The following is a 230548-nucleotide window of genomic DNA, read 5'->3' as shown; positions in this document are numbered from 1 at the left end:
GCTTTGTACTAACCACTAGCTCCTAAACAAACAAACATTAGGGCTTCTGCTTTGCCCCTCTTTCTCCCACTCACTGAGCTCCTCTGCACACCTTGCCGTAAAACAGTTACTGGGGACACAACGGCACCACCCACCCTGTGGCCCTCTCAAGACCACAGCACTCAGGAGTCCCTGTTCTCCTAGCAACGCGAACTGCCCCAGCTGCACGTACTTGGGGCTTGAATTACACCAGCCAGCAGCTGTGGGTGGGCATGTTGCTAGGAGAACCCGAACTTGAGTTTAAATCTGCAACCTCTCTTAACCATCACAGTTTTTTCTCAGCTACAAATAGACACACACACTCAAGAGCAGGATCTCTAGCCCTGGGCCCTCCCCGGGAAATCCCAGCTCAGATAAGATTGTCATGGCTCTTCCCCGCCATCCCCCCCCACCTTTTTTTATCTCCTGATTTTCAAGCTAAGCCAACAACCAATAAAGCCAACAACAAATAAGCAAGAACTATCCACTGGACTATACAGATTGGGCCCCTCCGACTGCCAGGCACAGTTCTAGGCTCTGGGACACAGCTGTGAAGGAAACAGGCAAGACCCTGCCTCTGGGGGAGGAGATGGTATCTGTCTCTAGACAAATAGAACTCGTAGGAAATATATGAGTGAGTCTGTGTCTATGTATGTGTATGCATAGATGTAAATATGAAAGATTTATTTCAAGGATTTGGTTCATTTGATTGTGGAGGCTGGCACATCTCAAGTCTGCAAGGCAGGCCAGCAGGCTAGAAACGCAGTCAGGAGTCAAGGTTGCTGTCTGGAGGCAGAATATCTTCTCCCACAGGGAGACGTCAGTTTTGCAGAAAAGGCTTTTCCACTGATGAGGTGCTATAGAGGGTAAGCTCCTTTTCTAAAAGTCAACTAATTGTAGATGTTTACCACATCCTCAGAACACCTTCACAGCAGCACAAGGCTGGTGGTAATTGAATAACTGGGTACTGTAGCCTAGCCCAGAGGACACAGAAATTAACCATGCAGCCATATATACCTGTATGGGTCATGAGAAACAAGCGCAGTGGGAAAGAAAAAAGCCGAGGGAGGGAATCAGGGAGCCCCAGGCGGGGAACAACAGGAGAACTACCTGTGTGAAATACAACGTGTCATTCAATACAGCCTGAATGAAAAATAAATAAATGAAGTACCTAGGCAGTGCGCTCAAAAAGCACAACAAAAAAACCCTCACCTAGTTACAAATCTGTTTAATCATGACCGTGTTGCATGGTAACCGAGACCACAGGGATGCCATTTGTCTAACTCTCATTAGTATTACTTGACACAGTCAGAGCCAGCCTGGCCAGCCTCTCCACTTGTTCATTCTGCAGCCACAAATCCCGGTGGCCACAGCTTCCTTCCCCTTCCGGCCCTCTTGGCTCAGCTCCATCCTGCTGGCCTCCTGTGGGTTTCCCACCCTCCAGCCCATTCCTGCCTCAGGGTTTTGGTCCTTTCTGCTCCCTCTTCCTGAAAGGGTCCCCTCCCAGCCATCCTGCTCAAACAGGCCAACAGTGACTACCCTGGACAACAGCACCTCCCTGTCAGTCTCTGTCCCCTGGCCTGTCTTGTCTTCACAGCTCTTATGTTAAATACATGTTTCTCTGTTAATTGTCTGTCTCCTCTCACTTGAATGCAGAAAGGCAGGGACTCTGGGTTTTGTGTGTCTGTGTGGTACGATAACATAAAATTTACCATTTTAAAATGCACAAATTAGTGTCATTTAGTCCATTCACACTGGTGTGCACCCATCACCATGACCTAGCCCCAGAACATTTTCATCACCCCAAAAGGAAACCCCCATACCCATCACGCAGTTCTTCCCTTTCCTCCCTCCTCCTTCCCCCGGCAGTCACTAATGTGCTTCAGTCTGCACGGATCTGCCTAATTCCAGACATTTCATGTAAGTACAGTCATACACTATGTGGCCTTTTGTCTGACATTTTTCACTTAGCGTGATGTCTGTGCAGTTCATCCTGTCACAATAGGATTTCATTTCTTTTCTGGCTGAACAACATGCCATTGTATGGATATACCAGGTTTTGTTTGTCTCTTGGTCAGTCAGTGGAAGTTTGGATTCTTTGTATTGCTACCTTTTGTTGTCATGAATAAAGCTGCAGTGAACATGTGCGTACCGATGATTGTTTGAGGAGGACTCCATTTTGATCATCCTGTCTCTGTGGCCCATGAACAGACCAGGAAAGGCTCAGCAATTCACAGCTATGGATAGTTTAATCCATATTTCAAGATGGCAGGGTAGAAGGACGTACACTCCTCCTCTCCTGTGAGAACCCCAAAATTACAACTCGCTGCTGAACAACCATTGACAGGAAAATGTTGGATCCCACCAAAAAAAGACACCCCGTGTCCAAGGGCAGAGGAAAAGCCCCAGCAGGAAGGTAGGAGGGGCGAAATCACAGTTAGAATCAAACCCCACATCCGCCAGAGACGCTCAGAGGGCTCAAACAAACCTTGTGTGCACCACGACCCAGAGACCCCATAGAGACTGAGGCAGAACAGTGTTTGGGTGTTTCCTGAGGAGGTACAGGCCAGCAGTGGACTGCTTTGGGGCAGGGGCTCTGGGTACAGTAGACCTGGGTATGGCATAGGCCCTCTTGGAGGAAGTCGCCACTAACCCCACCATCGAGCTGCCAGAACTTACACAGGACTCTTGGAGGTCACAAACCAAACCTTGTGTGCACCAGAACCCAGGAGAAAGGAGCAGTGACCTCACAAGAGACTGACCGAGACGTGCTTGTGTGTGTCCAGGAGTCGCCAGCAGAGGCGTGGGTCAGTGGTGGCCTGCGGCAGGGTTGGGGGCAATGAGTGCAGCAGTGCCTGTGTGGGACTTTTGAAGCAACACAGCCCCGCCCATCAACAGAAAATTGGATTAAAGATTTACTGATGGGCCCCACCCATCAGAACAAGACTCAGTTTCCTCCTCAGTCAGTCTCTCCCATCAGGAAACTTCCATAAGCCTCTTATCCTTCTCCATCAGAGGGCAGACAGAATGAAAACCACAATCACAGAGAACTAACCAATCAGATCACATGGACAACAGCCTTGTCTAACTCAATGAAAATATGAGCCATGCCGTATAGGGCCACCCAAGACAGGTGGGTAATGGTGGAGAGTTCTGAGAAAACATGGTCCACTGGAGAAGGGAATGGCAAACCACTTCAGTATTCTTGCCTCGAGAACCCCATGAACAGTATGAAAAGGCAAAAAGATAGGACACTGAAAGATGAACTCCCCAGGTCAGTAGGTGCCCAATATGCTACTGGAGATCAGTGGAGAAATAACTCCGGAAAGAATGAAGAAATGGAGTCAAAGCAAAAAGCGACATCCAACTGTGGATGTGATTGGTGATAAAAGTAAAGTCCGATGCTGTAAAAAGCAATATTGCATAGGAAATTGGAATGTTAGGTCCATGAATCAAGGCAAATTGAAAGTGGTCAAATGAGATGGCAAGAGTGAACATCAACGTTTTAGGAATCAGCAAACTAAAATGGGTTGGAATGGGTGAATTTAACTCAGATGACCATTATATCTACTACTATGGGCAAGAATCCCTTAGAATAAATGGAGTACCCATCATAGTCAAAAAAAGAGTTTGAAATGGAGTACTTGGATCCAATCTCAAAAACAACAGAATGATCTTTGTTTGTTTCCAAGGCAAACCATTCAATATCATGGTAATCCAAGTCTATGCCCCAACCAGTAATGCTGAAGAAGCTGAAGTGGAATGGTTCTATGAAGACCTACAAGACCTTAGGAACTATCACCCAAAAAAGATGTCCTTTTCATTATAGGGAACTGGAATGCAAAAGTAGGAAGTCAAGAAATACCTGGAGTAACAGGCAAATTTGGCTTTGGAGTACAGAATGAAGCAGGGCAAAGGGTAACAGAGTTTTGCCAAGAGAACGCACTGGTCATAGCAAACACCCTCTTCCAACAACACAAGAGCAGACGCTATACATGGGCATCACCAGATGGTCAATACCGAAATCTATGCAGTCAAATATGGAGAATCTCTATACAGTCCGCAAAAACAAGACTGGGAGTTGACTGTGGCTCAAATCATGAACTCCTTAATGCCAAATTCAAACTTAAATTGAAGAAAGTAGGAAAAACCACTAGACCATTCAGGTATGACCTAAATCAAATATCTTATGATTATACAGTGGAAGTGAGAAATAGATTCAAGGGATTAGATCTGATAGACACAGTGCCTGAAGAATATGGACAGAAGTTCATGACATTGTACAGGAGGCAGTGATCAAGACCATCCCCAAGAAAAAGAAATGCAAAAAGGCAAAATTTGTCCGAGGAGGCCTTATAAATAGCTGAGAAAAGAAGAGAAGCGAAAGGCAAAGGAGAAAAGTAAAGATACACCCATTTGAGTGCAGAGTTCCAAAGAATAGCAAGGAGAGATAAGAAAGCCTTCCTCGGTGATCAATGCAAAGAAATAGAGGAAAACAGTAGAATGGGAAAGACTAGAGATCTCTTCAAGAAAATTAGAGATACTAAGGGAATATTTCATGCAAAGATGGGCACAATAAAGGGCAGAAGTGGTATGGACCTAACAGAAACAGAAGATACTAAGAAAAGGTGGCAAGAATACACAGAAGAACTATACACAAAAGATCTTCATGACCCAGATAACCACAATGGTATGATCACTCACCTAGAGCCAGACATCCTGGAATGCAAAGTCAAGTGGGCCTTAGGAAGTATCACTACAAACAAACCTGGTGGAGGTGATGGAATTCCAGTTGACCTATTTCAAATCCTAAAAGATGATGCTGTGAAAGTGCTGCACTCAATATGCCAGCAAATTTGGATAACTTAGCAGTGACCACAGGTCTGGAAAAGGTCAGTTTTCATTCCAGTCCCAAAGAAAGACAATCCCAAGGAATGTTCAAACTATTGCACAATTGCACTCATCTCACACGCTAGCAAAGTAATGCTCGAAATTCTCCAAGCCAGGCTTCAGCAGTATGTGAACCATGAAATTCCAGAGGTTCAAACTGGATTTAGAAAAGGCAGAGGAACCTGAGATCAAATTGCCAAAATCTGTTGGATCATCAAAAAAGCAAGGGAGTTCCAGAAAAACATCTATTTCTGCTTTATTGACTATGCTAAAGCCTTTGACTGTGTGGATCACAACAAACTGGAAAAATCTTCAAGAGGTGGGAATACCAGACAACTTAACCTGTTTCCTAAGGAATCTGTATGCAGGTCAAGAAGAAAGTTAAAACTGGACATGGAACAACAAACTGGTTCCAAATCGGGAAAGGAATACATCAAGGCTGTATATTGTCACCCTGCTTATTTAACTTATATGCAGAGTACATCATGAGAAACGCTGGGCTGGATGAAGCACAAGTTGAAACCAAGATGGCCAGGAGAAATATCAATAACCTCAGATATGCAGGTACCACCCTTATGGCAAAAAGTGAAGAAGAACTAAAGAGCCTCTTGATGAAAGTGAAAGAAGAGGGTGAAAAAGCTGGCTTAAAATTCAACATGTAAAAAGGAAAATCAAGACATCAGCTCCCATCACTTCATGGCAATTAGATGGGGAAACAATGGAAACTGACTGACTTTATTTTCTTGGGTTCCAAAATCACTGCAGATGGTGACTACAACCATGAAATTCAAAGATGCTTGCTCCTTGGAAGAAAAGCTACGACCATCCTAGATGGCATATTAAAAAGCAGAGACATAACTTAGCCAATAAAGGTCCATCTAGTCAAAGCTATGGTTTTTCCAGTAGTCATGTATGGATGTGATAGTTGGACCTGTAAAGAAAGCTGAACACTGAATAATTGGTGTTTTTGAACTGTGGTGTTGGAGAAGACTCTTGAGAGTCCCTTGGACTGCAAGGAGATCAAGCCAGTCAATCCTACAGGAAATCAGTCCTGAATATTCATTGGAAAGACTGGTGCTGAAGCTGAAGCCCCAATAGTCTGGCCACCTGATGCGAAGAACTGACTCATTGGAAAAGACCCTGATGCTGGGAAAGATTGAAGGTGGAAGGAGAAGGGGTTGATAGAGGATGAGATGGCTGGATGGCATCACTGACTCAATGGGCATGAGTTTGAGTAAGCTCCAGGAGTTGGTGATGGACAGAGAACCCTGGTGTGCTGCAGTTCATGAGGTCGCAAAGAGTTGGACACAACTGAGCGACTGAACTGATAGTTTAATCATCAGACAAATAAATAGTAGCCAAGGTTTGAGCACCTAATGTCCTTGGGGTCCAGGCCCCCTTCATCTAGCCTCTGCCACAACCCATACCTGAGCCCCCCCTCATCTTCCTCTTCCCATGCCACACTGTCAGTTTCCAGGAGATACTCAGGTTCCACCCAGTTGGACCCCTGCCCTACTCCCCAATGATAAGGTGAAAAGAAATGGGCCCTTGTGAATTCTCATGCCACTCCAGGATCCCTCCCCCAAAACAAAGCATTATAGTCTCCAGGGAACATCAGATTACTAGGCTAATAGAATGTGGAAAATTTCTTTGGCTAGGATAAAATCTTAAATTCACAATTAGGAATAAGATCCTGAAAAAGATAACACCTCTGTATCAGTTTCCTAGGGCTGCCTCAACAAAGTACAATAACTGGGTGGCTTAAAGCAAAGGAAACTTATTCTCTTACAATTCTTGAGTCTCGAAGGCTGAAACCAAAGTGTTGGGGAGGTCACTTGCCCTCTGAAGATCCCAGGGGAGGATCCTTCCTTGCCTCTTCCTGGCTTTGGGTGGCTTCCAGCAATCTTCAGCATTCCCCAGCCCACAGCTGCATCCCTCCAGTCTCCACCTCTGTCTTCACCTGGCGTTCTTCCTTGTAGTTTCACATCAATTTCTTAGCACACCAGTCATATTGGACTAAGGGGCCCTCCCTGCTTCAGGATAACCACATCTTCGGTAATCACACGTGTGTGTGTGTGTGTGTGTGTGTGTGTGTGTGTGAGTCGCTCAGTCATGTCCGACTCTTTGCGACCGCTACAATCACATCTACAATGACCTTATTTCCAAATAAGGTCACATGCTGAGACACTGAAGATTAGAACTTGAGCACATCTTTCGGTGGGGACAGGAGGGGTACAATTCCATGGCTGGATGGCATCACTGATACAATGGATGTGAATTTGGGCAAAAACTTAGAAAGATAGTGAGGGACAGAGAGGCCTGGTGTGCTGCAGTCCATGGGGTCGCAGAGTCGGACATGACTGGGCGACTGAACAACAATAAAACATACAGTTCAATCCATGGACACTCAATGTCCTCATCTATAAAATGGGGATAGGGACGTCTCTGGTGGTCCCTATCCACCAGATTGGGAGCAGCTAAGACTCCAAGCTCCCAATGCAGGGGACCTAAGTTCCATCCCTGGTCAGGGAACTAGAGCCCATATGCCTCAACTAAGACCCAGTGCAGCCAAAGTAATAAAATGGGGATCATAGTCCTTTTGAGACGACCCGTCCATTCACAGTCCCCCCAAATCCTGACATAAATTTCCAAAATATCCCTGATGTGGAAGAAATGTTGTAACTATTGAAATGGACATTACATCTGCAAGAACCTCAGGAGATTCGCTGGGCGCCTGGTGTCTGAGGTTGGGGGGATCCATGACATCCAGATGGAGCCTGGACCAGAACCAGCTCCGACCATCATGATAGCACCTGGCCTAGTCCCAGGTTCCTCCCCATCCTCCCCTCCTTGGACCCCCACCGCAGCCCAGAGTGGCAACTGAAGGGGTCTCTAGAGCAATCCTGTCTCGTTTCCACACACACTGGTAAATTCATCATCCTTCAAGGAAATAGCTTCCCCAGACACTGTGGTCAGTACCAGCTGGTTCTAATCAGGGCTGTGAAAAGTGGTAGGTATCTGACCACCTCCAGGTGGTTCTGTCTTGAGAAGCCAAGTAGAGAGACTGGGGAGATGAGGTAAGAAGAGAACACCCTTTCTATATTCAAAGCTATCTTAGTATAATGGTTCAGCGACTAATCCTCAGGTTGGTTCTGGGTTGGAGGGTCTTGAGATAATGTTAGCAAAGCACACATAAGGAACCCTTGTTAATACTAGTTCACTCCCCACTCACTGCCTTTTGGGAGTGGGACCTTGTGTATGTCCCCCTGAGGTCTCTGAACCTCAGTCTGGGGTTCAATGAGCTGCCTGCTGGCTTAACTACTTCAGGAGACCCAAATGCAATACTGTGTGAGGGTCACCTTGAAATGACTGTTTTGTTGTGCTCAGTCATATCCCACTCTCTGCAACCCCATGGGCTATAGCCCAGTTTACCACACACAAATATGTTACACAAAAGAACAGTGAGGAATAAAGGAAACAAAACAATTGGTTAGGGCATGTATTCCTTTCCTAGGCTGCCATAACACAGTCTCAAACTGAGGGACTTAAAACAACAGAAGCAGACGGTAGCCATGGAAGTCAGAATCGCAAAGGAGTAGGTAACAACTCACCTGCTGAATCAATCAGCCCTGAAAATGGATGGCGCAGGAGTGCTGAGCCCATACCCGCCCTGAGTGGTGGTCAGAGAGGTGTGAGAGGGCTGGGATCAGGCTTGGGGCACTTGGTGCTCCCCCGCTTGCCAGGGCGGTGACGCCAACTGAACCCCTCCTCCCCCACGCTTCCCCGCGAGGATGGGAGGGCCAGCCAGGTGTGAGCTTGAAGCCTAGGGCGTGGAGCAACCACAGGTGCAGATCTTTGTGTTAGCAGCTAGTACCCAAAGAAGAACTCTGGAGGCTAAAGTTGCCTGTGAATAGCCATTGAATGTGGGTCAGTCCATCCTGAGAGATGGACAAAGGATGGTGATAGTTCCGAAGGATGCGGAATCTAGAATAATGATACAGGTGAACTTATTTGTAAAGCAGAGATAGAGACACAGACATAGAGAACAAACATATGGATACAGAAGGAGGAATGGGGAGGTGGGATGGATTGGGAGATTGGGATCGACATATGTACCCTACTGTGTATAAAATAAATAACTAATGAGAACCAACTGCATAGGGAACTCAATACTCTGTAATGACCTATATGGGAAAAGAATCTAAAAAAGAGGGGGTATATGTGTACCATACAGCTGATGAACTTAACTATACAGCAGATACTAACACGACATTGTGAAGCAACTAGATTACAATAAAAGTAAAAAAATAAATCCAGGCAGAATTGGTCAAATATTGTTCTCAAGGCCTCAAGATTTGTCCAATTCATCTTAAAGAATGTACCATTACAAATCAAGAGCTTGACGTCATCATCATGATTCTTTTGCTGTTTTAAATAACTACCACGACCTCTTGCATAATCCTCTTTGGGCTCACATGCAGGACCACCACTAACCCACACAGCATGATGTACAAATTTAGAAGGTGTCACTTTTTTTCATGCTTATATCAATAAATTTTCATTTATACTGAAAAAACCCAGAAATTTACTGTCTCGCCTTCTGAAAGCCAGAAGTCCAAAATCGAGGTGTCAGCAGGGCCCCGCTCCCCTGAAGGTGCTCTGGAGGGAACTGTTCTGGCCTTTCTTCTACCTTCTGTAGCTTCAGGTGTCCTGTGGCTTGTAATTACATCACTCCCGTCTCCCATCGTCACATGATGCTCCCTCTTCATCTTCACACTATTTTCCCTCTCTGTCTGTCCCTGTGTTCTAAAATGCACCTGAGATTTCAGTTTTCTTCAGGTCTGAGAGACCAACAGCTCAGAAGACAATTGCCATTGAAAAGAGAGTTCGTTACTTGTAGTTCTCCAAAGGAGGGTGGACAGGAAACCCTGTCACACACGGAAGCCCCAGGATTGGTCAGGAGGCAGAAGGAGAGGATAAAGTGTCTTGTCAGGTAATCAAGTTGTTAAAATGAGCCTAGTAGGGTGAGTTCTAATCCAAGATAATTGTTGTCCTTATAGACCCTATTTCCAAATAAGGCCACATTCTGAGGTACCATGGGTCAGGACTTTAACATATCTTTTTCACAAGACATAATTCAATCCACACAGACAAAAAACAGTAAATGTTTTCCATTAAAGGCCAGACAGTGAATGTTTTAGACTGTGATTGTCACAGGAGAGCAGCCACAGATGATATGTAAATAAATGAACATGGCTATATTCCAATAAAACTTTATTTATGGGCCAGACATAGCTCACAGGCCATAGTCTGCCAACCTGTCAGTTAGGAGACAGATTTAAAAAAAAAAGGGTTCATGCTGCCTTTCAGAAATGGGGAATTCAGCCAGAGAAATAAAGTGAAAGTCGTTCAGTTGTGTCTGACTTTGTGACCCCATGAACTGTATGGTCCATGAAATTCTCCAGGCCAGAATACCGGAGTGGGTAGTCTTTCCCTTCTCCAGGGAATCTTCCCAACCCAAGGACTGAACCCAGGTCTCCGTCATTGTAGGCGGATTCTTTACCAGCTGAGCAACAAGGGAAGCCTCCAGGAGAATAAAAGCCATGATCAAATTTTGAGTCCCCAGAAGTGCTAGGGGTGGACTCAAGGCAGATCTAGCCCAGAATCTGAGCTCAGGGACTTGGATTCAAAATGAGGCAAGACAAGGGGCCCTGGAGGATCCCTCATAGGCCCTAGAGGCGTCGATCTTACACAAAAACCCAGTGATTTGCCAAAGGACTCAGAGCTACTAGAGGCAGGAGACAAACCCAGGTGAGGCTGAGTTTATAACCACTAACTCCACGCCTCCCAGACTTCCCAGGTGGTGCAGTGGTAAAGAATCACCTGCCAGAGCAGGAGACTAAGGCACTCAGTGCTCGACCCCTGGGTCAGGAAGATCCCCTCGGGTAGGAAATGACAACGCTCTCCAGTATTCTTGCCTGGAAAATTCACGGATGGAGGAGCCTGGCGGGATAGAGTCCACAGGGACAGAGAGTGGGACACCGCTGAGCAGGCAGGCACACGCCTCCCAGGGTGGGGGCTCTAGCTCCTCCGATGACAAGGCTGTGGAGGCCGGGTATCTAAAGGGCCAGAGAGCCTGGAAGGAGCCAGGGCCGGTGGAGAGCAAAAATGGGTGGGTCATCAGAGTCCATGGTCATCAGGTTTCACCCTTGAAATGTCTTTCGGAAGGGGCCTTAGTAATGCCCCTCCAACAAAAGCATCTGAGATGGGACACTTGTACTCAGAATTAACAAAGGCTCTGTGAATTTTATTAAACATAAGTTAATAACTAAACATACAGGGAATCAGTTCACTAGCGTTGTAAGGAAATAAAAGCAGAAACAAGGTCAGAATACTAACGTCAAGACACTAATTGTGCTTGTTTAGCTGCACCATAAAATTTCACCCTTATTGGCCTGTCATCTTCACACCTCATTGAAAATCCATTAAAACAATGGCTGGGCCATTAACCCTGACTTTCAGGCAGAAGCTTCCCTTGGGCACAGTTTTTGATTAGGGTCCCTTCATTAATACTAGCGTAATTACTTGGAGCTGGATAATTGTGATTACATACCACTATTTAAATATGGAGGAGGAGCACTGAAGCCTCAGTCTTTTCTTTGCATCTTTTAAATTTCTTAATTCGAGTGGACGTATCTCCCTCAGGCATGATATATTGAAACTTGAATTTTTAAAACAAGTAGAGGGCTGACGATTCAATTTACAGAAGAATTCACTCTAGGATTTCTCAAATAGTGAGCTCCCAGAGCAATCAAAATTATTGGATTTACAAATTTTCAATTTGCTAGCATCTTTCCCATATTTTAAGTCGAGGGTAGAGGCTATATTTGAAAGAGAAATACAAGTGCTAATGAGTACCCTAGTGGCAGCTGAACAAAGAAGACACTTGCATTTGTAACCGGGTGGCCGGAAAGCATATTTTAAGGACACCTTGAAGATGTCTCAAAGGCTGGGGTAAGGCTGTGACCTGCTAGGACAGCAGGGCAGAGAGATGAACCAAAGGAGGCACATCAGTCAGAAAAGAGGGGACCCAGAGACCAGGCTGCAGTTTGGAGCTACTGCAATTAAACACTCTTTATGTGGGCACAGAGGGTCAAGCCCCTGGTTCCCAGGAAAGGAGTTCTTAGGCCTCCCCTCAGCCACACGAAGTGAGATAAATTTACCCAGCATCACTTCAGATACTGTCTGTTATAAAGCCCAGGAGAATATTAAAGTCCTTTCCCATAAAACAGTGGTTTCTCTTCTAGTATTTCATCACTTTCCACCACTCTGCATTTAAAACCAGCCATGTGAAATTGCTTCCCTGGTAGCTCAGTCGGTAAAGAATCTGCTAGCAGTGCAGGAGACCCAGGTTCAATCCCCAGGTTGGGAAGATCCCCTGGAGAAGGACATGGCAACCCACCCCAGTTTTCTTGCCTGGCAACTCCTATGGACAGAGGAGCCTGGTGGGCTACAGTCCATGGGGTCACAAGAGTCAGACATGACTTAGCAACTAAATCAACCAACGTGAAATTGCAGTGCCATATGCCAGGTATGTGGCATCCAAGTCTGTAGACTCTGTTGAATAGTAATGATTACTAATTATTGCTAAGAACTGAATTTTGCTAATTATTTACTCTCTAAGTTGTGGTTCTTAGAGTATATTCAAGGCCACCCCTCTATTTGCATCATGCTCACTTGCTTGCATGTCTTTATGTTTTTGTGAGGCAGAGAAAAAGGTGTAAAGTTGACATACTGAGATTGGCCAGTAGCCTTGCCACACGGACATGTGCCCCATTTGTGACCATCAATAGTCCAAGCTTGGTTGTAGGGTGGGGGGAGATGCTTAGCATGTGGCTCCCAGAATTTAATACACCACACACCAGTAACACGTGCACACAAAGTCTGGGCCCCTGGAGAGTATGGAGAATGTTTTATTTACAAAATAGGGACACTTGGTCAATCATCTGCCATCTGCTATGACCAACATTCCATAAAAGAATGATTACATTAACAGCAACAGTCAGAAAGACATCCTCCAGGCATTCCCTCAAGCAAGATAGGTGATAATCTGACACTGACTTTATCTATTTAAAAGCACGATTCTTATTTTTCTCATTCTGCTACTCACTGGTGAAAACATTCCTCATGGACATATAAACATCAGTACAATAACAAGGACAGAGTTTGGAAATCACTGCCCCAGACCTTTGCCATCCAACTCAGTGGCCACTAGTAACACATGGCTCATGAGGATTTAGTGTGGCTGGTCTGAACTGAGATGTGCTGTCATTATAAAATTCACACCAAATTTCAGAAACTTAGTACAAGGAAAAAAAGGATATCTCATGGTAATTTTTATACTGGATATGTGTTAAAATTATAATATCCTGGCTATATTAATATATCATTAAAATGAATTTAACATATTTTTTACTTTAAAAAATGGTGCTACTAGGAAATTTTTAATTACTTTGTGGTTCATGTTATGTTTCTACTGGACAGTACTGCCTAGATGAGCAGCATCAACTGGAAAATGTTAGATGCCATCAAGGTAGTTATTATAGCTTCTGATTATATTCATACATATCTTACATACTTGACATCAATTCAGTCACTCAGTCGTGTCCGACTCTTTGCGACCCCATCGACTGCAGCACACCAGGCTTTCCTGTCCATCACCAACTCCCAGAGTCCACCCAAACTCATGTCCATCAAGTTGGTGATGCCATTTAACCATCTCATCCTCTGTCATCCTCTTCTCCTCCTGCCTTCAATCTTTCCCAGCATCAGGGTCTTTTCCAGTGAGTCAGTTCTTCACATCAGGTGGCCAAAGTTTCAGCTTCAGCATCAGTCCTTCCAATAATATTCAGGACTAATTTCCTTTAGGATGGGCTGGTTGGCTCTCCTTGCAGTCCAAAGGACTCTCAAGAGTCTTCTCCAACACTACAATTCAAAAGCATCAATTCTTCGGTGCTTAGCTTTCTTTATAGTCCAACTCTCGCATCCATACATGACTACTGGAAAAACCATAGCTTTGACATTGGAATACCAAATAAATAGGACTTGAATTTATGTTTCGATTCAGGAGAAGGAAAGTTATGACTATAAGAACCTTAATGATTTCAAGACAAACTGAGTAGTTTTGAACCATTCAGCAAGTTAAACTCGCTGTTCCAGACTATACGGTTGATGCATATTGTGACCACTAGAGGGCAGTAGCGTATATGAAAATGTGAGCTCCAACACAAAACCATTACAAGGGAGGCATTCAGTAATTATTAGAGCTGATCCTCTTTCCCTTGCTTTTAAGTGCCAGATGCCTCAAGATGAGGGAGAGACCACAGGAGGACTGGGTAGATCCTGAGTTGGCCCTTAAACTGGGAATGAGGTTCAGATTAGGCTGCAAAGCCAAAAAACCACTCGGTATGGGAGAAATCTTGTTCAAGGGCGGGTTTTCCAAACCCAGGCTGTAGAGTCAGGTTTACCTTCCTGGCTGTGCTGTTAACAACATGCAGAGTCCAAAGCAAGGCACTGGGGCTCGATCTCCTCCTCTGTGAAATGAGAAGGCAGAGTGAGGTGATTTCAAGGCATCTTCCAACCTCGATGTTCATTCCACACTTTCAAGTGTAAATAAACCCTGTGAGCCTGGTGTTGTCATAGGCCTGCTGGAGAGCCAAAACAGAGTAGTGGTTATAAGACTTACAGGCACAGCCGTGCTGTAAATTCACGCTTGAAAGTCCCCTCTGCTCCAAATGCTTAGCGATAACAGAAAAAATACAAAAAAATTAAAAGTCGAAGCCTTGCTCAAAAAGATCAGCATCTCCAAGGATTACATCAGAGACACAGTGCTGTAAGCTGGGGTGACGCTTGGTGTTGTGAGGTTCCAGGGTGAGGCGCAGCCTGAGGTGGTGAGATTTCTCCTGTGATAAGATAGGGAATACCACATGAGGGGGTTGTTTTTCAGTCACCCAGGCGGGTCCGACTCTTTGCAACCCCGCTGACTGCAGCATGCCAGGCCTCCCTGTCCCTCACCATCTCCCAGAGTTTGCCCAAGTTCATGTTCATTGCATCGGTGATGCCATCCAGCCATCTTATGCTCTGACACCCTCTTCTTCTGCCCTCAATCTTTCCCAGCATCAGGGGCTTTTCCAATGAGTCATCTGTTGGCATCAGATGACCAAAACACTGGAACTTCAGCTTCAACATCAGTCCTCCCAGTGAGTATTCAGTGTTGACCTCCCTTAAGATTGACTGGTTTGATCTCCTTGCTGTCCAAGGGGCTTTCAGGAGTCTTCTCCAGCACCACAGTTTGAAGGCATCAGTTCTTCGGTGTTTCGCCTCCTTTATGGTCCAGCTCTCACAACTGTTCCTGACCACTGAGAAGACCATAGCCTTGACTCTACAGACCTTTGTCGGCAGAGTAATGTCTCTGCTTTTCAACACACTGTCTAGGTTTGTTATCACTTTCCTGCCAAGAAGCAATCATCTTCTGATTCATGGCTGCAGTCACCGTCCGCCGTGATTTTGGAGCCCAAGAAAAGGAAATCTGTCACTATTTCCACCTTTTCCCCTTCTATTTGCCATGCAGTAATGGGGCTGGATGCCATGATCTTAGTTTTTTTAATATTTAATCTTAAGCCACCTTTTTTGCTCTCCTCCTTCACCCTCATCAAGAGGCTCTTTAGTTCCTCTTAGCTTCCTGCCATTAGAGTGGTATCATCCACATATCTGAGGTTGTTGATGTTTCTCCCCCCATCTTGATTCCAGCTCGTAACTCATCCAGCCCGGCATTTCATGTGTCCCCAAAACAGACTGTGCGGGGCTCCCACACAAACATCGGGGTTGGGGGGGTTATAAAGCCATAACAAAATGTTTCCAGGGCTGAAGTTGATATAAAGCTTCTTAACTCCACATGAGGGGGAACCTGGTCCCTGGCCCAAGGACAGGATCTGCAATATCCCCAAATCATGACAACAGTAAATCAGGTTCTGAACTGGGGGCTATGGAGGCCAAGAGGAATCAAAGAAAAGACCCACTGGCTGAGTCTATACAAGACAGGGAGCCAATGAAGCAAGGAAGGAGGTGAGGGTGGAGTTTTACTGACCTTTGGGAACAAGAATAGGGGCCTATGCCAGGTACAAATAGTTATTGGACAGTGAGGAGGTAGATGACAATCTACTCAGCAGAATTTCATGCTGGTGATTACCCTTTGCCCTACTCACCTTTCCCCGGGGCCCACTCTGAATCTGCCTCACTATTGAACACTGTGACAACAGGAACACCTACCCAGCTTTTAGCCAAATGGGGTTACAAGCTGTAAATGAAGAAGCGTTTACGGGAACCACAGACATGGATGGAGGTTCCCTTTGCACCCAGGAATCTCCCAGGGAGCTTTCAAGCATAGAGACGCCCTTCCCCCAGTCCTATTCAGCTGATCTCAGCTGCTACCTGGGCAACAGAACTTTTCAAAACTCCTAAGGAAATCCTGTTGTTCAATCACAGCTGAGCGTCACTGTTCCAGAACAGCGTAAGAAAAAGGAAAACGTCCTTTCTGCCCCAACAGGCTGAACCTGGGGGCAGGGCCTGGGAGCCCCTCTCAACAGCCAGGACCAGCACTTGGGCAGACTTCACAGACAGCCCTTCTGACAGTTTTGGGAACTAGTTCCCTTTTCCCTGAAGGAAAAGTGTAACTCTTCTCTGAAATCAGAAAAGAGGAAGCATAGCATACTTGTCAGCAAAAGTGACAATCCTCCCAGAGGGTAGGAGAGAAGATTCCTCTTCCCTTGACGTGGACAAAATCACAGGCCAGCCAAGGATCAAGCCAGGCTGCAAGAACAGAGGCTAATCCTACAGAATGGTGATGACAGGACTTCGGGTTTTCTGTCAAGAAATGGCCTCCCCTACCCTCCTTTAGGAAAGTGGTTTTTTGGAAGGTCAGAGCCTCCTTTCCAAGATGTGTTCGAGGAAGTGGGCCACTGGAATGAGAGGAAAGCCTGCCAGCTTGTCCCATCCCCAGAGACGGTCATCTCTGCTCCCAGCTCCACACCGAGCCTCACCAGGCATCCCCGGGAAGGGAAGCAAGAAAGATGCCCCCTCCTCTTACAGCCTAAGTCCCCTGGAAGTCCTCAACGACCACGCCTTCCCCCAGAGAGGGCGGAGGCCATGTCCCAAGCCTAGCCCACCTGATCTGAATGTCTGCCCCCCCACCTCAGGGCCCAGGAAGTTACCCAGCCTCCTGGACCTTCGCTGATCTGTGGTGGGAGCCTTTGGAGGTCTCAGGTTCAGGAGGTCAAAACATAGCAAGTATCTAATGCACAGCAGCTGGTGCTGTGGCTGCCGCAGCTGTGGCGTCTGAGCCTGTGTGTGGTGGTTGCTATCGTGTGGTTGCTGCGGTCACCACAGTCATGGCGGTTGTATGGTCATCTGGCTGTTGCAGTGCTGGCTGTTGTGGAGTTTGTGGTCATCATGGTGCATAGCTGTTATGCATCTGAGGTCACTGCCCTTGGGGTCATTGTGGTCGTGTGGTTGTTGCAGGTATTCTGGCTCCTCCGGCCCCACAGTCTGAGGAGGGGGCCGGCCCCTGGGGAGAGGTGTCCTCCTGACCCATCTCATCACAGACAGTGCTGAGAGCCTGGGGATGGTGGGGCCGCCATGAGGAGACCCACAGACCATAGCAGAGCCCCAAGCAGAGGGCCCAGCCTAACACCCACTTCCTTGATCCTGGATCCAGAGTGGCCAGGAGGCCCGGCGGGTAGGGTCAGGCCACGAGTGGGCAAGGCCTGGACGTCTCCCACCTCACCTCTACCCACCACTCTTACATGGACCCCCTGAGTGGATCAGAGCCAGGAGGAGGCCCTGGTTTCCCTGGCATGGTAGGCAGAGACTCTGGGTTCCTGGTATCCAGGATCGAATTTTATACCTGCCTCAGGGGACCTGAGTCCTGTGTCCTTTACCTGCTTCCAATCAGAAATATATGTTTAAATATATTGGCTTAAATATATTAATGGCTAATACTTCACATAGTCCAAAGGTACAAAGGGGAATATAGTGAAATACGCTCTCCCACACCTTTCTCTCAGCCGCCCAGACATAGCTCATAAATATGCAAGCAGATATGCACGTGAACCCAAACAGAAGAACACGGCCTGGTGGGAAGAGTACAGACTCTGAGCCAATCTATCTGAGCTCAAGACCCAGTACTGCTCCTTTCCAGCGGGTGACGTTGGGCACCTCTCTGTGCCCTGGATTCCCCCATCCACAGAACGTGATGTAATCATAGTACCTACCTTATACTAGGGACAAGGTTAGACAACACATATTCGATCTTACTGTAATAGATGTTGTTTTCTTTCCCGTTTTATAGAAATGATATCACACTGTTTCACATGTACTGTTCTGTACCTAATTTCTTTCAAGTGTCTTCGGGAGCTCATTCAGTCTATTTTAGAGCTGCATGGTTTTCCATTGCCTCAATGCACCATAATTTACTTAAGCCAGTCTTTTTTTAGTGGGCATTGTGGTCATTTCCGGTCTTTTTCGAGCAATGCCACAATGCATAACTTTGTACGTACTATTTAATTTTTTATACCTCTATCGTGCCACAGTATTATCTTTCTTTTTTGTGATAAGAATGACTAAGATCTAGTCTCTTAGCACCTTAGAAGTTTATAATGCAATATCATTGTCTATAATCACTATGTTTTGTATTAGCTCTCCAGGACTTATTTATCTACTGGTTGTAAGTTTTTACCCTTAAATACCATCTCCCCAAATAGATACACTATATTTTATCCAGAATGATTATGGTAAATCCTTCGAAGTAGAATGCTGGTCAACAGGTAATGTTCATTTGTTATTTTTTGCCATCCAGAGAGGTTGTACAGATATTCAACATTCCTTTGGCCACACAAGACTTTCTGCTCCCCATACCTTTACCAACAGTTTATAAACAAGTTTTTTATCTTTGTCGATTTGGTAAGTGAAAAGTGGCAAATGCTATCTCTCTGTAGTTTTATTTTACAATTTCTCTTATTATGAGTAATACAAAGCATCTTCATGTTTATAAATCATTTGTGCTTCCTATTCTGTGAACTCTCTGTTCATATCTTTTGCCAATTTTCTTATCATATAGTCATTTTTCTTATTGATTCATAAGAGGTCTCTCTGTGTTAGGATTATTACCATACATTCCCTGGTTTGATGATACTTTAGAAATTGCTTTTACTAGTTTTGCCATACATAATTTTAATGCAACAGCAGTTATAATTTTTTCTTGATGTCTTCTGTATTTTGTGTCATTTTTGAAAGTTCTTCCCCTTACAAAATAGTCATTAGATTAGTTTTTAATCTCCCATAGTTTCTTCTAGCATTTTAAAAAATTTAAATCATTTATTTTTCCTGGTATGCATCTGATATAAAAAATGAGGTATGGATCCAACTTAATTTTTTTCCAGATGGCTACCCAGTTGTCTCAACACCATTTATTGAATAATTCATCTTTTTTCCCCCAATGATTTGAAATGCCATCATTATCATAAGCTAAATTCCCAATAAGTTTTTCTCTATTTCTGGACTTCCTATTTATTCCAACCACATGATGTCCTACACTATTTTAATTATTCAAGTTTTATAATATGCATTATATCTTACAGGACTAGTTTACTATTCATTTTTCAGCTTCTTTTTCCATATGAGCTGTTAGTTTTGTTGGGATTTCTTTTAATTTATAGGTTAACTAAGGCAAGCTGACCTTGAATATGCTGTTCAATATGATGTTGGGTCAGTTTTTGGAGAATTACATTTCTCAGGCAAAAATGACAAATGTTTTGTTATTTTAGAAGTAACCATTCCATCTAGAAAGTGACTTGTGGCTTACTAAAGGAATGTTTTGCCACTAAATTTTGACCAGGTGTAAGTACAATGAATTGTCTTTTCAAATAAGGTTGATCTGATTCTCGAGGCTAATACAAAGGTGAACCAAGGCCTCCTCAGGGCCCAAAAGTTGCTTTGAATAGATTCTCTCAAACTTGAAAAATCATTATATATCAATGGAACATGCATCTCTTGCCTAGATGAATTTCTTAACAACAAACATGGAGAGTTCCTCTGTTAAATCTCAAATCTAAAGGAGAAAGAAAAAAAGCTACCATCTCTCTCCCATCTAACTGATCATAAATGTTATTAATAAAAATTATAGTAACTACCATAACGTATGTTTCCATATATGCCGTCTTTGCTTCCCAGATGGCACAGTGTAAAGAGCCCGTCTACCAGTGCAGAAGACCAAGGAATGCTGTGTTTGATCCCTGGGTTGGGAAGATCCCCTGGAGGAGGAAATAGCAGTATTCTTGCCTGGGAAATCCCATGGACACAGGAACCTGGTGGGCCACAGTCCAGTGTCACAGAGATTTGGACATGACTGAGTGACTGAGCGCACACGCGCGCACACACACACACACACACACACACACACACACACACACACACACCGTCATCTTTATATTCACATATGTCAAACGCCCTCTTCCAAGAACAAAAAAGACGACTCTACACATGGACATCACCAGACAGTCAATACCAAAATCAGATTGATTATATTCTTTGCAGCCAAAAATGGAGAAGCTCTATACAATCAGCAAAAACAAGACTGGGAGCTGACTGTGGCTCAGATCATGAATTCCTTAATGCCAAATTCAGACTTAAATTGAAGAAAGTAGGGAAAACCACTAGGCAATTCAGGTGTGACCTAAAGCAAATCCCTTATGATTATACAGAGGAAGTGACAAATAGATTCAAGGGTTTAGATCTGATAGAGTACCTGAAGAACTATGGACAGAGGTTCATGACATTGTGTAGGAGGCAGTTATCAAGACCATCCTCAAGAAAAAGAAAAGCAAAATGGTTGTCCAAGGAGGCCTTACAAATAGCTGAGAAAAGAAAAGACACGAAAGGCAAAGGAGAAAAGAAAAGATATATATACCCATCTGAAAGCAGAGTTCCAAAGAATAGCGGGAAGAGATAAGAAAGCCTTCCTCAGTGATCAGTACAAAGAAAGAGAGGAAAATAATAGAATGGGAAAGACTAGAGATCTCTTCAAGAAAATTAGAAATACCAAGGGAATATTTCATGCAAAGATGGGCACAATAAAAGACAGAAATGGTATGTATGGACCTAACAGAAGCAGAAGATATTAAGAAGAGGTGGCAAGAATACACAGAAGAGCTATACAAAAAAGATCTTCATGACCCAGATAACCACAATGATCACTCACCTAGAGCCAGACATCCTGGAATGAGAAGTCAAGTGGGCCTTAGGAAGTATCACTACAAACAAAGCTGGTGGAGGTGAAGGAATTCCAGTTGACCTATTTCAAATCCTAAAAGATGATGCTGTGAAAGTGCTGCACTCAATATGCCAGCAAATTTGGGAAACTCAGCAGTGGCCACAGGACTGGAAAAGGTCAGTTTTCATTCCAATCCCAAAGAAAGGCAATGCCAAAGAATGTTCAAACTACTGCACAATTGCTCTCATCTCACACGCTAGCGAAGTAATGCTCAAAATTCTCCAAGCCAGGCTTCAACAGTACATGAACCATGAACTTCCAGATGTTCAAGCTGGATTTAGAAAAGGCAGAAGAATCAGACATCAAATTGCCAACATCAGTTGGATCACAGAAAAAGCAAGAGAGTTCCAGAAAAACATCTACTTCTGCCTTATTGACTGTGCCAAAGCCTTTGATTGTATGGATCACAACAAACTGGGAAACTCCTAAAGAGTTGGGAATACCAGACCACCTTACCTGCCTCCTGAGAAATCTGTTTGCAGGTCAAGAAGGAACAGTTAGAACTGGACATGGAACAACAGACTGGTTCCAAATTGGGAAAGGACTATGTCAAGGCTGTATATTGTCACCCTGCTTATTTAATTTATATGCAGAGTACATCCTGCAAAATGCCAGGCTAGATGAAACACAAGCTGGAATCAAGATTGCAAGGAGAAATATCAATAACCTCAGATATGCAGATGACACCACCGTTATGGTAGAAAGTGAAGAACTAAAGAGCCTCTTGATGAAAGTGAAAGAGGAGAATAAAAAAGTTGGCTTAAAACTCAACATGCAAAAAACAAAGATCATGGCATCTAGTCCCATCACTTCATGGCAAATAGATGGGGAAACAATGGAAACAGTGACAGACTTTATTTTCTTGGGCTCCAAAATCAAGGCAGATGGTGACTGCAGCCATGAAATTAAAAGACACTTGCTCCTTGGAAGAAAAGCTATGACCATCCTAGACAGCATATTAAAAAGCAGAGACATTACTTTGCCACCAAAGGTCCATCTAGTCAAAGCTATGGTTTTTCCAGTAGTCATGTATGGATGTGAGAGTTGGACTCTAAAGAAAGCTGAGCACTGAAGCATTGATGCTTTTGAACTGTGGTATTGGAGAAGACTCTTGAGAGACCCTTGGACTGCAAAGAGATCCAACAGTCCATCCTAAAGGAAATCAACCCTGAATATTCATTGTAAGGACTGACGCTGAAGCTGAAACTCCAATACTTTGGCCACCTGATGGGAAAAACTGACTCATTGGAAAAGACTCTGATGCTGGAAAAGATTGAAGGCAGGAGGAAAAGGGGATGACAGAGGATGAGATGGTTGGATGGCACCACCAGTTCAATGGACATGAGCTTGAGCAAGCTCTGGGAGTTGGTGACGGACAGGGAACCTCCATGAGGTTGCAAAGGGTCGGACACCACTGAGCAACTGAAGTGAACTGATGTCAGCTTTATATATGTCATCTTTTGCAATTTTTACATGAGTTCTAAAATAGAGATGGCATTCTGTACATCCTAAAGATGAGAACACTAAGCCTCATAGGGGTTACATAACTTGCTAAAATCACACCTCTTTTTGAGTGGAGGAGCTAGGATCTCACAGTGGCTCTGCCTGATTTAAGCCTTTGCATGTTTTTAGGAAGTCTCTCTTATCTCTCTGCCCCAACTTGCAGCAATAAGGTCAGTCTGCCTCCTTTGGCAAAACTCCTTTTCTAGGCAGAGAGACTACATCTGCTACAGTCCACTGTCAATTAGGGAGGAGTCCAGCCCAGAATTCTGGAACTGAGACACAGCAGGCCACCAGCCATGGAAGGCCTTTGCCTGCCGACGCCATATGGATGGAGACTCTGAGCCAAGCACTAAGGAAGAGAAAGGGGAGGGAAGTCGAGGTGGGGAGGGAATTGAGATGGGGACTGCGGGAGTAGGGGGCAGGCATGGCAGATTCAGGAGGAGGACTTGGACCATGGAGCCTGCACAAGCTAGACACACCCATCGCCTGTGCCAGGCCCATCAGGTTCACCTCAGCTGTCTGACAGCTACCCTCTAACGATGCAAACAAAAGACTTCCCACAGGGAAGGTTTCAGTGTCATTAGCCAAGTCTCAGTGGAAATCAGAGAAGACGACCCCGAGCAGGCTAGAGGCCCTGCTAGCAGCAGCCAGAGCCCACTGGCACATCTCTGAGCGCCTGCCAACTGGGCTCATTGTGAGAACCCTGCTGCCAAGAGATAAGGAATGCCTGATCCAGCCCCTAGAAAGGCAGGGCTTGTTATAGCAGCCTGAGTAGGCTGCGAGGGAATGTCCTGGCTAAAGGCCCTTCTCTAGCCCAGAGGAGAGTGGGTGGGTGGGAAGCAGGGAGTTTATAATCCCATGTGTACTGATCTGCTCAGCAGCCTTGTCTTAGCAAGGCCTGGGATCTCAGAAGGAGGGTCATTTATAGGTAATTTTAAGTTTTTTTAATCCTTCTGTTTTCCAAGTTTTCTACAGTGAACTTGAACTCCTTTCATAGTCAGTAAACATGAATACAATTTTAAGAAAGTGAAAAAGAGAGGCGCAAAAGGGGGACTTCCCTGGCAGTTCACTGGTTAAGATTCCATGCTCCCAAGGCAAGGGGCACGGGTTCGACCCTTAATCTGGGAACTAGGTCCCCGATGCCACACGGTGTGGCCAAAAAAGTAAAGTAAAATGAATAAAAAATTTTAAAGTAAAATATGATCAATTTAAAAAAAGAGAGAGGCAGAAAAGGAAACCTTTCAGTTAGGAATCATCCCCTCTGCTCAGGGATGCCCCAGTCGTGGGCCAGTCCCCTCCTCGTTCTCTGTCCCTCTCAGAGGGGCCTTCCTGTGTGCTGGCATCCACCTACATTGTAGAGAAGGACCAGCTTTCTCAGCTCCCATGTTCCTCAAGCTCTCCCTGCCCCCGTTAGTTCCAGTGTCACAGTTCTGATGTTTGATGTCATCAGATAAGGTATCCGTCCCCTCATCTCTGCTGGGGGAGAAGGAGGGTCACCCCCGTATGTGTGTCCTGAGTGCCTCCAAACACTATCTTGGTAATGGGGAGAAAGCAATGGAGTCCCTTATAGAGAGTGTGTTTGGCATTCTTTGGCCCTCAGGCTCCTTGTCTGTAAGGTGGGGATAATAATAGCACCTGCCTCCTAAAGATGATATTAAGATGAAAATAAAACAGTGAATGTAAAGTGCCTGACACATTGGAAATGCCAAATTAAATATTTACTGATCATCCTGCCTCTTGCTCTATACCCAGCTGCCCCTTGAATGACCACACCTACCAAATTTGGCCAAAATGACTCTCACTGTTTCCAAAAATAACTCCTCCCAGGAGGTGTGAGGATTCACCACCCAAAAACTCAAAGCAGGAATTCCACAAATGCTTTGAGAGGTGACAGGCTCCTTGCGATCCTTCAGAGAGCCTTATGAGGCACTGTTCTCGTTTGGATGTGTTTCAATGAAGGGCAGCTGGATAAACAGATAAATGAGTAAACATGTTCCTTTGTAGTAACGACCTTATGTAGGCTGAGTTCAGCTTATGATTCTGGGGCAAGTTTTAGGAAACGAAAGCAGGTAGAATATCAATTGATTTCTATTTTTTGAGCAAGTGCTAGGTCCAAAAAGGCACTGTGCTAAGATTCCAAAACGGAACATTAAAAAAAGATGAAAGTCTCTGCTCTGTGAGAGATTACGATCTAGTTGAGGAAGTAAACTGCAGATAAAGAAATAGAAAGCTTTATTGGCCAAGTAGGATAGACCGATGAAGGTGATGGGGTAGAGAGTTTAGAAGAGAGTTTCCTCTGGGTTCTGGAGGTCAGAGCAGGCCTTGTGGAGGAAATAAATATCACTGATAAGTGGGCACCAGGCCTGGTACTATCCGATACAATCAGGATAATCTGAGAAAGAGTCTCAGGTGTTCAGGTCAGCAAGGGAAGGCCTGGTGCTCTTACAGGTGGATGTACACCATCTTCTTTGATCCCGACAAAAGCATTGTGTGGTGTTGTCATTCCCATTTTACAGATAAGCTCAGAGAGGTTAAGTTATATGCCTAAAGTCACACAGCAGAGGCAGAAGCCAAACCAAGTTCTACCGGCTCCAGAGTCCACGTTATTCTATCACTTGGCACTGAGAGACCGCCCTTAAATCTAGCTCCAAGAACAGCCCTAGGCTGTCTGTGACCGGTAATGGGGCTCTCATTCCATGGCTGTGGCCCTCTGGTAGAGAAGATGCTGCCCCGTGTGGCTGACAAATTCTTTGGGGATACATAGGCCTTATATTGCCTGCGAGTATCCTGGAATAAGACGCAATGATTTCTAAAGCCTAGACTGAAGTAAAAAATTTGACGTCTTATAGTTTTAAATATTTAAGCCCCTCCTTCTACTCTATCATCATATTTTTCCCAGTTCAGCAATATGTGCTATCGGCATACGGCGGGCCTAAGCCAGCTATTTGTCCAGGCCAGTCACCTGTCATCATCTTTTACTTCCCTCATCCCTCAACCAGGCACGATTGAGGTGATCCAGTCAGCCACTAAGTCCTGACCTCCTATCCTGAATGCATCTGCAGTCCCTCTACTTTTCTTCATTCCCTCTGCTGTCCCTTGGTCTCGGCCACCATGTTCTCGTCTTGAAATTCTGCAGCAACCTCCTAAATGGTTTCCCTGCTTCCAGACTTGCTCTCATTCACTCTCACTGCCACACCACAGTGCAAAGTAAGAAATTTGGCCTCAGTGAGAGAGATCTGACCTTTGGCTGGGCTCCTGGAGTAACCTCCAAACTCTTGGAATTTCTGCATTGAGAGGAGTAGCTTTGTTATTCAAGGTGGGACCCGCACTTATGCTAATGAGATGATTCAGTGTTGGGGCTGGCCTTGCAGAAAGACCAACACGACATGAATGATTGTGGCTGGGGCTTTGGGCCACATGGTACCAGCCCCGCCACCAGGCAGGGGAGGGTAACTGGAGATGAGTTTAACCATGTGGGTAATTATTAAATTAATCACGCCTGGGTAATGAAGCCTCAGTAAAACTCTGGACACTGAAGTATAGAGGAACCTCCTTAGTTGCAAGACTCATGTTTATTGTCACATAGAGATGCTGGGGAGGAAATGTGTCCTAGGAATACAGACAATTACTGTTTGGAACCTTCTCAGGTTCCACCCTACTGTACTTTGATTTCAGTTTATATATTTTATGTATTTTTATCTGTTTGATTATAATAAAACACCATTCCTAAGAATAACACTTTCTTAAATTCTATGAGTTGTTCTAGCAAATTATCAAATCTGAGGGTAGTCATGGGCACCCCTGAATTTATAGCTAGCTGCTCTGAAGAGAGGGTGATTCTGGGGACCCCCAAGCTTGGGGCTGGTGTCTGAAGTGAGGGCAGGCTTGTGGGAAATGTGCCCTTAACCTTGAGTTGGGCTGACTCCTTGTACACAGCAAGAGGGGTTTTCTAAAATAGGACTGCGATCTTATCACACAACTGCCTAAAACACTCAAGCGATGTCTTACTCTCCCTAGGGTGAAGTCCAAATGCCTAAATTTGGCATCCAAGACCTGTGCTGATCCAGTGTTGCATAGGTCTCCAGTCTCACATCCTCCCAAACCCCTTCAAATTTGCCATTCCAGCCACACTGAGCCACAAGCCACTCCTGGAGTGTTCCAGATTCTCTCAATTCTCCAGGTCTTAGGGCATGTAGCCACTCATCCCACAATATTCTCTCATCTCTATCTTTCTCCCACGCCATTTCTCTTACCTGATTCCCACTATCCTGAGGTGTTGGCTTAGATGCCACCTCTTCTGGGAATCCTTTCCACGCACACTGCCTGAGGTCAGGACTGAGCCCTCCTCTCAAGGCACTTAGAACGTGTATTGAAACAACCTGTTACGTGGTCTGCACCTCCAACCAGACCATGAACTTTCTGCGTATGAGGACATTTTCTCCTCCATTATATCCCTTGAATGCTAACGTATAATTTTAAAGAGAGAAGTGATAACTTTGCTTAGAAGAAACCCGGTGGACACCAACACAATTAGTGCTGAATGAATGAATGACAGCCTAGGTAGATTTTGGAAGACTCACTGGTCTCCTTGATGGAAATTTGGAAAGCACCCTGGTTGTAGCTGGTAGCCAATTACAAGTCATCTTTCAAGATGGTTCCACCCCACAAGTAGTTGTTTATTCATTTAGGCTGATTTTTATTGGTTTCAACCTCAGAGAATGAATTCTTTGTAACTTTGCAAAATTCTGAGATGCGTCCCTGTTGTGAGGCATGTGCCCAACTGTGAATTGTCACTTAGACATTCCTTTGATCCTATCATTGCTATTTTATATTTTCCACTCTACCCCACCTACAAGGTTCTACAGCATTTGTGAAGAGGACAACAGTGCATTATACTTTAAACATACATAATCAGATAACTTATTAAAACAATATTAATTATCAATTCATACCTGCATGGGCATCTATCTATACTTTCTTATTAATCAATACTTGATAAAGCACTTACTGGGTTAGATGAAATAGCATCTCCTTTTCCGTCCTTTTTGCTTTTAATTAAAACAATATGCACAGCCTTCTTCTCTCTTTCCTCTCCCCTTTCCTTTCAATTCCCTTCCTGATATGGAAGATCCGGTCCCCACGGGATACTGACAGGAAGAGAGGGCTGACGTGTGGAGGTGCTTTGACGGTGTATCTGGTGCCCAGATACACCATGATGTGTACTGGTGTCCAAGTACACGGGGTGCTGGAAGGTGGGGGCAGGGGTAGAAGTAAAAGGCACAGCTGATGTGATTCGGAGAGTGGTTACATTAAGCAAATAAGAAAATTTATTGAACAATTAGGTGCATATATTGAGAATAATGAGAGCCAAGTTGGAGAACAAAGTTGCAAATATGGAGAGGGGATGATTTATAAAGAACCTTGAAGGTGGATTGGGATTTGGAGATATAAGTGTCAGCTTACGTTGTTTTAAAACATACAAACACAGGTAGATATAGAAATGGCTTCCCAGGCGGCACAGTGGTAAAGCATCTGTCTGCCAAGGCAGGAGACACGGGTTCAATCCCTGGTTTGGGGAGATGCTCTGGAGAAGGAAATGACAACCCACTCCAGAATTCTTGCCTGGGAAATCCCAGACACAACTTAGCAACTAAACAGCAAAAATGATTTAAGTGTATGTATATGCAGGTGTGTTCAAATGAATATATATATTTCCAAACTCTCTCCACTGAAAGGGCCTAGAAGCAATGACACCCCAGGAACAATAAACACACTAAATGCCCAGATCTTGATTTCTAAAAACCATCCTCCACCAAAAGAAAGCAGGGCTCCTTGAAGAAAGAGCTAATTCCAGCCTGCAGCAGAAAAAGTACAAGATGAACCTGGGACAAATTGTGCCAAAAAGTAAGAATGTGATGAGAATGAAGGAGACATGTCAGAAAGGCACAAGGACCACCCTGAAGGGACCGCTTAAATATACACACAAACAGAGAAAATGGAAAAGCTCTTATTAAAGTAGCCTGCCAACTAATGAAAGTGGAAGAAATGATGAAAATAGAAATTTGGCAACTGTCAGAGTGGTGTTTGCTTCCAGCAGGAGACATCAATGGAGCTAAGATTGATAGATGGAAGCTTATTAAAGAACAGGAATATCTCCCCTCAAAATGCCAATCAATATTAAAGGAAATGGTAACTTTACGTGGGAGAAAACTGACAGACACCAACATAACTAGTGATCAAGATAAACATCACCAAATGGGTAAAAATAGTCAAGGGGCACTTTAAAAAATAAATATATTTCACAAGTTGGGGAATTCTCTGGCAGTCCAGTAGTTAGGACCCAGTGCTTCCACTGTAGGAGGCATGGGTTCAATCCCTGATCAGGGAGCTAAGATCCTGCAAGCAGCAAATAAATAATAAAATAAAAATCACCAGTTGTACGATTGGCTAACATCATGTTTCCCCCAGCCCATGACTAGATAATTCACTAAGAAAACACATTTCTGTGGTATTCTTTTAAGAAAGCATGACTATGCTTTTCACATCTACTATATCCTTCTACTTTTCCGTATATTCATTCTATTAATTCTTGAAAGCTTTATATTGAAACTCCAAATAAAGAGGATGAGATGGGTGGATGGCATTACCGACCCAATGGACCTGAGAAGCTCTGGGAGATGGTGAAGGACAGGGAAGCCTGGTGTGCTGCAGTCCATGGGATCGCAAAGAGTGGGACACCACTTAGCAACTGAACAACAACAACAACCGTAATGTAACTTTTTCTGTATCTTTCAAGTCCCCTGTAAATGTGTTGTCATACTATCATAATTTAAAAAATAAAAAAGAAAGAGAAAAAAGAAAGAAAGCATGACCAGCTCTGATCATGAGACTACCCCAGAGAGACCCAGGGACATCCCACAGAATGAAAGGTCTGTACTCATTAATTAAAAAGAATCGGTGACATGAAACACAAAGGAACTCTTCCAGGTTGGAGAAGACTAAAGAGGGGTGAGAACGATGCAACACATATTCCTGGATATAATCTTGGGCCAGAGAGGAGAAAGAGTCATTGTTGGAATGGCCTGAAAATGTTGAGTGGGGGAAGGGGTCTACGAATTGGGCAGTCATGATGCGTCAGTGTTCATTCTCTGATTTGGAGGGTCGTATGGTGAGTCTGTAAACTCTGTTTGGAGGGAAAACACTGGAATATTTAGAAGTGATGGGACATCCCTTCAACAGCTTGCACTCAAATGGTTCAGACATATACATCCATGTACATATATGTCCATGTACACAGAGAAACAGAGAGAGAAGGTAATAGGGTAAATTTAGTGAAGTGTTAAGAGTTGGGAAATTTGGGTGTGGGATATGGGAATTCATTATACTGTTCTTGCAACTTTTCTGAAAGCTTGAAATTATTTCAAAATAAATTATTACAAGTTACATGTATATATATATATGTAAATTATAAATATAAATATGTATAGTGAACATGCGCAGCTCTCTCTTTCACATCTGGCCAGGGCATCCATTCAGACAGGTGGTTTTCCTCCAGCAGTGAGCCGTTCTGGTTCCTGGAGGTTCTCTTCCTAATATCTCCAACCAAAACCTGAGGCCTCCTCTTCTCACAATCAGCATTTCTATCTACATTTGACAGAATTACTGAGGAAGCATTCTGTATTGGCTTGCCAGGGCCTCCATAGCAAATTGCCACAGGCTGAGAGGCTTAAACAACAGAAATCTATTTTCCCCATAGTCCTGGAGGCTGGAAGCCCAAGATCAAGGTGTCAGCAGGGCTGGCCTCTCCTGCGGCCTCTCTCCTGGGCTGGCAGATGTCACCTTCTCACTGAGTCCTCACAGGATCTTTCCTCTGTACACGCAGATCCTTGATGTCTCTTGTGTGCCCAAATTTCCTCATCTCACAAGGACACCAGTTAGGTGGGGTGGGGGCCTACCCTAATGGCTAATTTTAACCCAAAGGCTTCTTTAAAGTCCTGTCTCTAATACAGTCCCATTGTGAGGTGCTGGAGGTTAGGGTTTTCACATGACTCTGGGAGACACAGCTCGGCTCCTAACATGCTCTGTGCTGGACACCACACTGGTGTCTGGGTGTAGAGATGGCTAGACAAGGGCGCTCTGCTCATGTGGGTCACCAGCTGAGGCTGACCTGAGAACAACCTGGATCCACAAACGATGCACTGAGCAGAAGGCAGAGGAGACTGTGAACCCTGTTTGAAGAGTGGAGAAAGGGTTCATTCACAGGGTGGTGCCATTTGAACTGGCCCTTGAAAGAAGAGGTTTTCACCAGACAGGGAAGGTCATTCTCTACAGATCAGAATTGTAAGATTTTAGTTCTAGTTCTGTATTAAACTATGAACCTGTTTGCCAAGGTTCAAGCGTTCACCAGCCATGAATATTCCCTGTGATACTCCATCACTTCACACAACAGGATTCTCTCCTTACACTCTTCCATGTAATGATACACAGTATTTAAGATATTTTCATCCTCCGCTTATTTTCTGATAATATCTGGAACTCCAACATCATGTTAGGGCTCCAGCATCCTCTTTCTCCTTTTGTCTTTCCATCTATCACTAAGAATTTTTCTTCTTCCTGACCTGCTTCTTCCTATTTTCCTTTCTTCAGGGGCTTTTTGTTCATCACAAGTGTAAGGCTTTAGTCTGCCTTGAAGCACTCTTCCTATTAGCTAGGGGATTTTTTTTTTTTTTTTTTTTTGACAAGAAAGGTGTGTCTCAGCCCATTTTCTGTAAAATCTGTCATTGCCTAAGTGATACCCTGCTGCTTGAGTCCTCATTCATCTCCATGGCAATGTTCTGAAATGATTCTGCTTGTGTGATTAAGTTCAAGGCCCACAAAATTATTTATCATAACAGAGTCGGCATATCCCACCAAGGTGCACACATACACATTCGGTGTGTAAATGAAGCCACGGTTAGGTTTGCATTCATTAAAAAAAATAACAGCACTTCCTGTGAAATGAATGGATAGCCCACTCATCAGCTGACTTCATTTACTCATCCTTCCGTCATTCATTTATGCATACAGGCTTAGTCAGGGAGACAGAGACTTAAATTTTTACCTCCTCCTTAGGAGATGGAGATGGAAATCAGGAATGGCTTCACTGAGGAGTGGTCAGTTGACCACCAAAGGGAAGGGCTTTTCTGACAAAACCAACACATGGGCAAAGGCATGGAGATGTGAAGGAACATTCGAAATAACAAAGGAAAACTATCTGCCAGTCAGGTTGGGAAATGGGCTGGAGACGGGTGATGGAGGGAGGTACAGAGAGACACAGAGCTGGGGCTAGAGAGAGGGGTAGCAACAAGGTCCCAAGGGACCTGTAATAAAAGATTAAGGAGTCCGTGCTCCTTGAGCAACGAGGAGGATCTTTTTTTATTTTCCATTTATTTGTATTCGTTGGAGGCTAATTACTTTACAATATTGTAGTGGTTTTTGCCATACATTGACATGAATCAGCCATGGATTTACATGTGTTCCCCATCCCTATCCTCCTTCCCGCCTCCCTCTCCATCCCATCCCTCTGGGTCTTCCCAGTGCACCAGCCCTGAGATCACCAGCCCACGTTGGACGCATGAGACGAGGAGGATCTTGAGAGGAAACGCAGCATTGTCAGGTTTACATTCTATCAATAGGAAGTCTTCTTCCGCCACTGCCCTGGGGTCTCATTGAACAGTGAAGGCACAGAGTTAGAAAGAAGTCAGGGACAGGCAGTCCAGTGCTTAAGACTCTGAGTTTCCACTGCAGGGGGTTTGAGCCCTGGTTGGGGAACTAGGATCCCATATACCATGTGGCCAAAAAAAAAAAAAAGCCAGGGACAAGTTGATGGGGGCCTGAGAGGACCGAGACTGGAGGTGTGCCTGGGAAAGATTTAAGCACCACTTTAGAGGCAAGCCAGGTGGGACTTCGGGACCAATTAGATGGAGGAGTGAAGGAGAATATGAAGATTGTTTGATGTCCAAGAAAGAATAGGGTCGGGGAGAAGATGAAGAATTTAATTTGGGATATCCTCAGTGTAGGGAATCTCTGGACATCCAGGAATACAATCAGACACCCCAGTCTGCCACTTTCCCCTCATCTTCAATTCTCCATCATGGGGATAAAACAATCTGACAGCTAGTCCCCACAGACGTAGACTTACAATGTAAGGGTTAACATGTGACTTCCCCTTAGGAACCATATTTCCAGTTAGCAAGAGGGTACCACCTAGCCAATGTTAACCAAGCAAATGGCTTTCCTATAGTGAGATTCCCAGCAATGGGAAGGGCAAGTGGGGGACGTATTTCCAGGTAAGAAGATCTTGCTAGCATCCCTAAAATTACATTGTGGAGGCTACAACTAAAGCTCTCTTAGTGAAGAGACTGCTGTGAAAAGTTCACCTTCATTCCACAGAACCCTGTTCATATGGTTCTCTGAGCCATAGAGAAAGGGATCTTCCTCTTGGACAGGATTCTGCTCTCTTGGGCTGGGTTGATGGACAGCCGATGCCACAAAGCTCTGGGGTCACTGAGTTCAGGTCCTGGCTCCAGCATTTACTGGATATATGACCTTGGGGACAGCGTTTTACCTTTCTAGGACTGATTCCGACATTCATTAAATAGGGCCTCAGAACACCTGCTGCTCCTCTGGGGTGGTTGTGAGCTTGGATTTCAAGGAGATGGCTGCAGTAAACACGACTGCATCCGTCATCCTTACCACCGCCACCATTTATCTCAGTATCTTTCAACACCCAATTCACTTGGAGAAGCCTAATTTTCTCCCTGTTCATGGACTATTAGCTGCTCTGACAACTTTAGGTGATGAAAAGCCACCACTCGGTAGAGCTCTGAGCTGAGGCTGAGAGCCTGCGAACCCGGAGGTGAAGGCTGTGCCCCTCAACAGCCTGCAGGGGACAGCATCGGGCAGCGTAAGATCTCCCCGGCTCGCTCGTAAAACGTCGGAGCAGGTCTGGGAAGGACCACGGAGGTGGCCTTAGAATTCAGACTCCAGCTGACAAAGGACCCGTGTTACTCCACGTGGGTCTGACATGCAGCCTCCTGGGGAATCGGGTCTTCGGTGAACAATGGAGCAGGGAAAGTGTCTTCTGCAAGCATCCCCAGCCCTCACAAATCCAACCGGGTTTTTCCACCCCCAGCTCACACCAGGACTGACTACCGTTAGCTGTCAATTTAGTGCTGATCTGACCTCGAAGAAGCAAGACTTGGCCTTACCTCCCCACAGGGGCCCTGATGCAGATGTCTCAACCCCCATGAGGTAAAGGGAGGGCGTGCCTGACAAGGCCAGGGTGGGCTGCCTGCCACCCCTACCCCGCCACCACCACCACCCCCCCCCCCCCCCCAGCCCCAAAGCACTTTTAGTTTCCCACACCCTCAGCCCTGCAGGGGGAGTCCGGAGAAGGCAAAAGAAATAAAGGGACACAGCTCCAACTCTCAGGAGCTAGTAATGTTGTTGAAAAGAGATGTAGACGGAAACGAGGAAGACACAAGTCTACCCAGGATCCCATGCTCTGGTTTTGATCCAGCCTGGTGGTGACTCCGCGTTCCTAAAGCCCAGGAGGCATGCTCAGGCTTAATGATTTCCTGTCATTTGTGAGTATGTTTACGTGGAAAAACAAAGAGGCAGAAGGCTTAGAATCAATCAAGACTGCCCCAAATATGGAGTGACTGTAGGGACGGACGATCCAAGCTGTGGGAATCTGGAGAAGGGAGCCACCAACAGAGGTGGCATGGAGTAGCCAGCCAGGGGCAAGGAACGTGGTCACTCCGAAGAGAGCCCCAGGCCTCGGTGCCAATGGGGCACCCTCGTCACTCACTCTCCTACTGACTTTTCTGGGGAGGGGAACTGCTATGTCACTGTGACATCACCTCCTTCCAGGAACCACTGAGTCAGCTTGGGGCCTGAGGCTGGACCACTCACTTCCTCCAACCCGGCAGCGGGGAGCACTCCCCCACCCCCGGCACAGCTGGGCCTGTTCCTTCACCACTGTGCTCCGGGACTCAAGAGTGGGTCAGCTTGGCAAAAAGACACACCGGGTGATGCCATCCCTGCCCACCTCCACTGGGATTCTCCTGCCGGGGAATAGGGGCCCCCGGTGCAGAGTCACAGCTGCTTTGGGGCTGAAGGGCAAGTGTCCCTGGGAGCGGGAGCATGTGTAGCTTTGTCAGTCACTTACAGCTCCTTGTGAGAGGGAAACGCTGTGACAGAGGAATCAGGAGGGATTGAGTAAGAGGGAGTTGAGGGCTGGCTGAAGTGGGATGGTTCACAGGAGCTCTGTGCCCAGTCACAGCTGAAGGCTGCCACAGATGGAGCCACACCAGGCATGGGCATCTTATCCAAGTGACTACTTCCTCAAAAGGCCGGGGCGGGCATGGGGCGCTTCCCCACACAGGCAGTCTCACCCTTAGCCAGGAGCGGGGCCAGGGGCTGTCTGTCTATAGCCCTGAGAAGGTGACTGTCTCTTGCCCCTCCCCCAGCACAGTCACAGGTGCCTCCCCGCCTCCCTGTGTCTAACCCTTCCCTTTCCCGTTAAGAGGATTCAAGCCAGAATCTGTCCGCACCACATCAGACTCAGTTTCATCTTGTCATTAAACCTGATGCTCTGTAAGCTGATCTTATGAAAAAGAAAATTAACCACAAGGCAGTAGTGCAGTTTTATAGCACTGCAAAGGTCCTAGCGTCTCCCTGTTCCCACTAACACACACACACACAGTCTACTTTGATCTTTTCTTTTCCCACCTTTTATGATATTGTTTCACTTAATGCCAACAAAATCCTGCCAGGGAAGTATGGCCATCTTACAGACGAGAAAAGGTGAGGGAAATCCTCCAGGGTCACAGAGCTAGTGACTGACACACAGTCAGTCTTGGCAATGATGTTTGTCTGACACTGAGGAGCTGGGATCCTTCCACTCAGACACTGTGACGCAACGTAAGAGCCTCTTCAGGGTCAGAAATTGTAAAATTAGAATTCTGTTTTGCAACCTGCAAAATCTTAAGGTTGGGAGATATTTTGAAGATTGTCCAGGCCTAAGTGGAAAGGGAAGCCAGGGTAGCCTGGTGTGCTGTAGTCCATGGGATCACAAAGTCAGATACGACTTAGTGACTGAACAACAACCAGGTCTGTGACCCAGACAGATGTCTGAATCTCCTGCATGATGTCCTAGCTACAGCTTAGATACAGCCGCTCCAGGAAAGACATTTTGTCCTGATTCAGACCATGGCAGCTGAAAATCACTAGACAGCTCTTTGGGGTTTCAGGCTGAAATCTCTCTCCCTATAGTGTCCATACATCAAAACTCCCCTTGAGACCATGGAGGAACCAAGCAGTGAGTCACTCCTGATCTCTCTTTGTCCTGACTGCACATTCTCGATTCCTTTTAACCTATTCTCACCTGGCAGTTTCTCACCACTCTCCTGATAATGGGATCTGCTTTCTCTGTTCAGTCTCAAGGTGGGACACCAGTGTGACCACAGTGCTCCAGAAGTGAGCCGACCAGCCCAGAGAAGAATGAGACTAGACCATCAGTTCAGTTCAGTTGCTCAGTCATGTCTGACTCTGCAACCCCATGAACCACAGCATGCCAGGCCTCCCTGTCCATCACCAACCCCTGGAGTCCACCCAAACTCATGTCCATTGAGTTGGTGATGCCATCCAACCATCTCATCCTCTGTCGTCCCCTTCTCCTCCTACCCTTAATCTTTCCCAACATCAGGGTCTTTGCCAATGAGTCAGCTCTTCGCATCAGGTGGCCAAAGTATTGGAGTTTCAGCTTCAACATCAGTCCTTCCAATGAATACCCAGGATTGATCTCCTTTAGGATGGACTGGTTGGATCTCCTTGCAGTCCAAGGGACTCTCAAGAGTCTTCTCCAGCACCACAGTTCAAAAGCATCAATTCTTCGGCGCTCAGCTTTCTTTATAGTCCAATTCTCACTTCCATACATGACTGTTGGAAATACTATAGCCTTGACTAGACTGACCTTTGTTGGCAAAGTTATGTCTCTGCTTTTTAATATGCTGTCTGGTTGGTCATAACTTTCCTTCCAAGGAATAAGACCAGACTATATAAACCTTTTATTTTTTTTCATGAGACTTACTATTTCACACTGGGAACTCACTTTGATCTTATCATGAATGAAAACCCTAAGTGCCTTTCTCATGTACTGTCCCAAAGCCACATCCTCTCCTGGCCCTTGTCCCACTGGGTTTGGGGGTGTTCATGTCCTGTTTCATTCTTGTAGGCTAGGCCTAACATCTACCACGGGCAACCTGGCCATCTCCCTGCTTCATGGACCCCCGCTCCATGCTTCCTGGCACCGCTGACTCACTTCGGCTCAGCCATGGGCTCCTCCGGTCCCAGCTCTGGCTGTCCGCACCGAGACTCTGCCCAGAGGTCCCACTGACCTAGTCATTGGGGTGTGACACTTAATTCCCAGCTTCCTGATGCATCCCTAGGGGTCATCTGGGAGGTCCTGGACACACCCTCATGCATGGCTCCTGGAAGCAAGGGCCACTGTCTCAGGCCCTCCCAGTGCTGAAACGCAACAGTATTTCTACTGTGCTGTGACTGCCCTACACATTCTCCTCCCAGCAATCCACATGTGAAGTGGGCATAAGCCCCTCTCCTCCCCAGATTCTACCACCCCGCCCACTCAACCCTGAATCTGTGGGTAGGGGGCAGGTCACACAGCATCTTACCCTACATCCTCATTCCCTGAGTCTCTCTCCGAGCTTCTCCCAGCACCAGATGGGCTGTCTTCTGTCTTGGGAGGCTAGTACTGCCTTTGTGTTGAACCCTCTGTTCTCTGCACCCCAGCTGGACATGTCACCCTATGCTCTAATCTCCATTCTGTACTCTAGACACAGAAAAGGGATCTTCATGGAAAGTAGAAAACCTCCCTCTCAGCAACCCGGCTTTTTTTTTTTAATGGCCATGCTCTGTGGTTGCAGGATCTTAGTTCCCCGACCAGAGATTGAACCTGGGCCCTCAGCAGTGAAAATGCAGAGTCCTAACCAGTGGGACCTCTAGGGGATTCCCAAGGCTTTCAGAATTATTGATTATTCACTTCCTATGAACTTGGACTTGTAATATTCTAATTAGAAATGCAAAGCTGGGCAAGACTTTTTTGACCTGTGATGGATGAGTCTCCCCAGAAGCCACAAGCCCACTAGTTCAGTGTGTAGGAGCGTCTGCATTACTGAGACTGAAAATCCATTATTCTAATATCTCAGAAATAATATCTCACTTTTTCTCATGACTCAAAACAAACATTTAAAAGAACTTACTTCTTTTCGATTCCCCTATGCGGACATTCAGTCTCCTTACCTCCAAATTCTTCACACGTCCCAAATTCTCTTCTCCCAGACCTGTACTTGACCCTTCATAAATACACCCTTAAGTTATCTGTTTCACTCATCAGCCATCCCACCCAGTGGCATAAAGGTCACACCCCTGAAGGTGTGCTCTCATCGGCTCACATCAAAGTATTTTCAACCCAGGTGTTAGCGTTTTTAAAACCAATTGAACTGTTATTATTTTCACTCCAGCCTTATTAACACTCAATCCACTTAATGAGGATGGGAGGTGGGGCTTGTTGTTTGTGTAACCCACAGAGCCCAATTCGTTATAAGAATAGATGCAACAAGTTCCTGAGAAAAGAGAAAGGAGATAAAAGGCAGGGAGGCCACGCAGGCCTGACAGAGTCATGGTAGGAGCTGGGTTTTACCATGTGCTGGGAGGTGACATGAACTGATGACAACTGTCAAACATCGCTCTGGTTGCTGTGTGGAAAAAAGCAGTGGGGATTGGGGCAGGGGAGGCAGTGGGAAGTAAAGTCAGAAGGCAACTATTGGGGAGTTTGGGGTTTTTGAGCATGAGTCACCCATTCCTCTTGCTGCTTGACCCCACGATAAACCTTTATTTGCTCCAAAAAAAAAAGAAGGCAGTCAGACTATCCCACTTGACTCCCTGAGAAGATGGAAGCGATGGAAGAATGGGGGTTCAATCTGAAGGGAGCTCTATGTTGGAGGTAGGACTGACCTGCCTCATATGGTTGTCATCAGACTTTAGGGAAGTGCATGAGGAAGCACCCCACACTGGAAGTCTCAGAGAGACAGACTGTGGTGAGGGGACATGGGGGGGCACTGACAGGTATCCTACTTCATGTGTGGAGGGGAGGGGTGGTGAGCACATGTGCACACATGCAAATAATTTGGGGGCGAGCTGAAAGCCCTCTAGAAAGATCCAGTAGGGATGGGGTAGGAAGAGGTGGAGGTGCACCAAATACTAACAACCTGAAAACTGAAAGAAGCTGTGCTTCTGGCCATGACATCATCGCTTCCCTCGTAAAGTAGCTGATGGGGTATTTCCCAGTCATAACAAAGGAATGGTAAAATTAACTACCCATCCCAGCCAAATTCCTTTCTCCTATTGTTTCATCATAAGTGGGGAGTTTTGAAGCGACTTAGCACAGCGCAGTTTCAAGCCATAGGTGGGCCTTTCTAGATAGATCTGTGAGAGAAGTGGTTCTGAGTTCCTAAAAGTGACCTATAAATAGAACCGTGGAACACAACTCACTAGGAAGTTACCCCCCGGTTAACACACACACATACACACACAGTGCCACAAATCAGCTTTTTCTCACCAATCAGTATCTCTGCTACTTACTCATGCTCATGTTTGTGGCCAAGAGTGTCACTCCAGGATTTATTTTCTTCTGTAATTTTGCCCAGAAGGGTTTAAGCTGTTAGTTTTTGTGCCAGTTCATAGTAGAATGGGCCAGAGGAATCACGGCAGGAAGCATTTTTAAGAGTCTTTTAAAGATAGCCATTCCTCCTTTATGAGCAAAGTCTAGAGAACGTGTTTTATTTTAGGGTCAAGGGTGAAAACAATTTTGCTTTTAAAGACCTATAAGTGTAACTAATGCAAGATTTCCCAGACCCTGCCAGTCTGAGACACGAGAACAAGAGGAATGCGTACTGGGCTGGTTCTGAGTCACACCTGTTCTATTCTCCCTGGTGCCACGCCCCACCCTCAACCCAGGATTTCTGGACATCTTCAGAACTCAGGGTTTCAGAGAGGGCAGTGGTCAAGAGTGCTGACAGATGGCAGTTCCACTGGTAGCTGGACATATGAGCCTTGGTTTCCTCTTCTGAAAACTGGGAAATGTAAAATCAGAAAGTGGGCATCTCACGTCAAGGTACTTTCTAAGGAGAAAATGATCTCACATCTATAAAGGACTGAAGTGCGGTACCCAGCACCTAGGAAGTGCTCAGTAATAATATCCATCTGTATCTACCACTATCATCATCAGTACCCATCCCTCTTCCCCCAGAGTGGACACCCCCCCCCCCTTCCCCTGCACCCTGACTAAGACATTTTTTCCAGGCCGGGTTTAACCACGCCTTGAGTCCAGCTGAGGTTCTCAAGAATCTCTGCAGTCTTCACACAGCCATGCCCCAGCAGACATGCCCAGGCATGTCCCCTCCCCACTCAGGCTCAGGCTGAGCTGTCCCCACATAAACCCAGAGATGGAGGAACGCACCAGCAGAAACACACCACTAGCAACCCTGCCCCTCCCTGTCCCTAGCTGCTCCCTCCTACAAGGAGTGCCACCCCAGGCCCCCAGGACAGGAGACCAAGGCTCTGAAGAAACTGGCTGCTGGCAGGGATGCCAATAAAGAGTGAGCTTTCTCGAAAGTCTCTGAAGTTGTCAGTGGGCCTCCAGAGCCATCGATGCTGAGAGCCAAAGATAAGTCATCTCTGATAAAATCAGGTAAATGGGAGGAAACAGCTGGGGGCACAAGGACATTATGAGTAGCTGAGGAAAGGCCAAGGATGACCGAGCAGCTTCCCCAGTTCCTCCCCCACGAAAGCCCAGCATTGTCAACACAAAGTCAGAAAAACACTGAGGCAGCATTCCCTAAACTGAGTTAAATGCCAACTCTGTCATTTGTGGAGTGACCTTTGACAAGTTTCACATCTTCTGGGGGAACCACAATTTCCTCATTTAAAACCAGGAGAGCCGCCTGCATTGCATGTCCATCTTCAATGAGGCCATTGCCATTACTTTCACCTGGGCTGTGTTCAGTGGGCTCACTCTTTGCCTCCTCTGAGCACGTGCTGTGTGCTTGGGGCCACTGGGCCTGGGGAATAAAGGGCAGCACAAAATACCCCCCAAAACATGCCACTTCAGCATAAGGACTGTGTTGAGCAGAAAGCAACTGAGGGAAAAAACAAGAAAAGCTCTCTGCCTTCTCATTTGCCCAAAGTGTTAGTCACTCAGCTGTGTCCGACTCTTTGCAACCCCATGGACTGCAGCCTGCCGGGCTCCTCTGTCCGTGGACTTCCCCAGGCAAGAACATGGAAGGGGGTTGCCTTTCCTTCTCCAGGGGATCTTCCCAATCCAGGAATTGAACCCAGGTCTCCTGCATTCCAGGCATATTCTTTAACGTCTGAGCCACGGGGAAGCCCAAAAGCAGAACATAAATTTATAAAGATGTTCCCCACCCACAACCAGGAAGGTCAGGAGTTAATCACCAGAGACAACTCTAGACCCTTATCAGCCCAGAGAAGCCACCAGAGGAATCTCCATCAAAAGCTCCACTAACCAGCTGTTATCTTCCTTTAGTTTCCCCATGTTCCCACAGTTTGCCACCTTTGGAAACCTACAACCCTTTCCCTTTGTCTTCTCGTTTTTCTACAAAGGCATTGTTCTTTTGTTAAAATGCTCCATAAGTCCAGGGTCCACCCACCCTTTGAGTTTCCCTTCCCTGAGTTCTCCCATTACAATGCATGAGGCCTCATAAACTTCCATTTATTTTTGTCTTGTTCATCTGTCTTCATAGGTCTAAACTGTGGGGCCCCAGTGAACGTAGCTAAGGCAGGTGGAAAAAAAGAAGTTTTTCCTCTTCTACAAGAGCAGAGACCTGTGGGCAGGAGGGGTCTCATTCCCACGCCAGTCTGCAAACAAACCAGTTGGTGGGTCAGTGGCCTTCAGCCCTGACTGCCATTTAGAATCACCTGGGGGAGGATTTAAGATGCCAATGCCCAAGCCAATCTCCGGACCCACAAAATTAGAAACTCTGGGGGTGTTCCTGCTGTTCCCATTTCAGAGAAGTTTCCCTTCTCCCTTCACTGGACAGTTTCCTGCTTACCTCCCACCTTAGATGAAATGTGCTTTCTCTGTGAGGACATCCTAATTTCCCTAAATCTGGGTTACGGGCCCCTCCTATGCTGTCCTTGCCCATGTCTGCATCTATACCCCCAACTCTAGCTCCTCAGGGGTGGGGCCTTTCACCTATCCATCCTTTATTTGATCCAGAGTAGACACTATGGCTTCCTGGTGGCTCAGATGGTAAATAATCTGCCTGCAATGCGAGAGACCCAGGTTCAATCCCTGGACCGGCAAGATCCCCTGGAGAAGAAAATGGCAACCCACTTCAGTATCCTTGCCTGGAGAATTCCATGGACAGAAGAGCCTGGTGGACTACAGTCCATGGGATTGCAAAGAGTCAGACATGAGTAACACTTTCACTTTTAGACACTAGATACCTACTTACTGGCTGAAAAGAATGAATGGATCTTATTTCCATTATAATTTGCTTTTCCCAGAGCTCTGCCTTCTCACTAAGAATTGGAATGAACCCAAATCCAAAATTTGATTTCATCTCGCCCGTGCAAGGTGGAAAGTATGAGAGGAGACCAAGAATTGGTGAAATGAGGGAACAGGAGTAGTCAACAGCTAGGGGTCTGCTCCTTCCCCGCTCCTGCAGAGATAAAGCCAGCAGAAGGAAGCCGTGTCTCTTCCCTCCTCACCAACGCAGGGTCACTGCCATGGCCCCTGAGCCAAAGTGCCACCCTGCCCCACTGCCAGCCTCTCCACTCCTGCGACAAGGTGGGTGAGGTCTCCCCTGGGAAAAGCAGAGTGACTGGGCCCTGCAGGAACACCCCTCTAGGGAGATTCTTCATCTGTAACTTCCCTGAAGGCTCAAGGGGCCACATCTGGGGCAGGGACTGCGTGGCTTTGACCCTGAGCGCCAGCTGGTGACTGGGCCCCATGGCTCCCAGGGCATCGAGGGTTTGGTGGCACTGGGAGAACACAAAATGTAAAGCCAGTCTGTGAGCGCAGCACCTCCGGGGAGAATTAGGAAGCTGAACGGTCAAGGTGAGGCTCTAGGGTTGATTATCTGGGAGCCCTTGTTGCTCACCATGGCTACCTGGACCTCCAGACAACTGACCTCACCAGGTTCAAAATCAACTCTCCTTTCTGTCCCCTCCCCCATCCCCCAAAGCGCCTTCTCTCTGTGACTTCCCCATTTCTATAAATAACCTCACCATCCTCCCAGCTGACATTTCAGTCATTTTTTTTTATTCCTCCCAGGCCCACAACTCTCTGGCCCACACATCTCCCCTCCGCTCTCCCAGCCTCCCCACCGCTCACACAAAAGTCTCCTACCTCAGCCCCTACGGCTCTCTCATCGCCCCACTAAGACCACTGCCAGGACAACCCTGACCCTTTGATTCCCCTAATCAAAACTTTCACGGGACCCCCTCCCCCGGACCTTCTCCTGAAGAAAACACAACCTCCACGGTGGCATTCAGACTCCACAATGGCCCCCACATGCGTCCCTGCCCGGATCTGCTTCCACACTGTGCCCACACCCCCAGAAGAAGCATCAGCCTTCCAAACATTTAAGTCCTGCTCATTCTTTGGGGCGATTTCAAAATCGTTTTCCACAGAGCCGCTCCTGCCCCTTGTTAGGGGCTGGGGCTCGGCCTATGCTGGCCCCTGGCTGCAGCTTGCACGGAGGATTTGCCCTGTACCAGCCGAGCGGGTGGGCGGGAGGCCTTGAGCCTCTCGGGGCCAGGCTTCCTCCCGGTCAGAGATGCTATGGGGACAGCACATCATGAGCACTCACTTAATAGCTGTGGACACAAAGCCCCTTCTCTTCTTTCTTCAGGGGGATCAGCTGTGCCAGCGGGAGCCCACCTGCAGACACACGTGAATGGGCACCTCCCGTGGAGCCCTGCTCATTTCAGCTGTCCGTCAGCCACGTCTGGTGATCTCCTGGATTGGGGCTTCCTCCAGGGGCACCAGCCTCTCTGGCATGAGTGCTCCCACCCTGCTCCTCACAGCCCCTCACTGAGCCTATGAGAGCCCAAGCAAGGTCAACTCTACAACACCCACCTCCTATCGGGGTACCCCCGCCACCCCCAGAGCTTCAGAGTGCTTCCAGAGCCACCAGTTGGTGATCTTCAACTGACTTGAATAGAGAGAAAAAAAAACACTGCATGTTGCTTGATGCTAAATGGGCCTCTTTGCACTAAATCAATCACTTAGCTGTGTGCCTTCCCAGCGCGTCAGGCATGCAGTAGCTCAGAGCAGATTTCCTACTTCAAGGAGGTAACGGTGACTGGTCCCACTTTCCAGATGGGACAGGAAGACAGATGCTGGTAAGGCTGTGGGCAGATGACAGGACGGCTTTCTGGTAATGCAAGAGTGGGGATGCAAACGCCGGGTCCGGAGAGGGAGGCAGCACGGCCTGGAAGAAGCCCAGGAAGGGGGATGCGAGCTGAATTCTGAGAGGGCTCCAGGAGCAGAGTCTGACAGGAGCAGTGCCAGGGGAGGAAGGGTTCCAACCCAGGGCCGATTTGTGTTGTCCGCAGGACAGAAAATAGACCATTTTCTGTGTCCTTCATGACTTCACCGAGGGAAGAATGCGAGTCTATAGGAACACCAGAGAAACACAAATCCACACACTCATTGGTATTTCTGTCTGCTGCATGTATGCCCTGCTGCCTGGGGGCCTGCATGGAGGAGGAGGGATATTCTGCCACCTGACAGAAGACAGTTCCCTCAAAGCCCACTGTAAATCCCCAAATGTGAGGTTCTTTAAATTCACTTTCCCTGAGGGGCCCAGGAACGCATACTTTTACTCTCCAAGTGCACACATCAAAGCACATGTTTGTCAACACTTTTCTCCCCAGCCCTAGAGACCAACCATCACACCCCTTTCCAGAAGTCTGCGGTCAGTGGCAGTTCTGACTGGGACCCCAACTTTCACAGCTGCCGGGCAGGGCGGGGCAGGACCCCAGGCTGCTGTGACCGGAAACCCAGCCTGCTCTCTCAGCCACCCCCCTCCCGTCACCTACAGCCCACAGCCTCTCACTTCCTCTTTCCTAGAACAGAAATATTCTGGCAAAACAGCTCCGCACGTTGCATGTGGAGACGCTTGGTATACCTTTGCCTACTCCTGGCCTCCATTCTTTCCTGCATAGTTACATCCCCGCTTCCAGCCCACTCAGGTCTTCCCTGAGTCTGTCTCCCGCTCTCTCTTTCCTTTTTAGCTTTCCTACCAAGACTCTGAGAGCACCCACTCCTTCTGTGTTTTCTTCCCTCTTCCCCTACCCCCTCTCAGGCTTCAGTCCCTCTGTCTTCATCCCCTTCTTCCACCTCCACTCCTTTCCTTTCTCCCTAGTTCTGAAGCAAGCAGGCCAGAGAATCTGTCTTTGCCTCTCCTCTCCCCGCTCCTCCCCCAGGCACACAAAAGGGGACAGAGGCACCAGATGGCCCTGGTGCTAGCAGCCGGGCTCAGGGGGCCTGCTGCCCCACAGAGGTCCCCGCTGGGCCTGCAAGCTAGTCCAAGCTGCTGCCCGGCCCAGCCGCCCAGCTGGCAGAGGAGCAGGGCGCGAGGCCAGCCTCCGCCACATGAGGCCAGCTCCCCCTGCCAGCTCCCCCTGCCCAGCCTGCCCCTGGGCCAGCCCTCAAGGCGGGGGAGGGGGAGCGGGCAGACTCACCAGCTGAAAAGCAGAAAGTGTCCCCAGGTGTCTGAGCCTCAGTACCAGAGTGCAGGGCCCAGTGGCCTATGGGGACACTGGGATTTCCCAGGAGGGATAGGAGTACCTGGCAATCTGCTCTTTCTATGGAACAGGCTGTGCCAAGGAAGGGCCTCAGCGATAGGTGAGAGGGCCACAGAGGAGTTCACTGTCCGCGCCCCCCCCAAAAAAACTTAGATGATGCAGCAAATAGTGTTAATAGCTACCATTTATCCAATAGTTAGTTGAGTGAGTGAGTGAGAGTTGCTCAATCATGTCCGACTCTTTGCAACTCCATGGACTGTAGCCCGCCAGGCTCCTCTGCCCATGGGGTTCTCCAGGCAAGAATACTGGAGTGGGTCAAGCTAAGTCATTACTGCAGTATCCCAAGTCCTTCAGTAATCTCGCAGGGTAAGTATTTGGAAGCCCACTTTACAGACAAAGAAACTGAAGCTCGGAGAAGTTCAATGACTCATCCCAGGCATAGTCAGAAAGCCAGTTAGCATTGTTTAAAGTTTCTTTGCTAAGCTAATGTTCCAAACGTGGGTGCCTACTCTCTCTTTTTGCTCCATTTGCCCACTAAGGCCTTCGGGAAAGCCACGTGGTGCACAGCAGAAGTTTCCAATCCCGGCCATGACGAATGCCTGAGGGACTTTTTAAAAACCAAGATCCCAAGACCTCTCCTCTGGAGATTCTGATGTGCACCCAGCCTCTCCAGGAGACACTTAATGCAAGAGCAGCCTGTGAAAGAGGCAGCCTGGGTTTCCTTTGAGAAAAGATGCTTTGATCCCTCCTGGCCTCAGTTTCCTAGTACAAAAACATGAAGATAATGTTTACTTCACCAACACGTCACGAGTATCGTACGGTGCCTGGCCTGGTGCCAGGAGTACTGTCAATGAGCAGTTGATGTCAGCTCTCTTTCACTTCCCTCTAGAAACTTGAGGTTCCAGAGTCCAGACTTTAGAAGACTCAAGAGAAAAGGGCGAGGTTCACAAATATTGCACATGATACCCTGACCTTTGAATTGTGCCTGAATAAAAGTCTGTGCACCCTGCCCCCAGGTCACCAGCTCCCCCAGGACTTCAGGCAATCTTGACAACAAGCCAGCATGGGCTAGGTGATTTCCAGGGGTGGGGCCTCTGCTCTCAGAACTTCCATGGAAAGGGCTCAAAAGTGATCTATTTCATCTATGAAAGGTCAAAGCCCAGCTTTGCTAAGAGTTTCTATCCATCTGTGAGTGTTCCCCGGCCTGCCTTCCCTCATCCACCGAAGCACACACATCCAGAGACACCTCACCGGCTGCCCGCTCTGGAGAGCAACAGGCTCAGCCCCAGGTCCAAGCCCTCCTGCCCTGTCCAGCCACCATCAGCGCCTCAGGACACTCTCTCCCGCCAGCCTGGGGCACCTCCTAGCCCCTGACCCGAAATCCACTTGCCCACTTTGAAAGGCGACGATCCCTGAATTTTCTTAAAGGTCATGCAAGGGGGGTTCTGCAGTGGCTCAACAGGAGCAAACATGAAAACTTCTAGAAAAGAGAGGAACTGGAAGAATGGGGAGAACTAAGTGCTGTGAACTAAGATGGAAGAGGTTCCCCAGAGCTTGTGCTCAGGTGTGGGGGCTCCCTCACGTGACTTTCAGGAAGGCCTCCTCCAGGAGAGAAGACAAAAGAAGAAGAGGAAGGAGCAGGAGGAGGTGAGGGGGAGGGGGAGAAAGAGAGGAGGGAGAGGGAGGGGAGGAGGGGGAGGAGGGGGAGGGAGGGGGAGGGAGGGGGGAGGGAGGGGGAGGAGAGGCAGGAACTGCAGTTGTAAACAAGGTAGCCCAGTGACCACAAAGTGGGAGTAGCCCATTTCCAGATGACCTTGGCAGTGAGGATCACGTGAGGAAGTCTGAGTGCACACCTTGACTTCAGAGAGTCACCAGCTAGACCGTGAGAGGCAGAGGGTGGGCAGCAGCGCAGGGCTGCTCTGAAATGCTCAAGTTCCTTCTCGTTCAGCTCCTCCAACAAGGCCAAGCTCTTCCTGCCCTGAGACTTGAGCGGGCTGTACCTCTCTCCACTACAGACTGTGTCCCTGCCCATGCTCCGTGCCTTGGGATAAATGTGGCACTTCTCTCTGGAGCATGGATTTTACTCAATTATTTGGTGGGAGGCAATGTTTTGATTAAACATTTAGGGGTTTTATTTTGCAATAGGTACAAGATGTATATGAATTTTCAAGATAAGATAGGAATCTTTCAGAAATGTCCCACCTGTAGCCATATTTATCAACAGCCCAACGGGTGTCTACTCTCTCCCGCTGTTCAGAGGTATCACCGGGAAGAGTAGAAGGGTGAGTGGTTCGATGCACAGGCTTGAGCACCAGACTGCCTGAGTTCACATCCAGGTACTGCCGGCATGACCTTGCACAAGTTGCTCAACCTCTCTGTGCCTCCGTTTCCCCACCTATGGAGTTGGGCTGACAGTAATGGTACCTACTTCCTAGGACATGTGTGTGAAGTGTGCAGGGTATGTCAACTGTTTCATTACCCAGGACACTTGATTCCATGCCACCTGGAACGACCTTCTCTTCCCAGCAAGAGCACTGGTAGCATTGGGAGGAAGGACAGGGAAACCTGGCATGCTGCAGTCCATGGGGTCACAAACTGGGACACAACTGAGCGACTGAACAACAACAACGTTGGGAGGGGGACAGTGATCGGTGCTCTTGGGCATGACCAAGCACCAGCTTGGGCTCCAGCTTGGGCTCCAGGCACCAGCAATTTCCCTCCCACACCCAGGCCCCCGGGTGGCTCTGGGGGCTCTCACATCAGGCTGCCGCCCCTTGCTGCCCGCTTCCTTTATCTGCAAGGTGCTTTACTCACCGTCACTATCTTCCCTTTCCTACTAACTCTGCCCATCCTCAGGGTCAGGGCTGGGAATGAAATGAGTCAAGGCTTAGAGCATAAAATTTAAGGAGACTTACTCTCAGCTTTGTGCGAGTGCTCCTAGCTCAGGTCAGGTGTCACCTCCTCCAAGAAGCCCTCTCTGAACCCCATCCAGCCAAGTCTTCTTGGATGTCCCTCACCTCTGATCAAAATCCATGGCAACTGCCCATTGACTAGCTGGCTCCCCCACCAACCTATGCTCCTGAACGTCGGGCGCATAGTACCTTCCTTTCTCCTCCAGCAGAGCCTCACACTTGCTGAGCCAGGGAAGGAAGGCAATGAATGTCTGGTGGATAAAGATAGAAGGAATCTTTCTAGAGGAGACCCTGAAGCCTGGCAAAAGTAAAGTAATATGCTAATTGCCCAGGTGGGGTAATGAGACTGGAGGGAGGAGGGAAGAAGGGGAGAGTAGAGGAAACGGGGATGGCTTACGGCAGAAATGGCCCCCATCTGAGGGGCAGACACCCAAGAAGGAGGGCGAATACTTCCTCGTTCCTGAAAGATATGGCACTCTGGAACTCACTCTGCTCCTTCATTCACACAACAGTCCTTAACCAAGGACCTGCTGGCACGAGAACTAGAGCAAAGAGCCAGAGGGGGGCAGGACCCACCCCCAGGGCTCCCAGGAGCCCCCGCCACCACCTCCACGGAGCCAGCTCTTTTTCTCCTTCTCTCCACGCTGATACACACCACTCAGGCCTGGGCCCTCTGTGCCTGATGCTGACCTGAGCCACAGGAACCTCAGTCTTCAGAGCCACCAGTGACAATCCTACTGTAGGAAGTGTGCTTCCAGGGAGACACCATGAGGTGTGCTGAACACACACGAGAAAAACCAGGAGGTTGAGTTGTGGGGCCTTGGGCATCCTCTCATCCCTGGTCCCCTATCCCTTAGCCCCTCCCTTGCCACAGTCCTGGTAAGCTCCTAAATGGCCAAAAGACAATCCCCACACTGGAAAACTGGCCTCCCAACAGGAGAGGCCCCAGGAGGCAGTGGGAGGAGCAGAGCGTTGCCTGGATTTGAACCCCAGGTTTGGCAGGCAACTGCTAAATGACTGTGGCTGTACCATTCAGGCTGTCTGTGGCCCAGCCCAGACCTACTGCTTAGATGACATATGTGAAGGCCCATCACTGTCCACTGGAGGCTTCAACAATTGCTAAACTGTTCCTTTGAATGATGAACTCCATGATTTATCTGGATAGCTTTATAAATTTTCTTTTTGTAATGTTGCAGTGTCCCCACCCCAACTTAAAAGCACTATATTCTTAGGTTGTTCCTCTGTCAGATAACCACTACAGTGGTCAAGCTCCAGATCATTCCACTTCTGGTGAGCAGAGAGCCAAGCTCCACTCTGGGGACAGATAGCACAAAGGCTGGGGCAACCATCTCCACTCTGGGCATCTGGAAACATTAACCAAAAGGGGGGAAGCTCAGGTTAGGTCAGAAGACACATATGGGAGTTGGGGTAGTGAGTGGTCATGACTGAGACAGAGGGCAGCCTGGGGAGAAAAGCCAGCTTGAGAAAACTCACAGGCATGTGTGGCTCACGTGGGAACCGCACACAGGTCCTGGGCCCAGGGCCCTGGAGAGGAGATATGGCATCATGGGTGATCAAGGTCCAGTCCAAAAGAGCCTTTTATTTTAAATAATGGGTTTGTATTTATCCTGAAAGCTACAGAGAGCCACTCTCCAGCAGAAGGTTGGATGAGCAAGGTGGGGGGGTGGGGGATGGCTCCAGGCAGAGGCCACTGTGATGAGCAGCCTCATTAATTGTTAGAGCCTGGATTAGGACAATGACCCAGGAACGGGAAAGAGGAAGTGGAATCAGGAGATATTCAGACGGTAAGAAAAACAAATACAGAAAGCAGAGATGAGAGAAGGGGTGGTATCTAGGATAACTTCCAGATTTCAAGCAGCTAGACCAATGGCCATTTACTTAGGCCGGGAACCCAGGAGGAGATGGTAATAGTGAACTTGGTTTTGGATAAAAGAAGTTTGAAATATTTGAATGACATCTAAGTGGTGTCCTATAGAACTAGCAAGCGACAATGAGTTCACTGAGTCTGATGAGTACTCTTAGGGCCCCCAGGTTCTGTGTTCTCATCTGTAAAATGGGGGTGATACGTACTTCCTAGAATGATTGAGAGACTGCTGGCTAAATAAGAACCATGGGAAAGCGCGAAGCCCCCCAGCTGGCACATGGTGGGAATTCCATGAATATTTGTTGAAACTGGAGGTGATGGTGACCATGGATGTTTCTTTGTTTGAATACCTTTACAGAACATGTTCATCATGGTCTCCTAGGGGCAGTTCTGGTTATATGGAGAGGATCATGGTCAGGTGGCCAGGAGACCAGCCACTGAGCTGGGAGCTCTTTGCATCCACCTCCTCAGCTCCCACACCAGGGATATACCTCACCTCTTCTCACCTCCCTGCCCTGACAACATTCCAGAGACTAGGAGGTGATCTTCCACCTGACTCAGGCAAACTGACATGCAGAGGCCCCAAGGCACATCTTGCCCTGGGAAGATAAACAGGTTTTTATTACCTCCACCTTAGGACAAAGCCCCAGCCTCTGGCTGCTGTAGGAGGCGCATTCCCAGGAAAAAAAAGTGACCTCCAGTAGAAGTGTGCATGTGACACCTAGACTGTGAGCTCATTAAGGGGAGGGAACCGAGTCCCTCAGGCCCCCTTTCCCCCTGGCACCCAGCACCATTCCCATCTGAGTACACCACGGTCAAGGAAGGTTTATTGAATTTTCATTCCTTTGTGATTTGTTTCTGTTTCTGAGCCAGGGGTTCCGTCCAGGTGAACAAAGTTAGACACACTCCGCAGAATTCAAGAGGAAAATGCCATGTGTACCCAGTCAAGGTTGACAGAGCTGGAAGCTAACAGGCTCCACGGCTGTGCCCTCCTCCTTCCCTGCTCTGCTCCTGCCCCAGCCTGTCATGCTGAGGGTCCTGGGAGTAGTCTCCTGAAGCAGGCCAAAGACAATGCTGTAGGTCCTTTAAAAGAGAAAATTCAGTTCACTGGCCCCCAGATTATACCACCCGGAAAGCTCCAAGGGCTTTCTCCTTCCCGATGATCTGAAACTCTGGTCTATGGAAGGACTTCCCCGGTGGTCCAGAGGTTAAGACTCTGAGCTTCCACTGCAGGGACCACAGGTTAGATTCCTGGTTGGCAAACTAAGATCCCACGTGCCTCGAGGCACGGCCAAAACAAGAAAAACCCCTAAAACCTCTCGTCTATGGAGCCCAGAACAGTGCAAAAGGCACTAGGGTCTGCCTAACATACCCAAAGGGACCTGCCACTAAAACAAGCCAACTGACACAAACCCACCTGCCTCCTCTCTTTATCTTCTCTTCCGCTGGGTCACCTCCTAGACCTCTCTGGCCAGTACCAGGCAGCCACCCAGAGCTGCTTCTCAATTGGCAACAGCAGTAACACACCTGAACTCAGCCCCACGCCCTAAAGAGCAACTGTGGCATTTCAGCAAGAGGGTGGCTCCCAGACCAGCTTCCCTTCCCCCATGCCCCCCTCCTCCGTGCTGACTGATTCTCTTACTCAGTGACCAGCCTCTGACACCCACCTCCTGACTTCCCCCCACCTCCACCAGGTGAGCAGTCAGTCATCCAAGGTCTACACGTGGAGAACAGCTGCTTCAGATTTCAGAGATTCTGGAGGCCTGGGGAGACTTTCCCAAATGAGATCCCCACTTCCTGCGCAGAGTCCCAGTTGCCTAGCAACTGCAGGACGCGCTCTGGGAAATCTGAAGCTTCGCCCCCAGCCCCCTGTGCAGTGATGAGCTGGTGTGGCCCACCTCCAAGGGCGTGCGCTGCAGGTGATAATTATCAGGTGGGGGGGTGGGTAACGATCATAATCCCGGACCTGCTATTACTGTGTTTACCGAGGAGCGATTGCCACAGGAGCTCACACCACTGGCCTTTCCCAGGCCCTCACCCTTCCCGCCCAGTGCTGACTAAGGCAGTAGAATTAGCCTCGGGCTGTTCCCAGGAGTAGAAGCCACAGTCTCAGAGAGCCCCGGGGCACTCCGACACTGGTTCTACCACTTATGCTGCTCCCCGAAGCTGAGAGTGGCCCCCAAAGAAGCAGGAGGAAGGCTGGGAGTGAGGCTCAGGCCACACACCCTTGGCCTGGGTGGGGGCAGGGAGGATCCCAGGCAAAGAGACCCAGAGGTGATGTATGGGGTGGGGGGGGAGGGAGGGAGGGAAGGTGGGGGCGCTGGTCTTGCTGGACTCTCAGAGAAGCCAGTGGCCTGCTCTCTGCCCTCTTTTCTGAGTCGCCCACTCAAGGCCAGGCTAAGGATGAGGAAGATTTGTGGAGTTGAGGATGTCCAGCATCCCACTCCCATCCCACCCCACCCCCACCCCCTGCCCCTTGTGGTCATGTCTGGAACTTTGTCATCTGTGTCAGGTCAGTTCAGTCCCTCAGTCATGTCCGACTCTTTGCGATCTCATGGACTGCAGCACGCCAGGCCTCCCTGTCCATCGCCAACTCCCAGAGTTTACTCAAACTCATGTCCATTGAGTCGGTGATGCCATCCAACCGTCTCATCCTCTGTCGTCCCCTTCTCCTCCTGTGTGTCAGCTGTGTGGGGAAGAATAAAAGAAAATTCCATGCCTTGTCAGGAAGCCAATGATGAAGGAGGACAGAAGTCTATAAAGCCAGCCCACTGCTTCTCTCCTGGGAACTCCCTTGTTTATGAGATCCCCACGTAGGCTTCGTGGGTGAAAAAAAAAAAACAGGCTTTCAGAAAACTGTCTGAGAATGACATGGCACTTTCTGGAATGCCTGGAAGAGAGATGTCAGTGACAAGGGCCCTCTCAGGATCCCTGGGTGCCTCTGGGGTTGTCATCAGTGTCATCACAGTGCACCTCTGTGTTCATGAGGAAGCCTGGCCTGTGACAGCAGTTAGCTGCTCCTGCCTGGACAAGGGTCGTCCCTCCTTTGGACAAGGCTTTCTCTGTTTAGGCTGTTGCCGACAATGTGATCAGGCAGTGGTTCTCAAACTTCAGAGGACATCAGAATCACTTGGTGAGACCCTGATAAGTTCAGACTCTAGAGCCCCATCCTGAGAGTTCTGTATTCAGTAGGTCTGGGGGGAGCCTGGAAATTTGCATGTTAAGTTCCCACGTGAAGCCAGGGATGTTGGTCCAGAAACTACACGTTGAGAATCCCCGTGATGAAGGCCACGACGGATACAATCTGTGGTCAGCTACACGGGTCCGGAGTATGGACAGGATCAGAGAGTACAGAAAGGAGGGTTGGGGCTGGGAAGGCGTTTGACTGCGGACCAGCCACCTACATTTGGAATCCAGCGTGTACAAGTGGTGTACACAGGTATGACAACTTAGATGCTTGTGCCGGGGTTAGGGAAGCAGTTTGGGAACGCGGAGACTAGAGGTTAAAGGCCCTGGCAGCTTCGTCGACAATTCTTGTTAGCGTCTCCCTCTCCCCACTACAATCAGTCGCTTCCCTCCAGAGGAAGTTCCCTGAGCTACGGCTCCCTGGTGACTCAGGTAAGGGGTGGGAAGGGAGGGCAGAGTGAGCTGAGCTGCGGGTCTCCAGGCACACCTGACCAATAGGAGCTCACACGGCAGGACTCTCTGGCTCGGTGGGAGTGGGGTCCAAACGTCAGGGACAGGGAGGAGGCGGGGACAGCACAGCCTGTCTTCTGCTGGCAACTAGCACTCTCCCCTCCTGGGCTCTTCCAGAGGGCACCCCAGCCAGATGTGCACTAGATGTCTGGACCAGTGGGAATCTAGTCCCTTGGGAGGTGGCAGGGGTGGCTCTGGGAGAAGGGGCCACCTCTGGGCGGGGAGGGGGAGTGACATCCAGAGATTCACCCTGGCCCCCAGGTCCTTCAGGGCAGGAAGCCTGGGAGGAGTTAAGACAATCCTTCTGGCCATCAAGCGTGGCTGCCCAGAGAAGACTCCCAGGGAGGATGGGAACCAGAGGCCTGGGCCTCCAAGAGGTGATGACTAAAGAGCAAGAAAGCCGACCCAACCCTCCTGAGTCACTTCCCAGAGCTTCCTGGGAGCCGATGGGCTTAATGGGGCTAGCACCTGCCTCACCTGTAGGCTAAGAGGGCATGTAGCATACAGTTTAAGGGGCAGCCAGAGAGATTTCGCGCCCCCCACCAAAACCGTCTCCCATCACCTACGGGAGGGCCAGAAATGAGTTTTCATTGCTTTGGGACTCAAGCTATTTTGGAGGGAAAACATGGGGTGAGGGACAGAAACAAAGGAACAGGATCCTTTGGAGCAGAAGGATGCCATCCAGGAAAGGGCGCAGGGTTGACAGGAAGGCATGTAGGGGATAGCAAGAGAACTTGCGGAGTCACTGCCCCTCACAGGGGGCCTCCGCTTGTGCCAGAGGAGTATCTCGGACATGCCGGCCACCTCTGGCCCCATGAGCAACAGGCTGGGCCCCTCCCGGCCTCCACACCCTGCTTTTTCCCGCCTCCCACCTGTCAGGCATGTTGCAAGACTCCATTGACCAATGTTGACAGCATGCTCCAGAGAAGAATGATCCTGTTGCCAAATGACTGAGTCATCCAGTCTCGTCACCCTTCGCTCCTGCCGGAGGAACAGGGATCACGCGCAGTAACATTTCTTCATAAGGCCTCACCCCTTAGGCGGCCAAACAGGCTTCCCAGGCCTGCCTTTTCACAAACACAGGAAAGGAACCTTTAGTGAGTGCCTGATGCATGCAAGGACTGAAGCAGACGCTCTCCCATATATTATATTACCCAGTATGACAAACCTTGGGTGACGTGATGACACCCATTTTTTCAGCTGAGGCAACAGAAGCAGAGCAGTTAAGTGGTTTGACCCAAAGTTAGTAGGTAGCAGAGCAAGGAGTGGACACTGGTTGTCTTCACCCAGGTTCCCCCAAAGCAGAGCCTGATTATATGTGAGCAGTACATTTGAGAATGTGGCTCAAGGAGGCAGCAACAGGGCAGGAGAGAGCACCAATACAGACCGTAGTTATACAATGAAGCTGTCCACAAGGGTCAACTGGTTGACCAGTCCCATGGGACCACCTGAGGACACTTTGAAATGTATCTCAAAATCATACAAAGTGTAGAGACCAGACTTATGGGGGACGGGGGGAAGTGAGGAGGGATGAGTTGGGAGATTGGGATTGACATATACACACTGCTATACACAACATAGATAACTAATAAGGGCCTACTGGATAGCACAGGGAACTCTACTCAATATTCTGTAATGACCTAGGTAGGAAAAGAATCTAACAAAGCCTGGAAATATATATAAATATATAACTGATTCACTTTGCTATACACCTGAAACTAACACAACACTGTAAATCAACTATACTCTAATAAAAATTATTTTTTAAAAAATCATCCACCAGAAGAAAGGGGGAAAACATTTATCCACTGGCTGTGGTTCCTCATTGGGCAAGAGTTGTCCCACAGGGTATTAACTCCTCTGCATTTCTGAGCTGTAAGTATACAAGTCTGGGAATTCTGCACAGAACTGGCCACAGCAGCAGAGGCAGGAATACGATCCCAGGCACTGAAGGCTTGAAGAGGTGCCTAAGGGCCGTGCTCTGGTCCACCACCTGTCCCACCACACCATCACAGATACGCTGAGTAACTTGCACATGATCACCAGAGCACTCAGTGAACCAGTGAAGTTGCTCAGTCGTGTCCGACTTTTTGCGATCCCTTGGACTATAGCCTACCAGGCTCCTCCATCCATGGAACTTTCCAGGAAGGGTACTGGAGTAGGTTGCCATTTCCTTCTCCAGAGCACTCAGGGGAAGAGCCAAAATGTGGATCACAAGCCCTGACTCCCATCCAATCATTCAACAAATATTTAGTGCAGGCCTACTATGTGCTAGACCCTGGGGCATAGCAGTGAACCAGGAAAGCAAGATCCTTGCACTTATGGAGGTTAAATTCTAGTGGGGGGAGGGAAGGGGCATGGGGGACACAGGCATTTAGCAACTGAACAAATACACAAGTGCTGATTGTTATCAGGCACTGTGCCAAGCACTGAGAAATCCCAGAAGAAACTGTTTTCTTCTCAGGGAGACCCAGGAGCAAAGCACCGCAATCTAATATGGTAACTACTGTAATTCGGGTAATGATTAGGGTTTGGGTTAGGCACAGCATCCCCTGGAGCACTTAGAAGGGGCAGCTTACTCTAGAGTGGGGAGGGGTGGTGGGCATTGAAAAAGATGAGATGCAAGCTCTTTGGAAGGCCAGGCATCTCTGGAGTTGGGAAAGGGGAAGGTGTTCTTAGGGGGAGGGAACAGCATAGGCCAAGTTAGAGAGGATTGAGAAGATGCTATGCTCTGGAAAGCTGCAAATAATTCAGTGTGACTATTTGGTGTCTATATGCAGGATAGTATCAAAAGATGAGGCAGAAATGGTAGGCAGGGGATGAACCACAAATATTTGAGTCCCTAATACTGCAGCATTTGGATTTAATTCTGAAAGTGAAGGCAAACCTCTTTTAGTCCTCTAAGCCCAATTAGCTCTTGAACATCTCAGCTAAGAAGGGAGATAAAACCAATCAGTCAGCACAGAAATAGACCCCAGTGACCTTGGAGCCCCGGAGGATGACTGACCTGTGTTGCTTAGCTTATAAGTCAACAACTCAGCCCTCGACACTTGAAAAAGCATGAGGGGCAGAGGGCTCTCTCTTGGCCACTCTGTCCAGTGTACCAACCTCAAGGTCAGTTCCTCTGGGGCTAAAGAGTCCACCCTCTGGTCCCCAACCTTTTTGGCACCAGGGGCCAGTTTCATGGAAGACAGTTTTTCCACAGACGGAGCAGTGGGGGTGGTTTCAGGATGATTCAAGGGCATTACATTTATTATGCACTTTTTTTCTAATCTAATGTTGCCACTGATCTCACAGGGGATACCAGTCTGTGGTTCAGAGGCTGGCGACCCCTGCTCTACCCCATCTTTCAGCTGCCAACTCAGCCCCTCGCCTTCTCAGCCTTGCCCACTGCAGGCAGAAATCCAAGGGCTGTGACATTGAGGACTTTGAGCGCAGGTGTGGTGCCTCTGGCCCTCTCTTGGTTTGCATGAAAAACTTTCCAGGGCTTTCCAGCTGAACCCCAGCACTAAAAGCTAAACCCAGAAAAGCAACCAGCATCTGGCTGCCTCCTTCGCAGAGGCCCATCACATCCATCATCTGGGCAGGAGAAGAGCTTCCTGCAGCCCACAACAGCATCCCGCAATTTCCCTGCAGAGTCCTTGTCAAACTGAGCTCCTGGCTTCCGTTCATCCTTCAAAGCAAAGAACATGGCGATGATCTGAATGCAGACAAGAGCAAAACTCCCAGCAGCAGCCTTCCTGTTCTCAGATTTAGAGCAGAATGAAATTCCATGACAGCATCCCCCTACCCCACAGAAATTCTGAGATGACTCAGGCCACAGTTGAGGGTGCACAAGCCCTAGAATTCAGAGATGGTTGAACACCTTGCGCCCACAGCCAGGACCTGGGTCAGTTTCAGAGTCCTTCTGCTCACAGGGATGGAGTGAAGGGAGCAAAAACAATTCCTAGCCCTAGCTCTGGTATTTGGGACTTTTTCCTTCCTTGTCTTGTGCCCATCCCCAGTAAAATTCCCTGGTCCTAGACCCCATTCCTTCAGGTTTCTCATTCATGCTGGGTGGCCCTCCTGTGCTTGCCAGTCTGCTCCTTCCAGCAGATGGTGATCCAGGGCAGCACCGTGCCCACAAAGGCAGCACTGGCATTTCAGTGAGAACTGAATATTGTGCTTCAAAGTAGGCCAATATCCCAAAAGAAGCTGTAGGCTAGTAGGGGTTGTGGTTAGGGACATAAAACTGCTCCCTTCCCCCCAGGAAGGCCCTTAAAATCATACTCCCAGGTCCTCCTGGAGCCACAAGACATGACCCCCTAAAGGGCATTCTCGGCAATGGTATTCTGAGAGTGTTCCAGGCAATGGAAAAGGGATGGTATTTGGGACATACACAAATATACACGGACAAAGCAGAGGTTTCCATCCCCTAGGATGCCAAGGTCTCTAATTAAACTGACTCCTGGTTGTTCCCTTGAATTGAGAAGCAAATCAGAATCTTTGTGAGGGACTCCTCCCTTTCCCCAGCCACTCACCATCCTACAGTGATCCCCTCCACCCACTCTCCCATTCCACCTTACCCCACCACTCTCCCTGGCCTACAGGTGCCTGGACTCTTCCTGGGGAGGCTGCCAATGGGAAGTGGGGCAGGGTGCTGAGCACCAGCCAGGGAAAGAGTTCTCAGGTCCTAGCAGGACTCCTCTTGCCAAAGATGGGAAAAGAAAAATGGGACCAGAACTGATTCCAGGCTGCCCAAGAGCTGGGATATCATCGTCTTTCTCAGCAACCATAGCAAGCCCCCACCTGCTCACTCCCCAGGCTCTTGGTAGGAGCCAACAAAACAGATCTGTCTTCATAAATCCAGGCCCTCTCACTGACACGTCTCATCTTTTAAAAAGACTGAGAGAGACGAAACTCCCCGGTCTCTTCTTGGATCTCAGTGACAGATTTTTTTGATTCACCTCATTACCTCCTCCTACAGGGGCCCATTCATTTCCACCTCATTTTCCTCCCAGTTCTCATTCCTGTCCCCATCCTAGCATATCCTGATTTGGGAGGGGAGGGGGTGTTGTCTAATCTCACCCAGCTTTCAGCCTTCCAGACACGGCCTCACTCCCTCAGCACTACTCTCTGGATTAATATAGGTTCTTTTTCCTGCCCTTCTCCTCGAGATCAAAAGCCCTGGAAATCTTTCAATCTAGCATCTCAGGAAGAAACAAATCACGAGGCAACGGTGTAAGAGGAGGCTGACCTCTGGGCTTTGATTGAGAAGTAATGGGAGACAAGACTTCTCGCTCTGGCCTGGAACTCTTTCTGCTTCAGTTTGCTCTGTCGGTGGCCTTTGCAAAGATTTTGGACCCCACCATTCACATCTCATGAGTCCTCCACAGCATCTAGCAGAGCAGCAGCACAGAACACACACTCAATAAATAATTGATGAATGCAATCCCTATAAAGTTTGAATTGTTCATTGAACACTACCTAGAATCATCAATATATTTCAAAATATCAGACTCTTGGAGTTAGAAAGAACTTATAGGGGTCATCAGGTCATCAAATTCACCTCCCACCCAGCACAGGAATATGTACTGCAGTGTTACTGACAGGTGGCTATCTAGTTTAGACGACCATCTCCATGACCACAAATACCTAAGGCAGCCCAGCCTCTGTCAGAGTTGAGATGTCCAGTTATGAGAAAATCTTTTCTATTGTTTACCATGAATCTCCCCTCCCCACTGCTTCATCCCACACCCCTTCACACAGGAACTGTTTGCAGAGTTTGTGTTTTCTGCAAGAGTGTAAATTCCCTGAGGCAGTGCCCAGGGCAGACTGGCTTGCAGATTGGTTTGCTAATTGAAGATGGTAGAAAATTCTCTCTAGAGCACTGTGTAAGTAAGACAGAAGGAAAGGAAGCCAAATCCCATGGTTCTGCCCGTACTTTTCCCAACTCTACACAGCCAGGCCCCCATCAAGAGATAACTACTTAAAACCAAAAGATACACAAAAGGATTCTAGGGTTGCTGGGCTCTGTTCCTGACCCTCAGCCCCATCCCAGGCCATGGAAAAATGTTATTGATGACACTTTCCCCTCAGGAGGGTATGCCTACAGAGAAAGCAGGGGTGAGCTTTCCCAGACTGAGAAAAACAAAACCCTACTTCTTCTGCCCACTGCTCAGTGTTCAGGATACTGATAACAAATCAACAAGATGGAAAGACCAATATTAGGATAAGTTTAGATTAGATTTCAGGAAAGCTCTTCCCAAACACAAATCGATTGTTTTCACTCTGAGGCTTTCAAAGAAAAAGATGCCGCCAGGCATTTGGATATTAAGTGAACAGAGATGCAAAGATACACTATGCAAATAATAGTCACATGACAAACCTCTTTAAATTTATAACTTAATACCTCTGGTACTGGGCCACAGGCCAAAAATGGACCAAAGCACTATCTTGTCTGTGTTCCTGGGGGCTGCAATTTGGGCCTTGGCCAGAAAGAGAGTGGAGGGAAAAAGAGTAGAGAGCAATATGGATGAATATTCCCTGAAAGGCTGAGTTTTAAAGTTAGTGGGTGAAAGGGACCAGGTAGGGATAATAATAAAGAGTGAGATTAGGTAGAATTAAGTGACAGACCTTTATAAACTATAAACTGCATTAAATGTGAAGTATTATAGACTATAAGAGTAGATTCACAAAGGTCCTCATAAAAATGTTAGATAAATTTTTCTTAGAGGAAGTATAGTTCTATCCTGGGGCTTTTTATAGGGGGGGGGAAAGTTTTTTGTTTTTTTTTAAAGCTGACTTTGTTGAACAGAAAAGAAACAAAAGGAAATGGATACACAAAAAATATAAGTTTTTAGAATCTGCAGCACACATTGAACTCTGCCCACCTCCCTTTAATATGTCCCTGAAAGCTTCTGACAATCCCCTTCAGGTTCAGGCAGGCAATCCCCCCTGGGGTTCTGGGATGACCTTGGGCTTGACTCTGGAGAGCTAAAAATGAAAGGATTTAAAACAATGCAAAGCCCTCCCACCGGATTCCACCTTCTTCTGTTGGCCACTTCCTTCCTTCCCTCCTTTTTCCTTCCCTTCCTGCACAAGCTACTCTGCCCCACCTTCCTTCCTGGGGAGGAGGACCTGCCCTTTCCTCTTCTATCCATGTGCCAAAGGATGAACAATGTGATGTTGGGGGGTGGGGGTGGTGGGCATGGACCTGGGTGAGGGAGTCTAGAGGTAGGAAGAGGCAGATGCTGCATGATCTGAAGCAAAGAGTGAGCAAGCAGAGACAGTTTACTCCTCCAGCTGCATTTCATAGGTCTTTGGCCAGTTCTCAGAAGCTAAGCTTACATTCAAAGAGACGGGTAATGGTGACGGCAGCAGAATTCCCAAAAGCCCACAAGAGTGTCACCTACACTACCCAAACAATGAGATTTCAGGGTCAGGGTCACAGAAAAAGGGTGGTGTCAGCAAAAGTTGGACAATAAAAAAGGCTGAGTGCGGAAGAACTGATGCCTTCCAACTGTGGTGCTGAAGAAGACTCTTGAGAGACCCTTGGACAGCAAGGAGATCAAACCAGTCAATCTAAAGGAAATCAATCCTTGAATATTCATTGGAAAGAGTGACGCTGAAGCTCAAGCTCCAATACTTTGGCCACCTGATGCCAAGAGTCGACTCATTGGAAAAGACCCAGATACGGGGAAAGATTGAAGGCAGGAGGAAAAGGGGACGGAGGACAGAGGACGAGAGGGTTGGATGGCATCAAATGGACATGAGTTTGAGCAAGCTCTGAGAGATGGTGAAGGACAGGGAAGCCTGGCGTGCTGGTCCATGGGGTCACAAAGAGTCAGACAGGACTGAGCGACTGAACAGCAGCGAGAAACAAAAGGGAGCTCAATCTAGGCAGCCATTTGCAGTCTCCCTTCTGCTGTCCACCGTCCTCTGAGAGAAAAAGGTGGAAAGGAAACTGGGAAAGAGGCAGAGATGTCAAGAGGGTTTCCGGGAGTCTTCAAAAGGCTGAGAACAGAAAGTAGCTTGTGTTAGGTAGGGGAGCCAGCGGCTAACAGAAAAGGTAAGACAGAGCAGTCGCCCTTGAAACAAAAGCGTTAAACCAGCAAAGGATGACAGCGTGGGGGAGGGGCAAGGTCAAATGGAGTCGTTTTTTTAAGGCAAAGCTCTGGGGTGAAGGCCAAACTTGAGCTGGCGAGCACAAAAGAGAAGGCACTCCAGGAGGCGGCTGTGAGAGGTGGAATGAATCAGAGATGAAGATGAGAGTGGAAAAAAATCAAACGGTCCGTCGAGTGAAGGGGGACACGAAGGAAACGCGCCCGGGAGGGCCTCGCTTTGTTAGGCGAGGGCGGCGGCGGGGGCTGCACGTGCAGCCGGGAGCGCCCGGGGCCGCGCGGCTCCACGCCGGAGAGCGCCCGGCAGGAGGCGCGACCCGCGGGAGGCGACCCTCCCGTTACACGGGCTTCTAGCCCGCGGGCCCCGCGCTACAAAAGGGGCGCATTGTCAAGTCCCAGGCCGCAGCAGATTGCGGCTGTCCTGCCATACCCTCGCACCCTGGCACCGCGCCACCGGCACCACCCGGGGGTTGGAAATAGCTGCGCCGTTCCCATGGCGACCAGGCAGCGACTCCCGCCCCCACCGCCCGCCCCAGGCCGGTCCCGCCCCGCCCGCTGCGCAGGTCCGCCGGTCCGCGCCACAGCAGCCTCCCTCCCACCTGGGCGCGCCCCGCCCCCGTAACCTTGGCAACTGTGGCCGCGGCCGGCGGTTGCGAAAAGCAGCTCCTCCAACACCGCCCGCCCGGGTCCCGCCCTCCCGCCAGCTGCGCAGCGGGCGAGGGCCAGACCAACTCTCGGGCGGGGCCCCCGAAAGGCCCGGCCGCAGGCGCCACGGGAGCCGGCGCAGGAAGCCTTCCCTCCCCGCCGCCGGCCTGCCCGGAAAGGCGGGAGCAGGGGAGGAAGCTCCGCGGCGGCCGAGGCTGCGGGAGCACTACGCGGGCCGCGTTGTCTCCTCGGAGCCTCCCCCGGCCCAGCATGACCTCCAGCCCCTCGAAGCCTCCCGAACCTCCCCGCCCTTCCTCCGGCGATGGGTGGAGGCTTTGGCCGAGGGTCCCCGGCCTGCGCAGCCAGGTGAAAGGGAGGGCCGGGGAAATAAAGCTCTCTCTCCTGCCCGACCGCCCGGAAAAACGGGGAAGTGTGGGCCGAGGGGTCTGGGCTGGAGCGGGAATCGCCGTCGGGCGCGGGGGTGGTCCGTTCCAGGGAGCCCTCCTCAAGTGCATTGCACCTCGTGAAAAGTCCCTCTAGCTGCTGGATGGGATCGACGCCCCCGCCCCGCCCCTCCCAGAGGAAGATGCGTCACCCTCCAGCTTTTGCTTGTTGATGTGGTGTGCTAAAGTATTGCGGATCCTCAAGTGTCTCAATTTCCAGGTGATTGGCTCAAAATTGAGACTGACCGACCAAACGGGGTAGGGTGAGGGGAGAAAGTGAAAGTCGCTCAGTAGTGTCCGACTCTGCGACCCCATGGACTGTATCCATGTAATTCTCCAGGCCAGAATACTGGAGTGGGTAACCTTTCCCTTCTCCAGGGGATCTTCCCATCCCAGGGGGTTGAAAGGGGCAGACCAAAGAGTGTTCCTTCCGCCATCCCTCTTCAGGGGCGCAGCCTACCCCTGACTTCTTGGATGGCGAACTCCTGCAGGGTAGAGACCATGGCACGTTAAAGATTCTGAACAAAATGAACGTTTAGTGAAGGGATATGATTAAAACCAGGTAGTGCTTACCTCGTTCAGTTGTCCTGGGTGGGCAGGGCATCCCACGGGCATATACTTAAAGTATTCAAGGTCCCTTGAAATTTGGTCCCATATCAAAGAAACCTAATACAATAATTAATACTCTGCATTTGTAAAGTCCTTTCCTCTTAAGAATGTTACCTCATTCCATATATATTTGCTGCTTCAAATTCCATAAAATTCCAGAGCAGAAGAAAGGATTCATATGGGGCAAATAAGTTTCCAGCTCTCCATGATCAGAGTGGAGGAGCATGTAGAGTTGAATCGACTAGTTCTAAGAGCCCTGTGTTTTCTTTGAAGTGGCCTACTGGGGTTACTTTAGTATGGTGGAAAGAGTTTGGGGATGTAAGTCAAAGGACCTAGGCCTGAGACTTGCTGGGCCATTTAGGTGTAAATTTCCTCATCTGAGAAATGATTGCTGTGAAGATGAGATAATGTATGAAGTATTCTTCATAAGCCATAGGATATGCCACACAAGTGCTTTGGTTACTGGGACACCTATAAACTGATATACAAGTTATAATTCATATACCGTAGCTGCAAAATGCTTTCCCAAGACTTTAATGGTTATTTCCCCAGATATACTAGTAAGACACAGATAACCTCTTTTCCAGGCACCTCTGAATGGGGGAAGAAATTCAGTCATTTTTCCAGGGCCACTCCTCCTGTACCCTTGGCTCAGATTGGCATCAAAACACCAGATGATTTCCTTTTTACTTCTTAGCCTACTAAGATGGCTTCAAGTACCACACAACCCCAGTGTAGACACCAAAACCCAAGCCCAGAAGAGCAGCCCCAATAAGAGACGGGAGTTATAAAAAGAATAAATGTTGACACAGGACCAGAAAGACAATCTGTTGTCCAGAGAACAAGAGGAAAGGGTCTGTGGACTCAGAGAGATGCCAGATCTGCAAGCTGGGGCGCCTAGGGGCAGGACTGAAGGGAGCTCTGTGTGCTCTTGAATCTCTTTTAATATTAACTATGAACTGAATTGTGTTCCCAGCTCTTCCTTGTGTATGTTGACGCCCTAACTTCCAATGTGACTGCATCTGGAGATAGGGTCTTTAGGAGGTAATTAAGTGAGTGCACAAGGATTGTGGCTTTATAAGAAAAGGGAGAAGAGATCAGCCCCATTACTATCACAGGTGTGTATACAATGAGAAGGCAACCATCTGCAAGCCAGGAAGAGAGCCCTCACTAGAACCCAACTATGCTGGCACACTAATTTCAGACTTCCATCCTCCAAAACTATGAGAAAATAAATTTCTGTTGTGTGAGCCACCCAGTCTGCGACATTTTGTTACGGCAGCCTGAGCAGACTAAGACAAATATGTCTTGCTTGGAGCCGAGCACCCTTCCTACCACCTCTACCACCTGGCGTTTTGTTCAGCACTTCCACAGTTGTCTCATTTTTAATTCCTCACTGTGTGAGTTGGAATTGGCAGGATTTATTTTTAAATGAAAGAGCTAAAACTCAGAATGATTAAGTGACTGTGCTGAAAGTCACACAGACTGTGAATGGGCCAAACCAACACTTAAGTCTCCCCAGACGATAGCTAGTCAACTAATGCTAAGTACTTCCCATGTGCTTGATTCTGATTTGGATGTTGGGACTAGAAAGATGACTATGATTTAGAGATGGGAAGGGCACAGTCTGGTCAGAAAGAGAAACACGTGAACAAACAAATTACAGCAAGGAGGACTGTCTACAAGAATAATTGGCCCAGCAGGTTTGTGGGGAAAGCATTCCAGGCAGAGGAATCCTGGGAAAACATGGCTTCTCAGGGAGCTACAGTCTGCTGAGAACTGAGTACAGTGGAGGGAAGAAAGAGGCAGAGATGCTCCACATGCCATTGGAGATACTGTTCCTCTTCCTTCTGCCCAAGGACTCTGATTGCCTCCTCAGAGCCCTTGCCCAAGGGGAGAACCAAACATAACAGAAATCAAGGCAGTCCTTAAGGGACCTAATATCCTTAAGGAGATGCAACAGTAAACTCTGCAGTTAGGGTCACATTGACATTCTATAGCAAATTAGGTTTGTTTGATTGTTTGAGCTGGGGGTCTCCTAAGGGTTAGTTTATTACAGCCCTAGCCATTTTGTAAATAATCAAAAATGTGCTTTAATTAGAAGACATGAATTTCGTACCTATGACTTTTACCAGCAAGTGTCAGTGTTCACATAGAATGGCTAGCTTCCAGAGGAACAAAGTCTTAAACTAATAGAGGATCATCCCTCACAATAGAAATGCAGAAAAGGCCCTTAGTTAATGAAGGGACTAACATCTATCTGTTCTGTTTTGGGAGCATTAGCCCAAGTTCTTAGCAGTTAGATATGAGGATTCACTTTCTACTGTTTTCTCTATGAATACAAGTTGCATGCTTGTGTTTATCACATCTTGAATCCACTCTGCCTTTCAGTGATTTATTAAATTGCAGCACTCAAATGCCCTCTCTGGGGGGCAAGACTGTAGGTTGGGGAAGAAGTGATCCCAGAAGGGCTACTTGCAGTCTCCCAGAAGTTGAGTACCAGAGGTTTGCCCACCTCCCCAGGGTGCTCAGTCCACACACAGGCCAACAGTCAATTTAGGGGCTGGTTCTGGGATTTCAACATCTCTCTGCCTGGGACCAAGTGAAGACTATCACCTCTGCCTCACTGGAGACCTCATTAGAACTTGAACTCTGGTCTTTGTTCTTTCCCAGAAGGTTCAGTATAGTGGAGAAGTTGAGGGTAGAAGGGGGATCGGTAAACCCACAGCTCCCAGAGCAGCAAGCGTCCAACAGAGCAGCAAGCGTCCAACAGCCTCTGCGAACTGGATGGGAGTAAACAAGCAATTACCTACAAGACAGACTGGTAACTGGAAAAGTGGCTGAAAGGGTTTGATTCTGTTCACCATCTGAAAGGATGACTGCCTTCCCTCCAGCCCCCTCACCTCTTCCTAGCTTCTCAAGGCTAATTTCACCACCTTCTTCCTACTTTCCAAGTGACACTCCATGGCCCCAGGGCTGAGAGGCAGAAGGTTCTATTCTGGCTACTATCTTGGCCTGGCCATTGCCAGCATCACTGTTCTTTGTCTATCCTGGGAAACGGGGAAAGAATCAGAAGGTGCTGCTACCCCCTCCCTACTCCCGTAACCCTACAGCCTTCAGAGCCTTTGGAGGAAGAGAATTTAGCAAGAAAGAGGTGACTCAGAATTTTCTTTGCAGAAACCAGAGTGGGAACCCAGCTGGGCTGCAGAAAGAATGGGGTCTGAGCAAAAGAAACCTCACATTCCTTTTTCTGTTTGGCTGTAAGCTCCCCCACTGACTACTGTTGCTAGGTCTCCATTCTTTTTTTCACTTTTTCTAGTTTGTGTGTGCATGCTCAGTCACTTTGGAGCCTTTGAGACCCCATGGACTGTATCCCATCAGGCTCCTCTGTCCATGGGAATCTCAGGCAAGAATACTGGAGTGAGTTGCCATGCCCTCCTTCAGGGGATCTTCCCGACCTAGGGACTGAACCTGTATCTCCTGTGTCTAATGCATTGAAGGCAGATATTTTCCCCCCTGAGCCACTGGGGAAGTCCCCATCGATTCAGATCCTGACACTGAAAGGCCTCTACACAGATAAGATTAAGGGCCCCGCACTTATCTTCAAAGAATTTACAATCTGATGGGGAAGGGAGGAGGAAAGAATTTCAGGAAGTTAAAATACAAAACAACATGTACCTAAATAACAATCAAGACAATGTCCCATAGGTGTCTAGGAGAAGTGGCGCTGCAGCTACTAGTCCAGTCATTTCTCACCTGAGTCATTGAACCTCTAACCAGCCCTGCCTCACCCTACCTCTTCTTTCACTCCCAGTCTTTGGGAACTCAGTACAGAAACAACCTCCTCTTCCCAAGAACCCTTCCCTGATGCTCCAGTTAAGTACCCCTCATCAATGTCCCCTTATCACCACAATATGAAGCCTGAATTCTAGGGAGTTTTTCATCCCCCTCCCCCCTAAATATCAAGTTCCTTGTTCATCTTTGTACCTAGAGCCCAGCACAGAGTAGACAATAAACATAAAAGGCTGCATGCCTGCAGAGGAGTTCACAGAGAGTATGGGAAGTCATTAAAGGCTTTTGACTCAGAGGCTGATAATATCATGAAAACTCTATGGTAAGCTGAGTAATCTATTAGTTATTCAGTGCTGGGGGGAGGGAGGTTGAGGGAAAGGAGAGAACAGAATGAAGTATTAAGGGCTGGAAGAATGACGAAGGCAACAGTGGGGACCATAAAGGGGATGGAAAACGAACTTCATGGGGAGGAAGTGCTAGAAGCTTGAGCTAGATGTTTGGATGTGTTGGCAAAAGGGGGAGGTGAGGCAAGGGAAGCCAAGGTTTGCACCCTTGGTGCCGGAGAAGGAACTAAAATAGAGGAAGCAGACTGCAGTCAAGGGAAGACACTGGAAGTGGCGGGAACCTGTGGGAGGAGGTGCTGTTTAGTCCCTAGGTCGTGTCTGACTCTTTGTGACCCCATGGACTGTAGCCCGCCGGGCTCCTCTGTCCATGGGATTCTCCAAGCAAGAATACTGGAGTGGGTTGCCATTTCCTTCTCTAGGGGCTCTTCTTGACCCAGGGATGGAACTTGCATCTCCGGCATTACAGATAGATTCTTTACCACTCCGCCACCAGGGCTTCCCTGAGAGGAGATGATCTGTTTGTTTTTAGAAATAGCTTCATCTAATGAGGACAGAAAGCAGACCCACTGGAGGAATTCTGAGCTCTGCGTTGATTTTGTCTCTCAATGATGTGAGGAAAGCCTAGCAAGCTAGGGTCTCACCTTGACTTGTCAAAACTTGTGATGAAGATCCAGGAATAAGGTTGCTCTAGTAAATCTCTCCTCCAGCTGGCAGAAAATGCACGCCCAGCCCCCCACAAGTAGAGCTATTCATTCTTTTCCATTTTCCCAGTGTTCCAGAGGACTTTGCAGGGGCATAATGCAGCTCTCCATCTGGACAGGGCTGTGTTTCATCAAATACACTGCAGCTCTCAGTTCATTACCTTTTCCTCCTTCTCACATTTTTCCTGTTTTCTGACTCTTATTTTCGTCTTGGGTCTCTTGAAATCATCACAGACATCTGTCACTCCTGCCTTCAATAGCTGCCCACCCCTCTCGCCTCTCCCATCTCCTTAAACCTCTCATCAGTTGCTTTAAGACACCTAAAACTGCTCAACTTCCCTCCCTCTTCTCAGCACCCGGAACCTCATTGTTGGACATGTCTCAACCTGTTCTTGGTCTCAGACTAATCCTCTATAACAGCAAGAATGACGGATGAGGCCAGACGTTCTTGGGAGGGACGGAAAAGTAAAGTTCTTACCCAGGAACCCATGCTCATTCATAACTAGCTTTCCAAATGAGAGCAGACTAGTGTGTGTGTTTTCTGCTGACAAAACATCCAGTCCTGCTTTCCTCAGAGCACATGCATGTGTTCTGATGTTTTAAACTCCTCATATATAAAGAGAACAAAACACCAGACATATATATCTTTCGATTAACAGCTGGCAGTGCTAGGGTTTCAGGGAGTGATCCTTTATCCTCCGGGATCCTGTTGCCCTTCGTTGCCTTGCCAACTGGTATGTTGGGGCTAGAGCTGCAAGAGTCTTCATGGGCTGAGAGTGAGGAAGAGAATGCGGGTGGCTGATATTAACAAGGTCCCTGGAGTGATTTATGAGCTTCTCCAGTCTCCTTTTATTTGACAGGAAAAGGGAAAGAAAGCATTTATTCCTTCTGATAAGAGACCCTTACTTAGTAGCTTACCTATTCAAAACCCATTCACCTCAATATAGCTGTTTCAGTGCCCACTGGCTAAGACACATGCACACCCTTTCAACTGACCCAGCATCCTCTCTAGCAATTATGCTGGTTCTCTTTTGCCTTTTATGTCAAATTTCTTGAGAAGGAAGCAACAGCTGGAGCCTCCACAGCCTCTCCACTCTCTTTATAATCAAATTTTCCATCCCATCTTCTGCCTGAATCTCTCTCAAAATTCACCAAGGACCATGTTTCGTTCAGTGATTCCAGTTTCCTTAACTTTTATGTTGCCCATCTCTCTGAACACAAGCCTGACTCCCACCTCTCCACCAACTGTGGTCCTGCCAACAGCACCCTCTTCCTACTCCAGCCCTACCTTCATGCTTCCCCTTCACTAGGTCCTTAGCTTCTGCCCTTCTCTCCTGCCTGCAGTTTCTTCGTGCTCCCAACTTTAAGGACCTTCTCTAAACCTGGCCTTGCTCCCCGTGGGGAGCAGCATATGAAAAGGCCCAGAAGCCTGCAGCTAGTCCCATGTGGAGGAAGGAGTGTGTGAAGGATGGAATGACTAGAGGGAACTAGACCTGAGTGACCTCAAGTTGAGAAGTTCACGCTAGACAGCCCCCCCAAGACCCTTCCCTCCAGATCACTGGAAATAACTTTTTTAACTGGAGTAGTGGTGATTAACAATGCTGTGATAGCTTCAGGCGGATCGCAGAGGGACTCAGTTATACATATACATGTATCCATGCTTCTCCAAACTCCCTTCCCACCCAGACTGCTGGAAAGAACTTTGTATTTAATGTGCATGCAGGTCACCGAGGAATCTTGTTAAAAGTAGATGTAGTAGGTCTAGGGTGGGACCTGAGATTCTAAATTTCTGATAGACCCCCAGATGACCCAAGTTGCTGGGTCAAAGACCATACTTTGAGGAGCAAGGGGCTAGATCACACTTATCTATTGTCAGATTTTCTGGGGAGGACAGGGTGGTTTCTGTGTTGTTTTTGCATCTCATCTGGAATGTAACCCACCCTACATGAGGGCCAGGATCCTGCTGTTTGCACTTTTGTATTTCCTATTGATGAGTTTCTCCTGGGTGTTCCCGTAAATACTTAATTGATGGGACCCAGGGCTGAGTGGTTTATATCTTTGGACTTTGCTTTACAAACTAATTTATCTTCAAATCACAGTTGTGAGGCCAGTAGATACTTTTTTTTTTTAGCTATAAATAGAAACTGAGAAAGATGAATGACTCTCCAAGTAGTGAGTCACATTTTCATCAGATTCTGACCTACAAGTCCCTGGCTCAGAGGGATCCCAGTCCAGGGGTGAATTCCAGCACGGCCTCTGCCCGGGTTCTCACCTAATCATTCAAGATGCCCTACTCACTCTCTGGACCTGTTTCCTTTTTCCTGACAAGTAGGAGACCCTTCCTCTCCGCCCTCCCCTCACAGAGGAGCTCAGGAGCTTTAAGGAGCGGCCAACTACATGTTAGGCTGAGGCCAGATGCCTCATGCTGAGGTGACTAAAAGGTTGGGAAGCAGACAGCTGGGCCAGCCCACACGCCGGAATCTCCCACACACCACATCTTTACAGCTGCCTTCCTTAGTGCAGACTAGGAGCGCCTGTTCAGAGACATGTGAAAACAGTGCATTCCAAGGAGAATGCACTGGAGAATGCAAGGAGAAAACCACAGAAATCACAGATAACGACCTCAGCATAGCATCCCATGTACCCTAAGTTTAGATTCTAAACAGAATCTTTGCTTTCAGGGATTTCTCCCACAGCCATAAACATAAAAGCAATTCTAGTCTCTAAAGTAGGTCATACACAGAGAGAAGGCTCATGTTGATAAATGCACATGTCAAGGTGCTTCCACCCTTTTTTTCCAAACCAAAAATAAAACTTGGAAATTGTCTGAAGAAAATGGAAGGTTGTGGTATAGTTTGAGAACAGCCAGGGAAGAGAAAGCCAGTGGGGTGCTGAAGTCCCTCGGCCCACAGCAGACCTCGACTGTGGGAGAACTTGACTCAACGGTGATTCCCGCCCACCACCACAACTGTCCTGGGCCACACAGCTTCACCTCACAGTCTCCAGCTCACTTGCTGCCCATCACTTTTGTTGTGTGATTTCAGTTGATTATGACTACTCCCCACCCCAACTTCTAGTAACTCACTGTAAAAAGTTTCTATTAATTGATCAAAGTCTAAGGAGAGACAAAGCAAAGAAGCACTTAAGAGATTTCTTGAGACTTCCCTGGCAGTCCAGTGGGTAAGACTGTGCTCCCAATGCAAGGGGCACATGTTTGACCCCTGGTGGGGGAGTAAGATTCCCCCACATGCCATGCGATGTGGCTAAAAAATTAAGGGGAAAAAAAAAGAGACTTCTCCATTAGAGGGGCCTGTGGATTCATTACCTGTTCAGAAAGTGGCAAAGGAAGAGGGAGCTATGTAGCCCAAGGGCTTCCCAGGATTTGCCTTTCCTTTCCCCCATCTGGTCACAAGCCAAGCTGCTTTTCAGTGACCGTTCCTGTTTCTAGGATAAATACTCCCATACCCAGTCCCTACTACTATGCTGGAATCTGGGACTGGATGACCAGTGATCACAGCTGTGACTTGATCTCTGGTAGGCAGAGTCTCTGGAGACTGCAAGCCTTGAAGTCAAGAAATCCAGCTCTGCTCCTTAGCTGGTGGTAGCATTCCCAATCATAGCTTTTCCCTGCTCCTCAGACCTTTCCACAGACAAACAATAAATGTGAGCACACTCAGAAAAGGATGGAGGGCAGGAATCTTAGACTCAGCATCGACAGAAAGGCAAAACAGCTACGGCACTGAGGCAAGTATCTATGGCTCAAAGGGCAAGATAATGCTAGAAAAAGTCATACACTTGTGGATCAACTCGGAGAAAAACTCTTTAACTGGTGGTGTCCTCGATTCAGGAAGTGCATCAAGTGTGGGGAGTAGCCTAAGGAAATCCTGCCCTCAGAGACAACTGCAGTTCTCTGAGAGGGAATAGAATGGTTTTCTTTGACCTTAGAGAAAGCAAGTTTCCAGCAGCCTCCCTGCCCCGAGACTTGAGAGGTCACATGAGTTGAAGAACAAGCAGGTGGGAACACATAGCTTTGTAACACCCCTGAGTTCTAGAAAAACTGAAAGGAGTCTTGCCTTGGCATCTCAGGGAATGGCTGGGCCGGGGCAGCCTGACAGAAGCCCAGTTCTGAAAGCCCAGGGAGAAGGCAGAGGGCTGGGATTAGGGCTGACCTGGTGCCTAAAAGGGGCAAAAAAGGAAAGCTGTGTCTCACCATCATCTTCCAAGTTAGGAATGTGGTTTATCACACAGAGACTTGTTGTGACCGGGTCCTAGAAAACCCGATTATATAAAATATCAACAGGCCTACTTAATGCCAGTCCCCAGAGAGACCTGCTGGGGAGGCTTGGTGGTGATGACAGGGGCCGGGCCAGCCCTTCTTCCTGCAGAGACCCAAAGCTGCCAGCCAATACTGTTTCTCAACGACCCAGAAGTAGGCAGCATCCAGAGGTGGAGGCTGCTGCTGGTCAGCACAGCATGCAGGGAGAGGCCCTTTCAGGAATCCAATCCCAGAAGGCTTCTCCCTCCCTCCTTGTAGGATTCCAAAGGTCTGAGATAAACCCCAGGATACAACCCAGCAATATCCCAGCTGGGCTATATTCTCCCAAGAGAGAGCAACTGCTAGAGAGAGATCTTATTTTTAAAACCCTCTTTCCCACTTGGGGTAGAAAAGCGGGGGCAGGCATTGGGGAAAATTGTGTTTGAATCAGGAAGGGGGAATTCTACTAGATGTATCCTTTTGGACTTTTTGTTCTTATTCTCTTCTCTAGGGCACCCTCCAGAATTGCTACCGAAAAACTCCCGGGTCCACAAGTTAGAATCACAATGATTCCTAACATCAACTCTGCTTCTACTGTCTTTTTCCTCCCAAGGCTTTCCACTGGGTGGAATTTTAAATGCGAACAATGGTTCAAAGGCTAAGAGACAAACTGCTCATTACTGCAAAGAGTGCCAGGAATCCTGGGAAGCAGACCTCACTCCCCACCCGAGTTCTGTACCTAATCGGAATGGCTTCTTTTATAGTCACGGGAGAGTTGGATCAGTGTTTCTTTTCATTCCTGTCTTCTTCAAGGAACTTGCTGGGATAAAAGCAAGCCTAGGAGAATAAAAAAATTCACAAACAGGAAAAGAATAAAATATTTAGGGCAAGAGATCAGAAGTTCTTTGGTTATTCAGTGAACTGAACTAACTCTACTTTAAAAAAAAAAGTATAAGGAAATAAACGTCCATCAAACTGCATGTCACAGTGGGTATTACCCTTTTGACCTCATCTCACAGGCTCTAAGCCGAGCAGTTATGCCTAGCAAGTTGAAGGGACTCAGATTAATCCAGTGATAAAAACGGAGTTTTGTCATCATGAATTCTGTTCCTGATATTATATCTTTATTCTGAGAAGCATTCTACCAAAATTGTTAGATGGGCCATCCGCTTCCACTCCTCATCCCCAAATCCAATCAGTGGTAAACAGTTGGAATACAAGGGTTATTATTACTACATTAGGTGCCTTAGAACAAAGGCAGTCACGGTGGAGGGGCAGGTTCAAGTTTTCCAGCATTAGTTCCTTTTCCCAAATATAATCAGTGGTTTCTGAGAGGGAATACAAGTTTAAAGAGTCACAGTTGAGATGTTACTGAAAATGACCACGTCTATTCACTACTCATGTTATCTTCCTGGAGTCCTTGTTAGAAAGCACTTTAAATATCTGGAAAAAATTTTTTCCAGGCCAGACATGAGGTTAATTGATCAAAAATTTCCCTGAGTGGTCAAGAAGTGGGTAGGTACTAAAACTATGGTTCATTTCTGGTCACACTGAATCTGATAACCCCATCCTGGCATTGGGAAGGCTCTTTTCCAGGACCTATCAATTAACAGGGCTTAAGAAACATTCTATGCCCAAGCAATTCAGGCTAAAAATAACTCTGTGGGCTATTTTTTTTTCCTCTCTGCTCATCCACAGAAAGCATTTCTATGTCAACAAGATCTCTGCTCCTTTAAAGTTTTCACTCCTGCTTACTCCTTGCTGAAAATAGAGCTGTTTGATACAATCAGCAAAGTCACAGGGTTGGTGAGAGACACACAGAACAGCAAAACTGTTCTAAGCTTTGTGGACTGCCCAGTGTCCAGAGAAAAACAAGAATAAAAGAACCCGGAATTCACAGATTGGATTAATTTCAAAACAGACTCTCCTTCCCCCTTTCTTACAAATATACACAATTCTTTTGACCACAGATCTGATTTATACACAGAACTTACTTCTACATTAACAACAATTTTATGCTTACTTATCCTATGTATGATGTGCTTTCCTAAAAACTTTAGAGGCATTAATTTCCACAACCCTACAAGGTAGGCACAATTATCTCAATTTCATAGCTGAGAAAAAATTAAGGCACAGAGAGATGAGGTAACTTGTCCAGGATCCCTCAGCTAGTAAGTGGCAGAGCCAAGATACAAACCCAGAAAGTCTGGTCCAGAGCCCAGCTCTAACCATGACATATACTTCTATGATAAAAAATAATCTTTACTGATTTCTCCAAAGCTGTATTTCCCTATCAAATATATCCATTTACCTTTTCTAAACTAAGCAGACTCATGGTCCCATGGTTCATCCTAATGTGAAAACAAGGATCAATGGCAATTTTAATCTCAAGCAAAACATATCAACTCAAACACACCAAATGTTCCCTTCTTTCAAATATAAAAATGCACTGAGATAGTTGTTCAAGCATAATAATTACTTTCTAGCAACAGGAAATGTTTGCAAAATTAAGGCCCTAGACACCTCCAGTTTAAGCAGTCGCACTCAATGGATCTCTTGTGGCTGTAACTGAACTCTTGTGGCTGCTAATCTCTGAAAGCAAAACAAGTCAATGTTAATGTTAACAAGACCCTGATTAGAGAATGTTTAATTCTATGAATATATTATTTATGGTGATGGAGCATAAAGTAGAAAATTCCTTTGACTTAACCAGTCACAGACAGATTTGCAAAAATACCAAAACATGGGCCCTACCAGCCTGAGGAAGTTCACACTGTCAGGACTTTAGGGAGAGCAAAGCACTCCCTTATGCTTCTGCTCAAAGGCAATAATCCCTTCTGAGAAGTTTGTCTCCTCTTTCCTCAATTTTCCCCACCTCATAAACACCCAGTTTATTCATAAGCTATTTTAGACCAGTTCCATCTTTTAAAGTACTAACAACCATACTTTAAGACACCAATCTCTAACTGATTTGCTTCTGAGAGATTACTGATTACCCTTCAAATACTGAACATTCTGCCTTAGACCCCCCCAGAAATGTATCAATAGATGGCTTGGCTGTCAAAGTATTTATTTACCATAACCCACAGCCAAAACACTGATGTCACCATTTGGGTGACAAAAACAAATCAGGCTTTGCTAATTCATCTAACCCTCCTTCGCCTCCAACCTTATCTAGTCTGAAAACAAGCTATTTTCTTTCACTGATGCATTTACTTTCTACAGACATAACTTTTTTTTTTTAACATTTCTTAAAGCACTGAAATTTCCATCCGACATCCACTGGAATCCAGAGGTAGACCTGACCAGCTGGCCATGTCAGTCTCAGCAGTTTCCCTCCGGTTTTATCATCAGGAAACTAAAAGTTTTAGTGAAAAACACTTTTGTGGATGGGAAGGGCCTCAGAAGTTTTCACTTAAGCTATTTAATATTAGACACTGTCAGATTGGGCTAAAAATCAAATTGCCTAAATTGACTTTAGAAAAGAGAGTTTTAGTGGCAGGTTTCAGGAAACTGGCAGACCACTGATATTAGTACCTAACAGCGGTCTTCTGATGTGAGAGAAAGCTTAAATGTGCCCCTCTCCACTTAATGAAGTCAGCAAACAGTGTTCCCAGTCTGCACAACTGATATTAAGAGCTACACCTTCAATTTTCCAGGCGGACCATAGCTGCCCTCCTCCCACTTCCCTCGCAACCCAGACAGGCGATTTACACACAAGGAGGCAGTGAAGTTGCTTCAAAATATTTAATACGTGTTAGACACGTAAAGTTACATTTTTATACAAAAATCAATACAACGAAGGAGAAAATACTGTACAAAAAACTTGTCAGTTCCCCCAACCTTTATACAACAAAGACTGGAGTCACTATCTACAAAACCATAGGGCCTTTCCACTGAGGGTTTCTGTCTGTAAACTTTGTTTCCTTAAACACTTTTTAAAAGCACTGTGTAGTAGTTCTGATCTAGAGCTTTTAAAAAATAAATCTTTCTCTATAAACTCCATATTTCCAAGCTTGAACTCTTCTGTGAAGTTCATCAAGTTTTCTTTTTCCCCCCGTGAGGAAGACAAGAGCCGCTAACACTCCCTCTCCCCGAGTAATCACAGGGTATAGACGTTTCTTCAGTGACAGAGAAAGGTGGGGAAGGAGAGAAATAATACAAGTCTCTACTCCAGCCTAAATCCCTCTAGTCCGAGGAAATCCTGGGAGGAAACGCCGCTCCTGGCCCCGGTGTGGTTCTAGCTTTCATGTAAGAGGTGCGTGTAAAGTCCCTTCCTCCCCCGAGAGTGAACGGGGAACTCCCCGGCCCCGGCCTTTTTCGCCGCTTCCTCCTCGGCGCTGCCGGCAGAGGAAAGTCCCTGTCTGCCCCAATCTCCTACACCGCGGGGAAAGGGTGACGCTCTCCAGAGGGACAAAATAGCCTTAATTCAACGAGACAAACTGACATACACAGACACAGACACGAAAGTCCACGATCGCCGTCCTCTTCCAATAAGTCTCCCCTTCCCAAGTCTCCAGAGGAGACCCGAGAGGCTCGGCCCAGGCGGCCGCCAAGCCCAAGGGCAGTCCGTGCCGCCCGGCGGCACCCCCTCACGCTCGGCGCCGACGGCCTCGGGGGCGTCCTCGCCACCGGGAGAGGCCCAGCCCTCACGTCGGGACGCCCGCTGCTCAACTTCCTCTCCGCACGGGGACCCCGGGGGCTCAGAAGGCCACGATGGCAGTGCTCCAAGGGTTAATGTCTCTCAGCACCGGCTTATCGCAGCAGATCTGCCCGGGCTCGGCGGCTTCCGGACCGCTCTCCTCTCCCTCCGCTTCCTCCCGGCCGCCCCCGGGGCTTTTCCGTAAGAGTCCCGAGAAACTGGAACCGAAGATGCTAATGAGGTTAGCCACGTTACCGGTCTCCATCTCCTCCTCCTCCTCCTCCGCGGCCGCCGCCGCCCCGCCCGGCTGTTCCTCTGAGTTCCGGCGGGGTTTCTTGAGCGGGGTCGAGCCGGGCGCCGGGCAGTCCGCCGGGCCGCCGCCCACCCCTGCCGCGCCGCGCTTTCTGGCGCAGACAGGGGGCGACGCGGGGGGCTCAGCCGCGGCGGGGCGCGGCGCGAGGCAGCGGTCCACGCGAGGGTCCGCGCTCAGCTTGTCCTCGTCCCGCGCGGGGCAGCCGCAGGGGCCGCGCGCTGCCTCGGGCCCCTCGGGGAAGACCCCAGAGACTCCGGCGGGACCCCTGGCTCCGACAGCCGTCTCTCGCGGTCCCTCCACGCGGCGCCAGGCAGCTTCCGGCGCCTCCGCCTCTCCACCCTGAAGCGTGTCCCCGGCGGCCGTCACCGTGGCCGCGGGCTCCGCGTCACCCGCCCTTGGCACTTCTGGGACGGCAGGGCGCTCCGGCTGAGGCTCGGGCTCCGGCCAGGCGGCACGGCCGGCCGGCGGAGGAGGCTCCCCCCAGCCCGCGGGTGGCCCGGCCGCCGACTCCTCGGGCTGCTGCGGCGGCGCCGGGGCCCCCGGGTGACCGGCCAGGTAGAGGCCGGGGCACGGGTCGCTCAGGTAGACCTGGCGGGCGCTGCGGAGCACCAGCGAGACCAGGAGGTTCTTGTGCAGTTTGATGCCGCCGCGCTGGACCCGCGAGTTGTAGATCTTGCCCAGGGAGATGCTGACGATGCGGTGAGCCTCCAGTTTGAACTCCATCCTGCCTCCTCCTTCCCAGGGCTGGCGCGGAGGTGAGGGGGTGAGCCCTGGCCCACGTTCCGAAGCTGAGACGGGAATAAGAAGTGTCAACAAGTCCGCCACGGGGTGTGGACCCTCGGTCTGTGAAGACTCCCGAAGAGAAACGGCTCTGACGACGCGCTCACTAGCCTCCACGCCCTCCCCACTACAGCAGCACAAGCAGTTTCGCGTCCGGTCGCTAACTGAAGGCAAGCTGGCCGCCCGGCGCCTTATAAAGGCCTCTCGACAGCCAATCGCGAGAGGCCGCCAACCGTTCCGGGACCTTCGGCGCGCCCTCGTGCGCCTCGAGCGACCAATCAGAGACCGAGGAGGGGCGCCTGGTCTATTCGAACGTTAGTCCCGCGGAGAAGGTTCTTAAAGGGGGAGACGCGCGCGACCGCCCGCAAGGCGGTTACCCCGAGACAGTGCTGCGAGCGTCGGTGATGCGTAGAACGGGACAGCCACGGTGTTGTTTGTCCTTAAAGGTGCTGGCCTGTGCGCTGCTTCCTGGAACCAGAGCGAACTAAACCATTCGAACTTTCATCCGAGTATGGTGGTGGACTTTGTTCGGCAATAAAGCCTCGATCCTTCCTGGATCAGCTCTCCTCCCATTCCCACCCCGCACCACCGTTTCCAAGGCGACAGACACCTGTAAGCTCCGCGCAACCTAACAGAAATGGAGACGAAGGCAAAACGCGGCACAGGATTCGCCTAGATAACATAATTTTGCTACAAGATATTTAGCAGATATTAATTTTGCATAAGTCCCTTGCCTCCTAAAGTCACATACACTCCAGTACCTGTCAATTTTAACACCGAAGAAAGAAAACGGGGGTTCTAAAAGTTCCAAACTTTTTGTCTCCTCAGGAAGGTTTTGTGTCTACCTACAAAGTTTTTGGTTCTCTATTTAAGCTAGTATTCATCACTTTGTTCTCTAGTTTCTAGAACGAATACAGTTGTAACATCAGTTACAGTGAAAGGTGGATCACGTTCTTCACAAGGATTTTTCTTCAACACAAGGACTGACCAATCCACCCTTGGGGGAAAAAACCTAACATGTTATAAAAGTACAAATAGAGAAGTCCTGTATTCCCATCATGATGTCATAATTTTATTTTGTGTCAAGGTAAAAATTTAGGGGAAGAGTGTTCCAGAATTTTCTGGTCAGTCGATGACTTAGTCTATTTACTGATCCTTACACCAGAGAGTTGTCCAGGGTCCTAGACTGGGTTCCTGGAGAGTCAGTTTGAGTTAGTCCCAGCTAAGCTCCACCATAGACCTACCTGATGCTGGGTAAATAACCTCAGGATGCTTCAATTTCTCCAAGCCTAAAAAGGAGAAATCACATACACATCTGCTCTATTATGCAGTATCTTCTGATGAATGACAACTCTCATCCACAATCTGAGTCACCAAACTAAGCACAGTTTTCTTGAAGTCCATGTGGAACACTAGCCTGATCTTGCATTAGGGTTTGGCCAAGTAATGTATTTAGTTGGAGAAAGTACTAGTGAAAGGCAGGTTTGATTAGGCTAATTCATAATCAGGATGTGATGGCTCAGTAATTATCTATCCTCACGACTTAATGATGATAACAGACACTAGTCCACAAGACCCAGAGTTCCTCTTCCCTAGGAATTTCCAGCTCACCTAAAGAAGGAGATAAAATGACAACACAAATAATTACAAAAGCAAGCCGTGTGTTTCGTGTAATAACGAGCAATTTTTTTCTTCTGTTTGCTCTTTCTTTGAGAGCTAGTCATCACTATAAAACACTAAGAACACAGGCTCTGAAGATAAGCTTCCTGAGTTGCAATCCCAGCTCTACTTTTTGCCTGCTGTGTGACCTTTGGAAAATTAATTCACTTCTCTGTGCCTTGGTTTTTTTTGTCTTAAAATAGAGATGATAGTAATAGTACCTACCTCTTACAGCTGTTGTGAAGAGAAAACAAGGTATCACATGCTAGCAATGAATGTTTAGAACATCACACCTTACATGACTTGGGGTGGAAAAAGACAGGGGAAGGAAGGAACCTAGATGGAACAAAGAATTTGTATTTGATGAGGGTGTTGAAAATCCCCAAGGTGGGGTCCACAAGTTCCAAGCAGCAGGGGCCACTGAGTCCATTGTAAGAAATACTTCATTTGGCAGGAGTGCCAGGCACCTACAGTAAGTGGAAAGACTGGAAATAGAGGCTGGGGTTACATAATAGAGTGTTGTGGATACCTATGAGCAGATGAAGAAGCTACCAAAGACTGTTTACTAAGGGAACCACAGAATGGATTCTAGAACAGTCAGCACCCTTAATTACCACTTAATTATAAAGGGGACCACTTAATCATGAAGATCTAGGGGGACTTTAGGCAAAGAGTTGTAAACGTCTGAACCAGGTGGAGACAGTAAGAATGAAAAAGGCGAGAGACAAAAGGAACTTTAGTGATGATCTGGATGCTCTCCCCGACCCACGCTGGTCCCTGATAGACCAAGCGTTCCTGACCCACCTGAGCGGGGAGTCCCCCCATCCACCATACACCTTCATCACTGTCCCTGTTACTTCTTCCCATCATGCCTAGGACTGCTCCCCAACTGCCCTCTGATCATAGGCAGGAGCCCATCTCATGTTTGTAGCCAGGAGATAGTGAAACTATTTTACAACTGTAGGACACAGGCACTGACCATCAGGTCCTGGAGGCCCTTCCAGTACAGGGGTTTGGGGCAGGCTCCTGCAGGAGGGGCTACATGGCCTGAAAGAGGGGCACTCAAGAGTTTCTGCCAACTGGTATGGCAGCATTTCAAGGTTATGACACCTGAGGTGGCCATACCAAGTCCATGGTGGTTTAGTCACTAAGTCGTGTCTGACTTGTATGACCCCATGGACTGTATGCAGCCCGCCAGGCTGCTTTATCCATGGGGTTCTCCAGGCAAGAATACTGGAGTGGGTTGCCATTTCCTTCAGGGGATCTTCCTGACCCAGGGATTGAACCCGGGTCTCCTGCACTGCAGGCAGTTTCTTTACCAACTGAGCTACCAGGGAAGCCCACCAAGTGCATACACACTTGGATTAATGAATTCCATTATGAACAAAGCTAGTGGAGGTGATGGAATTCCAGTTGAGCTATTCCAAATCCTAAAAGATGATGCTGTGAAAGTGCTGCACTCAATATGCCAGCAGATTTGGAAAATTCATCAGTGGCCACAGGACTGGAAAAGGTCAGTTTCCATTCCAATCCCAAAGAAAGGCATTGCCAAAGAATGCTCAAACTACCACACGATTGCACTCATCACACACGCTAGTAAAGTAATGCTTAAAATACTCCAAGCCAGGCTTCAGCAATATGTGAACTTCCAGATGTTCAAGCTGGTTTTCAGATGTTCAAGCTGGTTTTAGAAAAGGCAGAGGAACCAGAGATCAAAAGGCCAACACCCACTGGATCATCAAAAAAGCAAGAGAGTTCCAGAAAAACATCTATTTCTGCTTTATTGACTAAGCCAAAGCCTTTGACTGTCTGGATCACAATAAACTGTGGAAAATTCTGAAAGAGATGGGCATACCAGACCACCTGACCTGCCTCTTGAGAAACCTGTATGCAGGTCAGGAAGCAACAGTTAGAACTGGACATGGAACAATAGACTGGTTCCAAATAAGAAAAGAAGTACGTCAAGGCTATATATTGTCACTCTGCTTATTTAACTTATATGCAGAGTACATCATGAGAAACGCTGGGCTGGAAGAAGCACAGGCTGGAATCAAGATTGCTGGGAGAAATATCAATAACCTCAGATATGCAGATGACACCACCCTTATGGCAGAAAGTGAAGAAGAACTAAAGAGCCTCTTGATGAAGGTGAAAGAGGAGAGTGAAAAAGCTGGTTTAAAGCTCAACATTCAAAAAACTAAGATCATGGCATCCAGTCCCATCACTTCATGGCAATTAGATGGGGAAACAGCGGCTGACTTTATTTTTCTGGGCTCCAAAATCACTGCAGATGGTGATTGCAGCCATGAAATGAAAAGATGCTTACTCTTCTTGGAAGGAAAGTTATGACCAACCTAGATAGCATATTGAAAAGCAGAGACATTACTTTGGCAACAAACATCCGCCTAGTCAAGGCTATGGTTTTTCCAGTGGTCATGTATGGATGTGAGAGTTGGACTGTAAAGAAAGCTGAGCACCGAAGAATTGACGCTTTTGAACTGTGGTGTTGGAGAAGACTCTTGAGAGTCCCTTGGACTGCAAGGAGATCAAGCCAGTCCATCCTAAAAGAAATCAGTCCTGAATATTCATTGGAAGGGCTGATGCTGAAGTTGAAACTCAATACTTTGGCCATCTGATGTGAAGAGCTGACTCATTTGAAAAGACCCTGATGCTGGGAAAGATTGAGGGCAGGAGGAGAAGGGGATGACAGAGGATGAGATGGTTGGATGGCATCACTGCCTCAATGGACATGGGTCTGGGTGAACTCCGGGAGTTGGTGATGGACAGGGAGGCCTGGTATGCTGTGGTTCATGGGGTCACAAAGAGTTGGACGCAACTGAGCAACTAAACTGAACTAAACTGAATAATGATATTGTTGACCAGGCACTGAGCTCGCCACTGTAGAGGCATTATACATCATCCTTACAAAGTTCTGAAAGTAGATGTCTTTATCTCCATTTACAAGTGAGGTAACTAAGACTAAAAAGTTAAGTGATTTTCCCGAAGTCATACAGCTATAGATGGAAGAGAGTGTGCTTCAGCTCTGAATCTGTTTGATTCTAAAGCCTGGTGAGTTTGTGGCTCAGGGGCTAGATTACCCTTGTTTCACTTCTTGCTGTTACCTTTAGGAAAGTTATTTCACATCTAGGTGAAATAAGTAAATCATGTTTTGTAACAGGGGCAAGTTATTTCATCTTTCTGTGCCTCAGCCACCTGTTGTGTACAATGGGAATTATAAGCATACCTACAGTGTTTAGTACAGTTCTGAGTACCACACAAGTATTTATTTATCATAACTCTTATTATTAAACTAGTGCCTAGCTCAGTACTAAGCACGTAGTAGGTGTACTGTTAGCACTTGTTGAATTTTGAATGCTTTTTTTTTTTTTACTATACCAACTAGTAGGTGCTCAATAAATGTCTGCTGATTTGAAATTGAGCATGATCGTTGTTATTGTCAGGAGTTACTCAATCTTGAGACAGTAAAACAGAACCTTGAGAACTCATATCTGGAGGACCTGAGCTCTCAGGATCAGCAAGCTTCACCTTCACCTGCCAAAAAAGTGGGAAAGTATAGAACATATTCTTCTAAGCTTTAGAAAGCAGTTAGAATTTACTGTCATCTTTGGGATTTTCTCAGCTAAAAAGAGTAATTGGTAGCATGATGAGACTGGGGGTATCAGAAGGACAGAGCAAGAAGTGGCCAGAGGATGTCCATGAAGTCTGTCTTGCCCTTCCACCCCATCTTCTCCACTGGGCACAAGCAACTTAGTACACTGAGTGTGGTCACAGCTATCCCTACTCAAGCACTGTCTAAGCTCTGATCTGAGGATTCTTTTTAACGCAAGGCCTGTCCACCTACTTCTGCTGACTTTATTTCTCGTTTGCATGACTAGGCATTATTATCAGATGATGACAGAGCTAATATTGCCTTAAATGGGGTCTAGTCAATATAAGAACAATGCAAACCTGCTACGGATCATGGACACAACGTTGTTATGTAGTCACTAAGTCATGTCTGACTCTTGCAATCCCACAGACTGCAGCCTGCCAGGCTCCTCTGTCTATGGGATTTCCCAGGCAGGAATATTAGAGTGGGTTGCCGTTTCCTTTTCCAGGGGATCTTCCTGACCCAGGGATAGAACTAACATCTTCTGAATTGGCAGGTGAATTCTTTAGCACTGAGCCACCAGGGAAGCCCCACACATACAGTAGCTCTGTGATAAGTAACCATGGTTAAGAAGTGGGCGAGTGAAATAGCAAATTATCTGCACTGTACCTACCTTTCAATGTTTGAAATTTGGAATTTGGGAGGAGTCAAAGTTGCTTATGTAAATGAGTAATCATTTGTGTGGCATCCCATTCTTTAGGAGGAAAACTCTACAAAAGCATACTATAAGCACTTTTATGTAAATAATACGGCCCTTGCTCTTCTGAAACAGGCAATCCTCATTTCAACTTTCTCTCACTATCCTGGCATATTTTACATCTTTTTTTTTTTTTTTCCTTCTTGGCACCTTGACAGCTATAAAATTTCTTTATCTTCAAATAGCATTCGACTAGGGGTGGACATCAAAACCTGACAGTCTTCTTTTTCCTCCTCAAAATTTCCTTTCTGAAACTGTTACAGCCCCAGCCCCCATCATGTCCTCAATTTTGTATGTTAGTTCAGAGAAACTTAGGTTGTTTTTATGATCACCTTTGTCATCCCTTGTCTCCTTTAATACTCCAAAAGAAAAACAAATTCCCTCAATAAGTACAGCATTCAAACTCATTCAAATGACCATGGTACCCTCTCAAGTCACAGAATGTGAAAACGCCACTGTAGAAAAGCCTAGTCCTGCATGGTTCAATACTGTAGCCCCTAGGCCAACGTGGCTAGTGCCACTGAGGAACTGACTTTTGAATTTTATTTCCTTTGCATCTAAAAAATGAAATAGGATAAAGTCCTTTTCCTGAAACCCAACTTGATTTTGCCATTTTAAAAAATATTTATTTAAGCTGCACTGGGTCTTACTTGCTGCAACTCACAGGATGTTCACTATGGCATGCATGTGGGATCTAGTTCCCCAACCAGGGGTGGAACCCAGGCCCCCAGCATTGGGAGCAGAGAGTCTTAGCCACTGGACCACCAAGGAAGTCCCGATTGTGTCATATTTTCTTTTATTTGTTAGATTTTTTTGATGTGAACCATTTTTAAAGTCTTAATTGAATTTGTTACAATATTTTTCTTTTAATTAGTTATTATATTTGGCTGCCCAGGGTCTTAGTTGTGGCATGTGGGATCTTTGTTGCAGCATTCAAGATTTTTAGTTGAGGCAGGCAAACTCTTAGTTGTGGCACATGGGCTCTAGTTCCCTGACCAGGGATTGAACCCAGGTCCCCTGCAGTGGACGGCAAAGTCTTAACCACTGGATCACCAAGGAAGTCCCTGTGTCATATTTTTGAAATCTGAATATTTAGCATCCAAATCAATGCTGTAATTGTAAAACACATAGCCGGTTTCAAAGAGTTAGTATTGAAAAGAGAATGGTTACACGTTGAAATGATAAAATTTTAAATATATCGGGTTAGATAAAATTATTAAAATTAACTTAACCTGTTTCTTTTCACATCTGTGGCTTAAACTATATTTCTATTGGACAACACTGCCCTATGGATAATAAAGGGATTGGGAGGTGTGGACATATAAATATGCATGAGCATATTGTGAGCAATTAACAAATATCCTTGATTGGTGAAGGGGGAGAGCAGAGGAAAGATGAAATGAAAAGGAAATGAAACATGAAACACTTAGATGGTTGTAGAGGTGAGGAGAAAAATCAAAGAAAAATGTAAAAACCAGAGCTAACTGGTCAGAAGAAAGTTCCTTCTAGAACTGAGAAGTAGCCGCAAAGTTAGTGAAGCCCAATTCTCCTTATCTGAATATGATAATACAGAAATTATCACAATGTTATTTTAAAATTCAAAATGCAACCATGCACACTTAAATTTCAGAGAGAAAACGTACTCACTTGGACAGCCTCATTCTGGTGCGTTTGTAGGCTGTATTGATTCTTTTCAATTCTGACGTCCACCTGGAATGGCAGGACCATTTGTTTTTAATGTGCCACTTTCCTGCACAAAAACCTTCAGTGGTTCCCCATGACCTTTGTGGCAAAAATCCAACCCTCTGGCCTGGTCCCCAGAGTACTACACAATACACTGTTAAAGACAAACAGCCTGGAATGGACAGAGCCTGGCTTCTTACCAGCTGTGCATGAGCAGATTTGCAGGTGGCCCTTGTCTTGTAAAATTGGACAGTTTTGGACTAAAATCAGTGGTCCTCAAATGATGGCTGCATATTAGAATCACCTGGGGAGGCTTTAAATCTGGAGTCTTCCAGCCCTCACCCCAAATGACTCAAATCAGAATGTCTGGAGTGAGACCCAGGCAGTGGATTTTTTTAAAGCTCAATGAGCAGCCATGTTTGAGAACCGGTGGCCTAGCTGATTCTTTTAGGATCATTTCAGGTTTAGAATTCTACGATTCTATGAATCTAGGCAAATCTTTCCAACCCTTCTCTTACCCTGAGCGGTATAAATGTTCCACCTCTCCCTCATCTGGACAGGGCTAATCAAAGGTATATAGCTCATCTCCCACTTCCTCAACACAATGCACTCTCTCCTTCTGCGCAAATGCTGCACCATCACTTCCTCCAGGAAGTCTTCGATGCCCGCTGGTGTTTGCAGTGTGTTCACTTGGGCACACATACTCTCTCATAACCCAACATTCATTTGCTACTTAAAACCACAATAACCACTTGTTATCTTATGATATCTGTTTTTCTCCTTTTTTGTATTTTATTTTCTCACATGTCATTTATTTAACTTTGATGTGGATATATTTATTTCCTAATAACATTATAAAGTGCTGAGAAATGCTACATTATACTTTTTTGCATCCTGTCTCCACAACACCCAGAAAACTGAGTATTGCTATGTTCATATCAAGGGATCATTAACTATCTGATAAACTAATTAATGGGTTCTCCAAATTTGAGACTAACATATTCAAACACAGCCAACTAGATTAGAGGAAAGAGTACCTGACAAATTATTCTAGTGGCAACGTTAACCAAATTATCACTGTGAATACATTTTATCTTACCCTGGCTTACAATTATTCATGATCCTAAGCTCTACCATTTCCCTGTAAAAGCTATTTTCACATAAAATAAAGTGGGGTTTTTTTTTTGATAGTTTGTTTTTTCTGCCATGCTATTTACAAGTGTGTTATATTATTACTGAGAAAGTAGTTACTTGCCTGTGTCCGTGAAAAGCCGCTTCAGTCCTGTCCAGCTTTTTGTGACGCTATGGGCTGTGGCCCACTAGGCTTCTCTGTCCATAGGATTTCCCAGGTGTGAATACTAGAGTGGATCGCGATGCCCTTCTCCAGAGGATCTTCCGCAACCCAGGGATCAAACCCACATCTCTTGCATCTCCTGCATTGGCAGACAGGTTCTTGACCACTAGAGTCATCAAGGAAGCCCTAGTAGCTTTCCTGTTAGTCACTCAGTCATATCCAACTTTTTGCGACTCCATGGACTATAGCCCACCAGACTCCTCTCTCCATGGAATTCTCCAGGCAAGACTACTGGAGTGGGTAACCACTGCCTTTTCCAGAGGATCTTCCCAACGCAGGAATGGAACCTGGGTCTCCTGCATTGCAGGCATATTCTTTAGTGTCTGAGCCTGTTCTAATTAAACGTTACTGGTTACCAAAAAGCCTACTGGGTATCAGCACCTCGTTTAGGGGCAACATATATCTCTTTCAGGCAATAAGAAAGCCTTGCCTCGTCTCCCTACTCCCCTTCTAATTGCTGTAGCCAATGGAACAAATTCTAAATCACCAATCAAGTCCATTTTAGATCAACACAGCTGATATAAATTTCAACATGAATGTTCATTCAGTTCAAAAACCTCAAATCACTAGCCCATCTCACGCTCATTTTGACTAAGCAAATTCTGAGTAAATTTATACAGACACATCCTCCAGTGTAAAAGGAAGTTTCAGATCTGCTCTCTAACCAGGAGCTAGTGTGTGGATTAGCAGATTTATATTTATAAGGCAGCCTGAGTGCTTTTGAGGAAAAGTGAATGTAAAATAGGCAGCATTCTCATACCCACCCCTGCACCATTATCACTTCTAAAGTTCTTGGAGTTCAACTCCTTTCATACTAAAAGATAATTCCTTTTGACATTCCTTGAAAATATCAAAAAGATCACTCTGTGTGTGTTGGGGGCGGCGGGGGGGAAGTGTTCCTTAAAAGTCAGGTAGGTCTAGACATCCTTCCATGAGAACGGGTCAAGGAAGAAAAACCAGTTAGAAAATGTTTGGTGGCATTGCCCTTTTAAGAAGCATAAGATTTTGGTTCCCAGTCTTTTCTCCCTCCCCTTTCCTTGTAGGCTGACATAATGCTTATGAAGTTTCAGAGTCACGAGGGGGGCCCCTGAGGTCAGAGTCCTGAGGAGCCGGTTCTCAATGTGGGTCATTTTCTGTTTGATTTTGAATTTGTCCATGCTGTGATAGACTGAGTGTGTGTCACCATGGATGTTCCGATTAGTGTGCCTGGGTAGAATTGTTTTCCATTGTGTCAGTGGGTGTCGGCAGGGGCAGGGGGCAGGGGCGGGGGCAGTGGCGCGGGTGTGCCCGGGATCTGCTTAGTCAGTTTGGCCACAGCGGTTAGAATAAATGCTGTGGTCCCCCCCTGGATAACGGACACCCTGATATTTCTTCCGTTGTGACGGGATTTTTGTTTGTTTGGGATTTGTTGTTGTTGTTTGTTTTGAGGATTATAAACAATTTTAAAATTACTTTGATTGGTTCTTGGGCCAATATTATGTTTCCAGTTGGGCAGAAGAATTTCTTTTTTTAGACATTAGATTGTGTGCTTGTGCTTTTGAGGAGGAAAAGAAACCCCTTATTCCCAGCTTCTCCCTCCCCCACCTCCCCCCAACCCCACAGATGGGAGAGTAAAATAGAATGAAGGAAAGGGTATGGCTTTGCCCCCTCTTTTTTTTCTTCCATGAGATCTAACTAGACTGGAAGGGTTTGACAAACAATTAACAATCCTCCCCACTCAGCTGCTGTTTCCCAAAATAGCATCTCCTTGGCTGCCAGGGTAGATGGGGGCCTTCCGGGGAGAAAGGCACAAAGGTGCCCTCTTTATGAAGCCTGCATCTCTGTGAGATCTTGAAGGCAGAGGGAGAAGCCCAGGGGATTAAATTAGCAGGCAGCCCAGGCTCCACCTGGAAGGGAAACAGATAATAGGCTTTAAAGACAGGAAACAGCTTGTGCTCCAAAATAATAATTTTCGAAAGCAACACATGATGGATGCTGGGAACGTTTTCTCCCCACCTCACACCCCCAGTTCATAATTTCGAAGCAAAATCTCTGTTTAAGAGGCCATTCGCGGTGAGTGAGTCAAGTCCTCTGGTATTCCTGTAATTCTGCTCCACGTCGCCCCCATGTTGGGAAAGACCGTTCCAGCCAGCTTTTTTCTAAACCTGACTCCCAGTGACAAAAATTGCTCAACACCAGGTCTGGAGAGATCTGATTAGAACTGGGGTTGCTATTTTTTTCTTTTTTCTTCCTCCTTCCTTCTCAGCCTTGTCCTCTTTCTTCTCTTTCTGCTCTCTCAGCCTGCCATTTTTACCTCTTCCTCATGCTTTTCTGTCAAAGACGACCTCTCCCACTCCCACATGTCAATTTGTCCTGCCAGCCGGAGCTCTCTGGGGTCCTGAAATGTCTGCTGTCATGAGTAGGGACGTGGATGGGAAGGGAAAGCACAAAATGCCCTAAACAAAGGAAACAGACTAACAACCTGCCTTCGACAAGGTCGGGAGCCTGAAGGTAAAGGAGAGACGCGGAGAAACAGAAGGACCAAATATGCCCCCAAAGGATTAAATGTTTATACATATCAAATTGGATTCTAGGTTTTGCTGTTTCTAAATTTCCTTGGAAATATACCCAAAGGGAATTAAAACAGTTATCAAGAACTGTTCCATGAACTAACTCACAATCAGCCTCAGCTGCTAGAAGCCATGGGCTTGGTTCCTTTTGTGTTGAGTACATGCTTCTTCCACTCTAACAGTGATGTTCCGGCTCATGGTCTGATCATACAACCGTGTCCCTCTGGACTGGAACTTCCCTGAGGTTGTTAGCAGATGTGTGTGCATCCTCAGTGCCTAGTACAGCATTTGGTCCAAAGGAGGCAACAACATGTTGGAAGTGTTGGGGTGAGTGGATGGACAGATGGACGGCTGGATGGATGGATAGGAGAATACATAGTAGAGGAAAACACTTGGAACATTCAGAAATTATCCCTTTTTCTCCTGATACTTTAGAAAAGGGATTATACAATTGGCAAACTTTCTTCTAACAGATAAACAAAGCAGAAAAGTGATGTGATTAACTTTGACCTTCCAAAGAGTTGTTCCCCATGTATATTCTTCAGCACCTAGCACTGTACATGGCATGCACAGAGTTACACTCAACACACATTTGTTGAATTAATGACTTAGGAGAAAGACAGGTATCCTCCCGTGAGGAAAGTTTCCAGGGAAGAGGATGGAGGAGCGGTATATAGCTCCATAAATGTAAAGTGTTTTGTGACTTTATCTTTTTGAGCCTTGATTTTGTCAAACATCTTAAAGAAGAAAAATACCTTATGAAGAGAAGGGATATTCTGGAGACCAGAGGTGGGCTTTTAGAGTAAAGAGAGGAATATATGCTGTTATATTTCCAAAGGACCCTCCCACAAAGGCATCTGTGGCTGACTCAAATGTTGGATGTTAGGATCCAGAGATGCTTATGTTCTTTTTACCTTGGGAAGGACTCTGCCTGATGCAGGGATGTTAATTAGACAGCAAAGTTAGTGCCAGAATTAACAGTCAAAATAGAGTACGTGCAGCTCAGAGAGCACGTCTGTCCTGACCCAAATTGGGTGGAGGGGAAGGCTGTGTGAATCCATAAAGGACTGGGATGATGCTAAACAAATATGTGATGTTCTGATATGTAACCAGGGCTTCCTTGGTGCCTCAGATGGTAAAGAATCTGCCTGCAATGCAGGAGACCTGAGTTTGATCCCTGGGTTGGGAAGATCCCCTAGAGAAGGAAATGGCAACCCACTCCAGTATTCTTCACTGGAGAATCCCATGGACAGAGGAGCCTGGCAGGCTATAGTCCATGGGGTCGCAGAGAGTCAGACAGCACTGAAGCGACTTAGCACGCATGCAGTCAGTATTTGATATAACAAGATAGCTTAAATTGGGATTTGTCACTCAGCTAACTTTTCCTTTTCCAACTCCTCTCCCACTCCCCAAGCCCTGCCAAAAAAACAACAAAAACCATAGGAGAGCTGAGATATACAAAGGCTAGGAGATTTACTAAGCTCTGAACACAGAATATGCCTGGGAGGTTTTAGAAAGAGCAGTTAATTGGTTGGCTCCCGAATGTGTTAATCCTGAGCAAAGCTGTGTTACTACCTCATTAGCACATTAATTCTACTGACTGTCCTCTGCAGTCCTGTATCACTTAATATCCTGGGCATTTCTGGAGGTGGTTTTACAAAATCAAGTTGAACTGACTAGAACTGCAAATTAAGACTCTTGGCTCGAAAAACTTCCTTTAGGAACATTGTAGATTAAGAAAAGATAAGGACGTAAGTATGTGCCTGAAATATTGAGCCTGGTTTTTTCTTCTCTGTTCAGAAAACCTGTGGTTGGTCTAGACATTGTCATGGTTCCTGGCCTCTCCTGTAAGAAGACAGTGAGAGGTGAGCAGCGTTCCAACCCCACCAGCTATGCTGGAAATGGTCTCTGGGACCAGTGAAGGATTTGAAGCCCCCACCTCCACACACCCTCAACCACTCTCCCTATGGCGCAGAGTGGGCACACTTAAGATGTCACATTTGCTCCAAAGTCTTCTCCCATTCAAGTTGAAGTTCGTTGTCACATGGATTTCCATGCAACCTATTTTTTGCATGTATTTTCTAGAATTTTCTTCAAATGTGTCTTTCTTTCCATTCATTTATAAAATTGTTCAAGGTAGGGGCCTTTTTTCAACCTGTCTCTCCAGTAGAAACCACCAGCTTACTTCTTATATCTAATTGTTATTCAGCTGCTAAGTTGTATCCGACTCTTTTGAGACCCCATGGACTGTAGCCTGCTAGGCTCCTCTGTCCATGGGATTTTTCCAGGCAAGAATACTAGCCTGGGTTGCCATTTCCTTCTGCAGGGGATCTTCCCAACCCAGGGAGCAACCCCAAGTCTCCTGCATTGGCAGCTGGAGCGTTTACCACTCAACCACCGGGGAAGGCCTTGTATCTAACAGGTACCCCCCAGAAACATCTGTTGTTTTGAATATTTGAGAGAGAAAAACAGCACAGGATTGTGGAGAGATCACTGGGTGAGGAGTTAGATTCTCACAGGGTTCTGCCACTAGCTGGTCAGGTGACCCTGAGCAAGCCATGGGACTTCACAGTCTAGGATCCTAATCTATGAAACGACGAAGTTCATCTAAGGTCCCTTCCAGCTCCAACACACTAGAAAAAGAGGAACAAAAAAGACTTTGCATAGCCCAATTTTATTTGCTGAGTTAGTGGCAGTGGAGAAATATTTTAAGGAAAAAGGAGTTGAGATGTTTCCTGAGTGTTTCCAGCATTTATTAAAATCCCTGAAGTTCGGGTTCTAAACTAACAAAATATGAGAGAACAGCAAGAGCCAACACAATATTCTAGTTAACTCTTAAAAATAATTATTTGACGTCATTCACCCAATGAAGAGGCACAGTAGACTCAGGCTGGGCCACATACTGGGCCCTGGGAACACCTGGTGTGGTACCATTCAGCCCCATGCAATATATGACATGAATTAACATCACTGAATATACTTTCTTCCTTGAAATCGCCTTTCTTGGCTCCTGTGATGCCACTGTGTAACACTCTGAACTGATGGAAAAGTAGTTAGGGATAAGGTGATATAGAGGATGAGTTTTAATGTATTCTTTTTATTCGTTCATTCAACAACTATTTTTTTGAGCACTTCTACGTGCCAGCTACTGTCCTCGGTGCTAGAGGTACCTCAGTGAACAACACAGACACCTGTAGTTCCCTGTTTCGGGGGCAGTTGTTGCTTTGTTAAGGGTTAGATAGTGGCTGAAACTCCCCTACTCACTCCTATCTTATTGTATTTTATCTTCTTCTGCAACTACTAAAAGAAAAAGCAGCTCAAGCCTCTTTCTCTAACACCATGAGCCTTGGTCCCCAGTACTCCCCTTGCCCCCTTCTCAAAGAATTTGCCGTCTTCGATCCTTCCTATGTCCTATTGGAGGACCAATCACGATGAATTTCTATTGTGCCCTTACCTGTCTGTCTCCCCTACAAGGAGATGAACTGCATCACACCTAACCACATATGCAGATCAATTCCACAAGGATCTGCCCCTTAAGGAACTATGCGCTTAACTGAAGTTCATTCATTAGGTTGACCAGGACAGTCATAATGGAAAGCATTAGTCATAACTCTTAGGTCACTAAGAGCCACAGAAAATGGGTGATGTATTTGTAGACTCAAGGTATAGCTGTGAGCAACTAGAAAACAGTCACTGCAAGGGAACTAACTTAAGAACCCAACAGTCAGAATGGCTGAAGGATAATCAGTCTTAAGACTGTGCAAAAAGAGGCTTAACATTCAAATCATCTTGAGCTCCTCACCACCAAGTGTTGAGTATTGTTGGTCATATGAGTCAGTGATGCTTACCTTGCCTTGGGTGAGGGTGCCTTCAAATGGCAGCAAGATCCAGGCCCCAAATACCTTACACTTCTTCTTCTACGGGGTTTTTAAACAGTGGAAATGTTCCAAACACTCCCCAAACAAATTATTTTAATGTTGTAACATGAAATTAACAAATTCTAGTAAGACAGCTTTTTCAGATTATTCCATTGTTAATGGGTCTCCTTAAGTGTCTTAATTTTACAATCTTACTGATTGCAAACACAATGGAATTTTTCGAAAAAGGAGTCTGGGGGTAGCTATGATAACAGGCACAGATCACTTTAACAAGCTAGGAGTATCAGTCTATTATCTGGCCAATATCTATGTGGAACTTGTTTCAAAGAAGCCAAATAATTATGAGTATCATAATTACAAGTGGCTTTCATTTAAGAAATATTTTATTTTGAAATAATTATAGATTTACTGGGAAGCATAAAGATAGTACAGAGAAGTCCCATGTACCCTTCACCAAATTTCCTCCATGGTTAAAGCTTACATAATTATGGTCAATGTGGAAGCCAAGAAACCAGTACTTATACCATATGTGAGTATAGTTCTGTTATTTTATCACTTGTGTAGATTTCTGTGACCACCACTGCAGTCAAGACACAGGTCTACTATCTCTCACATGCTACCCCTTTTTAGTCACATTCAACCTCTTCTCCCCAACTACCCCTAACCTTGGCAACTACTAATCTGTTTTCCATCTCTCAAAATTTTGTCATTTTGAGAGTGTTGTAGAATGGAATTATGTAGTATGTGACCTTTTGAGATTGGCTTTCTTCATTTAGCATAATGCTTTTGAGGTTCATCCAAATTGTTGCATGTATAAATAGTTTATTCTCTTTTACTGCTGAGTAATATTCCATAGCATGGATGTACCATTGTTTTATGGAGGGACCTTTTGGTTGTTTCCCGTTTCTGGCTATTACAAATAAAGTTGCAATGAGTAATGTGTACAGATTTCTATGTGGACATAGGTTTTCATTTCTCTGGAGTAAATTACTAGGAGTTTCACTTCTGGATAAGTATATTTTTAGTTTTTAAAGAAATGGCTGGAGAAGGAAATGGCAACCCACTCCAGTATTCTTGCCTGGAAAAGTCCATGGACAGAGGAGCCTGGCGGGCTGCAGTCCATGGGGTTACATGACTGAGCATGTGTGCATGAGGGTGGAGGGAGATGGGTTGGTAGCAATAAAGTGGTAGAACTAAAAAAAAAAAATAAAGAAATGGCCAAACTATTTTGCTTTTACCATTCTGTGTTCTGTAAACAATGGGTAATTGATCTAGTTTCTCTTTCTCTGCATCCTTTCCAGCATTTGGTGTTGTCACTACTTTTTATTTTAGTTCTTCTTATAGTTGGGTACTGATAATCTGTGGTCTTAATTTGCATTTCCCTAATGACTAAGTGATGTTATGTTCTAAAGATATAAAGTTTGTAATTAGTTTTAGCATTTCTTTTGTCAAATCATTTTATTCTAAGCCTCAACTTTCTCATCTGTAAAATGAGAGAACTTAACTGTATAACCCCTAACCTGACATCCCAGTTTGAAAATCCTTTGTATCCCTAGATCTACCTTGGATGAGTTTGTTTGCAAGTTTTCAGTTTTCCCTTTGTGCATCAGCTCTTCCCATCTGCCAACAATTGCCAAGGAATGAATCTTATCCATGGCCTTCACTGACATTTCCATGAAACGCATGACAATCCCTATGTATTTCATTTGGCCCTATTCAGCATTTAAGTCACATCACCAAAGCCTGAGCAAAAAGATCCAGACTTTCACAAATTTATAAGGAACTTTATTAATTTTCTGATTCATGTAAAGTTGTTTTGATTCCTTTGTTCCCAAGGTTCACTATGGAACATAGACTTTTGCTTTTTTTTTTTAATTTTCATTTATCAATTTTTGGCTGCATTAGGTCTTGGTTGCAGCTCTCTCTAATTGTGGCGAGTGGGGGCTACTACCCAGTTGTGGTGCTCAGGCTTCTCACTGCAGTGGCATCTCTTGTTGTGGAGCACAGGATTTAGTAGTTGCAGCAGGCAGGCTCAGTACTTGCAGCCCATGAGCGCAGTAGTTGTGGCACATGGACTTAGTTGCCCGATGGCATGTAGAATCTTCCCAGACCAGGGATCAAATCTATGTCCTGCATTGGTGGCCAGATTCTTTTTTAAAAAAGCTTTTTATTTTATATTTGCGTATAGTTGATTAACACGTGTGTATATTTACATACATATACAGGTATCCATGCTGGTAAAGAATCCACCTGCAATGCAGAAGACCTGGCTTCAATCCCTGAGATGGAAAGATCCCCTGGAGGAGGGAAAGACTACCCACTCCAGTATTCTGGCCTAAAGAATTCCATGGACTGTATTAGCCCATGTAGTCACAGAGTTGGACATGACTTTCACTTTCACAGGTATCCATTCTCCCCCATAAATAGGTATGTATCCATTCTACCCCAAACTCCCCTCCCATCCAGGTTGCCACATAACATTGAGCAGAGATCCTTGTGCTATTTCATAGGACCTGTTGGTTTTTCATTTAAAATATAGCAGAGTGTACATGTCAGTCCCAAATTTTCTATCTCTTCCTCATATTCTTCCCCTAACCCTGGCAACTTTAAGTTTGTTTTCTAAGTCTGTGAGTCTGTTTCATAAATAAGTTCATTTGTATCATTTCTTTTTATATTTCACATATAAGAGATGTCATATATTTGTCCTCTGTCTGACTTACTTCACTCAGCATGACAATCTCTAGGTCCATCCATGTTGCTGAAAGTGGCATTATATAATTCTTTTTAATGGCTGAGTAATATTCCATTATGTATTTATTTACCACATCTTCTTTATCTATCCCTCTGTTGATGAACATCTAGATTGCTTCCATATCTTGGCTACTGTAAACAGTTCTGCAGTGAACATTGGTGTGCATCTATCTTTTTGGACTGTGTTTTTCTCTGGATATCTGCCCAGGAGTGGGATTGCAGGATCACATGGGAGCTCTCTTTTTAGTTTTTTAAGAAAACTCCATAGTGTTCTCCATAGTGGCTGTTCGAACTTACATTCCCACCAGCACTGTAGGAGGGTTCCCGTCTCTGCACATCCTCTCCAGCATTTATTGTTCGTGGATTTTTTGATGATAGCCATTTTGACTGGTGTGAGCTGTTACCTCATTGTAGTTTTGATTTTAATTTCTCTAATAATTAGATTCTTTACCACTGGACCACCAGGTAGATTCTTTACCACTGGACCACCAGGGAAGTCCTAGAACGTAGTTTAGAGTATAAAGTGAAAGTAAAGTGAAAGTGAAGTTGCTCAATCATGTCTGATTCTTTCTGACCCCATGGACTGTAGTTAACCAGGCTCCTCTGTCCATGGGATTTTCCAGGCAAGAGTACTGGAGTGAGTTGCTATTGCCTTCTCCAGGGGATCTTCCTGACCCAGGGATTGAACCGCGTCTCCCGCATTGTAGGCAGACGCTTTACCATCTGAGCCACCAGGGAAGCCCTTAGAGTAAATGATACCTTATAATTTTCATCAAGCGTCAGTTGAGTGCCTACTATGTGCAGATAGGGTGAGGTACTGAAAAGAGCACAGCTCTATATGGAGAAGGACCTGGGTTTGAATCATGCATCTGTCATTTATGAACTCTGACCTCATCAGGAAATGTAACTTATCTGAATTTCAGTGACATGGAGATAAGACCTGCTGCTGAAATTATGAGGAAAAGAGATCATACATGTAAAGTGCCTAGTTCATAGTAAGTATTCCATAAGTGGTAGCTATGATTATGTGGGGCACGAGGAGTAGTCCCTGGAGAAAACCTAGAGGAAGAGTGCCAAGTGCTTTCACACACACACACACACACACACACACACACACACACACATCTCCTATGACTCCCACACTAACACCAGGAAAGAGGTACTTAACTGTTTTTTTTAAACTGAGGCTGAGACGTTAAATAACTTAAAGTCCCCCTGATGCCAAGCAAAGGAGGTTGAATTCAGACTGTGTCCTTAAGCGGCGTCCAGTCTAGCCAGAGAGATCAGCTGTGCAGAAACATAAATTTCAGCACAGAGTAGCCAGTGTCCTTTGAGGGGCAGAGCCAAAGGGCACTGAGGGGTTGAGAAAGGGAGTAGATTCTGAGGACTCGCCAGCTGGGGAAGGCAAAAGGAAATTAGAGGATTAGAGCTTCCTCTGTCTCACTGGACATCTCTGAGTTCCTCGATGTCACCACCACAATTGCCGCTTGACTTTGGAAGCCCAGCTCAGCTGCTGCGGCAGGGGGAGGGGGGTTGAAGGGGGGAGGGCAGCCCTGGGCTCTTCCAGCTCTCCCCTCTCTCTCGCTCCTTCCCTTCACTAAAGCAGTACTTATATACAAGCCTTCCTATCTCCATTAGGCTCTGGAGTTCTATCCAACCTGTGTTTTTCTGCATTATCCCCAAAGGTCATTGTCAGAATTGTATTTCTTCTATTAACATGAAGCCCAGGGTCTATTTTACAGAAATACATTCCAGATTATCTTCCCTAGAATCATTCTCTATCATGTGAGCTTGACTTGCTTATAAGCACATGTCTGGGCCATTTCTGCACTTGATTTTCAAAACATCATTGGGTTCCATTTTCTATATAGTCTGGCTCATAGTAGGTATTACAGACAATCATTTAGTCAATATACACAGCTATTGAATGTCTACTGTGTGCCAGGTACTGGCGTCTTGGGCCTCATGGAACATACATTCTATGAATGGCTGATTAACTAATGAAGGACATATGAATTTAACTTGAGTATCAATATCCATGGCAGATTATTAGTGAGAAATTGGAATAAATAAACTCTATGGCTTTAACGAAAGTATGAAGTGCCACACAAAGAAACGACTAATTCATTGTGGCAGAGGCCAATCCTTGAAAATGGCATCACTGGGTCTAGAAACATGTCATCTTGTAGACGAATTTCTGTTGCAAAGACCTAAATTGGGTTAGAGCAGTTTACCTTTCATCCTCAACCCTCCTTGCTCCTCAGGGATCAATGACTAATTCAGTTTTTTAAAAGTCAGATGGCAGGCAGCCCAAGTTCTCAGCCTCTGGGGGTTACATCTGGTTTGGTGACTTCCTGTGGTGCGTCACGCAGGGGCCACATATCTGTAGCCATTATGTCAGTGACATGCAGAGTATAAGCGTTGGAATCTTTTCAAGTACGTCAAGGGGCTGTATTTCAGCAGCTGATGGGACTCCAAATGTTTTATTTTTTATTATTCCAGATTTTTCTGGAATTGTCTCACCTTTTGAGTTTGTGTCATCTCTGTGTGTTCCCAGAATTCTTTATTTAGGCTACTGTCATGTTGCTGTAAAAAAAAAAAAAAACAACATAGAGAGAGCTTTTACTCAGTTCAGTTAACAATGTCACCTTAGAATCTACACTGATTCTTCAAAAAGGGAGAAAAGCAGGCTGCTTTAGCTTGGGGGTGAATGTCTCATTTCTCCCTTCGTTTCACTTCCTTTTCCATTCTGGTGGCTTCCCGTTTCATTCTGGAGTCTCCTGTTCCCTGAATTTAGTTTCCATTTAAGAAGCTATTTTCTCAGAACCTGTTTTTCTCCTTAGTTGTTGCCACTTTCTGGCCCTGGTTTTGCATCTTCAGAGGTCTGGCTGCTGCCACAGCACTTGCCTTAGCCCCAGCCTCAGCTTGCCAGGGCTCCAGGCCAACTCAGCTCTTCTGCTGCTCACTGCAACTGTCCAGCTCCAATGGACTCAGAACCTCCTGGTCCCAAACATCCTCTCATACCCAACCCCCACTGTGGAACAAAGGCAGATGCTCCTCCTGGGTTCTGCTAACCCTGAATGGAAGGAAGCAGGAGAGGAAAATATACACATGACCAATTCTCTTTAGCACTGTTTCCTATACTTCACAGGTGATGGGTAGGAATTGATGGAATTTGTATTTCAAGAATCTTCATTGAGCTTCCCTGGTGGCTCAGTGGTAAAGAATCTGCCTGCCAATTCATGAGGCATGGGTTCAATCCCTGGTCTGGGAAGATCCCACTTGCCACAGATCCCACTTGTGTAAGGCTGTGTGCCACAACTACTGGGCTTGTGCTCTAGAATTTGGGAGCCACAACTACTGAGCTCAAGGTCCACAACTACTCAAGCCCTTGTGCTCTAAAGCCCGTGCTCCACAACAAGAGAAGCCACCTCAGTGAGAAGCCTGCACATTGAAATTGGAGAATAGCCCCTGCTCACCACATCTAAAGAAAAACCTGCACAGCAAAAAAGACCCCAGCACAGCCAAAGATAAAGATAAAATAAATTAATAAAAATTTTAAAAACTTGCATTATTAGCTAAATACTTCTGAGTGATGGTAGGAAATTTCAGAATCCTTAAGAATAAAAAGAAACATATTAAGTATCAGATATTTGGGTCCCCAAGATGGCTGAGTGATAGCCACAAATTTTTTTTGTTTAGTCACTAAGTCGTGTCTGACTCTCTGCGACTCTGTGGACTGTAGCCCGCCAGTCTCCTAGGCAAAAATGCTGCAGGAATACTAGGATTTCCTAGGCAAAAATACTGCAGTGGATCGCCATTTCCTTCTTCAGGGGATCTTCCTGACCCAGGGATTGAACCCATGGCTCCTGCATTGGCAGGCAGATTCTTTACCACTGAGTTACCAGGGAAGCCCCCAAGATGGCTGAGAACTCTTTTCTCAGCACCTCTTCTTGGAAGCTTCCAGAAAAAGGTGGCTGAAGGTAAGAACCTCTGAAATCTGTCCCTGTCCCTAATGTGTGTAGAGGGGAAGAGGAGTATGGTTAGAATGTTTGGGATACCTAATCTCACAGACAAGGCAATAACAGGATAACATATTCAACAAAGACTGCTAATGCTGATGAAACCTTTGAAGAATTCAGATGAATCCTTGGCGTGTTCATCCTGGGCCCCTTGAATGTCATACAATCCTGAGTGGGATATTTCCTCTCTATGACTTCATTTGTAAGATGACACTGTTCTTTTTCACCAGTACATGTGGACCAGCTAATTAAAATACTGTACTGGTTCATTCAAGAAGTATTTACTGAGTTCCTACTACATACAAGGCATCGTGCAAATGGACTGTCTAATATGACATAGAAATTTAAAAATAGATTGCCATAAATAAGCTCCATGATAGGGTTATGTAAAACCTTTCAGATAATTTTAGCTGTTTGTATACACAAATAGGACTTCTAATTCTACCATTTGAATGACTTAACCTGTATTTTTCCACCATCAACCCTCCCTTCCAAACGAGTTCATTCATCTTAGTCTGCAGCCAATTTCCATCCACTTTCTAATGGTAGGATTAGAGCTGTCATGTAAGATTGTGCCCTCTACAAGGACATCTCACCAAAGGGGGAAACAGGGTAGAAATACTCTACGTTCTACTGGCTAAGCCATAAGACCTGGCCTTGGTGCGTTCACCCAGAGGAAGGAAATAGTTCTCTAATTTGCACGAATGTCCCTTATATTTTAATTGTGGCCCTCCTCAGTTGGTTCATGGGCCAGAGATGGAGTAAATGGACAGAGTTTAGTATTATAATCAAATAAGATTTACAATAAAGATACATATAATGGCATAAATGGTGTCTATCTAGCTATGTGGTAAGTCACTCATATAGGTGGCTATATTTTGTGTTCTTTTTACTCAGCCAAGCCAACTATGGGGAAGCAAGAGAGAAGGAGAAGGAGGCCACAGTGAAAGCTTGGTGAGTTCCTCTGGAGCCCAAGTTTGGGCTTCTTCCTCAGCAGAGGGTCCCCATCAGCTAAGTGTTTCCAGAGATCTTGTGTCCAGGGATCTGAAGGCATAGTTAACCTACTGAAAGACACCAGCATCTTCCCTCTGAACCAAAGAGAGCAGGCATCAGAAGCCTCAATCTCTAAAGGAGAAGCTGTTGGGCAAGTAGATCAATGAGCAGCTGCTTTCACCATCAGGGATGAAAGCTGGAGGCCAAAAATACCTTTTCTTGTCATGCAAAGGTTGGGGGGAATGAGCCTTATAAATGAAAGAAAACCAAGTGGTATGATTTAAAGAAAGGACAGCAGTCCTCCAAAACTCCCCCAAAACCATATGCAAAATTCTGCCAGATTCATTTGACTTAACTCCTCTCATGGCAAGTTAAGGTCAGGTGGATTGTTTACAAGTCAGTCTCACTCTGGGGAGAGTTCATTTAATTATTTTGATTTCCTAAGTGCTAGCTGATTCACTGGAGCAAAAGGAACTTTTGCTGGATTGAGAGTAGCCTGCAGAGGTTTGGCAGAGGTGTGCTGTGGGCTAAACTGTGTATATCCCCAATTTAAGTCCTAGCCCCAGTACCTAAGAACGTGACCTTGTTTGGAAATGGAGTAGTTGCTAATGTAGTTAGTTAAGATGAGGTCCTATTGGAGTAGCATGGACCCCTAATCCAGTACAACTGCTATCCTCATAAAAAGGGAAAGTTGGACACAGAGACCCACACACAGGGAGAACACCAAGTGAGGACTGGAGTTATACAGCCACAAGCCAAGGCACTGCCAGCAGCTGGGAGAGAAGCCTGGCACAGACTTTTCCCTGGTGGCTTCAGAGGGAGCACAGCTCTGCCAACACCTTGATTTTGGATTTCTGGTCTCCAGAACAGTGAGATGGAAAATCTGTTGCTCCAGAAGCCACCCAGTTTGCAGTGGGTTGTTATGGCAGTCATAAGATACTAATGCATTGTGAATGGGGAGAGAGTGGTGAGACATAGTGCTTGTGATGGGCTCTGGCTTTCCAAAAACGACCACAACCATACCTCCACCCACATGTTCTTCCCACAACGTGACTTTGCCAATCTTCCCATTGAGTGTTGAGGTCTCTATACCCTCCCCTTGAACCCGAACAGGATTTTGTGACTTCTTTGACTAATTAGAGGTATAGTGAAGGTGACATGATGTGGCTTCCAAGGCTAGGCCACTTCTGCCCTTATCTCTTGGGACACTTGCTCTGAGGGAAGCTAGCTGCCGTGTAAGCGGTCTTGCTGCCCTGAGGCCACCATGCTGTGAGGAAGCCCAATCTAACCCACACAGAGAGACCACATGGAGAGCCCCGGAGTCTACACAGAGAGAAAGATGTCTGACCCTCCACCCTGAGTTGCTCCAGTCCTGCACTGTTTTAATTCCAGTCACTATCTGACTATAATCCCAAGCCAAAACTGCCTACCCAAATCCCCAACCCACAGAAACTCTGAAAGATATTAATGATAAAAACAATTGCTGTTGTTTTAAGCCACTAGGGCTTGGGATTTGTTACACAGCCTGCAGGGGTAACTGGAAGATGAAAGGACTTTGGAGAAAGGAAGCCCAAAGGGAAAGAGAGATGCAGAGATGTTACAGTGAGATCAAAGGCTAAAAGATGGCAAAAGTTCAAAGAAAGAGAGGTGGTGAAGGCATTTCAGGAAGGACAGTGGCGGCTTTTTCTCCAACAAGGGCAGTGCAGTCAAGTGGAAAACATCTGGGCTGGAAGACAAATGACCCCACACCCCTCCAGTGCTGCTGCCCACTGGCACTTTGAGCAAATGCCTTTCCCTCCCTGGAGAACGTTTTGTGAACTCATGGTGTGTGGAAGAACAGCTCACCCTGGAAATGTGGAGCTAAAGAGCAAGAATTGCACCCCCCCACACACCCGTGCATCAATTCTGGGGCCTCCAGGCACCCTCTGACTGTGATGGGTTGTTCTCATGTAGACTCTGCTGCTGGAAGATGCACTGACCAGCCGAGACAAGCATTTGACCACTTGGCAATCACAGTAAATGAATCCAATGACACTCCAGTTTATGCACCCACAGGGATGCTTGACCTACATCTGTTAGGGCAAAGACCCCAGACACAGGTGATGAAAACAAGGTGTGACCACTCGGAGGGACCCTGCCCAAAAATGATCAACTGGCCTCCCTAGAGGACGATTATTCCTCAGGGCCACAACTGCAAAAAAATCTCTTCTTAGGTTAAAAATAGAAGAGGAAAAACCAAGTATGTAGTTCCTTGGAAATAAGGAATGAGCCAGAAGAACTTGAAAATAGTGGGAGAAGCAGAGGAGGCCAGCTCTCTGGTGGGACAGCTCATGCCTATGACAGAGGAGCCTGGGCCAGGAAAGCCTTGCCTGACTTTCATTCTGTTCTTCAAACTGCTTTCCTCCCTTCCCTCATACACTGTCATTTAAGTATGCTATATCTTGGTCTGTATGTGCTTAATGAGAAAATATATAATAAATAGAGTTTAAAAAACAAGATGAATAAGAAGGGAACTGAACATATGTCTCATCCAGTATTCTTAACCCAAATAGTAATCTGCCAGGCTCCTCTGTCCATGGGGATTCTCCAGGCAAGAATACTGAAGTGGGTTGCCATGCCCTTATCCAGGGGATCTTCTCAACCCAGGGTTCAAACCCAGGTTTCCCACATTGCAGGCAGATTCTTTACTGTCTGTGCTACCAGGGAAGCCCAAGAATTCTGGAGTGGATAGTCTATTCCTTCCCCAGGGGAATTTCCTGACTCAGGAATTGAACCGGGGTGTCCTGCATTGCAGGTGGATTCTTTACCAGTTGAGTTACAAAGGATGCCCAAGTAAAGACAATCCAAAGTCAAAAGATGATTGTGGTGATAGCACAGTTGTTTTTAATGTTTAATTAGGTTATCAAATATTTCATAGATTCCAATAGCTGAGCATCTGTAATCAACAAACACGAGCTAACGAAGCAAGAAGTCCAAAATTATCAAGAAATAATGTAATCTTGAGCCACTTGTAAAACAAAGGTACAAAATCATCCCTTTATATTATATTTATATGATAACTCTCTTTATGTTATAAAATCCCCAAGGGAGAAACAGATGTTGCGAGTACGTTACTGGATGTCTCATCACCACATCCTTGCCCTTGCCTCTGCCTTCTCCTCTTCATCCATACAGACATTTTTATTACAAGTGAAGTGTAGGGCAAGGCCCTGGCAGCACAAAAAGGCTTTGACTATTAACGTCTTTGATGAGAGTACTGTGCAGTTGGAGAGACAAGACATTTATATAGATATAGCACCTGAATCACTGTAAGTGTCCATTCAAAAATATACTAAGTCCCTAACTATTCTAATTGTAAGAAGAAACCATGCTAGAAATAAAGCTGCTCTCTTCACAGTGCAACACTGCTTAAAAGATGGTATGGAAATCGCCCATAGCAACCCTAAAAGCAAAATAAACAAACACAAATGTACTCTTATGCAACTCAGCTGGTGCCAGGAAAGAGATGCGGGGTGGGAGCTTCATCCATGGAAGGAGGTGGGGACAGTAGAGCAAGAAATAGCCCTTGCACACTGAGAATGTCTATACCTGTGACTGTGATGATTAAAGCCGGAGGGCAAATGTCACGGTCAAGAAAGAGCAAAGGTCAAGTCTGACATACACATTTAAAGTCAGCTGTCGAAGGTGGGTCCGCAGAAGTATCAGGGCTGAGGTGTGTGGTCAGACAGGGTCAGTGAAGTGGGACAGGTGAATATAGAATTGACGGTCAATCAGAGGACCAGTGGCTACACAGGTGCAGGATGAGAGGAAAGTGATGGTGAGGATTTTAAGAGGCCGAAAAGAGTAAGGAGGATCAAGGGAATCTTAATTCTCACAGTGGGACTTCTGTTTATTTCCAGAGCAGATGTATGGAGAAAAAGCATATATATAAAGGTGAGTTGAGTCCATCTACAATAAACCTGTAGAGGAAGGGTAGAAATTAGAACTGAACCCTCTTCTGAGACATACTATCATTTTTACATTAAAAGATGGCAGTTGGGTTCATATTTTTGTATTTCCACTGATGGTGATAATGTCTGATTATTATTTTCTTACTTTCCCATATAAGGCAGAAGGACAGATCTGACAAGGTATATTTCCAAGATGCCCAGCTACCAGGCAGAGCTGCCATAAGAACAGGGCACTTTTGCTTCCTCTTAGGCCAGGAAAGGTGTAAAATGATCCCACCATTCACAGGCTGTTGTTGAAACTCGCTGACTGCCCTCATGGAAAGATCCCACCTGTCTGTAGGGTCACGGTCATGGCACCCACAGCTTTTGCATAGTAAACATTTTCCTGAAAGAAAAGAAAAGCCTTTTATGATATAGTGAGGTGCCCATCATTGGTGGAATTCAAGTGGAGGCTAGATGCTCAAGGCAAAGGCACTGGAGAAAACATTTTTGGCCTTGGATTGAAGGTTTCTCCCAGCCCTGAGGTTCTCTAATCTACCTGCAAACCACTGTTGACAAATGGGATGTAAGGAAATGTTGTGTCAGAAGAGCAGCCATATTTAGAGGAAGTGTGATAAAGGATACTAGTGGTAAAGAACCCACCTGCCAATGCAGGAGATGTAAGAGAGATGGGTTCAATCCCTGGGTGGGGAAGATCCCCTAGAGGAGGGCAGGGCAACCCACTCCAGTATTCTTGCCTGGAGAATCCCATGCAGAGAGGAGCCTGGCAGGCTACAGTCCGTAGGATGGCAAAGAGTCAGACATGACTGAAGCAACTTAGCATGCACATTCTGAAAGATTCCATCAAAAGAGCCTGATACCTGACAGTCTTTTTAGAGCCAAAGAACAAATAACATTTTGTAGCTCCTATTTTTCTGCCATGCACATAGATTACAAGCGCGTAATCCTGTAACATCTGTGTCTGCTGTGGCTGTGGTCAAGAGCTTTGAGTGGTAGACTTGAGTCCATATGGGACAGAGGAGGCCATGGTTCCCAGAGAAGAGACAGTTGGAAAACAGCCATCTCCCATCAGTGATCTGGTGTAGAAAGGTAGATGACTTTGTTTTTCCCTGAAAGAAAAAGAGTTTGTAGTCAGATATGTGTGCATTTTTCCTTATAGCTCAAGAATAAATTATACAGTGCTCAATAAACTCTGAGATTCAAAGGATTAGATCTGATAGAGTGCCTGAAGAACTATGGATGGAGTTTCGTGACATTGTACAGGAGGCAGTGATCAAGACCATCCCCAAGAAAAAGAAATGCAAAAAGGCAAAATGGTTGTCTGAGGAGGCCTTATAAATAGCTGTGAAAAGAAGAGAAGCAAAAGGCAAGGAGAAAAGGAAAGATATACCCATTTGAATGCAGAGTTCCAAAGAATAGCAAGGAGAGATAAGAAAACCTTCCTTAGTGATCAATGCAAAGAAATAGAGGAAAACAACAGAATGGGAAGGACTAGAGATTTCTTTAAGAAAACCAGAGACACCAAGGGAACATTTCATGCAAAGGTGGGCACAAGAAAGGACAGAAATGGTATGGAACTAACAGAAGCAGAAGATATTAAGAAGAGGTGGCAGGAATACACAGAAGAACTATGCAAAAAAGATCTTCACGACCCAGATAATCATGATGGTGTGATCACTCACCTAGAGCCAGACATCCTGGAATGTGAAGTCAAGTGGGCCTTAGGAAGCATCACTATGAACAAAGCTAGTGGATGTGATGGAATTCCAATTGAGCTATTCCAAATCCTAAAAGATGATGCTGTGAAAGTGCTGCACTCAATATGCCAGCAAATTTGGGAAACTCAGCAGTGGCCACAGGACTGGAAAAGGTCAGTTTTCATTCCAGTCCCAAAGAAAGGCAATGCCAAGGAATGCCTAAACTACCGCACAATTGTACTCATTTCACACGCTAGCAAAGTGATGTTCAAAATTCTCCAAGCCAAAAAAAAAAAAATTCTCCAAGCCAGGTTTCAGCAATATGTGAACCGTGAACTTCCAGGTGTTCAAGCTGGATTTAGAAAAGGCAGAGGAACCAGAGATCAAATTGCCAACATCCACTGGATCATCGAAAAAGCAAGAGAGTTCCAGAAAAATATTTACTTCTGCTTTATTGACTACACCAAAGCCTTTGACTGCGTGGATCACAACAAACTGTGGAAAATTCTTAAAGAGATAGGAATACCAGACCACCTGACTTGCCTCCAGAGAGGCAAGTCTTGCATACAGAGAAATCTGTATGCAGATCAAGAAGCAACAGTTAGAACTGGACATGGAACAACACACTGGTTCCAAATCGGGAAAGGAGTATGTCAAGGCTGTATATTGTCACCCTGCTTATTTAACTTATATGCAGAGTACATCATGAGAAACACTGGGCTGGAAGAAGCACAAGCTGGAATCAAGATTGCCGGGAGAAGTATCAATAACCTCAGATGTGCAGATGACACCACCCTTATGGCAGAAAGTGAAGATGAACTAAAAAGCCTCTTGATGAAAGTGAAAGAGGAGAGTGAAAAAGTTGGCTTAAAGTTTAATATTCAGAAAACTAAGATCATGACATCTGGTCCCATCACTTCATGGGAGATAGATGGGGAGACAGTGGAAACAGTGTCAGACTTTATTTTGGGGGGCTCCAAAATCACTGCAGATGGTGACTGCAGCCATGAAATTAAAAGACGCTTGCTCCTTGGAAGGAAAGTTATGACCAACCTAGATAGCATATTAAAAAGCAGAGACATTACTTTGCCAACAAAGGTCCATCTGGTCAAGGCTATGGTTTTTCCAGTGGTCATGTATGGATGTGAGAGTTGGACTATAAAGAAAGCTGAGCACCGAAAAATTGATGCTTTTGAACTATGGTGTTGGAGAAGACTCTTGAGAGTCCCTTGGACTGCAAGGAGATCCAACCAGTCCATCCTAAAGGAGATCAGTCCTGGGTGTTCATTGGAAGGACTGATGCTGAAGCTGAAACTCCAGTACTTTGGCCACCTCATGCGAAGAGTTAACTCATTGGAAAAGACCCCGATGCTGGGAGGGATTGGGGGCAGGAGGAGAAGGGGATGACAGAGGATGAGATGGTTGGATGGCATCACCAACTCGATGGACATGGGTTTGAGTAAACTCTGGGAGTTGGTGATGGACAGGGAGGCCTGGCATGCTGCGATTCATGGGGTCGCAAAGAGTCTGACACGACTGAGTGACTGAACTGAACTGAACTGAACTGAATGTTTGTCAAAATGGGAAAACCTATTGAAGTCTTGTAACAAAAGACAAAATCCTCTCAAAAGTGAGTCGTGTGGGATGATTTGAGAGATGAGCATTGAAACATGTATATTATCATATGTAAAATAGATGCATGAAGCAGAGCACTCAAAGCCGGTGCTCTGGGACAACCCAGAGGGATGGGGTGGAGAGGGAGGTGGGAGTGGGGTTCAGGATGGGGGGGACACATGTGCACCCACGGCTGATTCATGTTGATGTATGGCAAAAACTACCACAATATTGTAGTTAGCCTCCAATTCAAATAAATTAATTTTTTAAAGGTCTGTAGTAATTAACAATAATGAGATCATTTGGAAAAAGACAAATCAATGTCACCATATCTTCTCTGAACCAACTGCAAAAAGGACAGTCCACCTGGACAGGAACTGTATTACTTTGTAGACATCAGGCACCACTTAGAAAACAGACCACTCTCCTTTCAAGCATCATCCATGGTGTGTGTTCCCTATATGCTGAGAGGGGTGTTTCAGGTCCTATGGAACAAAATGAGGCCAAACCCAGTTCTAAATAGAGCTTGGAGAGGCAGGTGCAGAAAATAAAACTCTGGAGCTGTGGAGAGACAGTCTGTCATCCCCAGGATCCTTCCACGTGCCTCTTACCTCGGGGCCTCCTTCGCCAGACTAGGATGCCAACTCCAGCCAGGGCAATGGCGAGGACAATGAACCCAACAGCTTTCATCACCAGAGGCATAGTTTCCGATTCTGAAAGAAGCAAATACGGGAGGAAAAAATCCACGTGTCCTCCTGCTCTTCTATGTTATTTTGGGGGACTTTCTTCCTGTGATCATCAAGAAGCCCAATTCTACTTTTCTTACTGTGACTTCTTACTTTACCGCTCTGTGGAGAATAATCTGAAACAGGAACAGCTGTTCCCAAAGTATGGTCTGAATGCCTGAGGTGTCCTCAAGACCCAGTCAGAGTCAATGAGATCTAAGTCATGATTCCCCACCCCCCTTTTTTTAATCTCCATCTCTCACATGGGCACAGTGGAATTTTCTAGAGGCCACACGATATGAGATGACATCATCACTCTGACAGCAAATAGAATGCTATGTTTTCTAGTGTTTACTTTTCTTAAAAAAAAATTTAATTTGCAATACAATAAATAGAAATAGATATAACTTACATAAACAAAAGCTCTTTGGGGTCCTCAAGAATTTTTTGAGCATAAAGGAGCCCTGGGACCAAAAAGTTGAGAGAACCTCTGATTTAACAGACCCATTCTTAAGTACGCAGTGATCCATGGTTCCCGCTCACCCCCTTTCCTCAGTCTCAATCCCCAGTCACAACCCCAACCTTACCCTTGGAACCCTGAAGAACCATGTGGACTCCGCCATGTTCCACGTGACAGGAGTAAATGTCATTGTTCTGAGAATCCAGCTCAACAGACACCCAAGTCTGATAGGTCCCATCCCCACTGGGAAGAATGCCTCCATGCTCGGTGTCTTGGATTATTTCTTCCCCATTTTTCATCCATTTCATGGAAATTTCTGGGGGGTAAAAGCCATGAGCTCTGCAGTAAAGAGTTGTAATCCCTGGGAAAGTTTCTTTGCGACTGACTCTGACTTTTGGGGGCTCTAGAAAAAAGAAGTTCAAGTTAAAATAGAAGTATCTTATGTACTGAACGCACAGTATCAGAAAACAGCAACCGCATTTCCCAATTTTCTTCATTGCAGGAGACATCTAAAAATAAGAATGACCCAGAACCCAGGTTCACCAATAACAAATTCTTTGATCTAAAGCCAGTTTGAGCAGATTTCTATTACCTGAAACCATTAAAATGAAAATGAGTATTCAGCTAGTGAGTGGGAGAATTGAAACAAACTCCAGTCATCTGCCTCCAAAACTGATGTGCCTGAACAGAGAGTCCATATTCATACCTGTAGTCCAGGTGCCTCCCCAAGGGGCTGCCATAGCTCTGGAAAGCCCCACCATTAAACATCACTCCTGTGGGAAAAGGCACATTGTGTCTGGGAGTTCCCCACAGCATGATACAGTCGTAATTCATTTTGAATAATGAGATCATACATGAAAAGTTCTGTGTTAACTAAAAGTTGACCAATTGAAACATATCTTTGATGTATAAGAGGAGTTTTTTACTGAAAGAAATCTTATCCTAACCTCTTTAGGAAAGCAAAGACCCTCTGTCTTTTTTCTAATTTCAGATTTTCACTCATCCTGGTGTTGTATGATCTCTTGGTTACTACATAGCTTGAAGAATTGCATTACCTCCCTAAGTATTGCAATGGGGGGTGGGGGGGTGGGTGGCCAAAAAGTTCATTCAGGGAAACCCAGATGAATTTTTTGGCCAACCCAATATTACCCAACTTATCATTAACAGGAGATGGGAGGATTTATCTTACTGAATCCCCCAAAAGGAAGTGTCCCTGGACATACTCCACTCAAAACAAAGTAGAATTGTTGAGTGTTGTTAAAATGCTGATAAAAAGGTAATTAGGGAAAGTTTTCATGGGGAGTTACAGGTCACTGTAACCCAACTAACAAAACAGATTTCAAAAAAGGATGGCTAAAAGCTAAATTAGAGGAATGTTATGTATGAAACCACTAGTTCTGAGGATGTGGGGACAAGGAGTTCTCCCTCCTGTTTACCTGTCCTTTGTAAGGGGTCTTTCCCATACTCTAGGAATCTCTTTAACCAAGCAATACATTCTTCTTCTAGCCAATTTTTCTGATATTGTAACTCATGCCGATTGGCCTCCCATGCCCGCCTGATGATGTCGCCCACATTATCCATGGCTATCCAGGAGAGGGTATCTTTATTGAAGATAATGAAATCCTGTCCATCATATGCATATTGGAGAAATCCCGTGGTGCTTCCATCCTCCAGTAACTCACAGCCGATCATTCTCTGGTAAGTGTGAACCCCTGGAAGATACATGAATGGCAGGAAGGGAGGGGTTGACATGGGGATGTAGAAGTGGGTACCCAGGTGATCTGACTGGGGGCATGGCTGGAAGCATCTTCGACCCCAGAATACATCACTGCACAGGCTTGGCATGGCATCACTGAGTCTCTAGAAAGTTCCTGTGATATAAGCCCACCTATACACAGGTATTTACAGAGTACCTACTGCATGTCAAAGGAGTTTGATAATTCCTGCCTTGTGGAGTTATCCTATACTGGGAACAACTAACTGATAAGCTTTTTACTGCAGTGGAGGAGGGAGAGACATCCAGGAGCCAGAAATATCCCTGGGGAAAGTTAATGTAGTAAGTCATTGCCCATAAGCAAGCACCTCATTAAGCCTGGAAATAAGACACGCAATGGCTAGATTTAGGAGGAAGGAGAAGATGCAGGTCAGCAGCCTGAATGGGGATGGGACAAGGACATGGGGGCACAGAGGTCCTGGGGAAGAAACAGACAATGTGGAAGAGGCACAGGACGGATCGCAGGCACTGAACCCCATCAACAAGATTGCCCGAGCTCTGCCAAAAGAATGCAGCTCAGCTCACAGTCACTGTCCGCCCAGGGGCCTCTACCGGGTTGGAAGCTAGAGAGGAACGTGCTCATCCCTGCTGCCTTCACCACCTGAGTGATTGTAGTGACGCTGCAGCTGCTTCAGCTCCACCTTGAACGCCTGCTGCCAGCCCCGCAGCAGCTGTGTGTACCTCTCCCAGTGATCAGGCGCCAGGTTCTCCGCCATCCACGGGGCCCGCGGCTCCTTCAGCTGGGAGACACTGTTGTACATGGTGATGGGATGAGAATCCACGTACCCAGCTGAAATAAATTCAGGGATCCCATAGCCAGGCTGTGAAACGCCCAGACGAAAATATCTCAGAGAGTGAGTCCCTGCAAGAGAGGCAGAGAAGGCAGATATTTAGAGTCACTGCTGATCCAGATCTATAACCTGCTAGATTCCGTCTAAACCCCATGATAGTCCTCCGTGTTCACTTGCACCCATTCTTTCGGGGATGCAGCTGCTACTTCCTCTTATGGAATCACAGAACACCAGGAACTTCGACCTGGAAAGGACTTCAGAGCTTTAGCCAAGACTTGGAGCCTGTTTTGTTCAGGTTGGAAACCTCAGGTTGAACTTTTTTACAGGTAACTCAACTTGTAGGTGAAGTAAAGTGCTCTGGTCTTTTGGGGAGGGGCCCAGGACCACTCACTGGCCCCTCCAGGGAGATCTATCCCTGAGGGATTCTGAGGGTTTGAAAACCCTTATAACCAACCCCCAGGTTTCACCAGCAGAGGCTCTAGGGTGATAAATGAAGGCCCCTATCTCACTGCTGTGCATGCACATGTACACACACACACACACACACACCCCAGGTTGGTTAGTCTGCTTGACAGACCCACAGAACCCACATAAAGACTCAGGCCTTCCAAGGAAAATTTTTAATTTTTCCTTAAAAAATTTAATTTTCAAATTTTAAAAAGCAGAATGCTTTGTCTATTATATCAAACCAACTCTGAAAACCATTTTCCTATTATTTCTCTACTTTTTTCTTCTAGCCAAACCTCACTGTAAGAATTATCATAGTCCCTGATGGTCAAAAGCCAGATAAGATGAAGCAAAACTGCTTGACTTTCTCTGCTGCTTTTGCACTGAACTTCTCTCGTGTCAACCAGGAAGCTCTGCATCTGGTGGAGACAGACAGCGCAGTCTGGAAGGAATGGGATGGTGTCATAATGGGGTCAGTGCAGGGCGTGGGCCCTCAGGGAAGACTTTCTAGAGAAGATATGTCTTAGGGGAGATCCTGGGACAGGGAGGAGGTGAGCAGGCAATGAGGCTGAGCAGGGACATAGGAGAGAGGACAGTAGGAGCAGAACAGAAAACAATTTGTACAGACAGAGGCTAGGAGAGTGGGGCTCACTCTGGGAACCAATGGCCTAGGATGCTGGAGCTTAGCAAGCGTCACAGAGGAGAGGAGAAATGATGCCTAAGACGTAAGCAGAGCCGAGGCAGAAGAGACCAAGGGCCTCCATGTCCTGCCAAAGAGCTGGCGGGGAGAAGGCACGCAGCACAGTGGCTTTCTTCCCCTGCTCTGCTCACTGTTGTCTGGAAATGCCCATCTCTAGCCCTTTTATCTTGTTACCTCCTGCCATCCTGACCCATCAACATCCTCCCCAGTCAGTATCTCTAAAGACAGCCCCCAAGACCAGCCCTGACATTTGCAAGGCTGAGTCAAGTGATCAGAGGAGGCCCATGTGCCAGAGGCCCAAATATCTTACAGGGATAAATCAAGCTAACGAACTGTTCAGTAAGTTCTACCCTCCCTACCTTGCCAAATATCCCTTCATATGACCTCAAAGCCCAAGTTCAAATTCAAAAATCTGACTTGGTGGCGGTGCAGAGAAAGCTAGCTTCTATCTTCCAGCCCCTGGGCCTTAGCCTGGACCTACCTCCTTCTCTACCTACCCCAACTCCACCCAGCCCTGCTTAGGGCCTGGTGCCCACATGTAGACACCTTGTTCTCTCAGACTCCATCTATAAACACTGCCTCTTTGCCACCTCTTGGACTTAGCATTTGGTCCAAGGCTAAGAGGCCTTAGGAGGCCTTAGGTCCTTCCTGTGTAAATTCAAGCAGCCTTGAGTCATCTGGGCAGAGAGCTGCAGGTTCCAGATACCTGTGGTGGGGTGCAGACCCAGAGCAAGCACCTCTGCTTGGCCTCATGGACGCCTTGCTCTGTGGGGAAGGATGTGGATAAGGCAGTTGTTGGAGCAGGGACCTCTAAAAGGTGGGGCCACATCCACGGCTTCTCTTGTATGTGTCTAAGAGCTGTCCTAGACACTATTTCCCCCAGTTTTTTCCAGGTAGCTCATCCCGTTGTTGTGCCCTTTGTGAACGCTCAGATCGTCAGGCACGGCCTTGGTCACTGTGGAGAAGCTCAGACTGGGGTCAGGCTGAGCCCCAGGTTGAATGCCACTTAATGAAGTTTACTCCTTCCTCTTCATTTTAAATATATGTTTAAGAAAAAAGTAAAAAAAAATAAAAAAAAAAAAAACAGTTCACAAAATAGCTGGGTTCATTTTTGTGCATGCACGTCTGGCTATAACTTTTTCTAAAGCTGTTTATGAAAGAATCCATACTGTGCAGACTGTCTTTTAAAACAGGCCTCCCCAAGGCCAGGGAACCCTCACCTCAATTATGATAGGGAATAGGATTCCCTGAGGCCAAACCAGGCCTACCCAGCTCTGGCCCCTTCCAACTGACTGCACCAGTTCTGTAACCTGCAGGCGCCTCCAATTTTCTTTCTTTCTCAGTTTTCAGAAAGAAAACTGCTCCTCCAGCTGGGGTGCGGGCAGTTTTTGGCAGCACCCACTGTCCCATGGGCCCCCTCCCTGGAGGTCGTATCCTGCATGTCAGCTGTGGTGCTGAGCAAGATGGAGCCTGGTCTCCCCCAGGCCTGGGCAGAGCATAAAGGCCCCATGGTCCCTCTGAACTGCTTTGACCTTTTATTCCCCACCCCTTTCCCTTCCTGTGGCAGTGGGGGCTGGAATGGGGAGGCAACCCAGTGAAAACCTCTGAGACTGGACATAAGACCATCATAAAAGTGTGGTTCTTATGAAAACAAGACTGAGGGTAAAACAGAGGCACAAATTCTATCCCCAAAGCAATAATTCCATATTCTGCCTTCTATTCTCTTATCTTTGTTCACCTTCTACCCATTTCTCAGTCCTAAGATGCTTAAGAACTGGGATTTAGCTTCTTCCCTCTGTATTTCCTACAAGGCCTAGCACAGGGAGCCTAGCCCAAAGTCAGAACTTAAATATTTGTAGATATTTGTAAATTGTTTGTAAAACACTATTTTTCTGCTTTGAAAAAATTAATTATGCTGGAATGAATGTGAATCAATTTAACTTCGATCTTATGCTTTATTTAAAAAACATTTTTGGCCTCACCACACAGGTATCTTAGTTCCCTGACCAGGGATCCAACCCAGGATCCCAGGAGTGAGAGCTCCAAGTCCTAACTACTGGACTTAAACTTTAAAATAGAAATTTTAATAAAATTAAATTAAATTTTCATTTTATAAAATTAGATTATAATTCCCAGGGAATTCCCAGGAACTTATACTGTAAGAAATACTTTTCATAAGGGGCAAGCTGGTGAATGGGAAGCAGAGCTGAAATCTAATTTACATCCAGCCTGGAGTCTGTAAAAGGTGAAATATGGTGGAATCTGCAACCCATTTTGCAAACGGTTCTATTTCTCTACATCTGGAAAGGTTTTGTGGTTCCTCCACAGATTACGCAACTGCTCAAAGATGGAGGCAAAAGGAAGAGCAAGTCATGAACATTTTCTCACACTTTCTTAGTCTCCATCTGAGAACTCAACAAACATGTGAGTACCTTCTCTGTGCCAGGCACTGTTCTGGACTTTGAACACATCACAGACAAAACAGATAAAAAACGACTGCCCTTCTGGAGCCTACATCCTAATGGGAGGACACAAGGAAGGCAGACAATATAAAATAAATACATATAACTGGTCATTTAAAAAGTGCAATGAATAAAAATAAAGGTGCAAAGAGGACTAAGCAATGTAATTCTAAACAGCGGAAGTTAGGGAAAGCTGCTCTGAGAAGACTTTGAATAAGTGCCTGCAGGGAACAAGGGAGCCAGGCAGATGTCTAGGGACTGCGGTCCAGGCAGGGGGATTTTGTACAAAGGCCCCAAGGAAAGGTCAACCCTGGCACATTCCGGGAAAAGCAGTGAGGCCTCGGGCTGGAGCTGAGTGAATAAAGGGAAAAGAAATAGGTAGGAATTGCTTCCACACTTCTGATAGCAAAAAGCCTCATAGAAATCAAATCCCAGACAAAGAATGAGAGAGAGGGAGGAAGAAGGAATTTAAAAAGAGACTATGTCATTGACATATAGATCTTCCCTCGGAAACTGGGTTTACTTCTATGACATCTGGGGTCTGCATGCCTGGTAGACGTCAACAAACAAAAAAAAATAGTATTACCAACTTGGGGTATTACTGCTCAATGGGGTTATTTATTCTAAATGAGTATCACTGACATCATCTCCATACATAATATCTACAATCCATGTAATTTCACTTTCTTACAAAAACGTAACTTCATAAAGATTTGCATAATCCAGAGTTTAGAAGAGGTCAATAGAGAGACACATGGTCTGTTGCCAGCTGTCCAAGGACGGTGGAATGTCCTTTTCTCCAACCCCCATCTGAGTCTTGTTCCTGTTTTCAGAGCAGTTTTTCTCCACTAGCCAGCCCTGACTTCAAAGATTGCTCTGCCCCTAAAGGCTGGCCTCCATCTGCCAGTTGCCTGCCCATCCAGTCTCGTGCAGCCAAGGTGTGGCTCTGCTCCAGGACATCACAGCCCTGTCCCCTTCCTCTGCCATGCACTCAATTACCCATCTGGTGTATCCATAGGTATGAGCCACGCTTGCTCCTTACTTGGGCTTCCAAAATGTTACCTCAGCTGTGACGGGAAGTTAAGTCAGTAACTTGACAGATGTTAAGTCAGTAACTCAGAACAGAAAAAACAGGAGAAAATTCACGGTACCCTTTCTCTCATGATACGTTAGACCTTGTGATAAGTTATATTCCCATATATTTGCTGCCTGGATGATTAGATTCACATATAACTATGAAGGTTGAATCATTTGAAAAAACCTCTATTGGACTAGTTTTGATCTACCAAAATGGCAATTTCATATGATTCATTCTGACCTTCTGATCCTTTCTTCTTGCAATAATTACAAAATTGGGTTTTTCTCTCCCTTTCCATGAACAGATTATCGGCATCAATCCACTTAGTGGACTGAAATCTACAATTTTGAATTTGGTCTTCTGTCTAGGCCAGTCAAGCTGCTTCTCAAAGAGGCTGCTCTGTCCCAACAGCCTCTTATAGACATTGCTGAAAAGCCTAAACAACACAACTGAACAGCAATCAGACCAAATACAGTGGTGACTTTACATCCTAAATTATGTTCCTTTTAGCATATAGATGAACTAGCTGGACCATTTTGACAAAAGGCTGTGGAAGTGACAATAACTGCTAAAGTATTTTCAGATAGTCATCCATGAGGGCAATTGATATCTGAGTTTCTACCATGTAAGAGGAATTATGAGGCAATGTCAGGAAGGGAAAGACAGATCAGACACCAGTTCTTTTCCTCCCAGAATTTACAGTATTATTGGAGAGCCAAAGTGAAAACAAAAGTGAAAGTCTCTCAGTCGTGTCCAACTCTTTGCAACCCCACGGATTATACAGTCCATGGAATTCTCAAGGCCAGAATACTGGAGTGGGTAGCCCTTCCCTTCTCCAGGGGATCTTCCCAACCCAGGGATTGAACCCAGGTCTCCCGCATTGCAGGTGGATCCTTTACCAGCTCAGCCACCAGGGAAGCCCATTGGAGAGCCAAAGAACAGTACAAAAATAAATATAACACAGGGACATATGACAGCAAGCAGTAAGAGCCACAAAAGAAGCACCAATGGAATGTTCCAGCAGCCAGGAGAGACATCCTGCTCTCCCATGAAGGGATCCAGAAATGCCATAAGGAGGAGGTGGAAAACCTGCTAGGAAGGTAGGCTTTCCATGAGCCATGGAGCACAGCGAAATCTGAAGCATAACCCTCAGAACCACACTTATTTCTTGAGCACAAACCATGTAATAGCTACCATGCTAAGGCTTTGATAAACATGAATTATATTTACTTCTCAGTGCAACCTGTTGTGTGTGTGTGCGTGCTCACTCAGTCGTGCCCAACTCTTTGTGACCCCATGGACTGAAGCCCACCAGGCTCCTCTGTCCATGGAATTCTCCAGGCAAGAATACTGGAGTGGGTAGCCAGTCCATTCTCCAGGGGATCTTCTCAACCCATGGATCGAAACAGGTCTCCTGCATTGCAGGCGGATTCTTTACCCTCTGAGCCACCTGAGACGTCCTGCAGCCTTTTGAGGTAGATCTTAAAATTCCCAGGGCTTCCCTGGTGGCTCAGAGGGTAAGGCATCTGCCTGCAACGTGGGAGACCTGGGTTTGATCCCTGGGTTGGAAGATCCCCTGGAGAAGGGAATGGCTACCCACTCCAGTATTCTTGCCTGGAGAATCCCACGGACAGAGGAGCCTGGCGGGCTACAGTCCATGGGGTTGGACACAACTGACTGACTAACACTTTTCACTTTCTTAAAATTCCCATTTCACAGATAGGAAACAGGTTCAGAGAGATGATGAAAATTGTCCAAGATCATCCTTAGAATCCAAAGTAGAGGGCCCAAGAATTTCCCTCTGACCTCTCAAGCAGGAAGCCTCTCTGCCTTAGACTGCCCAGCTGTTCAGAAGCAGAGTCACTTCCCCATCCCAGGCTCTGTTTCAGGCTCCTCGCCAGGATCACCAGTGCTCTCTCCTGCCCCCTTGTGTCAAGGATGACTCACTAATCCCAGATTTTCCTGTCCCAGGGGAACCAGACTCCAGACCTTCCTACAACTGGCCGTGGGTCCTGATTTGATGACCAGTTCAACAAAGCCCCAATTATTTGCTGGGCCTCCCAAGTGGCCCTATGCCTTAACACAGTCAAAATGATTATGATTCCTGGGAACTACTCTCTGGAATTTCAGGCATCGTGGGAATGAGAGGGAGAAGTGGAGGGTGATATTTTTAGTTAAGAGGGCCTTTGGACACTTGTCCAACTATGCAGTGATGTGGGTGGCTCTATACACTTCAAGAACTGCCAGTCTCTCCTAACAACTCCTCTCACTACAGAAACTTGTCGAGGGCCAGGAAGTGTTGAATGTGACAGTTTGACTTTTTAGCTACTCTTTTGAAGCTACCCTTTGGAAATTACCAATGTCCCTTTTAAATTTCTGAACTTCCAGTAGGCACAGTCCTAACTGCTAGGAATATGGCAATGAACACATCAATGTCCCAGCTATCTGAATTCCTTTCTAGAAGGAAGACTGGCAGTAGGTAAGTATATAACACAAGATCAGCTGCTGATAAGGGTTTTGAAGAGAAATAAAGCAGGGAAAGGAAATATATATAAAAGTAAACAAAATTTTTTAAATGGAGAGAAAGAGAAGGAGAAAAGAAAATTTAAAAAGAGAAAAACTAATTTTAAAAAAGAAGAAAACAAGGAAAATAGAATGTGAAGAGGGATGATTTATAGGTAGAGGGACCAGGAAAGGCCATCTCAGCAGGTGGCACTTCAGCAGAGATGTGAATGGAGAAAGGAAGTCAGCCATAGGAGAACCTTCCAGACAGAACAACAAGCCCAAGTCCTCCAGAACGTTGCCCATTCCATGTGTTTGAAGAATAGCAAGGAGACCACTGTGGGCCATGTAGAGCTTCAGAGAATGAATGAATGATCGAGCCTTGATGATTTTTTCCCCCAGTACTCTATATACAATGATGACCACAGGTCTCCTATTTCCCAGAAGAATTACAATTTTATGAATTCTATTCTTATAAAATGATTCACTGAAGTGGTAACAAAATGTGATTTGGTACTCAGATTCTTGAAAGGTTTTCCATAATGAATATAAACTTGGCTGTCAGAAAGAATGTCCTTTATCATCTGTCTCAACTTGGGTTTCATAAAGCAAGTATTTAAAAAGTCATGTGTTTTATCTTTAACCTAGGCCCCTTCCTTTGAGACCTTGGCAATCCTCTAGGGTGAGAGGATGACCGAGGTCAATGGGTTTTAGTAAGAATAGACAAATATTCCCACTAGTCAGAAGAAAATCTACAAATTAGTTGAATTTCTCGGATTTAGATAGATTCAATGTCAACTAAGAAGAAGACAGCCTTAGGGGAGTAAAACAGTATCTTGGAGAAATTTCTAATGCATGTACCTTGGCAACAGCTCCATGGAAACAGACTGAAGTCTAATAAGGTCTATAGCAAGTGCCCATATTTTCTCATGTTAACTCTTGGAACTCAAGGTCATTTCTTAGCAGATAATTTGCAAGCCTGTCTCTTAACACTAGCCCAGTTGACAATTCAGGGGACTTATCTATCATCAGTCCTTGTCTGTGAAGGACTTCATGAAGCAGATTGATATAGAATATTGAAATATCCATAGAGTTATGAATAATATCAAGAGACTGACCTTGGTGTTTTTCAGGATCAACCATACAAACCACATATGGCTCTGCAAGAGAGATCCCATGCCTGCCCCCACCTGATTACACCCACCATGTCACCAGCTCACAGTTTCCCACAGGCTGGAACAGGAGGAGTTGTAAAGCATGAAACCTCTTTCTTTTTCATAAATATTCTGCAACCAGAAAAAACCACAGTCATGAATTTAGTCATTATTGGTGCCCAAGTTCTCTATGGCAGCAGTCCCCAACCTTTTTAACACCACAGATTGGTTTCCTGGAAGACGACTTTTCCACAGACTGGGTAATGACGAGGGGTGGGGGACGGTTTCGGGATGATTCTCATAAAAAGCGTGCAACCTAGATCCCTTCCATGCATAGTTTGTGGCAGGTTCTTGAGCATTCCTATGAGAATCTAATGCTGCCACTGATCTGACAGGAGGTGAGCTCAGGTGGTAATTCGAGCTATGGGGAGCAGCTATAAATATGGATGAAGCTTTGCTTGCTTGCTCACCTGCCTGCCGCTTACCTCCTCCTTTGTGGCCCATTTCCTAACAGGCCACAGACCAGTACTGGTCCATGGCCCCAGGGGTTGGGGACCCCTGCTCTATGGTATATGGTCAGATCACTTCAATTTGTTAGAAACATCACCTTGGAACATAAATTCCAGGAGATATTTATTAAGTGCCTATTGGTCACTAGAACGTACGAGGGAAACGAGAAAAATGAGATCTCTCTCCCTGCTTTAAGGACAGCCTTGACTGAAAGATTTTGGTAGATAGAAAATTATAAAACTGGGAGCAAGAGCTATGGGAGTACAAATGCAAGAGCAGTTTACTGAAGGCTATGGGGTCAATGAGAACAACAACCTGGAAGTGATGCTGGAGTGATCTTAACATTGCTCTGTGATCTCAAACACTCTGGTATCTCCTCCCTGCATTTCCATCTCTAGAAGCTCCCACTCAGGGCCAGCATTAGGTCCAAATATCAAGTAGACCAAGTCCTTTTTCATAACCCCATCTCCCTTCCCTGTTAGCACTCCTCAATGCTCAGCATGCTCAGTCAGGGTCCTGGCAGGCCTTCACTCTAGATGAGTCACATGAAGAAACTTCAGTGGAGGGACTCTACACAGAGCTGAGAGCAAGGTTACAGGAACAAATGAGGCATGTTAGGGAACCCAGAAGCTAGCAGTTATAGGAAGCTGTTACCAGCCATAGGGTTGTAGCGATGAGAGGAGCAAACAGTGTTCCTGAACCCCAATGGTAGCTAGAACCATGAAGAAGGGGCCATTCATGGAAAATTATATTGCAGAGGAACACAGCTATTATACTACCAGAGGCACTAGAGAAAGAGGGAAAAGAAGGTAATACCTCAACCTTGCTTTGCTCTCTGATTGCTCTCCCCCGGCGTCTCCTATTGGGCGAACCCAAACAGAAATCAGCCTGCGAGAGAGCCCGGGTGACGTTGTCTGTAGCAGTCAACCTTCCAGGACACACACAGGGCAGAGAAGGATGCAGCGGAAGGAGCCAAGAGAAGGAGAGCCAGCACTAGGTGACCTTCCCTGCCCTTCAGAGATGACTGGTTCTATTTCTCATCCCGCCAGTTATCAAAGCGCCGAGCATCCACATCCAGAGACGCTATGATTTTGTGGGAAACCCCGGGACTGTGGCTGGGAAGACCTGCTGGTACTTCAGACTCTGTTCATTATGTGAGCTGAGTCCACCTCTCTAGGCCTGGATCTCCTCATCTGGAAATGTGGATATCGTCTGAGCCACAAGGGTTAGTTAGACCAACACATGACAGATTATATTTAGGGGATATTGTGGCCATATTATTGGTGAGTTCCTTGAGAATCAAATACAGGTAATATACAGGCCTTTTACCTTCTAGAAATATCACTCCTGCCCTCTTTTTATCCTCTGTCTCTTACCTTCACCCTCAATCTTTCCCATTTCTGACTTGAATGGTAGGACTTTTCTGGATTAAGTTTCTAAGGAATTAGGACCTATGCCTATCCTGTCCATGATCATGTCCCCAAAAGTGCCAGCACATAGTAGGTCGTCAAAAAACACACAGATGTTTTGAAAGAGCTCCTTCCCATCATGCTCACGCATCGTTGCCTATGGTGGTAGCCCAGACATTGTCAGGCAACCCCCTGGCAATGCTGGACTCTAGCTGAGAAAGCAGTTGCTTAGAGCAGAGAAGCCTGTTGCTTCCAGCTCACCGGTCTTCTTGTGTATTTGGGGCAACCGATAGCAACTGCTTCCCTAGTAACACAGCTTCCCCATAAAGTGAAAAACTTTTTCTACTAAGTTCATAACTCTTACACTCAGTACAAGAGTTCAGAACCATGGTTTTATCTTTCTGGGATCTTATATTATAGGTAGGGGTTGTGGTGAGGAGGATAAACAAATAAATGTGATCTGCTCTACTATTCAGTGGCCCCGAAACCCTGACCACGCCCTCATAAGACTCACCAAGCTAGTAGGGAGGAAAAACAAAAGTAAAAGAAAAGACAGGAGCAGAAAAGAAAGGGAACAACATTCAGAAGGGAAGTAGGAAGTGAGGAAGTTACCCAGAGGGTCTTTCCAGAATGGCTTCCAAGCCCTCAGAGAAGGTGGGTAACATCAAGATCCTACACACACGAACTGGAAAACTGTACAGCTTTCCAGTTCATCGCTCCGACAAGTCCTGGGTTGAATAAACACACTTTTCTGCCCCTGGTTTCTTCATTTCACCAGGAGTTTTAGGAAGACAAGCTGTTTCCCAGAGGCTCCCTCAGCTGGGGAGTTTGAAGCAAAGAGAACTTGGGGTACTCACGAGCATCGCTGAGCTTCACCATTAATACAATGATGAGAGGCAATAGGAGCATCATCAGCCCCTCTAAAATCCTTCTCTTCTGATTCTTTTAACTAAAACACTGATAGGTCCCTGTTGATCTTTCAAGAACCTGTACTGTGTCGGCTCTCTCAGTTTTTGGTGATTCAGCAACTGAGACATTCAAGGGCTCTCTCCCAGTCAAAACAGTGGAAATGTTGGTGTCATCAGTTGCTAGGTAGAATAGAGAGCATGAAAGCCCTAAAGCACCGCCTTCCCCAGTGACCTTTAACCCTTTGTTGGTCTGAGACCCTGATTGCTCCTTCTGCTGTTCCTATCTTGGTCCTGTTACCAACTTCTAAATATTTATGGAGCACAGCTATAAGAAAGACACAGGGAGCACAAAGATGAGTCAGTTCTGGTCCCCCAGGGAGCTCAAAAGAAAAAGAAGCCTTTGTTTATTTCCTGGAGCTTAGATTTCAAGCAAGGTCCATGAGAAAGAGTCACACAAAGTTCCCAGGACTTGCTGTGGCTTCCTATAATGCTGCAGTCCACATGTCTGATATAATATGTATCCCCTAGACTATCCTGTCATTTTTAGCTTACATCTATCTTCCATGCTGCTCTAGCACCCCCAGCCCAAGAGCTCAAAAATGCTCACTGAATAAAGGAGACCTGGGCCTTAAGATTCTGAGGAGCAGCCGGCTTGGATTCCTCAATTAGCAAACCTCAGCACAAAGCCACAGCTACATGGTCATCAGGAGAGCACAATGATGCAGGAAACAGAGGCATAAGCGTGTTCAGGGAGCTGGAGGACAGGCCCAGACAGGAGAGAGGCTGCAGAGATGAGCAGGAGAGATGAGTGGAAGCAAGGCCACCAGGCAGGCTGGCTTGGGCTCCTGCTCAGGGACCTGGGATGTTTGCATCCTAGCTACTTGACCTTGGGCAGAATCCCAAATTGTGTTGAGGCTCAGTTTCCTCAATTTATCTATTTTGCTTTTAAAACTTTTTCTTTTGTATTGGGGTATAGTTGATTAACAAGCTATGTTGTGATAGTTTCAGGTAAACAATGAAGGGATTCAGCCATGCGTATTCATGTATCCATTCTCCCCCAAACTCCCCTCCCACCCCAGACTGCCACATAACATTTAGCAGTGTGCCCTGTGCTATACAGTACATCCTTGTTGGTCATCCATTTTAAATATAGCAGTGTATACATGTCCATCCCAAACTTCCTAACTATCCCTTCCCCCCATCCTTCCCTATCAGCATCAGTCTCCTCAACTTTAAGAGCAAATCCTGGCATATATTTCACAAGACTTGTTGAAGATTTAGATGAGGTTATGTTTACAGCGTACAAGGTAGATAGTAGAACATACCAGTTTCCTTCTGCAGTAGGCAGAATAACACCCCCTTCCTCACCCCAAAGATACCCATATTCTAATTTCTAGAATCTGTGAATATATTACCTAGCATGGCAAAAGGGACTTAGCAGATAAGATTAACTTTAAAATCTTGAGATGGGGAGATTATCCAGGATTATCTGGTGGGTCCAATCTCAAGGGTTTTATAAAATTGAGACGGTCTCTAGAACTGGAAAGAGAAAGAAGAGATTCTCTCCTAGAGCCTACAAAAGGAACAAAATCACTTTCATTTTAGCCCCTGAGAGCCACTTTTGGACACTCGACCTCCAGAACTGTAAGAGAATAAATCTGTGTTGTTTTAGGGCACTTAGTTTGTAGTAATTTGTTCTAGGAGCAATAGAAAACTACATGTCCTCCATCTCCCAAAAGAAAAAAAGAAGCCAAATAATGAAATGATGATGATCTTTAACAACTCTCAGCATCTCCTAGCACCTTCTCTTCTCGGACCTTTGTGTTTCTTCCTTTCCTTCCTCCTTCCCTTCTTTACCTTCCCTTAATTTTTCACTTAACAAATGTAGGGCACCCCTGTGCCACTCACTCTCAGAGCCCCCAACAGTCCCAGGGATCTCTCACTAGCACTGATGTCCCACAGCAGTGAATTTATTTCTTCCTTTGAATTTCTGTTCGTATCTTGTTACAAAACTACATACTGTACTGCAGTCTGCAGCATTTACATTAGAAAGTAAGTGTGGTGACCGTGCCTTTCATTTTTAAGTCATTTTATCCTAAGTGCTAACCTTTGTTATACTTTTGCATATGGGGTCTCTTGACTTTCTCACTTTTCTTTCTTCAGTTTTTGTTTCTATTTTTTACTTTTTATATTTCTGATTATCCAAGTATATACTCCATTGTAGAAAATGGTCAAACTTTAAGTACATTTTCTTTTTTCTATGTGTAAAAGTGTTTCTTTATATAAAAATGAGCAGAATTGAAATCATATTATAAATATAATATTGTCTTGCTGTTTTCAATATATGTCATTACACAATTTTAAACATTTTTGGTGACCACCAAATGGATGTTTCCTAAGTCGTTAATCACTTTCTTGTGTTAGATATATAAGGAAAGAAAACACAGCTTGCATGTGGAAACTCCCTATGGTTGGTGCTGGGAAATGTAGACATAGCCAGGTCAATGGATGCCACCAAGAGCCAGTGTCTTCTGGAGTGCTCCAGAACAAGCACATGCATCTCAGGGCTTTTAAAAGATTGGGATAAAGATGAAGAATATAATACCTAACGTCTACATAGCACTTTTTCCCCGTACTCAATCTTGTTTCCAAAAGATGAATGCAACAAGAAAAAGACAAACACAATTTTTAAATGAGCAAAGGACTTGAATAGACACGTCTCTAAAGAAGATATGTGCTGTGCCTAGTCGCTCAGCCATGTCTGACTCTTGCGACCCCACAGACTGTAGCCTGCCAGGCTCCTCTGTCCGTGGGATTCTCCAGGCAAGAATAGTGGAGTGGGTTGCCATTTCTTTCTCGAATCCAACTGTTTAGGACCCCAAAGACTGTAGCCCTCCAGGATGCTCTGTCCATGGAATTTTCTAGGCAAGACCTGGCTGTACACCTGAAACTAACACAGCATTGTAAATCAACTCTACTCCAATATAAAATAAAATTTTAGAAAATTTTTAAAAATAAAAATCAAGTTTGGGAATTTTATACAACGAAATGTTTACATGAAATGATGTTCAATAGCACTAATTATTAGGGAAATGCAAATCAAAACCACAATGAGATATACTTCAAATCCATTAAGATGGCTACTATAGAAACAAAATCACACATAAACAAAATAACAAGTGTGGCAAGGATGTGAATAAATTGAAACTCTTGTGCACTCTTAGTGGGAATGTAAAATGGTGCAGCCACTATGGGAAACAGTCTGGAAGTTCTTCAAAAGATTGTGATCCAGCAATTCCAATTCTGGGTATACACTCAAAACAATTTAAAACAGAATCTCAACTACATACTGGTACATCCACGTTCATAGCAGCATTATTCACAATTGTCAAAAGGTGGAAGCAACCCAAGTGTCCATCAATACATGAATGAATAAAAAAAAGTGATGTATACATACAATGGAATGTCTGCCTCAAAAAGGAAGGAAATTCTGCACATGCTGCAACATGAATGAACCTCGAATACCTTATGCTGAGTGAAAACAGTCAATCATGAAGAGACAAATACTGTATGAGATACACGTATTACAAATATTGTTTGAGTGCATGACAAACACTTATATGAGGTATTTAGAGAAGTTAAATTCATAGAGGTAGGAAGTAGAATGGTGGTTGTCAGGCATGGGGGAGGAGAGACTAAGGACATGTTTAACGGGTACAGAGTTTCAGTTTTGCAAATAAATGTTCTGGAGGTTGGTTGAAAATGTGACTGTAAACACTACTGAACAGTGGACTTAAAAATGGTTAAGATGGAAAATTTTGTTATGTGTATTTTACCACAATTAAAATTTTCAAAACTAATTTTTAAAAGGACCCAGGGGGACATAGAGTATTTTAAACACTTTGCAAAATGTAGTCACATTTAACATCCCAATTGATCCTTCAAATGACCTAGTGAGGTAGTAGTTTAGATACCATTCCCAGCTGAGAATGGAAGAGATCCCCTTGTAGGAATGATATGGGACTCTCATAGCTTTTAAGGGGTTGGAAGTGGCCTGGATTTATCCCAGCATTCTTAGCAACAGGGTGTGATTTGATCCTTTCTGATGCTCATCCTCATGAGCTTGTGACCTGGTGGCCTGTGCCCTCTTTCTGCATTGGCATTTCTTATTTCAGCACAAGATTCCTTTCAGGATCCCAGTAGTATCCTCCACCACTCACTCTCCTAACTTTGGAGACTTGCTGAGAGACCCAAGGTTTTCACGGCTGACCACTCAAAATCTCAGAGTTGGAATATCAGCCTTTTCCTGCAAAACGAACAGAGTCTAAGTACTACAGCTTGACAAGTCCCGACAAATTCACATACCTGTGTAACCTACAGTCCTGTCAAAATACAGAAAATCACTAGCCCCCAGAAAGTTTTCTTTCCTAATCATACTCCCCACCCAAAGGCAATTACTGTTTTGATTTTTTTGCTCTATGAGAATTTTTAACTCTTCTTTTTCGGGAGGTAGTGGGGGGAGTGGATAGAGGAGATGACTTTTTGCTGAGTATTCTTCCTGAGTTATTATGTTTTTATTTATGCCAGGACCTGAGCCCTGTTAAAAGAATAGAAGAGAAAAAGAAAACAAGAGAAAAAGAAGAGAAGAGGGAAAAGAAAGAGCTTCCTTTACTTTTCCTTCCATTTTAGCTATACTTCCCTTTCCCTGGGGCAGCAGAGGCCAAGGTCTGGGTTGGTTTGAGAGAGGGTGACATATTAAAGAAAGAGACACCCCTTTCATGGAATAGATAATAAGAGGCTATGCCAGGCATTGAGGTGGTAGTAACATTAGAAGTCTCCCTGCCTCCACGAGTTTACAGTTTAGTGGGGAAAACTGACATACGTGCTCTATCCCGCAGTTGTGTCTGAGTCTTTGCTGCCCCATGGACTGTAGCCCATCAGGTTCCTCTGTCCATGGAATTTTCCAGGCAACAATACTGGAGTGGGTTGCCATTTCTTACTCCAGGGGGTCTTCCCGATCCAGGGATCAAACCCATGTCTCTTGTGTCTCCTGCATTGGCAGGTGGATTCTTTACCAGTGTACCACCCAGGAAGCCCTGGAAAATCAACCCGCTAGCAGTTAATTTATTTCCACCTTAAATCTAGACCTCCTATGTTCTTTTTCTCAGTGATTGGAACTAACAACAACCCACTTCCAACTGCAAAAACACTAAACGCTGAACCATTCACTCACCAAGCCCCCGGATGTTGCCTCTAAAGTATTTCTCAAATATATCCCCCCTCTCCATCCTAGTTGTAGTGAGCCTATCTCAGGACACCCTCACCCCTTCTCTGGACCATGACTTCCCAGCTGACCTTTCAGGCACTGCTGCATCTATGTTAAATGCCAGAATTATCCTGTCAATGCTCTCAGCTGAGTGTTCACAGTTCTTAACATCACAATCAAGGGCCCCGAGAAACTGGCCCTGCCCATTTTCAGCCTTAGCTCCTGCTGCCACAATCCTATTCTTTCTGTTCCAGCAATGCCCCCTGCCACGGTTCCTCCAAAGGCTGCCCTGCTGTCTCCTGGCTGCCTCTAGCCATTGTTTAGAAGTCTTCCCCACCCTCCCCCACACACAAATAGACTGGTGGCTTGTCTCCACGTTTCTCTGGCAACATATGCCTTTCTTTCATTATGTAACTGGCTTTGCTCTCCTACTAGTCTGAGAATTCCTTGAAGTCAAGGACCAAGACCATTCATTTCTATATCCTCAGTGCCTAGCACATAGTAAGACTACAACACATGCTAGTACTATTCTAAGCACTTCTCAGACATTGATTCATTTAATCCTTATGACACTCTATGAGCAAGGTGCTATTATGGTATTCATTTCTTAGTTGAGGACAGTGAGAGACTAAGCAGCTTGCCCAAGACACAATAGTCAGGAAATAGCAGAATTAGGATTTTGAACTCGGGTAATCCGGCTGCCCAGTTGGCAACAGGGCTAGAGAATCTGTCTGCCAGTGCAGGAGACACAGGAAACATGGGTTCAATCCCTAGGTCAGGCAGATCCCCTGGAGTAGAAAACGGCATCCCACTCCAGATTTTACCTGGAAAATTCCATGGGCAGAGAAGCCTGGTGGACTACAGTCCATGGGGCTGCAAAGTATCAGACAAGAATGAGTGACTGAGCATAGCCTGGCTGCAACTATGGCTCTTAATCATTATCCTCATCTTCTCTTCAATTTCCATGTGTTTGTTGAATGAATCAAAAATGACTGATCTCTTTTCAGTTCCCCATCTCAATATGTTCAGAACCAAAACAGTTCTCTTCCAACAGCTTCTTTTTCCCTACATCTGACCTCCCTCAGCTGCTCCTCCAGGGTCTCAGAGAAGCCTGGAGTCTGACTTTCACCTCTCTCCCCCTTAACCCCATTCAGCCTCTCATCAGGTCTAGGTCTAGGTGTTCTGTTTTTCCTTGAAAACATGTATCAGATTGTCTCATTCCTCTCCATTTTAAGATTGCTGCTGTCCTATTCTGGTCCTCAGCCCTTCAGGCTGGACAAACACAGCAGCTTCCAGACTAGTTTCCCTGACTTCACTGCCTTACTTCCTTGGGGCCTTGGGGTTTCCATGCATTTTTATTTAACCCTCACAACAATCCACAAGCTAAATATTATTATACACACTTAACAGATGAGGGACTGATAACAGAACTCAGGTTCAAATAGGATTTGTCTGGTTCAAAGGACTCTTCCATCTCCAAAAAGACTGGTACTTTAAGCAAGTCACTTAACCTGCAAGAGTCTCAGATTTCTCATTTGTAAAATGGGGATAACAGCAGTAATTACCTCCTGAGAGCAACTAAGATAACACTTCGCTCAGTGCCTGACATGCAGGAAGTGCTCAAAGATAATCAGCAATTAATGTTCACAAACCCCATAGCATATCTAGCATATGAAGTTGATAACTGTTCTGACCAAAATGCTTTCTGGACATGCTTTTGAACCATTTAGCTCAGAAGAAGTTGCCATATTTGGCCCCTTCTTTGTCCCTCAAAAGTTCTTTCTCCTGGGAAGCATCACATGCTGTATGAAAAAATTATCTTACTGGTCACTTTGAGAAAGGCACACAGCAAAAGAAAATACACCCGTCTGGTGGAAAGCGCACAGATTCTCTGATTGCCCTGTCCAGATTGTATGAGCGCAGGAAATCTTGATGCTTCTCTGAACTTTTCTCATCTACTAAATGGTAATAATAATACCTTCCCGCAAAGAATACTGAGATAATGTACATACAGCCTTCAGCGCATTGTTAGATATAGTAAGACCTATATAAAGTTGTGCAATATAGTCAGATAATCTATATGAGCAGGCTTTATTGTAAGTGGAGGACGAGATGGATTTCTAAATCAACATGTTATCAAAATCAAGTATCAAAAGTAGAGGAAAGGTGAAAGGATTGTGCAAAGGAGATACTAATGCATACCTAGGACACCTGAATGCCTTTCCTGCGAAGGAATAAGCAGCTCCGGCCTTGAATCCTGAGCGGCAAGTGGAGAGAAGAGCCTCCCTCCTTCACCGCCCCCAGAGCCCCGCCTCCAGGGTCGTGTGACAAGGTGCCCAGGACCCGCCAGCGAGGGGAGGGGCCAGCTGTGGTCACGTGTGCACGGGTGCGGAAGTGGTGCGGCGGATGGCGTTCGTGATTGGCCGAGGCCGAGGAACCCGGGGGCGGAGCCAGGCGGCCGGACGCGCCGGGAGGAGTCGGGGGAGGGGACAGCCGCGGGGCCGGCTCCAGAGTCTGGATTTGGTCTGCAGTGCCCGTCGAGTGCTGGACCAGCGGCTGGCCGGTGCACCCCGCCCTGCGCGCGCAGAGGTTTCGGGACCCCCAGGCCGAGGCGCGGGCCGCTACGCGAGGCGGGTAGGGTGGGCAGAGGGAGATTTGGAGGGCGCGGGCGCCCTGTGCGCGGAGCAGACGTGAGGCGGCCGGGGGCCGGGACGCCATGTCCATGGAGGACCCCTTCTTTGTGGTGAAAGGGTGAGTGTTGCCGAGGGCTCCACTGGAGGAGGCGGTGGCCGTGCTGTCTGCCCGCACCTCCCCGCCTCTTCTCGCTGTAGGGGGGATGGGAGGCAAGTAGAGGCTGGCGTGGAGACAGTGGGGACGGCTTAGCCTGGAGGGCCGTGATCAAGTGTCCAGAGACATCCCTTTCCCGTCCCACCTGGACTTTGAAACCCATGCCCTCAATCAAGCCCCTGGGAAGAGGGTCCTCTTTGGCCTGTGCGCTGCTCTGCAACTTATTTGGACGGGAGGAGGGGTTCAGCAGTTCTGCAGGTGGGAAGGGAGGTTAGGCGTCCCAGACCAAACAGGGGCTCTAGTGGAGCACGGGGCCCTGCTTCGAAGGGGGAAAAACAGCATCTGGGCAGGAAAAGGGAAATGGCCCTCCTGAGCTTTGTAGTTGGCGTGGACGGGGGTGAGCTCCTATTGTCCATTGAGTTCGGAGCGCTGGCCCCGCAGACTGGTGAGACCACAACATGCCCGGAGGCGTCTGAGCACGTTAGCAGGGTTGGAGGCGGGGGCGCCTGGCTCCGGAAGACGACTCAATTCAGTGGGGGAGTTTTTACTGAGTAATGGGAGGGGAGGAAAGCAGCCCGTTCAAACTCAGTGATGGTGTTGGAAGGAAAACAAAATGAAATCAGCCAAACCAAACTTTCCTTAGCTTTATGTTAGCACCGGGTTTTTCCCACAGTGCTAAAGGAAATGAGCGCTTGCTTTTTAACTCCCTGATTTCATCCAGGCTGTTTGACAGGTTTCCCCCATTTCTTCCTCTGCCTTTCAGACTAGAACAGCCTTAAACTTATTTTTCCCTGTGAGCTGTCCTGACTCCATCTTTGATTGCTCAGTTGTTTGCAGATACCCAGAAACTTTAATGGCACTGTTACATAGGCTTTGTAGCCATTAAACAAATTCAGGGAAGATGGATCCTGTTGTTGTTACCGCTTGTCAGCTTTTGTTTTAAATGTCAAACAAACGTTAAAAATCTGAGAACTGCGAAGTTCCTGAGAGATCAGTGCTAATCACCCTAAAGTACCACTTTGCTTTCAACTAGTTCCTAGCTCCCTATTTCTGTTTCTGTAGGGGTAAAAGCTGACCAGTTGCTTGAGGGTGTATGTGGTTTTTTTTTTTTTTAAGATTCTTCTAAGAAAATTTAAGTGATACTCGAGGTGAAATACTTTATTATCCATGATACAGTAAGATACATTTATATATATTTTAACATTTCCCTAAAAAGTTTTGCCTTCACCTGACTTTAGATGGGAAAATCTGAGTTTAGATGATTAATAATACATGGATCTCTACCTGGAAAATGTGATTAGAAGAATTGATTTTTTTTTAGGGGTTAATTTTTAAATGTGAAAGCTGTTGTGTTTTTCCTTTAAACGTTCTTAATTCTTAGGTTTCAAAGGTCATGTCTGGCAGTGGAGGCTGTAGATAGTCAGAATTTTTTGTTTCATTTTTAAATGGAATTTGTGAAAATGCTAAATTGCTCTGCCATCTTGACTTTTTTTCCTGATAGTACTTTGCCAGGGCTTGCTCACTGATTAGATATCACTGCTTTATTGGAACATTGGCCAGGAGTCTTGTTTGACTTTTACATTGTTTTAGCTCATGTCCTTAAGATATCAAAACCTTTTGCTGTGGAAAAGTAAAATTAGCTACATGAGTGTCTCCAGATAATGTGGTGAAATATATGGGGAGCCATGTACCTCTGTTTATTAAAAGTTTTGAAAATATATTCACTGCATGATGTGGAAAAATGAAAGAAGCCTAAATTGTAACCCTTAGCGTAGGAGCTGATGGTCTTATCTGAGAAACAAGTCACCCAGTAATTAAGTATAAATGACTGGTGAAAATGATTAAGTGCTGAAGTGAATCCTAAGGATGATTAAGTCCCCTAGTAGTTCGGAGAAAGGCGTCCCATTAGGAAAGGTTACGATTGGAAAAGCTTTGAACATAGTAGCACGTCTTGAATTGCGTTTTGAAGATGGTTATCACTTAGATGATTCAGTCCTGTGTGTCTTTTCTGGACTCATCAAGTCTTCCTGCTTCCAGTCTCTTTCCTCTTGGTCTTCCTGCTTCCAGTCTCTTTGCTCTTGCATCTGCCTTGGTTTTGTTGGACGAGTGTTCTCCAGAATGCAGTATGAGCCACACATGCCATTTTACATTTCCTAGTAGGCACAGTGAAAGTGAAAAATATGTAAAGTTAATTTTAATGTCATCGATAACCTGGTATAGTCAAAATATTTCAACATGTGATAATTATAAAGATTATTAACGAAGACTCTCACCCTTTTTGTACTGTCTTCCAATCTGGTGTGCGTTTTACACTTAAGCACATCTCAATTTGGATGCTGAATTTTCATCAGAGACACTTGATCTGTTTTTAGAATTCATTAAACTTACAGTTGAAAGAGTAGATTCACATACCCAAATTGTTCCAAGTATATTTTTAAAATTTTTGGTAAGTGAATTGAGAATCAGTTTTTAAATTTAAATTAATTAAAATTTAAAACTTAGTCCCATGATCACACTAGCATAGTTCGGCAGTCACATGTGGCGTCCATGTTGGGCAGGACAGGTGTAGCTCTTCTAGAACCCAAGCAGGAGTTCCCTACTTAACATCATTTAGTGGCTGCCTGTTGCCTGGAGGAAAGTCTCAAGACTTCCTGGCCTTGTGATGCAGCCTTCCTCTACCCTTTGCTCACTGTACCTGCCGAGAGCTCCAGGATCCCCAGACTCAGTACAGTGACTGACTGTGGGACCGGGTGCTCTGACCCCATATGCATCCATTCTGCCGGAAGCACGCACTCAGCCTTTAGGATTCAGAGTCAGCACTTCCACTGCCTCCAGAAAGTGCTTCCTTGACACCTGTAACACATTATCGCACCTCTTCCTCTGGCTGTCTGTCATTATTACTGTGAGCTCTGAGGGTTGGAACTGTTTGTTTTTCCTGTATTTCCGGCCTGCCACCTTGAATATATAGCATAAGTGTTGAATAAGTTCTCTTTGGTGGTTGTGATTGTGGTTGGTAAGGAATGGTGGTTTGTGGATGAGAATGCTACCAGCAAAGGCCCTCAGATGGGCATGGTGTGTTTAGAAATCAAGGAGGACGTCCCAGGTGGAGTAGGAAGTTTATTTGGAGAAGTAATAATATTAATAGCTGACATTTAAAGGATGCAACACCTATGCCAGGTGTTGCAAGCTCAGTAAGCACTTTATAAGAATTACCACTTTGTAAGAAGAGTTCTGTGGTGTGGGTATTAGCCCCATTTAACAGATGAGAAACTGAGCTACCACAGAGGGGTTGAGTTACTTCCCCAGAGTCACAAAGCTAATAGGTGGTAGACCCAGGATTCAACATTCAGCTGTTAACTGATACTGTTCTCCTCATCCTGTTAACACTTGACAGAACAGGTAGAATAAAATCAAGAAGAGCTCATCTTGAGGCCATTGGAAGTTTTCAAAGCAGGGAGTTCAGTTCAGTCACTCATTTGTGTCCAACCCTTTGAGACCCCATGGACTGCAGCACGCCAGACATCCCTTTCCATCCCGGAGCTTGCTCAAACTCATGTCCATCAAGTCGGTAATGCCATCCAACCTTCTTAGCCTCTGTCATCCCCTTCTCCTGCCTTCAGTCTTTCCCAGCATCAGGATCTTTTCCAGTGAGTCAACTCTTCGCATGAGGTGGCCAAAGTACTGGAGTTTCAGCTTCAGCATCCGTCCTTCCAATGAATATTCAGGACTGATATCCTTTAGGATGGACTGATTTGATCTTGCTGTCCAAGGGACTCTCAAGAGTCTTCTCCAACACCACAGTTCAAAAGCACCAATTCTTTGGCACTCAGCTTTTGTGAAACTATGAGCCATGTGTGTAGGGCTACCCAAGACAGGCGGGTCATGGTGGCAAGTTCTGACAAAATGTGGTCCACTGGAGAAGGGAGTGGCAAACCACCTCAGTATTCTTGCCTTGAGAACCCCATAAACAGTGTGAAAAGCAGGGAAATGACATGAAATTAGGGTTCTGAGAATATTGATTTGGTAGTAGTGTTGGGTGCATCAGTGTGAAGAAAGATTAAAAAGGAGATCAGTTAGAAAGCTGTTTGAATTTAAATATTCAGTGATTGGTGTCTGAGTGTTTGAGGTTCACTTTGTGAGATTTTGATACTATCGATGTCTTGTTCAGAGCGGAACACCAGAACATGGGAGGAAACCACCACAGTCGGGCAGCTGGGCTCTTTGGGCAGGTGTAGCTCTACCCGGCCCATACATTGACAGCGGTATTTTTGCTATTTATCTTAGCTCTAGTGAATAAACTCAGACCAGCCCTTCACTTGTAGTTTGACTAGTTGACCCTCTTCATGTGTGTTCTCACTGAGTGAGCTTGATTATTCCCATTGCATCAGGTGGTTCTGCGTACATCCTGCACCCTAGTCACTCTGACCCAACTCTCTCCCAAGAGTTCTTCTGTGTATTTTACTAATTGTTTGACATCCCCCATGCTATGGGATGGGTATCTTACCCCCAATTCTTTTTCATTTCCTTCCCCCTACCTAAAAATGCCTCCCTCCTCTTAGCCCTATTCACTCCTGACTCCACACTCTGCATCAGTCCTATGTCCACTTGGTCACCAGGTCCTATTAGTGCATCCCCCGGGTATCTCTGGAATTCTCTTCCTCTCTGGTTTTGGTTCCTCCATCCTCATTCATGTCCTTGTCCTCTCCCACCTGGACTCTTATAAGTGGCTTCTTCAGCAAGCTTCATTTGCACTGCTGCCAGATGTGACCTTGGAGACTCGATCAGCTCACAGCTCTATCCAGAATCCTTCATTCTAAAACACACCGAGTGTCTGTTCTCTGTTTGCTTGCCAGGGGCGAAAGGTCCAGCAGTGAACAAATCACGTTCCTGTCCTTATGAAGCTTATATTCCAGGGACAGGTGGTAAACAAGTGAACACATATACGGCATATCAGGTGGTGGTAGATTCTGTAAGAAAGACAAAGCTAGGTGCAAAGGGAAAGGAAATGCATGCTCTGGGTGTTATTTTTCTTTTTATGTGACTTCCAGAGGCACTGAGATTTGGTGAAGGAACTGAACTTTGTAAATCAGACTGATCTAAAGTTGGAATCTCACCTCTATCCATTATTTGATGTAACTTTTGGCATGTTAATTATCCTTTCTGAACTTGTTTCTTTAGGTACAAAATTGGCTTAACAATGCCTGCTTTATCGGTTATGAGGATTAAATGAGTTAAGGCATGTATGTTGTCTTGGCACAGTTTGGGGCATCCATCAAGTGCTCAGTAAACATTCTCTTTTAAATGTCTGTTTATGTGTCTCCTTCCAAACAGTCTGCCCTTTCTAAGAGGAAGGACCATGTCTTACTGGTTTTTTGTTTTGTTTTTATTTTGGAGTAACATTTAAAGTAACATATGCTCATTTTAGAAAACTTAGGAAATAAAAGTATTTTTAAAAGGATTAAAAATTCATTGAAGGAACTCCCCTGGTGGTCCAGTGTCTAAGACTCCAAAGCTCCCAATGCAGGGGGCCTGGGTTCAATCCCTGGTCAGGGAGCTAGATCCCACATGCTGCAACTAAGAGTTTGAATGCTGGAACTAAAGAGCCCGCGTGCCACAACTAAGACCCAGTGCAGCCACATACATAAATTTTTTTTTTAATTAATTGAAATGCCATCATCCAGAAATAGTTAAAATTTTGGTGTCTTTTTTATCTGTTTCTATTAATAGTTTTATGTAATACTACCCATCAGGTTTTGGTCTCTTATCATATATCAGTCACTGTGCTGAGAAGCTGACAGGGGTTGTCTTTTTAATCCTTATGAACTCAGTACTAGTACTGTTATTACTATCATTTTACAAATGAACAAAATTAGTTAAAAAAAAACTTCCAAGTTCATTAGCTTGTAATTGGAAAGGCCAGGATTTATATAAATTGGTATTGTTGTTATTATTAATCATGAAGAAATTGGGATCATACTGTCTTACAATCTTTTCATCTGTATATCTTTATATCCTTAACATGCCTTTGGTGGGGAGGCTTTTTAATGACTGCCTTTGTATTTTGTTGTATAAATGTAATATAGTTTGTCACCTGGGATGACATTTATGATGTTTCTAAATTTTCTTTATTACAATTATTGTAATGATAAGCCCTGCTTGTCACAGGTCTTCATTGCTGTTCCTGATTATTTCCACAGCCTTTATTCCTCTGGCAGAATTGCTAATTCAGTGGGCAAGCACATTTTCAAGGCTTCTGATACATGTTACCAAATTTCCTTCCAAGATACACTCCTCTCCACTCAACTCCCCACTCCACCGCCCAAAGTTTGATGGACCCATTTTCCTTGATCGCTTGCCAGTACTGAGATTCTCATTTGAAGAAACCTTGACTAATTTGCTAGGTGAAACATACCATGTTTGAATCATGTTTTTTTCATCATTGTGTTCAGTAAGGTCTTACATGGTGTTTGCTGAATGAATGATCCCGTTTTCAGTTTTGGGATCTGTAGTTTTTAACCCCTTTTTTGTTTGCAGCTTCTAATCAAAAGAAGCCATTAAGTAATTGAGTGGTGGACTATGAGAATATTTTGTACCAAGTGAGCCTCTCCTATAGGAAAAAGGCATAAATATTGTGTTCCTTTAATATTTTGCTGGTTTGGAGGCTTTGTGTGCCTAAAGAAGGATAGTTTTATTTCCATGTTCTTGGCTATGGATCTTGTTGAAATAATGGTGTAAGTAAGCAGATGAGCAAAACAATCTGTGTTACATTGTATTATTCTCTGATTATCTTTTGTCTCTGTGTAGAATCTTTTATGAGCTCCTTGAAGGCAAGCATTGTGCACTGTATTCACAATGTTGAGAAAAGTTATCCTTATTTACAGAGTACTGTTATCCAGTAAAATTGAATAAAAGTCAAGTCTCATTTTCTACTTTTTGAAAATCCATCAGATGTTTCAGATGTTTCTTCTTCTTTTTTTTTTGGCCTTGCTGCATGGTTCGTGGGATTTTAGTTCCCCAACCAGGGCTGGAACCCACACCCCTTGGCAGTGAGTGTGTGGAGTCCTAGGCAACTCCCCAATCAGATGTTTCATTGTAAAAATCACTTTACAGACATTTGTTATACATTTGTTGAATTCCTAATACTCTACTTGGCTCCTGAATTATAATCTGGTTTGGAGAACACCATGCAGCTGTGTGAAACAATTTAGGTGATAGACGATACGGATTGCATGTAAGATTTTGGAATAGAGCTGAGATACTGTGGAGACTGAAAAGACTCCCCGGGGAATGTTGGTCAGAGACACTTTCGTGAAGCAAGTAGGGCCTTAATCTGAGCCATGGAGGAAGGAAGTGTCTGCTTTTCATTTGCAGAGGTGTAAGGACTCTTCCAGACGGGGAAGCGGTGAGCGAAAAGTCCAGAGCCAGAAATTAGGAAAGGGAGGATGAGAAGAAGAGCTGCCAACTGAAACAGATTTTGTTTCAGTGAGAAATCAGGTTGGAAATGAAAGTTGGCCCCTTTGTGGGGAGGAGGCGGCATGGAATACCCAGTTGAGGAGTTTAAATTTAATCTGTTTGCTTTTGTAAATTCTTAATGAGGAGGCAGTTTTAACAGTTGTTACCATGCCACTTGCCTGTGGTCAAACAACTTCTGAGGGCTCAAACCCAGGTCTTCTGATTCACTAAGAAAATAGATTTGTCAGGAGGCTTTGCAAAGATGGGGTTGAAAAGTCTTGTTACTAGAAGGTGCCTCGTGCTCTGGGTCAGGAGAACTTGAGGCCAGAAACCAAGAAGTCTGAGCCCCTATGCTCTTATTTGTTTAATGAATGCAGACTGGTTATTGTGAAAGTTCCTTCTAGATCTAAAATCCAGTGACGCAGCTTAAGTAGAGGTTGTGCAAGGTGAGAAGTAAGAGGAAGAGTCAAAGATGATGCTTGTCTAGACAAGTTTCAAATCTTGGAAAATAGTGTCACTAATAATGAGAATGAGGAAGTTAGAGAAGGAAGCAGGGTTTTGTGTTTTTTTTTTTCTGTTTTATTTTGTTGTTTGAATACGCGCTTTTTTGTAGGGAGAATATGATTAGTTTGGTTTTAGGCAAACAGAATGATCCAGGAGACAGCTAAAATATAGGAATTAGTCCTGGGTGGCTGGTTAGGGTTGGGACTGCAGTTGGGGAGTCATCAACTTCAAGGGATCGTGTGAACCTACTAGTGTTGATGAGTACCTAGAGGCTGTAAAAGTAGTGCTGAGAAATACTGGGACCAGGTGGAAGAGGAGGAAAGAGAAAATTAGTAGAAGCTAAAATAGCACAATATCACAAAAACAAGGAAGTGAGAGTTTCAAGAAAATAGAAAGGTTTCAGTACACTGAAAATGGGGACGAGTTCAAGTCACCCGTGACTTGGACCTGCAATGTCATTGGTGGCAGGAGTACTATCCCAGGGGAACTGTGGAAGCAGCAGCAGGTTGAGGTCAAAGTTGTCTAGAACTGTAGGTAACTAAAGGCTTTTTTTTTGTTTTTTTTTCCGCCTCTAGGAGAATTATTGCAAAAGATATTATCACAGTGAAGTTGGAAATGGCAGTAAGGTCAAGTGTGTGTGTTTCCTCTTACAAATGGTTTGAATGTGTAAGTCAGGCAGTAAAAAGAGCTCCTCCTCACCTAGCCTGAGGGGTTGGTGGTGGGACAGGCCATTGGGGTACAGGGTAGGAGAACGATAGGGTTGCAGAGGCTTGCACGTCAGAAGTTTTCCACGTTTCTTCAGTAGAGTGGAAACCATCTGCCTTCACTAGCCTCTCAGTGCATTGGTGAAACAGGGACTCCTTTTTCATACATACAGGATGACATACAGGATGGGTGCTGCTCCAGACATAGGTGTTGCAGCCTATGGTGTTTTTCCAAAGGTGGCCGCCCAATATCTCTCCTGTCCCATTTGCTTTTCTTAAATTGTGAAGCTGGTTTTCTTCTATCAAGCTGGGATCCTCATTGCTTTTCTTTGAACCCAGGCAGACCTTTGTAACTGCCTTGACTGATAGAATGAGGCAGAAATGACACTGCTTGACTCCTGAGGATTAAGTCACAAAAGACACCCAGTTCAGCTTCCAGTTACATCTTTGTGACTTGGGACACAAGTCCAGCTCTACTGCAGCCCCTCTGCTCGAGCACTCATGTGGAGAGACTACAAAGGCACAGAGATGCTACTGAGGAGTGCCTCCTCTCGTGGCCCCCCGCCCAGGGGGTCTTTCAGCTGAGGCTCCAGACAGTGTGGAATAGGGCAAGCCACCCCTTCTGTGTTCAGCACAAATTCCTGACCCACAGAATCCATGCACATGAGAAATGTTCGTTTGATGCCACTGATTTTGGGGGTCATTGTTATACAACCAGAGTGACTGGAACAGATGCCAATTCAGAGCCTATCAGCATGGTCAGAGAAGAAAGGAGAAATCAAAAGGCTGGTGGAGGCTGCACCTCTGATTATCGTGCCGTTTGTTGGCCCAACTGAATGACAGGTTCAGGGAAACTGAAGCTCCCTAATGGCTGAAACACTTCTTCCTCCCATCTTACCAACAAATTTGGTGAGATCCAGCTAAGAAATGATTTTCTGGTTATCTGGATGTATTGCCTGAAACCCAAACAAAGGGTTGGCTGGGATGGTGAACCTTTCTTCATGGTGGAACAGACTGGGATGTTGTATCATCACTCAGTCATTCAGTTATGTCTGACTCTTTGTGACCCCATGGATTGTAGCACACCAGGCTTCTCTGTCTTTCACCATCTCCCGGAGCTTGCTCAAACTCATGTCCACTGAGTCAGTGATGCCATCCAACCATCTCATCCTCTGTTGTCCCCTTCTCCTGCCTTCAGTCTTTTCCAGCATCAGGGTCTTTTCTAATGAATCAGGTTTTTGCAGGAAGTGGCCAAAGTATTGGAGCTTCAGCTTCATCATTAGTCCTTCAAATGAATATTCAGGATTGGTTTCTTTTATGATTGACTGGTTTGATCTCCTTGCAGTCCAAGGGACTCAAAGAGTTTCCTCCAACACCACAATTTAAAAGCATCAATTCTTTGGCAGAATGATGTATGGTAGGGGCTTAACCAGCAGTGACTAGGGGTTAGTGCTGGGTTAGCTTCAAACAAACAGGGGGACTTCCCTGGTGGTCCAATGGTTAAGACTGCTCACTTCCAATACAGGGAACAATGGTTCAATCCCTGGTCAGGGAGCTAAGATACCACATGCCTCATGCTGTGGCCAAAAAGAAAAAAAAAAAAAAAACCCACAGAAAAACTGGGTTGGTTTAGTCCTGCCAATGTCAACTCTTTTTAAGGAATGGAAGAATCCAGTTTTGAAAGCTTGGATTACTTTATTTTTACTTGAAAGATACATTCTTCAAAGATGTGGGCTGTGTTTTCATTTTTGACATTTGCTTACTGGAAAGAAGCTGTGTGTTACAAGTGGTCCCATGGGCCCTGGCATGACTCTCAGTGAAGAGCCTTCATTCTCGTGGTCATAGAAGTTGTTATCCATGAGGATATGACGGGGCTCATCATTTTGATGGGCCGTTTGGTAGACAGCAAGAGGAAAAGCCTCTTCCCTGGTATTTCCACACTGTGACTCTTGTTATCCATGAAATGTGTGAGATGAGACTGACTTTGAAGCATCTGCAGCAGATGTGGGAGTAACATCTGCTTGACCGCTGTGGGAGTTAGCCGTCTCTCTCCTTCAAGGGACTGAAAGATTTCTCCTAGTCAGGAGCTAAACCTGTAATGCCTAGGGAAGCGATTAGCAAGACTTTTGTTGAAATGGTGTCAGACATGATATCCAAAGCTGTCCGTGAGCAGATTACTACTTACCAAGAAGATTGCTAAGCTGAAGTGAAGTGAGTGAAGTCGCTCAGTCGCGTGCAGCCCCATAGACTGTAGCTTACCAGACTCCTCCGTCTATGGGATTTTCCAAGCAAGAGTACTGGAGTGGGTTGCCATTGCCTTTTCCAAGGGATCTTCCTGACCCACGGATCGAACCCGGGTCTCCTGCATTGTGGGCAGATGCTTTACCATCTGAGCCACCAGGGAAGCCTCTGTACCAAGAAGCTAAGCCGAAGAACTCCAGAAATTCAAGGTATACATGACCCCTCATAGAAAGTTCTCAGCATCAGACTTTAATCATTCCCATTATGCAGTTGGAAGAAAAACCTGAAAATAGCTAAAGCAGACTCTACAGGAAAAAGAGGCAATATCTTGTGATTCTGACCTTTCCAGAGACCGCAGATGAAAGTGGATCACCGTTGACTAAGGAGTCGGCAGCCGCAGAGCTCCTCACGGGGGGCAGCATGCTCACAGGGCTCAGTGTGTGGTGGGCGCTCACCACGAGCAGAGGATGGTGCACATACACGTGTGGGAATGCACACCAATTCATGTAGAAACAACCCCTGTACCTTTCCTGAAAAAGTAGGTGAAGAAAGCTCCACCAGCTCTTCTCTGTTGAAATCCTCCCAAATACCAAACAGCTGGCCTGATTATATACTCCTGTGTCCTGTTCATCAGTTTACTTGGAATGACAGGTGATTCTAAATATTTAGTCCCAGGTATTTACAAATAGTTCTGAGTTGAGTGGGTTGTGTCACTAGTTAGCATCTTGTACTTTTTGCATGTGTCTTGAAACTGTTCAGAAATCCCAAGTTCTTTTGGGTATTCTGGGTACCATTAATATTTGGCTTAAAAACAAGTATTGTCTGTGACACACATTTTCTCTCCATTCACTTTCTTTTTCAGGCTAATACTAAGCTGAAATGATGTTAAAAGAAGAAAAATTGGGAGGTGTTATAAACTTTGAGGGCCCCTGTGAGATGCTATTAAGATAGGATTCCTTGACATACTACAGGTTCTCTGGCTTTTCAGATCAGAACCACTGCTGACCGTTCCCACCTTTGTGATCCTTTAAAACACATCTTAGAAAAGTAAAATAAGACTACTTTAACTTTCTTATGTCTGTGCTACTACTTGAAAACTAAAAATGAAACCTCTTTTAAAAGTAAGAGATTGAGAGTTATACGAGCGAGGTCACTGGCCGGGCCTGTGGGGTTTTGAATGTTATCCTGGGATTGCTTTGTAGCATTTTTCTAATTCCTGCCATTTCTTTCATTTCTTTTTTAGGACATGCTCAAGTTCTTTCATGCTTTAGGACACTTTGATTTCACTCTGTGTTGCTAGAATTGAATCCACCCACCTGCTCCTCCTTCCCCTCAACTCTGAGTTGTCAGCGTCTTTAAGGTTGTGGTGATGAAAGTACGGCCCTTGGATCCCAGTGTGGGGGCCGCTTCAAGATCCTTTCATACAAGAGTCCCTCAGCTTCAAATGCTTTTCATGATGCTACTCAGATGTTACTTACTTTTTTTCATCATGTTACATTTAAACTGATGGTGCAAAAGCGGTGGCAGGTAAAACTGCTGGTGCCTTTGCCTAAATCAAGGCAGTGGCACCAAAACTATTCCTCCCTCATGGTGAAAAATATAAAAGAGAATCACATTCCCTTCCGATTGTTCTTCGTGAAACAGTAAAAGAAATAATAATTTTATCTTATCTTGATTCCCATTAACACTTTTCCTGTTTTAAAAAAAAAAGCATAGTTGGTCTCTCTCTCTTTTCTTTTTTTTTTTTGGCTGTACTGTGCACCCTGTGGGATCTTAGTTCCCTAACCAGGAATCAAACCTGGGCCCCTGATGGAAGTGCAGAGTCCTAACCACTGGACCGCCTAGGAAGTCCCAACTTTTCCTCACTTTTTAAAGGTTGTAATTTGCCAACAATAAAACTGACCCTTTTTAGTGTGTACTTCTGTGAAGTTTGACAAGTGCATGTAGTCAGTAACCACCACGTCCACAAGTAACTTGCAGGACAGATCCATCAGCCCTAGAAGTTTCTCTCTGTCCCCCTCCCCCCATGTCCAGCACCTGGCAACTACTGATCTGTTTTCTCTCCCTATAGTTCTGCCTCCTCCATAATGTTACAGAAATGGAATCATGTATTGTGTGGCCATCTAACTTCTTACACTTTACATAGTAGATTTGTTCTTATTGTTGCACGTAGGCATGGTTTGTTCCTTTTTATTGCTGAGTAGTATTCCATTGTGAAGGTGTACCAGAGTTGTCCATTCCTTGGTTGAAAGACATTTGGCTTGTTTTCAGTTTTTAGCTATTATGACCAAAACCACTGTAAGAATTTGCAGGTGGTTGTGTGAGTGTGTGTGTTTTTGTGTCATCTTGAAGTGGCGTTGTTGGGTCATATGGTAAATGCATGTTTTGTATGTTTAATTTTAAGAAACAACTATACTGTTTTCCAAATGGTTGTACAATTTTGTGTTCCCACCAGCAATCCTTGAGCATTCCAGTTACTCCACTGCCTGGTCAACACTTGGCATTGTCGGTTGGTTGTGTGAGGCCATTCCAAGTTTGTAGTGGTATCTCATTATGGATTTACTTTGCATTTTTCTGATGACTAATGGTATTGGGCATCATTTCATGTGCTTACTTGTCATTTGTATGTTATCTCTAGTGAAGTGACTCTGCAGATCTTTTGCCCTCCCCCGTTTTTTTTAAGAAATCAGCTCAGTTTTCTTTTTTAAAGATTTATTTGTTTATTTTGGAATGTGCTGGGTCTTCATTGTGCCCATTTTTTAAATTGGGTTTAAGTTTTGAGAGTTTAATATATGTATGTGTATATTGTAGATACAAGTTATTTAATCAGAAGTGTAACTCACAGTTTTCTCCCACCTCAGTACACATTTTAATATTCTTTGTGACAACATGAGAGAGTGCATGGGGCACTTTTGCCGTATTATAAGATGACTGACTCCAGGGAAGGCACTTCTGTGATGCAGTTGCAAGCTGAAATAGCTCGCTTTTTCCTCCACAGAATCTCATTTTTTTCTTCAAAGAATGACTTGCAGACTAGTTATGGAGACTTGGATATGCTCACAAGGATCAAAATTATCCATTAAAAACCTTGAGATGTTCTCAAAAATGAATGAGGTGAACGTGTTACTTCCTGGAAAACAACTGACAATACTTTCACAGATGATGGAATTAGAGCCTTTTTCAAAAAAAGAATTTTGGGAAGCTTGATTCAACTTGTATCATGTTACAGATTCCAAGTAGTTAAGTTTTTCTGGTGGGATTGGTGGTGATATTACTGTATGATTTTGGATGTTGTGTAATGAAATGAGTCAGCATTTGGACGACCTTTGATGCTCGGTAAAATAATACTTTGTAAATGACCAGTACGTGATGGGTAAAAGATTCAGTCACTGTAGAAGATGGAGCAGTGAGTTGTAATGTATGAGGGTTCACAAGGTCTTTGGTGCAGTTTCAGCTTCCATACTGCTGCTAAGCTTTAAGAAACTGCCACTTGTTGAGTTTTCTTAGAGCGTCAAGAAAGAATATTCACAATTATCTGAAAAGACTGTTAAAGTACTCTTCCCTTTTCCAACTATATATCTGTATGAGGCTGGACTTCTGTCATATGCTTCAACCAAAACGTTTGTAAACAGTCAGTGTAAAAGCAGTTGTAAGAATATACCTGTCCTACTGTTAAACCAGATGTTAAAGAGATTTGCAAAAATGTGAATCAGTGCCAGTCTTCTCACTAAATATTTTTGTTTTAGAAATTTTTTGCAAATCGTTAACATACAGTAATTTCATTGTAATGTTTTATTAAGTGGTAACTATTTTAAAATATCTGTTTGAATTTCGAATACGGTAAGTGGCAACAGATAAAGAGCTCTCATCAAAATAAGTTCTTTGGGGTCTTCAGTAATTTTGAAAAGTGCAAAAGAGCCCTGAGACTGAAAAAGTTTACGGATCACTGCTTAAGAGTTTAATTCCAGCATCCTAGTTGTCTGTTGGTGGTGGAGAATGTGGTATGCTCCAGCCTGAGACTTCTGGTTTTCAAAAAGCAATTCAGAATTCAGATTTCCTTTACAGAACTGGTAAATTTTATGTCCTTTAGAATGAGATGTATCATCTTCGATAACTTTTTGACTCTGCCTTCTATTATCAGAGAAGATGTTCAACACAAACTTCCCTTCACCCATACTTCATATTATGGGAAATGTATGCCCTTTTCTTTACCAAATCAGCCAGAAACCTCAATAAAGTGTAAAAATAATAGATTTGCATCTCGGTTACTTAGTCCTTCCTCTTTTTGTCTCAGATAGAGTTTCTCTTTAGCACTGAAAGCATAGGGCTGATGTGAGAGGGAGGAACAATGAGGGGACTTGCTTAACCCACGAGCTGGGTGTGAACATCGTAGAGTGTTCTCGGTAGATTCATTGTTGCCCACATAGCTCAGTGATTTATTCAGCCGGCTCCAGTGTCTATATTTCTGTATTTAACATTCAGCTTTTTCGCTCTCATCAGTATTCACAGTCCAAGATATTATAAGGTACTTTTTTCATTTTGTTAGTGCTGTCTCCTTTGACACTTCAGATGTCAGAGGGAATGGGATGCGTGTAGTTCCCTGTGTTAAAGCCATAGGCAACAAGCGCACTGATTGAGCACCCAGAAGAGTTGGTTAAGAAATCATGGAAGGATCATAACAGATACCTTAGTTTAGGAGCATGAAGGTTATAATCTTTGTACACAAGAGACCATGATTATAAAACGACTCCTTTTTGGCTTTTATACATGGTAGTGTTAGAGTATAACATTTAATGGTAGATATTGGCCCAATGGTGGGGAGAAAGGTTTTTAAGACCTTGTGGCTGTATCTATAATCTAAAAGAAAACAGACCACAGTACTTAATAGCCTAGTCTCACCCCCTGAACTTGAAGCACACTAATCTTCTGTGCAGAGTAGAAAGTACAATAGCGATATTTAAAGCTAATCCTGTTGGGGAATCTTCTAATGAGATTTTGAATTTTAAAATGTCTCAGGTTAATAATACTTACCTCCTAAAAGACAAGCTGTGTAACAGTAACTCTTCTATCTACCCTTTTTTACCCCTCTTTCACAGCAGTCTTCCCAAGGAAAAGAAAGTTGTTTTAGGATCTTCATCTGAATGCTAATTACTTTGCACCAACTAGCAGCATGATTGAATGTTAATGGTCCTTTAGTTAATTTGTATTATAGCTTCCTAGACTACTTTTAAGTATGGTCTGTTAGAAAAATTAAATTTTGTCCTTTACAAAATTTAAAGAACACCCTGGTGGCTCAGACAGTAAGGAATCCACCTGCCAACGCAGGAGACACAGGCGATGTGGGTTCGATCCCTGAGTTGGGAAGATCCCCTGGAGAAAGAAATGGCAACCTGCTCCAGTATTTTTGCCTGGAAAATCCCACCGACAGACCAGCCTGGGGTTGCAAAGAATGAAATGACTGAGCGGCTAGCACTTTCACTTTACGAACAAACTTGATATTATAGGTGCTTAGGTGGTGGCTATTTTATTTTGAAATCAGCTGAGAGCATAATACTCAGACTATTATTTTAAAATTTTGAATTTTGATATTTGTCCATGAAGAGCCTTCTGTAACAACTTAGAAACACTTTGGGGAATGGTGGTTCATTGCTGAGGGTGGGGTCTGATTGCAATGGTTAACATAAGTCTTGTATTAACTTGTTCATAGTAAGTGTTGTCTCATTTCTGTCCTTTCCCTTCACCTGGTTACAGAGAGGTTCAGAAAGCAGTCAACACTGCACAGGGATTGTTTCAGAGATGGACGGAGCTCCTCCAGGACCCATCCACAGCCACGAGGGAAGAAATTGACTGGACCACCAACGAGCTGAGGAACAACCTCCGGAGCATAGAGTGGGACCTAGAGGACCTCGACGAAACCATCAATATCCTTTTCTGAGGCATCTGTGCCACGTGAGGCAAACAGACAAATGGACAGGTTTTCATTCAGATGTCTCGAATACATAGATGAGATACTTTCTTTTATCATTGATCGATGCTCCTCTTAGTTGTACCTTGGCACACTTACAGTCGTTGCCCAGGAGACTAAGGCAGAGTGACCAATGCTGCTTCAGTGCAGGAAGCGCCTACAGCATAGAGGCCACACAGTGCAGCGGCTTTGAGCTTGGGCCCTGTGGTCAGACCGGCTGTTCACGCGCTGCCTCTGCCACTTACACTTTGTTTCTCAGTAGGACGTTAGGTAACAGTTGTACCTAGCTCATACAGTTGTTGAAGGTTTATCAGATAAAGAGTTTAGGATGGTGCCTGACACAGTGAACTTTCTTTTTTGTTGTTGTTGAGTCATGCAGCCTGTGGGATCTTAGTTCCCCAACTAGGGATCAGACTGTGCCCCCTGAATGCCTGCATTAGATGTTCAAAGTCCTAACCACTGGACTTGCATGAAGTCCCCATAGAGAGCTTCTGTGAGTATTAGCTGTCATTATTTTGAGGAGGTGTATACAGATCAGTATCGTACATTGGTAATTAGAGATCAAAAGAAAATCCTTCCCCAGATTCTTTCCCGTGCATTGCCAGTGAGCATTACAGAGGCATCTTGTCCCATGAAACTGCACTTACTAAAGCAGATCTATTATGCCAAGTCATGCTATTGATGTTAAGTAAGTTCACTGATATGATGGGTGAACCAGGGAACTGTAAATGTTGGATTACATGGCCATTTTTTCAACTGGAAATATTAAATCAGAACTTTAGATTGAAGATATGCCATTTGCATGTTCTGAGGCCTGTTTTGTTTTTTGAGTGTAATGGCACATAAAGGAAACCAGATTTTGTTAGGACCAGTCTGTAGTCAGCACACAGGTTCATACAGAGTTGATGTGTGGAGTGGATAATTTCTTTTCATCAAAATGACCCTAGGGTGCCTTTTAAATTATTAAAAGACAAATGTGTCCTCTAAAACTAGTGGAAGAGAAATATGTGAGGGAGTGGGAGCAAAAGCACCCTTACAGGGAGATATGTCCTACCTTGAGATAGGAGGGAAGAGAAAAAGATTGGGGGAGATAGAGAAATTGTGAGATAAAGAGAACAAAAGTTTTAATAGATATTTGTCATTCAGCAAATAGTCATTGAGTGTGCTATGTGCTGGACATCTTGCTAGTTAACTGAGATTGGATTGATAAGCAAAAGTGTACCAACCCTTATAGAACTTATGGTGGGGGTAGAAGGGGGCTTGGAGGAGGGAGACCAGACATTAGTCAAATAATATCACAAGTGCATCCTTGCAGACGATAAGAGATAAGCACAGAGAGTCATGGAGTGACCCAGGGTCGGGGTGAGACGAGCAGGGAAGCCTCACAGAAGAAGCCTCGATTTCTAGATGAAGAAGCAGAGTTAGCATCTTGACAGAAGCGAGATGGTTGGGAATGGCAAATGAAAACGGCTTGCAAATGCTGTCCTGGGAAAGATGATCTGGAGTCAAAACAATGGCAGGCATGTGGGAGAGCCTAGCTTAGCTGTGGCCAGACACCCATGGGTTTGTAGTGAACCCAGGCAGGTCACTTCTGCCTTGGGGCACAAGGACCCTCGTATAGCTATGGGCAGAGAAAGTTTGAGGATGATCAGTGTAAGTTGACTGTGTGTTGAGAAATTGGGCCAGATTTTATTGCTTGCCTGTGAGAGATCTGTGGTTTAACACTGATGTTGGTTAGGTTTTTGCTGATGAAGTTGCTTTACCTTGACTTTTTGACCCACGCATAGTTGAAGCAAATCCTAGGAAATTCAACCTCGATGCAACCGAATTGAGTATAAGAAAAGCCTTCATCACAAGTACTCGGCAGGTTGTCAGGGTAAGGAATGAAATCTTATTATGTTACTTGTGCAAGAAAAAGCCAGACTGCTTCAAACTCTTTCCCTTATTGTAAACTACTAGGTCAACTCTGAAACTCCTTTTTAAATGAGTTAAATGACAGTTTCCACATATAATTTCTCTGATGGAAAAGAAATCTGTTGTTAGTATCATCAGGCTTATTTGTCAGAGCAAAAATGAGCGAGGAGACTGCTGGCTTTGGGAAGGTTATTGTGTCCTTCTTGTCCATCCATCTCACTCCTCCAGACCAGTTGTCTTTTTTCCCTCTTTATTTCTTAGTATGCTGTGTTCCTAGACAAAAAGAATAACTGCTATGGTAGAAACCATTTGGTTTCCTGATTGATTGGTAATCACTTTGCATTGTGAAGAGTGCTCTTACTGGGTTTGGATGGCGGCCTCTTCTACCATCTGAATTGCTTCTGGAACTCTTGCAACCCAGTTACTGACATTTCCATATACAACTGCTTGACAGCCTTTCGGGAGTTATCCAGAGCAAGCAAGCAATCATCAGCCTATAAGAAATCAATCCAACGGAAAATACCTTTAGTCTCAGATTATTTAGATATTAACCTATTGTTAAAAAGACCTGAGATGTAAGTGAAATATCATTAAGATATCTTTGTATTTTGAAACTATATGGCTAAGCCAGTTGATTAGCATAACTAGATGTAAGAGAACCAGCTGTCTTTAACATATGTACTAGAAAGCAGCTTCCTTGAATAAAAAGACTTGGGATCATACCAGTGCTAACATATGGCTTTTTAAGAGTCATCTTAGGCAGGAACCTTGCTATGTGTTTGCCAAAGACTCCGTGTCATGTGATTTCCTTTTGAAATTATTTCAAATGGTAGGTTATCACTGAGCTTTAAAAGATTCTTGTTCCTTGCTTTACTCACTAGTTGCCTTTCTGTATCCATATACCTAAAAATTGTTTAGAAATAAACCCATGTTTTAATGAAACAGTAACCTTTTTAGATCTAGGAGCCCCATCTATTGGTTTCCCTGGTAGCTCAGTTATAAAGAATCTGCCTACCAATGCAGGAGACTCAGGAAATGTGGGTTTGATCCCTGGGTTGGGAAGAGCCTCTGGAGGAGGAAATGGCAACCCACTCAGGTATTCTTGCCTAGAAAATCCCATGGACAGAGCAACTTGGGGGCTACAGTCCATGTGGGGTGGCAGAGATACTTCTGAGCGACTGAGCTTGGTTTAGACATTGCTAGTCTCTAGCCAGTTCAGAGGATAGTCTGATAAGGAAGCCCTGTTTTTAGGTGGTATATTTTTGTTAAGGTAAACAATTTCCTAGTTACTTACTTTATAAATACAGTGTGTGCTTTTTAAATTTTTTGTGATAGGTTTTTCTGAAGATGACTTTTGTAGATGTTGGTATTTAAATGATGCCTTGCAGTGACGCATATATTCTTGACTTTAATCATTATATTTATTCTTTCTGCAAGGTAGTACTTATAAATTCTGCACATTGAAATTCAGAGGTCAATACAGTAAAAGTTAAGTGAGTTGGTATAATTGAAAGTGTAATCCAAAGTTCATTTTCTAGTATTTGAAAAGCTTTTTAAAGTATGTTCTTTGAAATAAGTATTCTAAATCATCTATACTTCACAATGTTGCAGAGTCCTTTTAGAGTAGAGAGCTAAACTAGACTCAACGGTGTGATCCAACTGAATGTTTTAGAGTTTTTGATCCTTCTTCTAATTTGGAAGCTGTTACTATTTGCCACTTGTGGGTTAATAGTACCTAACTGATCTTTTGCTTTTCTGATTTTAATAAATTCTAGTTGAGGTTTTGTGGAAGGAAAGGAAGTGGTAATTGACACTAACTTGATTTTTTTTTTAAAGCATTGTGTTGATTTAGTATTATTACATTCAACTAGACAATATTTGTATCCAGAGCTTTCTGAGTTCCACTTCAAGGACACTAATAGCATGGGTTCAGAGACTTAGCATTTTGGGAAAATGAAACACAAGACCAGGCTCAGATTAGGACTTTGTACACCATGGTTTATGCGAGCTCCTTTGTTACCATTATCACTTAGATTTCATTCAGTTGCTTAGAGGAATGCATTTTGATGCATTTGTGCCAGTTGTGCTTTCTTCTTTGGGCAGGCAGTGATATGTTACACATTTTTTGTAGCTGTTCTGTCTGAAAAACTAAACCTTTCTCTGGGTTTCTTCTCAGTTAATATCCACTGTTTTTGCTTTTTAATAAGTCATTTTAATTTAAAGAGTCTTGTGTATGTTTTTCCAAGTGTCTTTTTAGTTTGTGCAGTTTTTATTAAGTCTTACCAGCTTTCACTTAGAAAGCAAAGTGAAGTGAATTCGCTCAGTCGTGTCTAACTCTTTGCGACCCTATGACTGTTGCCCCTCAGGCTCCTCTGTCCATGGGGATTCTCCAGGCGAGAATACTGAAGTGGGTTGCCATTTCCTTCTCCAAGGGATCTTCCCGACCCAGGGGTCAAACCCGGGTCTCCCACATTGCAGGCAGACTCTTTATCCTCTGAGCCACCAGGGAAGCCCAAAGAAAGCGAACATTCATGTTTTTGTGTATGTAGCCTTGGTATATTTGAGGTAATCATTTTTACATTTGTGGAGTTGCCTATAATCAGAGTTTTCACATGTGATATATTTGTATTATGGAGATCTATTGCAGAAGTGACCTTGGGTTAATTTAATAGTGAAAGGTTTTTGCAGTCAGTGGCAAAATAGTGAGTAAGAAGTGAGAAGACATGAGTTCTAGGCTCCCCTGAGACCTCAGTAAATTTTCAGCATGGCAAGTCATTTAACCTCTCTAGATCTCAGTTTTCTTTAACAAGTAAATGATCCTCACTAACAGTCTGCAACTTTTTGAACTTTCAAAGGCAATCAAAACTATAACACCCTCTCCCAAAAATCCAATCTCTTCAAATCTAAGAATTGTTTATAGTTAGTTGTAAGTCATGATAGAAATGGCTTTGGTTAATCAAAAAGGGTGAGGCATACTGTGTCCCTACAAATGACGCTGGGATGTGAGTCCTCTGAGCGGGAAGCGCTAGGATTTACAGTGTGTTATTCACTCAGCTTGGAAGATGACGCAAAATGGAAACAGCATAAACAGGAAGTTGTTTCATTTATTTGTTGTTTTTTTGACAAGTGATCCATATTTTATCAGTACTAATTGCTTCTTGACTGCTTATTCTAAACTTCTTATATTAGAAAGAAGATGAGTTTTAATTATGTTTTTGGCATGACAGGTATTACAAAATACTCAAAACTCTTCAGTGATGTAACTTAAAATCCCAAATCCTAATAAGAAGGTGATCTGTGACATGGTATCTGGCAGTTTTCACCTTGCATAAAGAAAGGACCATCCTGAAAGTGAAAGCCACAGCTCTTTGCCTTCTGCCACGCCACACACAGGATGCGTACCACACAGCTGTTGAGGTCACTGACTGTCGGAGCTAACATACACCCACACATACACACACATTTTATTAAACGGAAAACTTAAAAATGGGAACTCTTAAATGTGTATTTCATTAAAGTAATACATGCCCATTTTAAGGGCTTCCCAGGTGTTGCTAGTGGTAGAGAACCTGGCTGCTAATGCAGGAGACATGGGTTTGATCCGTGAATTGGGAAGATTCCCCTGGAGGAGGGCATGGCAACCCACTCCAGTATTCCTGCCTGGAAAATCCCATGAACAGAGAAGCCTGGAGGGCTACAGTCCATGGGATCACCAAGAGTCGGACCCAACTGAAGCGACTGAGCACACACACACATATGCTTTTAAAGAGAATTAGAAAAATTTTGCAAAAAGACAAAATAGAAGAAGAAACCTAAACTCAAAATACAACACAAAAACAGAACTTTGTTTTATTTGTACATGGTTGTGATTTATACTATTATGTAATCATAAGCATTTTTAAGTTTTAAAATTAAAAATCTGTACTTTTTAAAAAATGCAAATAATTTTGATGAATAAGAAAGGTGAAAATGTGCCTCCATTCTATAATTCCACTATATAAAAATAGTCAGTCTTATATATTTTTTCTAGCCATTTCTATAAAATGAAATTGAAATATATTTTTAAAAGAAATGACATATTAGTCTGTAATTTTTTATATGAAAAAATATTGTGGACATAGTTTTATATCAATACAGATACATGCTGTCTGATAGAAATACTAAAGTACAAGCTATCTTTAATTTTCTAGTAGTCATATTTAAAAAATAGAAAGAAACAGGTAAGGAGAAGGGGGCGACAGGATGGGATGGTTGGATGGCATCACCAGGTGAATGCATAAGCTTGAGCAACTCGAGGAGATAGTGAAGGACAGGGAAGCTTGGTGTGCTGCAGTGCAGTCCATGGGATCTCAAAGAATCAGACACAACTTATTGAATGAACAGCAGCAAACAATGTATTTTATTTAACTTAGTATACCTAGAAGACTGTTACTTAAACATGTAATCAATATAAAAATAATTGAGATTTCTATAAAGTTTTTAAAAATTTTTTCTAAAACTTACAAATTTGGCATATATTTTATATTTAAGCAAATCTCAATTCAGAAATGAACTTTTCATTGGAGATACTTTATCTGTATTTAGAGTTTATAAAACTTACAGTTGAAAAGGTTGATTTACTGGAAAATACCCAGATTTTCCAGACATATGTGAAAGTTTTCCAGTAACTAAATTTAAATCTAAATTAATTAAAATTAAGTAAAGTCAAAAAGTTTAATTCCTCCATTACACTAACTCTATTTGACGTGCTCAGTACATAACCATAATTGGCTGACAGCTATTGGACAGAGTAGATTTAGAGTATTCTTTTTCATAGTTGCGTTCTTTATTAATCCCCCACAATGACCCTATAAAATACTATCTTATATAGAAGAAATAAACACTTTGAAAAATTGAACCTTGCATAATTTTTAAAAATCAAAACTAAGCTTGAACCCAGGTCTTTGACGTGAGAGACTATGCTCTCTTCATCTATTATGATTTGTTTGATCATTGACCCTGTTGGTATGTATGTGGTTAATTTTTGGCAATTACAAACCATACTTCAGGAACTATCTTTGTGAGCATATCCTGGATATTTAAGTACTAAAAAGTTCAATGAAAATGCCCATTTTAAACACAGATAAATATTTTCAAAGTATCAAGACCTAATCAGTGATATTTCTTAGTAGCAGAGTGCATATTCTGTATTTCCTAATACCTTAGACAACTCTAGGCAGTGTTCATCTTTTTCATCTTCCCCACTCTAACCGGGAAAAATATTTCTCAGCTTGTACTTCTTTGCTTACGAATGCATTAGTGCATCTTTTCATCTTTGATCATTTGTATTTTTCTGTGAAGTGTTCACTGAACTCTCTTCCTAAGTGTAATATCTGATACAAGATACTACATTGTATGGATTTACTATCAGTTACTGTTCTCTTGCTTGGATATGGTGCTTATTTATTCTTTCATATTATAAATAAAACTGCAGTATACATCTTTGTATATCTGTTTTGGTATATATTTTATATTATTTCCTTAAAGTAAATCCTATTAGAATTACTAGGTCAAGACAGTGGATATTTGTTACAAATATCAAAACTGTTAATACAAAACGCCAAATTTATTTTCAGAGGGTTGGTTTACCTTCCAGCCATTGTTCAGGAGCAGCAGTTTTTTTGTTTTGTTTTGTTTTTAACATTTTTATTAAATTATATAACAGTATAGAAAAGCATATACACCTATATAGAAAAGCATATACACCCCAAGTATACAGCTTGAAGAATTTGTAAACTGATCACCACCATGGAAGCAATGCCTGGAAGCATTCCAGAACATTCCCAGCAACCCCCAGAAACCCTCTTATGTACCTTTACAGTCATTACTCCCCCCTCACTGTCTTACCTTCTGACAGCAAAAATACATTCTACAGATAATGTTCAGAGTTCAACTAGAACTTCAAAGTCACTTTTCCCATACAGGTGTGCTGCTATTTTTATTATGCAAGTAGTATTCAATAGGTGGAGAAGGAAATGGCAACCCACTCCAGTACTCTTGTCTGGAAACTCCCATGGACGGAGGAGCCTGGTGGGCTACAGTCCATGGGGTCTCAAAGAGTTGGACACGACTGAGCGACTTCACTTTCACTTTCATGCAATGGAGAAGGAAATGGCAACCCATTCCAGCATTCTTGCCTGGAGAATCCCAGGGATGGAGGAGCCTGGTGGGCTGCCATCTATGGGGTCACGCAGAGTCAGACATGACTGAAGCGACTTAGCAGCAGCAGCAGTATTCAATAGGGGGCTTCCCTGGTGGCTCAGATGGTGAAGAATCTGCCTGCAATGCATCCCCTGGAGGAGGGCATGGCAACCCACAGTATTCTTGCCTAGACAGAGGAGCCTGGCAGGCCATAGTCCATGGGGTCACAAAGAGTCAGACATGACTGAGTGACTAACACACACACAGTGTTCAGTATTTTTAAAAGGCTATTATAAAGTATATTGAGTGTGTTTTTAAAAATTATTTTTATTTATATATCACGCTGTGTTTGAGTTTCGTTGCACAGGATCTTCCGTTGGGGCACATGGACACTAGTTGCACTGCACAGGCTCAGTAGCTCCAGGGTTTATGGGATCCCAGTTCCCGGACCAGAGATTGAACCCACATCCCCAGCGTTGCAGGATGGATTCTTAACCATTGGACCTCCATGGAAGTCCCCGTAAATGCATTTTTCAAAAGCATATATCATCCCAGCCAGTGAACAATTCAGATATTTGCTTTGTGTCACTATTGACATATACTAAATAAGTGAGATTATTATACTATTCATACTGTTTGATCAAAAATCAGAATGTCATCTTAAACTCTTAACTGATCATTAGTAAAGGAATCCTGCAGTCCAGGAGGTAATAGCATAACAGTCTCCTTTGAAGGCTTCTAGAATTTGTGTGGATCAGAGTTTGTCAAACAGCTTCTCATCTGGGAGACTTGTTAAATTGTTCCTTAAAGTCTCATTTAGTAAGTAGGTCTGAGTGGGAGCCAGGGACCTGCATTTTTAACAATACCTCAGATGACTGACTCAGGTAGATCTCAAATATTCAAAAAATATGGCTTATCTCCCTGTTTCCCTTGTTTTAAGTATACCAGTATCTGGATCTTTATGGTGAATACTTTTTTTACTAAGTAAATTTTTCTCAGTTTCTATGGGTGGCATTCTTTTTTTTTTTTTTTCTTTTGAGGTTTGTGAACAGATGAACTAGGTAAAGAATCCTAGAATTTATGGGTTAACTGGACTCCAGGTGGAGCACCCTCAGATGCCCTACCTACTTGCCCAGTATCACATCCAAGAGCTCCCATGCCCTCTTGTTGAAGGCTTCCACCGTCAGGGCACTTCTTTCCCATCCTGGGCAGCACTTTCATGTGTGAGAACAAGATGAACTCTTTACTTCTGCTCTACTTAATTACCAACATTTTTCCCACTGAATAACTAGAGTGATCTTTTAAAACATGACCCAGAATACTCCACAGCCTTTCTCAAAATACTTTAAGGCTTCCCGTTGCCTTAGAACAGGGGCCTGCACTCTGTGGTCCATGAGATCTAAGAATGGTTTAACTTTTTTTTTTTTTTTTTAGAGGGTGGTTTAAAAAAAAAAAAAACATGACAAAGGCTGAATATTTAATATGTACTTCTTTACAGGGCTAGTGTGCCAGTCACTGCCTCTGTATAAATTCTAAGCAGCTTGATGGCCCTTGCCTGTTTTGGTCAGCCTTGTCTTACAACCTCCCTCCAACTCCCAGCACGCAGTGGCTCCTTCAGCAACGGGTCTTCCTTCTCAAAAGCTAAACCATTGAGCCTTTTTGCCTGCAGGCTTTTGAGCTTGCTGTTTCCTTTGCCTGGAATTCTCTGGCCTTGGACTTGTTCTGTGGTGGGCTCATTCTAGGCCCTCAGGTCTTGATCAGGTATCATCCCTGTCTTTACAGAGTGGCTCTCACCCACTGGATTTCACCCCACTGACTCCCTTCCTTTCCAGAATGGTCGTCACCTTGTTGAAGTGTGTGTGTAATTGCTGTTTGCTTCTTCTTGTCCTCTGTGATGTGAGCTCTGTCAGGCAGGGGCCCTGTCCATATCATCACTGCTGTGTGTGGGCACACATCAGTCAGTATCTGCTGAGGGAGGGACCAGGCAGACTGAAGGTTGCAGTGAGGTGGTTATCATTCAGACTTCCCATAGTAGGAATTCGGAAAGCTGTGGCACCTTCATCTACCATTCCCTTATCATGCATCCTGCAAGAAGTCTGTAAAAGCCTAATATGTCAACCTTTGCACCTTTAAAGTAGCCTATGAGCCAACAGAAAATATTTTGGCATCCTTTTTTTTTTTTTTAAAGAAAACTTACAGTAATCATGTACTTAGCTGAAATCATTTTAAGGTATATTGGGTTGTACTTAAATATGCAGCTAATGGCTCATATTTAATAAAGTGTTTTGCATTAGATTAAGTAATGGGTACATTCCTTTTTCTTTCCATACAAAATTTTTTTGATACCACTCTGGAAAATACTGGTGTTAGAAATAGTCTATATGTCCCATGAATCTAACTCAGAAATAAAGTGACCTGTTCATCACTATTTGAAAGTATTCTCTGGTGTTTAATGGTAAGTATACTTTAAAGTATGTATTTTTTTTTTTTTAACATGTATTATACTTGAAGATGGGCTTCCCGTGTAGCTCAGCTGGTAAAGAATCCACCTGCTGTCAGGAGACCCCAGTTCAATTCCTCGGTTGGGAAGTTCCTCTGGCGAGGGGATAGGCTGCCCACTCCAGTATTCTTGGGCTTCCCTGGTGGCTCAAATGGTAAAGATTCCGCCTGCAGTGCAGGAAACCTGGGTTCGATCCCTGGGTTGGGAAGATCCCCTCGTGGAGGGCATGGCAACCTGTGGACAGAGGAGCCTGGTGGGCTACAGTGCATGGGGTTGCAAAGAGCTGACATGACTGAGCAGCTAAGCACAGCACATACTTGAAGAGACAGGCGTTGAGCACAGGCTTTTGTCTGTATGCCTAGGATTGCCACTTACTGGCCGTGTGACCTTGAGGAAGTACTGTAATCTTTTTAGATCTTAGTCTCATCAACTGTAAAACGAAGGTAATACCAGCTTCATAGGGTCATTGTGGACAGATTACATAGTGGTCATATGTGTACATGTTTAACAGTGTTTTGGCCTATGGTAGGTACTCAGGGTATACTTTCTCTTTCCTCATATTTAAATTTAGTATCCTGGTTTCCTCTTTTTAAGGGGATATCCTTCTCTTTATTTCCTTTATTCTTGAGACTGAAAATAGAAGGCAAAAATTACTGCCTTTTTGTTTGAAAAGTTAATAATGAATTATGTATATTTTGCTAGTGTGCAGAATATTAACCACAATTTTGTTTAAGGATGTTCATTTGTTTTCTGGTCGTCTGTTTATCTCATTAGGACATGAAGGATCAGATGTCAACTTCATCTGTGCAGGCATTAGCTGAAAGGAAAAATAGACAGGTGAGTAAACGTTGGAATATACAGTATCACAGAAAATACACAGATACTTGGACTTGAAAACTTCTGACATCTGTGTATCATGTATGCAAGCAGAAGACCTTGTGTGCTGAGCCCACAGTGATGCTGACTGCAGCCTTCCCCCCTCCCCTGCCACACCCTCTGGTCCTCTCCTCTGGGCTCCCACTGCACCCTCTGTGTACCTCATAGCCCTTGCCACAAGCCATTTATTCTGCACCTGTTGAGCACATTCTGTGTGCCAGGCGTTCTGTTAAGAGCTGTAATTGCTTGCTTGCTTGTCATTTTCTCTGCTGGACCTCAAGCTTCTTTGTGAGTGGGGAGGGATTGTGTCATGGTTTTTCTCTTCTTTTATTTTAGATTTCTAGCTGCCCACACATAGAACACTCAAGACATTTAATGATTGAAACTTTACATAAAGCGTTTGCGGAAACTTAAATATGTGTTAAATCTTTCACTGTTTTATGTATTTTTTTTTTTTTGATGTGAGGTCCAGTTTTTTTAACCTATAACAAATAAATTACGAAACCTAATAAATTTCAGAAACCAAAGCCCAGATACTGACGTATCAAAAATAAAAGCTACAAGAGACCCAGTCTTTGCATTTAGTAGGCTGATAATTGTAAGAACAGTTCACCATTTTTAATTAACTAGGAATCAGTAGTTTATGATATACTCTTCACTTTACACCTGTAGGTGTTTCTTGACCCACTTAATTTTGAAAACAAGTATTCTGAAAGCTTGAAAAGGGAAGAGGACTCTAAATATCTCCTAACTTAGTTTTCCTTTTTTCTTTCTCCACATGCCATTTTCCAAGTCACTGTTGTTTTTTCTCCCCCATCCACCCTCCTTGCTTGTAACAGTGCAGACAGGAAGAGACATTAGCTAGCCATCCCATCTGCCACTGACTCTTGGAAAAGCTAGTGAACTAACATAAATAAAATGTGCATTTATGCATAGCTTCTCTGACTGTGGCTGGGAATTTTGTTTTAGGCAATGAGTAAAATGTTTTTGGGCTTCCCAGGTGGCTCAGTGGTAAAGAATTCACCTGCCAATGCAGGAGACTCGGGTTCAATCCCTGGGACGGGAAGATCCCCTAGAATAGGAAATGGTAACCCACTCCAGGATTCTTGCCAGGGAAATTCCATGGACAGAGGAGCCTAGTGAGCTAGTTCATGGGGTCGCAAGAGTTGAACACAGCTTCGCGACTAAACTACAACAAAATGTCTTCGAGTCACAGGCATTCAAGGAATGGGAGGTGGGCAGAGTTCTGTAGACACCCACGTGGGCAGAGTCCACCTCACTGCTGCTTCCAGCACCAGGTGCTGGGTTGATCCTCGCAAAGCCAGGGCCTCCTGCTTTGGCACCTGCACTCAGGCTGGTCCCCGGTGCTCTGGGCCCTCTCTCCGTCTTCTTTCTCACTAACCAACTTCTGGAGGTCAGACCAAGGGAATCTAAACAGCTTCACAGGTGACTCTTAACAGCATGACATATGTCTACCCAAGTGTAGACCATGGATAAGCTAGGAAAAAAATAGCTGTGACTGTGGCCCCAGGAACTCTAGTTCTCTATCCATAGCCTAATGATGCACTGTAGCCTCTTTCTGACTTTGAAAAAATTGTCACTAGGTCCCAGTGTCCACCATAGAGTCATTAGAGTCTTTGCATCAAAACGAGCAGGATCGTTTCAATCTTAACAGCCCCACGACCAGATGGGGGCAGAAGCATCCCCCCAACACCTTATGCTCTACACCGGAGACAGTCACCATCCAGACTCTTGACTAAGGCTCTGGGCTGTGGAAGTTCTCAGGTATCCTGGTCCTTTTCTCATATCTGCCTCAGAACTCAACATGCATCCTGAACTTCCCTGAATGTAGCATCTGAAATGTGGCCATTTGCCTGAATTCATGTCTGAAAGTCAGGCAAGGCTAGTGTGGGTGTTGAGGGGCTTTGCAGACAGAGAACCAAGGAATCAGTTAGACTTTTAACAGTTCCAGAGCTAAAGAGTACCTGGTAAGAAGTTTTAGCAGCTCTACAAGATAGAAGAATCCTAGTCACTAGCTTGGTCAGGTTCTTTGGTTAAAAAGGCTTGTGGGGATCCCAGGTGGGGTCAGCTCACATTCCTGGTTGGCCTCTTCAGTGAAGGAAGACATTCCCAAACTTATCCTTTTCTGACTACAGAATTCCTCAAATTCATACTAGGAAACCCGACCCTGGCATCTGGGGGCCCAGGTGGAGAACTGACATCAGGGCCAACCCTTGCTTGGGTTATCAGGGTCAGGCCCCCACTGTGGCCATGCCGCCTGCTGAAGCAACCCCTGTTCCATCTGGGAAACCTCTAGCCCTTTAGTTCTGCTGAAGGGCATTGGGATTTATCCGTGGGTCACATTGAGCAGATGCTGGTGGTTCTTGTGCCTGCAGTGTACGAGGGACTGTGGCTTAGTTTTTTTTTGTCACTTTAGGAAACTATCTGCTCCCGCCTCAGAATACCAAAAATTTCCTTGGTCATACTTAAATAGAAAGGACTCTAGATGTGTGGAGGCTGCCTCTTCCCCAGCCTCCACTTCTGTGCTCAGCTTTTTGTTCATTTCAACAAAGGCACTTGGAGAAAAATTGAGTCCTTGTTTTTTCATTGCAGAGTTAGATTAACCTTCAACAGGTCTCCAGTAAAATTCCAAGGGTGCTAGGAAGAGCTGGTCCTATGAGAACAAGTGCTTTACGATCCACAAAGCAGTGCAGAGGGGCTTTAAGATTGCTTTAAAGTTGACTCTCACTTGCATTTTTAATGGGACAGAGTTCATTTGTGAGTCCATAGAAAGTGCCCTTCATGGCATTCTTTCATTTGTACTCCGCAGGCACCAACCTGCCCCAATCCATAAAAAGCTGACCCCTGGAAAGACAGCTTATGAGCAGTGGGAGAACTCTTCATATCATGGTGATGGGGCCCTTGTTTAGTGAGAGTAACGGTTTGTTCCTCCTGCCTTGCTGCCCCCGGCCCCGCTCTCGCAGGCCCTGCTAGGAGACAGTGGCGGACAGAACTGGGGCACTGGAACGACGGATAAATACGGGCGCCTCGACCGGGAGCTTCAGTTGGCCAACTCCCATTTCATCGAGGAGCAGCAGGCACAGCAGCAGGTACCTAAGTGGAGGACAGGGAGGTGGGAGGCCAAGCACCACCACCCCCTCCTCTGCCAGCCAGGCCTCTGTTGTTAATGGCAGGCAGGATGGCCCAGAGCTAGCCCCACAGCGGCCGGAGTCTACCTGTGTGATGGTTGCATACATAAAGGGTTTTTAAGACGCCCTTCAGAGCATGACAGTTTCAAGAGAACCAAGCTTGATTAGACCTCTTAGGACAAGCAGACCAGACACCCGCAACTGACAGAGGAGGCTATTGATTTAAAAACACAGCAGCGTCTTCCCCAGCCTCCACTTCTGTGCTCAGCTTTTTGTTCATTTCAACAAAGGCACTTTGAGAAAAATTGAGTCCTTGTTTTTTATTGCAAATTGTTGTTGGTTCCATTAGATGTAAAAATCATTGATTCGGTAGAGGTTAAGGGGTAGAAGGAAAGTGAGGTTGATTACATTTGTGTGGTTGCTTTTGATTTGTATTAATTAAAGGAAGCTAATAGTAAAGTATCTGGGCATTTGAGCATTATCACCCCATCAGAAGTATTGGTTCTTAAATACTGTGTTTTATATATACATGTTGGTCTTTTTCCATTAGCACGTCAGCTTAACCATTTGTCTACTTAATTGCTATTAATCCAAGCAAACCTTTTTTTTTTCTTCAATAAAAAGTGAGGCTACTACAGCACAATTAAAAGTAACTTGTGCTCAGAAGTTGCCTGCAAGGTAGCTTACTGCCACAGAGCCTCCTCGCATGTGTCCTTGAGGAGGGAGCAAAGGACTCCGTGTGTGTCGTTTTCCCATGTCCAGAGACCTGCCAGACTTTCTCTTACAGTTAAGTTGTGGTTGGCTGTTGCCAGTTGAGACCCTGACCCTGGAAGCGGGCTTCCTCTTCCCAAGCATCCCGACGTGTCCGTGGTCACTGCACAGGTGCTTTTGGCCATTGTCTGTCCCTTGCTGGACTTCAGCCAACCAGGGTAAATCTCTCTGGGTGGTTTCAAGCCCCGCTGACTGTTTCACAAGTTGGATCAGCAGGGGATATCAGTAGCTTGACAGCCCAGCCTTTTGAGCAGCGTGTTCTCTGAGGCGGACGGTCTGGTCCTTTGATTTCTGGGCTTTGCTTCTGAATGTGAATTGTCCCGAGTTGGCAAAGAAGCTAGCAGCTGCTCGAGTGCTGGGCTTGGAACCAGGTAAGATGGATTTTAATTGCTTATTTCCCATTTCTCTGGCACCAGCTGATCGTGGAACAGCAGGATGAGCAGTTGGAGCTGGTCTCTGGCAGCATCGGAGTGCTGAAGAACATGTCCCAGCGCATCGGAGGGGAGCTGGAGGAGCAGGCCGTGTGAGTACCGGGATGCCCCTCTCGCCACAGAGAGGTGAAGGGAAGAGCTGTCTTAGGAGACCCCTAAAGAGCCTGCCGGTTACATGGCTATTACAGCCAAAAGCTGTTTTGTTTCTAGCTGCATCTTTACTCTATTTACAGACTAGCCTCTCCAAAAAAGGCAAATCTGTCAGATACAACTTTCAGAAAGGTTTAGGCCAAGTTATTAATATTTTTAAACATCTGCAAAAGAGGTGCAGATTCCTCTAAACAGCTGACTTCAAGTGTTGTTACGAATAGGAATGTGAAACTGTCAGGGCTGTGTAAAATCCATGGAGATTTTTGCCCCAAAGAGGATAGGACATGGGCTAACTTAACTTCATCATTGCATGCCTTTCCTGCTGTATTAATTGGAACTTTTTGCTCTGTGTCTTAAATTTTGATTTTATGGGGGGAAAAGTGCAAGTTTAATTCCAACTAATAAAAAAATTTTCTCTACAATGAAAAAGTCTTCTCCTAGAAAAAAGCACAAGAAAACATATTTGGATTTGTTTTTCCTTAAGAACAGTCTCCGTTTGCACTCCTGAAGTATGACACCAAAAACAAAATTCTTAAAATGCTACCTTTACCATTTCACAAAATATTTTTTCTAGGGAAAAAAAAATCTAGTAGGATATTTCAGAAACTCTCCTACCTTGATTTTGTGTTCGACCTTATGGATTCATTTATTACAAATTCAAAATGGGCATCTTGTTCTCCTGGGAGGCCCCAGGGTATCCACAGAGCAGCCAGGAGAATAGACAGGGTCTCTGCCATCAAGAGTTTACTTTTCACTGGGTGGAACAGATATAGAAATGATGCAAGTCCGTGAAGTGGTAACAGAAGTGGAGAGCTGCCGGTGGGGGGAGTGTGTGGTGCCTTGAGGGCCCTAACAGCCTGAACTGGAGACCTGACTCAGTCTAAAATCCCTGAGAAGAGAAGAGAAGAGAGGTTTAACTGGGACTGAAGAACCAGTAGAAAGTTCTAGGTGGGGTGGGAGGAAGGGGTGAGGGGAGGATCTACTGGAAGGAAGAGTCCTTGTAACGATTTAGAGGTGATTTGTGCACACAACAGAGAGGTTTAGTGTGTCTAGAGCAATGGGGGTTGAGAGGGAGGTTACAGAAGTCAAGTCAGGGAGGCAGAGCACAGATCAGGGAAGGCCCCAGAAGCCACGGTAAGGAGTTAGGACCAGTCATTCAAAGGGCAGTGGGAAACACAACCCCAGGGAGGGTTGTGTTAGTAATGCTATGATCAGGTTTATGTTTGGGGAGGCCCGTCTATCTGTGGTTTCGATGGTGAACCACAGTGGAAAAGACTGGAAGCAGGGAGACCACGTAGGAAGGTGGCAGAACAGGAACCTAGGCATGCCGTTTAATTTGTCTAAAATGCATTCTTACCCTAAAATTCACTATGCGGATGGGAAAGAACTAATTATTTGAGCAGTTACATAGGTTGGGTAGATGATAGAGCCTGGCAGACTTACAGATAAAGATGGTGAACTGAACACAACCTCTTTATCTCCGTTCCTACTCTGAAGTCCACTAGAACAGTAACAGGGTTGTTTTTTTTTTTTTATTTAATGGCATAAAATCTATGGGGACAGAGAGCTTGGAATAAGAAACAGTGACCTTAACATTTTAGCTCTTGGAAAGCAGAAGGATGAATGGTGCCTGACTCAACAGATCTGAGAAAACGGGGTTCTCAATGAGCAGAGGGGAGAGCCCAGAGCAGTGTGATGCAGGCCCCAGACTGCCAGCTGAGAAGAGCTGTCACTCGTGACAGTGGGAACCCTGGATGTCAACCTTATCCAACCAGGACACAGTTCTGTTGGAAGGAAAGAAGGGGAAGAGAAGTGGAAAGGATGCAGAGGTGGGGAATGGAGTGGGAGGGGGCTAAGCCCTAGGCTTTCACGGTGCAGAGTCAGTGGGATCTGGACACTGAGCTGCCAGTGTGTAGCTTAGAAAACTGGAGAATGCACCCAGAGAATAGTGGAGGGGCTGAAAGCGGTGGCCCTCGGGAATGGGGGACAACTGTGGTTTTTTATAAAAGGACTGTTTAGCTCTACAAACTATGTATGTGTATAACTAATAAAAATAGGTAAATGAAAAGGAAAAAGTAGGTCTTGCACTTAGACCTGTGCTGTTCAATACAATAGCCAGCAGCCCCCACATGGCCATTGAGTACATGAAATGTGGCCAGTCTAAACTAAGAAATGCACACCAAGTTCTGAAGGCCTTAGTGTGAAAAAAATGCATAATTGCATGTTGAAATGATCATTTTTTTTAGGTATATTGGGCTAAATAAAACAGGTTATTAAAATTAATTTCCGCTCCCCTTTTTTAAATGCGGCTACTGAAAAATATTACGTGGCACATGTGACTCACACTGTATTTCTCTTGGACAGCACAGAGGTAGGCTCGAAACCTGGTTTTTTAATTTTGTTGTCCTTTAGTCACTAAGTCATCTCTAACTCTTTTTTGACCCCAAGAGCTGTAGCCCACCAGGCTCCTCTGTCATGGCATTTCCCAGGCAAGAATCCTGGAGGGGATTGCCATTCCTTCTCCAGGGGGATCTTCCTGGATCAGGGATCGAACCTGCATCTCCTACATTGGTAGGCAGGTTCTTTACCACTGAGCCACCTAAGAAACTTGGTTAGTGGGTGGTTAATGAGTGTCCTTGGACTGGAGGTTGGCTGACTTACCAGTTTTTGTCTTGAGTAAGAAAGGTCTTACACAGCACACAGAGGTAGCTCTTGTTTATCAGCATTTGCCCTGTGTGGATAGGTCTGCCAGCTGCAGTGCCAAGATGCTACCAGAATCTAAAATGAGCTAAAAAATGTTTTAATTTGAAAATTCAGGTAAGGGACAAAGGCTTGTTTGTTTAGTTGCCAGCATGGAGGTTATTTAATGATTGACTTAATGAGGAGTTGGTTGCCTGAATCCTGCAGGGCTCTCAGGTGCCTCGTGGGCCCAGACCAAAACCAGGAGTGCTCGCTGCCCTTGGTGCTGCCAGAGGAATGAATAAAGCCTTGTTAATAAGCCCTCTGGTTACTAATTAGTATGTCATATTCTAGCCTCAGGATAATCATATATTAATCCAAAGTTGAATAGTCTGGAATGCTTAGTAATTTATGAAATAAACACTGTTGGTATGAGTATTGTGGTGTTTTCTTTCCTAGCCACACCTTGGGCAACAAGCATTGTGAGCCTCAGGAAACTGGTTCTCTCTGTGTGTAGACGAGGCGCACGGAACTCAGTCCTGAGGCTGCCTAGCTTTATGGTAAAGCATGGGATGACTTAAAGCAGAAGATGATTTGATCAAAATGCATTTCTTAACTCACGCAAAGTAAAGTGCTTTGTGCGGCTTCCCTGGTGGCTCAGGCAGTAAAGAGTCTGCCTGCAATGCAGGAGACCAGGGTTTTATCCCTGAGGTGGGAAGATCCCCTGGAGAAGGGAATGGCAACCCACTCCAGTATTCTTGCCTGGAGAACTCCATGGCCAGAGGAGCCTGGGGAGCTACAGTCCACAGGGTCCCAAATAGTCAGACCTGCCTGAGCAACAAACACTTTCACTTTTATGGGAACCCTGTTGATAGGATCACCTGCTTTTACAGATAAGGAAACAGGGTCCCTTGTCCAAAGTAGCAAGTGGCAGAGCCTGCTTGTCTGATTCACACAGCCTTCTTTCTGCTACACTGCACCGCAGCTGAGTTTGTATTATTGTGTTGTGTTCAGGTCCCCATTGACCTTGGCTGCAGTTCTGCAATCTAGAAAGCTCTCAGAAATTTCACAGCAAGCTCATGTTACAGAGGAACCTGACCTGAACTGACTGCAGCCATGACTCCTCATAGTTTTCTTTGCAAAAATATTAAATTGGGTGTTTGATGACAGCCCCAGACTCTGCTGGGGATGTTGGCTAATACACAGTGTATGTAACTTAACTACTTTTTCAAATTTCCAAAATTCCGAAATCAAAAACAGATCTTGTCCCAAGAATTAAAGATTGGGGGGTTTGAATCCCAGTGTTGTCCATTTGGTGATTGCTAAGACTGAGGCCCGGTTCCCGGTAATTTAACTCCATGGCCACTGGATCTGGAGCTGTGCCGAGCAACCTCCTCCTGTGTGCTTGTCTTCTAGTATGCTGGATGATTTCTCTCATGAGTTGGAGAGCACTCAGTCTCGACTGGACAATGTGATGAAGAAACTTGCAAAAGTATCGCATATGACCAGTGGTATGTATGTGCTTTTAAGCTCCAGAATTCTTATTTAATTCTAGAGACACAGTCTAGGGGGTGTCTCACGGGTACGCTTGTTCATATCCCTTTCCTCTGGCACATTTTTGTCAGACTTCGGGGTCAGGAGATGGAAGGCTAGCACACGCAGGCCTGGTCTCCGGCTTCCGGCCTTCACCTGGGAAGAGCCTTCGTGGTCCCTGCCATGCGAGGCTGGCGCTGAAGGCTGGCGCTGACATTTCTTCTGGTGGAGTAACTTTCTTTGCACTTAACAAAATCCTTCATTTTCCTTTTTTCCTATTTCCTTGCCAAAAGAGGGAATTGATTTTAATTAAGTTACTAATTGTTTCTCCTGGACTGACTTTTCATTGAAAGAAAAACCTCTACATTTCAGAAGATGGCTTTGCAGATCTCATTTAAACTGTTTTTATTTGAATCTGTAGTAAACTATTCCGGCAAATTTGTACCAGGCAGGGGATGAAGAAGTTAACTTTTTTCAAATTAATTACTGTGTAGGAAGATGTCTTCCAGTGACTGTTTTTTGTTACTACAACCTATCTTCTCTAAGATAAATAACATTTTTTAGATCAGAGAAAATAGAGTATCTTTTTTTTCTCTATTTGGTGGGAGTCTCTGGGTGAAGGGAGGAACTGAGACATCCTTCAAGGTCACCTAAGTGTTCTTGAACCAGAGCACCTCCTCCCCCATCAGAGCATCCCCTGTGTCTTGACACCTTTCTTCAGTTGATTTCCTCTTTTACATCTATATGAGAGTCTTCACAGTCCACTCTTGCCTTTTGAGGCAAAATTTAAATACAAGTGTATATTTGCTTTTCAGCTGTTTAACTCATAGTCAAGTTACATAAGACTTCTCTTGGGCTGTATTTCTTTTATATATTAAAAAAATAGGATGATGCCTACCTCTCAAGGTCATCGTGAGAATGAAATGAAATAATAATTAGTATACAAATGTTTAACAGTGTCTCTCATGTATCAGTACATAGTAAGTATTTGAAAAAAAAAAAGAAAGGGTAAGACAGGCAGAAGATGGCCCTGGGGGACCAAGGACCTATTACATTTAAGACAACGGGAAGCTCCTAGCCCAGCTGGTTTCCTTCTTCTCTCTAGGGGCAAATATCTTCATGCTTCTAGCAGGCTCTTCATTGCCTGCGGCAGGCCCCAGCTCACTTCCTCTTCCACACATCTAGGGGGAGTTTTGTGAAGTCCTCATCCCACTTACCTCTGTTCTCTCTTCTTCCACTCCTCTCCTCCTCTTTTTTTCTCCTTTAAAAAAAAAAAAAAAACTTTTTACTGAAATATTATATAACCAGTTTCAACCAGATCTTTCACTAGTGTATATATGTTAGTCTCAAAGTCAAGTAGCTACTTCAGCACCGGTTTTGTTTGGAGAAGAACAGTGTAACAAAGATGCACTGTGTCCTTGTCTCCAGCATTCTGGGAATGAATAATTTAGAAAAGTACTTGCATTGTGATAAGCCACTTCGTGTGTATAAATAGCACTGAAGTCTACTCATGCAGTCTTCTACTTTTTTTTCCCCCCAAAAAAGTTTGGGGAGCAAGTAAGAACTTGAGGTATGTCCTGTCATACCTCAAGAAAGAGAGCCAAGAAACAGAGCGTTTACCCCAAAAGGCCCCTGGGTTTGGACAGCTTGCCTGTGGTGTTCATTGTAATCTCTGCTCCCCGAAGAGAGCCGCTGCTTGGGGCCTCCTACTTGGCTGTGCTGGCTTCAATTTGATGATGGGGCAGTTTGGTGTTTGTCTCTGTTCTTCGTAACTTTTGGGAGAGTTCACTGCTTTTCAATCAAGCCTACATATAAAGAAAGAGTAGCAGGACACACTGGAGTTTGATTAGGCAGTTAGTGAATGCCCACATTCACAGGCCTGCAGAGGCGAGACCCCTGCCCTCCCCATGACTGGCTGCTTTCCTGGGCAGAAATCTGCCAGGGTGCCATACTTACTTTTTTGAATGACGCAAGAGAGACACTGATCTTGTCATTCTCCTACACAAAAGAAGTATGTTCTTTTGAATGGATACCCAGGTTTTCTCCCCCTCACTTTCCAAAATTCTGTTGTTCATCTTTTCTCTTTAGGGGAGGAGACTGTTGAGAGCAGGAAAATCCTGTAGAGTCCCCTGTGGGGTTCTGCACACCACCACCCCCCACCCCCCGCCACCTGACTTTCTGAGACAGGTCTGAGCTTGCAAAAAGGCTGGTTAGGACCATTCACTTGGGGTCACAAAAACCCTTGTGGTTAGTACCCCCCCTTTCTGGGGAGAAGTCTGCTAGGGTGACAGCTCCCTGGGGTCACCCAGTTCACGCTTCATAGAAGCAACTTACCACTTCAAAGAAAAGTGGATTTAAAAGCACATTCCTGGATTGTGCTGGCTTGTGTTCTCTTTGATGAAAACCCCTGTTCAGTGCAGTTGCAGAAGAGAAAGTGATTGGAGGTGGGAGGAGGGCTGGGTAGAGGCTGATGGGAAGGAAGCTGCTTCAGTGTTGGAAGTTCAGGTCTAAGATGGCAGGATGCCTTGGGCAAGGCAGCTAGGAGGTATTTACCTTGACTGTATCATTCTAGAAGAATATAGATTAATTATTTTAATGAGGATTTTTAAATTATTGTAAACATTTTTAAGGAGATGAAAGAAGGCTAGATATTTGAGTTTTCTGGACCGTTGAAGTGATAGTTAAACAGGTGAGTACTGTTATCTAGAAAAGGCAGATTCTACCTCCCCACGCCCATTGGACTAGCCCTGTCTCAGAAAGGAACAGGTGGACCTGAGGTCTTGACCCTAATCCCACTTGCTGAGTTTTCTAGCCGGTGTGATGGAGAGCACAGTGACCCATTGGAAAGGTTCTTGCTTTACTTACTGTTGGTTGGTAGCAGTTCTGTTGACTGGTTCTAAGACTGTGCTGTCTGCAACATTTATTTTACTTATGTGTTTTATGGACCTAGCATTGCTTTGTGCAAAGTTCCATGCTCTATTTTCCTAGATTCAGACCTTTTTACAATGTGATTCCCAATAGCAGTGTTGTGCTAAAATCTTTCAAATAAACTTTTAAATTGGTAGATGCACCTTTTTACTTAAACAGAACTCTCACTTGTAGCAGCTGAGCCCCAGTGTCACAGGCTTTAATCTCAGCTTTACCTTTTGTGCAGAGTGGCAGGGGTCCTCTGTGGGGAGCCGGCTCGCTCTTCCCACATCTGCCCAAGCAAAGGGCGCATCCCGAGGACGACAGCATCCTATGCCAAGTGTGGGCCCGCAGAGTGTGCGTGGTCCTCACGGCAGACCTGTGAGTTGGGGGCACTCAGCAAGGACTGTGGACCAGAGCCTGTGGGGGCCCTTCTCTAGTCCATCCCTTGGGGCCTCCCTGCTCTGGGGTCATTTAGATGGGCTCTGACCACTGTGTTTCCTGCGCCTGTTCTAAATTGTGAGTAGGGCAGAAAGCTTCAGAAAAGACATTCCACTTTGATTTACAGAGATGTTCATATCAGTTACTTTAATGTGGTTAAGTGATCTTTCTTGCCCAGGATGGTGTGAAGCCTATCACACACGCATGATCACTACAGCTTGCTTTTTCAGCTTTTTGTTTCCTAAAGTGACCACCAGCAGCTTTCATCTCCTTTCTGTTCTCCCGTTGTGCTCCTTGAGAAAAGACCATGATTATTGTTTAGTTAAATGATGTGACTTTGGTGGGAGATTAAAGCAGATGAGTTTTGACCCGTAACACCAATTCCAACACCTTTTCCAGGGAAGTGATAACCACCCGCAGAAAGCTGCAGCCCGTCGATCTTAAGAGACTGAGACACAAAGCCAGTACTTCTTTGAGGCTGGCTTTTGGGGTACGGGCAGGCCAGGAACAGCAGCAGCCGAGTGCCAGGCCCGGGCAGATTGGGGCATCTCTTTGCCACCATTTGCCCATTCTGTACGCAGGCGTTGCCTTACCTGTCCTGTAACTGTGTCCTGGGGAGTGTAGGGCCCTGGGAGAGCTGACCCCCGTGTCCTGCCTTCCAGATCGGCGCCAGTGGTGCGCCATCGCGGTCCTCTTCGTGGTCCTGCTCGTGGTGCTGATCCTCTTCTTAGTGCTGTGACGGCGGGGCCCCGGCTCGCTTCCTGCTGCACACACACCCCGGGGCAGAGGGAGAAGCAGCGCGCGGCGGGCTCCTCGCGGCCCTCTCCTGGAAGCACAGCCTGAGCTGACTTTTCTCTCTGTGACCCCACCGCGGAGACAGCGCCTCCAGCCCAGCGTGGGGAGGGCCGGTGGGCAGAGGAAGTCGACGACTATGCGCTCCTGGCTCCCCGGCTCCCATTCCGAGGACAGCTGGCCCTGCTTTGCTCCCGCCCCGGACCTCGCTTCCCCCAGAGGGCCTTCGAGGAATCCAGGAAACTTCGTGGACTCGGCTCCCGTTGGCTGATGCTCATTCCATCCGTCTTTGGCAGCTCTTTTCTCCCATTCAGACCCTTCGCCCATCAGACGGCTCGCGCTGGCTACTGCAGAAACACCCACAGCAGGTGTGGGTGCCTGGATAGGTCTCACATCCTGTCGAGGCAGCGCTGTCGCACTCCTGAGAGCTGATGGTTAGTGGGGACAGAGAGCTCAGAAGTACTTTCTGATAGAAGATGCAGTGATTGGTTTTTCAGGGGTAAGTGCTAGGGTGAAAGTGCTTCTCTAGGCGCTGTTTTTTGTGGTAGGAATAACCAGTGGAAAAGAATGAAAAGCACTGGGCTTTGGAGCTGCTGGCAACTTGTGGCTTGAATCAAAGGGAGCGCGGGGCAGCAGAGCACAGCCGTGGAGGGCGGGTGAGGTCGCCGGGGTCAGGCCCTTGCTGGATTCATTCCACTGTCCTACAGCCACCTCCCCAGAGGGGCAACTTGCATTCCCAGGGGGACCCTGAAATGAGCGGCTCAGCGGCTCACGTGAGTGGCCTGAGGTCCCAGGGTGGCATCCCCAGCAGTTATTTTATTCCGGCAGCACTCCGCCTTGAGGGCTGGCAGTGGTCAGTACGTTAATGACATTTATCAGAAACCATGTCAAAAAAGGCTAGTTCTGGACAAGATTTTTCTTACCCTATAATTGTAAGGATGGGTAGGTAAACGTGGTTCCTTTTTCTCTAAGACGATGCGGTTTATCATCCATTCAAATAACTGAGCTCTTCCGGATTTAAATGACAGATGCTTTCATTGGGTTTTAGTTGCTGACCCTGCTGAGACACTATACACTCCAAGCTTCTGGTGACTTTTAAAATGCCTCCAGTGTACATGTGTATATAGGATATTTTTGTAACTTCCCTGATGAAAACCTAGGATTGAAGTAGCAGCTGAGCCTGGAGCCAGTGTGTGGCGGTGGCGGCTGCCGGTCCCTCCTCACCATCTCCCTCTGCACTTATGAAGCAACATCTGGGAAGAATTCTGGCTTCAACTCCCGTCTCTTCATCTTTCAGGGTCCATTCCTCAGCACACTAACTTTTCTCCCCTTTCTTTCTTTGTATCTTGTGTCGAGCTTCTCGTTTCCCTTTTTCGTGTGTGTGATTTGCAGTGATGTACTTGCCCAGCTAACCCTTGAATTGCACTTTGGAATAAATTCTTATAACAATTTTTTTAAAGAAGGGTATTTTCTCATGTTTAGGATTGTGGTAGGTCAGGAAATCTGCCTGTGGATGAAAAGCTGAAAGCAGGTTTATAAAATTAAAAGGATGGTTGACATCCACGTTTACACTCCACTCTACTTGATATGTAAGTTATTTCTTTTCAAATTAGGGAAAAAAGTGATTTTTACAAATGGCTTCAGATGTGGGGTACTAGATTACTTCTCCAAGTTTTGAGCTTGTTAAAGTAGTCTCCTGCAAGCTGAAGACAGAGCTGGTCCTTAAAATGTCTTTGTTAAACATCCATGTGGACCCAGCCTCAGTCCTATGATCCCCACCTTCCATGTTACACAAAGCAGCCGGCTTCTTGAGGGCCCTGTTTAAATGCCATGCTGTTTGCCGGGTGTTACCAGATTGATGGTGTCCTTCGAAACTGACATGTCTGCAGGGCCTGTCGGGAACACGCTGGTCATTAGTAAGCTTCTCCCCAGGCTTCAGGGACCAAATTTTGTGATGCCGAAACTTAACTACTAACTGGGGATACTGAGAGTTGGCAAACTTGCTCATTTAAGGTGTTTGCTAAACTGTGGCTATTGCAAACCAGACTGAAGAGGAGTCTATTTAGAAAGTTTACTTAAAATCCAGGCAGTGCAGCGTTTTCCCTGTCTCTGGCCTTGAAGGAGCTGTTCTCTGATAGGCCACCTTTTAATGTGTTTGTCGGAGCCACACAGCCCCAGGTGACCTGATCCTGGGTCTGACCCTGGCTGTTGTATGTCAGGACTGGTCAGTCACTGCAGACCAGTGTTCATTTGAAGGCTCCCCAGTGAAATTCCAGACTTGCAGACAGAGCTTGCCAGGGGCTTAGATTCATTTCTAAGGATAAATGTTTCCTCGTCAGTGACCTAATGCTATGAGTTCCCTGCTGTGATCCACTGACCCTCAGTGGTGGAATGGGGGGTGGAGCAGATGCCCACGATACCTCCATGAGGCTTAAAGGCACTTCCTATAGCCATGGGGCCTTTCCCCTCCTCAGCATGTACTTCATCTGTACTCGTCATTGCTAAAAAAGCTGGCAGGATATGATGGATAACAGAAAGAGCTCAACTTCTGTTTATTGGGAGAACATTTTACTGATCAATTGGTTGGGCAGGGTGGGTAGAATGGGGGAATGAACCACTGAAAGAATTTGCCAGAGCAGGAATCCAGCTGGGAAACCCAAAACACCTTTAGTTTTTAGTCCTGGTTTTTTATCTTGTCTTTGTGTGAACTGTGAAAAATCACAAACACGCTCTGTGTGCCTCTACCGCGTGGCAATTGGATGTCACAGCATGTGTGTTACATGAGGCTCTTCACGCCAGAGCCGGGGGAGAAGCTTGGTAACTTGCCCATTATTCTCTGCTTTTAGCCAGAGTTAGACAGACTGATGGGTCTGGTAGCCAACAACTTGGCAACTTCCAGTCCTTCTCACCTCGTGAGATTAAGGGCTGCGAAGAGAAATGCAGTCTTAACTCCAGCAGAAATCTGTCTCTGTGAAGTGTTTTACCTTCTGTAAGTGAAGGTGGCGGAGCCAAGATTTTTCTTTTGGTTATTTCCCTGGCTGTCAAGTGAGACCATTACCACCTTTCTCGAGAATTCATAGCATCCGAAGATCTAAAACCAACTGATAAATACGAGTTGCTTTTCCACGCTGGAATTTGGACCATGTGGTGTTAACTGGTACACAGGACAAATTTGTAAACAAAATTCGGACCGTCTAGAAAGCTCAAGTTCTAAAATATGGAACACAGTACTGCCAGTGCACCCTCTCTGTCTTCCTCTCACTGGCATTTCTCCCCCTTCCAGGTTTTTTAAGAAAAAAAATTTTTCTGAAGACTGTTCTTTGTCTATCAAGTGCAGAGAGAAGGTGAAGCCAAAGGGCCTGCAGCCCCATAGTCCGACAGCCCCGTGCCCGAGCCCAGGGCACAAGAACGGGGCCCAGGGTAGGACCCTGCGGCCTCCCGCTCCCAGCCTCTGTCTGTGGGGCAGGGGGGAGCTCCCTGGTGGGGGGGAATTAGCCTTTCTGCCCCGTTTGGTTACCCGTACCCAGCTCCCAGTCTGTGCTGAAACCAAGGAGCTCCTTTGGTCTGCCTGGTAACGCTCACAGGGAGACTGCTGACTGCTGTCTGCTGTCGGGTCCAGAAACCCAGGAGAGTTCTGAGTCGAGAGAACAGCCCTCAGAGACCAGAACAGCCCTGCTGTGAACCTGGAGGCCAGAGCTCCACGCTCGCCGACTTCTGGGGTGTTAGCACCCTTAACAGCAGACTCGGAAGGACTTAGGGTCACTTAGCTCAGTCCTCTTGTTTTCAGAGCTGACACCTTTTCAGCTCCCTGAGCAGACGGGAGTCACTGGGTGGGCTGCAGTCCAGGCTTGGCCCCAGGGAGCCCACCCGCTCTCGGGGACAAGCCGAGCTCAGTGACAGGACGGAGGCTCGTAGTGACCTGTGCTCCCCGCTGAGCTCAGCCACGTGACATCTTTTGCTTTTGGATGAGCACGAGGCTCTGAATGTTACAGTGGCGCTCTGGCTGTGTCGCTGCGATGTCTGTGGGTTGGAAGTGCTTTGTTAGGTGATATGACCGTCTCTTTACTAGGACAGACACCTGGGGAGGTCACGAGAACTTGGCTTCCCCCTGACACACGCTAACGTGTTGGTGCTGTTTTCCTTCGCATGTGACCTGTGTCCAGAAATGCCCTTCCCCGAGGCCGTGCAGAGGGGAGCTGGGCTTAGCATCCAGGCGCCTGCCCTGCTGCTTGGGCTTCACATGAACATTTCATGGTCCTGACCCTTTGTGAGAAAGTGTATTTTGCCTTTTTTCTTTTTTTCTTAAAAGTTACGAGTTATCCAACCTGGAAGCCACTTGATTTTCCAGGGGGGTATTAGAAACAAGACCACACAGCTTTGTTGTCCACAGACCTGAGCTTGTGGGCTTGTTCCCTGGCGGCAGCCCAGTGCCCTGCTCCAGCCCAGCTTTCTGGCAGCCCCGGGGGTGGGGCCAAGTTCAGGGAGGTTCTTTTCCTGCCCTGCAGAAAGTGGGTTTTCGCTGAGACTGGGTTACTGAATGGGAATTGTGACCCCACAGCTAGTCGGTTCCGGGACAGGCAGCCGTCCTAATCCTCAGGAAAACAGTGTGAATGTACCCTGTTGTCTGTGCGGGGTGAGGGGAGGCCAGGCAGGTGTCCCATTAATAGGGCATTGGAACTGCTTGTGAGCACCATGTGATGACGTCCTGACTGACCCGGGCTGGGAGAATGCCCAGGGTGGGGGGCAGCCTGGAAACCAGGAGAGGGCCAAAGCAAGCAAGCTGTAAATGATGATGAATTCGGGTTTTGTAAGTGGAAATATGCTTTCACTGGCTCACTTGTAATCAGAAATTAGTGTAATTAAAAGTGTAATACGTGGCAATGCTCAGCAGGACTAAACCATTGTTTTTTTTTTCTTTCAAGGATAAATAACCTTAGAGCATTTTATTTTTAATTAGCTAGAAGGTACAAATGAAAGAAGTGAGATCAGTGATTAGAAATGCAAAGGCCGTGGTGATTTCCAGATGGTGCTTCCACCCCAGCTCCGGCACCCCAGGAGAACAGTGTCAGAGCCCTGGGGCCAGCAGTTCCAGCCTTGCTGTAGGTAGGTCTTGCTTCCTCTACGCAGTGGCTCGGCAAGTGTGGAGTGGGACCAGTGGCAGCCGCACCCACTGGGGACTTGCTCGAAATGCAGGTTCTAGGGCCCCACCCCATACCCGCTGACTCACAGACTGGGATGGGGCCAGTGGGCTGCTTAACAAGCCCTCCAGGGGATTCTGATGCCCGCCCAAGTTTGAGAACCACTGCTCCTGCATTGTGGAATTTAGGCTACAGTAAACCACCCCTGTTGTAAAATAAAACAGCTTCATGGCCTTGATTGTAAGCCTGACATTAAAATTTGATGACACAATAAACTTGAAAACTTTTGAAAAATACTTATGTTTAAAAAAGCCTCCACTAGCCATCCTTAAAAGTGATATTTTTACACCCAGAAGTTTATCAGTAATGTTTCTTACTTCTACTCTTGAAATCATGTTACAACTGTACAAAGAATACTGTTCAGTATTAAAGAGAAATGGAGAGACCATGAACTTTGTCCTGGTTTTTGATTTGGTTGGTTTTTATTTTTAGTTCTTTTCAGACCGAAACACCAGCTGCCTCCCCTCCTCCTGCTCGCACTAATAAACATGGACATGTGCATATGTCTGTGGTGGGAAAAGTGTGTGGCTGGTGTGAGATGTGAGTTCTAAATTGTTTTCTCTGGCTGAGTAAGTTATATATGAATTCTTTTTTTTATATATATATATGAATTCTTAAACCCCCAGACAGTCATACTATGCATTCACAATATCATACAGCACAGTTTCAGTTGGGATGAAGCACCTGGGGGTCAGAGAGACTAGAACACAAAGGAATCAAGTCCCTGACTTGCTCTTCACTGAAGTGTTGGCATACAAGAATATTGCCCACGCCAGTTGGTAGTCAGAAGAGCTTGCCTTGAGCTCTGTGGGACAAGGTCGGGCTATGTGAGCTCCTTAAGGACAGGGGTCTTCACTTCTTTTGCCATCATCGTCCTTGCTCAGATTGAGCACGTTCTATGTATGTGCCAGGCACTGTTCTAGTACGTTCTGTTAACACATCTAGTACTGGAAATGCCTATGTGAACTGGAGAATTTCCTCATTTAGTCTTACCACAAATCTGCACATAAGGAAACCGAGACACGAGTAGTCTCTCAAGGTCCATCCACAGCTGGTGAGGGGCAGAGCTGTGTACTTTGTCCCCCGCACCTCGCTCGGAAATTGGCCCAGCAGTGCTTCCCGAGTCCTCAGCCTGATGACCCCCTGACCTGATAACTAGAAGGGGCAGAGGTGAGTCACCATACTCACAGCCTCACTAGAGGAGTGAGTGCTTATTGAGAGTCACAGTAACTATTTCAGGAGGAGGAAATGGTTCTACGTATCTCCTGATAAAAGCCGATCACCTCCCCACCCCTCAGGGGACAACATGGACCCCATGGCGTGGACCAAGGGGAGATGTACATCCCCATAGCTAAGAGGTCCTCTTCCCCCAGCACCTTGACGCTACTCCCAGCTCTGCTGTTGTTCCAAAGGTCCCACTGGCTGCAAGTCTTACACAAAACTCATACTGGGAATGTTAAAAGGCAACACTAGAGGCAAATGGAACCCACAGGAAGGCAAGACCCATCTGTGCCACCACGCTGTTTTCACTGTCAAAGAGGACACATTTCAAATGTGTGCCCCCATCCTTGGAATGTCCAGGGTGTCAATTGTCTGGGAATAGGGTTCCCCTCCACCCCCCACACAAGGTGCTGCCAGCCAGAATGCAGCAGTGGCTCCTGTTTGGTACGGGCAGAGCCTGAGCGCAAACATCCCCACCAGCACCCCTCAGGGAGGGAGTGATGGGCTCCAGAAGTCACCCTGGACTTGGACGTGGACTCCCAAAGCCAGCCTCTCTGACCTCTGCAGGGCTGCTTCCTCCCTCCCAGTCTCTGTCCACCGTGATGTGCACCATTAAATGGCTCTGTCTCCATTCACAAAAGCTCACAGGATTGGGCAGCCTTCGGGAAGGATCATCAACTCTTCCAGGACAGCAAATTTCCAAAGTTTTTTATCTCATTAGTAGCTAATAAAGCTAATACTTTGGGCCAATATTTGATGATAATCTGGTATGCCAGCAGGTCTTCGACCAAGGCCTTAGGGACTGGGTCTGTTTATTCTCGCAACCCCATGAGGGAAATACTGTTGAGGCCCATTTTAATGTCTGAAAACTGGCATGGAGCAATTAAGAATCTTCCCCAAGATGACAACCAGTGCGTGATAGAATGGGAACCAAGTTCTGACGGATGATGCAGCCTTTCTGAGCAGTCACTATTTCGGTTTCAGGGGTGGTGAGCAGATGTTTCTCTCACCAAGCCATTGTTCTAACCAGAGAAACAGCAGGTCAAACTGAGGAGAGGAAGAAGGCTCATAACCTGCAGTACAAGTAAGCAGCAGGTGAAAGCATTGAACTAGAAGTGCCGAAGATGGTAATGATGGATGCCAGCCACCTTGAACTTGACCATAACTCAAACCCTATAAGCCTACTATAGAGTTCAAGAAATCTGGTCAAGGACCTCGGGCAGGTCAGCCTTGCTGATAAAACGTTCTGGAGCCTTTGTTCCTTTGGCTGGAAATGTGTAAAACAATAAGTGAGCCAAGCTCATTATATAAACTCAGGAAAGTCTGGAGACAGTCTGAGGAGCACAGGATGAGAAAGCTGTGGCATCCAAAGGTCACTGTGATCCCCCATGGCTGCCAGCGTTCCTTGTTCCTGAGACAACATTGAGCTGGAAGGGAAGCTGGGACTGCCTCTCCTGGGAAACCTTTCTGCTCACCAGGTGCAGAGGGGCCACCTGCCAGGGGCTACCACTGTAGCCCTTGGCACACTGGTTTGTCTCTCCACACAGCTGTAACTGCTTTCACCCTGGGGATATGGGCATCCCAAGGACAGGGCAGGCCTCTCCCCAGTGCCCGGCATCGGGCCAGACCCCTAAGAGCAGCTTCACACTGTGAGTCGGGGCCCGAGTCCAGATTGCAGAAGGACAAGACAAAGACAGGCCCAGCAGGCAGCTGGGCATCCACCGGAGAGCCCGGATACCCTCCAGGCCTGGCAGGACAGCTGTTAAGGCCTGGCTCTGTGGGCAGAGTGTCAGAGCCAATTGCCGCAGCCCCTTCCTTGGCGCCCAGCACTGCGACCTGGCCAAACCCCAGCCTGAGAGAGCTGGGCAGACCTGCCTGCCAAGGAAGGCTGTTGCCATTTTCAAGCAGGTGCTCTGGCTGTCTAGGAGAAAGGGAAACTTCAGAGAGGATGATGGAGAGGGAGGGAAGGAAGGGGATCAGGTGACAGCCTGGGGTGGGAAATGGGCAGATGAGCCAGGGAATTCTGGTTGTTGCCAGGTAACTTTGGTGGAGGATAAATAAGCAGTTCTATGGGGAAAGAACCGCAAGGAAGAGCCCTTGAGATGAGATTCTACAGGAGTTCAGCAGAGGGGGCCATAGTCAGCATGTAAGAGTTGAAACTGAGCAGGACCCAGTGGGGCTCCTGGACATGGAAGCCTTTCTGTCCCCCTTTTCTTGTTCGTAGGGAACAGACTCCAGCCTCCATGCCCTTCCCTGAGTTCCAAAGGGCAGATTCGAATAGCTGCTAATCAGGGAAGAAATGGAAGAGAGACACAAGGAGGAACAGTCAAGAAACAGTTGTGCAGCCTTGCAGCAGGGTCCTGGTTCCTTCTCAAGGGATACACATAACAGTATCTTTGACTAAGTGTGTTAGTCACTCAGTCATGTCCAAGTCTGTGATCCCATGGACTGTTGCTTGCCAGGCTCCTTTGTCCTTCCAATTTTCCAGGCAAGAATACTGGAGTGGGTAGCCATTTCCTTCTCTGGGGGATCTTCTTGACCCAGGGATCGAACCTGGGTCTCCTGCACTGCAGGTGGATGACTGAGTGACCAGGGAAGCCCATCTTTGACTAAAACTCCTAACAAATGAAAGATGTTAGCATTCTTCATTCCAGAGAAGACCACCTGAGGCCAGATTGAAGGGACCAGAGCAGCTCATCCTGAGACTACCTGGGACCAGATTAAAGGAGTTCAGGCCCTGGGCACACCCTAGTCTTATCAGCAATCCCACCCTTGAACCATTACTATAAAACTCCACACCAGATCCTTCCAGGTTGGCACACACAGTTTTCAAAGGAAGAAGCCTGCTGTGTCTCCCATTGCTTGGCAAAGCAATAAAGCTATTCTTTTCTCAGTTCAGTTCATTTCAGTCGCTCAATTGTGTCTGACTCTTTGTGACCCCCTGGACTGCAGCATTCTTTTCTACGTCACCACAAATTCTGTCTCCAGATTCCGCTCTGGTGCACAAGTTTTTGGCATCAGTGTCATGGAATGCTTCTGTGGGTGGACACGTCTAACATATTTGAAGGTTGTCTGGGGTCCACGGGTGGACATGGGGGAGACTGCCCCAACAGAGACACACAGATAAGATAAATGGGTGGATGAGTGAGTGTGTGGAGTTGGGATGCAGTGGAACCAAGAAACCAGCAACTGAAGTTTGAAGCTCAAGCCAAAAACTGCCCTTGTGGGAATCCCACTGCCAGTGGCCAGCTTGGAGGACGAGGAAGCCCTGTCCTGTCACAGTGCCCCACCCTGGGTGCAGGCCTCCTCAAGGTGACAGGGATGTAGGAGCAAGGACGCCTCTTGCCCCCAGGAGCCGGGTGCATTCACACCAGCCCTCAGGCCAGGATTCAGCAGCTCCTAAGTTGGGCAGCGCTGGGCCCTGAGGGGAGAATGGAGGGGCCAGCCTCCCAGCCTTAGCCCCAAAGATGGTTCTATGCCACCCTCAGAGCAGAACACGCTTCAGATTACAACTCTGGGACACACACGTCTTAAAGGAGCATTTTCCATACAAAACCTAACCTTGCCTTGTGTGAAGCACTGTTTTTTATTTTTTAATGCTGGTCATTCTTTAAAATATTTTGTGACCCACTAGTAGTTGTACTTGCAGTTCAGAAACACTGTTCTGTAAAATGATTTGCCCGCCCTGCTCCATTCCCCCAGCCAGGAGGTGGGAGCACCAGCTCCATTTCCCTGAAGGAGAACCGAAGCCAAGCCGCCCAGGCCTGCTATAGTGAAGGTCATTGCAGAGCTGGGCCTGGAGAGCTGATCACAGGCTTCAGGGGTTGGGGGTGGGGGGCTGGCGGGGTGGGAGGGTGGCTCGGAGGCCTCCAGAGGTGAGCCCCATAGGATCGCTGGAAGGGCAGACGCAGGCTGGGAGTTGCAGAGGGCCGGGTTCAAATCCTACCTCTGTTAATTACTTGCTGTGTGACCTTGGATAAGTAATTTAACCTCTGAGTCTCGGGCTCCTAATTTGTAACTCGGAGATGAGTAGTCCCTCCAGGATTGTGACCTTCCTGTCCCCAGCAGAGCTCTGGGGTATTCGAGGAGCAGGGTGGGGGACGGCACAGTGAATGCACATCCCTGGATTCCCAGGTCCACCCTGGTTTCCAAAATTCGACTGGGGCCGGCGGTTCCTCCACGTGAGAGTGCTCGGGGCACTGCACGCACCGGGTCCCCATGCCCGCGCCCCGACACGCATGCCGCCCGGCGGCGTCACCTCGCTCCCCCTCACCCCCGCCCCGGCTCCAGCTCGTCCCCCTGCAGCGCCGCCAAGGCCGGGAGCGGTCTCCGGGCAGCTCCCCAGGCTGCCCTCTTCCCCCCTCTCCCGCCCCCAAAGGTGCACTCCTCGAGGATAAAGTGGGCGCCAAGCCGAGCGGGGTCCCGGCTGTGCGGGCTGCGGGGCGTATAAAACCCCCAAGACCCCAGCCCCGTCAGACTCCAGGCTCCAGCCCTCCCGCGGTCTAAGCGCGCCCCGACCTGCTGGACCCCCCCCACCCCCCCCCCCCCGAGAAGACAGCGCCCGGGCCCATCCCCGGCCCCACGGAGGCGAGGACCGGGCGGCGCCGAGACGCGCTGGCCGACGCAGGCGGCCGGGAGAGCAGCCGACCCCATCCTCCTGCTGGCGCGAGCGGGGCCGCCGAGGGGGCGGGGAGGGCCGACCGGACTTGCCGGTGGCGCCTGTATAGCCCAGTCGGTAAAGAATCTGCCTGCAATGCAGGAGACGCCGGTTCGATTCCTGGGTCGGGACGGTCCTCTGGATGAAGGAACTGGCAGCCCACTCCAGTATTCTTGCCTGGAGAATCCCATGGACAGAGGAGCTTGGAGGGCTACAGTCCATGGGGTCGCAAGAGTCGGACATGACTTAGCGACTAAACCACCACCACCATCTGGAACAAAGTAGCCTCGGGGCAGTGGGGTGGGCCTTGGTGGGTGCCCTCGACAGGCGCTCTGCCGAGGAGACGCACTCTCACTTCCCAGGCGCCCCTCCAGTATTGAGAAAAGGCGACCCTAAAATAAAAAGCCCAAATAGGCGTCCTTCCTCCACAAACCTGCCAGACCAGCTCAACGCCCGCGGCTTTGGCTGGGGGCTCCGAGATTGCCATCCCACTGGAACAGGCTCCTGGCTGTCCTAAGGATAGTGACACGCCTGAAGCCAAAGTCGGGGCCATTTTTTTGTTCTGTGCGGTTGCAGAGTCAGGTGCCTACCTATACGAAGAGACGTCTGGACACACAGCTTACACAGCCACCGGAGGGATAGAGGGCAGATTCAGGAGAAATCCATACTTTTGAACAAGCTGCTTATTTTCTGTGTCTGAACATCCTTTCCCTTACCTTCCTGGGAGTTCCTCCTCTTTTTTACAAAACCCTGCCTAAGAGCCTTTCCTCCCCCTTCTTAAGCAGGCCTCCCTCAGCTAATCTCAGATCACTGTCAGCCTCTCTTCCCCAGGGCGAACCAGGTGCCTCCTCTCTGCACTATCAGGCCAGGTGGTGATGCTTGAGTCTTCCCCTAGCCTCTGGCCAGGTAAGGTGGAGCCTATCTTTCTCATCTGAGCTCCTGCATCTCCCATGGCCTGGCTCCTAGTTAACACAAGGGCTTCCCTAGTGGTTCAGCTGGTAAAGAATCTGCCTGCAATTTAGGAGACCCGAGTTCAATCCCTGGTTTGGGAGGATCCCCTGCAGAAAGGAATGGCTACCCACTCCAGTATTCTTGCCTGGAGAATTCCATGCACAGAGGAATGTAGGCGGGCTACAGTCCATAGGGTCGCAAAGAGTCAGACATGTCTGAGCGACTAAGACTAACACTTTCTCAGTAAGAAGGTTCTGATGGCCCTGTGGGAGGTGTGGATGCCGCAGGGCTGGACCTAGCTTTCCAGGTCAGCAGTTCCCCAGGCAGAGCAGAAGGGGAAGGTCACAGAGGAAGCTGGAGAATCCAAAGCCCCCTCCTACCCACACAATTCGGAGCCCAGCATCACTTTACTCCAGGAGGGAGCAGCCTCGGCCTCCGTGGAATTACAGTAAAGCAGGTCTCCTTCACACCACAACCCATAGCACCTCCCTCCCTCCTCCTTCCATCCAGCCTTTTTTGGCATGGGGGACAGGGGAGGGGGCTGCAGTAGGAAGAGTGGGCCCCCAGTCAGAGTACTAGGTCTGAACGGCCTGTCATCACTGCTGAACTTGGTTCTCCATCTGTGTAAAAGAAGACAATAAATGGGACATCCCTGGCAGGACTAGTTTAAGGATGAAATAAGATGTGTTAGAAGCCTGATCCCGCACCTGGGATCTAACAGATGTAGCTGCTCAGGGCTCCTTAGAAACCTTCCCCTACCCAGTCCCAGCCCAAGCACCCCACTTCCCAGCTGCGGCTGAAGAGGCATGTTATCCTGGTTATCCTCACTAGACAGAGAAAACAGCGGGCCTTTTTGCCTCTAGAAGTATCTTTCAACATGAAATTTCCTCAAAGTCTTATGAACACAAGGCCACATGTTGGGGTGCAGGAGATGCCAGAGTTTCCCCACTCCTGTAGTTCCTGTTTTGGGGCCATTTCTATGCTGTGGGGGCCCTGGGCTGGTGTCTGAGTTATCCCAGCGCCCTGTTCATACCTGGAAGACCCAAGTAGTTGTTCCACTGATCCCGCTGCTCAACCCCGTCACCCTGACCCCAGGCCGGCGCAGCCTCCCCAGCCTGTCGTGCTGGGGGCTCTGGGAGCTGTCCTTCCCCGCTGGCCTCCAGGCAAGTAAAGAGGGGTTTTAACTGACTGCTGCTGCTAAGGCCCTGGGAGAGGAGAACACTCACCCCCCTGCACACACACACACGCGCCTGCCTGACCTCCCCCCCAACTGCCCATCATCTTTCTCTCAGGCCACATGTCTCCTGGGAGAGCTCACTCACCACACACACACACTCACCACACACACACACACACATGACTGCCCGACCTCTCCCCCCACCACCACTGCCTGTCATCTTTCTCTCAGGCCACATGTCTCCTGGGAGAGAACACTCACCACACACACACACACACACACACACGACTGCCTGACCTCCCCCCCAACTGCCCGTCATCTTTCTCTCAGGCCACATGTCTCCTGGGAGAGCTCACTCACCACACACACACACTCACCACACACACACACTCACACACACAGACTGCCTGACCTCCCCCCCAACTGCCCGTCATCTTTCTCTCAGGTCACATGTCTCCTGGGAGAGCTCACTCACCACACACACACACACACACACACACACACACACACACACACACTCACCACACACACACACACAACTGCCTGACCTCCCCCCCAACTGCCCATCATCTTTCTCTCAGGCCACATGTCTCCTGGGAGAGCTCACTCACCACACACACACACTCACCACACATACACACTCACCACACACACACACATACATACACACACACACACACACACACACACACACACACACACACGACTGCCTGACCTCTCCCTCCCCACCACTGCCTGTCATCTTTCTCTCAGGCCACAAGTCTCCTTCAGCAACCGTGCCTGCTAAGAGCTGCAGCCACACACACGGTAACCTGATTCTGCAGTGTTTTCACCACAGCCTGCCCCCAGCAGCCCTGGGCTGCCCACCCCCGCTGATCCCATCTGAGGACCCTTAGCTCCGGTCTGTCTCCTGCTCCTAAAGGCACCTTGCCCAGCACTCCTCTTCCAGCCAAAGAACAACCTGGAGGCTTCTGCCTCAACCCTGGCATCACCCCAACCCCAGAGGCCTCCCCCGCTCCCCCTCTGGCATGCCAACACAGCCCACTGCCATGCCTGTGTCCTCCCTCCCCCTTCCCCCCAGGCCCCTGCCAGGCTAGTGAAGGTCAAGTGAACATTCAGCCCAAAATTTAGCGACTCAAGAGTGGGAGACATTTCAGCTTTGCTTTTTAATAATTTAAGACTACTTCCAGATAGTCCCAACACTTTGGGCAGTGGAAGTGCCAGGCGGGATGGCCCCTCCCCCTGCCCGAGTGCCCTGCTGTCTCCCTGCCAGCGACCCACCCACAGCTGCCCCCAGGGAGTCTGGGCTGAGAGCTTGTGGCTGAGGACAGCCTGGCAGCAGCCTCACTCTGGGTGGGAGCAGAGGTCAGGGCGGTGTGGGGCAGGGCTGGTTTGGCCAGTCCCACTGGCCACAGCTGCACTTCCCTAAAGTTGGTCTCTATTTCATTTTGTTCCTGCAACCTCATATATCAAAAAGATTTCCCAGAAATCCTTAATATTCTGACTACCAGATAACATCTCTCAGATGTTCTCACACCAGACACATGTTGCCAATTTTTGGTTTGGGATATATGGTCCACGGCTATAAGGCTGTGACTCCTGGACACTTGGTCCATTTTTGGAAAAAGAGCAAAGGCGTCAGATGGGAGCTGGGAGAAATGAGACTGAAAAAAGCAGGCTCAAGGCCAATATGGCCAAGTACTTTCTTTGGCTCTGGAGTGAGAGGAGCTGGGGGAGCCCCCGACAGTGTGGGATGGGGCCTGGGGGTAAGGCGACGATGCTTAGGGACCAACCAAAGGACCCACTGAATCTCTCTCCTCCTGCTGCCAACAAAGGTGCCAGAAGACGGTGACCCCACCTCAGGCCTGGTCAGGGCCGGAGACCCATTCCCTTCCCTGCTTCTGCATAAATTAACATCCTTAAGCAAAACACAAGCAGGCTCCTTCCCTCTGCAAGGATGGTCAGTCACAGAAGCCCGACCCGGCCCACGGGGCTGCACGCCACCGCGTTCATTTTCAGTAGACAAAGCAGCTTTGTGAAGCACATTCCCAGCCACCCCCGGGGGCGGTTCGGGGTTTCCAACGGGGTGGGGGGGTGACAGTGAGGGCCAAGGCACCTCTGCGTCACCGTGGGACAGGCCTCTGCCTCAGCACCCGGATTGACAAGCTCTCCGCATGGGCCAGGAGCTCCCTCACGTGAGCCAAGCCCAGCCCTGCAACCTTGGCCCCGTTCACCTCAAGGATCTCATCCCCCACCCCCAGCAGCCCCGAGTAGAGCTTGGCTGTGCTCTCGTCAGCCATCTCCTGCACGTAGAACCCTGCAAAGGAAAACAGGAGAATTAACGCAGGAAATCCAAATCAAAGACACGCAGCTCTGTGGAATGCCGACCAGCTGGGTGGCATGGGGGGATGGGGGTGGAGGGGAGGCAGGTGCTTATACAAGGTGCTTCACGCACGCATGCACGCACATTCCCTCATTATTCCACTTCTCAACCACAACTCGCTTTATGATAGAGCAGGCCCGCCTCCACTTCATTTTTCCTTTTTTCTCTTTTAAAATGCCCTTAATACAAATAATGCCTTAAGCTGTTGTTATTCATGTATACCTCAGTGCGAATGAGCTAACCTTATCTTTTTCTGGGAGAAGCTTTGATTATAAAATGAGGAGGAAAATGTTAAGACCTACGACATGCCAGGCCCTGCTCTAGGTGGCATTCACAAATAAGACCCAGCTGCTGCTCTCAAGTAGCTGGGGGTGGATGGTATCATTGGAGCCACAAACAAGTGAAAGTGTTAGTCGCTCAGCCGTGTCCAGCTCTTTCGACTCCGTAAACTGTGGCCCGCCAGGCTCCTCTGTCCAGGGTTGCCATTCGCTTCTCCAGGGGATCTCCCTGACCCAGGAATCGAACCCATCATGCCTTGGCAAGCAGGTTCTTAACCACTAGCGCCACCTGGGAAGCCCAGGGAATAGCGAACAGGCTGAGGTCAAATCCAAACCTTATTTGTTTCACCAGATTGTCTAGGACCAGCCCTGGCTTCAGTCTTCCTTGGATATGGATCCTTAGAATTCAGAGGCATCTGGGCAAAAGCCCAGGAAACACAGAAATTCTGGTTGGTTGGTTGGTTTAGTCGCTAAGTCGTGTCCAACTCTTGCGACCCCATAGACTGTAACCCTCCAGGCTCCTCTGTCCATGGGATTCTCCAGGCAAGAACACTGGAGTGGGTTGCCATTTCCTCCTCCAGGGGATCTTCCCAACCCAGGGATCAAACCCAGGTCTCCTGCATTGCAGGCGGATTCTTTACCAACAGAGCTACGAGGGAAGCCCCCATAGAAATTCTAGCCGCCTATTTCCAGTCATGGTGGCTCACTTTTCCTGTCTGCATACACTCTCCCCTCCAGTGCCCCCGAGGGGCCCCACCCAGCTGGGACCATTTCCTGGGTGTCTGAGGTAGGGTGAACCTGGAAGGAGCTGCTTCTCCTTTCCCCAGTTCAATTTGAGGAACTCATGTCAGCGGAGCAGGCTCTGGGGGCCTCGGGTTGGCTGGGCTGGGCTCCCTGGCCACACAGTGTAGGACAGTCCAGCTGACCGAGTCCCTACTTCTGCAGAAGACCTTTCAAACCCTCCCCTTCAGCTGTCTCTGCCTGAGGGAGCAAGGAGCACAGGCTCTTCCAGGGAAGACGGGGTGTCCCTCACCCATGGGTGCCCCCCACCCACCGAGTCGCACCAAGTGAGCACAGCTGTGCAGAGCAGGAAGGCTGCAGGTGGGGGAGCCTGTGCGGTGACGGCCCCTGCAGGGCGCCCTGGGACACGCTGGCGTGGCTTTAAGCACCCTCGCTGCTCCCCAGCCTGGCCTTGGCTGGCTGATTAGAAAAACTTAGCAGCTGTCCACACCGGGCTCTCTACTTCCTCTTAAAATCAGTGTTCTTAGAAGGGACCTGAAAGAGTGTCTCCTCTGTGGCTGGAAGCCTTTTAAGACGTCTTGGATGAGTGGGAAGTCATCTCTCCAGTCCGCCCAGCCTCGTTCTGGTCCCAAGAGAAGTCAAACTTTTCAAAGCCCACCCTTGAAAACTGGGGTTTGAATGTGCACGGAAATCTCCTCTAAGGCACCCGAAGGTCTACAGCTCTTGGGTTTAGCAAAGCCAATCTGTTGACATGTTCCGGCTCCCCGGTCTGAGCTGTGGAACTTGCTCTCGGTGCTTTTTGGCTGAACTGAGCCTTTCCTGAAAGGCCGGCTCCCTCCTGACAACGCCTGTCTGTCATCTTGGCTGCACAAGGCTTTTCTCGCAGCCCTTGCCCTAGCCTTCCCCTCTTCTTTCTGTGTTCTTTAGCAGCTTGCCTGCCTTGTCTGTGTGCTGGCAGTAGTGGGGGAAAGGCAGGTAAGGAGGCAGGGGAGGAACCTGCAGAAATGGCTGCTGTCCAGCAGAGCATGCCAGTGGGGAGGGATGAGAAAATCCAAAAGAATGTAGTCGGAGGACCAGACACTGCGGTCACGCCTGCCATGTAGGGGAAAGACTCCGGGGTACGATTCACAGTTGGAAGTCATGACACAAGTATGACAGAGAGGCCATTGTAGACATTTATTGTCTGCTGGAAATGGCCTTTGTTAAGGATGTATGATCTCTGTGTTGTTTTCAGTGAGAAGCAGAAGGCGAAGCCTGCCGTTCTCACGTGCTTGTACAGACTTAGATGTGATAGCCAGCAAGGAACGCCCACATCATGATGTTTTAGTGAGGAATGCAAACCAGCCCCAATTCACAGCCCCTCTGAGGCCCAGGAGAAGTGACCCTGGGGGGCTGGAGCATGGCCTGAGGCAAGGATGCACCAGTACCAGCCGCATTCCAAGGGTGAGGGCATCTCTGCAGGACAGCCAACAGCCAACCGCAGTGGCCAGAGGAGGGTGCCACCTGGGCAGGACAGGGAAGACCTGGCACCCACCCAGGCAAGGGGTGCCCGCAGAGCAGGCCAAGGCAGAGCCCAAGAAGCTCCTGGTCACTGGAGACCCCTGCTCATCAGCAGTCCATGATGGGTGATGGGGGAGGGAGTCCCACTGCCAGCAAAAAGGCCTAAAGGGACTTGTGGGAAGGATGGGGGGCATAGGAGAATGCCTGGTTGGGCGTGAGCTCACACTGGCAGCTGGTGCAGATCATGTCTTGGCCCCCTCCCCCGCCCCTGCCCTCTGTCTGGATTTCTACTCCCCAAATACACATTCTTTTTCTGAAGAGGGAAGGAACAACATGTGCCAGGTACTTTCCTATATACCCCACTGAAATGACTTTTCCAGGTAGGGTTTCATTAGCTCCATTTTACAAGTTAGGTGTTGTTTATTTATATATGGGCTTCCCAGGTGGCACTAGTGGTAAAGAACCTGCTTGCCAACACAGGAGACATAAGAAACGTGGGTTCGATCCCTGGGTTGGGAAGATCCCCTGGAGGAGGAAACAGCAACTCACTCCACTATTCTTGCCTGGAGAATCCCATGGACAGAGAAGCCCTGTGGGCTACAGTCCATGGGATCACAAAGAGTCAGACAAGACTAAATCAACTTAGCAGCAGCATTTGCTTATTTATTGGATCGCATTGCCTGGCATGTGGGATCTTAGTTCCCCAACCAGGGATTGAACCTGTACCCCCTATAGGGGAAGCAGAGAGTCTTAACAGTTGGACCACCAGGGAAGTCCCTCATTTTGCAAATTAGAGACTAGAGGCTCAGAGAGGGTAAGTAACCTGCTCAAGGTCACACAGACAGCAGAGGCGCTGGAGCACAAACCATGCTCTGTCGTCTAACTACGCCTGCATGCTGCCTCTCTGGCAGGGCCTGACCCCCTCACCAAAGGGCAGAGGAAGCTGGAGGAAAGGGCAGAGTGGCTAACAGCCTGTGGAACGCTTTATGATGGTCAACACATGCTCACATCCACCATCTCCCTGCAAGGACAGACGGGTACCCTCCTGAGGCCCAGAGCGGGGAGACCCTTGTCCTCCTTTCCTCTCACACTCATGTAAAATCCACCAGCAAACAGTCAAAACTACTTTCAAGTCAGACAGAACCCGGCCACTTCTTACCACCTCCACGGCCATGCCAGTCCAAGCCGCCACCACCATGTCTATCCCAGACTATTGAAATAACCTTAAAACTGGGCTCCTTGGCTTCACTTGCATCCCACTAGGGTCTATTCTAAACACAGCAGCCAGGGATCCTGGCAAAAGCGTTAAATCAGAGCATGTCGGTCCTGGCTCCAAGCCCCTGGTAACTCCTGTCTCACCTCAAAGAAGACGGCCCCTTCTGAGCTCAACTGTCTCTCTCCCACATTTGGAGGCTCAGATGTCCCCCAACCTTCCTACCCTCAGCTTAGTCTCTCCCCCTTGCTCCCCTCTGTCCAGCTTGACCTCCTTGCAGTTCCTCCCACAGGCCAAGCTCATTTCCAGCCCTCAGGGCCCTGCCTGGACTGTTCTCTCTGCTTGGAACTCACTGCCCAGACATCACATGGGGTGACCCTCACTTCATGCCAGTGTCTGTCTGCTCAGCGGTCTGTTCTCAGAAAAGCTGCCCCATTAGGACTCCCAACTCACTGCCCTTGGGCCTTATCCTGCGATAGACAGATAGATAGATAGATAGATAGTCTAACTCCCTCATGAGAATGTATACTCCTGAGGACAAGGATTTCATCTGTTCCATTTACTGCTCTGTCCCCAGTATCTACAACACCTAGTGGATGCTCAAGGTATACTGTTGAAAAATAAATGATGGAACATATGCAAGAACTCACTTCAGTCTGCAACTCCAGCAGCAGACAGTGTTCTGCCACCTAAATAGCCTTGACTCAGGAGATCAAAGCACAGGACTGAATCCACCGTGGCACAATCCACCCAGGGCAGCTTTGCGTGTGTCTTTCTGTGTCTGCCTCTCCGTTTTTCCTCCTCTTTCTCCTCTCCCTCCCACTCCTGCATGTCTGTCTTCCTTCCTTACTCATCTCAGCTGAGAAATACCTTTCAAGGTCTCCCACCGTGTGATGGATCCCTAGTGGCTCAGCTGGTAAAGAATCTGCTTGCAATGCTGGAGACCTGGGTTTGATCCCTGGGTTGGGAAGATCCCCTGGAAAAGGAAATGGCAACCCACTCCAGTATTCTGGCCTGGAGAATTCCAGAGACTGTATAGTCCATGAGGTTGCAAAGAGTCGGAAACAACTGAGCGATTTTCACTTTCACTTCACTTTCACCTTGTGATGGATCCTAGCCCACAGACCTTGGGTAAAGGCCTGGGCAAGTCGTTTTTTCCCTGAAACATGCATCAGCAGGGCTGAGAACTGGCCAGGGTGCAGAAGGACGTCCAGAGGCCCGCCCTGATCCTGCCAGTGCTGAATCGGGACCTAGCAGGCTCCCCCTCCGCCCCCCGGCCGGGGGCCTGGAGCCAGGATCCATGTGAACATCCCCAGCAGGAGCCCGTTCTGAGGGAGGGCCGTGGGTGCACAGCCAGGCAGGCAAGGTCCACGTGTCCGGACACACTCCGCAGCTAGAGAAAGCGAACCACACCAACCACATCAAAGAGATCCGGAGAACCAGCCAACACAAACAACCTCCCTCTGACTCTCCCGTGAAAAGATGGGAGTCGGGAGTCTGATTTCAAGATGGACGGAGGGACAGTGGGGCAAGCCTGCCATCTCCACCGCCTGGAGGGGAGAATTCCAGTCCCTTCACTGAGAGGCCCTCTGAGTCCAGAGCTCTTGCTCGGTGAAAACCCGGAAACAGAAACGGCCACGGCCGGAAGGTACTGCGGCGGTCTGCTGATGCCCGGGGGGCCGTGGAGCCAGAACAGCGGCCGGGGCCTACCTGAGTCCCGGCGTCCATTCCCGGAGGCCACGTTGAAGCCGAAAGTGCCCTCCGGGGGGCGCTGTAGCTGCAGCTGGCTCGTGCCGTCGGGGAACACCTCCAGCAGGCGGCCCACGGCGCGCGCCGGGCCGGGGGCACTCACGTCCTCCACGCTGAGGGCGCGCCGGGCTGGCGCCTTGCCCGGCCTGTAAGGGGCGAGAGGCGAGGCGGGGCAGACGGGGCGGGCACTGGGGCCTCTAGGCCTAGAGGAGGCCTCCGGCCAGGGCCGGGCCTGGCGGTGCCCACAGCTGTGTGAGGTTCCACAGAGCCCCCTCCCCCAGTGGCTTTTAATCATTTTAATTAGAGAGATCTCTAAGAATGTGACGACGTTTTTAATTTTACACAAAAATTCCAGGAATTAATAGACCCCCTGAAGCCACTCTGTGGAGCCCCCAGTAAGATCAGCTGTAGCCTAGCGGGTCTCATCAGAGAGGGCAGTTTCTCTGGGCAGGCCGGTCAGGGGTCAAGGACCTCTTTGGGGACCCTGTCTCTGCATCTTTAATCAAATCTTCAGCTGGACTAAGGAAGCTCTCTGAACATTCAGATTTCAAGATGTCATTAGATAGTAAAGGGATGGAGGAATCAAACCTTCCAACTCTACAGAAGCCCCAAGCCCTGTCCAGTTGCTCAGGACAAGGGCACTGAAGTGTGGGCTCTAAGACCCCTGAGGTACTTGAGGCACAGGTAGTCGGCCTCGCTTTCTCTTTTAAAGGGACCCTCCCCTGGGCCATGCTGCTAAGGCAGGAAGGAGTTACGTGTATAGCTCCACTGTCCATGCTCTGGGTCTCCCCTCCAAAACACTTGCCCACTCTCACCTGTCAGCAGCACTGTGATCCCCTGGCTCCCCTACCAGGTAGAGGTTGGAGCGGTCCACCTTGCCACTCAGCAGAGAATGGAGGTTCTGAAAGGAGGTGGCTTTCCGATGTTGGCGAGAGGGTGACACCTGGTGGGGAAGACCCAATATTGCAGGTAAGAAAAGCCATCTGCTAAGGGGGTTGACAGGGATTCGCTGGTAGTTCAGTCTGTAAAGAATCTGCCTGCAATACAGGAGACCGAGTTCAATCCCTGGGTTGGGAAGATCCCCTGGAGAAGGAAATGGCAACCCACTCCAATACTCTTGCCTGGAGAATCCCATGGACAGAGGACTATGGCAGGCTACAGTCCATGGGGTTATAAGAGTCGGACACAACTTAATGACTAAGCCACCACCAAGGGGTTGACAGAGAGGGAACCCCAACCATGAACCTGAGGGCCTGCTAAGAAAGTGCTTAACAGAATAACCATAACTTACTTAAAGAGATGGGCCTCTGCAGGCACTCTGAAGCTTCAAATAATGAAAAAAATGTGTTGGCTGAAATAACAACTGAATAGGATAATGCTAGTTATGTCACTGATTAAGAAAATCTAACTTTCTCCTTGATAAACAGAAAAAGGTAGGACTTCCTTGGTGGTCCAGTGGTTAAGAAACCACTTGCCAACGCAGGAGACGGGTCCGAGATCTGGTCCAGGATGATTCCACACATCACAGGACAAATAAACCTGTGCACCACAACTACTGAGGCCTGCATACCTAGAGCCTGCACTCTGAAACGAGAGAAGCCACTGCAGTGAGAAGCCATCGCAACTAGAGTAACCCCACTCACCACAACTAGAGAAAGCAGTGAAGACTCAGCACAGTCATAAATAAATACATTTTAAAAAAAGGTAAGATCAAATAATTACAGAATCATGAACACAATTTTAGAGTTAAAATCTTCGTTTGTGATTCTTTAGTATCCCTTTTATGATCGCTGACATTAAAAATTTTATCAAGTATGCACCTAAAAAGACTGTGCATGATGGATAAGGCTGAAGTCCCTCAAGGAGTTCACAGCACGGTTGGGGGTGGGGTCAGCATGGACAGGTCAGAAGCCCTAAATGTATGTTGTAAGTGTGAGGCTAGAAGCATGGATGACACTGTGCAGGGAAGCAGAGAGACTCAGCTCAGGAGGCCTTGGGGCTCTGGAGGAGCCGCTGCCTGCGCAGCGCCTGAAGCAAGAACTCTCCAGGTGAAGACAGGGGTGGGGAGTTCCAGGCATAAGAAATAGTAGAGGCAGATGGACAGAGATGGAAGAAAGCATGGGTGTTCTGGAACATACTCGTGGTCTGGGTGGCTGGGCTGCAGAGGTGATGGGCGGTGGGCTGGAGCCAAGGGCCAGATCTGGAGAGACCTCATATGACCTGCAGAGGAGCCACTGAATGACACTAATCAGAATAATTACAAGGTCCGATCTGTGTTCGAGAAACTGACCCAGTGAGGAGGCTATTCTGAGGGTGCGGGTGGGAGGCAGGGAGAGGCAGACTTCTAAATACTGCACACCTTATTTATCACATTGGGAATCCGTGCTCTCAGGAAGCTGTATTATCTAGAAGCTTAAGAGGGGACCCTGAGCTTGCCTTGAAGTTCTGGAGGGCTTCCTGGAAGAAGTCATGTTCAACTCAAGAGTGGAAAGGCAGGGAGGAGGGGGAAAGGGAGGAACAAACGAGCCACAGTCACTAGAGGACGTGGGAGCCACCCACGTGGTGAGGGTGCTCACTGCCTACTTGGAAGGGCAGAGTGAAACCCAAGCCCATCTGCACTCTCACCACACACACCCTGAGAGAGGTCATGAATGTGCCAGGGTGAGGTGGAGTCTTATTTTATGTTCTTTTTTAGTTCTTGAACAATTCTTTCTGCTGCTTAGTCCTCCCAGCACTTGCTCTCACCCTTTCTTGGCCAGCTTACTTCCTAACTTGGTCCACTCGGATTACATGGCAGATAATGGGCTGTCATCTCCCTTGGGTACACAGACTGAAGCTCTGATGGCCATACATCTGAGCACCATGGCTCAGACACACCAGGGACAAATCTAACTTCAGGAGAAAAGCAGCAAATTCCTGGAGCACCATGTCACTCTAGGCTTTTGTCCCCAGCTTGAGATCATTTTGCTTTTGTTTCTTTGCCTTCCAATTCATCCAACCAGCAAATATTTATACTATACGTGATGCAAGACGACCAATGGAATGTTCATTCAGCCTGCATTCTCTTCCCTACTTCAGACTGAAAAATGAAAGGCTCCAATGCCCTAAACTGCAATCGCCTGCTTTGTTCTGCCCAGGGGAGAGGGCGGGGAAGAGAACAGAGATGATACCTGGAAAACCTGGACTAGAATAGCACTTTCAGAGAGCTAGCTGAGACTTAAGCGCTGCTGTTGGTTTGCTGTTGGTTTATCCTTTAGCACATGAGAAGGGAACTTCAGAAGGCTGCCCTGTGTTCATTCACTCTCTCGTTCATTCACTGTGTACTGTGTATGTCTACTATGCTAATTATCATACTAACTATTTGGAATCTAAAGATCAAGTAGTGTTCCCTCAGAGACTCACATTCCACTGAGGAGATACAGACAAAAATCAAAATACTACATGACAAGTTCCATGAAGGAGGAAAGCACAGGATGAGAAGGAAAGATGGAGCAGAGGTACCTAGCTCAGCCCAAGGAAGGACTAGAGGTTTCCTGGAGGAAGTCATGCCTTAAATGAACAGGAATTAGCAGGCAGAGAAGATGGGAAGAATATTTCAGGTGAAGGTTCAAACTGTGTGGCCTGATTTCAGAACTGCAAGGATAACTGGGGTTGAGTATTAGAGGAATGATCAGTCAGATTACTGAAGCGGTCAGATTATAGAAACCCTTTGGCAATGTCGAGTGACCTCAAAGTGTTTTCCTGAGGGTGGTAAGGGACCAATGGTGGATGTTCCACAAGGCGGGCAGCAAGACCAAATTTGCATGTAGGAAGGACCGTTCTGGAAGCCACAGGGGGAAAGACAGGGCAGGGACGCCAGTGAGAAGGCTGTGGAGGCAATCCAGGTATGCAGTGATCTGTGCTGGACTAACAGAGTGGCTGTGGCCACAGGGAAGCTTCCAGAATAATCAGGCAGCCGATGCCAGGCCTTGGCAGAGGTGGTGGAGTGGGGGGGGAGGGGTCTAGGCTGAGCCCAGGCTGAGGCAGTGGGGTGGAAGGACAGAACTCGCTCATCGCACCGTGTCCAGGGAGTTCACGTCTCTCAGATGGACTGTGGGGATGCCAGGAGCGTCCCTTTCCCCACCCCGGGCTCCTCAGGAGCACGCCTGGCACTTCCCTTCTCCACCTTTCATCTCAGTAGTGGCTACCACCCCCCTGCCCTCACACACCCCTCGGCTGGGCCCTTGGCACTCACCAGATGCAGGGATTGTAAGGACGGGGCTCTCTTCACTTTGGGGGTGCCAGTGTGTGAAGCCGGGCTGGGCGCCGGGGGCTGCAGCTGCTCCACGCTGTAGCTGCGGGACTTGGCCATCTTGGGCCGTGTGCCCTGACTCAGCGCTGAGAAGAACTTCTTCAGCCCCAGAGCAGAGGCGATGCCTCCGCTGCTTTTCTTGCTCTTGTCAGAAGCAGCGGCGGAAGGCGGGCTGGGGCCCGCACTGACCCCCGACGAAGCACTGAAATGCAAAGGTGGATGTGAGGTGCATGGGAGAGGGCTGTGGGAGGCAAGAACCTTAGGGTCTTGTGGGCCCAGCTGGGCCAGCACCCCGGCCTCGAGGAGGAGGTGACAGCCAGGCTGCAGACAGCAAGGCCGAGTGGACTTCTGCAGGAGCCTCTGCTTGGGCAGCAGAGAAGACCCTCAGGGTCACAGCCCACTATGGGTTCACCAGTCATCCGTTCACCCAGTGATTCCTCAGAACCTCTGCGAGGCTTCCTGCCAGCATGTGGCAGATAACGAGGGTATGGGATAAACCAAACAAGGCCCTTCCACTTGGGGGCTTATGAACAACAGGCTAGTAAACAGGGAGAAGCCCTCTAAGTGACCGATGAGCAGGGTGAAGCAGAGGGTGACAGGGTGGCTGGGGAAGGCCTCTCTCACAAGACGACATTTAAACCGAGGGCTGAATGGCAGGAAGGAGTCAACCCTGCCAAGCCTGGAGGTGAGAATTCCAGGGCGAGGGAGCAGCTGAAACCACAGATCTAGGCAGGAAGAGGCTCGCTGTGTGGTGGGTTCGAGAACATGACAGGGCCGAGCCCGTAGGACTTTGACGTAACGAGGAAAGAGGGATCAGCAGGGATCTGACAGGTGAGCGAAGCTGAATTTCATTGTCAGGGTAAGGGATTTGTGTCAGGGTGAGGTAAGTAAAAGGACAGAAATGATATCACTTAATTAAGGTTTTCAAAAGACACCTCAGACTATTGCGTGGAGAAGGAACTGAAGGGGCAGGAGGAAGGCAGACAGCAGATAGAGACTGTTAGGTTTGCACAGAAAGGAGGAACACTCTGAGACCAGGAGAAACGCCATACAGGTGGCTGCAGGGGCCAAAGAGGACGTGCCAGTGGATGAGGGTGGGAGGGAACGGGGAGCGGGCAACCAAGACGGCGGAGTGCGAGCACCGTGGGGATGGCAGGGTGCTGTGTGTTGGCCGGGGGGAGGACTCCGGGAAGCAGCTTTCATCAGAAGTGATCAAGAGTTCCACTAGGCCTTTCGGGCACCCTAGTGGGGATGTCAGGGGAACTGGATGCACAAATCCAGAGTTCCGGGGAGCATATGGGGCAGGAGATGGAGATCTGGCTGCAGTAGCGTGTGAAGCCCTGGGCCACATGTCACCAAGGATGATGTGTAGTGGAGAAAGGAGGGCCCTGCCAGAGGACCAGCTCACCAAGGCTCGGCAGCCCCAGAGCAAGGACTCAGAGCCTTGGGACTGAAGGAGAGCGTGGAACCGTGAGTGCTGGGCTGTTTCTCACCCCAGGGTCAGGAGCAAGTCCTCTGACAGAGAGCCCATCCTGGGAGCACCTGGAGGGCTGGGACTGTATGCACAGCTGTGTCCAGAACAGCGCCTGCAGCTAGAGGCCATTCAGGGAAAGCTTGCACAATGAATAAGCACGCACACTAGACTGAACAGGGCAGGGAATGGACTGCTGGGGTGCCATGCTTACACCTAATCTAGAAGCCCTCTGAGGATCTGGGAGTAGTTAACTTATCCTGCTGCCACTCTGGGGGGCTGCTTCCCCACCCAGCACCCCAACCCCCACCTCCCGGGTCAGGGCTCTCGCTCCTGTCACTCACCGGGATGACACGTGCCCTACAGAACTCGGCTCTGTCCTCCGCAGGCCTCTCTCTGCTTCCTGGCTGGGCTCGGGCTCCTCTGAGGCCGGGGAGAAGGTGATGCCCACAGAGCTGATGGTGCCAACAGCTGCTGAGGCAAGACAGCCCTGGAGTCCTCCTGCAACAAGCACAGCAATCCTCCTGTGGCACTGATCCGCCCCCACGGGTCATGGGGGCGAGGGGGGCAGTCCCAGCGACAGGGGCAGGAGAGCTAGAGGAAGATGTAGCAAAGCGGGAGCCCCACGAGAGCCATGGAGGCGGTGGTGAGACCCACACGCAGCAGGGAGGGGTCCTGTTTCCCTGGGCTGAAGTCCATCACCCCCAGCATAGCACCTGGCACGCAGCAGATGAGAATAAAGATCTGTGAAATGAAGGGTTGGACTTCCCTGGTGGTACAGTGTTTAGGAGTCCGCCCGCCAACACAGGGGACACAGGTTCAATCCTGGGTCTGGGAAGATTCCACATGCCGCAGAGCAGCTAAAGCTCATATGCTGCAACTACTGAGCCCGCATGCTGCAACTTCTGAAACCCATGTGCTAGAGCCAGTGCTTGGCGACAAGAAAAGCCACTGCCATGAGAAGCCCGTGCCCAGCAACCAAGGGTAGTCCCCACTTGCTGCAGCAAGGGAAAGCCTGCACGCAGCAACGAAGACCCAGCACAACCAAAAATAAAAATAAATAATTTTTAAAAAATGAAAGGCTGCTTATAATATGTCATGTCCCTCCTGTATCAAGAGGTATATGAAAGGACTTGTGGACACAGTGGGGGAAGCAACGAGTGGGATGAATGGAGAAAGTAGCATCGACATATGTACATTACCACGTGTAAAACAGATAGCTGGTGAGAAATTGCTATATAACACAGGAAGCCCAGCCTAGTGCTCTGAGATGCCCTAGAGGGGTGGGATCAGGGACTTGGAGGAACCTCAAGAGGGAGGGGATATATGTATAATTTTGGCTGACTTGCATTGCTGTATGGCAGAAACCAAGGGCTTCCCTGGTAGCTCAGCGATAAAGAATCCACTGGCAATGCAGGAGACACGGGTTCGATCCTCGGGACAGGAAGATCCCCTGGAGGAGGGCAGGGCAACCCACTCCAGCATTCTTGCCTGGAGAATCCCATGGACAGAGGAGCCTTGCGGGCTACAGTCCATGAGGTTGCAAAAGAATCGGACGCAACTTAGTGACTAAACCAACAACAACAGAAATGGAAGAAACCAACACAACATTGTAAATCAATTTTCTTCCAATGAAACAAAGGAGAGAGACATATATGGCGGTGGGAGGGGGGGCAGGGAGAGATTTGTGTTCCTGGGACAAGAACCACAATCCAACCGGTTGGCTGTGATGTCTAACAGTTAAACGATAGCCACCATTTCTGGAGCATCTGTGATACGCTAGGCAAGAGTTAAACCCTCTTCAGGGATTATTGCCTAAGCTCCTAGGAGATGGATTCTAATGATATATTCAGGTTAGAAAGGAGAACTGGAGACAGAGGAGTGATGTGAGGAGCCCAGGACCTCGTGGTGAATGAGCCTCACCTGGCCCTCTGCTCCAGCAGGTGAAGGCCGGGCTGCCCAGAAAGGTCAGCAACTCTCAAAATAGAAGCCCCACAAGAAGTGGGTAGGGGCAGCCAGCCTGGCACCCACCGAATGGAGGAAAACCACGCTGAGCACAGGGCAGGCGGGAACTCAGGGTGGGGCCTGCTTCCTCAAGGTTCCTGTGAGTACGGGAGGGATAGGGCGGCGTTGCCTCCCTATGTGCAGTGGAGGGGTGGCAGCACCCCGGAGGTGGGGTGGGCGCTGGGCACCTGCATCCTCAGTAAGGTCAGCACGGCCCGTCACCTCTCTGGCCTCTCCCCCCTCACTGTTCCCAAGCCCTGGATTCCTCCCAAGCCATCACAGCACCAGGGCTGCCAGAGACACGGAGTGGCCGAGTTCCTCAGCTCAGATCACAGCATCGGGGAAGCTCAGGATTTGCCCACGACACGAGGACCCCTTCCAAGGGTAGAGGGTATACCTCTGGCCTTCAGCAGCCTTGCCTGCTGAAACACCAGCGTGCCCAGTAGGCTTGGGGCTCTAGGAGAGCTTGGGCACCAGAGAACAACCCCAGCACTCCTCGTAGGAGCTCGGCTTACTGGTCACGGTGTCATCCGGACAGCACCTGCTTGGCTGCTGAGGGTCTCAGGGGGTAGACTCCCGCTGAATTAATTCACTTATGCTTCCCCTGAAGGGCCTGGGATGGTGCCTGGTCTGTAATGGGTGCTCACACTGTACTGAATGAATGAGTGTATGAAGTGACCATGTTGAAGGGGAGGGACCTTAGCCGTGGGATTATCTGGCATTTGCTGCTCTAAGCAAGTAGTAAATCCTGGAGCTGCTGCCTCTTTCTGCTCTGTTGGTAGTAAAATTCCCTCAAAGCCCAGGCCTCCCACAGCCACAGAGCTTGGAGCTCCTTTAGCAGCCCTACCACCACCTCCCCGGAGGGGAGTTGGCTAATCTGCCTCCAGGCTGATGTCGAATCCTGCACCGGCTCACAGACCCTGCCAACTTCCCCAACATCTGCTGGGCTCTGGGGGCTGCTAGGAGCAATGCAAGGCTCTGTCATCTATTAAGATGAACAGTTAAGTGCCTGATGGGCCACAAACCCAGCCCGTGATCTCGGGTCTAGCACCACCCTAGCCCCAGGGCCATCCCTTACCATCTCTGCAGTCCTCCAGCGGTGCTGCGGGCTCCTGGCTTCGGGCACCCGTCTCCCCCAGGAGGATGGCTCCTCCGCAGGGCCTCTGCAGCCCCTGGGGCACGCTGCTGTTGCAGTTGTTGGTGGACAGGGCCCGCAGGGGGTGCCTGCTGTCGGGGCTGTGGGGCTGGGGCTGTGGCGGGGTGAGCTCACGGGTCCTGGGAGCTGCACTTCTGGAAGCAGGCAGGGGGCTGTCCACGGGCTCTCCCTGGTTGCCCAGCCTGCGAAGCCCAGCCAGGGCTGCCTTCCTGTGAGACAGGGGTGAGGCGGTTTTCTTTGAAGAGGGAGGGGTCGGCACCCAGCCGTCAGGGCAGAGGGAAGCAGTCGGCTGTAGGGCCTGGTGGGGGGCAGAGGACTCTGCCTGGCTCTGTTGAGGGCAGTCAGTTCCCAGAGACTCGTGGCTTTCTATAACCGGGCCTTGTTTGCCTGGCCCCGAGGACCCCAGCTTCATGGGAGAGGCCATGGCGTAGGCTGTCTGAAAATCCCCAGGGTGAGCCCCGTGATTTTCCAGCCCTGGTCCAGGCTGCCACGGGGACCCAGGGAAACCCCTCTTCAAGTCCTGGACAGGAGGCTTAGAGAAAGCATCTTCTCTGGGGAGCAGAGTCCCTTCCATCGTCTGGCCCGCGCCTTCTGTCACCTCATCTGACACCTCCAGGAGCTCCAGCCCAGGCAGATCGTGCGAAGCCTGAGGGCTCCGGGGCGGCTCCGTCTCAGCCTTGCGCAACCACCTGTGGCCTCCCCGAGGCCTGGGGGCGCGTAGGCGGGCCCTGCTGGGCTGGGAGGTCCCGGCCTCCTCACTGTCGGTCCGGCAGCCGTCGGAGGTGTCGGTGCTGTCCAGGGCTGAGTCCGCCTCCTCGGGAAGCGCCTGGTCCCCGATGTGCGTCTCCCGGATCCACTCGGTGTGGAGCCGGGGCTTGGCGGCGGAGAGGAGCCGGAACGGGGCACTCAGGCCCGCAGAGCTGAGGGGCTGCGCCGACGCCCCCTCCCTTCCGCAGGCGGGTTCGCGCTCCCGGAGGATCCTCGGGTCGGGGGTGATGCAGTGGCCACAGGCTCGGCACCTCCTCTCGCTGCCCCGAGCGGACGGCGGAGCCGAGAGGCCCCCGGGCTGCAGCCCACCCAGCAACGAGTGCAGAGCGCCCGCGCCCGCGTCCCGGCGCCGGCAGCCCCCCTGGATGTAGTCGGCGAGGTCGGGCTTGGAGCGCAGGGGGCCCTGGTCCGCAGTGCTGAGCACCTGGCGCTGACGTTGCTGCAGCCGCTCCAGGTAGCGGGACTCGGCGTCCCGGGCGGACTCATCCTCAAAGCGGACGTGGGACGGGGAGGCGCCCCGCTTCGGCCACTGCCCGCTGCTGGACTCCCCGCTGGAGGAGTCGCTCGTGTTCCCGTTCTGGAGGTTGTCTCGGCAGGCGAAGGTCATCCTCGGGTCCAGGGCTGGGCTTTTCCGCCCATCTCTGATGGGCAGGCAGGAGGAGACAAGTCAGGAGCAGGAGGAGGTGAGGAAGGTACAAGCCTCCTCGCGCACCAGCCCTACCCGTCCACCCTGGGGCACGGTCTCCCACAGCAGCGCTCAGGGAAAACTACAACCCAAAGTTGCCCAAATCGGGTTCCTCGGGAGTCGGGCAGCAGAGAGGCCTACAGGCCCATCCCCATCCTGAACATAGTGCTGAACAAATGAATATGGCCTTCTCTACTTTTGGCTTTGCCTCTGTTGCCTGTCTCCGCCTGAGTTAAGATGAAACACTATTAAACGCAGGACTGTAGAAAGGATGATACCGAAGTCCTGGTGTGTGTTTAGAAGTGAGTCTGGCCATCACCGGCATCTGGTGAACTGTGATGAATTGTGGCAGTACTGCATCTGTTATAAAGGTTTAATGGGAAGAGCATAAGTTTCCATGGAGACCGTGTGGGACCTGCAGTCAGAGTTTCTAAGCATTCCTGCTCTCAAAAGTGTTCACTCAGGGTTCCTAACCATCTTGCTGGGATAAAATTTAGACAGAGTGACACTCGTATTTCTCCTTGGTCTCTCCATCTAGTCTGTTCCAACGCTGCCTCCTGAATCTGCCCCTCCCCAGACCCTCTCACACACTCTGTCCCAAAACGCTGTGACAACAGTTAACTATGCTAGGAAGAGTCCTCACATTCTGTCTCCAGCCTTTGCTCTGGGAGACTCTGTGACTGGTGGTCAAGTCCTGATCAGCTCAAGAAAACACCTGCACAAATCTCACACCAGGCCCCCTGGAGCCAGGTAACCCGAGTTTCAGATCCCTGTGTAAATGGGCCCTACCAGCCCTTGTCTATCAGAGGCCACCTAAATAAGGACTATATTTCTCCCTGCCTTTCCCCGCAGCACCTCGCCACCAATCTACTGATGAGCAGCTGGGACTTACATTGTTGCCTGTTTTTATCACTCACCCTGGACCCCTGCAGTGGCCTCCTATTCACTGGTCCTCCTGGATCTCAGCTTCATCACATCATCTCTCAAGGGGGCACAGGATCAAGTTCACAGTCTTTGGGGTAAAGATACAGGCCTTCCACATTCCTCTCTGCCTTCCTTTCCAGCTTGCAAGGCCTCCAGGCTTCTCACCCCATTTATCTTATGCAACCCTCCTGCCACTGTTTCCTAGAATCTTTCTTCTTAACCTGTCTGCCTCTGATTATCAGTCATTAAATCATACCTGTGTATAGATGCCATGTGTAATGTTTAATTTTATGTGTCAGCTTGGCTGGGCCAGGTTCTTGATGTTTTTGTGAAGGTTTTTTTTTTGGGGGGGGGGGGGAAGGATAAGATTAACATTTAAACTGTGCTGTGCTTAGTCATCAGTTGTGTCTAACTCTTTGTGACCCCATGGACTGCAGCTTCCAGGCTCCTCTGTCCATGGAATTCTCCAGGCATGAATACTGGAGTGGGTTAGCATTTCCTTCTCCAGGGGATCTTCCCAACCTAGGAATCAAACCCAGGTCTCCTGCATTGCAGGTGGATTCTTTACCATCTGAGCCACAACAGAAACCCAAGAATACTGGAGTGGGTAGCCTATCCCTTCACCCAGGGATCTTCCTGACCCAGGAATCAAACCGAAGTCTCCTGCATTACTGGCAGATTCTTTACCAGCTGAGCTACCAGGGAAGCCGATTTAAACTGATGGACTTCAAATAAAGTTGATCATGGTATGGTAGACCTCATCCAATCAGTTGAAGGTCTGAATAGAACAAAGACTGCTCTTCCCTGAGCAGGAAGGAATTCTGCCAGCTGGCTGCCTTTGGATTTGAGTAGCAACTCTTGCTTGGGTCTCAAGCCAGCCAACCTACTCTGCAGACTTCAGACTTACCAAGTTTCCAAGGTACCATGAGCCAATTCCTTAGAATAAAATTTTCTCACTCTATAAGCACACATTGTGTTGGCTCATTCTCTGGAGAACCCTGACTGATACAGCCTGATGCTATCTCCCCCTCTGACTATCCATGCCACTCATTTGTCATCAAAGACTCAGGAGATGTCAGGGTTGGAAGGGACTAGCACGACCACGTGACCCCTACTTGTTTCCACAAAGGAGAGGACACACAAGACCAGTTTCTGGACTGACTGGCACCTGAACGGCTGGGAAAGGCAAGCTGCAGGGAGTTTTTCTCTTTTAGAAGGAGCCATGACTATAGAACTAGTCTTTGACCATGCTCATGGTCAGGTTCTGACTGGAGACAGGGGCTTGGATTTTAGAGACCTGTTACTTCTTTCCTGCTATGTCATCTCACATGCTGGCAAAGTAATGCTCAAAATTCTCCAAGCTAGGCTTCAATAGTATGTGAATCGAGAAATTCCAGATGTTTAAGTTGGACTTAGAAAAGGCCCAGGAACCAGAGATCAAATTGCCAACATCCATTGGATCATCGACAAAGCAAAAGAATTCCAGAAAAACATCTAACTTCTGTTTCACTGACTATGCTAAAGCCTTTGACTGTGCGGATCACAACAAACTGGAAAATTCTTAAAGAGATGGGAATACCAGACCACCTTTCCTGCCTCCTGTGAAACCTGTATGCAGGTCAAGAAGCAACTGCTAGAACCAGACGTGAAACAATGGACTGGTTCCAAATTGGGAAAGGAGTACGTTAAAGCTATATATTGTCACCTCGCTTATTTAACTTATATGCAGAGTACATCATGCAAAATGCTGGACTGGATGAAGCATAAGCTGGAATCAAGATTGCAAGGAGAAATATCAAAAACCTCAGATATGCAGATGACACCACCCTTATGACAGAAAGCAAAAGGAACTAAAGAGCCTCTTGATCAAAGTGAAAGGAGAGTGAAAAAGCTGGCTTAAAACTCAACATTCAAAAACTAAGATCATGGCATCTGGTCCCATCACTTCATGGCAAATAGATGGGGAAACAATGAAAACATTGAGAGATTTTATTTTCTTGGGCTACAAAAATCACTGCAGATGGTGACTGAAGCCATGAAATTAAAAGACGCTTGCTTCTTGGAACAAAAGCTATAACAAACCTAGACAGCATATTAAAAAGCAGAGACATTACTTTGCCAACAAAGTTCTGTCTAGTCAAAGCTATGGTTTTTCCAGTAGTCATGTATGGATGTGAGAGTTGGATTATAAAGAAAGCTGAGCACTAAAGAATTGACGCTTTTGAACTGTGGTATTGGAGAAGACTCTTGAGAGTCCCCTGGACTGCAAGGAGATCAAACCAATCCATCCTAAAGGAAATCAGTCCTGAATATTCATTGGAAGGACTGATGCTGAAGCAGAAACTCCAATACTTTGGCCACCTGATGTGAAGAACTGTCTCATTTGAAAAGACCCTAATGCTGGAAAAGATTGAGGGCGGGAGAAGATGGGAATGATAGAGGATAAGATGGCTGGATGGCATCACCAACTCAAATGACATGAGCTTGAGTAAACTCCAGGAGTTGGTGATGGACAGGGAGGCCTGGTGTGCTGCAGTCCATGGGGTCCCAAAGAGTTGGACATGACTGAGTGACTGAACTGAACTGAACTGTTCCTTGGAAGAAAAGCTGTAACAAACCTAGACAGCATATTAAAAATCAGAGACATTACTTTACAGACAAAGGTATAGTCAAAGCTATGGCTTTTCCAGCAGTCGTGTATGGATGTGAGAGTTGGACCATAAAGAAAGCTGAGCACCAAAGACCTGAAGCTTTTGAACTGTGTGTTGGAGAAGACTCTTGAGAGTCCCTTGGACTGCAAGGAGATCAAACCAATCCATCCTAAAGGAAATCAGTCCTGAATATTCATTGGAAGAACTGATGCTGAAATTCCAATACTTTGGCCACCTGATGTGAAGAGGTGACTCATTTGAAAAGACCCTGATGCTGGCAAAGATTGAAGGCAAGAGGAGAAGGGGACAACAGAGGATGAGATGGTTGGATGGCATCACTGACTCAATGGACATGAGTTTGAGCAATCTCTGGGAGTTGGTGATAGACAGAGAAGCCTGGCCAGGTGCAGTCCATGGGGTCGTAAAGAGTCGGACACAACTGAGTGACTGAACTGAACTGAACTACTTCTTTCGAATTACCGAGAAGAGTACCCATGCAGACAATTATCTGTGCCGGCATACTTTATGTGTTGTTACTGCTTTTAGTCCTCAAATGCACCTACAAAGGCTTCCCTAACTATACTCTCCTCCTAGCACAACTCGTTCAAACTTGTCTTGACACTCACACAACTTATTATAAATGAAATGTATGTGAGTGATTGGTTGATTTACTTATCCTTCCTCTAATTGGATGCTTCAGCTATTCTGGAGGAAAGATGTCAGTGCTCTCAAAAAGGTTGCCCTCACATGAGTTCCTTCTTCACCAAATTCACAGCTACCCAACAGAAAGACAGGTGTGGTATGCAATTAAAAGGAAAGGAGTTCAATGTGGACACAGGGTGGGTAAGAGGAGGGAGGGATGAAATCGGAGAGTAGCACTGGTGTATATCCACTACCACGTTTGAAACAGGTAGCTAGTGGGAAGCTGCTATATAGCACAGGGGGTTCAACTTGGTGCTCTGTGATGACCTAGAGGGGTGGGATGGGGGCGTGGTGGGAGGAGATATAGTATACATATAGCTGATTCACTTTGTTAACACAACACTATAAAGCAATTATAATCCAATAAAAAGAAAATTTTTTTAAAAGGGGGTCAGACAATGGCAGGAAGAAACCATCCATGCTTAACAATTACTGTTAAAACATGCCAACCAATGGGGAGAGTGGCCACTGAACTGGTTGACTTCCTTAACTATACGTGGCATTGACTAGCCTGGACAGTGCATGCTTCCAGGCTGTGCTTTCTGTGTGGATAAGTGGCCTTGCCTGCCTGACTCAGGTGGACATGTGCTCACCGGGGCCTGAGGGCATCCCTGACCATCCCGATTCATCCCCTTCCTGGGTGCCTCGACAGCCAGGCCGCTGACTGATCTCAAGACCCTGATGGGTTAGAGTGATCCGGATCACAGATGGCATGGAGTATAGCAAACAGAGGCTACCCTTGGGGATCCTGGGGTTGCCTGAGATGTCAGAGTTAAATTGTCCAAGACTGATTCCCCGCAAAGCTCCATGGGAAGCAGCTACAGCTGAGAGCTTACTCCCTCACTTGTGCCATGTCAGCTCACCACAACCTCAAATCGTGGACCTGGGGCCTCTGGTCACAGCAAGAGAAGGGCTGGCGCTCACCCAGCCATGAATGCTGAGCTGGCAAAATAAAGCTAGAGCCAAGGTCCTGCCGTGTCATGCTGCATTGTACCCTAGCCCCAGGTGACACCAAGGAGTGGGTGAGTACTTCCTAAATCAAGGAGGCTGCAAAGTGCCACGGTGCGGGCTCTGGGGGCCTCCCTGAAGCCTGACGCTGGGTGTTCCCTGGGTGTTTACACTGCCCTTGGGTGCAGCACGCATACATGCCACCAACCCCGACTCCAGCACTTTCCCCAATTGGCGCTAATCCAGGAGTGTTGTTTGTTTTTAAAAAGAACTACTTCTAAGTAAGTGGATCTGCCTGCTTTGAGATCTGAGCAGATCCTGGGCTGCTCTGAGGAATACTGATGCACTGTCAGTCATCCTGTTTCCTGGAACCCATATGCAGAAAGGGCCATCTTATCCATCAGGCACAATAGCCATGGTACCTGGGAACCACAACTCTCCTGGGGCCAATGAAAATGTTTTAGTTTCTTTTAAAGTCAAAAGAGAATAAACAAATACATTTTTCAGTCAAAGAAAACATTCTCAGATATAATATTAATATAGTCACCTTTTACCCAGCATGGTCTTAAAATTTAACTTTGCTTATGGGGAAAGGGCTTCCCAGGTGGCTCAGGGGTAAACAATCTGCCTGCCAATGCAGGAGACGCAAGAGACTTGGGTTTGATCCCTGGGTCGGGAAGATCTCTTCAAAAAAGAAATGGCAATCTACTCCAGTATTCTTGCCTGGGAAATCCCAGGAACAGAGGAGACTGGCAGGCTACAGTCCACGGGATTGCAAAGCATCAGACATGACTGGACACGCACACACATAGTATGGAGGAAGGAGTCAAGAAGGCCAAAGTGCCTAGGGCCCCCAAAAGTCATACTGTGGGCCTGCCTTTGGAGAGGGCTGTCTGGCTGAGATGGAAAGCTCCTGGGTAGAATCACCCCCGGTGAGGAGGTGCAGTGTCTCTCTCTGTTCATCTGAGCATGGCCGGGAAGTCGCTCTGACCCCCCCACCTGGTGACCGTTCTCTTGAAGTGACTGTGAGGTGCTGCAGTCCTTGGCACCCAGGATAAGGACCCCATCTGCAACTGCATCTCTTGAGCCTGTCAGGACCGGAGAAGGGGTGGCGAGACAATCCCTCTGGCGGGCTCACTGACAGTGTGGGGCTCCTGGGTCAGGTGTCCAGAGCATTCCTGCCCAGAAAGCAAGGCTCTAGCCAGAGAAACAGCACCATCTCACCCTCTGGAAATAAGAGGAGCCCCTCTGAGCAGAAGCTCTGCCCCTGCTGGACGGGCAGGGTGCCCTGGTCAGCCAGGCCCGCCCAGTGCAGGAGAGGCCCCTGGACTCTCAGTACACCAGCGTAGACACAACACCCCACACTGGGCCCCGGGGGCAAGGCCCTGCTCTGCTGACAGCATACAGGCTATACTTTCTAAGAGGAAGAACACTCAGCTTTAGAGGTGGTATATTCCTCATCTAAAAAGGAAGTCCAGGTCCTCTCAGCTACATCAACAACCTTAAACTTTACAGTCAAGCTGGTGAACTCAGTCATCCTGGAATTCATGCCAAAGGTAGAAATAATAATTTTGTTCTAAAATAAGTAATGGAGGGTTTTCCCTGGTGGTCCAGTGATGAAGACTGTGCTTCCAATTCGGGCGGGGTGGGTGGAGGTGGGCGGTGTTCTGATCCTGGTCAGGGAACTAAAATCCCACATGCTATATAGCAGCATGCCTAAAATAAATCAAATAAAATTCTCAAGTACTGCCTTCATTAAGAAGAAGAAGAAATGAAGAGATGCGGAACAGCTTAATCCCATGAGGTATGCTGCTGCGTGTGTGCTCAGTCATGTCCGACTCTTTGCGACCCCATGGACTGTAGCCCACCAGGCTCCCCTGTCCATGGAATTCTCCAGGCCAGAATACTGGAGTGGGGTGCCATTTCCTTCTCTGGGGAATCTTCCCGACCCAAGGAGCAAACCCACATCTCTTGCGTCTCCTGCACTGGCAGGCAGATTCTTTACCGCTAGCACCACCTGGGAAGCCCCAATCACATAAGGCACCTTCAGCTCAATTACTGAATCCCCGAGGTCCCCACCAGCAGTGCTGGGACCCGTGCATAAAGGTATGGTGAGGATCTTGGAGACAACTGCGGAGCAAATAAGGCACTCCAGCAGCAAGCAGACCCCACACCTTGTCAACATGAGGCACTGCCGACGCCTCCGCGACCATCCCTCTCAGAGGATCCTGTCTGCTCAGACGCTGGTGCCAAACAGCCTCTGCAGAAAGGCCCCTTTCCACCATAGCGCTGTCCGAGCCACACAGGCAGCCCGACCCGGCCACCGACACAGGACACCAGCACTTGCGGTGTCCCCCACCCAGGTCCTGCCTCTCATGGGCGTGTTCTGCCCTCCTGGCACCAGGAACACCAACCCAGCTGTGCCTGTCCCCCCAACAGCAAGAGCTTGCGCTTCCAAGAGCTCTCCATTTCTGCACTGATTCACTTCCAGAAAATGCGGCTGCGGCTGGCCCCCTCCTCATCTCCTGGAAAAGCCTGTCTGTTCAGGATGGCCCCAGCCACCTCCAGCTAGACCTGAGATAAAGAAGACCTTCTGGGGGCTGCTGTGCCTGTCTGTCCCACTCTTCCATCAGCTTTCATCAGGCTGCTCTTTGGAACGAGTGATGTCTCTGGGCTCAGGGGGGTGGAGGAGGGGCTCCTGCGTCTAATGAGGCCCTGGGCCTATGTGGCATAGCCACGTTAGCTCAGCACGGCTCTCCAGGGTGATCTGACAAGCGTAACCTTTAGAAGCATCTGCAGCAAGCCATCTGGCGTTGATTTTTCAGCTATACCCTCTGAGGATTCACCAGTGCTGCCAAGTCAAAGTAATTCTTTTCTGGACACAGCAGCTGCTAAAGTGGGTCACCTTGCATTTCAATTGCATTTCTGCTGCCAGAGAACAGCCTGGTGAGAGGAAACCTACTTTAAGGTTAGTGGCTGGGGTTGTCGTGAGCTGCTGATGCAATGTGGGGAAGAGGAAGTGTCCCAAGGTACATTTACATCATCTGGTCTGCTTTGCAGATTCTTGCTGTTATTGTTCAGTCGCTCAGTCATGTCTGACTCTGTGACCCCGTGGACTGCAGCACTCCAGGCCTCCTTGTCCTTCACCGTCTCCCGGAGCTTGCTCAAACTTATGTTCATTGAGTCAGTGATGCCATCCAACCGTCTCATCCTCGGTTGCCCCCTTCTCCTCCTGCCTTCAATCTTTCCCAGCATCAGGGTCTTTTCTAATGAATCTGCTCTTTGCATCAGGCGGCCAAATTATTGGAGCTTTAGCTTCAGCATCAGTCCTTCCAATGAATATTCAGGTTTGATTTCCTTTAGGATCGACTGGTTTGATCTCCTTGCAGTCTAAGGAACTCTCAAGAATCTTGCCTGTTTTGCAGCTACCCAACTCAACCTCAGTACCTAAAGAAAGTGGAACAGGAGGGTTCCATGGAAGTCTAAGGCTCTGGGCCACGTATACATGCAGAGAAGAACAGTCAGGATGCTTCAAAGGAGGCACTCCCATTCCTAACTAGTGTCCTCCAGCCAGAAGGAAACAAGACACAAAATGCAGAGATAACAGGGGAGCTGGTGGGGTACCTCTCACCAGGATGTAGAGTCTCCTGAGCCCCTCTCCTAGAGTCACAGTGACAATGAACCCAGAGGCGAGTGGCAGCCCTCCGCTTTTGCTGAAGTGATCTCAAAGGTGCCAGGAAGGTCCTCAGCCTTTAATAAGCCAGCTCAGCATCCCTGTCAAAGAGCAAGGAGTCCAGTTCCGCTGAGAATCCTCTTTCCCTCTAGTACCCACTGCGCCCAAGAAGCCATAGGCCTGGTCAGCCACAGATGGTCCCGCTGGGGCCTGGGGCAGTTGGACCTGGGCTGGCAGCCTCACTGCAGGTCAGGTGCACCCGCCAACTCCACCTGTAAGTGATTCCTTGGGGCACATCATACATGGAACAAGCACAGAGATGGGGATGGGATGTCACGCAAGGGGTAGCTACCCGTGTGGAGTGCTGAACATCCTTCCACTTGTTCTTTTCTCATCTCTTCATCCCTGACGAGCTCACCCGCCCTCATGGCCCCAGCACTGTGAGATCGGGATGATGCCTACACATCTACAGTCTGACCTCTGTCCTCCTCCTCAGCTCCTGTATCCAACTGCCTGATAAGCATCTCCAGTGGGTGTTCTGAGGGCACCCCTCCCAAGCCTAATCCTGCACTGAGGGTTCCTGAACCTCCAGATACCAAGTCAGAACCCTGGGCTCCATCCTGGATGCACCCCCTTCTCATGCTCCCCTCATCCAGGTGATTGCATGATTCAGTCAGAGGTAACACTTGTAGGGTACTCACTACATGCCTGGGGCTGTTCTAAACACTTTATATGAACTCACAGAACCCTCACAATAACCCTGAAAGACAGGCTCTGGTATAATTCCCATTGTGCAGAGAGGCAAACCGAGGCACAGGGGCTTTCGCAAGAGCACACAGCTAGGAAGTGGCAGAGCCAGAACACAGCAGTCTGTTTCCAGAGTCTTAACCACTTCTCTGCTGCCTCATTAAGCCTGTTGCTCTGGCTCTGGGCAACCTTACATCTCCATTCTCTCCCTCCACCACTGCACACTGTCCCCCTAGTTCCCCAGATCCAACCATCCCTGCAGCCAGAGCAGCTTTACTGGAATACAAAGGTGATGGTGCTACCCAGCTGCTTGAAATCCTTTGGTGGCTCCTAGCTATTACATGAGGCTTCCAAACTGTCCATCAGTCCTAGAGGCCTCCGTGACTGGCCTCCACTGGGCCTTCTGGCCCAACGCCTGAGAATACTGCTTCTGCTCAGTTTCTACCTGGGGATGCTCACCCCTGCCTCCCTCATCTGTACAGTAAACATCTATGTTTCCTTTAAGCTCCAACTTAGAATCCACCTCCTCCAAGCTTCCCCTTCCTTTCCAGGTGGAGTTACAGTAGACTTCCAGCCCTACACACACGTCTTTCCTCTCCTACACCACAGTCCACAGAACTGTACTGACCCATCTGCTGGTCCTTCTCCCTGGAGACTGTGACACCTCCGTTGCCCCAGGGAGGCTCGGGTTATGTTTCCTAACATGCCATCCGTAGGCTCTCAGTGAAGACGTGCTAACTGACTAAAAGAATGAAAGTGACGCCTGACATGGGAAGAGCTCCCACACAGACCACGGGGGAGGAGTGAGCGGCGGCATTTTGGCTGGATCCCATCTCTTCTCCTGCCGTAGCCCATACCGGCCGGCCTGGCCGGGCCCCACTCACCGGCTGCACAGGGCAAGGGTGGGCACGATGTCATGGCTGGCACGGACGGGCCGGGTCCTGGCCTTCATGCGGGCTCTCTGCAGCAGATGCTTGGCTTCTTCATGCCTGGGGCTCAGCACGGGCTCCGGCTTGGGACCGAAGGTCCTGCAGCGTGGCACGCGGGCCAGAGCGGGGTCGGGGGGAGGGATTAGAAGAAAATAACAGGGATTAGGAGGGCTTTAACAGTGTCGAGCGGGCCTGTGCCAGAAACAGCCCCGCATGGAAGCCTTCCTTGGCCAACTCCCACACAGAGGGCACCAGCCTGGGGCCTGGCGACTCTGGAAGGAACTGGCCCACCCTGGACTGCTGCTCAGAGACCGGAGGCAGAGACCCCAGGAGGATCTAGAAAAGGGTAGGGGAGAATCCATATTACTCCATTGTTCCTTCCCTGGGCAGACAGCAGGAGTTATCTGGGAGGAGGGGAAGGAAAGGGCCCAGGGCTGCTGGGCTGGGCCTGTGCCCAGCCAGATGGTCTCCACACGCGTCACCTCCCTCTCTCCTTCTGTCTCTCGGCACCCACACACACACCCACTCAAGCTCACAGTGCACTGTCCTGAGCGCTCGCCGCAGACACAAGGCGTCAGGACCCTGCCCATCACCACTCTGCTCCTCTGAGAGAATGACATTTTTATAAGTCCCGGTGATTTCCTGCCTCAGTTCCAATCCTAACCCAACAGACATCAGGTCAGGTCCGAGAGGAACTAAGCTGGACCCACACCACGTCAGCAAACGGCTCCCTCCTCATCATAACGAGGGTCTTCTTCCAGCAGCCCTCACCACCTCCCAGCTGCGCTGCCTCCCCGGCCAGTCCAGAGCTGCCGAAAATGACAGCAGCCTTTTTTCAAAGCGATCTCCCGGTGACAGAGTGGCAGGTCGCAGGGATAATAGCCACCCCACAGCCTCCCGCTGACCGGACGGCCCTCTCCGCAGGCAGGCTGACCCGGGGGCAGGTGCGCTCTCTGCCTGACAGATGAGGGTGTTCCTGAGCAGAGAGGAACATGTGGTGTGTCGCTCAAGGTTGAATATCAAGTGAAGCGGAGCAGATGACAGCCAGCCCCACTGCCTCCAGCATCCTTGCTGCACCCTTCAGCTCCTCCCCGCCCCGGGTCCCAGAGCCGGCCGAACCTGCTGCGGCTGAAGCCAGACACACTCTCTGATGCGATGTCTGCACCCCCCGCGGCTGCCCTTGCCCTTCCTCGCTGTCACATACGCTGGGCTGTCCTCACCAGGGAGGGTCCGCAGAAGGAGGACTTGGGCGGCTAGAGGCTCAGGCCAGCCTGCATCTCAGTCTGCAGCCCGCCAAATCCCGTGCCTTCCCCAGCCCATATGTCACCTGGAAAAAGGGGACTCGTCTTGACAGGGGGGATGGTACCAAGTCGTCTCCTAGGTGACAGATGATAGAGATGTGAGTGGAAAATGGCCCAACCCTGAGGCCTACTTGGGACAACCTTGGACGAGCACTGGGCAGTCTATGATTTCTTTCTTTCTTTCTTTTTATTTTCCCATTATTTGCACCTAATCCTGCTTTGGGGCCAAGATAAAAACTAAGAACTGCCAGAATAAAGGCACCATCTGTGCCTATGGACCCTGGCAGGGCCCAGGCGTGGTTCTGGAACCAGGAGGGCTTCCAGGAGAGAAGGAGGAGTGAGCTCCCAAGGCCCGCTGCCCTGGGAGGCGAGGAGCCCTCTGTGCAGCTTCCCGAGCAGGCAGGGCCTCCAACGCACCGCTGACAGCAGCTGTGCTCCCCGGGGCTCCGGCTCCGCCAACAGAGATAATGAGGTTACCAGCCCGGAGAGACGCCTCTGCAGCCACGGGCCTCTGGCTGCCAGCCCGCACGCTCAGAGCCTTCCGGTGACAGCTGTGGCTGCCCGGCTGTCGGAGGGCATTTGTCACAAGACCTGGTGGGCAGGCAGGGGGGCTCCAGGCAGCTGGCCAGATGCTGTCAGGAACGGCCTCGCCCCAGGTTTTGAAGCCATTTTCCAGCTTTGCTGTTTTTTCTTTCTGCTCTCTCTACTTGGCGCTGTTTTTTTTTTTTTTTTTTTTCCTTTTCATCAGCTGCCCTGCTTTGGTTTCTGGCAGACAAAGCCGGTTTCTCCACTGATTAGAAAAGCAGGGTTTTTTGGAGGCGCCTGGAGGCATCCACGCAGGAACAAACTGAGCAGGGAGGAGAGAGGCAGCCACCTTCCCAGACAGCGGCCAAGGTCAGGAGGGCAGCTGGCTCTCGGTCATGGTGTGCTCTGGAATAGGTGGGCCCTGACAACCCTGTGGCTGGAAAGTGGTCTTTCTCCCCAGTGGCAGGGGGCAAGCAGGTGCAGCTCCAGGAACTGCCCTAGTCTCCCCCCACCCCCACTTCGCTGCATTGTCCTGGTCCACCCAAGGGCCGCCGACCCCGCCAGGCAGACAGGTTCACACTCTGCTGTCTGAGGGAGACCCTCCACTCGCACGTGCCCACAGCCCTGGAGCCAACCCCTCCCCATCATGACTACAGCCCAAGGTCCCCGCTCCCACGGTCCCTCTGCAGATTGCCTGGCAGGGCTGGGGCGGTCCCTGCGTGGCTCAGCAAAGACTTTCCACCTGAGCAGAGAGAGCTGATATCACTGCAGTGAGAGCTCGCATACCTAGGGCTCGTGAGCTCAGTGGGTGGGGCACAGGGTTAAAGAGGCTGAATGCTTCCCCTGGGCCTCAGTTTCCCTGTCTGTAAACAGTTGGATTTGTACAGAGAGAGAATCCACGTTGCTACCCCATGAACCTACGTCTTTGGCCAGGTAGTCTGCAGTACCACAAGGCCCGGTGGGGAATCTTGAGGTCCTTTCCTAGGGGGCTCACCCCGCAGATGCTTGGCCCACAAGAAGCAGCAATGCCTCAAACAGCTAATTGTGGGGGACAACGGGAGAGCCACGTGAGTCTCCTGGCCCTTCCAGCCGCCCTTCCAACCACAGCGTCCTAAGCTGCCCCCAGGACAAAGAGCAGCAGGAAAGCCCCGCCCACTCTGATCTCTCCATCTAAGCCCCGCGTCCTGGTAGAGAGACCAGCTGAGCCCCGCCTGCAGCTCCCCTCCCAGCCAGGCACAGCCAGATCAAGATCTCCAGTCAGGACCACCACCGTTTCCTCCCAGTCAGGGAGGTCAGGGAGACACAGCAGCCTCCTTCTGCAGCCACCGTAATCCTGGATTAAAATAATAAGCTCCAGCCAGTCTGGCTTTAACCCTTTCATCCCAGGAGCATGAATTAGGGAAACAATTTGGGATGGAAAGGGATCTGACATTTCCCAGAGTCCAGGATGCAGCAAGAAGGAACATCTATAGTGACCAAACACACATTCACCTTTCTGCCCGGCCACTGTGCCATTTTTGTACATTAGAGAGCTTTCATATGACCAAGACTAGAGTGTTCCTCTGTCACACTGTGTGCAGCTCCCCAGGTGAGGGAACAGTGGGCTCGTAACCTATTTTGGACCACGTAATCCATGTGGGCAGGGGCCTGTGAGCTCACTGTTATAGACACCTTCCTCCCAGGGCTGCAGGACATGCACAGAATAGATCTTAGAGCGAAGGTCAGAAGTGTGTTTCCGGGACAGCCTGTTGTTGTTCAGTCACCAAGTCCTGTCTAACTCTTTGCGACCCCATAGACTGCAACACGCCAGGCTTCCCTGTCCCGCACTGTCTCCCAGAGGCTGCCCAAGTTCATGTCCACTGGGACAGCCTGCCCGGCTTCTCATCCTAGGCTGCCACTTAGCTGTGTCACCCTGGCAGGTGACTTGGACGTTAAGGTTTGGCTTCCTCCTCTCCTAAAAAAAGAGCTCAGTTGTTAAGTGAAACCGACCCCCTCAGAAGAACTGAGCACAGAGCCGGGCACTTGATGAGATACAATCAATGTCAGCATTTATTATCATCACTGCTTTTATTATTTGCACCATTATTTTGTTAAGTTCCTCTCACCCCCTTGCTGAGCGAAAGATGGAATCCCTGAACGGGAACCAAAATCACCTGCCAAAGAGATCCCCTGTCATCTTGGGGATGTCACACAAAGGCATGTTCAGAAGTGACAGACTATCTTGAAGCTGGAGAGGGCTTGGTGGGTTTTGTTCTGGACCTTTGGAGCCCCGCACAGGGCTCAACAGAAAAGGCAATTTCCATTGAACAGGGAGCTGGAGGAGGCTATTTGGTAGCAGAGGGAAGCTGCTACCCGGAAAATAAATGGGCACTTCTCTCAAAATAGAAGGAGGAGTGGCATCCTTAAGAATGGCACATATCCAGAGAAAAATATAATCTGAAAAGATATGTGCACCCCTATGTTCATTGCAACACTATTTACAATAGCCAAGACATGGAAGCAACCTAAACATCCATCGACAGAGGAATAGAAAAAGAAGATGGAGTACATATATACAATGGAATAAAAAAAGAATCAAATCATGCCATTTGCAGCAACATGGATGGACCTAAAGATTATCATACTAAGTGAGGTAAGTCAGAAAGAAAAAAACAAATACCGTATGATATAATTTACATGTGAAGTCTAAAATACAAATGAACCTATCTACAAAACAGAAACAGAGTTACAGACACACAGAACAGACATGTGGTCGTAAAAGAGGAGGTGGGGTGGGGGAGGGAAGGATTGGGAGTTTGGGATTAGCAGATGCAAACAATTGTATACAGAAAGGATAAACAACAAGGTCCTACTGTATAGCAAAGGGAACTACATTCAATGTCCTATGATAAACTATAATGAAAGAAAAAATGAAAAAGAATATATGTATAACAATCACTCTGCTCTACACAAGAAACCAACACAACACCGTAAATCAACTATACTTCAATAAAATAAAACAAATAAATAAAAAAGGATGGCTGCTGTGGGATACACCTTATTGAACACCTTTGAAAAGACGTGTGCGGAGGTGTGCAGAGCTTCCCTAGGTTGTCGACTGCTTACTGGGAGAGCAAAGTGGTTCTGTCCTGGCCTTCTTGAAGAAGGAAAAGGAGAACAAATCCCTGTGGGTCTCCCCCTTGGTCAGCACTGCATGTGTGGAGGCAGGTGACCACGACACCCCCAGGTAGGGTGACAGTGGCCTATTCCATTCTGAAGGCCAGGGAGGAAGGCTTCCTCTTGAATTTCAGCCCAGCTCCTCACAGATGAATGATCTGAGCAAATTAACTTTCCTGAGCCCCTCTATTCATAAAGATTGGGACCCCTATGAGATTTTCAAGTGTGGGGTGTATGATTGTAACAGTGATATGGAGGAAAGTTGCAGGCGACACTCGCTGTGAGGGAGGGCTTGAAGGGATAGCATCCTTCCTTCTCCATGGGGACTCAGAACCCTAGATGCCTCAGGGGTGTGTTTGTAGTTGAAAACACTGGTGAGTGGCTAAATGTAATTTTCTTCTTTTTAGTTTTAGTCTTTGCAGGTTTGAGAGTGGCAAGGGGTTTCCTCTAGTTCTCCTTCGTGTCTGTATATCTGAGTTGGGGGAAGGATAGAGAAGGGTGGGGGGCGGTATGCAGGACGGGCAGGGGCTCAGCTGGTCTTCGTTACGCCTTGAACCAGGGGGTGCCCTCAGGTACACCTGCAGCCCTGAGATTCCTGGGACGAGGAGAGCTGCTTCTCTCATGCTCACGCCCAGGACTCCCTCCTGCCACACCACACCCTCCCTGGTAGGAGGACCCCGTTTCCTGGCAGTGCTGGGACACTGCCGTGCACTGTGGCCTGGTACCCAGGTAGCCTGGTAAGGGGGTTTGCAGGTCATTCTGGCTCCCCAGCCAGGTTCTGGACTTTCTGGTTCCCTAGACTCAGGGGGTCATGAGGAGTCCTGGAGGTGAGCATGAGACCCCCTCCAAGAGTCACAGGGCTGCAGGGATACCTGAGGACAAACCTAGGAAAGGGTGTAATGAAGACTATCTGAGCCCCTGCCCATCCTGCATATACCTGGCCATTCCCTATCCTGCCCACCGACTCAGGTGTGTGTGTGTGTGTGTGTGTGTGTGTGTTAGTCAGTCGGTCATGTCTGACTTCTTGTGACCCATGGACTCCTCTGTCCATGGGATTCTCCAGGCAAGAATGCTGGAGTGGGTAGCCATTCCCTTCTCCAGGGAAACTTCCTGCTCCAGGAGTTGAGCCCGGGTCTCCTGCATTGCAGGCAGATTCTTTACCATCTGAGCCACCAGGGAAGCCCGTCGGTTCTGATACACAGACACAAGGGAAAACTGAGGAAACCCCTTGCCACTCCCAACCTTGTCAAGAGGAGAGAGACAGGCGACACTCCATTTCCTCCTACCTTACTTAAAATCTAAATTCCCAGGCTCTCCAAAAATGGTCTCAGCCCACACTCCCACCCTGTGTCCTGATAGTATCTTCCATCCAATCCACCATGTACCTCTCCACGTCTGCAGGTCTTACCCATCTGGAATGTCCTCTCCTGGCTCCAATCAGATCTGATCAAGCCCACAAGGGCGTCCACCCCGGGGTGAGCCCTCAGTTACACTCATACACACGTGCTTCTGGCAAACATATTCTGCATGCTCGTACCGTTGACGCTTGGCAGGTCCCGGGTCCCAGAGAGAATAGAATGGTCCTTGCCCCACAAGGAGCTCCAGGGGAAGATCCACCAGCAACGGCCAAAGTTGGTGGAGGCAGAGTGGGCAATGAGGGCAAAGTGGGAATTCCTTCTGAAATTACACACGGTGTAATGCTAGGTAATAAATTAAGTTTTAAAAGCCCAGGGTTTTCTCACAGTTGTGGGCCTGACCGCTTGAGCCACAGCCCAGGCCTCTGAAATTCTTGAGGGTTCCCTGTCTGCCCCTCCTGTAAACTGGAGCCTGCAGACAGCTTCGGGGCAGGGAGTTTTGACTGCTAGCCGTCTCCATGGAGGCCTGAAAATCGGAACCCAATGTCTGTTCCTTCTTTTCTCGTGATGAGGTATACACACTGAGACGGGGCTCCCTCCTCTGAGCCTCCGTTTCTGTATCTAGAAATGGGCACAACTCCGCCACAGGGATGGGGGCAATCAACAACCCAGGAAGTCCTCTGTGCTTCCTTCATCATCACAGCACAAATGAAACAACCCCAGAGACCCTGTCCCCTCCACTGACCCCACAGCTGAGCAGGGGTTAAAGCCCCTGCAGACACACTTCAGGGTCTGCCCCTCCACCCCCCAAAGACGACAGACAGGGAAGGCCCTGATTTGAAGCGGAGCAAGCCTGGGTCCCACAGCACTGCCTCCCCAACCAGCTTGCCCAGGCAGGCCCCGGGCCTCAGGGGGCCTCCCTGGGGCCTGCAGCAGCCCAGGGCTGAGTGCTTTTTTGTAAAGAGTCGACTCCCTTCCCATGCAGGGCCTGGGGTGAGGATGGCGCTGATGGCAGCTGCTCCTTTGGTTTCATGTACTTTTCGCACACGCAGGGCTCATCTGGGGTCCTAAGGCAATGTATAATCCTGCTCTGCCCTCCCAGAGCCTCAAGACAGTGGACAGACCGAGCGGGTCCTGGCCCTTTGACAAACAGCAGGGACAGGACACCACAGGCTTTTAAGAATGGATGAGGGCAGAGCCCCCGAGCAGAGTGCCCTCCCCCTCCCATCTCTGATGAGTCCAGTGCTCACACATGGCTGTGAGCGAGGTCATCGCTGACAGTACTGACCCCCACTGGGCCTCCTTGAAGTGCTTTTGTTGTGTTGTTCAGTTACTCAGTCATGTCCGACTCTTTGCGACCCCATGGGCTGAAGCATGCCAGACGTCTCTGTCTTGCATCAACTCCCGGAATTAGATCCAATTCATGTCCATTGAGTCAGTGATGCCATCCAACCATCTCGTCCTCTGTCATCCTGAAGTGCTTACCCCTCACCTTGTCTTCTCCCCACAAATCAAAGCCCCATTTCCAAAATCATGTCAACGGCGACTTAGGAGAGAAACAAGCTTGGTCTATACTTGAGAATACCAGGCTGGGGGAGGGGGCCAAGGACCCCCAGACCCCTAACCCAAGGCATGACCTGTGGGGACAGCTTGTAGCAGTGCAGCCTAATGGTTAGAGAACAGCCCTTGGTGCCAAGCAGTTTTGACTGTGAACCCTGACTCCAACGCTTAATAGCTTTATCACCAGGCAAGTCGCTTAGCCTCTGCCCAGAGGGGTCTCTGTCAGTGAAATGGGAACAGTTAACACGTGGTTATTAGGATAACGTCAGGATATGGTACAACACAAGGGCTGGAACTAAGCGTCAGCATGGTCTTCTGGAAGGAAGGACCACAAGGTGGCCTGTCCTCTGGGATGGAGTCTCCTTTCCTCCCTCAGTAGAAGGGACAACCATTTGGTCCTGGGACATTTCTGGTGTTCCCTCGGCATCTCGGGGGTCTCGCCTCCACAGCTGACTCTCCTTGTGACCACCTGCAATGAGTTGGGCTAACCCCGCCAGTAAGACAAGGTCTGGTGTCTTGGGCTCTGCTGTTTCACCATCATTTTGGGTTTCTTGTCTTACCATCATGCACAGCAGTAACAACTGAGGACATAAATACATGCTGGGTTAACCTGGTCGTTACTGACCAGATTAATGATCAATCGTCAACCTGGTGATTATTTGGTTGTAACACTGAACTGCACTGATGCTAAACTTGACTGAGTGTGAAACCAGACCTTTTATGCCTCAAACACTGAGAAGATGTAAGGGGCTCACTGCCAGAACACGTCCTGACTGATGTCGTGACTCTTTCGGGATGGCCATCATGACGGCCGCCATGGTCCCAGAGTCTACGCTGTCCAGGGTCCTCAGCCCCTCCGTGCAGACCATGTGGCCAGGGGTACAGGGCTGAGGGAAGTGTGCCTTATTTCAAAGGTCATTCAGGAAGCTCAGATATAGAGAAGGAGCAGCAATAAAACCATCCTGCTTAGGGGAGAAGATGGAACCTGCAAGGTCTCAGGGACTGCTTTAGTATCTGCCCGGAAGTCTCGGGAACAGAGCCAAATGAGGAACCCTGTCCCCAGGGGCCTCTGGACATGGCTGAACTCCCTCCCATCCATGCAGCAGGTGTGCTTTCTGGCTCTTCAGCCTGGGTGTCTACTCAGCAGGGTGCAGATCACCAATAAAGGTCCATGGGGCACTGTGAATGACCTTCTAAACAAGCCAAGGGGACAGCTTTCCCTTGAAAACTCAGAGACAGGCCAACTCTGTGCCTGGATATATGCTGTGCATCCACCTCATTCCACATATAAACACATATGAGATCATCATACAATATACATATGCACACCTCTACACAGTCTACACCTCTACACACATACATTGTGTGTGTGTTTAGTCGCTAAGTTGTGTCTGACACTTTGCTACCCCCTAGACTGTAGCTCACCAGGCTCCTCTGTCCATGGGATTCTCTAGGCAAGAATACAGGAATGGGTTGCCATTTCCTTCTCCTGGGGATCTTCCCAACCCAGGGGTCAAACCCACATCTTCTGCATTGCAGGCGGATTCTTTACCGCTGAGTCACTGTAAACGGCAGACCCTAACCCACTGCAAATGGTCTGGTGAAATAATAGTTTAGAAATTTCTACCCTGAGCATTCTACACAGATGCCATCTCCTTGCAGGACTAGGGGAAAGCCCCTCCTGACCCCCTATGGTTGAGGGTCTTGTCCTTTAAGACGGTGTTTTAATTACCTAGTATCCAACATGCAAGTCAGGAGCTTCAGCTTCTTTCAATAGTGATCTCTGGACAACCCCCGTGGACATCCTGCAGTTGAGCCTTCCTCCCACCCAGGGAAGACAGAGTCAGAGCGGGGGGACGTGCAGCTGCCGAAGAGGAGGCCCCAGCTCCTCTAGGCACAAGTTATGTTTGCCCAGGCAGGATGTCTCCTTTATGGCTCCCCAGGAAGGATGAAGGGACAGGGCAGGGGACAGGGTATCACCGAGGACCACGGCCACAAGCCTCTACACTGTGGCTGGGCTAGATGCCAATGTGAGGAGAGGCTGAACACAGTGGCCAGGGAGGCGGGAAGAGACCCCTGGAAGAAGGGGGGGCAGCTACGATTCCAAATCACAAATAATGAGAGAAGAAGGAGCCAGACAGCCCCCTCTCCACCAGGCTCTCAGCCAGAGCCAAAGTCAGTGAGAAGGCCAGTGGCCGAGCAGAGATGGAATCTCCTGAACCTGGGCAGCCCTCACTGTGTGGAAACAGAACTGGGGGTCCACATATTCTGGAGGGGGGGTCAAGCCAAGTGGAATTTAGTGGGCAGGGAATTTGCAGAAAAGACACTGCTGCCCTCTGAGCTTTGCAGAAACCACGAGACCCGCAGGAGGGTGACGTCACTGCACAGAAAGGGGAAATGCGGCTGCTCCCCCGTCCTGAGACCCCGCTCAGCTTCACGAGCCAGTTGTGCAGTGAAGACAGAGGATGAGGCTAAGCCCCGGGCAGCCACCGATGGAGCCACAGACAGCCCCCCTGCCCTCCTGGAAGATACTCCCCTCACCTGCCTGGTCATGACACAGCCCCATGGCCACTCACCCCCACCCCAGGTGCCCAGCTTTCCTCGGACATCAATGGAGGGGCTGGAGCAAAGTCGGGGAGGTTGGGGGAGATGAAGACCTTTACATCAGCCAGCACACCCCTTGAATGGGAAAGGAACTGTCAGAGTAAAAGCCTTGCATTCGCATGCTTTCCCCAAGGATTTTCACATCCATTGAGTAAACTCTGGGAGTTGGTGATGGACAGGGAGGCCTGGCGTGCTGCAGTCCATGGGGTTGCAAAGAGTCAGACACAACTGAGCGACTGAACTGAACTAATCTTGCGTTCAGTCCCACAACAGTCCGAAAAGTACATGAGACAAGTATTACTTGGCCCACTTGAAGAATAAAGCAAGAGACCGGGGCAGGGAAATGAGCCCCAAGTTGCAGAGCAGGTGGTTTGCAGTGCTCCAAGCATTGTGCTCTGCACCCCGCAGTTTTGCACAGACAGCAGGGCCACCACCTGGGCATCAGGGGGTGATGGGTGCCTCCGAGGAGGTCTCCGGGAGGAGCCACGGCTGCCTGCGGGGTGCAGCTGCTTCATCCCCTCCCCCTCTCCGGGTCTCCTACTCTCCTGCCTCGGAGCAAATGAAGGGACAGGGACAACGGCCAGGAGAGACGCAGAGAAGAAGTGCCCTGAGCGCTTACCTGCTCTGGTCCGAGTCCTGAAGGGAGATGCCGGAGTCCCAGTCCACGTCCCCGGCTAGTCGCTCTAGGACCCAGAGCAGAAGCAGAGATTAGGGCAGAGCCAGGAGCTGGGCTCTCAGCTGCCACTTAATGAGCACAAGCACAGAGGAGAAAGTTTTCTCCAGCAGCCATTTACTCCCCCGGATAATTCCGACCCCCCAGGTGGAGGCTCAGCCTGTCATAGTGACTGCTGGTGGGCACTGTCGTGAGCTGAGGGCCCACGGGGGTCTTCTCAAGCGTTGGGTGTGGGAGGAAGGAAGGGCAAGAGCTGTGGCTAAGGCCTGAACACTTGCAGCACCACGGCCGCCTGAACTCAGCCCTCCGGCCTGGAGGCTGGGTCTCTCTGTGGGGAAGAGCTCCTACCCAGGGACAATGAAGTCCACCGCGGGCTGAGGACCTGTCATCGTCAAAAAGCCACTGTCGAAAGAACCACAGGGAAGAAACTGTGGAGGCTTTCCCAGTGGTCTGGGACAGGGGGTCTCCAACCTCTGGGATCTAATGCCTGATGATCAGAGGTGGAGCTGATATGGTAATAATAGAAATAAAGTGCTCAATAAACATCATGCGCTTGAATCATCCTGAAACCATCCCTACCAGTCTATGGAAAAATTGTCTTCCATGCAACCAGTCCCTGGTGCCAAAAGTCAGGGACTGGTGGTCTGGGGGGTCTGGGGGCGGCCTTTAGCAGATGGGGCTGGCTGTGAGGTGATAAAGAATCTGTAGCAAAGCCCAGACTAAGAGGACAACCGAGGAATCTGGTGATAAACAGCTGTGCTCTCCCACTTTCCCACCCCTCCCCTCCGAGGTAACCCCCATCTCCCTTTCCTTCTCCTGGACTCCCCCCACTGCCCCCACCCCCCAGACCCAGAGAGTGGGCCTTACCTGGCACAGCTCTATCCCAGCATGAAGTCCAGCCTGGGACTCCCACCTTGGAGGGGCCCTGCCCCGCAACACTTAGCATCTCCTGCAGCAGAAGGCGGTTCCTCTCCACGCGGTCAGACAGGGACAAGGTGCTGCCACCGGTGCCCAGGACCCCCAGGTCCCCGGTTTTCCAGAGATCCCCCAGCAGGGCTGGTCTGGGGACAAAGTCCTCCTCGGAGGTCGGAGACAAGCTGTCCGGGTCTCCCGGGGCGACAAGGCCATCCTGCCGGGGGTGTGACCTTCCTTTCCGCAGGGTGAGCTCGTGGGTGGTTTTGTTACAAGGACCAGAGCCCCTCGGCTGGCCTGGAGTGACCCTGTGGATGGGGCCCTCTTGCAGAGAGCTGGGCCCGGGCGGCAGAGCTCTGTCGTGCTCAGGCCGTGTTTGAACACCCTCTGGAGGCCACGGGCTCCTTCTGTTCCAGCACTCGAGTCCGGGGGCAGGAGACCTAGGCGGCCCCGCGTCCCCGTTCTTGGCGGGCTCCTCCTCAGTGACGCTGCGGTCCAGCCGCCTGTAGTTCGGGTTCTGCGTGTGATGGACCACCACAGCCTCGGGTGGGGAAGGCCCCTCTGATGGAGGCTTGGTCCCACCCACCTTGACTCGTCTGCTCTTGGGTTTCTTGAGGGCCAGCTGCTTGTGAGAAGGGAGGCCGGGGCCTACCCCCTGTTTGCCTGCTGTCATCTTCTCCTTCAAGGCCCTCACCTTGGACTCCAGCACGGAGGGGCCCTGGAGCTGTATCCCCCGTGCCCCGGGAGGCCAGGGGGCCATTGGGCTGGGTGTTCCATCTTCTCCAGGGCAGGGCCAGGGTCTTGGGAGGTGTCCATTCTCCGGCTGTGGCTCAGGGCCGCTTCTCTCCACAGCTGAGGTCACCTGCATGGAGCTGGCCATTCTGCTCCCTCTTTGGGGTTCTCTGGGGGAGAAAACAGACAGAGCGCCTTAGACCCACTACCTGACCAGCTCCCACGACCTCCTGGGTCTCCATAGTGCCTTGGTATAGAGCCCTGTCTGGAGGAAGACAACTTGGGGTCAGATCAGGGGTACCCCTGGACAATGTGAAAGCACCTTGGGGAGCACGAGTCTTTGGATGGTACAAATAAGTCATTACTGAGTTTTTTCTTCCAAGTCGGAGTAGTATTCTTATTTTTCTATCCCCATTTTACAGGTGGGGACAGTGAAGGGTCAAGCAACAGTTAATCTTCTGCCCAGTCTGGACCAGAGGGAAAATGGGGGCTGGATTTCCAGTCTCTGGCTTCGTGTTTTGCTGACAGGTGTCAGGCTTCAGGGGAAGATGGCAATTTCTACTCATGCCCACAATCCCTTTCCAAATGGAACCAATGCAGAGGATGGACTTCAGGATCTGACCTGCTGGTGGAAGATGTCCCCCTTCCCTGTCCTCAAACCTCAGGCGTGAGCAGAGCTGTGCCCACAGGGCGGCTAGGATCAGGCACCAAGGCCTTTCAGCATCTGCTCAGTGCTGGGTAGGCCTAAAGGTACTTTCAAACACTCTCTCTCAAATTCTTACGCCATTCTGCCGGAACAGGGTTATGACCCTCATTTTTACAGAGAGACGGAGGTCCAGAGCCATTAGGAGACACCAAAGCTGAGGGAGGCCTGGCTAGGATCGCAAAGCTTCTCCTCCCAAGGTCAGGGCCCTTCCAAAGCACCCAGTGACCAGGACTGGGTCCTGGTCCCAACTCCCCTTAGTCCTATAGGAATATTGGTCTAGACAGGTAAACTGCCCAGAAGACCGCTCCTTGGTGGCACGCTTGATGTGTCAACGTCTTCACAGGGAATACAAGTGAGCACGAGATTTTACTCGCCAAGCAGTTCTGTGCACACATACCAGCCACAATGTCTTAATATTTATCCTGCCCTCCGAGACCATGCCCCTTCTACACCATACATCTAGATATGTCCCACTGCATGCATAAAAATCCACATTTACATAAATTACAAACTAGGGGTTAATTATTCACCTAATACTGGCTAAAGATTCACTACAGAATTCTCTTAAATGCCAAGCCCCTCTACAGTCATTTATTGCAACTCAGTTTTTAATACATTTCATGAATGCACATATTCCATAAAGCAAAACACACACACGCCAGTATGTTATGTCCGTTTTAAGCCTGTGACGTTTAAGGCCTGTCTTCGAAAGGACGAGATCATTGTCTCTACCAGTTCATCTAGAATTGATCAACTTTGTCCTCACAGCCCAGCCACTGAGTCCTCTCTTCTAAGGTTCAATCCAGGAAGCAGGGGATTTGAAGGGTATGGGAATAATTTCCGTCACATTACGAGAGCTTTCAGGTAAAGTCTGTAACAGCATTGCAGAGATCACCCTTCTCTAGAGACCTGGTAGGATGGATGAGACTTTCCTCGGGGGAACAGTGGGTACAGACTTGTGCGTCTCGGAGCCGCTGAAGTCTTGGGCCGAGCGCTGTGCTCGTCTAACCCCAACCCCGAGACGCTGAAATGAAGATGGTCGTGACGGGCAGGCCTCCCCCCGCGACCCTTCCTTCTCGCTCCCCCGGTCCCGCCATCCCCGGCCCGCCCGGGGCCTCGCCTCCTCCGTACTCACTGAAGGCTGCCGCCGGCAGGTCTGGGCGCCGCCTCCATCCCCTCCATCCCCGGGGAGACCAGGCCCTCCTCTCGCCCCCTCTCCCTCCCGGGTCCGCGGCGGGGAGCAGGGCGCGCGGGCTCCGGCCCGGGGCTCGGGGAGTGCGGCCCGCAGGCCTCGGCTCTCGGGGCGCGCCCGGCTCGGCTCCGGGCTCCGCGGGCCGCCCCGGGGTGCGGGTGGGGTCGGAACCGGGCAGCCGCCCCGCGGGCCGCGGCCTCCCTCCAGGTCCGGGGAGGGGACGCGGGGTCGGACGGGGAGGGCGCGGGAGGGCAGGAAGCGGCATGGGCGGCTAGCTCATGGCTCGGCCACGGAGGGGGCGAGAGGCCAAGCCCGGCGCCTCC

At 47.4% G+C, this 230548-nt stretch overlaps 4 protein-coding genes across 7 annotated transcripts; 1 reads left to right on the top strand and 3 right to left on the bottom strand.

Moving 5' to 3' along the window:
• Positions 1–76811: 76811 nt before the first annotated feature.
• On the bottom strand, positions 76812–79334 carry IER5 (immediate early response 5). Its single transcript, XM_061160863.1, has one exon. The coding sequence runs from the start codon at positions 78754–78756 to the stop codon at positions 77782–77784; it is 975 nt and encodes a 324-aa protein (XP_061016846.1). The 5' UTR covers positions 78757–79334; the 3' UTR covers positions 76812–77781.
• Positions 79335–104929: 25595 nt separating this feature from the next.
• On the bottom strand, positions 104930–131827 carry LOC133069361 (major histocompatibility complex class I-related gene protein). Of its 4 annotated transcripts, XM_061160861.1 has the most exons (8): positions 124200–124371; positions 121474–121555; positions 112891–113151; positions 111952–112227; positions 110643–110918; positions 109942–110043; positions 109697–109815; positions 104930–107128 (listed from the first exon to the last, which is right to left on the bottom strand). In XM_061160861.1, the coding sequence occupies exons 3-7, from the start codon at positions 113048–113050 to the stop codon at positions 109727–109729; spliced, it is 903 nt and encodes a 300-aa protein (XP_061016844.1). In that variant the 5' UTR covers positions 113051–113151; positions 121474–121555; positions 124200–124371; the 3' UTR covers positions 104930–107128; positions 109697–109726. The 4 variants fall into 4 exon arrangements, with proteins under 4 accessions (XP_061016844.1, XP_061016845.1, XP_061016842.1 ...); XM_061160862.1 differs by lacking the exons at positions 121474–121555; positions 124200–124371 and adding an exon at positions 131719–131827; XM_061160859.1 differs by lacking the exon at positions 121474–121555.
• A 187-nt stretch (positions 131828–132014) lies between these two features.
• STX6 (syntaxin 6) lies at positions 132015–179078 on the top strand. The gene is made up of 8 exons (XM_061160858.1): positions 132015–132267; positions 148956–149125; positions 150951–151045; positions 160538–160600; positions 163624–163749; positions 164976–165082; positions 169236–169330; positions 173363–179078. Exons 1-8 carry the CDS (start codon positions 132233–132235, stop codon positions 173437–173439), a joined length of 768 nt encoding a protein of 255 aa, XP_061016841.1. The 5' UTR covers positions 132015–132232; the 3' UTR covers positions 173440–179078.
• Positions 179079–187863: 8785 nt separating this feature from the next.
• Positions 187864–230238, bottom strand: KIAA1614 (KIAA1614 ortholog). The gene is made up of 10 exons (XM_061160857.1): positions 230169–230238; positions 227551–228497; positions 226630–226693; positions 215465–215608; positions 203405–204891; positions 200667–200823; positions 198795–199053; positions 195376–195503; positions 194522–194706; positions 187864–189013 (listed from the first exon to the last, which is right to left on the bottom strand). The coding sequence occupies exons 1-10, from the start codon at positions 230213–230215 to the stop codon at positions 188820–188822; spliced, it is 3612 nt and encodes a 1203-aa protein (XP_061016840.1). The 5' UTR covers positions 230216–230238; the 3' UTR covers positions 187864–188819.
• Between the last annotated feature and the right edge of the window lie 310 nt (positions 230239–230548).

Source organism: Dama dama, chromosome 14, assembly GCF_033118175.1.
Source record: "Dama dama isolate Ldn47 chromosome 14, ASM3311817v1, whole genome shotgun sequence".
Taxonomy (NCBI): Eukaryota; Metazoa; Chordata; class Mammalia; order Artiodactyla; family Cervidae; genus Dama; species Dama dama.
This window is presented reverse-complemented; position numbering and strand designations above follow the sequence as displayed.

Bases quoted from the DNA above. Each gene is read 5' to 3' on its own strand.
- LOC133069361 (XM_061160859.1), bottom strand. From the start codon at position 124,254: ATGATGCTCCTATTGCCTCTCATCATTGTATTAATGGTGAAGCTCAGC. The intron at 112,228-112,890 runs GTGGTGAAGGCA...TGTATCTTCCAG, and splicing joins GCGTCACTACAATCACTCAG to GGGTTCACACTTACCAGAGA. The intron at 110,044-110,642 runs GTAAGGTTGGGG...TGCTTCTTTCAG, and splicing joins GGTTCTTCAGGGTTCCAAGG to AATCGGAAACTATGCCTCTG.
- STX6 (XM_061160858.1), top strand. From the start codon at position 132,233: ATGTCCATGGAGGACCCCTTCTTTGTGGTGAAAGG. The intron at 151,046-160,537 runs GTAAGGAATGAA...TTATCTCATTAG, and splicing joins GTACTCGGCAGGTTGTCAGG to GACATGAAGGATCAGATGTC. The intron at 163,750-164,975 runs GTACCTAAGTGG...CTCTGGCACCAG, and splicing joins AGCAGCAGGCACAGCAGCAG to CTGATCGTGGAACAGCAGGA.
- IER5 (XM_061160863.1), bottom strand. From the start codon at position 78,756: ATGGAGTTCAAACTGGAGGCTCACCGCATCGTCAGCATCTCCCTGGGC.
- KIAA1614 (XM_061160857.1), bottom strand. From the start codon at position 230,215: ATGGAGGGGATGGAGGCGGCGCCCAGACCTGCCGGCGGCAGCCTTCA. The intron at 200,824-203,404 runs GTAAGGGATGGC...TGCTTGTTGCAG, and splicing joins GCTGGAGGACTGCAGAGATG to GAGGACTCCAGGGCTGTCTT. The intron at 195,504-198,794 runs GTGAGTGCCAAG...CTTCCCCACCAG, and splicing joins CCTTACAATCCCTGCATCTG to GTGTCACCCTCTCGCCAACA.